Source organism: Equus przewalskii, chromosome 17, assembly GCF_037783145.1.
Source record: "Equus przewalskii isolate Varuska chromosome 17, EquPr2, whole genome shotgun sequence".
Taxonomy (NCBI): Eukaryota; Metazoa; Chordata; class Mammalia; order Perissodactyla; family Equidae; genus Equus; species Equus przewalskii.
In genome coordinates, this window is record NC_091847.1 from 74,635,753 (window position 1) to 74,866,287 (window position 230,535).

At 43.2% G+C, this 230,535-nt stretch overlaps 1 protein-coding gene and 1 long non-coding RNA gene across 33 annotated transcripts; one reads left to right on the forward strand and one right to left on the reverse strand.

The window, feature by feature from the left end:
• Positions 1-55,143: 55,143 nt before the first annotated feature.
• SPATS2L (spermatogenesis associated serine rich 2 like) lies at positions 55,144-221,669 on the forward strand. 31 transcript variants are annotated; one of them, XM_070580556.1, is made up of 14 exons: positions 55,518-55,690; positions 80,062-80,111; positions 97,980-98,117; positions 134,830-134,890; positions 157,786-157,894; positions 161,320-161,369; positions 163,900-164,149; positions 180,445-180,651; positions 182,012-182,147; positions 206,279-206,337; positions 212,297-212,406; positions 214,907-215,009; positions 217,852-218,069; positions 220,777-221,669. In XM_070580556.1, exons 4-14 carry the CDS (start codon positions 134,852-134,854, stop codon positions 221,173-221,175), a joined length of 1,680 nt encoding a protein of 559 aa, XP_070436657.1. In that variant the 5' UTR covers positions 55,518-55,690; positions 80,062-80,111; positions 97,980-98,117; positions 134,830-134,851; the 3' UTR covers positions 221,176-221,669. The 31 variants fall into 31 exon arrangements, with proteins under 31 accessions (XP_070436637.1, XP_008539123.2, XP_070436644.1 ...); XM_070580540.1 differs by lacking the exon at positions 55,518-55,690 and adding an exon at positions 55,714-55,738; XM_070580539.1 differs by lacking the exon at positions 55,518-55,690 and adding an exon at positions 55,763-55,972.
• On the reverse strand, positions 119,942-124,134 carry LOC139076673 (uncharacterized). 2 transcript variants are annotated; one of them, XR_011528512.1, is made up of 4 exons: positions 123,949-124,116; positions 123,101-123,657; positions 121,831-121,979; positions 119,942-120,191 (listed from the first exon to the last, which is right to left on the reverse strand). It is a non-coding gene; the product is annotated as an uncharacterized lncRNA (long non-coding RNA). The 2 variants fall into 2 exon arrangements; XR_011528513.1 differs by lacking the exon at positions 123,101-123,657 and having other exon boundaries at positions 119,942-121,737; positions 123,949-124,134.
• Positions 221,670-230,535: the final 8,866 nt, after the last annotated feature.

The window sequence follows — 230,535 nt, forward strand, 5'->3', positions numbered from 1 at the left end:
CATCAAAGAGCCTCAGAAAGTGCCCATGGGGGAAACCATCACCTAGACCTCTGCCGCACAGCCACACAACAAGGAACAAGAAAGGAAAAGAGAACCCTCCGTCCACTTTCCTCTGCAGGTGTGCAAGTGCGAGTCAGGTGAATGTGTCACCAGCAGAAGCCGAGCTGTAGATTGCATGGGAGATGGGAAATTTTGACCTAGACTAAGCAGGACTTTTTAATACTTGAGAATAGCACTGTTTGTTAATATACGGAAGTGACTGGAAAAAATGACCGGTCTGCCTTAGATAGCTTCAAGTGATGAAGAGAGGAGATCAGAAAGAGTGGTTTTGAAACATTGTGGTGTGAGAAAATAGTTATTTCACAATACCATTCCACAGACTGTACTCATTCATTAAGCTGTTTCTATCAAGCAAAAGAGAAAAATATGTGTTATGCCTTTTTAATTGTGTGTATATGTACATATATATTGCAAGGAATTGTGTTTATTACAGAAAGACACAAAAGTCAGTAATAAGCATCTTGATGATAAAAAATAGAAGGAAGAAAGAGGTCCATGATAAACTGATATAAAAGTGAAGGGAACAAGCAAAGAATTCCAGTCACCAAGTATTTCTTTATTTCCTTGTGCCAGATCTCCTGGTTTGCCTCTCCAGTTCTACTCTCTACTGGCCCTTCCCTGCTCTGCATCCCAGGAGGCTGCCTTCCATGGACCGGTCCACTCGGCCCCTTGCCTTTGGTGGGGTTGATCCAGTCAGAGGCATTAGCAGCAGATCAATGGGCAGGAAGAGAGAGATGCTGGAGTATTTCTTTCTTGTCCCCTCCACACCCCTGACCGTCTGCCAGTCCAAGGGTTTGGGCAGTGGTTGCCTTCCCCTAGATTCCTCTAGGCTCCTGGATGTCCTCAGCTTTCTAGAGGGTTCCTCTTTCCCGGACTGTTTGCACTGGGTTCCAGTAATGTCACTCCCCTTTCCCTGCAGGCTTAGAGGCCGTTGTGGCTTCCAGCAAATTCCTGGGTGCCTCACCACCTGGTGTTGGTTCTCTCTACACTGCCCACACCTCTGCAAAGAGAACTTTGTTAAACTCTATCCATTAAATGTCTTGAGTGGACCTCTGATTCTTCCTGGGAGTCTAAATAAAATAGTACCTCTTCTCAAGATCTCCTACTATTATTCAGTGGAAGACACAAGATAATTCCTTTCAAAGAATTTAATTGCAACCAATGATGAACATGTTTACTGATGTGCCTGGCGTGATATGAGGCACTGCGGAGGGGCAACAGAGGCATGAGATCCCTGAGAGACTATGGCGAGCTTGGCATCAGAAGACGTGGGTATGGGTCTCAGCTCTAACACCACTGACAAAGTAATTACCAAGGAAGAATAATTCCTACCCTAATTCTTTCATAGGACTATTGCAGGAAAAAGGAAAATATTGTACATGAGAGCCCTCTGCACATCAGGCATCAGCATCGTTTCAGAGTTTTATGAGGTGGCCGCAGTGCATTGGCTTCTCTTGTTCCCTAGCAGAAAGGAATAGCTAATTCATGGTTGATAGCACACAGAATATAGGTGAGACAGTAGCCACAGGAAAATGCTCCCATCATGAGCTTCTGTCTGGAAAGGGTCAGCAAGGGGTAAAAAGGACAGGAAGGAGAAATGTGACCTGAATCTCCTGAGACCCCAGCCCTTACACAGGCACTCCTCACCTTGCGTGGACCCACCCCCTCATTTCTAAAACCAGCTAGTCTCAGCAGGAGCTTTGTTTGTCATCTTTCTTCTAGCATTTGAATGACTTCTCACTTTTCCAGATTGCCCACTATTTCCAGACCTCATGGAAGCCACAAGACATAAAATTACCTGATGTAGACACCACATGGGGTTGCACTTTGTGGACCATAGGAAATCACTTAGGCAGACTGGTTCAGAGACCTCCCTCACATGGCACGCAGCCTGCAGAGGCCGGGCCACCACCATTCCAATGCCCTACACTGTCAGGGAGTTCAAAGTCATCGTCGCATCCCCTCCGTCAACAATCAGGAATGGCACAGACAAGTTTAGGTGATGGTCTCTGAACATATTTATTATTGAAGCTTTTTAAATTTGTATGTATTTTTAAACTACTCAGAAAATTTAAAATGCTTTGCTCTAGAGGCTAGTTGGGCATATTAATTTTCCACGGCAATAAACTCAATTGGTTCTATTACACACCTCAATATTTGAGGATCACGAGGATCAATACATGCCAGCAAAGAGTGTGCTAACTTTTGATTTGCCTTTTAATTTTTAATCCATGTGGTTCTTAAGAAAGAAATTTAATATATTGATTGGAAATTTCGTTCAACGAAAAATTAGCCCTCTGTGGGTTGCAGCTTTACATTAATCATCAGTGAATTTATTGAGTCTTTACAAGGACCTACATTTCTGTCCTACGGGTGGTGGCATGTCAAGCAGCCTCCTTCTGCAAAGTGGGAAAAAAGATGCTCATGCATGGGGGATGAGCGAAGCACTTCTAGAACGGAGTGAACTTTTCTGAAGGCTTGCATTGAGCCTATATACTTAAATAATGAGGAAAATAAATAATAAGGCTGTTTTGAAAAAGAAGAATGACTGCAGAAGACAAGTAAAAGTTTTGGCCCTAACCGTCACTACTGTTGTCTTCTTGCTTGGTACTTCTTTTCCTTCTAAGATTTCTCCAAATCTGGAATGTTTATGCCGTAAGCAAGACCCAATTAAACCTTTAGTAAGTCCTTTGGATACTTGTCCAAATTATTGTCATTTCTTTAAGAGAAATCCATTCATTTATTCGACAAACAAGTATCCATCACCTTTGATGTAATATTTGATGATTCCTGCAAAGCACACATAATAAGTTAGCTGCTCTGTAAACGTTACACACACGATAAAGAGAGTCATCATGACCATGACAATTTTCCAAGCATTGTGCTGACTGCAAGACACACATTTGTGAAAAAGAAAGGTATGATCCCTGCCGTTGAGTGCCTTCCTTTCTGGTTGGGCGAGACAGAAAATAGACAAAAAATAAGCAAGATGGTAAGAGGTCGATAAGCGCTATGAAAGAAACGAACTGAGTGTTTTGATAGAAAAACTGGAAAATAATTTTTACAGGATTGATTCTTGTGTAAAAGTTTGAATGACTGGGTCTGGAGTTACTTCCTTTTGTTTAAATACCCTGCTTTTAAAAAAGTATCATTCAAAACTGAATCTCTTAATTTAAGACGTTTATTCATAACTTCAGAATATCAGGTAATTACCCCTCTTTTCTTTCACTTGGGCTGCATACGGTTGGGTCTGTGTTTACTGACTTTGCTTGTCAGGAACAAAATGTGAGCTATAGAACTATCTTCTGAGAGGGAGGGACACGACAAGAATCACTCTCCCCTGATGAAGAAATTGAGATGTCAGAAATAACAAATTCTAAATCAAATCTGTCATTCCAATTCCTTCCTAAAATTAGTCATTGGATTCACTTTTTTCCCTTTTTTGTTTTCTGAGTGTAATCCAATAACTAAATGGTTTAAAAGAAATCCTAGTGAACTAAGAGTCCGGTTAAAGGGAAAAGAAAATTAGACTTTGAAGTACAACCCTAAAGACTAATTTTTTTTTTCCTGTTTCTTTGCAAGCATGATGTTTTTGCGTAATTTAATTGGCTCATTTCTCATTTTTTGTCATCTCTTTCTTGTTTCCTAGCCTAGGGGCAGAGCAATGTACTTCATACCATTGTTTTAACCTCTATCAAAGGCCTTTGTATGCACACCCCATCATAAGTAAGATCAAAATCCATAATCCTTACCTTCAACTGAGTTAAATGTGATTGCACTTAGCCAAGGATGCCCTCAATTCGCTTGGCATGTAAGGTGAAGAATGCAATTTCCCTGGAGGAAACGGGAACGCTCTGACTCTACAGAATGCTTTTCAAGGAATTTTACAATTGTTCCTGTTCCCTGCCAGGCCTATCTCCCACCACACCTCCCCAAGCCCAGATTCCATCCATGCGTGTCACCCACCCTTCTCCAAACACCACGTCCTCCCCAGCGGTCCTTTTGTTCCTTTCTCCCCCTCTATAGTTCCCCTGCTGAAATCCCACTCATCCTGCCAAGGCCAGCTTGCTGTTTCCTCCCTCACCCTCAGACTTAGTCCTCCCCCTTTTCTGCTCCTATAACATCGAACAACCCTTCTCACATTGTGCTTGATTTTATAGATATTTGTGGTCTCTTCTGTTTCACTTTCTAAATTGTAAATTCTTTAAGGGCCAGGAATTTATAAATTTATAATTACAGCCCCCCACATGTTGCCTCTGGCCTAGGAGGCATTCCATAATAGTTTTCAGTGAATGAATAATCAACCAGTCTGCAGACTACATCCATCGTGTGCTCTTATGTTCAGAAGCCTTGTGGAGTAGAATATGTTTTTTCTCCCCAAAAAAGAATTACTAATAAGATTTTTTGTTTCTGCTCACATTTATAAGAAAATATAAAGCCTGGTAGAGGGGAAGATGCTAATATTGGCTTTTTTTTTTTTCCTGCAGCAATTGCATGTCTAGAAAACCATTTTCCTCTAATCATTGCGATGAATACATAATGCCCCCTGGTAAACACCGCTGTCTGACGGGAGCCTTTCCTGGTGCAGTCAGCTCTCCGGCCGGGGTTTCCATTAACCGGCGCACCACACTGGGAGCTGTATTATGCGTGTGCTGTGACATGGGGTCTGAATCTTTTATCGCCATGCGTGAGATGGTTTCCGAATAGTAGTATTTTCCACCTCTCTAATTATCAAACGTGAAGGTAATTACATATGTTCATTAGATTGGTAATTTCTTTTAATTAATCCCAGATTTGAGGAGCAGTCTCTTAGAGGATGCCCAGCCCACATGGACTCATAGTCTCCAAAATGGGAACACTGAAGACATTCAAGTCAGTAAATCAAAAGATGCTGCTCTCCCTCCCAAACGCTTGGGAGAAACTTTAGTGCACACACGCACACTCACACACACGAAATAACTGACTCTTAGAAAGCTTCATCAGTTGAGCTAATCTAAAAACAGAGCAGAGCATTCGGTTTTTATGTGTGTTGGGCTGGTCACCAAACTAGATTAGCTCTACGGTGAAAGGCATGTGTCCTTAGGAACCAGTTTGAGACCCGTGTCCCAGTTACAAAAACATCTGCAATAAGCTCCCAGCTTTCAGCCGCCCTTTTCAGACTCCTCGGCTTCTCCCTGTGGCGGTTGACTGGGTTACCTCCGACTTTCGCTATTATACTTTCAGTCGAGCTCCAGATCGTGCCCTCCAGAATGGACCCAGTGACTATTTGGGTTCTTCCCCGACCAGATGTGCTGGCTGTGCCCTCCTCGGAAGGTGCCCATCTCTCAGTTGTGCCACGGCTGCCCTGTGACACAGCAGAACACTGCAGACGTTTTCCTGCAGGCTTGAGACTTCACTGTGTCCAAAAATAACTAGACAGGCCAGGTTTGGGTCTAGGAAACGTTTTAGCTCGTAGACATATTTAATAATGGAAACACTGGTCTGAAATCTCCTACAGAGACCTCTGCCTTGGAAATGGTTTTATTTATACATAGCTGCAAAAATACCATTTCTGAAATAGTTATGTGGGGCCCAGTATTTAATCTTTTTGTGACTTCTGGAAAAGTTCTTTCAACTGGTAAAGTCAAAAGCTCCTCTGTTTTTCCTCAACAGCCACCTCTGTAAGCGTAACCAAGACTACAAAGCTAGGAAAGCCCCGCCCAGGCGTCTACTTATGATTTGATGCTTCATTGACAAGGATTTTTTTTTTTTTTTCAGAAAATCTGGGTGCATTTTGTTCTTTGTTGTACTATTCTATATTTAAACATGCAAAAATGGTAGTGGATATTTTTTATTTCATTTAACGCTTAACAGTGCTGTGCGTATTGTCAACACACGGCTTAAAACAAATGTTATAATTCCAAGAGAGTTTTGAATTCCCTGGAAGATATTGCAAAATGTTTAAATTTCATCAAAGCCCAAAAATACTCTTTTTAATCAGCAGAATGTGTACCACTCTATCTTCCACTTTCTAACACAACCTGAATTGACTCAGATCTTAGGTCTGCTGTCACTGCTCTACTGAAGGATGAAAACCTGAAAGGAGGCATCTTCCTGCAGCAAGGGCAGGGGCTCGAGACCACAGCACGGGAAGCAGGACGAGATCTTTGTTTCTCAGACCTCTGTTACATTCCAGGCTGGCGCTGGAAATACAGCAGCGAACAAGACAGGCCTTTTACAACCACAGAGGAGAAAAGTCCTTGGACTTTAATGTTGTGGTGTTGAGGTGCTGGCTTTGCTACTCTTGGTACAAACTTTAAATTACTTAATTTTGCAAAGCCTTTATTTTCTCATCTGTAAAATGGGGCAATTCACCCTTGCTTTCCAACCACCAGGATTGCTGGCAGAATCAAGAAAGGTATCTTATATGTAAAAGTACTTTGTGCGTATGAAGGATCAGAGAAACATGAAATATTACTCTTAAAAAGAGAAATGAAGCAAGTTATTTTAAAATTAAACCTACTATGATTTTCTTTAGATGATGGACTATGTTATCTTTTACTTTCCTAATCGCTATGGAGAGACTATCACAGCAAAGGAGGGCTTTTCTGTCCTCCAACCTTTCGACAGTCAGGCAGAGGAAACTGATCTGAATCCAGAAAGTTTTGGTCAAAAAGGTTATAAAAAGTCAAAACTACTGAGCACATGTCCTATCAGCTCTTTAACACGCAGGGCACACGCATGGGCCCTGTGACAGTAATTCGTACCTCCCACTGTGGGATGTCTGCGTCAGCCGACTGCGCCGTGTATAAAGGTCCAGTACTTTATCTCTTGCTCATGTGAAGATCAAAACAGGGGCCCCTGAAAGCTAGGGGCTGTTCTCCAGCGGCATTTGAAGCATCAGGCTCCTTCCATCTCTGGCTCCACCATCTTCAGCGCTGAGTTCCCAAGGTCAGTGTGTGTGTCTGTACTGAGCCAGCAGGAAGGGGAGAAGAGCCTGAGAAAACTCACTGGCTCCTTGACCACTTCAGCCAGCAAGTGACATATCTCACTCTGCTTACGCTCCACTGGCAAGAACTCGTTATGTGGTCCCACCAAGTAAGAAAAGGAGCTAGAAACTCTAGTCCCTGGTGCACAGCCACGCCTTGATGATCTGGTAGGCGAGCGTTAATTTTGGTTGACAATTGTTTGCAGTCTCTACCACAGCATCACTTAAACCACGAGCCTAAGCAAGGGCAGAGCTGGAGGGCGCCCTGGAAGTCATCTGTCTCAGCACTTCTCAAACTCTTCTGACTGTGGCCTAGAGAATGAAATAAATTGTGCATCATCCCGCAGTACACCACCCCTGTGTGTTTCTGAAACAAAAGTCACATAAGGTATTTTTTTCCTTTTATGCAAGATGCGCAGATACTTTCTACTCTTTAATTCCATTCTATTTAACTTGCTATTTTTTTTATCACTAGTTTTGGTGCATAAGTTGATTTCTCAGCCTGCTTTTGGGTTGTAACCCACTGGATCTAGCTCATCTCTTTAGAAATGACACATATGAGGCTCCACGTGGTTAAGCGATATTCCTGAGGTCACAGAGAGTCAGCAGCAGCTTTGGACTCACACCTGTGAGCACAAGCCATTAGGCCAGGAATTATTTTTTAAAATAATATCCATCTCTGGTTTAAATTTTAGATACAGTTATCTTTGCTGGCGATTTTTTAATATATTTGATATAGGCGAGTGCTTGCCTACAAATTAGTATTGAATGATATATTATTCTCTAAATCTATATATTTTTGAAATTTTAAGATGACCACTTATAGAAATATCAACTGAAGTTTATAAATATTTAGGTTGTTTGGATCTTGAGTAAGTTGAAAAATAAGGATTCAATTTTGTTTTACCTTTTATGCATCTGTCTTGATACTGAACTCAATTTTCTCTTAAAAATATTTAAATTCTAAAAACTTCTTCCCTCAGAATTTCTAAACTTTCTTTTAAATCTCCAGTCCCTTCGCCTCAAAAAAACCTCTTCTAAACACACAGGTGTGCAAAACTTTAAAATGATATATGTGCTTCTTTCTTTTCTCACAATGTTACTTTCAAATTATAGAGTACCCTGAAAAGTCGAGGTAAAAGTCACATCGGGAGACAGAATAGCACCATCCTCCTCAGAAACACAGCCGTGTTGGTCTTGAAGGAAGAATGATCATTAAGAAGCAAAGACATTTCTGAAATGAATACACCCTCTTTAAACTCAGTTGTGTTTTTATTTTTCTTACATTCTATGCACGGCTTATGTTGTTCATATGATCTCTTGCCAACTCTTTTGATTAACAAGATTGTGTGAAAAAAATGCTTTTTTGAGCACACATCACGCATTTTCCTAAAAGAATTGTACTGCACAGGGTAATTAATGTTATAAATAGTGAGTGTTTATTTGTACGAAGAAGCTGCTGGGTGCGAGTTCCAGCTGGCTAGGTGAGTGTTTACTCAACTGAGAAATCCACACTGCAGGCACAATGGGGTCATTGTGCTACATGGGTGGGATGGGAGAGGGGCTGGGGGAAGCTATTCTCGGAGGAAAGATTCCCATCGTTTTCCCCAGGTTACCAGGAACTGGCTTATTATCCCAGATCTGACTTCATTTCCCGGTGGCATTAGTGTGGTAGCAAGCAGTGCAAGATTAGAATGGAGCTGAGCAAGAGCTTGGGGCTGAAACAGACCTGGTCCAAGTCCTGACTCGTCCCCTTCCTGCCCAGGTGACTTTCGACAATTTGCATAACCTCTTCAAATCCTCAATTAATTCTGTAAAACAGGAGTACCTACGTTACAGGATTTTATGAGGATTAAACCAGACAGTGCATGTAAAGTACCTATAAAATGTCTGGTATATGGAAAATGTACAATAAATGCTAATATTAAATTAAATTTTATGACCCAAATAGAAACTTCACAAGTAACTATGAGGCTTATTTGTGTGTATATGTGTGTGTGTGAGGAAGATTGGCCCTGAGCTAAAACCTGTTGCCAATCCTCCTCTTTTTGCTTGAGGAAGATTGTCACTGAGCTAACATCTGTGCCAGTCTTTCTCTATTTTGTATGTGGGATGCCACCATAGCGTGGCTTGATGCACAGTGTTCGGTCTGCACCTGAGATCTGAACCTGCAAACCCTGGGCCACCTAAGCTGAGCACATGGACTTAACCACTATGCCACCAGGCTGGACACGAAACATTATTTTTTTTTTAATCACTCAGGAGCAAATCCCTTTGTGTTGGAGAAGCATTATTTTTAGAAAGCTCCATATTTGTTTTAAAAGGCCTCTACGGGCTGAGTTTGGTCCTCTCTAAAACCTAATGGAAAGGCCCTTTACTGGCATCATGTGGGAAAACAATACAGCAGATTAATATAAATTTAGAGAGAATAAGATGCATCATCAGCCTGAAGTAGCAAGGTGGACATCACATTCCAGAGTGTCATTCACTTGAATGAGCCTCCCTGTTGTTCTCCATCGATCATTCACCTGCCCAGAATCCTTGACAGATTTCAGCACCGCACACATCAACAGGGTCACAATTCCTGGTTTGGTGATTTAATGCAGTTAAAAGCAAATTTCTTTACATCATTAGAGTCCAGAGAACCAAACAACACTGGTAGGTTTCATGTCATCTGGTCCACCTCTCAGGTCGTCTTTAAAGGTGGAGAACTGAGACAATTATCTAGATAATCTACAAGACATTCTTGGTCTCAGGAAGCAAATCGGGGCTTCTCTGGCCAGGATTTCCAAACTATTGCTAGGCTAATGAAATCCAGCTTCTTATCTTGACTCTTATGCCACTTAAATCTTAAAGACTTAGGAACTTGTGAACTTCAAAAATTATTTTCTATTTAAATGCATTACTTACTTTGAGAGAAGATTTCATCTATTACACACCTGTATTAAAACGTGATCTTTTCTGCCTTTTGGGGAGCTTTCTCCTTTACTCCAGGGACAAAATAATAGCAATTCTCCATTTGTTGGTAACTTTCAATTCCTGCGTCATATAACATTAGATTGTCCCCATGAAAATACTTTATTTCAAAGGCAATTTCACAGGCGATACCAGCTGAACTCTTTGGCAATCGCTGCGCTACAGCTTTCCTGGTTCTGTTCCCTGCAGCGTCCCTAGCACCCAGAACTGTGCCTGGCACATACTTGGCACACAGTAAATATTACTTGAATATAATAATAAGTCCATTAAATCAATTATATAGAGACATATAATTGTATTAAGAACCATAGTTTTAAAATAAAATTTCCTACAAGATCATATGGAATAAAAATAGAAATGTTGATTATTGCTCATTAAAATGAGACTTATAGAATATCTTATTGATTGTCATGCATTTTTCAAAAGTCAATAGTATATAACTGAACAGAATAATCAGCCATATTCCTTTACACAAATAAATGTTTGATTCTTAAAGTTCAAAGTGAAAGCCATGAGGCCCTATAAACTCTTTTGATCAACTGAAACTATTCCTTTGCTCCAGGAACTGCTCCAACGAACAGAATTTTCTTGTTTGCAATTTTCAGCTGGCAGATGAGAAACGCATGAAGCTTTATCCAAATGGAAAACTCAGTCATTCTTGGTAAAGTAGAGGAAAAAAACCTGTCGGCTCTAAGAATTCGTCACTGGGAAGAATATTAAGGTGGTGCAACTTATTTCTTTGAACAGAAACAGGCGCAGACTGAGTAACTTCTAATTTTCACATTTAACTGGACTCTCATTACAATTACCCTTTCTCATCGTTCTCCAGTTCTCCTGCAGCACACAGCTACACACACACACAAACACACACACACACTGACACAGGGGCAGTTTCTAGGAATTTTTTGGTGGGATTGGAAGTATAATAGAGGGGGTAAAGATTCTCTCCCACCTACATCTTGAGCCAATCCTACTCACCTAGGGTTCACGGAGGAGAGGTGACACCAAGGGGACTCTTGTGACACTCCTCCTGGGTCCATCTACTCCTCACCCCCTCCTTCAAGTTGCATGGGAAAGTGCACAGTGCTGATGACTGCAGAGGCCCTCCTGGGAGGAAAAGCTGTGTTTACACAATTATTACTGAACTGGATTCCAAACTCTTTATTGTTTTAGTTGTCTGTTTTAAATCACAGACAGAAGGATTAGGAAGTACTTTGGAAACCAACTGAAAAAGAGAAGTGGTGTGGACTAATGCAGTGGTTCCCAGACTTTTGGGTTTCATGGCCCAGTAGTATGTTGAAAATAAGTTGGAGAACCAAGAGACAGTTGTCAACTTTTATTCTGCCAAGTAAGACATTAGAACAACAATACCAAGTCTTATTATGCGTGATCACTGGATCTTCATAAAAGGAACAACACTTTCATCCCCAAAAAGCAGGAAGAACATCATCTTGGACTAAAGGACTATTCTTCCCAAGAAAGGATGGTTGGTAATCTTAACAAAGAGAGAGAGGGAGAGAAGGCACTGTCAGGGGCTCCCATGGTTGTTCCAGGTCTCCTCAGATGCCTCTCATGAGTTCTCAGTGCCCATCCACCCCCAGCTTCTGTGCTTTGCTTCTGATAGCTTCCATCAGAGGACTGCCCTTGGACTTCTAGAGGCGGTTTGGGTTCGCGTACAGAAAACCGGACAGGCCTGGGAGTGCCTGACTGGTGCTTGAGATGGAAGCCCAGCTCCTTCCTTAGAGGCGGATAACCTCTGAGGGGCAATAAATGCACGATCAGGCGGAAACGGGGATTGCCCCTGAGGTCATGCCCCTCCTTGGCTTCCCTCCGGTCCTGTCCTGCTTCCCCACTTCCTTATTGCCTTCTCAGGGGAGCCACGCCTTAATATCGCACTTGTACATAAGTCCTCGTCTCAGGGTAGCTTCTGGGGAACCTGACCGAAGACACCTGGGTAAACACTTCTTTCCAGATCGATGTGCTCATGGCCGTCGAGGGAATGTCCAGAGACTATGCTTGGAGGAGAGGGCCCAGGCTCCAGTCCAAGCTTCACCACCAACCAGATGTTTGCTCTTAGCCAAGACCCAGGACCATCGGCTTTTCCTGTTCCACCCCTGCTCCGTGGCGGCTGCGTGGGAGGACGTGGAATGAGAGTGAAGTTGGGGCAATTCCACAAACGCAGGTAAGAAAAAACGTAGCTTCCTCATCTCCTCCAGCTGATCCCATCTTTCTTACAAGCCTCTGTCCCACTGTATAACGAAGACAACATGAGACTCCAGCCTAGTCAACAGAGTCTCGTCCAATAATTCAAATAGACTCTTTAGATAAATCACTCTTTATCAGGCAAATGCTGTTCTTTCAGATGTCCTACTCCTCTCTGAGGTGGCCTCTGGGGGAACAGAAGGAAGGTGCATTACCTCTGAGTGGCAGGAGAAAGGGGACCTCAGAGCTGTGTGTCAAGGACCCAGACCCATCTGCCTGAGCCCTGGTCTCTTTGCCCTTGTCCCCCTGGCTGCTGGGCACCCTGCTGCTGCATCTAGGGCTCAGGAACGGGCAGTGGTTCCCTTGGCTCAACTGGGGGATAACCCACTCCTCTGCTGTCTAGACACCACAAGAATCTCCCTGGTAGTAGGACCCACTGGAGTTTGGCCATGACTTCCATTTTATGCCCATCCTGGATGGTGCTCTGTCCTGCTTGTCATACGTCACTAGGCCTCTGCTGTGGTGACTTCCCCTGGCAGGCTCCCCAGCCACACTCTCCACCCCCATATGCTCCTACAGACCATGTGGGACATTCAGGTCTCTGCAAGGCCACACAAAAGCAGAGCAGGGCCAGCATAACCTTTGCCTCTGCCCAGCCACACTGTGTCTTCACTTCATGGTGAGTACAGGGTACATGCTGTAAGGGAGACTCCTCCTAGAGTCCCAACAGGAGCGAGGGAAATGTCCCCTTCTTTGGCTTTCCCCTAAACTTATCCAAATGCCTCACTCTCTGGGATTTCTCTCTGAAGAGGAAAGATCAGGACTCTGAGTTAGTGCTTTTCTTACTTCCGTCTTTCTCTTCCCTACAATCCATGAGGATCAGAGGGATGAGCTATTTTTTTCCTTCTTCTTGTTTAGCCAGGTTTATCCCTATGTTACATCAGGGGCCACCATGTACATTGCACAGGATGTGGCCTGCACAAGAAGGCCCAAATGAGACAATGAGTAGGATTTAAAATCCAATCTGCCCTCTGCTCACCCAGCCAGGAGCCCTGGCCCTCGGCTGTGTCTGCTTAGAGCAGGAAGGTCCTTTTTCTAGTTTGAATGAAAGCACTGTAAGGGCTAGCAGCAGTTCTGGCCACATCTATTCTCCTCTGAGGGCATCACCCTCCCCTTCCCTGGAGACACGATGGCTGTCGGAGGACACGACTTACAGGAGAGAAGGATGACATACACATTGCTTAGTATTTTCAAAATATGATCTGCATTCCAGATGCTGAAGCACTTTGAGACCAAAGGGAATTGGGTGGTCAGTTGACCGACAAGTGGCAGTTGTGTTTTGCCGTGAATCAGTACTGTGCAAAGACTGGTGACACAGAGGGATGTATGACGTGACCCTTAAAGAAGGAAAGCTGAAGTGGGCTTCAGGGACAATGCAAGAGGCACCAGCTGTGTGGAGTGGGCTTCATCCTGTGGGGCTTCAGGGTGACGCAGGCCCCTGAGGTCAGGAGATCCCAGCAAAGGCTGATATGAGTGACTGGAATACAGGTGGGGGCCTGCTGAGCTCTTAAACATGGTACGATCTGAGTTCTCTTTTCAGAAATCTTTATTTATCAGTCTTGGGCTTTTCTCGTTTTTTTTCTTTTAAGTTAATCCCTTAAAAAAGGTCGGGGGAGGGGGTGGCCTGGTGACATAGCGGTTAAGTTCATTAGCTCTGCTTCAGTGGCCCGGAGTTCACAGGTTGGGATCCCAGGTGTGGACCTACGCACCGCTCATCAAGCCATGCTGTGGTGGTGTCCCATATGCAAAATAGAGGACTATTGCCACAGACGTTAGCTCAGGGACAATCTTCCACAAGCAAAAAGAGGAAGATTGGCAACAGATGTTAGCTCAGGGCCAATCTTCCTCACCAAAAAACACCAAAAAATGAAGACAAACTAAGCTCCATGGGGTGGCTGCTCTTCACATACGTCCCTAGAACAGGAAGATTCCTGGGCTTCCCTCATGAGGCAAGCAGACACTTCCACAGATTTCAACTTGATTTATATTTTCTGCTCAGAAGAAAACTCAAACACGATTATTAAAGTAAAACTTTAAGTGGAAAATACAAGGACGAGTAACTGTGGGTTGAGTCCCATCTCCTCAACATGACACAGACCTGTCATTTAGTTTGTCCCCCAACCACCATCTCACAAGACATGGGGGTGTCTGCAGAAACTTCAGTCGGCCAATGTCCATCACATGGACGTCCTTAGCTGTCATGGCCACTCTCTTTATTTCACCAGATACATCCTCAGACTGTCAAGGCCCAGGCATTTGAGCGACTCCCTTTTATACCCATTTGTTGCCCAAGGGTAATTTGTGTCCATCAGAGCAATCAGTCCACTGAGAGGCGAGTTTACAATCATCATAACAGTCCTCCCAAATCTCACAGATCAAGTAAGGGTCCACTCCCATATTTGAAGAGGCTGCAAATTTAGGAGATTCACAGAAACCAATGAATGACTTATTTTAGTGAACTAAGGTCCATGTCCACTTTACTTCTATAAATAAACCTATTTATAAGCCTGTGTAATATCTATAAATATTACAGATTGTTTCCAATGAGGCGAGAGAGAGACAGAAGGAAAGAGAGAGAGAAGAGAGAATAAAAGATGTTTTGCTGATAAAAATAATGAAAAGGTATATTTATGGCCTTTCTTGGTGTTTTGGGGTGTTTTTTCTTTATCCAGTATTTATCAGAATAGATGCACTATGGAAAAATAATGCACTACATAAATTCTAGTTATATTAGCATAAAAATGAAAAGTAATCACAGGAAATGATTACAGTATAAGTAGACTTGTAAATTCAGTATTTTTCTTTGTAAAAGATGCAGTGAAAAAAAAACATGTTTATTTCATATCTGAAAATGAACTTTTCTTTTTAGTATGAAAAGGGAAAAAATATCCGGGATTCTTAATGCGAGTTAATAAAATTACAATTAGTCTGAACAACTCTCTCTACTTCTCTGAAGCACTCAGCAACATTTAACAGAAATGCCAAGTCTGACGGGCTATGAAGTGAGAATAGTGATATTCCTACTCGCCCCTGCCCAGCCCCCAGGGTTGTTCAGGAAGATAAATGAGCCAGTAGTAAAGGGGTCCAACTGGGCACCAGCACAGGGGCTTCTCTTTCTACTCTATCACGGCCCTCTGGTTGTCAGTGCCCCGTATCATCTCATGTAGGATGTATGTAGGAAGAGGGGTACAAGCGTCTTGAGTCATTGAAAAGGATGGGCACACACACAGGAGAGTTTGAGTGGAGCTGGCAAAGTCTCAGAGACGTGCCAGCTTTCTTCCAATGGGCAGTCCAGGGCCACTGTGCAGGCAACTGCGGATGAAAGAAACGTACCCCAGGGTCTTGAAGCAACAGTTGACACGGCTTCCCCCCCAGCTGACATGCGGAGCTAACTCTAAACGTGACAATGAGAGAACATAAAAGATCAGGATTTTAAGATTTCATCTTGAAAAAGACTTACATTTTTGTCCTCTGAATTTCTTCCTCTCACCTACTTTAGGAACAGCCTTCTTTCTTTGCCAGCCCAGTTTCTAGGTTCCGTGAGGCAGAATCAGGTAAATGTACAGGAGAAAAACAGGACCAGAAACTTGAGAGGACGTGGGGAGGAGAACAGAGGACCATGGCCCTGGGGGCTGAGACTGGGAGGAGAGAGTTGGTGAGAAACTGAGGAGTAAGAGTTAAAAGAATGAGAAGCTCCTGATCACCAGGTGTTTGAGAAAAGCGAAGAGGAAGAGAAATCCTCAGAAAGGTCTCTAAGGTTTGCAAACTGGACTGTAGGGTGAAACCATGCAAGAACCGGAAGACAACAGCTCTTTCAGAAACACCAGTAAGGATGGGAATGGCTCTTTAACTACTCTGCGATGCTAGACCGTGTTTCCCTGGATGATAGACTAAGTAACCACGCAAAACTGTGTTCATTCAGGCACTCCAGCCATTTTACCTTTTGATGGCGTATTGTCTGAACACATCACTGACGAAAGTCAAACGATAAATCTAGTGAGATTTTAGTAATGAGACCTACCTCATGTGTCCCAAAAATTCTTGAAACAACTAGAAACTGTTTCAGATCCCCATGATGATGTGGTAAGCAAAAGATTCTGTTTTCCACATGAAAGTGAGTGTTGCTCAGGATGCAATACAGCCTAGCAGAAATTAATATGTGAGTCACGAGCCTTAGAATCCATTTCCAGTCACACCACAGACTTTTTTTATTTTGGCTAAGTTACCCTCTTTGACTCTTTAGAACTCTCTCAAAGACGTAGTAAGAGAATAAATCAGATTACTGTTTGTGTCATATGGAACATTTCAACAAAATGAACAATATAATCACAAGGCTGGTATATTAGTCAGGGTTCCGGGCACCCCGTGGCCCAGTCAAGCTGATACATAAAATTAACCATCACAGTCGGGTTTATAAAATTATAAATAAAACCATATTTTCATTCGATAGAATGTAGTGTGAGATGTGTCTCTGAGAATCAGCCAGGAATTCATCCTTTTGGTCAGGGGCATGCCAGACGTTGAGGAATTCCCCTCACAGATGCTTTCCGACTTGGAGCATCGTTCCCAAAGGGCCAGGCTTCCTGTGGGTTAAAGTGCAGGGATGGCAATGCAGACGCAGCAGCAGGCTGAGAGCCGGAGTAACAGGGGGCCTGGTGACGCCCTCTGGGCATTCCGAGGGATGCCTCACAGAGCACGTCCAGGGAAAACTCTCCAGACCTCACACCTCCACCCCAGAGCTGTGAGAGCTGGACAACCCCCAGGGCCTACAGCTGAGGGAACAACAAGTTGCTCAAAGAGGAAACGAAGGAGACTCTTGGCTGGCTGTTGAGCTCACAGGCCAGCCCGGAGAGCTTTGTCTCTCAGAGTTCATTTTGTTTTGCAACCAGACCTACATTTCAGTTTAAAACTGTATCCAGGCCGCATCGTCCCTGTCCTGTGTCAGGGTGCAAGGCATGATCAGGCAGTGGGGCACCTGCATCCAGATGAGGAGTCCTGAGTGCACACCATTCTGGAGTAACAGCTTCCCTACACTGATGACTTACAGGTCACACAGTACCTCTCACCAGCCAAAACTGTGCTCTTCTCCAGGGCATGTCCACGGGACAGTAAGTAAATATGGAAGGGAAGAATGAACTGTTTTACTTGGAAATGCGCATTAATTTCTTTTCATGGGAATCGACCTGACGAACAGGTAGTTCTGCCCTGATTCCTCAATAGGTAGTGTTCTTAGGTGATTAATTCTCAACAAACAAGACTCTGGCATTCTAACCTGTGGCCCATTCCTCAAGCTGGAACTAACTTCTTTTTTTTTTTTTAGCATTTATCTGTACATCTCTGCCGTAGTAGAATTACTTAGGAGCACCCTTCAGCTTTCCTCCTGCGTTGTGAGCTCATTGGTCTTTGTGGGAATCCCTCTACACCTCGCACAGCACCTAGCGTGGTACTCTGCTTCGTGAGTTCTCTATACATATAAACAGCATCACGAGAATGCGCATTTGCCATGCAAAAGCCAGTTAGTACTTACTGAGCAGCCACTAAGTCACCAGCACTGTGCTGTCCCTACGAAAGAACATCATCTCCACCGGGAGGGGTTTAGAACCGCACTAGCGAGATAAGAGTTACTCATCCCCAGAGCGCTGGACATTTGCACAGAAGCTCTTAGTGAGCTTCCTCCTGCTTCGTTTGGTGCCTTCTCTGAAAATTGGTCAAAATAAGAGACACAGTATTATATAATACACGATTTCTGTAACTATTACTTCAGGGTATTGAGAAATACCAACTTATGTGTAGCTAAGTAAGATAGTAAATACAACTTAACTAGCAAGATATTGGTAAAAACCGTATCTACTAAGAAGGAGGGTCTTCCGTTGATTTTAAAGTTCATTTGTAAGAAGAACAAGCAAGAATAGCAGAAGAAAATCTTTCAAAAAGGATCCATTGTGAGGGAGCTCTAGTCTCACCAGTTATTAAAATGTATTATCAAGCCTCTATATTTAAAACTGTGTGGTATTGGCACATGAAAAGGGGGGAAAACCAATGGAAAGGGATAGAAAATGCAGAAAAAGACTCAGTTGCACATGAGAATATAATGTATGATGAGCTTGACATTTCAGATCAGGGGAAAATGTATATTTTAGTAAATAGTAAAAGATAATTGGAGAATTGCAACGAATAACATAAAACTGGATCCATTCCTTACACCACACACTAGGATAAATTTCAAATGGATGGGAGACTTAAATACGAAAAAGTAAAACCATATAATAATTAGAAGAAATTATTAGAAGAAAATGACATGAGTGAACTTGTAATCTGGGAATGGGAAAAACTTTCCTAACTAGAACTCAAACATCCAGAAGGAGTAAAGGAAAAGAATGACATATTTGACTAGGTATAACTAGAAATAGTTTGCATGAAAAACATATACTATAAGCAAAGTATAAAGATAAATCACAAAGTTGGAAAAAAAATTTGATACCACAGATAAAGATACAGATAAAGTGTTCACCTCCCTGCTATATTTGGTCATGTAAAGGAATCGTTGTCAACTTTTTTAGACGTTAGCCTGCTCTTGTAGTTGTTTTGAGAAATATTTGGCTTAATAAATAGCTATCTATTATATTGTTTTAAATAAACATCATCACCTCCATCTTTATGGCTGACTAGATGCTCTGAGGGATTCTCCTACTGCAAAACAGGGAAATCCTATTGAAGACACACTCTGAGACATGACTGGTTTCACAAGAGATGGGGGATGTGTTCAGAGATTCTTACCTCCCCCTCCCCCAAGTCACTTGAGACCAGAAGTAGCAGGAGCTGGGGCAGCTGGAAGGGACAGGGTCACCTGAGGCTGGCTGGGCAATAGCATGGCCCACTGTGGTAAGAGTAAAAGGAACTTGGGACTCCCTGTGCTGGTCGAGACCCTCAGGGAAGCTGAAGTGTCCCAGTATAGAGCCCCTGGCCACCAGTAGAAGCAAGTGACATCAAGAGTAACACAGCCATGCCCCTTCGTTTATGTATTGCCCATGGCTGCTTTTTTCTACAAGAGCACAGTCGAGTCGTTGCAGCAGAGACCATAAAGCCCACAAAGCCTAAAATATTTCTCATCTGGCCCTTTACTGAGAAAGTCAGCCAGCTCCGCTTTAGGTCCTTAGAGATGACAGCAGTCTCCACTCTCGCCCCCTCCTCCCCCGGGAATGCGTCCTGCTCTTGACTTGCTGTCTTGGCAGAAGAGCAGTTCAGAGGCCCCACTTCCCCTCCCCCACAGGCAAAAGATCCAGGATGGGGATTATTCCAATTGCCATGTGCAGGAATTCTAAGTGAACATTCAAAGACCACAGAAGCAGCCGTGGACCAGGAGAGTCCATGAACCCAGGGACCCACTGTAAGTTGACTTTGGCCAGGACTTGATTTACTACCTTACCCTAGTGTGCTCCACACCAATAGCCCATGTTGACACTTTCTGTCCAATAGTCCTGGAAACATTTGGGGAATGCCCTTTCCCAAGTTACCTAAGTAAATGGCCATAGGTCCCTGTGGGAATCATTGCCATGAGTGATCTCACATCGATAAGTTCTCCCCTGTCTAATCTTACATTCCTATCCCCTTGATCAAACCCTCTCAGAACCCATCCCACGAAAATGCCCTTTCTCGAGCTGGTACATGCTGGCCTGTACACTCCCTTTCTTCCCTGTCAGCCCCTAACATCTCCCAGCTGGTTAGCACTGAGACTTAACCCTAATTACAGGCTGAGTGATCAGAAGGGGGTTGGGGCAGATCCTGAGGGGCACGTGTTGTCATGTGGTGGAGAGACAGCTAAATTGTCCCTAGGAAGGGGAGTATGCTACTTCTTAACAGGGAGCGGTGGGACACTTCTAAAAGCTCAGAGGTCAGGAGTGTGGGCACTTAAATTTTGACGGATGAGTCACCCAGATGTCTGCATCCCAAAAGTGGGGCCCCATTTTTCCCCAAATGGGAGCTGACCTTGACATAGCAGACCTGTCTCGGTTGAATCCAACCTTCTTTGGGGCTTGGTCACTTGGCTATGTCCTGAGCCTGGGCCTGGTCTTCAGCTCTCTCTGCCCGTCTTTTGCGGGGGACGAGAACCCTTTGTAAGCTACCAGGGAAGCTCTTGCTTTTCATGCCTAGCTTTTCAATTGCTCGTTCATCACTTCCAGCTCTTCATCATCTTTTTCTAGAGCATCAACAGTGCTTAGCAATAGCCATCCAATCTCACTGCCCTTGGAGTTACTATTTCCCCACATGCTTCTCAACTGCCTCATATGTCACACCAGCTACACCACCATATACCAGTTCACCTCTGGTAAGAATGGCAACCACTGGATTGCCACCTTGGGCCAGGTGCTATATCTACTCCTCCTACCACAGTGGTGGTGGCCTCACTGCCAACAGGGAGGTATGTGATCCACCTCCAAAACTTCGTCTTATCACCCGTTTTCTCCGACCACTCCTTGTACCAGAACTGTCTCAGACTGGGTTACCTCTGCAGGAGAAATGTGGGCTACACAGGGGAAGAGCAAATAGATTTACGGAAATTACAGCTAATGTTCCAGTTCTTGGGTTGGGTAGCAGATTCTCTTGTTTTTGTATTATCTGGTAATTCAATATATTCACGTAAAGTCTTTTGGGTATATCTAACAATGTTCTTTAAAGACAAGAAGGCAAAAAATAAATTGTTTATTCTGCATAACATCTTATGCTACCATAATTATAAAATTATGAAAATGCATTACTGCATTTAAAATTTTTCTTTTAGGCTTCTAAATACTTTAAACCAGTATAAGTGTTATTTTGTTGTTGTTGAAAGTGTGTATGGTCTGTTGAAATTAACTAAGAATAATGGTAGTTCATTATCTTAGTGGTAGTTCATTATCTTTGTCAATTTTTATTGTAATCTTAGTAATTGATTTTGAATAAAAACGTGGTTCAAGTAAATTTTAATAATATAATCTGCTTTAGCTTTTAACTAATTAATGTTTTAAGTCTCCATTTTGAGGTGCAGATAGAGATTGATATATTTCTGTAAGAAGTCATGATCTTAACAGGGTTCCGAGATAACTCTCAACGTAATAAAGGATAGTTTCTTAGGTCAAGTCTAATAATTGTTTGTGCTGATCTTGCTTCATTAAGTTTCATCTTTCCATAAACTTTGTTGCAATATTAATGTAATGATTCTCAATTCTTTGCATGATGGAATCCTTGAATACTGACAAGCTTTTGCATAGGCCAGAGTCATCAACAAAAGTCTTAGATGGCTATATTTAGTTTTTTTAAGCAAGGGAGTCAATGACCACATCCATGTTTTGTAAAAGTATAGCTTACTGTCCTATGGATAATGAATCAGAGAGAAGAGTGCGGGGAAGGAAGGAGAGAAGGAGGAAGAATGGAACTGAGAACCTTTTGGATCGATGTTGGGGGAAGCCTTGGTGATCAATTTGATGTAGAGATAAAGGACAAGGACTAGTGAAAGGTGACTCAAGTTTCTAGTCAGAGGGACTGGGTAGACATGGTATCATCAGCACAGGTTGGTAATCAACGAGAATTGATGGGTTTAGCAAGGATAAGATTAACTCAAGTTTTAGCCATGTTGATTGCAAATGGTCTCGGGCATAGAAGGAGAGCCATCAGGGATGATCGGCCAGGGACATTAGCCAAAGGAATACTTTGTACGATGTATTTCATCTCTGAAAACTTCTTCTCCGCCATTACCTCAGCTATGCCTTTCCTATGTCCCTAGAGGAAACCAGACAGATCTTCTGGGCCTGTGGGAAGGAAGAAAAGAAGCTATACAGACAGCCCGAGCTCGAAGCAGCCCTGGGCCAACCCCAGTACTTTGTGCAGGCCCGTGGAGTCTAACATGGAACTGAATTTTTCTCCATATAAGTTTAGATTTTATTCTTTTAAAAATGACGGTACAAAATGTTTTCAAAACTATGAAAAGTCCAATTCTCTGTAAGTTTGTAACATACAGCTCATGCTAAAAATGAATGATTATACACTGAAAACCATACAACCCATAACTCCCAGTTGAGCCAACACAGAAATAATCAATATATAACAACAGGCTTATGAAACATCAACATACAGGATGAGCCAGGCAGTCCTTTCACAAACGGGATGGGAAAAGCACTAGCAACAGGGCCACGCTGGGCCATTGTTTTGAGTTGAGCTTAGCTGAGCTTTAAATAGATTTGCATAGAGAGAAGTATAAAACTTCCTCAAATAGAATACCACTTAACTCACCACAAGCCATGGCAGGGGCTCTGGAGGCACTTTTTATATTCTAGTAACTATAAAAGAAAGTTTTAACACCAAGCTATTTCTCTTAAATTTTCATATTGTAGTGGACTTTATAAATGTGTCTTTGGGCTTAACAGAAATGCCACTGAATGGTGTGCCCTCTCCAAGCTATTCTCACCCCTGCATCGGTGTTATGGTGTCTACTCTCAGGGTGACTGTTGTTTCCCCTTGCTACCTATCCCTGCAATTTTGCTATGATGCCACAAGATGGTGACAAAAAACACATTGCCATCAAACTGTAGCAGCTGCGCCCCAGGGATGCAAGATAGACAGATTAATTGTCAATGGACACATCTTTTCCTCCAATGATTTTAGCTTTTGTAGTCACAACAGTGCAAATACATTGTTGTGGGCAAGGCTTCAGTAGATGAATTTGTCTTCTGGACCATTGACTTTCCCATCCAGCCCCTTACCACTCTAGTCCCTCCTAGGTACTCCTGGTCCACTGGCTATTGAAGGCTCTGCTCCTTCAATAGCATCCACAAAGCTGTCCATTATTAGGTGCCAGGTTTCTCAAACATTACTTCGATTATTCCTCATGTGAAACCTGCAAGGTAGGTATTGTTATAGTCTTTCACTGAGGGTAGCAACTCCAGGGGAAACTGAGAAGCCAAGAGACTAAATAACTTGTCCAGGGTAGCCCAACTGACTAGAAATTGTATTAAACATTGGAAATCTTTTTATTGAGGTATAATTGACATATAACATTATATTGCTTTCAGATGTACAACACAATGATCTGATATTTGTATATATTGTAAAATGATCACCACAGTAAGTCTAGTTAACATCCATCACCACACATAGTTAAAAAAATTTTTGTTTGTGTGAGGAAGATTTGCCCTGAGCTAATATCCATTGCCAATCCTCCTCTTTTTTCACTTGAGGAAGATTAGCACTGAGCTAACGTCTGTGCCAACCTTCCTCTACTTTGTATGTGGGATGCCTCCACAGCATGGCTGACGAGTGGAGTAGGTCCACACCTGGGGTCTGAACCCATGAACCCGGGTCACTAAAGCAGAGTGTGCAGAACTTTAACCACTTGGCCATGAAGCTGGCCCCCTATTTTTCCTTCTTTTGCTGAGAACTTCTAAGATGTACTATCTTGGCAACTTTCAAATATGCACTACAATATTATTAACTAAAGTCCCCATGCTGGACATTACATCCCCAGGACTTATTTATCTCATAACTGGAAGTTTGTGCCTTTCGACCCGCTTCACCCTTTTTGTCCATCCCCCAAATTCCACCTCTGGTAACCACCAATCTGTTCTCTGTATCTATCAGCTTGGTGTTTTTTTGTTTTGTTTTGTTTTGTTTTTAGATTTCACATATAAGTGAGATCTTACGGTATTTGTCTTTCTCCGTTTGACTTCTTTTACTTAGCATATAATGCCCTCGAGTTTCATCCATGTGGTTGCAAATAGCAAGATCTCATTCTTTTTGTGGTTGAATAATACTCCATGCATATATATATATATATACATATATATATATACTACATTTTCTTTATCCATTCATCCATCAATGGACATTTTAGTTGTTTCCACATCTTGGCTGTTGTAAATAATGCTTCAGTGAATGTGGAAATGCATATAGCTTTCCAAATCAGTGTTGTTGTTTTCTTTGGATAAATACCAGAAGTGGAATAGCTAGGTCATATGGCAGTTCTATTTTCAATTTTTTGAGGAACCTCCATACTGTTTTACAACAGATTAAAAAATTTTAAAGCAAGTCTGATCCTAAAACTTCAGCCATTACACTATGCCAACCTCATGTGTTAGCTGCCTGGGCTTTTCCAAGGTCCTTAGCTAAAGGGAATGATTTGGGGAAAAAGTGAAATTTTCAGTATGGAAGAGTTTGGGGGAACTAGAAGTTCTTGGACAACGTAGGTTCTTCAGCTATTGGATCTAAACCCCTAGACAACATGCTGGCCTGCTTAATTCAACTCAACAAACAATGACTTAAGCCCTCCATGTGCTAGACATTGAGCTCAGTGTTATAGCAAAAACAAAGATAAATCAAACCAAACTCTACCTCCTAAGAAGCTCATATTTCTCTCCGTTTTTGTCAACCAAAGACCATTGGATGGCATGCTGTACTAACAGAAGAATTTGGTTTAATGAAGGTAGCAACAACCTAAGGTTTATTGCGTGCAGGTTGATACACAGTAAAGGACTCATTTGGTCCTATCCCAAGTCCGTGGATTTCACGTAGTATCTAGGGCGTCCTTCAATGGCAGAGGAAGAGCATGAGTGGAAAGGAGGAGCAGTTGGTAATCTCCTATTTATTTTTAAAACCATCAGAGTTTTGTGGATCACTTATATGTTATAGCAGGCATTCTTTTTATTTATCACAATCCTTGAAATATTTACTGAAGAATGTACCCCTTCCATACATGGCAAGATCCCAGTGGAGCTATTAATCACACAGGCCTGCCTCCATTGACCATAGGAGTGGGCACATGACTCCTCAGATTACCCAATCATGTCCTTTGGGGCGTGGTGATTGGTCCAGAGGTGTACCTGGGCTCCAGATAGAACCAATCGGAATCCATTTTGGGGATCGATATATGGACACCAGTAGAAGAAGCTATATTTTCCACTGTGATTTCTAACCATGGACTATGTGAAACTTGCCCACCACGTGGAAAGAGTGTGCAGGTGGAACACAACCAAGCAAAGACAAGCAGCGCCAAGAGATGGAGAGAGTCACAGGACCCTGATGACATCATTTGAACTCCTGGATGTACTTCTTAGACCCTCGGTTATATGAAACAAACACACACACACAAGCAAAACATTTTGTATGCATCCGTTTCTTCAGGGCTTGTTTGTTTGTTTGACGTAAGGAAGCAGTATGAAGTTACGCTGAAAGTATAAGACGTTAGCTTGAGTATCTGTCACATGGAACCAAGAGTCCTGACGTAAAAAAGAAAAAAATCTATAATATCTTTAAAGCTTGCAGGTAGTGGGGCTTAAATCTCTGAGGGTAACGAGGCTCAAAGCAGAGGGCCTAGTGCCCATGTCCTGCTCTCCATTTGCCGTGCCTGTAACAGCAGCTCTCTTGGGAACGAGCTCGCTGTGTTTCCTGGGTCTCTTCTGGAAGGATGTGGAGCGATCTCCACCACTGTCCGGGGTATCAAGCATCTTGCTGAGAGCAGTCCCTTGGAATCCTGAGCATCCGAGGTGGGCTTTGCCTCCCTAGCAGCAATTTGAACGGTTTGCCCTCAGTTCTTAGGACTGGACCCTTTTTCTTTGCTCCAACTCTGCAGATGCTGAGCAATGAATTGAGACCACTGGTCTAAGGTTTCTACCTCCACAGAGAGAAATATCTTGGCTCATTCCTCTTAGCGATGAATAAATAGGCTTCCAACTATGAGTAATCTGAAAATAAGCATTTTGTGGGCCCTCACTGACCATTGTTGAATTGGTAAGTCATTAATCAATTTCAATTACCTGGCACGATGGGAGGACGAGGTCTGGAAATTCTGTCACGGCTGATATGCAGTCTATGATGCCCTGGTCTGGAATTCAGCTACTGAAAACACATGCAAAAAAGTAGCTGAGGTTTCAGCCTCACAAGCTCTGATAATTTATCGCTAAAAATAAACATGTGCTCAAGAGACAACTACTGTGTAAACACTCTCAGAAAGATTTTTAAGCATCTGCATACAGAAGCTGCCATCCAATACCCAAGGAAGCTGAGGGCACAGCGCACAAAGAAGGCTTTATCTTTGGGGAAGCAGCATCTGCTGAGCATGAAGGAGCAGCAGGACAAAGACTCGCTGCTCTGGTTCCGGCGGGAAAGGAAACAGGATTCATTGTTCTGTCTTAAGCAGTCGCACATTTACTGTTCCAAGGCTGTGCTGAGTAGTGGAGGCTGCCTTTCCCGGGAAACATAATGCCTGTCCTTACACTGGTGTTGGGCTACACAATCCTCACTGGGAGCAGAGATCAATACGCCTTGATCTCCCTGAGGATGCTGTGCCATGTCCGGGATACTACCCGGTGCTTAGTGGGCGCTTTATAATCTGTACCTCTCGCCTGTCTTTCCATTAATACTGTCAACTTTTGGCAAATATGATTTGTAAAAACCGGAACTATAAGGCAGCTAAATGAGGACACAAACACTGTAAAATCATGGGCTCTTTCCTTTACCTTAGGATGATTTTAAACGGAAAGTTTCCTCACTCGGGGTGTATTTAAAATGCACAATTTACCTCCGACATTCCAGCAACACTCTTAGTGTGTGAGAAACAGGGCACGCGTTCGTGCGCGCCCCTTCCCTCCATCAGGCTTTGCAAAGAAAGGACTAAAGGAAGAACTGACCGAAAGAAGAGCTGCTTCAAGAGCCAGGAAGTTGAAAACTTAAAAGCTTTTAACTTAAAATTAGGTTTGAGGATTATCTGAAGTTTTCAAATGTACAGACAGGTTGTATTCTTCGTCAGCACGGGTCACAGGAGAGAGCAGTGAGTGAGAATTTACTGCCCAGCATTGTGACAGGAAAACCTCCAGAATCATTGATTCATCGAGTTATGGCTTTTGAATATGAATTTTTGCCACGGATCACACACTCGTAGCCACGCGAGTTGCTTTGGCAGGGCTGTGCGAGACACAGAAACCCCCGCCAAGATGAGGAGGCGCAGGAGCAAGGGGTGGATAGAAAAGAACGGTATGCTGGTCGATGTCCTGCTTTCTCGGCTGGTTTGGAGTCTGAAAGCCTGCCCCCTAACCAGATCCGACTTCCCAGAGAAGGCTGGCCTCCCAGCTGGGCCTGGTTCCCCGCCAGCCCATCCCTGCGCTAGGCTGTGGTTGCTCACATCTGCGCTAGACGTTGTAGTGAAACCCTCACTCCAGGCCTAAACTTGAGTATCTCCATAGGTGTGTTTCTAAATCTAAGCAGATGGTTTAGTTTCTTTTCTCTTATTTTGAGTTTGTTTATGAGTTTGTGGTTTTATATAGTTGTTCCTAACATTATTTAACCAGGATTGAGGTTTTTCATGGTTCCTAACCACCTGGGGTCCGATTGTTGCTTTCAGCATTTACTGGATGATAACTAACATTTCTGACTCCCAGCTAGCTCCTTTCCATTCCCTACATCGGAATTTATGAAAAACCAGCACCTAATTCTAGTGCTCAGTAAGTGTCTCATGGGAGACTAAATGTCAGAAGCCCAGAATTTTAGAAACGTCCCATGACTAACTCCACAGACTTGAGCAAGTCCTGGACTCTAGGACCCTTGTGCTGGTTACTTTTATGTGTTAATTTGGCTGCACCACAATGCCCAGATATGTGGTCAAATGTTATTCTGGATGTTTCTGTGAGGCTGTTTTTGGCTCAGTGGACTTTGTATAAAGCAGATTGCCCCCCATAGTGTAGGTGGGCCTCATTCAATCAGTTGAAGGCCTGAATAGAATAAAAAGAGTGACTGCCCCCAGCAAGAGAGAATTCTGCAGCAGACACCCAGCCTTCAGACTTGAACTGCAACATCAGCTCATCCCTGGGTCTCCCGTCTGCTGGAACCTGCCATCCTCTATACTCACAAGAGCCAATTCCTTAAAATAAACCTCTCGTATATATGTATCTACTGGTTCTACTTCTCTGGAGAACACAGACTAATACGATCCTGTTTTTTCCACTTTAAATTATGGAATAAACTGAATCCATTCTGCAGACATCATGGCTGGCATGATGCGCTAAAGGAATATACATGCAAAAGAGATTTGAAATAAATAAAGCACTGAACAAATAAAGTGGATTTATTTTAGCAAACCCTGAACTTGAGAATTTATAGTGAAAATCAGCAATTTACTTAAAGATGAGCACCAGAGAGTTCTTCTTCTGGAAACAACCCTTGCATGAATTTCTCTCCTTTGGTCAAGTCTCTGCCAGTGAGCTCAGACAGGTTTGACCTAAGCATGGCCTCAAGGGCCTTGGAGGGAGCTGTGCTGTTTCAAGGTGAACATCAAGGTCGGCATCCCTGTGTCACTTCCCCAGTTCTTGGGGGGGAAGAAAGTCCTGACTAGTCTCTAATGGGCCCCACCCTCTTCACTAGGGCACACGGGGGTTTTCCAGGTGACCTCTGAGGTTCAGGTACACTTTGCTCACCAAGACCATACTGAGGACACAGTGACTTCTTTGTTCATTCACATTATTTTTCACCTATTCTTCCAACAAGGATTTATAGAAAATCCATCGTGTGCCACCCACCGAGGGTCCAAAGATGATGAAGACACCAAACCTGTCTAAAAGTACACACTACAGACTCTTAAAATTTCTAAGGAAGATGACCTGAGACATTCTCAAGTCCCTAAAAGTGAGCATACGGGAATGCTTTTATAGTCTCCTGGCTTTTCTCCTGAACCATATTTTTTGCTCAGTCACACATAACGTATGAATATTTTCACACCACAAGTTAACCACCTTTTCAAGTTTACTCAAACTCTCTCTCTTTTACACAGCAGGGATGTTTTCCTTATGCAGAGAAACTATTGCTTTGCTTGTTATATGTTTACTCCTTTCACCAGAGACATAACATAATCAGTGATGAGCAGAGGGCCAGTAGAATCGATGGGACAGTGGGGTCATCCACTTACCTGATAACCAGCCTTGGACCTGAATACCGTCCACTTGGACCTGGAACCCAGTCTCATAATTCAAACAATTGACCTGATGCCCAAGTCTACATATTGACATTTCTCTCTCCTGTGGTTGACAAGATGTGTGTTAAACACTTGAATGCCAAGAGTAGACAGCAAAATACATCTTTGCCCTCCTGCCAACTTGCCTCTCTGGGTGCCGACACCATTCTGTCGTCTGGGACTCCACACCTTGCCTGGTCATTCTTTAGAGTAAGCTTTGCCCTGCACCCGCCACAACAGGCCTCCATTCATACGTCCCTCTCCCCACCCTACCTGCCCCCTCCAACTGAGAAGCTTTACAGATGTGCCAGTTTCTTCCAGCCTCTTCCCTGTGGCCTCTCCTAGTCCACATTGTTCCATTTTAGTTCAGTTCCAAGCCCTGACCAGGAGTTAGGCCAATTGTTTGATTTTTATTATATTTGAAGTAAATTATTTGATTTTCTGGAAAACTTTTTGATATTCTCTACTATGTTAAAATCTTCAATATTATTTTTCTTTGGCGCTTGGTGAGTAATCTTTTTATTTCGTCTTTTGATGTTAGTATTACATAACAAAAAAATACACAATCATAAATGTATAGCTCAATGAATTCTCACAAGGAGAACAAATCTGGTGTGTGGCTAGCACCCAGAATTAAAAGAGCAGACATTATCAGCACCCCAGAAGTCCCCCTGGTATCTCCTTCCACCACCACCTCTCCCTGCAGTTAACCACTATCTTGACTTGTCTGTTTTTTAATTTATGTAAATAGAATCAAATAGTATTACAGCAGCCGCGGATATGCACCTCTCCAATCTCCCTTTAGAACAGAACGGCAGCAAGGAGAGCAGTGAGCCAGCAGCCACTACCTGCTGCATCATCAGGATCCATTGCAGAATTTACCCAGAAACCATGCTCTCCTAAGCTGCACCCAGCCAATGACAGAGCATGGTGGGCATGCCAGGGCCAAGCTGTTTCTGTTCAACACAGGACCTCTAATAGGCAATCTTTGCTCTAAGAATCCCCATCAGCCTGGCTGCCCTACAGTCTGAGAGTCTTTTCACTAATCTTCCTTTCTTCTCCTCCTTTCTCAGGTCCCAGACCCACATTATAGCATGACATCTCTCCCTGCCTGTTTCCACTCTCTCTCTCGTTTATTTTACATATTACATCTCTTGGGCTTCAATTCCATTTGGTGTCTGCTTCCTAGAGGACCTGAATTAATGCATGTTTTTTGTCTCTGGCTTCTTTTGCTTAACATTATGATGTGAGATTCATCCATGAGCAATCTTTTTATTCAAAGGCCTAATTATATCCCAATAAGGCTATTAAAATTCTATCAATATATACGTTAAAATTTTATAACTCACCATAGTCTCTTTCTCATCTTTGTGGTTGAATCTACTCTCCCAGCTGCCAGCCTCCAGGAGCCTCAGACAAATTCTCATTGAAGGTCCAGGACAGCCTGAAGTGCATCTCTGGTGAGAACATGTCCCAGAACCAGCTCACAAACTATCGACAGCTCGCTCATTCCCATAACAAATATATATGAATACCTGCACTGAGCCAGGTACCAGGAGGGCATCCCTTGACAGGTCAAATAAATTCCAAAGTCAGTACCCTGGCAGCTGAGGGCCTCACAGTGTGGTTCCAGTCTGCCTTTTCAGTGCATCTTCACACACCCGACACTCACCCTTGAAGATGTATGTTCCCCCATTCCCAGGAGTCCTTAGGACTTCCCACTTGTACCAGTCTGAAGCTCAAGGCAGATCTGGGCAGGACTGGCATCTGTCCCTATTTGCACCCCTAAAGGCAGAACCAAGCTCTGACTTCAGCCCTAAGGCAGCATTTGTGATGCTAGTGATATTGGAGAAAGGCTTTAGGGAAGAATGGGGAAAACCCTGGGCTGAGAACTCAGAGAGCAGGGTTCGAGAACCTTCCACTTCCTGCTTTTGTGATTTGATCTAGTCATTTAATCTTCCTCAGCCTCAGGTGTGTAATAAAGAGATCAAACCAGATCGATCTGAAGTCCCTTACGGCCCTATTGAAGCTGCCAACCTAAATGATTAAACAGAGAAGGCGAGACAGCACTGGTACATTTGGCTGCATAATGAGCACGTACTTAATGGCTTGGTTACTTTCATTTTGTCATTTACTTGGGTATAATCTTCTGCGCTGCCTTGCCCCAAATACTAGGTAACCCTGATCTCCATCTGGTACCTATTCTGTGGGCATTTCAGAAACTTTCATTTCCTGTATTGAAGTCTGGAATCTTTGAGAGCCTTAATTTCAGTTTGGAAGGGAATAAAATTGGCTCTGCATTTCCAAACTTAGAAAAGCTGAACATTCTATGATCCATTTGTGCCATAAACATGTTCACACACAAACACATGAAAAATTCAATGTCATTAATATGTAACAGCTGTTGTGCATATTAATAATTTTGATTTTAACTTGTAGGTTTATGCAATTAAATCTTTATATCGTTTTGTAGGAGTCTAAAAATTTTAATTTTGTTAGAAGCAAAATATTCATAATTCTAGGACTGCAGGATTAGTCATTTCAATAATATTCTTTTGGTTTACAATCTCTACCAATCATCTAAAAATAGCTAAAGAAGTTCTTTTGCTTGTATTTTAAATACGGATTCCTTTCGACTTGATCATCTGTCATCGGAGGCTCCAAGCTTCCCTCTGAATTGAATTCTGTGTGTGAATTTGTAACTCCCGAAAGCAGTAGCTAAAAATGTAAGCATCGACAACATGCACACAACTACACTCAAGTTAACAGGCTTACTATTAATGCATGTGATCGTGTAATGTTTTAAGCACTTAATAGCACTTAAAAGATTTTGTCTGCATATAGCTCTAATTTTCCCTGGAGTTTTAATTCCATTTTCCAAGCATATTTATTTGCCGTTTTAAAAATGGCTAGAGAAAGGCTAGATAAATATGTGACCAGAAACTTAACCAATCTCTTTAAGTTTATTATACAACAGGGAAAGAAAGGAAACTACCATTTATTATATGCATACATGCTAACTCATATGCTTTAAGTATAGACAAAAAGCTTAGAGTAAAACAAAGGAAAAGTACAGATGAACTTTGAGGATTTAGCAATAGCCTGATGATTTTACTGAATTCATGAAGATTTTCTCAATGCCTACTTTTAGTTCAAGTTGAAGAATGACTATTTATTTGAACTCCCTAAAAGCATCACCTCTAGTGTGTAATTAAAATGAAAGCTCCTGGCTTACCTTGATAACTAAAAATGTGTTCAAAATTTGACTCTTCTGTTTCTCCTGTTCTGTCATGTTAATGTAATATGAAAATTACATTTTACTTAGTCCTCACTTTGTTCAGCTTATTTTCTAGGAAATCTGAGAACAGATTTGCATGAGGTGTGATATAGTCTTCTTTGAGTGTTGCAAAAGTGGATTTCACTTGTATCTAATAGACTTTACTGACACAAAGTAAGACATTTTTAGGTTACTTCTAACTCAAGTTTTGAATTGTTAATGAGTCTGTAGCAAAAATAGCAATTTAAAAAATAATAGCACTTAAGTAGACCCGTTTGTCCCTCTAAAGTGTACTGAGATGGTCCGAGTGTGTTATCATAAAGTAGATATTATTGGAGGGGCAAAAGCTCTCTGATCCTACTTGGCAATGAATAGTCACCAAGATAAAGATTTTTAAAAATCCATCCTTGTAAGGAAAACACAAAACAAAACCCTACCCTTTTTAGGAGCGATTTGTAGAAGGTGTGGTATAAGAAGGCATTCTTCAAATTAAGCACAAACAGAAAAGCACAGATAAAAGACGAATAAATATTTTCAAATATTACAATCTACACTAGCAATGCCCATGGCACTTTTGTTGATTGATTGAAAGTCAGCATTGTGGGGAATTACCACATACTATTATAGTTCACAAAAGTGGAAATGTAATAAATGGATTCAAGCAACTCAAAAGAGTTACCTTATTAATAACAGTTATTGACATTTGGAAGCAAAGAACCGCCACATTAGTTTCTCATTTGATTTCCACAAGCCCAGGAAGTTCTCTATCAATGTCACCATTCCCTTTTTCAGATGATGTTGATGTGAGAGGCAGGCCGAGGTAAGACTGGCCCCGTAACTGATTTTGAATTCCCTGTCAGCTCCACATTCCAAGAGGTTTAATTGGGGCCATCAGATGTACATGATTATTTACCTTTGTTATGTCTCACCTACTTTCAACTCCTGTTAGCTTAGCCAGACTCAAGAGATTGTGTAGATTAGAGGTCAGTGCTTCTCAAACTTTAACCCACACAAGAGTCACCTAGAGAGCTTAGGCCCGAACCCTGAAGATTCTGATTCAGGAGGTCTGCTGGGACCTGAGAATCTGCATTTTAACAAGTTCCCAGGTGATTCCTGCTGCCAGTCCATGGTCCCCTCTGAGTAACAATGTTATATGCCACTGGTTTTATTTAATGCAGCGCCTAATAAGGGGACAGATTGCTCGAGGCACAAGGAGATAACCAACAGGTCAGCAATAACAACTTTAATGCTAACAGGGCCACTTGGCATGTGTGTAAGCTGCACAACTCTAGACGGTGCTACTTACATAGCCTACAACCTGCACAACTGTCAACCGCGTCCTTGAAGACTAAACGCATGTGTTCCAGGAGCAGGAGTGGGAGGGGGAGAGGCAGAGAGGGGAAATAAACGGTATTGTTCTGACCGTTGGGATTTGGGACTTCCCTGATCCAGGAATATTATCATACCTATCTAGTCAGGCTGATTTAGGGGCAGAAAGTTGATTTAAGGAGAAAATCTTAGATCAGCTTTGGGAGCCAGGTTTATAGATTGAATGTGCCCCCCCCAAATTCGTATGTTGAAACCTAATTCCCAGTGTGATGGTATTTGGAGGTGGGGGTTTGGGGAAGTGCCTGGGTAATAAGGGTGGAGCCCTCGTGAATGGGATTAGTGCCCTTATAAGAAGTGGTCAGAGACCTCCCTAGCCCCTTATGCCAAGAGAGGACACAGCAAAATGACTGCCATCTATGAACCAGGAAGCAGGCTGTCACCAGACACCAAATCAGCTGGCACCTTGATCTCGGACTTATAGTTTCCAGAACTGTGAGAAATCAATTTCTGTTGTTTATAAGCCTCCCAGTCCAAACGGACTAAGACACCAGGAATCTGGGAAGTCTTGAAGTTCGTGTAATACTGTTTGGGATCCAGAGAACAAAAGGCGTCACAAGGTTGCGGAGAAGATCATCCAACTCATTTCTTCCAGAACACTCAGTGACTTTGGCGGTAGAGGCCCCTGGAGGCATGAGGAGACAGCACCCAGGCACCAGCGCGAAGACACCAGCAGCAGAGGCAGCGAACACTGCCTTCCCCAGGTGGCGGCCAGATGAGTGCCTCTCTCACAACCTCACAGAGGCAGGTTCAGAACTGAGCAACCACGAGACATCGCCTGGGAACTCCAGAGGACAAAGCAAAACTCTGAGTGACTCCAGTGGGGCACGGGGCTGAGATCTGGGAGCGGTGCAAGTGGGAAATGGAAAGCTTACAAATATTATTAATAAACGTAACTGCTTTCATGCTCACAGGCTGGTGAGTTCCAAGGACATTCAAAGGAGAGAAATAAAACATTACAGCAGTCATAAGAATACAGATTACAAACATTCCCCTTCATGATGGGAATAACTTTATTGTTTTACTATTAGTCACAGACTATGAGTAACTCACTTTTCTAATTGATCTCTGCTGCCTATAAACTGCCACTTCAACTACGGCTTCAGCTTGTTCCCAGGTTTTGGCATCTGATGCAAGCTCACAGCCCTGTGGGTGTGAAAGCAGCCGATGAGCGGGTGTTGCTGAGCCCAGGCTCACGGAGTTGTGGAGACCATCCTCTCCTCCTGCCAGCATTCCTTCTTTGGCCCATAAGGTCCACCTCTTTGAAAGCAGTGGGGAGAGCGTGTCTGTCCTCATTCTGCTTTACTCCTCCGTCTCCTCAGGAGGAGCGATGCTTCCAACTGATGACTTTGGGAAAAGGAACTGAATCATTCTTAGCTTTGTTCTTTCTGCTTTTCGTATGGCGGGTCCTCAGGAAAAAATTTCCCTTCCTCTGCGAAGAAGGGGTTTGCCCTCCATGGGGCGAGGCGAGGTGGGGAGGGACCCTACAGTTGTGTAGTAGTAGCTGGGTAGGTAGTCTAGTTCAAAATCATTTAGCTGCTGTTTCAAACCACATTCTCCCATCAGGGTTCCGGCAAGAAACAGACAGCACACTCAAATTAGGTTAATTCAAGGAGGGTATATTTACAAAGGGACAATTTACAAAGATGGGAGCAAAGTGTAGGAAAAACACAAAAGGATCGTGCCAGAACAGAGCTCCTCAATGTGGGTGGCTAACATCCAATCCGTTGAGGGTCTGAATAGAACAATAAGATGAAAGAGGTTGAACTCGGTCTCTGCCCAACTGCATCAGCTGAACATTGCTCTCCTGCCCTCCGTGCTCCTGGTTCGCAGGCTTTCAGACCCAGACAGGAATCTACACCATTGGTTCTCCAGCTCTCAGGCCTCAGAACTACATCACAGGCTCTCCGGGGTCTCTAGCTTGCAGATAGCAGATCATGGGCCTTCTCAGCCTCCATAATCAGAGAGGCAATATCTTATAATAAATCTCTCTCTATAGATAGATAGATAGATAGATAGATAGGTAGATAGATAGACAGATAGATAGATAGACAGATAGATAGATGTATGTATATCTTACTGGTTGTGTTTCTCTGGAGAATCCTAACTAGAATAAATATACTATGGGAGCCCCACACTCATCATCCTGACATCTTGGCACTGCCCATTGCAATGTATGCTACCCAATGATTTCTAACTGAAAGCACTTGCAACTCCGCTTGATGGATTTCTCAGACCAATAAAATCTACTTGACTTGCACACTGAGCAGCTGAAAGTGCCAGAAAGGTAGTGGGTTCTGAGAGCACCCCTCAATCAGTGGCTGATAGGAGCTGAAGGACAACTACCTCAGCCCCTTGTTCCTCAGGGATAATTCCAAGCCATCTTCTACACGGTCTCCAAGAGTTCACCAGTAGGATTGAGCCCCCACTGTCCACAGTGGCAGAATGCTTGATACCACACTCTTTATTAGGCGTCCTGCCCTTCCCTGTCTCATTTCCCCGTTGTCCTACCTGCACTTCTAAGGATTATCTCCTAAATAAACATTTTACTCAAGTTCTTGATTCAGGGTCTACTCTGAGCGCACCCAAACTACACCAGTAATACCTACAGGGTGAAAGAATCAACAAGTAAAAGTCTAAGCATATTGTTTAGCAACACAGAGGACAGTGCCAGAAGAAACAGGTAAGAGAACTGGAAGCGATTGCCTCTGGGGAGGGGATTCAGGATAGGGCTAGGAAAACAGGTGGGCACAGAACAGCTGGTGTTTGTTGAAACTTTGTAATATTATTTGATTATTTGATATCCGTACATATATTTCTTTTATAAAAATAAAAGATAATATTAAAATATGCTTTTGACTTTGTTGCGGAATAGGAGCAGCAGGGGAGTAGAAGGAAAACAAAGAAATACAAGCTGATTAAGCTGGACGAAGAAAGAAATTTCCTTGGGAGAAATGAGATCTTAGTAGTCAGGCCAGAAAAATACGAAGAGGAAAATGAGCTACTGGAGGCCAGATTTAATCCACAAAGTATGGAAAGGGAGATGCATCTAAAGAACTGCTTATAAACGTGGGAGTATAAAACACGGTGATGTTTTAGTCATTGCTAGCCCTTGAAAGCAAATGGGGCTCAAAAGAAAGGTACAAGAGAAAGACTCAAGGTTTCAGGGAGCAAACTGGAATGTCATCCCTTGAGAGAATTCAAATGCAAGATGTACAGCACTCTTTTAAAGCCATAAATAAGATGCCCATAAAAATACAAACTGGGAAGTACCCCTTGGAGAATGAAACGGCTTTACTAAGTGGTAACAGAAAACTTGGACAGCTTTGAGAGAAAATGACTGAGAAGCTCAATATAACACATGCAAAACATTATTAGGTGGGTGAATTTTGTGGTGACCTCTTTCTTGAAGCATGAATCCAGAAACTGCCTGTCCTATGAGAGAACGCATTCCAAAAATTCATAGAATTAAGAGGTTCTGCTTCCAGAAATGGCTGAGGAAGCTCCTATCAGACCACAGACGATAACTATAAACTCCAGGAAAAATATAATAACAGAACAATCTGAAGGCTTAGAGGGTGAATGAAAGAAGGCAGGTTTTGTAAGGGAGTAGATACTTGGAAGAAGAGGGTGGCATAAGCTGAATTTCCCATTTTTATGGCGTTTAGCCCAGGGATAGGCTGCAGTTGGCACCATGCAGAGCAGCTAGAACCCTGATTAAAAAATCCAAAGTTATTTTGCCTTGAAGAACCAAAAGACAGAGTGTGGGGAAATAGAGCTACAAGAAAATGAGAGAATTATCCCGGAAAATATTTAGCTAGATGGAGCTCCAAATACTCTATACCAATCTCTGCTGGACTCCTCAAGTCTAGATAACAGCCAAAGAACTGAATTGATATTTGCACCCCCATCTAAGAAACAAAGTTTGACGTTTGAGTCCAACCAAGTCAATTGCCTGATAAACCAAACCCAAATGAGAAAAAAACCAAAAAAGTCAACATTCTTCAGAGAAATTTAAAACAATCTAGTCTCACAATCTAATAATCACAATGTCTAGGAATCAGCCCAAAATACCTGACATTTAAAAACTAGGAAATTGTGACCCAGTCTCAAGAGAAACTGTGATCGATACAGACCAAACCCAAAATGATTCAGATACTAGAATTAGGAGATAAGAGTTTTAAAGCAGCTCTTAAACTATCGGTCAATGAGGTAGAAGAAAATATGCTTTAAATGAATGAAAAGATAGGAAATCAGAGCAGAAAAAGTAGAAACTATAAAAGAATCAAACGAAAATTCTAGAACTCTCAAGTAAAATACCTGAAATAAAAAATTCACTAGATACAGCAGAATGGAGATGAAAATAGATAAATAGAATTATCCAGTCGGAAGAATAAACAAGGAAGGAAGGAAGAAAGGAAGGAAAGGAAAAAGATTAAAGGACAGAACTCAGGGACCTGAAAGACAATATCAAAATGTCTAACAAATTTATAATTAGAACCCCAGGAGAATAGTAAAAAGTGAGAAAGGAGCAGAAAAGAATATTTGAAGAAATCATGGTCAAAATTTTTCCAAATTTGGTAAATTCATAAATTTACAGATTGAAGAAGCTTAGCAAAACCCAAGCAGGATAAATATGAAGAAATAGCACATGATAATCAAACTGCTAGAAAATAAAAATAAAGAAAAAGTCTTGAAAGCAGCCTGAGAAAAATACCACGTTTCCTCTAGTTCCTTGTTAACTTCATATCTAAAACAATGGAGGCCAGAATACAGTGGAGCAACCAACTTAAGGTGCTGAAAGAAAAGGAAAATTTATATTCAGTGAAAATATCCTTCAAGAGTAAAGATGATATAAAGACATTTTCAGATTTAAGAAAAAGAAAGGATTTGTCATCAGAAGTCCTGTACTACCAGAAATGCAAAGAACAACCTTCAGGCTGGAGGAAACGATACTAGATGGAAACTTGGATCCTCAGGAAGGAATCAAGAGCATTGGGAATGGCAAAGAGCTGAGTAATTATAAAAACCTGTTTTTTCTTCAACCTTTAAGAATGCATACAGTTTAGAGCAAAAATTATAACTTTGTCTTGTGAGATTTATAATATATGGAGATACAATAAATATGGCACCTATAGCGTAAAAAACAAAGGAGGTAAATGCAAGCCCTATGGTTGCAAGGTTTCTCCCTTCACATAAAATGGTAAAGAATAATGCTAAGAGGGCAATAGAAAGTTAAGGCTAGATACTGTAATTGCCAGAACAATTAGTTAAAACATATAATACAAAGAGGTATAGCTAAACAGACAATAGATAGATTAAAATGCAATTCTAAAATATATTCAATTGATCCAAAAGAAGACGTAAAAGAAGAAATAGAGGAACAAAGCAACAGCAGGAACAAAGAGAAAATGAATAACAAAGGGATAGACATAAATCCAACCATATCAATAAAAGCAATTGAATGGTGAAAAGAGTCTTTTCAACAAATGCCACTGGAATAACTGGATTATCCATACGGGGAAAAAAACAAACAAACATTCACCCCTAGCTCAGATTGTACATAACAATTAATTTACAATGGATGAGAGACTTCAAAATAAAATCTAAAATCATAATGCTTTCAGAAAAGAACCTAAGAAAATAGTTTCATGACTTGGGAATAGGCAACATGTTCTTAGACAGAATATGAAAGCAATCACTGATTTGGAAAAATGATAAATTAGGCTTCACCAAAAACAAAAACAAAAACTTCTGCTTGTCAAAAGTCACTGTTAAGAAAAAAGAATAGACAAGCCACAAACTAGGATAAAACTGAGATTTTTTTAGAAGGGGACTATTTACAAGGATGTAATCAGGATATAGGGGAACCAAAAGAGATAGTGCCACACCTGAGCTGGCAGCAGCAGAGGATAGGGAGAGGTTACCGGAAACCAGAAGGAGAGAATCTTGTAGAAAAAGTCACCTTGAGAGGAGCTATAATCTTCAGAATGCAGAGCAGTGACCTTTGATCAAGGGACACAGCCAGCCAGAGGCAGTCCCATAGGAAAGGGGTCAGTGGAATAAATAGCCTAACATTCCTCCTGCCATCTCTCCTATCTTTCACCAGGGCTTCCTGTTGACAAAATCCAACCAGAAGCCAAGAGCAGGGAAGCTGGTTGATGTAGTCCAATGAGACACTGTAGTGACCCCACCCACATCACCTTGACACTTACATTCCCATACGATTTCTGTCAAAATCACATTTTAATTATACGATTGCATACAAGACCAACAGGACCATTCCAGAAGTTCCTATAGACACATGGTCAGACCCCTCCCAACTCTCAGCCCGCTAGCTCCTTCAGCTCTCACACTAGCCATCATAAGTTTGGGAATTCCAGAAAGCACACTGTCTTGGGTGGCCCATCCATGGTGCCTAACAGACTCCCTTCTGAGAAAGCCCAGAGTGACTTCTATACCCACAGCCTCCTGCTGAAGATTTCCTTAGTCCTTGGTTCCACGCTTTGGAGCACTCCATCTTATCATCCCCCAGGGTGGAGCGGACCAGGCAGATATCTGTATCTTTGCCAGAGGTGTTTGAGAGGGATTTTGGAACTGTAGCTGACTGACTGAACCAAAATTTGAATGTGAGAATAAGAGTAGAAGAGAATTAGGTAACTTGTAGGATTTGGAGCAGAAAACAGCTAAATCATCAATATATTAGAGCAGAGAATAGAGTTAGATACTAATTTCTGAGGAGATTTTAAAAATTAGATTTGCTAAATCTCAACTGTTTCTTGTGCCAATTTTCGATTTTTCAAGAGACCTGCTGAGGCTTCACACTATATCCTAATAAAGCTAAGGAAACCCGAACAAATCGCAGTTCCTCGCAACCTTAAAATACCCAATTGCATCTTCCTTTCAGTTAAGTGACAGGCAGAAAAGAAAAAGGAAGCTTACTGCCTCCCACAGGTGAACAGTCTTGAGGTGGTCAAGTGCAGTTTGATCTAGCCTCTGGATTACATCACCAAGGACTTTTCGCATTGTCTGTTCCTTATGCAACTACAGTGTTGGCTTCACCTCCAGGTTTCAAATAGAAGCCTTCCTCTCGTGGTGCAGCAATTTCACCCTTACAATTTTATTATCCAATTCTTGGAGGAATAGAGAAGAAACTTCCATTAGTTTCTACACAAGTCTTGAGATTCAATCTCATTGAAGCAACTCATGTCACTTTCCCATCCATGAACCAATCTCAAGGGCCAGGGGCCCTGACAGAGCTAATTTCTCAATGTTCCACATCTGAAGTTAGAGACGAGATCAGCTTTTATGGAACTACACGACCCCCCAAAGATACTGGGGGGCTATAGAACACAGGAGAGTGGAAAAGGGATGCTTGGAAGCAACACATATGTCCATTACCTAGCCTAAATGGCCACCCAAAGATAATCAACTTCCATTGGATTACTGAGCGCTGGCATTCCACTCTTAGAAAGGTCTTTGGTCAAGCCTTGGTCCTCCACTAATGTGCAAGCACCCCTGTTAAGATAAGACATTCAGACACAATCATCAATCCCGGGCAGGCTTAGATTTGAGGAAGGAGAACCTTGGATACCTAGAAAGGAGAAGAAACCACCAGAAGGGGAAGTAGAGAAAAGGAGACTTAGGATGCTAATGCAAAATTGTATCTCATTTTTTACAGGTGAAAATGAGAGGATATTTCCCATTACCAAGAACAAGGTGCCTCTCAGCTGCACTGAGCAGGCTGAGAAGGCCCGTTTGTCATCTCTGGCCCAAGAATGGTTTTTGTTTTTTTTAAAAAAGATTTTATTTTTTCTTTTTTCTCCCCAAAACCCCCCTGGTACATAGTTGTATATTCTTCGTTGTGGGTTCTTCTAGTTGTGGCATGTGGGACGCTGCCTCAGCGTGGTTTGGTGAGCAGTGCCATGTCCGTGCCCAGGATTCGAACCAACGAAACACTGGGCCTCCTGCAGTGGAACGCGTGAACTTAACCACTCGGCCACGGGGCCAGCCCCCCGAGAATGGTTTTAGGACTTCACAGACCACTCCAGATATTTGAGACTTTTTTAAATTAAACTTTAGTGGCCCACTCCAAAGGGGAAAATGAGTTTATCCCAGGACTTCTCTCTCTAATAAACTGAAATAAACAAGAACTGTGATCAGCTGTCCTCTTCCTGCCTCCTACTAACATACATGGACATGCCCATACCATTAAGGGTATTCCATTCTCGCATGGGTCAAAATCTATGCAGAAAAGATGCTTCATGCAATAACCTTGGAGTTTCCCTAATGTGCCATCTCAGAGTTAGGAGCATTTTAATGAGGTATCAATAAGGCATGTTCATCCCCAGTTCACATCTACCTTGCTTCCCAATATTCCTCCTCCACCCTGTAAGGCCCAGGAGCAATCTGGATCAAAGCAAGCTTACGGAACTCAACTTGATAAGCTGATAAGCCAAACGGGACATGAGACACAAGTAATGTTTATTTATTCCTTTACAATAAAAATTAAAAAAGTTATTGAGACCACCTTGATGTTAGAATAAGTAAATAATATATTTTTAAAAATTAGACAAGTAGTTAGTTCGGGTTGTTGGCATATCATTCCTGATTACGAAACTTTAAAGTAAAGGCTTCCACTGATTTACAATAAGAACAGACTCTTATAATTTGCTTAAATTTATATGTGTTTCACCAAATTGAATATCCACATGCAAAACAATGAACTTCAATCCATATTTCCCACCATATACAAAAATTGACTCAAAATGGATCAGAGACCTAAATGTAAAATCTGAAATTATAAAATTTCTGGGAGAAAACACAAGAGAAAATATTTATGACCTTTGCTTTGCCAAACATTTCTGGGATATGATATCAAAAGCACAATCCATAAAAGAACAAATTGAACTTCACCCAGATTAAAAAATTCTGCTCTTCAAAAGACGCAGTTAAGAGAATGAACAGACAAGTCACAGACTGGGAGAAAATATTTGCTAATCATATATATCTGATAAAGCACTCATATCCAGAATATATAAAGAACTCTCAAAATAATACACTTTGAAAATGGGCAAAAGAAATGAACACTTTCTCAGAGAAGATATATGGATGGCAGACAAGTCCATGAAAAGATGTCCAACATCATTAGTCAACTGGAAAATGCAAATTAAAACCATAGCGAGCTACCACTACACGTCTATTAGAAGGGCAAAAATTAAACCTACTGACCATACCCAGAGCTGTTGAGGATGTGGAGGAATTAGAACACTCATGGACTGTTAGGGGGACTGAAGAAATAGTACAAAACTTTGGAAAAAGTTCGGCAGTTTCTTATAAAGTCAAACATAGACCTACCATAACATCTAATCATTCCATTCTTATTGATTCGCCCAAGAGAAGTGAAAGCGTATGTCCGCACAAAGACCGTTCCACAAATGTTCCTGGCAGCTTTACTCGTGACAGCTAAAAACTGGAAACAACATAGAGGCCTAGCAATAGGTGAAAGAGTAAACAAATTGTGGCATACTAATATAATAGAATACTATTCATCAATAAAAAGGAGTGAGTTATTGACACACGAAGCACGTGGATAATTAAGATAATTATCCTGAGTAAAAGAAGCCAGGCCTCCCAAAACAGAGTACCTAATGTATGAATTCATTTTTATGAAATTATAGAAAATGGAAACTAGTTTATAGTGACTGAAGTTGGATCAGTGGTTGCCTGGAAGTGGGGGACGGGGGAGGTAGGGAGGATCATGAAGGGGCACAAAGAGCAAACTTTTGGGGGTTATGACTACATTCCCCATCTTGGTTGTGGTGAAAGTTTAACAGGTGTACATACGTCAAAACATCAAATTGTAAACTTTAAATGTATACAATTTATTGTATGTCACTAAAACCTCAGTAAAATATTAAATAAATAAATGAAATTTAAAGGTATGTTTGTTGAAAATATCCAACCATGTTGTCATTGACAATATTTGTTGAATGCCTGCATGCACCGAAGCTATACAAAAAGGTACAAGATGTAACTCCTGTACTCCAAAGGCTCTCAAAGTTGTTGAGGAGTTCTAATTCTGGACTTGTGAGGTTGGAGCTGTTTGTGACACATAATGACATAGATTTAAGATCTAGAAGCCTAGAGCCAAGGACGGAGTTGTGAGCTGAAGATATAGATACTGAAGTTATCAGGATATACAGAGCAAATTAAATAACTTACATGGAAGAGATGGTCCAGAAAGAGACTATAGACTGAGGAGTGAGGAGACTGAAGACGGAACACAGCACCACCATGTAAGAGGCAGGAGAAGGAAGGTGTGCTCAGGTGACACTGCAAAAAGCGATCCAAGAGCTTGGATGAGAACTCAGAGTGATAGCATGGAGGAGTAGAATGTTCTCAAAGGGAAGATAGTGTCAGATCACTCAAGGAGGCTACGGAAGATCAGGCTGGACAGTGTCAACTGAATTCAGCAAATAGGAAGTCTCTAGTGACCTTGCCTGAGAGAGACACTTTGCATGTCATTCTAGGGAGGAAGCCAGAAATCAAGGTGCCAATATCCTTGCCTTGCACTTTGTTTATTATAAAACAGGCAGAAAAGAAGCGGCTGGACATCTGAATCATCCCTTCTCAGATAGGAGACTACAGCACGCTGGAACATTGAAAAGATGACCTCCACATGTCCAGACTTCTAGCTTTTACTGCTCTGCTCTTTATTTTCCCCAGATAAACACAATCATACTCTCCTAATTTTGATCACAATTCCTGGCAGTCATCACTTCATTATTCTTTTTCTCCTTCACTCAAGCCCCTAGGTCCCTTATTTCTTTCCGGCTCCATCTCTCTCCTTCAAGCTTCTGGAAAGAGTGCTCCATGTCCACCATCCATCTCGACTTCCTCACAGTCCCTCCTCTCCTCACTGTCTTCAGGCATCCGCAAATCTGGTCCTGTTTGATCAGAGGTAGACTAGACAGTTTGATCTCCAGGCTGTGAGAAGCCAAACACGGATGGATTTTCCAGATGAGAAATACGTATACGGAAATGTCTGAACTCCGCTACCAATGCATTCACTCTTTAGTATAATGACCTACCTGGTCCCCCACTCCGAGATGGCCCTTTTCTGCTCACAGCTGCAAGCACTTGCCTGCTCTCTGTAGACCCTCTGCTATCCTGCCTGTGGATTACTGGCAAAAGAGGATGCTTGATGGAAGGCTTTAGGCTTTGGATTTAAGTAGCTCTTTCTTTCAGAGAAGTAGACTTCGAGTGATTTGCTAGTTTGGCTTTTATCTTACGTCCTAGTCCTAGTAACTACACTTCTTCCTCCTTCCCTACCTTGTACTAGAATTCTTGAAATGAAATTCCCATCTCTAATTCCTATTCCTTAGTACCTGGCTTGTTGGCTGGCTATATCAGACAAGAATTTCAACTGGACAGGAATTTCAGTTGGTACCAAAGTAAGGAATAACAGTAACTTAAACAAAATAAAAGTTTGTTTTTCCCTTATGTGAAAAACATCCAGAAGTAGATAGTCCAGGACTGCTATGATAGCTCTTCAGTGATCAGGGACCAAGATTCTGTCATTCTTTCTGGAACAACATCTTTAGCACCGGTTTCTATTTTCAAGGTTGCCTCATCGCCCAAATTGTCTGTAGAAGCACTAGTCATCATTGTTTTTCTTCCAAGGAAAAAGTGGGAGAAAGGGAGGACAAGGACAGAAAAAGGCACAAAACAGCCATTTGTCCTCTTTTTCCATAACTTTCCAGAAAGTTCTACGTAGCAACTTCCACTTATATTTTACTGGCTAGAGGTTAGTCACACTACCAAACAGTGCTGCACAAGCCAAATAAAACACAGGTTCTAGGAGGGAGAGAGTAGATTTTGGGTAGGCAACCAGCAGTCTCTAACATAATTGCTCAGCTTAGAGACCTTTGCCATTCTCATTATGTGTTCTCTCTTTCCCTGTATCAGTATTCTATCTTATTTCTCTGACACTAATATCTGCTGATGGTCTTCTATAAATCGCTGCTGATTACTGCCTGCTGATTACTTACTGGGGTCTCCAAATTTGGTCTGCTTCTAGAATTTCAATTGCTATGCTGTATCAACGTAATTGTTTAAATTGCTTGATCACTCCTTCTTGGCCTTCCTTGCTGTTGATAGCAGGCTTGGACTTCTTGTCTATGAATTCTCGGTGAACAGTACTTTCCAGTACTGCCAAAGATACTTGAAAGTCCCCTAGGGAGAGGAAGATGAGCATGTTGCGCAAGAGGCAGATGTGGAAAAGGGCGATGACAATCATCATGTGGGACAGAAGCACATCTGGTCTGAGGCAAGCAGATCCTTACCCTGCTTGAACTGCAGCATCTTCCCCCTCCGCCTCCTTGTCTAAACCGTCATCATCTCTGGGACCTGCCCCTGAAACCAAAGCTCTCATTCCCAGTGTGGTTGCTAGATTGCTACCTTCCAAAATTCCTCCTCTTTGTGGCCTCTCTGGCTTTGAATCATTTCTAGCTGCAAGTCTTCAGTCTTAGGCTTCATCTTAGAAATTATGCTTTTTCAACTTTCTCCTTCACCTGCCCTGTCAGACACTCATTCTCATGAATAGCATCTCCAGGCTCTACCCTGAGACAGCTGGTAATCAAGTTTATTTGTTTCCCGGGGTTTGCTGGAGCAGGCTCATATTGGCTTGAGAGAGTTGATTGTTAAATATAAAAATATATTAAAAATAAAATAAAATAAATATAAATATATAAGTTGTTGAAGCGTTGGTAGCTTGAAATTGACCACGGGAAGAGTACTTACAATGTGGAAATTGGCAAATGCTACCAATCATGGCCTTCGTTTCCCTGAAAGGTGGTTTACTAGCACATTATTGCTCGTTTCTCCCTGTAATTGCCCACTGCGCACACACACAGTAGACAGTTCTGATTCCAGAGCCATCTCTTTGGTCTACCTTAGCCTCCAGCCGCGGGTGAGCCTTTCACACTCACTTGCGTCATGTGATTCGACATTTTGACTCCTACCTTAAAATGCTTGCTTTTAACATTTGACAACAGAATACATATTTTGAAAATACATTCTGGATCCTAAGTAGACTTATCCAAAACTGCTCACCACACTATTTGAGAACTGCTAATGCAGTCCATCTCTCTGTCTTCAGAACATATATAATCACATGGAGGAATCACTGGTGGGGGATATTCTACATACTTAAAATAACATTTCAGTGGAGGGAATGCATGCATCCGCATCAAGGATGACTTGTCACAGAATATTAACTTAATATTGAGAGGGAGAGGGCCAATTATTACTAATTATTACAAGTATTTCAGAAAGCCTGGTGCAAACGGTGCAATGTTAAAGCTACATGAGACAACCAAAACAGCAAGTCGCTTTGCCTTTGACAAGAACTATGTCAACTGAGATCATGCTGTTACCTCATATCGGTCAGGAGCTCTGTTAACATATGTCTTTGATTAATAATAATGAAAAATGAATTATTACCTATCACAGCAGTATTTTAGTAAATAAAGCCATTCAAAACATAGAAAGAAAAATCATAAGAAAGTTGAGGAAAGGCGGGTGTCTACTATACTATGAGTTTTTAAAGAGCATGCTGATTTTTTATTTAAAAGAGCTAATGTTTATCTGCTTATCAGCGTGTAGACGTTGCTGATGTGGTGACAGAAGCACAGGCACTGGAGAGAGACTGCCCAGCTTTGTACTGGAGCTTCACCACTTACCAGCTCTGTGATTTGGGGCAAGTTATTTAATCTCTTGTAACCATCATAGACCAATTCATATTGGCCCTAATTATCCTATGTATCAATAGCAAAATATCGAAGTTATTTTGCAGGGGCAACAAGCAAAAACTGCAAGTCATGTAGCTGGAGCATGCTCAGAAGATGGAAACCTCATCCTCAGATGACCTTGAGTCACCTAGGAACCCAAAGTTCCCTGACTATGGAACTCAATGTGAAGAGAAAGTGGCGTAGGGAACCTAATAAGAAGTGAGGGGTCCCTTGATGTGTAGGATGCTGGACTTATAAGACTGTTATGCTCCCACCCTCCAGTCAGATTCTGCCCAGCTAGTATTTTGCATAACCACACCCACTCCCAACTCCTTAAAACTCTGTCTCTGCTTTAGCCGGGGAAGACAGATTTAAGCCTTGCCTCCTATCTCCTTGCTGGTCAACCCTGCAATAAAGCTCTTCCTTCTCTCAAAAGCCAGTGTGGTAGTACTGGCTCCTATGCGCATTGGGAGGTGAGCTCTTGCCCAGTAACACTCTCTGTGCTTTGGTTTTCTCATTTGTAAAATGGAAATAAAAACACTTGCCTCACATGATTATTGTGAAACCAAAAAAAGATAGCACATAAAGTGCTTAGAATGGTGTCTGGCATGTAGTAAATAATCAACAAATATTTGCTATCATTTTCATTATTAATGCTATTTTTGGAGCACTTACAATGTGCCAGTTGCTGTGCTACATGCTTCACATTCAACCTCCCGTAACCCTATGAGGTAAAAATTAAGCCCATTTTATGAGTAAAGAAACAGAAATGATGTAACTTTTCCAAGGTCTTGTGGCCAGTAAGTGAAAGAGTTTGACTCAATATATTTTAGGAGTTTTCATCTAAATAATAGAAAGATGTAAAACCACAGCTTGTAATGGAATCCAAGCCATTCCGATACATAGTGTATTCTATTGGGAAATTCTCCCTTCATAGACAGCCGAACTGTTGCATGCTATAGCATAAACTGTTCTTGTTCTGTCTTGAGCAGAGATAAGAAAGCTCATCAATAGCCAGATGTTTCCCCTGGAAGACTGTTATTAAGTTGCCCTTCTGACTTGTCTTCTCCAGGTTTTAAAAACGCACAGCTCCCATAGGCTTTCCTCATGAATTCTGTTTATTAACCATAGAATGATCTCCACTGAAATATTTCCACTTTCTCTAACTGTAATTTTTGAGTTAGACTTTAAATCTAAAGTCCGTTATTAATGTACGTAGGGTACAGTATCCTTTGGCTGAACTTGCTTCTTGGGAAGCAGCGGAACATAAGGATCCTTTTCCTGTTTTGGACTTCTTTATTCCACCTTCCGATCAAGAAGCTACTGTCCACAATGTGCCAAAATATACTTCATAAAGACTTTAAAAATTTTCAAGTTTGCATGTCATTTTGTTTCACAGGGGTGAGTCTAGATTCATTTATATTTAGCTGTGCACTCAGGAAGACAAATGGCAGTGTATACTGGTGTTCCTTAAAAGACGAACATTGTATCATTGTTAATCATTCATTCATTCTCCTTGCCTGACACAGGCTAGACACCCAGGAACAAAAGACATAGCTGTTTCTCACAGGGAATGCAGAAATCTCATCAGGGAGATGAACGCACACTTACCTAATCACCATGATAGAGCAATGCATAGGAATCAACAGAAACATGGGGGAAAGGGCAGGGCAGACACCCTGGAACGTGGAGGCAGTATGGTCTGATAAAAAACCCTGGTGAACCCGTCAGAGGCTCTAACTCACTTTTACTTTTAACTTAATAATTATGCCATCTATGATGGCTGAATTGTCCCCTGCAAAAAGATATGTTGGAGTCCTAACCACCAGTACTTCAGAATGTGACCTTATTTGGAGATAGGGTCTTTAAAAGGAGATCATTAGAGCGGGCCTTAATGCAGTATGGTTGGTGTCCTCATAAAAAGGAGAAGTTTGGACACGAAGACAGTTGTATGCAGAGGGAAGGCAATGTGAAGAGACACAGGGAGAAGGCAGCCATCTGTAAGCCAAGGAAAGAGGGCTGGAACAGATCCGTCCCTCACAGCCCTCAGAAGGAAGCAACCCTGCTGGCACCTTGATCTCGGACTTCTAGCCTCCAGAACCGGGAGACATGCATCCTTGTTGTCTAAGCCAGCCAGCCAGTCGGCGATACTTTACTCTGGCGGTCCTAGCAAACATACAGCGTGAACTTGTCACCAGCATATCCCACGTCTCAGGCTCCACTCTCAGCAAAGACAGTCCCATACATGGGAGGATGTGGGCAAAAGCACTGGGAGTCCAACCAACTAGAAAAATGCCTGTGACCCAGAGGAATCTCGAGCTTTCTTTAAATAGTGAGTTTGGGTCTGCAAGATTCCTTGATCCTCTTGAGTGTGGTATCCACAAGCAATACCTGTAGGCCTTTGTTTACAACGTAAGCAATGGACAATAATACGGGGAGTACAGGCCATACCCAACAGATACAATAAAACATTCTGTTAAGTAACTACTTAAAATAAATGGTTAACAAACATGCGAGAATATGGTCTATCGCACTAGTAATCAGATTTGTGACAGAACTACCCTTGGTAAACAGAAAATGCTAGTCCCCGTCAGAGAAAAGGAATATGCGATCCTAAGTGAATGAAAGCCCTATTCACCCACCACACCCACGCACGCCATTTGTCCTCCTGTTGGCACAACTAAGGTTGAATGAACCTGGAATTACCTTCTTAGAATACACAGTGACATGTAACCTTTAAAAACAAAAAAAACAAAAAAACCTTCTATTAGGTATATATTCATTTCAGGCAACAGATTCTGAGAGGAGAAGGTTTTTAACCTAAGAAAATCTTAAGCAGTGAAAAGATAAGCTAATATTAATTCCTGTATAGCCTAAGCAAGTTCAGCCAAAGGACATTGTTTGGTTTTTTGTTTCCAACATGACTGCCCTCAGGCCGGCAAGGTTATCCTTTCTCTTCTCACCCCAAGTCTTCCTCTTTCCTGGAAAATTTCCAGGCAGAACCCCGGTTCCAAGTCATAACAACTCAATCTGCTACCGCTGGAACTCCCAGGGAGTGACTCATTCCTTTGGATTTGCCTCAGCCAGTCTTTGCTCCTCTGCCCACCCAGCCCTCAGCCCTCGGTACTGGCCAGAGTCCACAATGGGTTTTTCTTCCAGTCTCTCTTGACTTCTGTCTTTTTCCTTTTTTTAAAAAAAGTTATAATTATAAAAATGACATACAAAGGGGAAAAAATAAACGTACCACGTTAAAAATGGAAGTCCCTCACCCCAAGGGTTGCCAGTGTCAACAGTGTGCGTATCTTTCAAGATACATAGATTTCCGCCCTTCTTCCCCCTTTGTACGGCACACACTGTACTCATTGTTCTGACTCGCTCTTATCACTCACAATATATCATGAACACTCTTTCATGTCAACACAGAGCTCCCTCATTTTTTAACAGTTATTTATTATTCCATAGTGTACATGTACCCAATTTATTTAACCATTCCTCTATTCATAAATGGCGAGGTGTGGTCTAAATTTTTTTTTGCTCTTACAAATAATTCTACAATAGACATACATGTAAATATATTTTTGCACACTTAGTATTTTTCTAAGATAGATTACTTCTAGTGGAAATGCATGGTCAAAGCATACATACACTTTTAATATTCATAGACACTGCAAATTGCTTTCCAGAAATGTTTATCAATCCATACTCCAGTCAGTTGAGTATGAAAGTTATTTTTTATACATGCTCACAAACAGTTGATATTAAAATACTTTTTTGGCCAGTCTGATAAGTAAAAAGTACTGTCTTGTTTTTATTTACACTTTGATCATTGATGAGGTTGAATATGTTTTCACATACTTATTAACACATATCCCTTCTTTTGAGAATTATCTCTTCATTTCCGGTGTCCATTTTCTTATTTTGCTCCTTCTCTTTTGTGTATTTATTTATAGAAGCTATTTGTTGGGGCCAGCCCTGTGGCTGAGTGGTTAAGTTCGAGCACTTGCTGTGGTGGCCCAGGCTTTCGCAGGTTCGAATCCTGGTCACGGACATGGCACTGCTCATCAGGCCATGCTGAGGTGGCATCCCATATGCCACAACTAGAAGGACCCACAACTAAGAATATACAACTATGTACCGGGGGGCTTTGGGGAGAAAAAGGAAAAAAATTTTAAAAATCTTAAAAAAAAAAGAAGCCATTTGTTATTTTGCATATTAATTCTTTCCTGTTGTGTACATATGTTGCATATATTTCCTCCAATTAGGTAATATTATTTATGGTACCCTTCACTGTATAGAAATGTTTTATTTTTTTTTCTGGAGTCAAATCTGTTTAATCTTTTCTGTTACAGTTTCTGGAGCTTTTGTCATGATATTTCTAACTAGTATTATAAAGATAATCAATATTGTAAAGGAGTGTCCTATGTTTTCTTTTAGTCTTTTACAGTTTTCTTTGTTTAAATTATTAATCCATCTGGAATTTTTTCTGGAATATGGGATAAGATAGTGCATTAGTTATGCTTAATTCAGCAAAGGTTTTTTTACTCAGATAACATTTCAATGCGGATGTTCATCAAGGTGACACCATAGAGTGACTCAGAGACTAAGGCTCGTTCCATCCTGTGTTTCTACCCTCCTCTAGGTAGAGTCAGCAAATTACTGCCCACAGGACACACCGACCCGCGGCCTGTTTGTTTTTGTAAATAACATGGAACACAACCATGTTCTTTTGTCCACATCGTGTCTATGGCTGCTTTCCTGTAAAATAGATGAATAGTTGGGATAGAGACCTTATGACTCACGAAGCCTAAAATATTTACTGTATGGCCCTTTACAGAAAAAGCTTGCTGACTACTGCTCTAGAGTCTCAAGAGTCTTTAGTTGCAACGTGGCAGATGGAGAAGAGAGATCATGCAGGAGATTCCCATGGGTGGGGACTGGAAGAGGAGTACAAAGCTTCCGTCTACATTCCACCGTCACATGGCCCCACCTAACTGCAGAGGAGGCTGGGAAAGGTGAACTCGTTGTGCGCCCAGGAGGAAGGAGAAGCAGGCCTGTGGGATTATCCGCCATTCTCTGCCACAGTGTGCCCTGCAATTATTTGTTTCATTCTTCCCCCCTATTTTTAATCAGAATAGCTAGATTTACTGTAGAAACAAACAACCTCTAAATCTCAGTGGCTTAGAACAACGAGGTTTATTCATCACTTCTACTACATATCCAGTAAGGGCCGGCAGGTGTGGCGTTGCTCACTGTCGCCATTCACTTTAGTCCAACGAAGCAGCCACAACAGGCACCCTGCTGGTTGCAGTACTAGAGAGAAAAGAGAATGTGGTGATGCTTACACCAGCTCTTCACTTCTCCCCAGAGCTGATACTCATCGCTTGCATCCCCCTTTCATTGGCTGAAGCAAGTCGCAGGGCTACACTGTACTTCAGTCGGGTGGGGAAGCACAATCCTACCACGTGCTTTGAAGGAAGCAGAGCTGGAATATTTGTGAACAGTCATAATGAATGCCACACTCACACACACAGAACACATTCATCTCCTCCCTAAGGGAGATCACCCAGATTCCACCCGGTCACTGCATCTAGTCAAAGTCAAGGATCTCTAGGTGAGTGACAGACTCTCCGGCAGGTCTGAAAAGTGGTCTGGAGCCTAGCACCTAAAATCACTCTCTGTCTCATCACTTGTTAAGATGCCAAAATTCGAATAGAGACAATGACCCTGGCCTAAAACAGGCTTCTGGGATCTGAGCTACTTCCAGGAATGTGAACGGTGCTCTGAATGACCAGGCCTAGAGAATCAAGACAATCCAGCGGTGGAAAATAGGGACTACGGCACTGTGCTGAAGTCAGTCCTGCAAGGAAAGAGTCAGCCTCATGGAAGGATACGGCGTTGTGCCCCCCACTTACAATCAGGCCCCCTGGACAAAGAGTGTGGATGACGATATGGAGGGAAGCGGCAAACACAGATTACGAATACTTATATGGAAATATTAGAACATATACACTAACATACTTTGTTCATCCCTCAGAGAATGTCCACTCTTATGATTCTTGTTTGTTGCTTAAGAAAGGACCTTCACTTTTCCACTTAGCTGAGAACATTGTAAAATGAGATTCATGGGTGATAAACATAGAGAATCATTCAGAAGAATAGAGTCATACTAGCTGTAGACAGATGACCTCCTAATCAAAATTTCAAATAATATAATCTTTCAAAATAAATTCTCAATATCTGGTGCTTAACACCAATACATATTTTTTTTAATATCCTATTTCTTTGGATTTTTATATCTCCATATAATTATGGGAATGTAATTCATATGTTTTAAAAATCATTTATGCTTAACTCATCAAAATACTTAGTTATTTGATGTGCAAGAAGTTTTTACATGCTTTTCAATAAGCATGTTAAACCCTCTCTCCCAGAAACACAAGTTTTCATTTCTTCCAGAGTAAATTAATTTGAACAGAAAAGGTTTGTTTGTTCTGAAACTGTCTGTAAAGCTTTTAAAAGCATGATTTCTTTTGCTAGATCCCTTAGCTTACTCTTCAAAGCTATAATTATTTTCTTTAGTTACTTTATAATCGTCTCTTCATGGACTAGGCCTCCAGTCCCAGTAGAGACTAGTTTTAGTCTAGTTTGTGGGATAGTGGCTACCACTACACTCCTATTCTACATTTTTTTTCCTCATCAGTTCAAAGCTGTAGCATTTTTGCTCTCAATACACATACCAGTTATTCTTATGGCTACTACCTGCTTACTGGGAAATAACCCTCGAATGTAAAAGGCCATGTATGGGCTTCTGAAAAACCCTTTCTGCCCTCTGGTCATAGTCAGTACTCAAAAGAATTTTTCTTTCGGACTTTACTAAACAAGTTGGATTTGGAGGCCTGGGAAGATTATAAAGTGGTAGAAGAAAGGAATGAAGACTGAGTTCAATATTATTTCCAGCGTCCTTACTAAAAAAACCAATAATTTCTAATTCATCTTAAAATTCTAATTATGAGGAGAAACCCCTCAAAACTTAAGCGAACTATTTTGCCAGAGGACCTAAAAAGTGCATCAAATTCCAAGTCAAACTGTTACAAGTTACTTTTTCATCTAAATTTAATAAGTAATATGATGTTTATAGTTGATATTTACCCATACTAGGGCTTCTAGAAACAAGTTTTCCTGTGGCTGGCATAAGCGGCGCCAGATTTTGTAGAATTCAAACCCTCGCTCTACTAATTATCCTGTCCTGCCTCGGTTTCTTTATCTGCAAAAAAGGTCAAAAATGGTACCTAGTTTTAGGATTGTTTGAAGGATTAAATGAGTTAATACTCATAAAGCACTTAGAAATGTGTGTTAAATAAATTAGATGATTCATACACCCCTCCAGGGTAACAAGACCACCATCACAAGTCACGTAAGAAGATGAGTTCCTTTACTTTCTGCTCTTCTCTTCCTTATTACAGGCTGCGCTTTCTCAACAGGGGCACATTATGTTAGCAGATTTGAACTCTACCGGAAAGGTGCTTGTATTTTATTTCAAATTATGAATTCCTGAACATCGGATGATACACCGTTCTGCTGTACACTCAGCGGCCCCTTACAGTTCCGAGCGTGAGAGGCATAACTAACTCTGGTCTGCATATTTGTAAGGCGCTTTGACATCCAAGGAGCCGCGGAGAAACAGTTCCTGGCACTGAGAAAAAGGCAGGCTAAGTCACCCTTCTAAAAAGATAAACTGAATTGGAGAGCTGCCTGCACTTCACTCTACTGCCTCTGGAAGAGGCGTGTCATCGAAAGTGCTTCCATCATGAATAACGATTGAGAAACTGCCTTCACTCTCCCGACTACTGTACTCCCAGGCAGAAAGCTACGGGCTGGTGCCCGCCGCGTCTATCTGGAACTTGGCTACCACACGTTTTGAGCCGCCCATCCTCCAGGAGCTCGGCGTGAACAGGCAGCGAAACGGAGGGGCCAGGACACCCCGGGTTAGCCGCGTTTCTAAGGTCAGACCCAACTCCGCCCCGGTTCTTTTTCCGCTCCCGGTTCCTCAGGTCAGTCAGGAATCGGCCGTCTTTGTTTACATTGAGAGCTTGGCTCGGCCCCAGCCAGCATCCCCGCCTTCGAACAGCAGCAGCATCCTGCGTTCGTCGACAGCGCTGCGGGGAGCGAAGTTCATTCTCCCGGGCGCGGGAGGATGACTCTCCTGCAACACGTGCGGGCTGTGACAGTCTTCCCATAACAGGGGCAGTTCCAGAGAGGTGGACGTTTGGGGACGGGCGAGGAGGGTGGTGTGGGGCCGGCAAGCAAAGTGCGGAAGCTGCACGGGGATTCTTCTAGAAAGTGGGGTGGGAAAGCAGCTAGGGAGGGCGTGTGGAGGGAAGGGATCTGTGTCAGAACGTGCGTGTGAGCAGATACAAAACCCGAGAGAGGCGTGAGCGGCGCCGAGTGTGCGAGCGGGAGCGCGGGGCGCCGCTCGGCCGGGCGCCGGGTGAGTGACACGAGGGGCGGGCAGGGGCGGCGGCGAGGGGCGGGAGCGGCCTGCGCGGGGCGGCCGCCCGAGCGGTGTCGGCGAAGGAATCCAGCCCGGGCGAGCCGGCTGCGCCTCCGCCCGCCGCGAGCGCCGGCAGCGCGGGGCCCTGGCAGCGGCTCCGCTCGGCCCGCCCTCCCGCCGCAGGGGCCGCCGCCGCCGCCGCGCCTCCCCCGGCCCCCGCGCCCCGGCCCGGCCCGGGACAGCGCGGCCGGCGCTCGGCACGGAGGTAAGCGCGGACCCCGCCCGCGGGGCTGGGGCGGACGCAGCGGCCTGCGCGCCCTACGCGGGCTCGGCCGGGGCCCCGCGCTCCGCAGCCCCCGGGCCGCTGGGTGTGGCCCCGCTCGGCGCCGGCGCTGGTGGCGGCGCGGCCCGGACGCCGAGGGCGCCGTCCTTCCTCTCCCCGGGGCGGGCGGGAGGAGGCGGCGCCGGGCGGGCGCACATTTGCGCGTCCGGGGCCGGCGAGTGGCCGCCGCGCTCCGCTGGGGAGCCGCCCGCCCCGGATCTGAATCGGCCGCGGTCCCCGCCGGCCGTCCCCGCGCGAGCGCCCCCTGCCACTCGCAGGGCGGAGGAGACCCGCTGCCCGGCGCCCCGAGCCGCGGGGCCGCCGCCTCCGCCCGCGCCATCGCGCCCTCGGGGGCGGCCGGGGAGAGCGGCCCGGAGACTCGCCGCGATGGCGGGCGGGGGCCTGGAGGAGCCGGCGGGCGGCCGGCCGCGGGGCCCCGGAGTCCGCAGGGCGGCGCGGTCGGCCTCGGCGGAGCGCTGGAGCGCGGGACGGCGGTTGCGGCGCGGCGCGGGGACGGTGCCCGCTCGCGGCGCGCTCGGCCCCGAGTCCCCGCGTCTCCGCGCTCGGCCCCCGCGCGGCCGGCGCCCCCGGCTCCGTGGTTGGCCCGACTCCCCGCGGACGAGGAGGCGAGGGCTGAGGCTCCGCGGACGGGATGCGCCCGGAGCCTCCCGTCTTCGCAGGTGGAGGTTCCCCGGTCTCGGGGGCCTGGTGTGCGCGTTTGTGAACTTCACGAGCTTTCGGTTCCCAGCAGGCCCGGGGGAGCGGGTGTCACGGTTTCGGAGACCTGACGCTGGAAAGATTCTTCCCGTACAGCGTTATCCTTTGAGCGTTTTACAGAATCTGTAGCTGGAGAACTAGTGAAATACCTTGAACTTCAAGCACAGCCTTTTTTATTTTCATAAAATGTTATGTGTAATATTTTTCAGCTATTTAAAAAAATTTTTTGTATTAAAATCTTTTACCAGTTCTCTCACAAGTAAGAAAAAAAAAAACCTCTGAAATTTTAGATCCTGTGCAGAGACGGCGGCTCTATGCCAGTATTTGAAAGAGTGGGGTCCTGTGACCTTTGTGACATCGTTTTAGTTTGTCTTAAGGGAGAGATTTATTGCCGTTCTGATTTACTTTGTGTTCCAGAGATTAAGCAGATGTGCAGTATGGCAGGGAAAGAAGGGACAGGAAGTCAGAAATTGCTTCATTCTAGAAAAAAAAAAAATTCAAGTAACAAATCCAGTTGTTTTGAAAGGTACTCTGAAAATAAAGACTAAAGTTGCCTTCTGGATAAAGTATTTCATTGGCCTTATAAAATTGTATCACTTAAGCAGAAAGTGTGTTGTGTGGATGGGGACAATTTTATCAAGTGAGTGTAGCATTTAAAAATATCTGTGTGTTGGAACTCTAACTGGGGAAAAATCAACTTTGGGTATGATTTTCTCTTTGGCCAAGGCAAATACTGCTGCGGTCTCTAATTAGAGTTTGGATTATACTCCCGCTTTGTTAAAACCTATTTTATGGAGCAGCAGAACAAAAAGTATGTCAGATTCTTTTTCTTTGTAGCTTTGCACACACACACATACACACACACACAAACACAAACTAGGCTAGCCCCAAAGAATAATTTGCATAAGAATACAATCACTTGAATGCAGAGAATATTTAAAAGGATGGTAAACTCAACATTTGGAAAAGGAGTATGTTAACTGGCAATTTTCTTTCTTTCTTTAATCCCTGCCTCTGAAAATATGAGATGATTTCCTAGGAATAAACTTGGTTTAATGTACTTATTTAGACAGGCAAAATGATGGGGACTCCTTTTGTATTCAGTTTGTTTTAGGGAGCCCCCTAATGAAAGTCATCAATCCATGGTTTCGGTGCTGCACTGGTTTTCAGGTGGTCGTTGTGGGGACAGGTGTCAGTCAGCTTGTGAAGCAGCCCTCCCACCTCTGCAGCGATTAGGGAAGGAGAATACTTAGCCCACACCATTGCAGTCTTGAAGTGCTGCCCTTTGGAAGGATCTCATAGATCAATTTTGCCATGCACATGCGAATACTTTCCATGAGAAGTTAAGCTTTAGAAATATCTCATTTTGGGTTCTAAGTTTTATCCGTTTCTCAGTCTCTAATCATAGACCTTTGCTGTCATTAACAATGAATATTCATTTATGGCTTATGTGTGGAAGTTGCCTAGGTGGTCTGCGTTCTGTTACCTTTACATAGTTTTAATCAGCATTTCGTGAGGTGAGCCAGGCCGAGAACTTTTGGTTACAGTCTCATAGAATGGAAAAAGTGGAGGTTGCTCGTGGTAAGGTCTGAGCTGACACTCCATGTCTCACACGTGATGGGAGAAGAGTGGGTTTCCGTACACAGTGCTTGCTCCTGCCCCCTGGTACTTCTTTCTCCTCAGCTTCTGCAGACCCTTTACTGTCATTTGACTGTCATAGTTGAATCATGTGGCTGTTAGAATTTTTCTACACAGAACAGTAGCTTTTACAGGCATGACACAGGACATGAGGGCAGATACGTAATATTGACAGATTTAAGTGATGGAGTCTGTTTATTGATCTCTGATTGATTGTGCATAATTCAGCTAATCGATTCATGCCACCACTGTTCTGTCTTAGAGTGTAATCGTACAATTAAAATATGATTTTCACGATAGAAGCAGTTAAAAACCTGGTACACATAATTATAGAAGAAAAACAAGCCTTTCTTTTCCTTCCCTCTTTTGAAGTAGTCTGCTGTGAAGGTGTTATTTCCTTGACACATCAGAATGGCTCATTTGGAGTTGTGATGTTTGCTATGTAAATAGGCCGTATGTTGAATTTCTACAGAAATTTCTTCCTTCAGTGTTGCGATAATGGGTAGGATCCCCAAAGTACCATAGCTAAGAAAAATAGTCTGTGAAGTGGTATTTCTCTCTGCTATTTATATCATTTCCGCTATTTTTGTTGAATAGCTAGTAGTATTATTTTTTAATAAAAATTTCTTAAATGTGATGGTGCTATCTATCTTTATATGCTACAAACCTTTATCTCTGGCACTGACACAATCTCCATTCCCATTTATGCACCTGTTTAATGGACTTTTCATGGTGGATGTCCTGCTGACATGCTAAAGGCTATGTACCTGATAACAGACTTTTCATAGTCTCTGCTAACCCTGTCCCTTTCACAATGAGAAGACTTTCCTTTTCTTGATACTTTTGGTGTTCTCTTCATCACCCAGGCGTCAGACCTAGGAACCCGCTGACTCTTCTCTCTCTCTCATTCCTTCAGCAAAACTGAGCATCAAGTCCTGTTAACTCTTCCTTTGTATCAGTTTCTCCAAGCCGGCCCCACACATCCTCCTCATTCCTCACTCTCCCTGCGATGGCCCAGGCCCTCAGCGGTCACTGCTCCAGGATGATTAGAGTCGTCTGCATCCTGGTCTCTCTGTTATTGAGTATTCCCCATTCTCCGCACTTCCACCACATTCACCCCTAACTCTCTTCTCCAGGGGTTGTCTCACGGGAAGGCCGCGTTGAGCTCAGGTTGATCTGATCCCAAAGCTGTCCGCTAGTTCACGTACTTTCCACGCCTCCCTTTGGCCTTTGGCATAAAGTCTAACCTCTCAACCTGGTTTTAATGTGCCTCACGCTCTTGCCCCAATTTAACTTACCAACTTTAATTTCTGCTTCTTTCCAACATGAACCTTCTGTTCCTGCTGATTGGATCTCACTGTCCTTCTAAGATGACTTTGTACCCTTTTGTTCGTACTCTGCCTTTTCCTTTCCCTCTGCCCTAACCACCATCTCCAAGTTCAAGTCACCTGCTCTGATCTTGTTTCTCTCATTGGTTTCTTCCTCTCTGCCCTTTTGTCTGCATCATTCCTTCAGACCACCAGACACTCTGACACCAGCTTGTGCTTAATCCTTGCTTTCCCAGCTGGATTGCGAGCTCCTCCAGGGCACTGGTGTACCTTGTGTTCCATCTTTGAAACATCGATAGGCCCTTGGGCACGGCAGGCACTTGATAAGGATATCTGTAGAATTGATAAGCCAGAGGGTGAATTTTTTAAATGGTGGGCTTTGATAGTGCCTGTATGCTGCTCACCATTGTGTGCCCAGAGCCTAGCTTGCAGCCTGACATCTCGTCGTGACCTCTGTAACTGTTTGTTAACATAGAAATTAATGTTGACATTGGATAAAAGGGACAGGCGTTTGAAGGAGGCATCTGTCAAGGAATTTTTTCCCCTTTTGCTACAGTGGTTCTAATCAGCCTCTCCATTCATCAGCTGTGAGCATTCTGAGGCCTGGCACTTTCCAGAGCTGAAGTAATGCTGGAGGCTGACAGTTGTGAGTTGGAATTAAGGAGGCTGTCGTTATTTTCAGGTGGCGTGATGGGTCCCAGTAGTGAGCAAAAATAGAAGCGTTCAGGCTTTATGTCAGTATTTTACACATTAAACAATTAGGGTAGAGTTCTCAGTTATATGAAAGTGCAGCTAATTGGCCCTAAAATACCAGATTTTATTGCAAGGCTGCCCAACCTTTTCATTTAAAAGCTTCTTTGTGGGGCTGGCCCCATGGCCGGGTGGTTAAGTTCGCGCGCTCTGATGCAGGCGGCCCAGTGTTTCGTTGGTTCGAATCCTGGGTGCGGACATGGCACCGCTCATCAAACCATGCTGAGGCAGCGTCCCACATGCCACAACTAGAAGGACCCACAACAAAGAATATACAACTATGTACCAGGGGGCTTTGGGGAGAAAAAGGAAAAAAAAAAGAAAAAAATCTTAAAAAAAAATTAAAAATTAAAAAAAAATAAAGTTTTAAAAAAAAAGCTTCTTTGTAAATAAAAACATAGTCATCTGGGGGTGAAAGGTGAGGTAGGCAAGAGTTGCCACGCCCATCAGATTGTACTTAGGACAGAATCCAGTTCTTTAAACTTGGAATAAGACTCACTTTGTACAGGCGCTGTTTTTGCCAGGAAGGAATTTATAGTCTAGCAGGAGAAATAACACATGTATCCCTAAGACAAAGATCTAAGAGAGCTCAGAAGGGAAAATGACCTTCTGGTCGAGGGCAGTGGGGCCCTCCTAAAGAGACAGTTGTTTGAGCTGATTATTGAGAGGATTTGGGTAAGATTTCAATAGCTGTTATTGGGAATGCGGGGGTGGGAAGGGTGACGGGGTCAGGGGGAGTGCAGGGCAGGCGTTCCGGGATTTTTGACTCCTCTTGTACTCGGTTACACTGGCCCTGCTCCTGGGCTGAACCTCCGCTAGGGCTCTCCTGGGCATTGGTGGTCTGCAGTGTTCCATAATGAAACTTACAGGATATACACATTCCTGCAATAATTATTTTTGGTGCCAAGTGCTGAACTGATCATGACATAAAGCACAAAATAAATCTTGTAAGCAGTAAAACCATTGCATTCCTGGGTAGCATCCAGCTCGCTTAGAATGCTCAAAAAGGCCTCCTGCAGTATGGAAACACCACCAATGAAGGTTGAAACTTTCATAGTAGTGTTAATAGGGAGAGGTCAAGAAGCCAGCCATCTGTGGGACACTGCACCCAGCAGGACTCAATAAACGAGTGAACATGCTAGAGAACCCTAGTTCTGATTCTGTAGAACTACCCCCATGGACTATAAAACCAGGACTGATGGGTGTAAGTTTCAGAGAGACAGATTTGGGGTCAGTATAAGGAAAGTGGTCCTATTGTGGATTGTGCTGTTTCATGAGGTGGTGAGCCCCCCATGACTAAATGTATTCAAGCATAGGCTATTCCAGGCAATGTCTCATCTAAATACATCCATTATCTCCTTTCTTCCTCAAAACAATGCTGTGACATATATACTCTTATTGCCCTCATTTTACTGAAGAGCAATACCGAAACCTAAAAAGGTTGAGTAACGAGTGCTTGTAGAGCAGGTGTCAAATGTAGGCAGTTTGAGGGCAGCGGCTGGATGCGCACCTTCAGGAAGAAAGGATACCAACCTCAGATGCCCATTGGGGTTTTTAAGGGCCCTTCCTAACACTACTGTGGATTCTTTATTCTCCTTAGGGATCAAGATGCTAATTGTTGCAAAGCACTAATTCATTATCAGCAGTACTCAATTCCTAGAAATTCAGGACAAAGTGAATACAATTATTCACCTGAACTGACAGGTGAATATTTTCAGTATCACTGAACATTACATCACAGGGTGGTACAAGAAAAGTCAGGGCTTAGGGGGTCAGACAGCAAACACATTCATCCGCCACTTATCAACTCTGCAGAATCCATCAAGTTATGTAACTTTGTAACTTCCCTGACCCACTCTCCTTTTATTTATTTTTTTCTGGTGGGGAAGATTGTCCCTGAGCCAACATCTGCACCAATCTTCCTCTATTTTATATGTGGGATGCCTCCACAGTGTGGCTTGATAAGCAGTGTGTAGGTCTGCACCAGGGATCCAAACCCACGAACCCTGGGCTGCCAAAGCGAAGTGCATAAACTTAACTACTATGCCACTGGGCCGGCTCCCACTATCCACTTCTTAAAAGGGTACTTAATCCCTATCTTGAGGTTTAAACGAGATGATCAATAAGTGATCACTATCATGATAATGATGATAATTGTGAGGCCAATCGGAGAGGACACCAGCCGGTCAGAGAGGCCACCAGCTGTAAGCAACCCCGTGGCTCTCCCGTGACGAGCTCACGTTGGGGAGGTTAGGTGAAGTCCAGAGGTGTGGGAGGGCTTGGGGATATAACGGGACTGCAGATCTGGAGCTCCAGAAAACCGTGACTTCTCTCTGGGTTCAGCATTTATCTGATTTTATATGTGGTACGTAGTACTATTAAAGAAAAAATGCCTTCATGCATAATTATATTTGATTTATATTTCTAAATAAGGAAAAATAGTTTTGCGATGGTGATGTATCTTCCTTATAAATGGCAGGATCTTCCTCCCCACTCCTTTTCCTCCCTTCACTCTCTTCCACTCTGAGGCTGATATTTCTGGAGGCCAGCCCCTCTTGCTTCCTTAGGGACCTTGCCCCATTATCTCTGTTTTCTTCAGGGTCTCAACCTACCTTTTCTTGAAGTGCATAAGTGTGTGTGTCATCTTTTATAAAAATACAAGACGACACACCAGACAAATAGCATCCCCTTGGCCTCTTCCCTTTCAGTCTGCTTATGTTGCATCTCACTCCTGGTCCTGGAAGGCTGCTCCTTGAAGGACGAGTCCTCACACAGGACCTGCACCTCCCACCTACTTTCCTCTCCAACCCTCAACAGCCCTGGCCTCTCGTACCGGCCCTCTGTCCTTCAAACCGCCAGAGCCATTGTCCAGGATTCTCTTCTTCTGATTCTTGACCATGTGGGGCATTTGGTGTGACTGATCTCTCTCGGCTCCTTGAAGCTTGGCTGCCCTGTTTTCTGAGTGCTTCCCTTCTCCTGGTTGTTTCCTGCCGCACGTGCTCAGTGTGAGACTTCTCTGTAGGTTCCTCTCCTCCTCCCAGACCTCAGCATCCTCTGTAGTTCACCCTTCAACCCTGGCCTCACTCTTCTCATTTGCCCTGGGGCGGCTCACCTTCTGTTTTCTTCTGCTACTGCCTATATGTCATTGATTCCTAAATCTGCAACTCCAACCTTGAACCCTTTCTTGACATATGTTCCTGATATCTTAGAAAACTCAAAACCCCACTTCCACAGCCAGCATATTCCTTCCATGTTCTCTGTCTCAGTTAATGAAACCTCCTTCACCAAGTTTAAAATCTGGGAGTTGTTCTAGATTCCTCTCCTTCCTCAGCCCTGCATTCCACTGATCACCAGGCCCTGTAGAAGCTGTCTTCTCACACTCTTGAGTCGAGTCTGCCCCCTCCATGGCCGCCCCGGTTCAGGCCCAGCCTCCTCTTGAGGATGACTGCAGTAGCCACGTGGCTGGTCTGTCCGCCTTCTGCCTGGCCTGCCTCCAATCCATTCCCCACACTGCTGCCTTTCTAAAAGGCGAATGTGATCGCGACTCTGCTGCTGAAAATCTCTCAGCAGAGTCACTGCTCCTCCAGCATAAAGTCTCAGCTCCCTAGCATGGCACAGAAGCTCCTTTGTGATCTGGGCTCTCCCTTTGAGTGTGATCGAAGTCTTCTCTAATGACCCTGGTCCCCATTGTCCACCCCTGCCCATAGCATCCCTACTAAGGAAATGAGTTGTTACAGGAAAGGGAATGAGAAAAGGGATGGGAACAGAGAAGAGGTTATCTGGTACTGTAGCCACTAGCTGCATGTGGCTACTGAGCACTTGAAATATGGCTAGTCCAAATTGGGATGTGCTAGAAGTGTAAAATACACACGGGTTCAGAGACATTATATGAAAAAAGAATGTAAAGTATCTCAACAAATTTTAATATCGAGTACATTGTGAAACAGTAATATTTTGGCAATAGTGGGTTAAATTAAAATACATTATTAAAATTAATTTCACATTTCTTTTTACTTTTTTTTTTTTTAACGTGGCTACCTAGAAATTTTTAAATACCTGAGTGGCTCACGTTATAGTTCTATTGGACAGCTTGTTATAGAGCCTCTCATGCCCAGGAGAGGCATTCTATAGGAGCCAAGCCCGTGGGATTTTTGAATGATTAAGTCAGCCCTATAGGTAGAGAGAATCAGCAATTGCTCAGTTTCTTAAATCCAGAGGAATAAAGTGCTTTAGATGAGATTGAGAATCAGAGACAGATTGTGAAAGCTGCAGCCAGGAGTTGTACAAACAGTGTGCGCAGAGCTGAAGTCGTGATGAAAGCACGTCTGTCTCCCAGGCCCATACAGTCACTGCCAGGAGTGGGGAGCAGGGGTACTCGTGTGATGGAGGGAAGATTTGGGATAGACAGGAGGGGCCAGGGAAGACAAGTGGAGTCACCTCCCCGGGGGCCTTCCTACGTTCGAGGCACCAGGTGGCACACCGAGAGCCACTCCTAGGTCTCTGAGATCCCCTCCCACCACCCATCCTTCCCAGGGGGCTCTGTCACAGCTCCCCACTGCTTAGCTCTAGGGTCCTGAGCAAGTTCATGAATCAGTGGGTCTTGAGCCTCAAGAACATGTACTTCATGTGCATCAAACTAAATGACGTGCCAAACACCTGGTAAGTGCTCTGCAGAAGTTAGTTATGCCTTAGGAGGCTGAGGGCAGCAGCCTCGGATCACTTGGCCCACAAGGCTTTGAGGGAGGGCATATGGGGTCTCAGAAAGACCCAGAAGACAGTATGCTGTGAGTCTGACAGGCAGCGTGACTCAGGGTGGTCTTTCCTAGTCGTTTGCATGCTGTGTTCTGTTGAGCTATCGGCACTTGTTTTTATTTGCTTTACATATTAGGCATTTGTATAAGATTCTCTTAAGGGGAAAGTTTCCTGTGCTAAAAATAGAAGTTTGAAAGTCGTACATCTACAGAATCTGGCCTGAGCGGAGTGGTGACCACCCTGGTGTGGTTATTTCTCCCCCACCTTTGGGATGTGGGACCAGAGTCGGCCCGTCGCAGGGGGATCGGCTTCCTCACGTCTGTACCTTAGTGACTCCATCAGATTGACCACGTGTTTGCCTTGCTCGGGCAGTTTATCCAGGAAGCTGTAGCTCAGCCTCATTCTTGGGTAACTAGTTTTCACTTTGTACCCCGGATTCTACTTTGTCTCCCACATTCCCGAGTCCCTGCTTTGGGTTCTTGTGTAGGAACCCCAAGTTGCCTTGAGCAAGGGTCCCATCGTGTATCTCCAAGCCTTCTTGGGACAGTAGTCTTGTCTCTGAGCTGAAGCCCTAGGATGAGTCCCTGCTGTTCCCTTTCAGGCCTCTTCAATACTGACAGCTGCCAGTGATGGGCAGGAAACTCAGTTAGTTTAGTAGATATTTGTGGAATTGAATATCTTGCCTGGATACTGGCCATTCCCTGGTTCCAGACCACTGACACCAAGCACTGCTTGCTAGTTGGCTCCCCCACTGGTCTCTGGGTCCCGTTTGTACCATATGTACAACTTGGGAGGAGAAGGGGGAGGCAAGCATAGGCTGATTTTCCTAAATGATGATCCCCATCTTTCTTTGCCTCCAGTGGGAAGGCTGGTCTTAAGTATGGATGAGAAGGCTGCTGCCTTTGTGGTGTGATTTCTGAATGCACACTGCTCGAAAGGGCACTTCAAATATCAGCAGTTTCTCTTTCCTGCGCACTGATATGCGAAAGTCTATATTATAAAAACTCTGTTCCCTTTCCTAAGACCAGGATGGTTTAGAAGAAAAAGAGGACACGCTTTATTGCTTGAAAAACCTGGTTTTAACTCATGTAATTGGCTGGCTATATGAACTCGAGCAAATTATTTAATCTTCCTGAAACTCAGTTTTCTCATATATGAAGTGAAATTAATAATACCTGTTTTGTTATGATTTTCTTATGAGTAAATAAGACATAAAGTACCCAGCACCAGGGCCTACAATGCACATGCCGTGGAAGGGGTAACTTAGATTTATAGACGTGTGCTGCTAGTGAGGAATCATTTTATAGACCCTTCTCTGGGGCTGGTGCGATAAGAAACCTGGGTCACAGGGCCCAGATGTCACCCATCCCAGAATGAAAAAGGACCAGAAGGAAGTGGCCTTCACCTTTTGCTTCCGGCCAGTCCTGCCTGATGGTTTGCATTCGTGAAAATATTCATCTGGGATTGTGAGCACAGCATGAAGCCGTGGAAAAAGGGCTTGTTTACATCCTCTGCCAGGACGAAATAAGAATAAACAAAGCAAGTTTTTGAATCTCTGAATAGTCAGGTGCACTGCCATCAAAATCAACTTATTTCTGTTCTTTGCTGATAAATCACAAATAAAGGAAGCCACTAAAATACCGTGAAAAGGGAGATTCACATACACATTAGACACCGGGGGCAGGTTTCACACTCATTTTGTTGGAGCCATTCTTCCCTTGACTGTGGGTGTTTGGGAAGTCCTTTTGTTGTAGCCTTTGTTGCTTGCAAGAAGCAGCAAGCACCGCTTTAGTGTACTGAGGAAAGAATGGTTTGATTGGAGGCAGTATTGTTCTCATTGTGGGCTGACTTTCATACATTACAGTCCTTGCTAATACATAACCGAGAAACCCCACTTATTGAAGTGCTGTACACAGCAGTGACATGGTCTCATCTGACACAGTGCCACTTCTGACTGACGAGGGTTTGTTATAGGAAACTATAATTTTTAAAGGGGCAAGTGGAGGATGTTATGCTGGCTACTCTGACTGCTGATGTCTTGATCTAGACGGCCTTTGACCTTTCTCATGTGTTTCCCCTGTGGAGCCCGAATGGTGGACTGGGCTCAGTGTGTACATCAGACTTCCAGAGACTTCCTTGACTCCTGATGCAATTGATCATCCCACTGTCGTACCATAGCCTCAATATAGTGTCATATTAAATTTGTGAACAGTCAAGGAGAAAATGTAAATCTGCTGCCTCAAAAATTAAAAATAAAAACATTGAAAATGTTATTTAGTGCTGGTTTCTGGCGTTGAATATATGAACTCATTCATTGTTTTGGTAGTCCCAGAGCAAGAACTGTTTCAGCTGCAATGGAGGATATCAGCAAAGGTTGCCATGACAACATTAATTTGTAATTTCCAAACTTTGGTAGATTTTCACCTTCTGGACGCTTCTGGATTGCATTTAAATTTATAGTTATTTCTCATTTATTAAGATGAGGCGTATTTAGACATTGCTTACATAAATGCACTAGAAGTGTCTTCCTGAAAGTTACTGATGTGAAATTGGAAGCATCGAATGTGGGTGTTGGAAAGGGATAGTGGGTCCTATAGTCTGACATCTCCCCAAATGCAGGAGTCCCTTCCGCAGTATCCCGGTCAGCTGGCTGCCCTTTGACCCCTGCCAGGAATGAGGAGTTAACAGTTTTGCGATGCTGAGAAATTCTGCAGACACAGTCTCCAGTGCTCCTCGATCTTAAGCCTCTTTAGATTTGGACCTTGTCTCATTTGTGGTTGGACCAATACTTGTTATCAAGCACAGGTGGATAGAAACACTGACATCTGCGTCCCTGCAGCTTCGCCGTTGGTCTTGCCTTTGGAGTGCCACAGAGTAGCGGGCACCTTGCGTGTGTGGGAGCTCTTCAGATGTTTGACCATAGCCATTGTTTCTCCTACGCCAAGTCTGCTCTTTTCAGGGTGACGAGTCCCTGTTCTTTCACCTGAGATTTCCCATCCTATTTAACACTCCTCAGGGCACCAGCCACTCTGCCGGTGTCACTTTACAAGTGACATCTTGAACTCAACACCCTACTTCTGAGCTCTCTGAGCCATGGAAACACGGGGCCGCTGATCACTCCCTTGTTCGGGCACCTGCTTGTGTTTATCTAGTCAAATATCGGGTGGACCTCCATCTTAAAAGTCTATATCCAAAGTCGAATAAAACTCCAAGTCCTTTTCTTCGCAACAGCTGCAAAGCCAGGCGTCTGTCCTCCTGGCCTTGGGCAGCTCCCTGTGGGCTTTCCCTTTACCCTCGTGACATTTTCTCTCTTCCTGTCTATTCACTTTTCCTCTCTATCCAGACGTTTTTGAATTCTAGTCTTTTAAAATTCAGCGTGTTTGTTGGTACTTCTTTCCCTTATTTATCAGTTACACATGTTGAGAATGATGCTCTCTCTGTCGTTGATAAAATGTCAACCAAGACAGGCCAAAGATAGAGCCCTGTGACTTTCTACAAGATGCTTCTTGACATCAATACATGAATTTTGTTAGTGGTCGTTTTGGCTAGTTTGATCATCTTTCACTTGTGTTACTTTCTTGTCAGGAAAGACTTAGTCAGACGGCATCGTTGTTGACCCTCTCACTGCATAGAAGAACCTCTATTAGGAAGTAAAGAGAGATTAATTTGGACTAACTTTTAGGTTGCGTTAATTTTTCTCTTGAAAAACTTACTAAAATGCCTATCTAAATAACCTTATGTTTAATGTATTTTAAAAGAAAATAACAATTTTGTAAAATAAATTCCTACCTCAGCTATGATTTCAGCTCATGTGAACTTGTTTGGTTTGGAGGAATTGCTTGTTAGCACATCGTTCAGTTCTCTTTATGGAATCATGTCTCTGAAAACGCATTGGTGGGGTGACAGGAAATCACTCTTTAGGTGTCACTCCCACACATCATTATAGTCACACCTCCTGGCATAGGCAGTATCAAGCTGAGGCACGCCTAACAGTGTGCAGGTGTCCACGTAAATGGCTCCATGCCAGTATCACTGACATGACCGTGACAGAGAATGCTCTGATCGTGTCGTGTCACTAATGGGTGTGTTTCCTCTAAGTGGAAAATTCTGTATTATTTAAAAAGAGGTTTTTTCCCCCTCCCACACTCTTTGACTTTATATATATGTATATATATATATACATATTTTCTCTTCTCCCCAAAGCCCCCCAGTACATCGTTGTATATTCTAGTTGTGAGTGCCTCTGGTTGAGCTATGTGGGACGCCCCCTCAATGTGGCCTGATGAGCGGTGCCATGTCTGCACCCAGGATCTGAACTGGTGAGACCAAAGCGGAGCGCGTGGACTTAACCACTCAGCCACGGGGCTGGCCCCCGACTTTTTATATTAATATCAAATGTCTGTCAAATACCCAGTGGTGCTTTCTGTACTATATTTTGTTGTATTCATGTACAAAATAGTTTTTTTACATGCTGTTTACCGTGGACTCCATGGAAAGAAAAAATAATTTAAAAGGATAACATTGAGGGACCCAAATCTATAATGAGTTAAGGAGTAAACCTTCGCTTCATAAAAATACTGATATTTATGTAATATTTTATATTTTACAAAGTACAGATTTTCTTTTCAGAAAACAGTTTTTTCTGGTTGTAAAGATAATGCATACTTATTGAATTTAGAAAAGATACCAAATGGATAAAAAATAGTTAAAAGTCGGCTAAAGTTTCACCACCAGAGATTGTCATCATTAGCATCTGGTGCGTTTTCCTCACAAATATGCATGTACGTGTGTTTGTGAGTATGCATGCATACGTGTGTGTGTGTGTGTGTGTGTGTGCACGTGTGTGTTTATGTAACTAGCATTTTGGTGGACCTGGGAAGTTCGTACTGAACGTTCAGTGTGACACAGCAGTCAGAAGTGCTTTGGAATCAGGCACTTTGCCATTCTAGTCCTGGCTGTGCTACTTATGTAGTGACTATAAATTGCTTAAACTATCAAAACTTCAGTTTCTACTGCTATAAAATGAGGATGATAATAATATGCATCTAGTAGGTTTATTGTAAGAATTAATAAGATCATGCATGTGGAGTACATAGTGTGGTGCCTGGCTTGTAGTAAATGCTCGGTAAATGTGAGCTATTATTATTTTACAGCGTTTCTTGTCCGCTTTCCTCACTTAAATTCTAGCATAGCAATCTCCCTAGTCATAAAATATTATTTGAAAAATATTTGGAGTGACTGCATACATTTCAATATCTGAATGTACCTTAATGTAATCATTTCCCCATGCTCAGACCATTTCCAGTGCTTTGTTGTAGTAAAGAGCACCCCAGTTAATATCCTTTACGTTGCTTTTTGTGCATAGACAACAGATTCAAAGTGAATTACTAATGGCATTTTATGGAGAGGTGGAAAAAAACTAACAGTTCCTTAGTGTCTACTAATGTGCCAGCTTATGTTCTAGGTTTTTCACATAAAAAACTCTTCCACAACCCCTTTGAGATAAATCTGTTAACCCCATTTTTCAGATGAAACAGCTCTGAGGGGAGATCAGCAGTTCACCCAAGGTCACAGAGTTGTTGGTAGTAGAGATGGTGTTCGAAGCCAGCTGTCTGATTTCAAAGCTTAAGCTTCTCTACTCCGGCATGCAGTTCCTGCCTATCTTTTTAAGGCTGGTGGGATGAATAGTTACCATTGTGCTTTTTAGAAAATGTCACTTGGTGCCACGTAAAAGATAGGACACTTGGCTGGAATTCTTGGCTTACTCCGGATAGTACCTCTTGTGTGCGTATGTTCTTATATGTTTTGGCATCAAGTCTCTTTAAAATAAGTTGTTAACTAAAGGAAATAAAACATTCATGTGATTATTTGATGAAAGCAGACCTCAGGGAAGAAAACATTTATTTAGTCAATCATACAAAAGTCATCTTTGTTTTAGTTGTATGGACTGTGCCAGAGTTCTTTATCTCCCTAGGAATCAGATTATTTTGTGTAAGTCACTATAGGAATTAAACACTAACAGCCAAAGTAATTGATGCTCTCAAAAGGCGTTGTAAGTTTCATTACTTGTATATTAGGGGTAGAAAGGTAAAATCGTTAGCCTTAGCGATAAGATGCTACAAGAGGAAAGAGCTGTAATAATTGCTGTAGGTTTGGGGGAGACATAAAGCATACTGGGATAAACCCCCAAAGACTTATTTGGTGAACTGACAGGTTGTCTTTAAAAAGTCAGCCATTTGGAACATTTATCTTGGCAGCTCTCAAATCTGACTTACAGCGTGTAGTGTGGCAGTCAATTTTGTAGGAAAAATGTATAATTAATGAGAAGATCAAGGTATAGGTATTGCCAGTCAGTACCTAACACGGTTTCTTAGAACAAAGGAACAATTGAAGTTGTCTATTAATAGGATAATCCTGGTTTGTCATTTTGTAGGTTTTTGGTTCTTAGTAAAAATGAAAGGGAAAAAAACCCTAGTAGTAATATTTCATATTCAAGAAGTTCTTTGTTGCAGAGTTTATAACCAACTATTGTCTAGTCAAGAAAGCTATCTTTGGTTTTTGAGTTCTTGAATTTCTGTAGCCCTTGAGCTTACACATTCTTGCCTTAGAAATGTCCCAGTTTTCCTTAAGTCAGTTTAGTTCTTGCGAGGGAGAAACAGGGTCACTCAGAGCCCAGTAACTAAGAAGGTTACTGATCTTGCAAGAACATGACTACAAACTTGGTGTATTGAGAGTATGTCCCCCCTGGTAATGTTGCAGGTGGGAAGGGCCCAGCAAGTTAAATTTGGGCTCTCCACACAACTAGTGAGTAGTTCGAGGTGTGAACTGAGAGTTGGACATGGCATCTGCAGATTGGACTCAAGACGTGGCACCATTTCTTAGTAGCTGTCCAACCCTGGGCAAGTTGCGGGCCGAGCACTTCCCTGTCTCTGGGCCCCGGCTCCTCAGCTCAGCTCCCCCGTGGAGATAATGATCACTGTAGAGTCGAAGGTCACTTGGAGGATTAAATGTACTGAGCAACACACTTGGTTAACTCAAAAGTGCTTTTATGAGCTGTTTCTAAGTAATTAGTTATGGCTACAAGTTATCCCTCTCAAGGAAGAGCCATTTACCATTTAAAATATTTTCGAATGAATAATGTGAATATTTGTAAAATACATGTAAAAATACACTGCTTCTGGGACTAACCTCACCACACCTTCCTAATTCGTTGCTTCTACTTCATCCAGTAATAATGGGACAGGCCCTTTCTCTGCTCTGGAAACCCTTGGTGCCTAGCTTGGAGTGTCTCAAAGCTTGGACACTCACTCCCATGGCATATTCCTCTGATGAGGATGATGAGGGAAGGAGGCCCTTGGCGTCAATAGGTGGTTCCTTTGAACACAATGAACACCTGTATAAAAGTAGGCATTTAGATATATTATGTTGTTCCAAAATAGAAGCAAAACTTGTGTATTTGATGTATTATTTTAGCTTATAATGAAAAAGCCTCAAAGAAAAAGACTATCAGGTAGAAAAACATATTCCAAGTTTACATTATAAACACTTGTAAGAAACTCTTTGATTATTAATGTAATCGTTTTGCTGGAGGGGAGAAGGAAAGGGAAGAAGAAGTTAGGAGTTTTGATGCTGACAGTTGTCTGATAGGAGCTTTTCGAAGTCTTTCTTGCTTCCCTCCAGCCCTGGCTGTGTCCGTAAGGGTGCAGAAAGTGCTTCTGAGTTTGGCGCCAAGAGAGTAAATCCCGCCCCTGGGGCTGCACTCACTCCCTTTCCCCAGGCTGCTGTGGGCTCACCTCCCAGCCTTTTATTGCCTCCCAGGCAGTCATGGTGGCCCTTTCTCTCAGTCCTTTAGAAGGACAGGATTTGTTCATTGACCACCCTAGCTTGGACTATACTGTAGGACCCTTAGGAAGATGTTTCAGGCAATTAATGATTAAAAAGTCTCTGTGGCGTTCCTCAAGTGGGATTTATACCAGAACGCAGGGATGGTTCAACATCCACAAATCAATCAATGTGATTCACCACATCCACAAAATGAGGAACAAAAACCACATGATCATCTCAATAGACACAGAGAAAGCATTTGACAAGATCCAACATCCATTTATGATTAAAACTCTCAATAAAACGGGTAGAGAAGGAAAGTACCTCAACATAAAAAGGCCATATATGACAAACCCACAGCTGACATCATACTCAATGGAGAAAAACTGGAAACCATCCCTCTGAGAACAGGAACAAGACAAGCGTGCCCACTCTCACCACTCCTATTCAACATAGTACTGGAGGTTTTGGCCAGACCACTTAGGCAAGAAAAAGAAATAAAAGGAATCCAAATAGGCAATGAAGAAGTGAAACTCTTGCTGTTTGTAGATGACATGATTTTTTTAATAGAAAACCCTAAACAATCCATCGGAAAGCTATTAGAAATAATGAGTAATTACAGCAAAGTTGCACGGTACAAAATCAACTTACAAAAATAAATTGCATTTCTATACTCTAATAACAAACTAACAGAAAGCGAACTTAAGAATACAATTCCATTTACAATAGCAACGAAAAGAGTAAAATATCTTGGATTAAATTTAACCAAGGAAGTGAAAGACCTATACAATGAAAACTATAAGATTTTACTGAAAGAAATTGATGATGACACAAAGAAATGGAAAGACATCCCAAGGACATGGATTGGAAGAATAAACATAGTTAAAATGTCCATAGTACCTAAAGCAATCTACAGATTTAATGCAATCCCAGTCAGAGTCCTAATGACATTCTTCACGGAAATAGAACAAAGAATCCTAAAATCCATATGGGGCAACGAAAGACCCCGAATTGCTAAAGCAATCCTGAGAAAAAAGAACAAAGCTGGAGACATCACAATCCCTGACTTCAAAACATACTACAAAGCTACAGTAATCAAAACAGCATGGTACTGGTACAACAGACACACAGATCAGTGGAACAGAACTGAAAACCCAGAAATAAAACCACGCATCCGTGGATAGCTGATCTTTGACAAAGGAGCTAAGAACATACAGTGGAGAAAGGAAAGTCTCTTCAGCAAATGGTGTTGGGAAAACTGGACAGCCACATGTAAAAAAATGAAAGTACACCATTCTCTTACACCATTCACAAAAGTAAACTCAAAATGGATCAAAGACTTGAAGGTAAGACCTGAAACCATAAAACTTGTGGAAGAAAATATAGGCAGTACATTCTTTGACATCAGTCTTAAAAGGATCTTTTTGAATACTGTGTCTTCTCAGACATGGGAAACAAAAGAAAAAATAAGCAAGTGGGATTTCATCAGACTAAAGAGCTTCTACAAAGTAAAAGAAACCAAGATTGAGACGAAAAGACAACCCTCCAACTTGGAAAAAAAAGTTGTAAATCATATATCTAACAAGGGTTAATCTCCATAATATATAAAGAATTTGCACAACTCAACAACAAAAAATCAAACAACCTGATCAAAAAATGGGCAGAGGATATGAACAGACATTTCTCCAAAGATGATATATAGATGGCCAATAGGCACATGAAAAAATGCTCAACATTACTGATCATCAGGGAAATGCAAATCAAAACTACACTAAGATATCACCTTACACCTGTTAGAATGGCTACAATAACCAAGACAAAAAATAACTAATGTTGGAGAGGATGTGGAGAAAAGGGAACCCTCATACAATGCTGGTGAGAATGCAAACTGGTTCAGCCACTATGAAAAACAGTACAGAGATTTCTTTAAAAACTACAAATAAAAATACTATATGACCCAGCCATCCCTCTACTGGGTATTTATCCAAAGAACTTGAAATCAGCAATTCAGAGACTTATGCTCCCCTATGTTTGTTGCAGCATTATTCACAATAGCCAAGACATAGAAGCAACCTAAGTGCTCATCGACAGATGATTAGATAAAGAAGATGTGGTATATGTATACAATGGAATACTACTCAGCAATAAAAAAATGACAAAATTGTCCCATTGACAATAACATGGATGGACCTTGAGGGTATTATATTAAGCGAAATAAGCCAGATAGAGAAAGACAAACATTGTATCATTTCCCTCATATGCGGAAGATAAACAAATACATGGACAAAGAGAATTATTTAGTGGTTACTAGGAGGAAGGGGGATGAGGGGTGGGCACAAAGGCTGAAGGGGTGCACCTATATGGTAACTGACAAATAATAATGTACAACTGAAATTTCACAATGTTGTAAACTATCATAACCTCAATAAAAATATATCTATATTGAAAAATAAATTTTAAAAAAGTCTCTGTGGCATTCCTTGGGGACAGGAGTATGTGAGTCAAGTGCTGGGCATTTCAGACAAGCCACCATGACCACTTACCATTAGGGGGCCAATGGAAGGCCCCTGGAGCACCAGACTCCTTGAGCGTGCCAGCTGAGATGGCTAAACCTGTTTGCTATACTCCTCTTGAATCAGTTTCTAAATTTTATTTCTCCTTCTGCACAGGAAACTATTCTGAATTTCCCTCACTTGTTTTGGTACCACATTTCATTCAGCTCACTTCTTCATCTGCTCTTTCTTGAGCATCTGCTCTGTACCAGGCACTGTGAGAGGAACAAAGAGTAATCAGACGTCGAAAAGGAGAAAACATTATGTACCTGAGACAGAAGTAAGGTGGCCTCCAGAGTTGAGGGAAGGGAGAGGTTAAGTACATAATGATTCTTTTTCTCTGTACTTTCTACAGTAAATTGTACTACATAAAAATCTATGCTAACATTCATTTATGTAGCAAATCCCATTATAATGAATATTCCTGTTATCTGTGACTCTGGCAAGCAGCGTTAGAACACAATTCTAGTACAACACAGGACTTGGGACAGTCCCTTGGAGTGAGCTGAAATGGGATTTGACCTATATATCAAGCTTTTCATGGTTTTGATATTTTTCGTTACCATGTGTCAACAAATACCTGACTTGATATTAAAGCCAGTTAAATCAATATTTCTTGCTGTAGTCAAGATACAGCAACATATATCCAAGGGCAACATATCCCCAACAGCCATATTTTGTTGAGTACATATATTTTATCATAAACCTAACTGATAAAACTACCTTCAGATGAATAGAATGAAAATATCAACATAGCTACCTTAAAAAAAAAAAAAGCCAGAGAATCTATGATCGTGTCCCTCAGCCTTCGTTTAAGCAATCCCATCATTTACTTTGTACTCTTTAGTCCTGAGGAATGCTGGTGTGAAAAGGTCTTGATTGTGGTAGCTCTGGTTTCTTTCACTCTGCTCCAGTGGGTCCGTTTTAACCTTCTCCCAACTCCCGTCCCAACCAGAGGATTTCTGAACACAGCCCCAGAGTAGCAGGTATCAGTGAACTGAGAGTCTCGGACTGTAGGAATCTAGGAATCGCGTTGGAAGGGAGAGGGGGATTGAACCCCATTCCTTCTTGCTCTTTTTCTGAACTTTTAACTGTTAGAAGATTTCTGAAAGTTGCTTGTTAGAAACTCACAATATTTCTATAAACAAATGATCTGAAGCATCAACTTATAAACACCAACAGATTTATTTACTGTTATCAGAAAAGCCTAGCTTCTCTTCCCTGTGTACTATGGATAGAAGAGTGGCTGTCATTTTTGGGCTCCTACTCTGTCCTAAGCACTTAACAGTATCTCATTTCTAGTAGTCAAAATGATGCTTTCAGGCACGTGTTTTTACTTCCATCTTATGTATGCTGTGGGCTTCTAAGTAACTTACCTGAGGGCACCAAGCTAGAAAGTGTATAAGCAGGGATTTGAACCCAAGTTTGGCTGATTCCAAAGCCTTTTCACTTTTTACATCAGGCGATTTTCCATAACATATCATGAGATTGAAAAATCTTTTTTTTTCAAATCGTTAAAGTAACACATGCTCATTTTAGGAAGTTTGGAAAGAAGAGAAAATTGTAAAGAAGAAAAAATCACCCATAATTCTTCACCACAGGGATAATCACTACTAAAATTTTAATTTTTTTCTTTGTAGGCTTAAGAAAGCTATAATTTATATTCCCAAAAAAGTACTGTTCATCGTCTTTGAAGTTTATGCACATACTCCAACTGTATTGCTGTTGCTTAAAACATTTTTGGAATCCCTTTCAGAGCCAATTTAGGAACCGGATTCTCTATCGACTCTCACACTCAGGGTACCTTTGGCAGAGACATAGCAAAGACAGTGCATCCGTTACTTGAATATCTATCAAAATAATACATTTTTATATGTTCTACCATTTTATGCCTTCTAAAATTATATGCTGCAAATATTTAACCATCCTGTACAGAACACCATCATTGCCCTCTCTAAGAAGCAGAAGCGTCTCTGCTGACTTCTGTTGTGGTAGAAGATGGAATTCGCCAACGCGCTACTTCCTCCCATGTCAAAGATTGATGGATATTTTGGGGTTGTTTAAAAGTCTTTATTAAAAAGTAAATCTATAAATGTTTAATATCTCATTTGACAACTCGTGTTATTTATTACATTGTCAACACAACAATGTTTGCCTTTTGTGGTACATAAAGAAAATCAGAAAACTGTTTTTGTCAAAAGTTTGAAAAACATCTTTTAAAATCAATTTCTTTTTAATGGAAGTATTATACTCACTGAATTGTTCCCCTCCAAGGAGTTTTGGTGAAAGCAAATATATCTTAAGTGTGATGAACTGATCTTTAAATAAAGTCAGTAGCGTCTTGTGTTGAAGTGTTTTTCAAAGAAGCAGGCATGCGTGTGCACTCACACACACACACACGCATGCATAAAAGAAAAGATCGCTTTCAAAATGGCTGTTGGTGTACTTTTATTAAAGTCAAGAAAGTCAAGTAGTTAAGTGCCAGCTGAGTTCTCATCACTCTGGTTTATTGCATACAACACTATTACTTTTAGAAAACAACCCTAACCCGCAACCCAAGCTTCTTGCTTGTTGTCGGGTTTCTGCCATATTTTTCACAGATATTTTTATCTGCTCCATCATCTTAGCATGGTGTTCCCTCCCCCAGACTGCTGGGCACCTGGGACTCGGGGATCCTGGATCTTGGATAGGTGCAGAATTCTTTGGGGCCACTACCAGGTTTCAGGTTGGGGCAGACTGGGCATGCGCAGTTGTCCTCAGGGCTGCCCTCTTCCCTGGTCTCCTGATTGCCAAGATTTCCTACCATATAACTTCATCATGCTCACAGAGCTGATTACAAAGTGTGGGCTGCGTCTTGTGTTGATGTCCTGGGCACTATTCACGGTGCCTGGCGTTGTGTTCTAGCAATGTTTGTTAGATAAATGAAGGGTTATAATACATTCTCTCAAAAATGGAATGTTGGGGAGAAGTTAATCTGATTGAAAGAAAGTCAGAATAGAATTGTAGATTAGAATCTCAAGGTTTAAGAGCCTCTAGGTCAGTCCTCTCATTTAAAGGTGAAACCTGGAGAGGTCAGCTGACTTGCAGAAGGTCACCTAGAAAGTTGCTGCTGAGCCAGGCACAGTGTCCAGCATCCTGAGGTCCTGTCCTGTCCTTTCCAGAGCTCCCTCCTTGTTGTCGTTCCCCGGATGTTTCATGGAGGTTGAGCTGCTTCTGCAGGATCAGTGACCGGAGCATTTGAAGCCCCACACAGTGCTTAATGGAGGCTTGGATGCTCAGTGATTCTCAGGGACACTTGAAGCGATTGTTGACTTGCTGAGTGATTGGTTGGTTGGTTGATGACCTTGGCCCCCCGTCTCTCTGCTTTAGTGATTACTAGCTGAATGGCAAGTTCCCTGGGGTTGTGTGGGTATTATAGCCTATCTCTTGGAGAGGGGATATTAAGCAACAGTAATAACAATAGCTACCATTTGTTTGTGATAAATTAGGCAGGACGTCGTTGTGGTTTAGAGTCCAGGCTCTAGGGCCAGATGGTCACAGTTAGAATCCCAGCTCCAGCACTTGTCCCGCATATTTTTATGAGACAGGTGATTTGACCTTTCGGTGCCTCTTTTTCAACATCTGCAAAATACTAATGGTAAAAGTGCCTCCCTCAGAATATTGAAGAGTTAGCCCATTTGGAGCCCTAGAGCAATGCCAGGCAATTTCTAAGCAAGGGATAAATGTTAGCTATTGTTGTTATTAAAATATTACTATTGTAATATTATATTATATTATCCAGTCTTCTCAACAGCTCTCTGAGGAAAGTACTGTTATTACCCCCATTGCACAGTTGAGTAACTGAGACACAGAGAGGTTCTCTACCTACACAGCTCTAAGTCATGGGTAAGGCCCATGTCTGCCTGACTCCAGATCATGTGCTTGGGTGTGGGAGTGATGGAAGTGGGCTGTGTAGCTGCTGAATGTGAGATCTGACCTCCCAAATTTCCTTTTTCCCTAGAGCACTCCAGGACCCAGGCTGCTTTCAGGAGCATCTCCGTGGCTTCCCAGGTAAGAGGAGATGGTCCTTCCCTTCCCCATGTCTTCCTCCCGTGCATGGCCAGCTGGGCCTGTGCCTCCAGCGACTCCCGGAGTCCTGGTCACAGCCTTTGTCAGCCTCTTGGGGTTGCAACCCCAGAGCCCTTGTTTATTGTGGTGTAGAATGAAGTCCCTCGTGATGGGGTGGGGAAGGGGCGGTGGGCTTGGGCACTCCTGCCCCATGTACATCCGCTTCTCCGCCTGCATCGGCATTTCTGTGGATTTCTTCAGAGTAGTTTCACGCATGGAAAATACTTCAAAGTACCAGAAAAAAAGTCTTCTGTAGATGCCCTTGAGATGTAGAAAGGGATCATGGTGAAGAGCAACGGGCCTTCCCACCCCGCAGTGATTCCCATTTTCGCTATTGTTGCCATTGTTGAAGAACTTGTGCCAATGAATCCAGACGTCTGACTCACAACCTCCAGTGCTCACTGAGCCTTGAGTGGGAGTGGAAGGACACAGGCCTTTGAGCCAGGCAGCCTGGCTTTGCACCCTGCTTCTGCTGCCCAGGAATCGTGTGGTGTTTTGCGTGCCACCTGCCTCCCTGAGCCCCGGCTTCTTCCTCTCTGAGATGAGCTCATTATACCCATCTCGCAGGGTTGGGGTATGTCCAGCTCATGTGTTTAGAGTGAACTGTACAAGACTGACATTGGTTTCCATGGTAATTATTATTGTTACAGTTATTGTATTTGAATGGGTTCATCAAAAGTATTTGCTGGACAGGAAGCGTGTTGTTATTTTTGGTTCATCACACTTCCTCCGAAATATTTTTATTTCTTCCTCCAGCAGTCTTGCTTATTTAAATTAGTCTGCTTAGCAAGCCATGTAGTCATGGAAAGATCATCTCTGGTTCAGACCCTGTCAAATGATTGTGAATTCCAAATTGAGGTAGTCCAAATTAATGAGTTCTTGTCGCACCTGCATATTTTCATAATGTTTTATATAAACTTGATTCTTTTCTCCATAACCCTGAAACTTTAGTGGTAAAGTGGCTGTAACTTTTTGAAAAGAGCCATTAATATTGGTGGGAGTTGGTTGTTTTCCGTGAATGGAATAGAATATTTTACTTCCTCATATGTGAAATCTGAATCACCATGAAAATACTTTCTTTGTAGTAGTTCAAAGAGAATTATTATGGAAACTACTGGTTGATTCTCTCTCTCTCTGTCTCTCTCTCTCTCTCTCTGTCTCTCTCTCGCTCTTTGTGTCACATACACACTGCTTGGTTTTTCTTTCCATTAGGCCACTGATGAGTTACTATGTAAATTCTGGCAGCCTTCTCCCCCGTCAGACAAGCAAGGGCAAAATCAATTCCTGTTTTCTTGGAATGTACCAAATAATCAGAAACTCTGATTATTCTGCTGGAAGGCACCAAACAGCTTGATGGAAAGATGTACCAATTGAAAACAATTCTGATCATATTTCTGTCAGGAGAATGAGATACCTCCAGCTGTCTGTCACTAATCATATTAGAGGTGGAAAGCAGGAATGTTTGGCCTGCAAAGATTCCTCTAATCACATGTTGGAACACGACTTTTACTGGCTGCTTATCCCAGAGCGGTGACATGGAACGACCATGCTGTAACTCGTCTTGCCAATTGGTGGTAGTCTCCAACATATGTCACATGAGCACAGTTAAGGAATTTTCTAATTACAGTTCAAAGACTTTCTTTTATCTTTTTATGCTCATTCTGCAGACATCACTGATTGAAATGATTTCTCCCTCAGCATAATCCTATTGCCAGCAGTTACAAGAGAGCAGGGAGATGGCAAATGAAACCCACAATAACTGAAGAGGTGTCCGAATTCAATTAGGAAGAGGCCTCTCCCATCTGGACGCATAAGCCATATAAATCCGTTTTAATTGTGAGCTGTGGTACTTATCTGGTCATGTTGATTTTGGATGCACGTGCCAAAGCTGGATTTAGACCAGAACTCCAGATCTTCGAGCCCTAATGGCTAATTTGGGTGTCCACTGAATCCCTTAATTCATTTCTTAATTAGTTCTTCCAGAATTAGAGTTGCTTGCTTACAATCATTTTCATAAAATTTTCATAAATCTAAATAAATGTACATAGATTTTTTTTCCCCCATGGTTCACGCGTTTTGCTCTGTTCTTAAAGAACTATTCCTGTTGTTATCAAAATAATAAAAACAATCCCAACAACTTGTTGGCAAAATTAACATGTTGCCAGGCAGTGTAGTAGAGTATGGACTGAGGCACCAGGAAGCCTGCTTTTAATTTCCAACTCTGCTACGTACAGCCATGGGACCTCGGTCAGGTTACTTTCCCACTCTGTGCCTCAGTTTCCTTTGGTAAAATGGGAAGAATAATAGTACCTATCTTATAGGGTTGTTTTGAGGATTCAAATAGCATTGTATATAAGAACTGATATGCAGAAAGTGCCTCACATTCTAATAAATGTTAGTGATTCTGTCTGTTATCAATAAGACAATGGGAGACCGATGAGCCAGTTTTGCTGGTGTCACCGTATGCCATCTAAGTATGTCCCATGTACTCAGTCCATGCGGAGATGACTCGTGGTGGTGATGAAACGTTGGAGACTCTGCAATTGGACTTAGTCTGTCTTATTTGTATTTGTACTTCTCATTGGGCTACAGTATTAACATTTTTGGCTTTCCATGGTTGATCAATGTGAGTGTTAACTTGAAACCTTTTGGTGCAAAATTTCTTTAAAATTTGAACGAACGTTTTGTTCCCCCAGTAGACACAATATTGACCCTCATTAAAAGGAAAAATATGATTATAATGTGTAAAAAATATCTATGTGTTGGGGGGAGAGTTTTGGAGGTATTGGCTTCAATAAATTTTCAAACTATTGAAATTTTCAAACTGTTTTTTAACAGAGTTTAATGTATTTAATATCATGGTTCAAATTTTATGAGTGTGTAGGAGTACAAGTCTAGGGAAAGATAAATCTAGTCGTTTAATGAGGTTTCTTCATGGCTACGTAAGAGTTAGTTAACATTAAAACTGATTGCTAAGCCACTAGAATTACCTTTCCTTAGTTTTTTTTTTTTAAATTAAGTTAAATAGGACCCAGCAATTCCCCTCATGTGTGTGTGTATGCATGTGTGTATTCTAGAGAAGTGTATACTCATGTACATCCAGAAACAGTTGTAAAATGTTCTTAGCAGCATTGTTTGTATTAATCTCAAATTAGAAATGTCCAAATTATCTATCAGTAGTAGAATGGATGAATAAGTTGTGGTGTAATCATAAGATTGAATACTATACAGCCATGAAAAAAGAATAAACTAGAGGTACACACAGTAACACTGATGTATCTCACAGACGTAATGTTGTAAGAAAGAAGATACAAAATAATACATAGCAATCTTATTCCATTTATATAAAGTGTGAAAAAAGACAAAGCTAGACTCTTTTGCTAACAGGTGCATACCTAAGTGGCCAATACTATAAAGAAAAGCCAGGAATTTATTACTGAAGAATCAGGATAGTGGTTACCTCTGAGAGAGGGGGTGCTGGGGAAGAGAAAGGACCTGGGGGGCTCTGGGAGTGCTGGCAATGTTCTGTGTTTTGACTGGGTTAGTAGTTGCATGGGTAATATCCAGTATATTACATGAAACATTAATGTTTTATGTGCTTTTCTGGTTGTAGGTTATAGGTCATAATATTAAAATGCAAAATAACTATCTTTTTGACCTGGATTGGTTTGTTGTTGCCCTGCATAGTTTTAGGCCTAGAGATTCCTGTGATTATAAGTGGTTCTAGAAGTAAGCTACTTCCTGGCTGCATGGCAAGTGGCCTCAAAAGTGGAATGTGCACCCCATGGAGCTCTTGAGAAGATCCATTTGGGTGAGAAAGAAATTGATTAGGACTTGCATTTACTTTCATTTTATTCTGAAGCATCATGATAACTGATGGTGACTGTGTTGACGCTGGCATCGTGCTGGGTCCATGTGTCAGGTGGTTGGGTGTCACCTGGAGGGAGGGAGGTGAAGCTCCCCCTTCAAAGTGGCTTCCCCGCTGGTTCCTCTGCTTTGATTATTTTGTGAAATACATCGTGCCTGGTTAACTGGATTTACAAATTCTATATTTTAGTTTTAACACACTCTCACAAACAGAATCTTCAAAAGATTCTGCAAAGAATTCTTGTAAATGGAAGACAGTTTTAATATCATAGGCAATGGGAAAATGGGAAGGTTTAGCATGAACTCTTTGTCAGCCACATGATGAGATAATGACAGTGACCATCGGGTCAGATCTGGCAAGAAGCTGGCCACCAAAATTCTAAATGATCTGGAAGACGTATGGATTTATATCCACTGTGGTTAATTAGTCATGAACCTCACCCTGCATTTGCCTTGAGATAATCGTGATTAGGAAAACATTACATCACTTCTGTCATTCTCCTTTTCTATTTTGTTCATGTTTTATAAGGTATATAACATGCTGATACAATAATATACATATAAGAATTATAAACAAACGACCAAACATATTTGGGGATACATATTCAAAACATATAAAATGAAAACATCTTGGACACCACTGCCGTGTGGTTCAAGGGCTGCTCCTTGCTCACAGCTGAAATGGGTGGAAGATGGTAAACTTGCTGCCCATATCACAAGGAGACACCTCTCGGTCCTGATTTCTTTTTATTAGCAAGCATCAACACTAAGGCAATAGCTTATATATTTTTCTTTGTTAAAACTTTTCCCAAGCCACTGGGTTGGACTTGGCATAGGAGAGAATGAAAAGATAGATAGATGGATAGATAGATAGACAGACTCAGAATAGCTCTGTTTTTCTGTTTTCTTTATATTCTCTGTAAGAGTCCCTTTAGCTAAGGATTTTGTATGTTAAAGAAAGAAAAGTTGAATACCATCAGATAGGCTTTCCCAAGGCAGGAGTGATAGAAAGTGCTACATGGCACGTGCCTCATGGCTTGTAGTAGGAAGGGCGCTTGACCACCAGCCTTCAGCAGACCTGGGTTCTAAGCCTGGTCCTGCCCCTTGCCGGCAGCCAGGCCACACAGGCGGGACCCTCTCTGAGCTGCCATTGCCTCTTCTCTGTCATTATGGTGATAATAGCAACCTTCCCCGGCCCTCATGGCCATCACGTGTGAGAGCATCTGTAAAATGGAGTTTCCTACAAACATAAGGAATTATGATCCCGTCCCTTATACTTCTCCCTTAACAAAATGTACCTTTTTATTAAAGTGCTGATATCCTTAACCTACAAGTTTCTTTTGATTGTAAGCTCCAGAAACTGACTAGCTTAAACTAAAAGAGAATTATTTTACGTTTTTTTATTTGAAGGGTCCTGGGGTATCTCACAGTTGAGGGAAGGGTGAACCGTCAAACTGTGTGAGGGGCCACAACCGGGAAAGCTCTTGCGGTCTCAGCAGAGGATTTTGTGGCCCTCTTCTCTAGATACCGCTGTTAATGTGGTCCAGCGCTGATGACTGTCACCCTCTGGGCTCACGATTGCAAGTTTGAGGTCCCTAGAAGAGAGAATCTAGTTGGTCTGGCTTAGGTTGCCTGATCACCTTTGACCAGTCAGCCTCGGTTGAGGGGACAAAGTCACACAGTATGGACAAGATTCCTGGGAGCTCCAATCCCACATGTCTGGGCCATCTCAGAAAATCAGGGCTCCCTCTGAGCCTCTGCCTATAATCAGTATTAATGTTGCAGTAGTTGCTAATGACTCAACTTTGTTTAAGGAATTTTAATAGAAAGAAGCAAAGAAATAGAAATACAGGAGTATATGTGAGTGTTCTCTTCAATAAATGTCAACACACCTAACTGAGCCTGGACTTCTCATGTTCTTCTTTAGGTGGACACTGGACTTGAAATCACCTTCGTTAGATGCTAAAAATTCTCTGTAGGTCCCGAGGGGCGTCCTTCTGCTTAGGCTGCTTCTTTACGTTTAGCTCCACTTCTGCCTTGAGCTACTGCTTTACCTCTTGGTAGAAAGACAGCATAAATCAGTCTCGCGTTCCTAGTGCCAAGACCCTTCACTCTCTTCGCTGACAGCCTGACACCTTTATGCCGGGGTGGAAAGAAAACAGAGAGGGGTGCAGGGTCTGCTTACCACAGGCCTGTTGTCAAAGTACTAAAGGACCTTAACTTTTTTCTCCTGTGAACCTGTGACAGTGTATTTGGCTATATCACAGCCGCCCTAAGCAGACGTATGCAGCCGTTCCTCGCACCAGACGGGTATTTGATACGCGGCATTTGTTCTCCCAGGGCTCGAGAAATTACTTGTAATATTTCAAGACTAGAAACGATGAAAATGTTTATATGCCTGAAAAATTGATGAATATCTTCCAAAACACTTTAGACGTTGCTTTCAAATATTGCCCTGACAAGCCCTGAATGGAGCACTGTGACCTTTGGATTATTCTCTGTGAAGCTATAAGGAGTGCTGAAATGCCTTGTTTTTCAAGCACGTATAGATATGAAATAACCAAATTTTATACTGCTAATACACAGTGAAATTTTCTTTCTATAGAAAGAAACTTCCTTTCTTAGAGAAAGCTTACCACTAAAGAAAGAGAGATGGTAATAATCATCATTTGACTTAGCCTCCGTTTCCCAAAGTGCTGAGTTAGAACGTAATCTGTACTTCCTACTTTTTAACCAAGTCTCAATCCGTTACCCGCCCAGTGCCTCACACGGGGGCAGGATTTCCTCCTCGTCAGAGTTTAAGTGCTGACCCGTGAAATGTTGGGCTTGTGTGGGCAGCTGTTGTCCAAAGGCTTGCAGGTGTCCTGACTAATGCTTTGAAAGACAAGCTTTAGCAATAAATCACAGCGTACATAACTTTTCAATAAAGTAATGGAAAGGATTTTGTATTCTGGGTCCTCTAAGCTTTGGTATTTGGAAGTTACTTCCATGGGAAATTAAAGTAAAGGGGCAAAACGTTCTCAGGCTTTAACCCTTGGACTCAGGGCAGCTATCGTCAATAGTGAAGCTTCTTGGTGGCTTTGTTCTCCTAACCCTGAGATCTCTTGGCTCTGGGAACTGACCCAGTGCCAAGGATAGGCCTAATTGCATTCCTCGTTCCTGAGAAAAAAACAATCTCAAAGGAATTTTTCTTTTCTTTCAAAGGAGTACCTTGAACATTAACATTTTCTGGAATAGCAAAGTTGTTTATAAGACTTCTGCAAAGCTTTCTGAAAAGAGAGCTTGAAGAGGGCTCTGGCAGCCAATTAAGAGGTACGTGTTGCTCACCTAGAGCAACTAAGAGTTAGGGAGATGGAATCGAAGAAGCAGGGGAGATGTGGCTTCGTCCTCTACAAGCTTGCTCTCTGAATAACCAGCTGATGTCCTCTTTTCTTCTTCCTCTGTGATCTGCTCAAAGAGTTAGCAAGATAGTACGTGATATATTCAGCTAGCCCCATAACAGACTACCAACTGTCTGATGCAAGCTCTGTTCCCCGGGATTCCCAGTGCTGTGCCCATTTCCTGGTACATTAGAGATGTTCAGTGAGTGAGAACAGGAATATGTTCAGGTGGGTCTTTCTGTGATCTGTGTATTGGTGAATTTTATACTGGGCCGTATAGACTCTGGGCCAGATTGATCAAGGAATCAGTACCCAACTTTAGTAGATTGGGATCTTCCAATACATGGAGCTGATATTCTGGGGTGGAGGGGTGCAGAGAATGAAGAAACGAGAAACCAAGTGAGTAAGTACAATAGTTATAGCTAGCAATAAGGCCTACAGAAGGCCTCACCAGAGTGAGTGCTGTGGTGGAGATAAAGGGCTCGGAGAAACCAAAACCTGGAGCAACCTGAAAACTCAGTGGTAGAAAAAGAATTGATAGAACCTTCCAGAAGGTTCAATTACTCCAGAAGTTAGCATATTCAATGAAAAGGTTCAGCTTTTGTTAATGCAAATAGGTCTGCAGAGTTCTTACCATACTGACAGTATCAGTTTCTACTTTATGGAATTTTGCTTTTAACACCGCGGTTGATTCATGCCTGGTGCCAAGGCCAAGGGTCAGCTCTCTGCTTCACTTCCCTCCTCCAAGCTGCGGCTTCTCAGCAAAGCCAGGCAGCTGTCTCCCAAATGTACAGTCGGTCACAGAGGAAAGCGGATGAACAAAAGAGGGTAGATCAACACAAAGTTATCGTCAGAGCTGAAGAAAAGAATCTCAGAGTGATTGCCCGGCTGACTTCGGGTCAGAAGTCTTATCTTTGTATCAAGGACAACGTTTAATAGAGATTTGGGTACAAAGCACACATCGCCCTCCAGGCATGCTGAACTCTGTCAACCGGAAAACTGTTCCTTAAGGGTTACAATTTCCCCTTTTTCCTAAATTAAAAAATGCTAATGTGAACTCTTGACTCTCCACAACACGTTCTTATTGTATATAGGGCAAAGAGTAAATCAGACACTTGCCTAATGACATAGCACTTCATTTTTACGCGGCAAGCTGGAGGTAATTTTAGCTTTTCTTTTTTCCATGCTTCTTTATGGAAATAGGCCACAATCGTTTTGATTCTACCGTATTTCATAACCTTATAGTGTGCTTCCTGTTTATGCTATTAAGAGCTGTTTTTAAAGACCCTTGAGGGATATCTTTTAATATATTCTTTTTAAAATTAATTATTCATCTGTAGTACACCCTTAGAATGTCTGAGGGTTTAGAAATATAGAAACTTCTTAATGAGACATGCTTAATGGTCTGTGCAGAGTATTGCAATGTTTACACCTAGTTCAGTTAACGTAAATTATATTTAATTAGCTATTCTGGAAAAGTAGTAGATATTTTAGAATAGATTCAGTACCTAAAACCCACCATTTGCCTTTTAGGTATAGTATTTATAGATAAAATTCTATGAGTAGTATATATAGATTTAAAAATGTTTACAGTAACAAAGTCAATTCTTAGGCACTTACAATAATAAGAATAACATGTCTTATTGGGGCATGAAAAACATCCATGTGTGACAGAGGATCACTTTTATAAAAATTCTTTATAAAATTTAAAGTGCTACACAAATATACTCATGTTGGTATTTTTACACTTGTGACATGTGGAACTTCTGGGCTGAACAACAGTCCATAACTTTGTGTTTTAATGCTGAACATGTTCCTGTTTCAAATGAGATTTCATTTTTCACATGTAAGTCTTGAGTCAGAAACGCCGAGGTCCTTACTTGGGTGCCTTCACATTGCACTTGACTTTTGAACCCTCCGGTCCACACTTGTGCCACTAGAGGTGTGCTTCACGCGATGCTTTAGAAGGAAGAGTAATTTCTAGGAAGGACCTTGACGCACATCACATGGGTCTGTAGATGACAGCTACGAGCCCCACTGTGGCCATCCCCGGTCCCTCACGTGCACTGGAACTGGCCTGAGAAATGGCTCATTCCTGGTCTTATGTGGCCTCCGTTATGGTCCTCTGACAGACCTCCTTTTCCAGAACTTCTCTGCCATGACTCTCTTTGCTGCTGTGGTGTCTTCTGCAATCTGGTCCTTTTCTTGTAGTTATTCCAGCCACTTGCGTTTTTTCTGCCAACCCAGTGTCTTGGTTAGTCTCTCTGTTCCTTCCTGTCCTCCGACACTGCATTCTCTGCACGTTCTCTGCCCTTCAGCTCCTTTTTTCACCCCCATGGCTGCCAGAAACTGGGAATGAGAAAAACGTGTCCGGGTCCATTCTGTGCCGCCCGCCCACCCGCTCTCCTCCCTGGGCGATCGGCTCTCGGGGCTGAGCTGCCAGCTGCATCCTTGTTCTCCTGTCTTCACGGAAGGCCCCGGGCGGTGAGGACAACCGGCCGGGGCTGGCCTAGGGAAGGGCCGCAGGTGTGCAGCAGGGCCCAGGCCCCGGAATGGGCTCCAGGCAGTCACCATGGCCACAGCACTATCCCTTCCATAAGCCTCACCTCTCATTGAGCTCTGACGTGGCTGGACAGACTTAGATGGTGAACAGTGTTTTTCTGGAAACAAAAAGAAATGGGATTCTTTTGAGAAGCTGCACTTGAACTTTTTCCCTTTTCTTCCTTTTTGAGTCATTATATGCAGCTCAAGTTTCCTTTTAGCAAGTGTTTTTCCTTTTGTGAGAACCAGCTAATTTCTCGTACATCACAGAAGCGGTGTGCTTGTTCAAGATAAGGATACCTCGTAGGGCCTCAAACATGTAGCTCTGGGACGTGCGTCCAGCAAACGTTTCTTCAGTGCTTCTGGGTGCGGGGCGCTGGCCAACTGGCCTCCTAATTCTGTCACTGCTTTAATGTGTCAACTCAGCTAATCCTCCCACCAGCCCTGTGGCGGGGGTCAGTGTTGTCATTTGCGTTTTACGATGTAGACGCCGGGGTACAGTGAAGGCCAGGAAGTTGCCCGCCATCACACAGCTCCCAGTGGGCAGGGCCTGAAGCACACCAGGTGCTCTGGCTCAGGGTCCCGTTCTCTGCCACCGAGCGGCTGCCTCAGTGACTCGGCCCATCGGGTAGCCTGCTGGATGGAGTCTGTTAGCTCATCTCCAGGTGGGAAGAGTAACGCCTACCGTACCAAGCGGTGGGGAGGGTCGAATAAGACAGTTGTTTGGAGGGGCTCAGCTGACGGCGAGGCGCTGAGTCAGCAGCGCGAGGTCGACACCTTGTTAGTCGAGTGGGTCTTACTATTGAGTTTGGCCCTTGCTCCTTGGATATCCTGCTGGTTCAGATGAAAAACTGGGTGTTTTTCTTGAAGTTTCAGAAAACCTCAGGTTTCACAATGAAAATGAACATTTTATTCCAAAATGGTGGCATTTGGGAGTATTTAGAGCGTAGGCAGAACACAGCAGAGCACTTGAACGTGCCGGGCAAGTCCAGTGGTGTCCGTTCCCTTTAAGCCCCATCGATGTAGCACCAGACACGCCTCCCTTTTTTTCTGAATCAGGCACAGTGAATTTTCTTCCAAGTCTGTTCACCACATACCCGGGGACTTGTCATGAAGGGTCCTTCAGCGTGTGATATTGGGTCTGGGGCCCCAAAACAGAAGAGACATTGGGCAAGGTTTAGGCCAATGAAGAGAGGTGGAAATCAAGGCCAAAGATGAGGATTTATTTAGAAAGGCCACAACGGAAAACAAACGATGCTTCAAAATGTGGGACAGGAGACCAGGGCCAGGCCCCAGAGAGGTCTGAAGGGTGGTGCTAGGAGAGTAGGGGGGCCTGGGAAGAGAGAGAGCGAGGAGACTGAGAACGACGATCCAGACGGGACAGGACGGGTGCTCCCTGCAGCGGGCCTCGGGGAGGTGGGAGCTGCCCTCCTCCCTTGGGTGCTGGGCCCACCTTCCCTGCTCACAGTCCCCCCATAAGTCAGGATGTCGGGGATCTGAGTTCTTACGGTCCTTGGGGGAAGTGACCAGCCAAATGCCTGATTTTGTGATTCTTTGGAGCTTTCGTGCTTCCTGGAAATTGAGCTCTTCCTGGTTTTTAGCGGACTGTCCTGCATCCCTCAGGTCAATGTTTAGGGGATCTTCCAGGCAGGATTCCTGACCATGATGAGTTATTTTTTCCTCTTTTCTGGGTCAGAACAACATCCTTGTCATTCAGTCTCCAAATATAGCAAGGAGTTATGATAGAAGAATATCCTTATGTTAGGAAAGAGGTTGGCAGCCTCAGTGATGTGAAAATGTCCAATTTAGAAAACACATTTAAAAAGAAAAGCTGTTTTAAGTCCTTTTTGGAATCAGGTGGAATAAAAATGAATAAGTAAAAAATTTAAAAGCAAATGTGTAGTCTGACCACACATTCCACATCTTCTCTTTGGTCTTGCAGGTACTTGTTGATTTTGCCTGAACTTCAGATGTTTCTAACATTTCATTAAAATGTCAAACTGCAAACTGACTCTGGAGTCTAATTGGGTGCATACCTTCGATGATAGATTTTCTAGCTGATGCATGTAATCAGAGCACTACAAGAATGTTGCCAGGGACTAACCGTCTAGAATATCTTTAAGAATGTTGAGTACTTAACACAGGAGGGGAAAGGCCTCACATCCCTGAGAAAGAGTCAAAGTGGAATGTGTGAGTCAGTCCTGGCTGGAGGTGTGTAAGTAGGGAGCTCCGAGTCTGAAATCCTCTAATTGACTAAGGGTCTGTAGTTGACATTCACCAGAATTATAGATAGAAGCACATCTGTCACCCTTGACCAAGCCAAATGTGCCTTCAGAGTTTCTCCTCATGAAGTGCTGAACTGATCAGGGCACTTGATACGCATGTAACTGAAGTAAATTACACTGTCTGACTCCCCGGGCAGAAGGCAGTTTGGCAAATGTATCTCTTTTAATCCTTTAAAACGTGTTCACTGTTTTTTCACAGGAATTTTATTTCTTTAAATTTATGCTAAGGAAATAAGGACGTGTGCAAAGATTTTAGCCACAAAGATGTTCATCTCATCATTGTTTATAACAGGGTAAACAGGGAATTGCTTATACGTACAACAGTAACAGAGTAGTTAAACATGTGACAGTCGTATAGTGAGACACTGCTACTAGACATATTTCAGCTGAACACGTGTGTTGAGCGCAGTAACTGCTCTTTCATACCCCTGGTTTAGCTGAGATTATTAGCTTTCTTCCTGATCTCTGCAAAATGCAGGAACTCAACTTATTAGACCATCTCTGGGGTTTCTTCCTGCTCCCAAATCCCAGGTCTACACTTCCTGGGTTTACTCAGAGAAACTGTTGAGTGGGGGGCCTTCCTGCATTTCTCATATTTGCCAGCTGCCAAGTGATGAAAGTAGATTAGTAACAAGGATTCATCTTATTATTTGCAGTACACTCAGACTGACCCGGTCTGCAAGATTAACCTTGATTCTGTATTCTGCTACACTGAAGAGAGGCCTTCAGATGATCTCGTTTTTCCATCATTTGTTGATTACTCTAGTTTTTTTCTGTGTAATATTGGCACCTGAGCTAACAACTGTTGCCAATCTTTTTTTTTTTCTGCTTTTTCTCCCCAAGTCCCCCTAGTACATAGTTGTATATTTTAGTTGTGGGTCCTTCTAGTTGTGGCATGTGGGACGCCACCTCAGTGTGGCCTGATGAGTGGTGCCATGTCCGCGCCCAGGATCCGAACCAGCGAAACCCTGGGCCACTGAAGTGGAGCGCGCGAACTTAACCACTCAGCCATGGGGCCGGCCCGATTACTCTAGTTTCGAACTTTTGGGGAGCGCCTATTGAGAACTGCTCAGAGTTTCAGGGGAGCTTCGGCAGCAGGTGAGAATCAGCTGATGCAGACAGTGACCAAGAATTCCCTTCCATTAGAAAATAAAATTCCCACCAGCCATTAAATGCTGACAACCTGTCAGCCTGTTGCTTTGGCATCATGCAGGCCTCTGTCTGTCCACACCCCCTGGGCCTGGGTCAGGTCAGTGAGGTGAGATGTTGTATATTTTACCTCATTATTCACTCTTGGCAGATATCACGGTATTGCAATCAGATTTCTCCTACCTTTAAAAATAGAATTCAGAACAAGTTCACAGTAAACCTAGAGGTAAGTTGCAGTACACCTCTGGCAGACCGACTTCCTAACTCTGTAACTTCTGAAATGGACGTTAGTGGAAAGAGTTTGGAGCCATGAGTTAGGAAGCGGTGTTTTGATCCTGGCTCTGCCATGGACTTGTGGAGCGTTAGAGAGGTGACCCATTCATTTTAGGGTTAAGTTTTTCTCCTCTGTAAAGTGAGAGGGTTGAATTCACTGGTTTTCGAGCCTCCTTCCAGCTCTGAAATTATATGAATATGATCTGCAAAGGTCATTTATCGTTGCCTACATCTCCCAAGACCGAAGGTGGAGCATCTGTTAGCAATCCAGCCCAGTGTCTCCCTTATCTGTTATCTCTCTTGGTCCAGTCAATTGTTGTTTTCTTGTTTATCTTCCTCTTCTCATGCCACACTACATAATTTCAGAGAGAATCTTGTGTTAGCATTCTGTCTATCCTCTAATCTATGATGTGTCTTTGAGACTGGTGAAAAAATTCTTAAAAGCAGCTACTTCCATTATTCTGCAGTCTTTAAAGCTATCCCCTGAGAACTAAATGTCAATTCAAAGATTCCTACATTTGTTATTTCTAACCTAACCTATAGAAGTCTAAAGCAAAATTTGAAACAGAAAACAGAAAAATTCCTGCCTAGAACCAGTGAACTCATAAATATGTAGTATGATTTTTCCCTATAATTTAAGAAGAAATTAGGATATTTAACATTTTTAGCAACATTTTTCTCAGTATCTACATTGAATATGCAAAATTGGGCTGCTGCACATGCTTGCAGAGCCTGCTTTTTTTTGGGGGGGGGACGGGTAGAGTGAGGAAGATTGACTGCCAATCTTCCTCTTTTTGCTTAAGGAAGATTGTCCCTGAGCTAATGTCTGTGCCAGTCTTCCTCTATTTTGTATGTGGGCCACCACCACAGCGTGGCTTGATGAGCAGTGTATAGGTCTGTGCCTGGGATCCGAACCTGTGAAGCCCGGGCAGCTGAAGTGGAGTGCGCAAACTTAACCTCTACGCCACCAGGCCGGCCCTGCCAAGCCTGCACTTTTAGTTGTAGATACCGTATTTTTAAATTGAGTAATAATTTCAAATGAATCTACTATAAAAGAAAAATCAGGTTACCCTAATGAAAGATTTTACAAATGAAGTGCTTGTGTGTTTTAACTTGATCTCTAATTTATAACCCTGAAATATGTAATACCTCCTTTACATATATGGGATATCTGTTTTCTGTCGTAAGCACAGAAAACCAACCCAAACAGGCACAGAAGAGACTACTAGTTGCCACCCAATACTCGTTCTTTCCTCCTTCCTTGTAACACACTCTGATTTTATTCAAGGGCAATGTGCCCAGCCAAAGACTGCGTTCCCAGTCTCCCTTGCAGTTAGGGGAGGTCACCAGAGGCATCTTTTGATGGGACTTTCAGGAAACGGTTTCAGCAGGAGTTGACTGGGCTGTGTGTTTCTTGACTCTGCTTCTGTGTTCCTCTGGTTGGCTCCTTTCTGAGCTCCACATGTTTACAAGATGCCTGAGGCAGCTTCAGTCCCATCACCCTCTTCATTCACGCCTAGCAAAGAGAAAGGCTAATTTCCTAGTAGCTCAAACAAAGCCCCAGGTTTGCTTCTCCTTGACCTGATTACCCATTTTGGGCTGACTTGAACTCATAACTGAGACACACGGAATGATGTACTGATGGGTTCAACCTGCATCTTCCCCATCCCAAGACGCATTCTGGAGGTAGCTTCACTGGGTCCTCTAAAGCGAAATAGAGCTTCTGTGGCCAGGAGAAGTGGGAGTGGATAGACACTGAATGATCAGAGCAAAATATCCACCCCACCCGGTTTGCCAGTTTCTTCTTTGAGTTATTATCGTCTCTAGAGATGGGGTAAACTGATCATTTGGTTTTGCAAAGCTATATTGAACAATGATTTTGGTCATTGGATTCATTTATGGTAAATGAAATTGAAGTCTCAAGTCCACACCATTAGTCCAGATTAGATATCAAAATATGTATCTTTTAGTTTTCTAGATTAATATATTGCAATAAGCCATATAACTTCCTATAACTTCCCCTTCTCATTGCCACCCTAAATATGGCCCTCTAAATGGTAGAATCAAAGTTTGCCAATATGCTTTTTAAACCCAAACAACTGTACTTTCCAATATAGCTTGTTGATGCAGCAGAGGACATCGTTTCTGAACATAAAGTTGTTTAGCAAGTTAGAGCTGAACGGAATTTAAAATGGCTTGAGATAAACTCTGAAGAAGTGGTACTTTAAAGTAGTAATGTCAGCAAGCTGCCTATTATGCAACCATAATACCAGTGCTCTGAGTTTAGATGGAGGACCTACAGGGCAATGACAAAAAACACCGTGGCCTTCTGTTTTGTATGAGTGACCATGTAGAAGTGATTTTGAAGTGATTTACTGCAGTTGCATGTTGGGACGTGGAATGCAGCAAGACAGATGATTATGGCCACAGTTCTGAAAATGTTCAGATGGCTTTCAATTAGCTTTGGGCAAGGCTGCTTCTTGCAGAAGCCAGTATTGATTTTTCAGAATGCCTCCTAGCTTTTCAGCAGAAGGGCCGATCATGTCAGTCGTTTGAAGCCACAGGAAGCGTCACTGGAGAGTGGACTGCAGAACACTTTCCTGCAGTGGCTGGGGGACTGGCTCTCTGGGCTGGAGACGTCTCTGGTAGGAATGAGAGTGCGGACTCTGCAGTCAGAGTGGGACATGGATCTGACATGGCCCCTCCGCATGTACCAGCAGATCACCAAACTCCTGGAGCCTCAATTTCCTCCTCTGTAAAATGGGCCTATATGAGAACCTAATGAGAAAAGGCATGCAGAGCTTCTAGCCCAGTGCCTCAGACCTATCCTGTTTGGTAAATATTATTATCCGGTTTTCAGAGTTGACCTTTGAAAAGAGGGAGGAATGTTGAGTATTCACTCTTTTCTTTTCTCCTAAGTTTCATTAAGCAAAAAAAAAAAGTATGACAGTGAAGAAGTTGAGTTTGGCTTGGCTCCACCTGACAATGCTTTTACTTTGTTATGTGGAAAAATGGAGAGTTGATAACGGGTGTATTGTGGGTGCCTTAGGGTCTTGTCCTGTACTTTGGGTGCAAATTTGCTGAAAACAGTCTTTTTGGAAGGATAGTGTCATTGCATCACATCTAAGAACGTCAGCCACCTGCTGTGGGAGCAGCAAGGAGCCTGAGAAGTCGGGGAGGCCTCAGCTGCAAATGGCGCCACGTCAAAGACCCTGACGTTCTGTCTGTCTGTCGTTTTAGACCTGCGGGAAGCGTGAGCATCTCAGAATAACAGGGCCCTAGGACTGTAACCCTCCCTTTTACAAATGAGGAAACTGAAGCCCAGAAAGGAAAAGCAACTCAAAGGCCACGTGAAGAGTCAGTGACACAGGCAGGCCCTAAACTCCAAGTTCCTGATGCCCAGGTCAGGGCAGCAACGACTACAGCCCCTAGACTCTACCGGTTATCCTTTGAACCTCTCCTTCTGGTCTCCTGTTTATTGACAGTCTCATCCAACCACTGAAGGACAGGAATTCATTCTTTCAGCAAATTCAGTTTGTTAGAAGCCACCTTACCCCCTCCCCAAATGTCAGCATCTACAGGTCTTCCTATTGTGGCCACTCAATTTCCCGTGAACAGAATCCACATCTCGTGCCTGGAGGGTCTAAGAGGAGCCACGGTCCTAAGCTGTTGAGTGGGAGAAGGGCTGGAGGCCTCGCTGTTAGTGTCCAGACTTCCTCCTAAGCCCTAGGTTTCAGCCTGGTGCCTCAGACTGCCCTCCATAATGCCTGAAATCTCCAGTCTCTTGGGTTCAGTTTTTCTGGAGAATAAACCACCCGTGTCCCACAGGGCTGGGGAGGGATGGTTGCCTGGCCGCTCTGAGTGGAGTGGATCTGTCACCCTCCAGAACCTTGCTGGGGTTCTTTGGGAGGCCAGCTGGCTGGCTTCTCCTTTGCATTCCTGTCTGTGGGCTCTTAGTCTCAGCTGCCTCTGCTGTCCGTCATTCCCCCTCCCACCCCGCCCTTTGCTTTCCATCTTGCAGAATTGTTGTGTCATGTCTCAGCCATTTTTGTCTCCTCTCCCATTTGTTGTCCTTTGGGGCTTAGGCCTTTTTTATTTCTTTCTCACCATCCTAGTGGGTTTTAGAAGGAAGCAGAGGTCAGCACAACTGTTTAACTACCTCCCCTGCCCCAGAACGTTAATAGCCTTTTTTTTTTTTTTTTTTTTTGGTATATTGTCCAGAATTTCATCTCTCTTAATACAAGGTTCTAATGTGGACCTAAAGCCCAATGGATAGTGACTGACCAGGGCTGAGTGCAGGTAATTTGTTTTTGCAGTGTTGAGGACCTTGGCCTTTGGCAAGCAGAGGATGGATTAAGGAAATCTCAGTTCTCATGTGACGCGTTACCCGCAGCAAAGACCACGCCATATGTTCAGTCACTGCCAGGAACCTTCCGAAAAACAAATCTTCTCAGGTTTTGTGTTATCACCAAAAATTAACCTCACAGCGTGGTTCATAATCATGTTTATGAAAATGTTTTGAAAATGAATGCACCTTTATGAAATTGATGGATGGAAATCAATGAGAACTCTGTCGGGGAGGCGGGTTTGTATATTTCCTCTGTGGCTGAGCCCTCGCCAGAGGAAGTGCCGAACATCCCTCTCAGTGTTTGTGTTTTCAGATGCACTAACCAGCGACAGAAAGCTCTTCTCCTAGTGTGTACATACCCGGAATGCAGAGGAATAAATGTTTGTCAGGTGGATAAACTCAATGTATGGTAGAGGATTTTGTGACTACGGCAACATGTTTGCAGTAAAACCATTTGAAGGCAAGATGCTTTTCAAAATCCCGAGAAATTAAAATTAAATGAATGGCACATATTTTATTTTGCCAAAGACTAAAATTTTCCGTTAAAAAAAATAAATGTATTAGCCTGTCAGTAAGTTCTCTCCAGCACCTGACGTATTTTCGTTAGTACTACATTATTCCTGGTGTTCTGACGTGCATAATTGTTACCAAAGGGGTTCGCTAATATTGTATTCAGAATTGATGACTGATTTCTATAGCCCTGAACTGAAGGATGAGACATTAAAATTTTTGTATTCACTCCTGCCCTCTCCACCTGTCTCTCCAGTGAGAGATTGTAAATTGAGTTTTTACTTTAATACAACTACAGTTCAGCCCTGTGAAAACACAGTTAACAATAATGTAGACTTTAGTGTCAGGTACTTCTGTGGACTTCACTCAGGAAGCATTGGATTCTAGAAATATCTGAGAAGTTTGGTTATAAATCCCTGCCCCTTGACCTAGTTCTCAAGGAGGGTGGGTCTAGTTCAGTATTGTTCGGTTGATGGTTGCTCTCTGTTGTCTTTTAATGGATTCTAAGAATGTTATCCTGCCTCTTCTCCAGTCTGTTTGGCTGCCTCTCTGGTTTGGGTAGTTTCCCGTTTCAGTGTCCATCTAAGTTTCATGTTTCTGTGCTTGAAGAATGAACCAGAGGCTGGTGCCTTTTTGTGTCCCACCTCTTACTTCTTGTTAATGCATAGACGATGTGACACCGCATGGTTTACAACCAAAAGAGGTGTGTGCTGCATTTGTATTCTGAATTTGTTTTCTTGCATGAGCAAAACTGATGATTTAGGGACGATAGAAAAGGGCATACACTTAAAGACGTAAAATGCGTTGCAAGCTCTATATGAAAAAAAAGTACAAAACATTTCGGTTTTGAAGTCACTGTGTAACCAGCAGAAGTTAAAAAATACAGGCAAACACTGTTTCTCTCTCTCTCTCTTAAGCATTGTCCCAAATAACTGGTTTAACTCGTTTCTCCCCCACTGTATTGATCACTTGCTCTGGCTTGGTGCAGACGTAGCTACAGAATTCTCTTGCAAACCTGCCGGTTTTTTTCTTTAAACCCTTGCTTTAGAATAGCTGGATTTAGTGGCGGGGCCTCAGCCTGTGCTCCTCCCACTCCCTTGGAGAGGGGAGCGTGATAAATTTCTCCCCTTCCCTTTTGATTATACGAGGAGTTGGGTAAACGTAACTCAGTGCCAGCACACCTGAATTCAGGGCCAGCTCCCCGGGTAACTGCTCTCTTGTTCTTTAGTCTCCTGGGCCTGGGGAGCAGTAAGGGTAATGAATTCCTCTAGGTGGTGATAAGAGCTACATTCCAAGAGGATTAACAGCACAAAACCTGCTTCTAGGAGGAAGAAAACGGAAGAGGCGGGGGAGGAGGAACACCCACATTGACACACACACACACAGCCGCTCAGTACGCTTTGCAGTGTGTGCTCAAAGCCACATTCCAATTTTAGCTGTCAAAAAATGAAGCTGCTTTGACAAGAGCGTCTCTACATGTTGCACATGACGGGGAGAGCCTTTAAAAGGCTTGGAAGCTTCTTGTTCAGAGGAAGGGGACGGTTTGGTCCTAACCTCTGCTTTGCCGTAAGAATTACACCTGGCCTGTATCAGGTACCTCCTTGATCAAGACGCAGAAACATCTTTCAAAGTACCTCGATTTCAGACTTTTCAACCTAGGGGTGCAAAGGAGATGGGATGTAAAAGTCCATGTAATTTGGTATCCACATCTGAGAACAGTGCTGCTCATGAAAATTTGGCCCCATTTAAACTTTCCTAAAACAGCATGATCACTGCATTGAAATTTGGGATCTTGATTGTGCAACTCAACTGGAGGTCCCTTGTGTGTGTTTCCACGGATATATTTGGTGAAACGTAAAGGCAGAATCATTCCTGTCTGCTCATCAAGGGCCAGAACCAACCCACACACATCTGCCTAGCTATTCCCCACTGCCTCTTAAGAAAATGAGCCTTTCATTTTTCAAAAGAAGCCACTACCCATAAAGCAGAAAACCAGAGTGCGTGGATGTGGTTCTCTGATTGTCTCACCCTCTTGCTACCCTTCACCACCCCCACCCCCAATGGCTGCGAGACCCCAAATTTTCAGACCTTAAGTCTAAACACCTTTTGTCTTTCCAGGTCCCCTCTCTTACAAAGAAATCTGACTTAGTTTAGATTATCCCTAAAAAAATAATTCTGAAGGTGTTTGCCGCTCAGACACATTGTTCTTGAGAGATAAACACATAATTAACTCTTATTGAAGCAGTGACTTTTACAAGTGCTGTGCTATGGTCTAAAACAGAAACATGCCACACTATTGTGGGAAACTACAGCTTTTACATTTTCTTGGCTGAACTCTGGTCTTCTCCTCAGTGAGAAGAGAACATTCCACAAATATCAAAGTGAGCCTTCAGTAAAGACGTCCAGTCCACATTTTGCATGGCTGAGTCCATTGGAAATGTACCCTCTTGATGTCGGTGCAGGCTTAGCGAAGTTAAACATTGGCCGAGTGAGTTTGTTTTTGAGAGCAGTCACTTCAGGAAGGCATGTTGGAGCAAACCTAAGCTTAGATAACCATGAGTAATTATTTGCCTATGTCCATAATTTTAACAGTGTGAATCATTAGCTCAGACCCTCTCTTTTATCCCGAAGAGGAAAAGATGCATTGGCCAAGATCGTGCCTTTTTGTGAAGGCTCTTTGTTCTTAGTAGGAAAGCATGTTGCTGTTCTTCCTCTTTGTGCCCTGAGAACCTGGTGGCCCTGCCAGTGGAGCCATAGGTCTCGTCCAGTTTCACTGGCCCTAGTAGAGTTGCGTTTGGCCATCTCTATCGTAACTACCCCCTCCAATGTGGGAGGCTAGTTACTGCCAAGGATTCTTGTTAATGTCCTTTCTTCTCATTTTGGGGGGTAGTTTGTAGAAAATACAAAGAGCTTTTAACTGTCCGTAGATGTGCTTTCTGGGATACAGGAGAAAATGCTTTTCAATTTAAGAGAAAATAGCCATGAGTTTGTTAGTTATTTGCTGTGACCTAACAAACCAGATTTTAGCAACAAAGGCGGTACCTTTGACGCCTTGCCAGGGTTGTGTTTCATAGCTAAACATGACATTTAGGAAATGTCAGCTGTGAATGACTTTTCAAAAAATTGTAGTAAAGTATGGTTTGCTCTTTGTACAATCCCTGACTTACAAGTACTCAACAAACAAGTTTCCAGTGGACATAAAAGGCTGCCCTTCCTCCATCTCTCCCTTTTCAGGATCCCTTTCATTTCTCCTCTTTGCCCTCTCAGCCCCTCCCGCCCGTCCCCTCAGTGCCAGCGCCATTTCAGCACTGCTATGGAAACTGCCTGTGGAAAAACTTGGCTCTTCTGGAAAAACTGGTTTCTAAAGTGGAAGAAGCAGCCTTGTGCAAACAGGCATGGTGAGCCTGACCCCAGAGATAGCTCCTGGGCAGGACCAGGTGGACTTGCCAATATGTTCTCTAATGTGGCGTGATTCCTTTTAACTACATTCCCTTTTATTCATCTGGACTTACAGGTATCCTTTTTTTAAAGATCTGGATGTCTGTGAGAGAGCTGAGGAAAACAAGCTTTAAACACAGAGCCTCATGTATGTTTAGTGCTTTATCTCTCACTGTTTACAAAAGGTTTCCACGCATACACATTTGTTCTTCACAACTTCTTTACAAATGGTGAAACTGGGACTCAGAGAAGTGAAATATTTGAGCTGATGGAAGCAAGACTCGAAACTGCAGATTTAAATTCTGAATCGAGTTCTCCTTGCAGTCCGTATTCCATTGTATGCGTGAATATTTTTATACATGGATGTGTTTTTGTGTGTACACACACATGCTCACATCTCTGCCTTTTTAAGCAGTGAAGCAAACACATTTGCAGGTGATTAGCAAACAGTATAATGCAGAGAATCTCAAGCCATCTCTGACCTTGATATTCTGCTGTTTTATAAGATCTTTCTACCTAGGAGGTGAAAATTAGATGTCTGGGTTTTATTTCATAAGCTTTAGAGATTGAGAGTACTGTGTGTGCCCATAAAACACACTTAAAAACCTGAATGTTAAGATTTTACGACTTCACTGAGAAATATCTATGTAATGGTTGATTAAATAATTAATAAAATTAATGAATTATATTTCTGCTTATAGGCCTAATCCCAATACTAATAGTATATTTACATCTGTGGTTTGAATTACTTATAGTCAGTTGATCCACTCTTGGCAAATGGCTATTGTTTGTATCCACAAAGTGTATTTGAATTCCATACCAGAAAGCCACGTTCGTTAGATATTTTCATGTGATAACCTTTCTGATCAGGGCCTAAATATCACAATTCTGACACTGAAAATGAGATAAAAGTGCATTATACAGTTCTATTTATAGTAATAATAATGATGACTCTAAACAGATTGTCTCACTGGCAATGAACATACAATGGGAACATCGTAAGAGAGGAAGTAGTGCCATTTTCTGAGAGAGAAAATTCTCACATTTTACATAAAGCCAGAAGTAAAAATGCTTCCAAGAAAAAACATGTGTTAAGAATTATAAGTGTTTAGCTTAGAAAGAGGGAAAAAAATTGGGTTATCACAAACATTGCTTTTTTTTTCCTCCCAAAGTATAGAAACAGTTTCCATTCTCTGGCTCCATGATGTCATGCTCTGAATAAGAAATGGTGAAGGGAATGGAATTATGCAAAAGAATGATAAACTTATAAGTTAGATTTAATAGGAAATGAAAATTTGAAAACAACTTGGTAAATATCTAATAAAGCCTTAAGGATCATGGAATTATTATTTGCCAGAATCTTGTTCGTGATTAAAATGGTAAAGTTCTACCTGAGTGTTTTCTTGAAAACCGTAACATCATCCTCCAACATTCTCCACAAATGTCGAGTGTTGTTCCAATCACTTTTATTTTATGGCCAGGTTTTTTTGGACACGTGTTCACCCTTCTAATCTGCCTCACTGGGGCAGGCCACTGCTATTCCTGACAATTGCTTCATTGGCAGTATCTATAGAATGAGGCTTTGGGCTCTGCCGCTGTCTTCAGCACTGTGGGCTAAGTGAGACCACTGAGAGGTGAAGCCAAACCCAGAGTGACGTGACAGGACTTGTCCCCATCTGAGCAGGGCCCGGTGGGCCGCCTCTAACACACAGCTCACCCTCACCCTTTCTTTGGAGACGGGTGGGCGGTTACACAGACCAGCAATTTCTACCTTTTGACAAAGCTGGAAAGGGGGCAAAGCCACTATGTAAGTGCTGTGCTTTTTGTTATTAAATGCCTCTTTTCTTAGTTTAAGCAGGATTTGAAAAGCCAAACCAAATCAAATTACTCTTCCCATACTTTAATACACCCTGGCTAAATTTTAAAGCACAGGTTGTATTTTATAGAATGAGAAGAAGGAAACGTTATTCCCCTTTCCCATGAAATGACTAGCACAGCAACTTGGTTGAGATCCATTTCCATCCAAGCAGACCATCATAATGTTAACCGTGAACCAGCACTGAGTTCCGAAATCTCTGTAGTTAATTTTAGAGCATCAGTGAACGTGGAGGAGCATCTTGTCTCCGAGTCTGCTGCAGACTTCATCTTTGAGAGATGACAAGGATAATCAGTTTGACTTCAGAGCTGAAGCATCCAAGCACACAGAGCCTGGGAGAGACTTGCTTAGCCACTGAGACGAGGAAGCTGCCCTCATGTCAAGCAGCTAATGTTCTGTCACTTGCCAAACATTTCTGCTACAGATTCATGTTCTGAAATTTTCATGAACCAACTAGATGAACAAACTGTGTGGTCTGGATTAAATAATGTCTGCCTGAAAGGAAAGAAGTGAAGTTAGCCAGAAGGCCAGATGGCAGCTGTATTCTCTGCAGAACTCTATTTGGAAAGTGGGGTTTATGTAATTTTGGTCATTTCTTACCATCTTAGGAGACCATTTCCAGAATAAGTCATTGAAAGATATAGCACACAGCTTTCAAAAAATGAACTGCATAGACATGGGCACATTATATAACCTGTCCACAGAATTATAGCTATTTGATGAAAATGCTTGGATTTCTTTTTCTTCCAGCATTGCTATGACCTACACCTCTATCCTATCTTTTTTATTACACAGCTAGCTAAATTACTCCAGAGCTAAACTCCATAGCTTATAATACATAGAGTTCACATATAGGAAAAATGTGGCTGAAAAGCTCATGAACTTATTACTAGTCTTCATCTTGTGGTTGACTAGATTGTTTACCTGCGTGCAGAAAACCAGTAGTTGTCAACTCCTTATACACAAACATGATGTTTCCTTTTTTTTCCAAGGCAGAGTGCCATTTCTAAACTGTATCTTCCAGCAAACTTAGTAAGTAATACCTTGAACTCAGGAAGATTTAGTCCATGTTCACGTTTAAGAATTTTACTTTGAGGTTATAGGGTGAGCCCCAAGCTTTTAAATAGGAGCAAAGGAACATCATCTCACACTGGGGTTACTCCCCATAGCAAATCAGGATAGAGGGAAATTTTAAGAAATCAATTGAAGTTGATTTTCCAAATGGTGGGATCATCTCTAGGCATATTTGGTTTCTTCTCTTTCTTTCTCCCTGTCTTACTGGTTACCAAGGCTTGATCACATTCCTTCTCAGAGACTTTCAGTTTCATCCTTTCTTCTCCATTGCCACCTTCATCACTCTAGTCAGACTCTCGTGGTCTCACTCCAGACTGTTCAGAGCCACTCTAACCAAATCCAAATATTGTTCCATCCAATATGCATCGTAATCCCAGTCTAATCTTCGTAAAACATTGATATGATGATGTTTACATCTTAAAAACATTTAGCGTTCCATATTTTGTTCTCCAGCAAATCAGATCCAGATAGCTCTGCCTAGATTTCATGGCCCAGGGTAAACTGCCACCGTCTCTCTTCTCTCTCTCCTCCAATACCTGACTTTCTTTCCCGTTACTCTATAATATGCTGGTACTGAAGTCAGTGTGTGAGGAAAGCCAACCCCTATCCCATTTCTGTGATGTCTGTTCTTGGAATAAGGTATTCCAAGATCAGCCTCACTTGGAATACCCCTCCTTTTTTTCTACTAGCGCGATAAACACCCGTTCATCTCCACTGGCTCAGTTCTCACCTTCTCCTTCCAATTCAATTCACCGCATACTTACTAGCATCTGCCATTAAATTGAAAGTCACCTTACAGTGCATGGTATGGAGCGCAAGGCTGTGTGAAACAAGGTCCCTGCTGTTCTGCCTGAGTCTGTCTGGACTGCTCCAGACCTCCAGATCCTTCTCTTCTGTACGTCTACAGCACATAAAGTCTAAACTAGCAGGCTACAGAGACGAGTGCTCAAAACAATCCACTGGAGTGCAGGAAGAATATATTGGAACTTACATTTACACTTTTTCATATCCTTTCAAATTTCTATTTTAGAGTATTTTTTAAAGTATATAATATATTAGTGCAAAGGTGCATGTTTAATATATAAAAATAAATAATATACATATATGGTGGGCCCATGTATGAGCATTTTTACTAATGGAGTGAATTATCAAAAAATATAGAGAGCCTCAAATACAGAACAATTTCATTGGGATTTTAGGGGGTCAGCGAGCTGGCTCACCCAAGTCCGTTCATTCTCTCATTCAAACACTATTTACTAATCCCCTACAGGGTACCAGGCAGTGTTGAGAGAGACAGTCGTCAGGCAAGAGGAGAGCAAAATGTCAGCTTTATTTCTGATAAAAGCTCGCTGGGAAATGTGGCTTTAGATCAGGGCCTGGACGGCTTGCTGATACTTCACCCCCGCGTTAAGCAGACCCAGTCACAGACAGAGCGGGAAACACAGCCCTTTGCTGCCTCGCTCCTCCCACCCAGGGTGGGGCCTGCACCTCAGGCTCACTGCCTAAGCAGGAGCGGTGAGAAGGCAGGAGAGTCCTAGGCGAGAGGGAGAGGGCGGGGATGAAGGGGGCAAGCCCAGTTTATTCTTTGAAATGCACCTAGGAGACAAGCCCCTTCCTCCGGCAGGATGGGAAAGCACAGGACAGGTGGAGAGAGATCAGCAGTATTCCCTTAATGTGGGGTCCCTCCTAATAAATAGGCCATTGTTATTTCTGGTTTTATCACGCCCTAATGAATAAGATTTTCTGTTGTTTCAAATGGATCTCCCTAAAAAAGAGCACTCCTTTATCTTTTACCAAGAGAATAAGCCAAACACATAAAACCTGTTGACAGAATTTTGAATTGTGTAGTTGAAGGTCTGAGATGTGTCTGTACTGAGGCCTGGGGCTTGATGCCATTATATGGCCCTGCCCCAGAGTCCAGTATCTGATTTCCCAACCCTGTGATAGAATAGGGCAGTGTGTATGTGTGAGTGTGTCTTTGAAAAGAATGGTGTGGCTGTCCATCTCATCTGGGTACAGTGTGAAACTCTTTTTCTGGGTCTCTCCCCCATTCCCCACATCTCTCTCTGCTCTCTCTCTCTCTCTCTCTCACACACACACACACACACACACTGTTCCTACCTACCATTGAATTTTGCAGCCTCTGGCACATTGTTGAACAGAAGACCTGGGTCAAGGCATGTGATCATGAGAAATAAAAACTTATTGCTTCTCATTGCTTGTAAGAAAATGATTTAGTGTCATTCTGGAAAGAGTGGGGGAGAGAGAAAGAGACAAAGATATGTTGGAAGCATGTCTGGTCCCTGAGTGAGGGGCGTCGTTGAGGTCAGCCAGCCCACCCTTACTCCTTCCAGCCTGCCCTCATAGGGCAGAACTCTAGCATGACATCCTGGGAGATTAAAACCTATCCAGTTTTTAAATATCAGAGATATTTAACAGAGAAAGAGATTTCACAACCTCCCTCAATAACTAATTAAAGTGCTTAACCGTAAGCTCAGAGAACACTTTTCTCCAAACTGTCAAGGCTTTCTTGCTTCAGTTTAAAATTATTTCCTTTCTGTAGTGGCAGGGACCATTACCATCCCTGGTCTGATACAGTGATATTAAGTTGAGCACTAGATTTATGACTGAATAAGCCAATCCTATGCCATCATACACCTATTTTTGTTTACCTTGAACCCTTTCTGTGGCACCTCTCTGCATCCTTTTCCAATTATCTGCATCCCACTTTAGGAGCAGAAACTAAATAAAAGGATTATAAGATGGTCTCTATGTGCTTCCATATGTTTATCCCAAGTATTGAGTTAAAAAAAAAAACTATATTGCTGATTCAAAGTCAGCTCTTTACCTGCCCGTTCTGATTTCTTTGGGGTATTAGGACATTTATACATAGGTCTTTAGGATACGGAAACCTTCTTAATCCAAAGAGGTGGATCCTGGAGATTTCAGGAAGGTCAGTGCAGGAAATTTTTACACTAAATACTAGGTAGGAGACCGATTTGGCTGCTGTGATAAAAGCCAGACAACAGTAGCTTAAAAACGTAAAAGTTAATTTTTCCCTTGTGAACAGTCTAAATGTGCAGGCTGCTGTGGAAGCTCCACGGTGACGGGGAGCCGTCTTCCCATCTTCTTGCTCAGCCCTCTCTCTTCATGGCTTCCATTTCAAGAAGTCGTCACACATTAGCTGGCAAGAAGAGGAAGAGAGGAAGCGGAAAGCACACCCCTTCTTTTTACAGGTACAACCAAGAAGTGGTGCATGTCACTTCCATTCATACTCCGTTGGCCAGACTTAGCTACTGGAACATACTGAGTGGGCTGCAAGGGAACCTGTAAACCACGGCCCTTAGCTGGTGATCATGCACCCAGGAAGGACCTCAAAGTTCTATTACTAAAGGAAGAAAGAAAGAATGGATTTGGGGAACAGCAGTTAGCTCTGCCACTGGCTCGGGAGAGCCAGCCTGAGAGGCAGGTTTTGACCATGAGTCCAGCTACGCTTGCTATGTAAGCAGTGTAGAAAAGATGTAGAGAAGGAGAAAGTCTTGTTCTGCGATAGAAGCTTACTGGATGAGCTTGGCGTTGCCACCTTGTGGATCGCAGGCCTGGGGCTCAGCAATGACGTCCACCTCTCCTGCTACTAGAAAAGAGGCTGAAGCTTAACTCCAAGAATGCCTTTCACTACTGTACAACTGAGTTAAAATAGACTTTCTAGGTGAAGTTTCCAGGCTAAATAGGTTGAGTATAAAACCAAGATCACGACTTTGCCCCGTTACTGTGATTTCTGACTACTTCCAGAAGCCATGCTGCCCTGTCGCCCCTTGATCCAGATTATCCTGTTAGTCTGAGGTATTGCTACACCTCCCTGAAGGGGGCAGTAATGTATATTTGAGGCCTATAATGATAAAAATAAAACTTTAAATACTAGTAAATGAAAAATTTAAATTAAAAAAAATTGTGCTACTGCTACCACCCCATGGGAAGATCCCCATCACTTTAAGAATGTTCTAGGAAAATAACCATAAAAAGACCCTTGGCTGATTACAGTGCTGTCCATACTCCGTGTAGGACTCACATGTCAGGTTTGTTGACTTGATTAGCCAGCCGCTTTCCTGTTAGCATCCAGTCGCCGTTTTCAAATGTCACCCTGGTTTTCATCCCAACCTGACAAGACCCACCTGGATTTTGACAGTCACGCTGATTTTTATCTATTTAAACTGCTAGAAGCAAAATCTGATTTTGTTCCTGGCTTTTGTTGCTGAGAAAAGTAATAAAAACCAAGGCAGAATTAGATCAGGGACATCCATTATTCTAACCTCAGGAACAAAAAATAAACATATGGCTCTACCTAAGTATTGGATTAATTTAAGTATACAGGAGCTGTTAAAAATTGCACTTAAAATTTGTTTCTCAGGTGATCCTTTATTCAATATACAAATTTAACATTTCTCTTGTCTATTGTAGAAATAATATAATGATGAAAACTCTCATTTGTTGAGTTCTTAAGGTGCACCTTCCCTGCACCAATTTCAGTGGCCAAAGCTGAAGCCTCGAGTCAGTCTACTGTTTGGCTGCTACGTATGCAGCAGAGGAAGGGAAATCGAGGAGCTTTGGGTGGAAGATCGATGCTAACAGGTTCTCCTTCGGTATTGTTATTCCCCTCTGAATAGATCGTGCATTCTCAAAAGGGGCCACGTAGCCCCCAAGTTGAAAATTGGTTCTTGGGGAGTGAAAAAAATCAGGTATTGTGGCTGAAGTCAGAGTGAGAGGGAGATGTGACTATGGAGGAGGGTCAGAGAGATGCTACAGTGCTGGCTCTGAAGATGGAGGGAGGGGAAGACCAGCTATGGCGTGTGGATAGACTCCAGAATCTGGAAAAGGTGAGGAGACAGGTCCTCCTCTGGAGCTTCTGGGAGGAATGCAGCCCTGCCGACACCTTGATTTTAGCCCAGTGAGATCCGTGTTGGACTCCTGCCACACAGAACTGTGAGATGATAAAGTTGTGTTCTTTGAAGCCACTAACTTTGTGCTAAGTTGTTATAGAGCAGTAGAAAAGTAATACACTCAGTTTCCTTCCTGTTGAATGAGAAGAACAGAGTGATCCTTATCCCAGGTTTGTTGTAAGCATTAAATAAAATCATTTGTGAGAAGCACACAGCACAGGGGGCAGAGTGACGTGTCCTGGCCTTGCCAGTGTTCAGATGGCAAGGCTTGCATCTGAGTTGACTCTTTCCATGTTTAGGTTGCTGATAGACTTCTGTCTTTGATCACGTCAGAGACGGCATCAAGTTTTACTCTGGGCCTGTCACTTTAAGGGGACTTTGTAGATTTCTCCTCAGATTCATCCTGTATTGATTTTCTATTTCGACTGTGGGAAGTTCCTTTCAGTGCCTGCCGTGTCCCGCCAGCTCTCAGGTCCTTCCCCAGAGCTGTGTCCTCTTATTCTCTGCCCCACTCTGCCCCGTCTGAAGAAAAGCCTGAGGCCTGAGTGGGTCTGTGGAGAGGTGGGGGCGGGAAATTCCCAGCAGTAGCCCAGAGGAGAGAGGGGCCAGCTGCCAAGCACCCCAGTGAGGGAGGGGGAGCCCCGGGTGGGGCTGCCATTCTAGAGAGAGAGTTATTCCAAGCTGGAGCCTGACTGGGCTGGGAAGAGTGACCTTGGGTGTATTGTTTTCTTTTCTTAACTTAAGGAAAGTTTGTGTGTGTGTTTTCATTCTTGTTTTTTATGACTAAGTTCCCACTGAAAGTGAGACTCTTCGCAGTGGAGCGTTCACTGACTCGCTTCATTACGTCAGTTGGGTAGAGCCTGGTGTAAATGAAGTGAGGGCCACAGGTTTTTCTCTCTTTGTCGAGTTGGTTATTTTCACAGAGAACAGCTTTTGCGTTATCACAGGAAAAGAAACCGACAGAATTGTATTCCTACAACCGAAGTGCTAAAACTCTGTGTTTACACGTGTTATCTTTAATCCTCACAGCAACGCTGTGAAATAGATATTAATACTCTCATTTTCTGCTGAGGAAGGGGGAGTTTCCTCCCAATATCACTAGGAAATAGATAAATAGATAGTATTACCCCCACTTGCAGATGGGGACCCTGGGGCTCAGGGAGGGTGGCAGCTGTACCGGTTTGGCTGGGGCGGCAGTGTGACTCCTGTCAGGGATGCTGCTGGCTCATGGCCTAGGCAGGACTTTTCAGTTGAGGCCATGTTTCCAAGCCTGGATTTTCAGTTGTCAAGGTCCATACGCTGGACTTTTTCTGTGAGTTCAGAGGTGCTCACACTCTATAGGGACGTACTCAGGGTTAACAGAGTTTTAATACGGATGCTGGATCAAAAGAAAGCTGACGTCTTTATCATTAGGGCATTTCTTTCTTTCTAAGGACCAGAACGTCCTCTTTCCAATATCAAGGGCTCACAGACTTCTCTTGTCCTCCACACCCACCGTCTGATCCCTGTGCTGCCCCCACGTTCTTTCTGGAATATGTATCTGGCCGTTTCACTCCTTGCCTGTGACCCTTTAGGGACACCTTGCTATGCTCAGGATAAAGTTGAGGTTCCATTACCTGAGTCACAGGCCCCTCTCTCTCTCTCTCTCTCTCGATTCCTCTTTTTCCCTCTCTTCATTCGGTTCTAGGGGTACTGAACACCCCAGTCAGGCCTGAATCTCTTGCATCTGGGCTTTGGTGTATGTGGGTCCCTCTGCTGAGACCATGTTCTTCCCCTTTCTTCCCCCGTTCATGTGGCTAATTCAGGGCCCAGCTTAGATCTCACATCCGTCTGGAAGCTTTCCTTGACCTCTTGATCTTGGTGCTTTGCTACCCCACTCCCCAAGTCCAAGTGTTCTAGTATAACCTTGTACTTCCCCTATAATAGCTGGTGTCCACTTGTGTCCTGTCTGCTTGTCTGGTAGCCCTCACCAGAATCAAAGTTCTCTGAGGCCAGGGTCCATGGTTCATTCACTACTCCTCTACCTAGTACTTGGCACTAGTCTGCGTATATAGGAAGTGCTCAGTGAAATTTTCTTGATTGAGTAGAGAATGGAAGACATACGTTCAAGTCCTCGCCCTGCCACTTTCTAGTTGTGTGACTTTTGACAAGTTCCTTATATGCTAGGGCCTCAGTTTCCTCATTTATAAAGATAAAAATTTCATTGCAATGGTATAAAATTCTTTTCAAACATGAACATACTGGGGTTCTAATGCGACTCATTAGCCATCCAGAAACCATAAATCAACAATCACACGTTGTAAATGATAAGTTGGGAGCATTGCCATGGACTTCATTTCTAGAATGGGTTGATTATTCACTCCATCCACTTATATCCATTAATAGTCAACAGATTTTATACCTGTTCTTATGTTGATAGTTCTGTCCTTGACCCAAGGGTTTATTTTCTGCAGGATGCTCTCTTCATTTACATTGATTGGCACATCCAAAAGGAGAGTTTTAAGCCTGAGAAAATAATAAATTCTGTTTATGTCTATTTTTTGTTCTTATGTCCATCTGTTTTTACTTAGAGGAAGTTAATGAAATCTTTTGCTGTACCAAGAATTTCCATCGAAGGTAATTAAATAAACTATTAGATTAGAACAGCAGTATCAAATTAAAGAATCTGCAAATTTTGCTCATTATCCATGACTTGAATCGGTAATAGATGTAATTCCATATATTAAATATAGACTCTTTGATATGAAAATAAAAGGAAAAAAGAGAACTACTAACATGCCAGCAGTAAAAGAGTGACTTTCCAGTGTAAGCCGTTACCGTAGCTCACACGTAGTGTCCACAAGGTTGACTCCCTGGGTGGGAATCCATCTCAAGTTTCAAGGTTGCATTTGAGCTTGTGCATTTTGGAGGTTGCTTCCTTCTGCATTTCTAAGGCTATTACCATAGGAATCAGAATCTTACCATGTCTCAGCTACTCCTTGCTAGTAAATTAAACAGCTTTAGATATTTCATTAATGCATCACATGTAGTAATCTGAAGTAGTAATTTACTAAGAGTTTCTATATATGCAATTAATTTTTCCCAAAATTTGCTCTATATTTCTTGGTAATTGTGACTAATTCAAGACTTGAAAATAGAAATTTTTTCAAAACTTACTGCTTAACCTTACTGCAAAGTTTTGGTCCGTATTATTGAAATGGTACACCTGATGGGATAAAACATCAGTATTCTAAGTAAACTCACTACAAATGATTTTTACTCTCTGTTCTTAGTTGAAACTTTTCTTGCCCAATGCAGAATTTCTTTTATCTTTGGACAAACCTGTATTTGGCCCAGCTTGTAGGCTACTTAGCATCAGGGGGATTCCCTTCTCAATCCATTACTTTCATGTATTGTTGCTGATTTAGCAATCCATAATGATCTCTGACCTCCTGACTCAGCAAAGCCCACTTCCAGGTCAGGTGGCCATGACCTTGTGTGGACAGAGCCATCTGTTAGCAGCATGTCAGGAAGACACCAAAGATGATTGGGTTTGTTGTTTCTCTGCTGACCGACTGGTTACTGTGAACTCAAGTCACAGCCAATGAAAAGGATTTGGTGACTCAAATACTTGGTACAGAAACCTTGAGGAAAATCTATACTTTTCAAGAAAATAAGAGTAAATCTTTATTTCGTATGGCAAATAAATTGTGGTTTATTTGGGGGAGAGCTTTTGCATTTGATTATAGATTACTTAAATTACTTTGCAAAAAGTAGATTAAACAATTTAAGAAAGTAGTGTTCATATTTACATGTCCTAGTCTTGAAAATGAATTCCAATTTTGATGCTACATATGGGGTATATGGACATAAAAATTAAAGTTCAGATCCTAAAAGTTACTGGTCATGTTGATGATTAACTGAATAATATTATAAATTTGGCTATATTCTTTTAAAATGTTAATTATTTCCATCATTAGGATCAATGATATTTAATGGTGGGTGGTAAGGGATGTAGTTTATAAACAATGTAGTACGTTGTCTCATAGCTCTGATTTTTTAAATTACTGTACTTAATTTGATATTTCAAATAGCCTTATAGGAAAATAAGAAACTTTTCATTGTCAAAGATTGAGAAACCTGTTTTAACTAACCTGCAGTTAAAAAAAAGGTTGGTCAATGGCAGAACTTTTGACAGAGAAGAAACAGAAGGAAAATGAGTTGTTCCCAAGAAGCAGGAATCCAGACGTTCTAGGGGAGGCAGACGTGTGGGTATCCAAAAACCCAAGAGAGGACACACACTTGGTGAAGTTAGAAGCAGGAAGAAAAGAATACAGTGCCCAGAACAGCTCCTTAGCTTTTGTGATACCCAAGGAGCAGATGATGGATATAGCCAGATATGTACTACAGACTTCAGGAGGGAAATTTCAAATATTCAGAGAAGAAGTAGATGTGATTCTATAGCCTGAGACTCTAAAAGAGAAGATGACTAAAGAAATGAGAAACCCAACCCTTAAGTTCAGATTAGGGCTTTTTCTATGTGCTCCCAAAGCTCTTCAAACCTCCTTTCTCAGATCCAGTGTTGTGCTGGATCTCGTTGCCTTTGTACTCGTCTCTCTTGTGAAACTTTAAGCTTCAAAGGGCAGGGCCACAACCATCATGTTTATCTTTGTATCCCAGCAAATAGGACAGTACTTGCACAAAGCTGATTCCCAATAAATTACACACACACACACACACACACACACACAATTCATTATATATATAATGAATTAAGCAATAAACAATAATGAAATTCTGATAATATAATCATGAACATTTTTCCAAATTATCAAAGATAATGCGCACACACACACGTTCCAAGTCTAATGGTCCACAATTTTTTGAATGCTTAGAATTAGAGGTTTGAAAGTTCTAAAAAATGAGCAAGAGAGATGGTTGTGGCTATAAGGGGCATGCTCAAATTAACTCAAAATATAAAAGACTGTTTAAAAAAGAATGCAAGGAGAGGCAAATAACCAAGAACAAATACCAAAGAGAAAGAGAATTCCATTAGAATAGTGTCAGGAAGCCTAGAGTTCAGAGTGAGCTGAAGTATGTAAAAAATTCTAAAATCGACAAAAGAGACTTAAAGGGCTGGCAAAGAACAACCCTACAGAAAATGAAGGTGACAGAATAAGACTTAAAAAACTGGAATAATTTGCTTGTGATATCGAGTGTTGTACCCATTTTTGATAATGACATAGTTTAATTTTGTCAAGAGTGGAATACTATGTCATATTTCTTATTGTAGAATTTTGTTTTACTTTTGGAGGATAAAAACAAGAAAGGGATAGGACCTCTGATGAGAAAAACAAAGGACTATTCGTTTCTTCTCGCTCTTGCCTTTTAATCAAGGATCATGATTTCCCACTGGGAAGGGGAACAAGACGTGAATGAAGGGAATTGAGGCCCCAGCAGCAGCATCCCAGATCCTTAGCCCTTCACCATGCTTTGGGTCCCCTGGCCCAGGTTGTATCCAGAGGCCTGAGAACCCGCCCACCTATGATTCTCCCCCTCCGTCCAGCCATCTTGGGGGGATATCAGCAAATGGAGAAACCCCAAAACGCCTGGAAATTAACAGAAAGAGAAAAGATAAAATCCCAGCAAAATTCTAAAATTGATCTGCAACTTTGAGAACACTCAGAAAAGAAAGTGGTAATCATTAGGTACCAAGAAGAAGTCAAGTGGGACTAAATGATTTTTCTGTTCAGTAGAGTAACTGGGATGCAGGATGAAGAAAATGTGGTAGATAGAGTGTGTGAGAATTTCTTTAAGGCAGTTTTCACTATGTCTCAAGATTTCATTGTGGATAAAATGGAGAAATATAGTTAAGTGGATTCACAACTAGGTTTGTATAACCAAACCCAAAGCGTACGAAAGAATGAGTGATCTCTAGACATCTACCTGTTGTGTTCTAAATTTCTCTTCATCAGTGACTTGAATGATGCTGGATCTGATGAAAATAATAGAAATAACAGACATCTATTGAATTCTTATGTATCAAACACTGTTCTGTTACTCTCCAGGTATTAGTTTATTTAATCCTTACAACAATCCTATGCACTCGATACTTTTATCTCCACCTTATAAATGAGTAAACTACAACACAGAAAGGTTAAGTAACTTCCTCAAGTTCACACAGTTCTTAGGTGGCAGAGCTGAGATAAAAGCCCAGGCTGTTTACTCAATGGATAAATTACATAAATGATATCTGTCAATTTGTGAATGACCAAAGTTAAATGTAGTGGAAACTAAAGTGGAAAGTTATAGATTTGGTATCCAGAAGATCTCTAATAGACGAGAAATTGGCCGAATTAATAAGACAAAATTAATTTGATCCAATATAAGCTCATGCACTTAAATTCCCAAAAAAATCAACTGCTGTTAAAGATTGGGGAAATGAGGCTTACTAGTGGATCAAATGAGGACAACTGGGGTTTCATTCAATATACTCTCATTGTGACTAACGTATAATGTGATGTGATTGTCAACAAAATGCAGTCTTAGGCTGCAATAAGAAAAGAATAAAGCCATAGAATGAATATATATACTTCTATGTTCATGTAGATATGGCTATCCATAAATCAGAGTGCGAAGACTCAGCGCTGTGTCACGTGAGGAATGAGTGCACTCTCCAAAATAAGGTTCTGAAGGTCTGACAATACAAAATGTCTTATCCACAGAATAATTTGGGGCTCTAGGAAGTGCTCTCCGACTTTAACATCCTGTGATTCTGTGAATGATTCTGTACTAGAATGGCAAAAGCATGCTGAAGACAAATTTGAGAGTTTTGGAAGAGTGGTCAGATTTGTGGAGCGTCTGCAGGCAGAGCTAGGAGCGTTGCATGGAAAGTTACAGGAAGGTGGTTTTATCCAAGAATTTACTCACAATTAGTCTTGTGCAGAAGAAGCTATATTAGGAGGCATGGAATCTTCCTCATGGAATTGGTTTGAGCAGAGGCCGGATGGCCACTTAATGAGGATGTTGGAGAGGAAATTCCTTTATGGGGTCGGGGAGATAGGAGACCTCTGACTCCCTTGTGACTCCCGGATTCCAGAAGAATAGGCAGTTACTAGAGCTCTCTCTGTGAAACAGCTAGTGAGGGATGGACGTTGACTTGAGTGTTGAAGCTGCGCCAGCTTGCAGGACTGTGGGTAGGTTGAGACCCAGAGATACTTTCTATGGGAGTTAGATTGAGTTATGAACCAAATCAAACACAAAAATCTGACTTAGACAGAAGCTATCTGTGTGTGCCTTCCTGGTGAGAGTTTCTTTAGATTTTGCTTCAGTGGTAAGCCACAAATTGTTTTCCAGCAAAGCCGTATATTTGGAAGCATTTCTGAACCTGCCTGCTGTCAGGCTCTTTCCATGACCATCTCAGAATCCCAGGCACGAAAAACCCAGAGGAAATAATTCACTTCTGGGAGCATGCCTAGTAAGCATCAGTTAGACCCAACTTGGTTTCACTTTTCATTTCAAGCTATCAGACAATGTGTAACTAAGGCAGAATGAGACCCCTCTAGAGGCCTCAAGAGAAACTTAGAGTAAAGATGAAGGGAAATTACAGAACTATGTTGTCTCCCCTTCTGGAATCCTGGAGTTACAAAGGACCTTGAGGTCCTCCATCTTCCTGAACTCTAAGTGAATCCCCTCGCCAGAATCCCACTAAGTGGTCATCCAGCCTCTGCTTGAACAAATTCTGTGGCGGGAGACTCATTACCTGATGAGACAACTTCTCCTGCCGTTTAAAGACACCAGATATAACCAGAAGAAAGGACAGGGAACAGGAGGAGATAGCAAGTAAAGGAAAGGGTGAGCAAGAGTATGGAAAATGGTTTGGGAAAGTGTATTCCTGAGAAATGGAGAGCAAAACTGAAAACATTGTTTTTCTTCCCATCGATCATTTTCATTCCCAGTTGACTTTTTTCCCAGGCCAGCTTTATATTTCTGATTCTAATTCTTGTAAATACTAAGACTTCTCAATTGGAATGAACCCACTAAATAATTTTTTGAATGGGTCCCTTTACTTGCAGTGAACCAGAGCAGCGGCAGCAGACAGGTGGAATAAGCACAAGCTTAGAGTCAGCCTCAGAGGTTTGAGTGCCAGCCTTGATGTCTGGGGCCTTGGCCTTTCACTTCGATATGCCTTGTTCCCTCATCTGTAAAATGGAGATGACAGTACCTACCCTGCAGGGGCACTGTGAGGACTCAGTGAAAGGGCCATCAGGAGAGGACAGTCACCCAGCGTGGGGTCCCAGGGGGTCTGTTTTGTTCTCTGTTGTATCCCCAGCACCAGGCCAGTGCTGACACAGAGGAAGTGCCCAGAAGGGTTTGCTAAGTGGATCCTGAATGAGTGAATGAATGAATGAATGTGCTCGGTGTCTGACGGCTCTTGTTAAAGGCATGGCAGCATCCTCAGACATGAGAAGTCTTTGTAAAGCAAGAGGCTGATTGCTCAGAGGTTTGCAGAGGGAGAATCCTATGTGAGAGCTAAATTTGCTTTTTCCCATCATGCTGCATGGCTTCAGGATTTTTTAAAAAACTAGACTAAACCTGTGACCCTTGTGTGGTCCTTCCTCAGTCCTTACCCCATGTTTTCCATGAGGCGTCTAGAGTGGGCTCATTCTGTCTAGTCAGATGTGGTTTGAATGCTTGAAATGAAAAATGAAACCAAGTTAAATCTGGCTGGTAGCCTTTCGGAAATAGATTTTTTTAAAAGTCAATTAATTTTCAGACATTTTCCCTCATTAATACTTGCTCATATTTTTAAAAGAAGTGTTTAGTAAAACAAAGAAGAGCGTCTTTTCAATGTCTGGTTATCTCTTTCAAGACTGAGTTTGGTAAATTACATAATATTAGCTGCTGGTCATCTCCCAGGATGTAAAACCGGGTAGAAATAAAACCAAATGAAATCTGTAATATAGTTGATGAGTTGCTTCCCTACAGCTAAGTGAAACTCAGCGATGTAGCTTTTGTTTTGGAGCCTTTAATATTGGTCAGATTAAAGTGTATGTTTTTGCAAAACCAAAAGGACAAAGGATCAAGTTGCATCAAGTTGAATGGTTAAAAAAAGAAGATCCGGTTTTCAATTCAGCATTTCAAGAATAACAGAGAAAATAGGGGCTAGTTTCAGAACCTTGTGACCAAAACTACCAGTGGGCTGGGGTGGAGAATGGGGGGAGGGGGATGAGAAGGAACCTCTCCCATTTGCTGAAAGGAAAACGAAACGAGGATGTTATCTCTTTGCTGCATTACGAACAGGACAAGTGTATAATTGAAACCACACCATTTAACACCTTTTCACACACTGCCTTCTGCTGTCTTCTAACTGCTCACTGCCTGCTAATTTTATCTCCCTTTAGGAGCCAATCTTAAAATTAAACTGCATTACAATTAGCTACTCACATTGCATCTAGCCAAGACACGCGGTGAACCCCCAATAAATACTCGTTGATTGACTTCTGGGCCCTACACAGATAGGTTTTCTTTCTGGCCTCACGTGATTTGCTTTTTTCTGCCAGAGAGGTTTCCGTTTTGCTCTTCCTCTTACTTGAAATGCCATTCCCCTCATTGCTGGGACAGGTTTAAAGCAGCGCAAAAGAGTGCCTCTTCTCAGAAGCCCTCTCTGATTAAATCCACCTAACTAAAGCCATCTCATCCCTCTGGAAGCCCCTTTCATAATGATTTGCTTAAGATTCTGTTATTTGCATTCTTCTTTCTCTTGGCTCTGACACCCCCGGTGCCCCACAAAATACGCCCCTCAATAGCAAGCATTGGGTCTCATTTCCCTGGGGACACACGTGTGGCTGCCCCTCCACAGGCCATGTCCCGTCCATGGGAGCACACTCAAAGGACATGTTCTGCAGCTGGATAATGAAATTTTTAGCATGAGTGGAGCATCAGACCACCTTGATTGCTTGTCGCTATCAGTCTGCCAAGAACGGGTATAAATGAAATCAAGGGTGTGAGGGAGAGATCTTTCTCATCAAACAAGTGATCAAACATAATACATTTATACCTCAAAATTGCTTTAAGGTAGATTGGATGACTAACAGAAAGTCTTCTGAAAGGAAATAATATATGATAGTTTATTTATTTGAGAGGCCTGTACAATATTTGAACCACCGTACAAAAACCAGTTTTGATTCATTCAATCTGTAGAAAAATGATTTGGAAGAGATTAAGCTCCATATTGCCAGGGCTCACAGAGCGTCATGAGCATTTGGTACTTTCGAGCTTCCTCCAATGTGAGTTGAGCCATAGGGCAGGCTGGAGCCCAGTGCAAAGCAGAGAGGACATGGCGTCTGCCCTCGGGCCTTTTACGCTGTAAACGAAAGGAGGAAGAAGGTGGCCATGAGAAGTCCCACAGGGAGCCCATAGTGTGCATATGGGTGTCTGCAGCCATGAAAACCCCTATCTATGGGTAGAGTTACAGGGGAATATAATGGTGAGGTTAGTGGTTAAATGTGTTCAGCGTTGGGTGGAACCAGTTATTTTTTCATACTCGACAGAAAAGTTAACCTTTCAGTCTTTCTCTTTTGGACAGAGTGTAGGCTTTGATGGAGAGGAACTAGAGAGCTGGTCTAGTGACCTGGTTATCCTGAATACAAGGCTCTGCACTGTGCAGAAATAAAACAGGTAGAAGCTGTGGGCAAGTTACCTGGTTAAAGATGTGGGGTGCAGGGTCCAAGGTGGGAGAGGTGGAGGGCAGCCATGCTCATGATTAGACCCTGACTCTGAGAGTGACTGACAAACCTCAGGGTTGGAGATGTGGCTGGGAGGACGCTGGGGAGTGGACTGGAGGGTGGGTACGTGGCTAGAGCAGTATTTGACAATGCTGGTTTCAGCGGTGGCATTTAAAGTGAAGACCCGGTGCTAGATGTTGAAAACTGGGAATAAATACTTAAGGACTCATTGCAACCAAGAAAGGAAAAATGAAACGCGAAGACATTTATTCTTTTTCCACATGTCAAAGGCCTTCTACTAGGTACTTTGGAAAAGAGAAAGGAGAAACGGAATTTATCAGAGACAGGCTTTTTAAAGGGAAGGAGTTCTTTTTGTAATTCAGTAAATCTATTACTGACTTGTATATTTAAAGTACTTTAAGAGTATTTATTAATTTTCCTATCACAGCTTATTTCAGGTGACATTTCTATTTTTTATTACAGTTAGAAATGGGAAGCAAATTAGCTAAAATAATAAATATGACCTCTAGTATTTTGAGCATATCATAAAATTGTCAAAATGAGTTTTTATTATCTGTGATTGCATTAGAATAAACTCAGGGGTATTAAAATCATGTTAATTCCCTGTTTTATCCATCTTGATACAATTACCTGAAATCAGAATGTGTGAAAGGAGATTTATTATTTTTTAGGTTGTTCTCTAATTAGCTCCAGGACTTACTTGAACTTTGCTCTTCCTAAGTTATAACTCTTTATTGTCCTCTAAGGACAATACCTTAGCTGTGAATTTGGTCACTAGAACACTGACTACATCTGGCAGCCACAAGGCAGGAAACTGTGGCCTGGCTTGGTTTCTGAGCCGTTCTATGGGGAAGAGGTGTTATAGTTTGGGATTTACTTTTGTTTGTGCTGAAGTTTTAAGAACACGGAAAACAGCTGAGCCTGTGGACAGACAGAGGGCAGAGAGTTTACACCCCTCCTAACAGTGCCGCATCCGGCCTTAGCCGTGGCTGCCCTCTGTGCTCTCCAGAGTTGCCCTGGTCCTCCCATCAGGTGGCAGTGGCAGTGGGGAGGGAAGGGTGTGGCCATATGAGGGCAGTTTGTGGTCAGAAGGTTGGGTTTCAAGGTCCAGCTCCATCCCTGGCCAGGTGCAGGGCTATAACCTCTTACAGCACAGTTTCTCACCTGCAAAATGAGGACAATGGGAAAGCAACATGTGGGCTATGGAGGAATCTAGAGTGGTGACTCATCTATTTATATTTATTTTATAGCACTTACTGTGTGCCGAGTGCTGTTTTAATCGCTTTGCAAATATGAACTCGCTTCATCCCGGTTGCACCCCGTGAGGGAGTTGCTATTATTATCCTTCTTCCACTGGTGAGGAATGGAGGCATGGAGAGGTCAAGTAACTCGCCCAACTCCTGAAACTAGGAAGAGGCGGAGTGGGGATTGAAACTTGGTAAACTGTAATTACTTGTTTTCTATCATAAGAAGATAAGAAAGAATCTGAATTCCGGAAGATAGGCAGTATTTCCTCTTTGCGATCATTTAAAGGCCCAAGACACTGTGGTTGGTGACAGAGGCGCCTTGGTCAATGCCTCAGCCCCAGGGCCGCCACGGGGGCCTCCTGGCTGACTTTGCTGTGGGTGGTTAGTGCAATGGGCTCTGATGGTGGGGACCAAGAGAGACCTGGCCCTAAACAGAAACAGTGCCTTTTGAAGAACACGTTGAACTTAGTTTTGAAACAAAAATCAAACCAGCAAACAGAGGTAACGTATATAGGGCTTGCCTGTCGGTAGAACAGGCCTGACAGATAAGAAAGCCTGTCCACTCCAGCCCCCTGTGGTTATGCCCAACCCCATACCCCTCACACCAGCTTTCCACTGGCAAAGACTGAGCGTTCACGTGAGAATGTCATTCCTTTGGTTGAGAACTTGACCCCTGACAAAATGTATATACCGCTGGCTATGGTAGTACATTATTCACGTAGCACTAAATTAGCTGAGATGTTCCATCTAGAACCAGGAACAGGTTTCAGAAGGGGGAGGGAGAAATCGAGCCCAGGGCGCAGGGCAGGGTGGGGAATGTTTGCGAATTCATTGATCTACCCGTGCTCGTGTCACCGGAAGATCAGAAGCCCTTCCCCGATGACCACGCTCAGGGACTGGCCTTTGGAATCATGACCTCAGTCCCAGCCTGTATTGCCCCTTAGTGTCTGCGGCAGTCCATATAAAGTTTGCAAGTTCAGTCCTACAGCTGTGCTTTCCTCGAGATAAGAAGGATAAAGGACTGGACATTCCCTCACAGGAGCCTGAAGGCCAAAGCCCTGGGCAGGTCTCCAGAAAGGGAGCAAGTAGTTTCTCTGAAGGTGAGTCCCTCCAAGCCTCAGGCGGCTGAAGCCACAGGCCTGCTGTGCGTTACCCAGCCACACCCAGGATCCTGCCACCTACCCAGGGTTTCTGCCTCCATCTGCGTCACTTCTGAACTGACTTACTGGTCATAGTGAAAGCTAGTTGATAACGGGGGCCAGCTGGGGAACAGGACTTACCTGCCCGGTGAGAAAGCCAGCAGGTCGGGCGCCCGGAGCCCTGATGCGGAGCCCCAGGAAACCTTCCCAAGTGAGTGGAGGCCGATTTTGTTGGAAAGCCTTAGGAGGAGCCGTAATGGGTGGGGGAAGAGGCGGAGGGGGCCGGCTGCCTGTGGGTTCTCTCCTGCTGGGTGAGGAGGCCCTGCCTTGTCCCTAGGGTTTCTCTCAGCCTGGAAGGCAGTATACAGCTGGTCCCCTTTTCATTCAGCCAGTGCCAGCGCCATTTCAAGGAAGCAGGAAGAGCCTGACTTTCTCTGCCACTTTGAGAAAATCATTAAATATTTGCCAGGAGAGTTCTGACTCCGTGAACTAGGAATAGTGTGAGTCTCTTGGAACAGAGGTTTGTGAAACTAGAATATGCTCTAAAGGAGTTTGGCCTCCTTTCGCAGGTGTTGATTCCACGTCAGATGACCCGCTTCCCCAGAGCTGGCTGTGACGGATAGCTTCAGGTGCCAGGTTTAGATAGGCTTTCTCTTGGCCAGTCCAGCGTTATATTATGGAGCCACAATGCATATTTTCTTTGGAGATGAATATGCAACGTTTTCCTTAAAACGATGCTATAAAAGGTTTTTTAAAAGCATACAACCCCCACCCCTACCCACACCCCACCCCCTCTGACAGCGAGCCTGCCTTAAGCCCCCCGCTGTGCCCCTCTGGGCGCGAGACTTGGCAGCTGGGCAGGTCACAGCCCCAGGCTTGCTCTGCTCAGAAGCTTGAGCTGCGTCCATTCCAACTCTGATTTCCTGAGTCCATACTCAGATTCCCCTCCCCTCCTTGTGTGGCTCTTTTCTGCGTTTTTGTGTACATACCTGTCTCTATCCAGCTGTATAAAGCTTCTCTGGGGGCAAGAGCTCTGGAACCGGGAGGTCCAAGTTCAGATCTCAGCTCAGCCACTTAACCAGCAGTGTGACTTGAGTAAGAGCTTACCTCTCAATGCTTCCATTTCTTTTTGTGTAGAATGAGGCTGCTCCATAGGGCTATAATGAGAATGAAATGAGTTAATTCCTGGAAAATGCTTAGGGCAGTGCTGGGTATACAGTGAGAGTTCACTGTGTGTATTATGTAACTATTGCCAGCCTTCCCTACAGAGCCTGGTGGCACACTGTAGGCGTTTAACAAAAGTTTGTCAGATAATAAGAAGAAACAGTGCCCTTTCTGCAGGAGTGCCCGAGGCTAGTTGAAGAGCTGGGGGAAAAGAAGGAAGGGGGAAGCACATGATTTCGCTGGCAACGTTTGGCTGTTGGTGGGAAGGTGTTTGGCGCTCAGGGGTGTGAAGAACTGTGCTTGGTCTTTCGTCTGAACCCCTCTGGGATTTGGGATTTGCTCAGCCAGCAGTTGGGGGATGGGGACAAGCCAGTGTGATCTGCAGGGAGAGCCTATTAGCCTGGAGAGGGCCAAATTCATGCTTCTGAACCTCCCAACACCGGCCACCTCGCCTTTCCCGAGGCATCTCTGAGGATGGGCCTTTTTTAAAGACTTGAGCTGACATCATCGTATCTTAAAAGAACGGAGCATAATTGAATTGCTGATACAAGTGGGTACTTGCGCCAGGCCCGGGTCACCCACATCGCTATGGAAACACGCGTTTGCTTGAAAGCCCAGCGAGCAGAAGCAGAGCCTTCCAGGAGCCAGCGTTGGGTCACCTTTAGAAAAAGGCATTTATTTATATTCTCAAGCCGTCAGAGACCTATGAAATGAAATAATTTCAAATTAAATAGGAAAATCGGGCCGTAGATGAATGCTAATGGAGCCTGCCGTGCTCCCTCCCGCTGCGCTCGCAGTGTTGGAGAGCCGCTGTGTTTGGTCTAGGCGTCCTTCACTCTTTTGCTCCCATTTGCATTCTGCTGCCGTGGGGAGGTGGTTTGGCACTTTATGCAAAAATGGTTAATCTTCATTCATACGCATTTGCTGGTACTAAAATGGAAAATTCAAAGCGGGGCCTGCCCGAAAGTGTGCATTGTGCTCTTCTCTGCTGTCTGTGTGTGTGCAGCGTACACAGGGGCGCACAATCCGGATCACTCTGCTTCCTCCAGGAGCACTCGGGCCCTTCAGTGAAGACGCTCTCCCACACAGGTCCCAAACTGGCCTCAGCACCTCGCGCCCTCGCCATGCTCCAGCGATGTTCTGAGCGATCGGCAGCCTTTATCTGCCGCTGGAAGCAGTCTTTTCAAATCAGCATTGACTGCTAATGACCTGTTTAAATAAAACATTCCATTTTCTTTCTTCCCCCCACAAAGAACTTGGTAGGCGGCGACATTTCTAAACCAAAGGCTAACCTTGCTTTTCAAAAGAGGCAGATCCAAGGCTTTTAAATGTGAAACTTTTTTCTGACATTTGCCCTTAAAATGGTTTTCAGTGAATTTGTTCTAACAGTGGATTTAGCACATTGAAGTGTGTCTGAATAAAAATTGCAGCCTTGAGATTTTTTTTCCTTCCAAATTAAACAAAAAAGCCTAGGTAAGTGTTTTCCGATGAAATTCCTATTTCGGTCACCATTCTCTGTTTCATGGTTTATGAGTCCGCGTTCCTAATAATTAAAGCAACTTTCCTCTGAGTAGCCTGGCACCTCACAAGAACTTAGATTAAACTGTGGCAATTAATCCACAGAAGAAGGAGCCAAAGCACAGGGAGTGTAAGAGACCTCAGGAACTGCATGACCAGATAAGGAGCTGTAAAGGATCGAGGATGGAAAAAAGATAAACTGAGGCATATTAAAAATTTCCAGAGTTTGAGGAAAAATCAATTGGAATCAGGCAGCATCCAATCTAGTGGATAGAAAGGAGCTCCGAGGAGCTGTACAAATGAAAGACTTTACAGGCAGAAGGCAGCAGGAACAAGGAAGTTGTACTGGCAAACAAGCGGGTTGGTTATTGCAAGCTTACTTTCCTCTAGGGGATGGCAGGGGTCTGGCAGGCAGACGACCGGGCTAGAACTGAGCAGGGGATCCTGACTGGCTGTTGAAGATCCCATTTCCAGGAGAGCCAAGACTGTAATTAAGTCTTGGTTTGGTGGTGTGGGGCTTAGCATATGTGACTTCATTTTGGGCCTATCGTCTTGTTTTTAACAAGGGACAAGGAGGAGGGCACAAAACAGAAGAGAGAGAAGATTAGGCAATGGGAAAGTGAAGCAACAGAAAGCCCACATGAAGTGAAATTGAGACCGTCTCCGTTTTACAAGCAGCACTGTTTCGCTCTTCAGCTGGTACACACGTACCCCTGACTGGGCCTAGGAGACCGGACAGTTAGTCCTTGACCAGCTCGAAGGTGATCTTTACAGAGAAGTAGCCTAGTACATCAGAGACAGCACCAATGCCTTTTATTTTTTTTAAGGTGAGTTTTCAGCTTTCTGCTACCTTGGCTGCCAGGTGCTCCTGTCCCTCCCAGGGTTCTTTGAGTCTTGTGATACCTGAGAGCTGCAAAGGACACGGAGTCACAAACTCTGAAGGGTGGAGACTGTGCCATTTCAAAATGAGACTGCAGGAGTTCAGAACATGCTACCCGACACATGGCACATTGATCACTGTGAGCGCGGGTGCCTGAGAACAGCAGACACAGGGAGATCTTGCTCTCAACTCCCCTCCGCTGCCTAAAGGCAGAGCCTCCGAAAGCAGCTCCCTCGTCATCACTCCCTCCCCGGGAGTCTCATCATCAGGGAAGACTGCTGACTGGTCACAGGATGGGAGACTCCCTGTTGACACACAGCCAGGCACGCTTTGTCACAAACTGTCATTCCTGTCTTTTCTTCTCAGGGCTTGTTCATCTTTCCTAAAAGGTCATTCACTCTCCTCTAAGGGCCTGCATCCTCTCTCCTTTCCCTATGAAGATGGTATTTAGTCCTGAATGCTAAGCCGCCTCGGGAGTCTCTCACTGTTCGCTGGGCCTCCCCCATGTGGACCTGAGGTGTGTGTGTTAATAAACTTCCGTTTGGTTTTCTCTTTTAACCTGTCTTTTATTACAGGCCCTCACCTAAGACTTTAGAAGGGTAGAGGGAAGATTATTTTTCCTCCCCTACAACTTCAACCTCTTATTCTACAGCTGGAGACCTGAGGCCCTCAAGCTGTACGGTGACAATCTAGAGTCTTTACCCAGATGTTCCCTCAGGGTTAGTGGTGCCCCTTGTAGACAGATGCGCAGTCTCTCCTGCTTCCCTATCAAGAGTTGCCTGTTCTCTTTCCCCTTCTCTCAGGGCATCACTCTCTGCTAAGGGCCAGTTGGTGGCAGTAGAGAATGAAATAAATGTATCTGTCTTTTGCACCTTCTTCCGGAGGTAGTAGCATACCTCAGCTGAGTGAGAATGCAGGTGTCCCGCAAGAAGTGCCCGCAGGTGAGGCGTGGGCCCGGGAAGCCGCGGGTGCTCCGTTTAGACTGAGAGGCTGCACTGCTTCCTCGCATTGCATCGCGTGCGGACTGCCCACCCGCAGCACCCACCCTGGTGCCTCCTCCCTGGGGCAGACAGGAGAAGTCTCAGGAGCCACGAGGTCACACTCTGGGCAAACTGCACCCGAGTCAGATTCCCAAAGAAGCGGCAGTTCAGCAGTAGGCCCGGGAGTGCCAGGGAGCCCCTGGGCAGCCTCACGGAGCCAAGGAAACCGCCTGCTGGCCGAGGGCCTGCTACAGGCAGCTTGCTCCTCTGCACTGAGGTAGGAAGCCACAGGAACACAGCCTGCTCTTTCTAACTGGCGCATCCCCGCTCACTCCTGCCCGGGTAGTGGTTTTGCTCTGCAGTCATGTGCCCTGCATGTGTACAGGCCTGTGTCACTGCCTGCCTGGGTTCTTACTGGAGTTCATGGAAGGTGAGCCCATGACTGTTGAAGGCAGTTTTGAGGTGCTGTAAGCCATGGCTGTGGGCTCCAGAGTCAGACTGCCGGGGTTTGAGTCCTGCCCCTGCTACTTATTGCATCTGTGCCTCAGCTTTCACATCTGCAAGATGGGAATACTCATCATTGCCACTTTACGGTGAGGCTCAAATGAAAACGTGTGTGCCAAGCACTTAGCAGAGTACCTGGCACATTCTAAGTGCCCCTGAGAGTGCTAATTATTCATAATAATATGTTGGTGAAAAGACCATTCCTGAGCAATGTGATGTGTAGGAAACTGGTCCCCCATTTTTCTATCTAGGCTTCTATGAGAATCTACTTGTTGTGTGTAGTGACTGGGACCAAGGAAGAGGCCCTTTCTTGATATTCCCAGGATGGAGACTCTGGCGTCGTGGCTCTCAGAGTTTAGTCTGTGTGCATCTGAATGCCTGGGAAGGTAGTAAAACACTAATTGCTGGCTCCACCCACAGAGCTCCTGGTCCAGCCTGTCTGGGGAGGGCAGCGAGGGTGCATTTCTAACAAGCTCCCGGGAAAGCAGATGCTGCTCACCCAGGACTCGTGCTGTAAGAACCACTGCTCTAGGACAGCGCTTTCCAACTCAAGTATCGTCTAAGCCACATGGGCAATTTTAAATTTTTTACTAGTCAGATTAAAAAGTAAAAAGAAATGGGTGGAATTAGTTTTTTTTTTTGCATTCTTTTTTTTTTATTGAGTTATTGATAGGTTACAATCTTGTGAAATTTCAATTGTACATTAATGTTTGTCAGTAATGTTGTAGGTGCACCACTTCACCCTTTGTGCCCACCCCCCACCCCACCTTTCCCCTGGTATCCACTAAACTGTTCTTAGTCCATAATTTTAAATTCCTCATATGAGTGGAGTCATACACAGATTATCTTTCTCTCGCTGGCGTATTTCACTTAACATAATTCTCTCAAGGTCCATCCATGTTATTGCAAATGGAATGATTTTGTTCTGTTTTGCAGCTGAGTAGTATTCCATTGTATATATGTACCACGTCTTCTTTATCCATTCGTCTGTTGATGGGCACTTAGGTTGCTTCCACGTCTTGGCTATTGTAAACAGTGCTGCAATAAACATTGGGGTGCACAGGACTTTTGGGATTGCAGACTTCAGGCTCTTTGGATAAATACCCAATAGTGGGATGGCTGGATCGTATGGTAGTTCTATTTTTAGTTTTTTGAGGAATCTCCATACTGTTTTCCATAGGGGCTGCACCAGTTTGCATTCCCACCAGCAGTGTATGAGGGTTCCTTTTTCTCCACAACCTCTCCAACATTTGTTGCTATTAGTTTTAGATATTTTTGTCATTCTAACGGGTGTAAGGTGATATCTTAGTGTAGTTTTGATTTGCATTTCCCTGATGATCAGCGATGATGAGCATCTTTTCATGTGCCTATTGGCCATCAGTATGTCTTCTTTGGAGAAATGTGTGTTCATGTCTCCAGCCCAAGAAATGAGTGGAATTAATTTTAATGTTATATTTTATTTAACCCGATGTGTCAAATATTATGCTTTCAACACATAATTGATATAAAAAATATTGAAAGTTTACTTTCCTTTTTCATACTAAGTCTTTGAAATTCAAGGAATATTTTACACGCCCAGCACATTGCAATTCAGATTTGGCTTTGCGTGAAAAATGACCTGGGGAGTTGTTCTTTTCAGGCCTCAACTCCCCCGTACCAGCTGGCGTCGGGGCCCAGAAATCTCTGCTTCTAAAAGCTTCGCAGTTGATTCTGATGATCAGCCAGATAGGCAGGTTGATCCCCAGCCTCTACAACTCGCTCATTTTCCCTCGCACCTTCTTCTCAGGACGCTTTGCACTTATTTATCCCCTTCAGCTACTTTATGGTCATTTATGAAATACTCTTATTAATACTCCCAGTTATGCAGTATGATTTTTATGTTTTTTTATAAATCATAGGAGAACTTTGCATAAATGACCTTGAAAAATTTGTTAAAATCAGTGCTTTAAAATTTTTCTTATATATTTCCTCTGGTTCCCTAAATCCAATTCAAGAAAAGTGATATAATACCTGAGAAAGGGAAAGTGAATCTAAGAGCAGTAATGGGTTTCAGAGAAACGAAAGTGAAACTTTATTACTGCTTACACAATAAAACAAGGGAAAACGGAGATGGGGAAGCCAGAAGGTCCTTTGGCGTTTCATTACATTGTGTTAACTTTTTACGTTTTATATGATTGCACAGGAAATATATATATTTTTTAAACTCAGTTTGGTAGTTGATCAGATTGTCATATATATTAAACTTCACTGAATTGTATTAGAAATGCTGAAGCAAACATATTTGCCAGATTGTACTATTCAGTTTTATTTTTCATAAAGGATATTTATCTTTGTTATAAACTAATAGATCTTCTGACTGGCATTAATGCATATTAAGTAAGATCTTTGCATAATGAATAGTTCAGTTTGATATAACTTTGCACATGAAGTGATTGCCGGGAACCATATTTGTGGTTTATTAATTTTACACTGGAGAAGTATATAGATGATGTATTGGTGATAAATGATGAAATTCTTTTCTTTGGGATTGATATCTTTTGCTAATAATTTTTTGACTATGGAATATATATATCTAGAATGAAGTGAGAGATTAATCTGTTATTTCATAAGTAAAATTTGTCAACAATTTTCTTGATCTTTATTTTTCTCTAGGATATATATAAAACTTAGGTGATATCTATGTATGTTTGTAATGTTATTACTGAAAGCTAAAGTACAATTTTAAGGAAAAAAATTTCAAACACTACCTAAGCTATTGAAATGTTGTGTCAGGCGCCGGCCCAGTGGCGTGGAGGTTGGGTTCACGCGCTTTGCTTTGGCAGCCCGGAGTTTGAGGGTTTGGATCCCGGGTGCAGACCTATACACTGCTCATCAAGCTGTGCTATGGTGGTGTCCCATATGCAGCGTAGAGGAGGATTGGCACGGATGTTGGCTCAGGGCCAGTATTCCTCACCAATAAGTAAATAAATAAAGACAAATGTGAAAAAAAAAAAGAAATGTTGCATCAACCTCAGGACTTGTATTTCTGGTTATCTTAATTTTCTATTGGTTATTCCATATGCATGGAACACCCATCCGTGAATTTGAATAGGTAGGCCTCAGTAATTGGTCAGTTCCAAGAACAGTTTTAAGTGATAATAGGAATTAGAAACCAAGTCTTTCCCAAGAAGTCAGAGATCCCTGTACTTTGTGGATCTAAAGCCCTGGTGATCAGGCCGTGTTAGGATAGGCAGCAGCCGTGTCCAGCAGTGATACACCACCAGGTGTGGCGACCAAGTGTGATGTGAGGGAAATAGGAGGTCTGTGGTCTCCAAACACCTGTCACTCAGTCACAGCATTAGAGGTTCTCAGGTTAACCCAGATGGCTGCAGCAGTGAGGGCTGGGGTTTCACGCTGCTGAAATCTGGGCCTGTCATTTGGGAGGAGGTGACAATATGTCTCCTGGAGGAAAAGTTTCTTAACTATCTAAGTTAAACAGTGAAGATTCGGATTAAGTTGATCTGACTGTCTGGATATAGTTCATAGCAGAAAAATCCCAAAAGAATAGGAGCACAGCACAGTTTCATTTTCACAGGGGAGAGGGAGTCAGCTCAGGAAAGGGAACGACCACGTGACACCATGATGGTGCGATGTGCTTCAGAGTATTCTGGAGGGAATAGTGCCAGACTGGGTGCAGGCACTCAGCGAGGACCTGCGGGCGCACTGAGGAACACCCTCTCCTGTTCCACAGTTCCCTAGCGTCGTCCTTATCAGGAGAACCCAGTTTGACCATCTAGCCACTTCAACTCTTACTTCTTTAAGGCAAACCAAATTTACTTTCTGTGCAGGTTCAAATCCTTCATCTAGTTTCCATAACTGGAGCTGGAGCCAATTTCCCAATCTTTCTGTTATCCACCAGCCAGCAGAAAGCTTGGATGTGGAGAGGACATTGGAACCTGCCTGGAAGGCAGAACCTGTAGAGACAGCCCTCCACATAGGAAACACAGAATATAAGAGAGTAAAGCGGGCAAAGAGCAGCTCTCTACAATTATTGCTATCTTATCTTCCCACCTGAGAAACCTGTAATAGCCCCATTCTGCCTTCATAGCCAGCATTTTCCTTCCACAAAAAAATAATGTTGTAATCAGTCTTACTGGCATCACTACCGAAGAAGAGTGTTCTTTGATTAGACTCTGAGGTCAAAGAGAAAAGGAATGTCCATGAATTTTGTCCTATGATGATAGCTCACCATGCAGGGCTGCCACTTCTTCAGATCTTAGAAGTCTTCTCTGCTCAGCGGGATTGCTCCCTGATTCCTCTGTGGATTGTAATACTCCAGCTTCAGAAATGCTGCACCCCAAATCCTAGACATCAAAGCAAAACAAAAACAAACAAACTTTTCCTATCAGATTCCACTCATCTATAATGGAAAGATTAGATGTGTCCAGAAGATTTAGCCATTCTAGTCTAATGGGAGGAATTGTGGCTCAAAGATCTGTCCTAACAAAGAGCACCAAATCTACCTGGTTCCTTCTGTCCTTCTTAGTTCCGTAGGTGGAACCTGTATGTCCCTCCCCCACATCCTTGTTCTCTCTCACACACGCATACATATACTATCACACACAGAAAAATCCATGTACAGACAGTGTATCTTCATATAATGCCGAAACTTCCATTTGAATAAGAAGATCAACTATCCAGATGTCTTCAAATATGGTTTTAGACCATCTTACAGGCATTGTGATGACTGATCAAAGGTTTCACTCTTCATCTGTGGCTTTAAACAGAAATGCCTGATTATGTGTCCTTCTACCTCACAAAGCATCTCTATTCACTGTTACAGATATGTAATCAGGAAATAATCCTGTTGTCTTTTCCTACTAACTCTCAAAAGTAGGAATAAATGAGAATGAGATTCAGGTATTATTTGCCAGGTAGTATTATTTACTTTCTCCCATCTGCCAGGTCAGAGGATATGGAATTTACCATTTGGAAGAGTTATTTAAATGGGAGATGTCTTCAGTGGGAGGGGCACTCTTTGCACAGCACATGGAGAGGAGCTGTCTTAGTGATGCGGGCTCGAGGAGTCGAAAGAAAGATTTCTTGGACTCTCAAGGTCTGGCAGTAGTGCTCTTTTATTCAGAGATAGTATGGAATAGCATGGGGACAGGACCCATGGTTAGTAAGACCTGCAGGCATGGGGACAGGACCCATGGGCAGTGAGGGGCTGCAATGTGTTGAGGGTTAGGGCTAAATTTATAAGGCATGGGCACAGGACTTATTTTTACTGGACAAAGAAAAGATGATGTAAAAAGTCATTGAATGGTTTCAGTGCAGATGGGGTCTAGTTACTGTGTGGTTGTATAACTTTAGATGTGAATCTGGTCACATAGATTGGCATGTAGGCCAGGATGCCCTGGGCTTCTCTCCCTGGGGCAGCCCTAATCCATGCCATAAAATCCATTGGGTCATATAGATCGGCACGTAGGCCAGGACACCTTGGATTTCTCTACCTGGGGCAGCCTTGATCCATATCATTAGTGGGGATCCAGTATGCAGAATCTCTCCTGCTAATGTGCCGAAATCCTTGGGTCAGTGGCTGTATCATTTGGAAACTTATAAAAATAAACTCTTACTGTTTCTAGTATTTGATAATGTGTAGTATTTATGTGGATTCTTGTTTGAGTGTTAATAGAGTTAAGATTACACATTGCCATGCTTTCATCCTAAAATCAGCGAAAGGTAATGGATCTGAATTTATGACCTAGGTTTAAAAGAAAATCATGGGGAGAAATCAGAGAAGTGTTGGAAGTTATCGTTAAAATGCATCAACTCTAGATACACTCTTTGTAGCAAAAGTCAAAAAGAATGTAAGAAAGAGTTTCAGTGGTTCTTGATTGACAAAAAGTGTTAAACATGCAAATACATCATAGATTGATATCTTGGCCTATCTAGATGCTATTTCAATCTGTTCACCCATTTTTGTCATTTATGCTCTATTTCAAAACGAGATTTAAACTGTTAAAGACTTAAGATCTATCTTCCATAATAATGGTGAAAGATTGAAACCAGATGAGAAGAAAGAAAACACCACAGCTTGGTGTTAAGAATACAGATTTCAGAATGGGCCACCTCACGAGGAAGATTGGACATTAAAGCCAGAAGACCTAAAGAATTTAGGGAAACAGAGAAGGCTTACGGGCAGCTTTAAGGGTCCATTTGAAACTGGAGATGATGAATTCATGGCCAGTAAAAATAAGGCGAAAGTGTATAGGTATAGATCCAGAAGGATGTTCATGATATGTTGGTGAGTGAGAACACAAGTGTGAAAACCGTTATATATAGTGTTTCTGATGTTTAAATCTGGAACTATTTCTCCTCTTTCTTCCTGGAGTGCCTGGTGTGGTTACATCCATGCAGGAAATACTCAGCAAACGTTTGTTATGTTAAGTAGAGGCTGGTGAAAGCTGTGGGACAGTAAGGATTGTGTGGACAAGGCTTAGTTAAAATAGGTACACTTTGCCTCCACTCACTGTTTTGGACCACCTTTCTTTTACATAGAGAGAAGAAACACCATTTGGTGCATACGCATCTGTCTTTGCCATTTTTCATGTCAATATAGTATGAATAAAAGATTTTACATTGTCTTCTAGAGTTATCATAACATGCTTTTTGAACATACCTAAGACAAGTGCTTAGCTTGAAAGTATTTTTACATTTTAAAATGGTATTTATGATTATGGCTGAATGAAGTTGTTTACTGTGTTGAAAGAGAGCATAAAAATAAGATATTGAGAAATCAATTTTAAAACTTTAAAGTTAATCTGTTTTTCCCTTCTTTATAGGGCCTATTCCACTAGAAGCAAGATGGCTGAACTCAATCCTCATGTAAATGTCAAGGAAAAGGTAAGATAAAGCTATATGTTGGCTTGCAAAAACTCCAAACTGGATAATGTAGTCTCTGGCTAGTAAAAACTCGATTACAGTGGAAGAAAGGAGAAGTGGTTTTGAGGGACCCATAGTAAGTTTGACACCCTAGAAAATAATTTCACAGAAAGAATCATAAGTAGCATCCACTGAGTGTGTGTTAAGCATATTACATTCACTTTCTCATTTACTCTTGACCATAACCCCATGAAATTAATACTATTATTATTCTCGTTTTACAGAGGAGGGAATGGAGACACAGGGAAGTTAAGTAATTTGCCTAAATTCAGAGCTAGTAAGCAACGGAGCTGAGATTCGAACCCAGGAGTGCCATCGCACAGTTTGTACTCCTTACCTCCGTGCTGGGTTTCATCTGAGAGTTAGGGTACTGTGCTGTGTCTCCAGAAATGGCCTCATACAGAGATAGCCAAAGCCTCACCGAGGGGTCGTGCTGAGTAGCCTTCAAGGTCTCTTTCAACATGGAGAGTGCATGACTGCAAATCCCCCTCCTCATTTGCTGGAGGCTGATTACACTTCAGAGCCTTTCCACGTCTTGTCCTTCTCTGGCAAGGTTCCTCCACTTGGGGTCGGTCCCTCACTCCACGTATGCTGCCTGCACTGTTAGCTCTTAAAGATCATAAACCATAGATCACGCGAGACCATGGAGGTATTTGTCCAACCCCTTTATCTGCGCCCAGTGAGCCGAGGCCCTAGGGGAGAGCTGTCCCTGCTGGTTCAGCGGAGTGGGAGAGCCCAGCCTGCAGCTCTCCCCACCTCCTCAGGGCCACCTCCCGCCTCCACTGCACGGCAGCTACTGAGGGCAGCCCTTCATCTCTCATCTCTTTGTATCCCCACCGTAACTAAAATACACAGTGAAGTAACATTTGTGGAGTCCTTACTATTTTTCTTTCATCTAGCAAAGATGTATTGGACCCCTACCTTGTGCCAAACACTGTTCTCCGTAGTGGGGATATGGCACTGAACGTGTAGTTGGGGTTCCTGATCCCATGAGACCTGCTTTTCAGGGCAGGGAAATGGAGAGTGAATCCAAGAACGTAAATGAACAGAGTCATTTCAGACAGTGATAACTACCATGGGGAAATAACAGCAGGGTAGCAGGGAGCGGTGGCTACTGTGGATAGGGGCAGCCCTCTCGGAGGAGGTGATATTAGAGCTGAGATAAAGACAATGGGAAAGAAACACCTTGCAAAGATCTGAGGGCAGAGCATTCCAGATAGAAAAGCAAAAGCAGATGCCCAAGGTGACTAGGTTGAAGGTGTTTGAAGAACAGGTGGTTGGTATGGTGGTCGGTGTGGCCAGAGCATGGTGGGCACGAGGGATGGCCATGGGAGATGAGATCAGAGAGCATGGCTCTTCACCTGTGTTCCTGGACCTCCAAGGGATCCATGGGTAGAATCTAGGGTTCCACAAACTTGGATGGGAAAAAACATTTTCATCTTCACTAACTTCTAAATGAAACTTAGCATTTCCTTCAATCATGAATGTAAGGAAAGGAAAAGACAACCCAGTGTAGCAGGAGTCCCTGTGACTGTCACAACTAGAAATCACGATATCTTCATATCCTGTTATGTTTGTTACAGATAGCCTGAATATGGTTCATTCATCGCTACTTAAAATTACTGTGGTTCTAGAACCTGCCGCTATACTGCGTTATTTGATGCTGGTAGAGAAGCACATATATTACTGTGGCGCAAATTTGTTTTTTCATTAATATTTTAACTTTATTTCAATATAAGTGGTTTCCTTTGTAATTATGTGTTTTATTTCATATTTTCAAATATTATTTAAATAATAAATAATTTTAAAATATTATTCTGAGAAGGACCCCATAGGCCTCACCAGGCTGCCAAAGGGGGTCTGTGCCCTGTGTCAATGAAAATAATCCATAACCAATCTATAAATGAAAATTTGGGTGAGTTTATTCTCAGCTAAAATGTGAGAACCATGGCCCAGGGCCTGAAGGAAGGAAGGGCACCAAAGAAGTGGGGTGTACAGAGTGGTTATATACTCCCGAAGAGTATGTTTCACATATGATTGAAATGTCCCTTTTACAATAGTCACAGGACTGCTCTGTTGGCACAGCAATTGATGGACACAGCAGGTAGGTCTGCTGTCTTGGTGGACACAGCAGGGTGGCAGGTCTGTTGTCTCGTGCTGGGCGGTCACAGGTGAGCTGGGTGGTCAAAGGTGAGTGCAGCAATCAGTTCCTAGCCTAGAAAAGATGCTTATCTTTAAGGAAATGCCAATGTGGGGGGAAGTTGCACCTTTATCTTAAGGGCCTTTGTTCTTGCCATAGTAAATGTTTGAAGCAGATATACAATGCATGCTCAATGGCCACGTCAGGCCCTTTGGAAAAAACAAAGTCAGGCTGAATTAGGTTTACACCAAATGGCTTCTCTAATATACCCCATTGTTTGCCATTTCTGTTTGTCACCTGAAAGGTTTAGAAGCTGAGATGGGAGCCCTGTAGGACTTCTTCAAAGGGCAGGAGTAAGCTGTTGAAAGGTTGAAGCAGGAGCATGACTTGGTGTGGTATTTTCTTAAAAGCTCACCCTGCTTCTGTCAGCTACTGTGCTACATATTTTATAAATCTTCATATTAAGTAACTTTCCTGTTTGATGAGGACACGGAGGCTTGAGGTCAAGTGACTTGGTCGAAGTCAGACTCTCAGGAAACGTGGAGGAGCGGGGATTCAGACTCAGCTGTGTCTGGTCCTAAAACCTGTGCTCTTGCTACTGCATTTCTGCTTCCCTAAGTTTTCCACCAGAATGCCCCTGGGCACGGAAGAACCAACTTGATGCCCCACGTCTCTGGGGACATGGTCAAAACCAAATTCCACCGACCTACAATTCCTTTGGAGTCTTATATGTTGTCTTAAAAATTGATGCAAATGTATTACCTATTTTATTCTATAATATGTTCCATATGTTATTTTAAGACAAAACTGTTTTTACTTATAGACCATTGAGCAAACAATAGCAGAAGGGCATGCTTCTTTTATATCATGGCTTCATATTCCCCCTGACTCACAGTCATGTACTCAGGTGAGAATATGAGTTCCCCGGGTTGAGAAGCTGGGTCTCGCACCACAGTGCTGACCAGGAATTGGCCTCTTTCCAAATGTCTGTTGATGGATGGATTGAACAGCTCCTAGAGTTGAGCTATGAGAAGGAAAACACTTAAAGAATCAGAGTCATAGCAATTCATCCCTGCAAAGCATGGCTATTAGGCCAATAAGGTAGGCTCCGCACTCAATGACAGAGTGTCTTATTCAAAACATAGGTGGCATGGAGCCAGTAAGGGGAAGGAAGCTGATCCGTCAACACACAGACCACAGAGGTTCAGTGAACGCGCCATGCATTGGCTCAGGCTCCTCGTTCATCCACTCGTCATGATCAATGTCACATAAGCATATGAAGATTAACAGTAGATGGCGTTTTTACCATCACACTTCAATAACTTATCAAAATGTTGGCATTACTTTGAAAGAGGGTGATGTTTGAGTTGTAAATATTATCAATCCACGTGACAATGAAAGTAGAGCTCCTGTAAATCAATTAGTAAATTCCATCTTCCTATGGCAAAAGATTAATAGATTTCTCAATTCAATAAAATAAGTCATAATAAACAACTGGAAATTCTGATCATTTGTAATTTTACATTGATTTATTTTAGTACATTTATTTCCTTTAGTTATTAGCTTTTATGGCCTTTTTATGATTAGTTTGTTTCTCAGTCTGTCACAGAGCAATGACATTTTACTTCTGAAAATTAAGAATACTAACAACTGTTATGTCTTAAATTATAAATGATAAGCTTTTAGAGATCTGAGAACAGATCTGTGTAGTGTTCTTATTCAATATCTAGTCAAGCACTGTGGGAAATTAAATACTTCATAAAAGTCTTGCGGTGAAATGAGCCCATCCGTTCTCTCTAGGGGTCCACTGTGGGATGAGTTGCAAAGGTGAGTGCTCTGCTGAGGGAGTCATTTCTGTCCTCACGCAGCTTTTAGTCCAAAGGAGGAACTAATAACTTAAGGTCTAATATGCAAGACAACTGAAATTTACAGTTGACACTCTTTGTGACTGTTTTGTTTTAAGATATCTTTATGTTATTGGATTATAAGTGCAAGGATTTAAGTTGGAAATATTGTTGAAGTCAAAGTTCAGTCTTCTTAGTGTGACTTGCGTCCTCTGTGAGATCCGATCCTCTCTACTTTGGCACCTGTACCTATTGCCACTTCTCTACATGCCCCCTTCAATGCAGCGCAGCCATCCTGACCTTGAAGGTTTCTGCCTCCAGGCCTTTGCAAAGGCCATTTCCTCTCTCCTGGATGGCCTCCTCAGGGGCCTGACCCTCCCTCGCCTTCCTTTTAGGAACCCTTTCAGACATCTCCTTTCTCCTTCCTCCTGCCCCAGCTGAATGGTTTGCCCTTACTCTCTGCTCCTGTGAGCTTCCTGGGGTTCTCTGCATTCTGCCCTGCAGCCGTTACTCCTTCTACTGTGATTGTTGGCTGTCTCTGCGCCCCTTGGAGGCAGGGACTGGGCCTTCCTCAGCTTCACGTTCTTGGGTTTGACGCCCAGCTGTCCCCCAGTTAGAGTTAGGTAAATGAATGGATAATGAATGAATGAACATGTCTGCTTGAATAGGTACCATCTTTAGAGACGACATTTCCCATTCACAATATTTGGCAAAATCTCAAGCCTTCTTGAAAACAGAAATGTAGGTTAATGGGAATGACATCTCATTTTAGTACTCTCTTTACTATTAAATAAAGCAATTTTTAAATTGCTTCTAAAAACAGGAACTCAGGTTACTTACGTTGACTGCCCGTGGTTCTCGCAGCATCTCTCTGAGATGGTTATCAAACACAGGTGTTCTCAGGTAGGTTTCACAATAACAAAAGAGGTCTTTTGGTGTGTAATCAGTCAGATCTTGTTGTACCAATAAAAAAAAAAAAAAGGAAGACATATCTCACTTTTTTAAGGAAAAATACCAGAACAAAATCTTTTTTCTTTTTTTTTTCTTTCTTTTTTTTTTTGAGGAAGATTAGCCTTGAGCTAACATCTGCCAATCCTCCTCTTTTTGCTGAGGAAGGCTGGCCCTGAGCTAACATCCAGGCCCATCTTCCTCTACTTTATATGTGGGACGCCTGCCACAGCATGGCTTGCCAAGTGATGCCATGTCCGCACCCGGGATCTGAACTGGTGAACCCCGGGCTGCTGAAACGGAACATGTGCACCCAACCGCTGCACCACCAGGACGGCTCCAGAACAAAATCTTTAGGCTAATTAGGGATCTTATATTTAGGGCATACTCACTTTTTACAGCTCTTTTCTAAATGACATATATTTTTTAAGAAATTCAACACCAGAAACTCATAGATGAGTTAAGGTTAGGGCTCAGTAGTGACTATTACTATTATTTCTCCTGTGAAACACTAGGATACCAAGCTAAATTGATTTATAAAATTTTAGATGTAATTCTCAACTGAATAAGAAAGGATTATTAGAACTGACATAGACAAAATAAAATTTTTAGTCAGATATTTGATGCATTATTATAAATCAGTTTAAGTGGAATACCACTGAGTAATGCAGGTTGATGATAGAAGGCAAGGGGGATTCTCGTTTGTAAAATGGGATTTCAAAATAATATTTGCTGAATATTACAGACTGTTAGGGACTGATAACTAATTCCAGCAAAGAGTGATTCCTAAGCCACCTTAGGGAACCAAGTATGCTTGGGAAGTGATCTCCAGCGAGGTAAAGTCTTGGAGAGAATAGGGAGTTTGGAGACAGAGGCAGAGATTATTGGCTCCCCACTTTCTAGTGGGGCAGCCTGGAGAAAGCCACTTGACTTTTCTGGGCCTCAGTTTCCTAATCTGTAGATTGGACATGATAATAAAACCTACATAACAAAGTCATCAAATACAGTAATCAGTAGGGAGCTGCTTTATGAGCTCTTTATCGTATATACTATAAAGGGCTTGGGAGAGCTCATCTTTTTAATTTACAATTAAAAATGGAAAAGGAGCTCCAGTGAATGTTTTTGTTTGGAACTCAAAATATAAATTCACACAGAACTGAGATTAGAAAGAAAACGAAATAAAAAGCCCAAGTGAAAGAAAGAACATAAACTGGACTTGACTTTTTCAAACTGTTATAGCTGTTGCTGAGCCTCACAAAAATATAAGTGAGACTAGAAAATATGATGATATGGAAATGGGGAATCGCTTAGTCTATAATGTCTTTGCTGAGCGGTGCCACTTATTGTGAATGGCTTTTAGAGCTGTTAAAGTTATAGAGGTAAATTGGGTTGTAAACAGGAATCATCCAGCGTCACTCAAATGAAGGAGGAGACGTAGAAGAGGGGAGAAGAGCCCCTTGTCCACAGTGGAACAGAGAGGGGTCCTCTCGGCGTTTCTGCAGACGACTGAGAGAGACTCTGTGTCTTAGAGTCTGTCCTCAACAGGTGGGCAGACGTCCCATTTTATGATTATTTTTTCCTGTAACTGTCTTGATCTCTGTTTTACAAAGTACTGAAATATAGTTCAGGTCTATTTGTGGGGTGGAGTATTGTCAGAAAAAGCCAAGCATTTGTTTATAGAAATTTTAGCAGCATCGGAGAAAGTAGAGAAGAAACCTGTCATCCTGCGTCTTTAAAGTATTAACTCCATTTAAGAGAGAACTCGTTTCATGGGATGTGGGGTGAGTTTTCATGATATGCAGTTGTTCATAAAGACCAAACCATTCAACCTTTGGGGAGAAATCTTAATTTTATAATTTTGTAAGAGTGTTTAAGTCAATTCAGCCCAATCCTTGGATTCAAAAGCAAAAGCACAAACCACACACACACAACTTTCAGGTTTCACTACGGACAGGTTCTTGTCATCATTTTCTCCTAGGAAAGGGTCTTAAATTTCCCTTTCCAAGAAAGAAGAAACACTGACAATGGTTAACTGCCTGATGCTTATGTACAGAACTGCTGTTATAGTTGCTTGGCAACCAGAGAGATCTGACAAGGAGTCGAAAGGAACTGAATGAATAAATGGAAATGTCAGCATCAGTTTCAGGGGATAAGAAGAAATTTACCATCGCAGGATTAGCATCACATTGCTTTCTCCAAGCGACATGCTTGGAATGCGTGGTGTTTCTGTTCTGTTTCTCGTGCCCCCTCTCCTTCCAGCCTTTCCTCTAGCTCCTTCAGCACTGTGGCTGAGAGGTATCTATGTCAGAGGGTTAATGCTAAAGAATATGAGTGCATGTCGAAAATTAAAACCTTTGGTGGCAGGAAAAAAGTTACCTCTGTTGGCAATCCCTTGGAATTTTTGGGTACTCTACCAATGTTCTAGTTATTTCTCACAATGATCCTTCATATTAAATTATCCAACTTTTACAGATAAAGGTATTGACAAAGCTGCATTGGTTTTTTCTCTTACGACCTTGAACACTAAAAATCTGTCCAGAGGGATTACCTAGATAGGTAGATAGACAGATAGATTCAGCACCTAAGAGTCTACTGCTTGTATGATTATTAAAATCAGTTTTTCTCTGTAAATCATTTCCCTACAACTTGATTACAAGCTCCTTGTAAGCACAAATGGACTTTTAATTTATTTGTGATTCAATAGCTCCTATAATAGTAATGTCATAGACTTTATGCCCCCAAAATATTTGTTAATTAATCAATATTTAGCTAAATAATTGAGCCAAGATTCTGTAACAGTGATTCTCAGCTATTAGGAAGAAAGAGAAAGGAAGTAGAATGTGAGTTGGGCCGTGCATTGAAATGTCAGTGGGGCAAACATAGGAGTAATTAGAAAAAGCGTATTGTGTTCATTTGAGTCCTCCAAGAAGCAGAGGCCAAGATGGGATTAGATGAGCAAGAGATTTCTTGGGGGTGGGAGGTGGGGAAAGAGAGGGAATGCTTGTGAAAGAGAAAGGAGGGGAAGCGTGTGCAGGCAGGGAGGGTCCACGGACTGCCACGCAGGTCTGACATCTTTGGAGGAAGAGGGAGAAGGAAGGAAAACTGGGCTGTCCAGTCAACTCTGCTTCCCGCCGAGGGACATTTCCATAGCCACCACAATATTCGAGAGGATAAGAAAATTTTACATTTAAAAAAAGAAATTGAAATACCTATTTTGGAATTCAGTCATGTAAGAGAAAAAATCATGAGATTTATATGTTTATTGGAAAGAATTAATAAAAAGTTTGTGAACCACTGTTCTAGAGGAATTAGCAAATTAAAATGCAAACTCTAGGATTTCCCTTCTGTTAGCAAGCTGAGCCATACTGCCACTAGTATAGGGAGTCTTCTCAACTTGGAGAACAAATGAGGATTTAGTAGTCTTATTTTCTATTAAAAGTATACTATTTCTGGGGCCAGGAGTGGTGTAGTGGTTAAGTTCGCGCACTCCACTTCAGTGGCCTGGGGTTCACGGGTTCGGATCTTGGATGCGGACACACACGCTGCTCACCCAGCCGTGCTGTGGTGGCATCACACATACAAAATAGAGGAAGATTCGCACAGATGTTAGCTCAGTGACAACCTTCCTCAAGCAAAAAGAGGAAGATTGGCAATGGATGTTAGCTCAGGGCCAATCTTCCTCGCCAAAAGAAGGAAAAAGAAAAAGTATACTATTTCCATCCATCCATGTTTAAGGAAACAAAGGGATGCGTTAACTCTACTGAAAAACTGTGTGTCCTTTGGCACATTGTGTACCCTCTCTGAGCTTCAGTTTTCTTATCTGCCAAATGAGGAAATTCATGTGGTGGAGAATCTCTAAAACCCTTTCCAACTCTAACACTGGATGAATCTGTGGTCTCGCCTACCTTATAAGCACCATGCGAGACCAAAAAAGGGATTGTGCCAGGAAGCAGAGAACCTGGGGCAGCCTCAGTCCTGATGGAAATTGGCTGCCTCAGTTTGAATGTGTACATTACCTCTCTGTCCTCAGTTTCTTGTAAAATAAAGGAATTTGATTAAACCATCTCTGAGGCCCATTTATGGTTCACTGGTACGGCGTGTCTGTTGCTACCTTGTCTTTGGGTCCTTCAGAACTCCCAATCTCAATCCTTGAAGATAATTATCAATAAAAATATGTTGAAATGATGATTGGGGATCAATTACAAAACTTAATACTTTTCTTTCTTTTTTAAAAAATTGTGGTGAGAGCATTTAACATGCGATCTGCTCTCTCTAAGTGACAGGACAGCATTGTTAACTCTAGGCTCGACGTTGTACAACAGATCCTAGAACTTACTCATCCTGCGTAACTGAAACTTTCTACCTGTTGAATGGCAGCTCCCCGTTTTATTTTCCCCCAGCCCCTGGCAACCACCATTCTACTCTCTGTTTCTATGAGTTTGACTATTTTAGGTCCCTCATCTAAGTGGAATCATGCAGTATTCGTCCTGTGACTGGCTTGTTTCATTTAGCATAATGTCCTCAAGTTTCATCCATGTTGTTGCATATGACAAGATTTTCTCCTTTTTTAAGGCTGAATAATATTCCATTGTATGTATGTACCACATCTTCTTTACCTACTCATCCTTCAATAGACTATGTTAATTTTTTTATTGGCTCAAACTGTAATTTTAGTTATTTGACTAAGGTTGAATTCACAAACTAGTTATAACTCTTTTTACTGCTGTTAGAGGAAAAGCAAACAACCAAACTAATACAATTATTGGGAAAACACAATCTAGTCAGTAAGATGACAATTTTTATGAATATTTAAACCAGTGTGGCTTTTTTTAATTGGTCAAATCTGTTAGAATAAAACATAGTATGGAGGGGGACAAATACGCTTCTCCAGAGGAAGCATATTCCTGGTGTCCGTAGTGTTGAGACTGTCTCCTTCCTTCACACCACAGCCAAGAAATACCCAAGGTTGACATAATGTAGTGATTAACCGAACTCCTTTATTCTGATATTGACTAATGGGTAATTAACTCCTTTATTCTGGTATTGATTAAAGGGTAATAGTGACGTACACATTTATGGTACTCTTTATCTGAAAAATTCAGGAAATAAGCAGGAAAAAAAACCACCAGGAGTGTAGATGTCAATAATTAGCTTTTTTCCCCCAAGTGGAGACCTTAAATTTGAAAGAAAATGAGGAAAGATTTTTACTGGATATGCTAAGTTAGAAGCAGAAGATAAAAGTATCTTACTTTTCTATTCTGATTAAAATACCAAAAACAAAATGCCTTGTAAAAATAACATTGCCTTTTTTGTCTTCGCTAATAAATCCAATAATGGATTTCATCAGAGAGAGTAGCCAGACAGAATATTTACCTAAGTCTTAATACTGTGTGGGTGTAACCGGCTGGCTGAAAACCGACTTCCCATGGACTCAGGATGGCCGCTGCCCTGAATTATGTGCAAGACTAACTGGCAGTTCTGGGAAAATGTGAGGGAGAATCCAGCACAATTAGAGAAAACGTGCAGGGATACACTGAACACAAGCTGCGGAAATGGGTGACATGAAGTGTGTGTGAAGCCACTGCTCATCCCCGTATAGATGAGAAGAGCAGGTGCTACCGATAGTAGGCATTTGAGATTTATGTCTATACCTGTATCTCACCTGCAAGTGTCAGAGTCAAGGTGAGAGTTCTGATATGAAAATTTTACCATGCACTAAATTAAAAGATTTAAGATGCTTTGGTTATCTGATTTTAATTTTACTCTTTCTTTGGACAGGAGAAAAGTCCATTTGAGTATCTCTTGCTCTACAACAAGTCAAGTTATCAGGCTTATTTCTAGGGATTAAAGAAGTTATATGACTTCTTTAAACCATCAATTTTCATTTAGTATTATAGCAACTATTAAGTTAATTTACATTTTTTTCCTCAAATGTTCAGTGACTTGACAAAACATAGACTCAGAATCGATGGAAAGAAATCTGGGCGTCGGTTGTTTTTGGCCCTGGGAGGCAGACTTGTATTCTGCGGAGACTGCAACGGTGTCTCCCCATTGAGGGGGTCTGTGCCCCTCCCCTGTAAGCTGGGTAGGCTTTTGGAACTGATTGAGCAGGACAGTGGGAAGGAGGTGACGCTCTGTGACTTCCGAAGCCAGGTGTTTGAGCTTCTTCCTCACTAGTTGGGTCACTTGTGCCGGAGCTCAGGGCTGCCCTGTAAACGGTCTCACTGTTCTGAGGCTGTGCTGTGAGGAAGCCCAGACCTGCTCACAGGGAGAGACCACGTGGAGCAGACCTGAGACCACATGAAGGGAGAGAGATGCCCAGCCAGACCCCGGCTGCGCCAGCACCCCCAGCCCCACTCTACCAGCTCCTCCACCCATCCGCATGAGAGACCCCAAGGCAGACCCTCTCAGCCGAACTCCTCCCGAATTCCTGACCCACAGAAACGTTCGAAAACAACAGATTGTTGTTTTAAGCCACAAAGTTTTGGGGTTACTTGTTAGCAGTAAATAACCGCAATACCCTCTCCAAAAGTAAAACTGTTCGAAACTAGAACTGATGTTTTTGAAATTATGCATAAATAATGGAAAATGTGGATGAGTAGACAGAGCACTCGGGTAACTTAGTGGATAGGGGGTATAACTTAGTTATACCTAAAAACAGGGCTGTCCTGTGCCACCTTCTTTTCTTTTCCTTCTACACTGTCCCTTCCCTGAGACGACTTTTAAATCTCTCGCTCATAGTTCTCAATTCTGGATGGACATTAGAATCACTAGGAAAACGAAAAAAAACCCTCAATGTGCAGGCCAACATTTAATTGTTTGAGGTGGGACCCAGGTGCAGGTATATTGTTCAAACTCATCCAGGTGCTGCCAGTTTGCAGCCAGGGCTGAGAAGCACTGTTTGATGCTGACAATGCCCAAATCTGTATTCCTGGCTCAGTTCTTCCTTGGAGCTGCAGATTCATAGACTCAGCTGCTTTCTAGCTGTCTGGACCTGGCTGCCTTGCAGGCCCTTCCAGCACGGTGCTCCATCTCCACGGATTCCTCTGCTCTGGAAATGACCCCACTACCCACCTAAGCACTCCAGCCAGAAACCTGGGAGGCATCCAGATTCCTTCGTCTTCCTCATTCCTTGCATCTAGTTAAACACAAATCAATCTCTTCCTCTCAAGTCATTTGTGAGTCATTCTCTACACTGCGGCATCTCGGTCCATTTCCTCTCCCCTGGAGACTGCTTTAGAATCCTAACCAGCTTCCATTTGATCTCCTTCAGGTCATCCACATAGAAACCACAGTGAGCTTCCTAAACACACAAATATCACACTCCTCGCTGAGTAAAACCCTTCGATGGCTTGCCCTTAGCATAAGGCTCAAAGTGATGAAACGGCATGCGGGGTCCAGCTGGCTTTGGCCCCATGCCTGTTTGATCCAGCTTCATCTGAAACAGTTAATGCTCCACCAGTCCTGGAGCTTCATTCCTTTGAACGTGCTTCTAGTCCCTCAGTCCTGTCCGTTAACAGATGTTGTTCACTGTGCCTGGAATACTCCACCTCCTCTCCCCTCCGCCTCTCCTGTCTTATCTCACTCACCCCTCAGCCTCAGTTTAAATGAACTTCAGTCCTTAGAGGGGGCTTCCCTGACTCTAGATTAGGATAGTTCCCCCTGTTACAGGCACCCAACACTCCTCAAACCTCTGCCTTCCTGAACTGTAAACTCCAAAGCAGGTCAGGGAATGTCTCTGTCACTGCCTACAGTCCCGCTTATAGCATAGTCTATTCATTGTGACTGACTGAGTGACAGAATAAACAACTGAATATGGATTAAGAGATAAATATCAACTCTGAGGGAGTCCTTGTGGTAACACTCTGGCCTCTGTACTTGGCTCTGGCCCGTCCAAAATGCAAATCAATCATTTGGATAAGATAGAGAAGATGCCAACTAATTTTTTAAGTGATACAAAATTGGAAGGAATGGCTAATGCATTCCCTGTGTTTGGTGGCAAAAAGCAAGGTTCTAAAAGATAACAGCTAGCTGGAAGGATGAGTCAGAACTTACAGACAGAAATGTAACAACAATGAATGCAAAGTCCTACCTACTGCACAAGTATAGGACAGGGACACTTGTCCCAGAAACAATCCAGGGTGTGTTTGTAGCGTAGTAAGCTCCACTTGAGCCAGTAATTGATGTGGCTCCTAAAAGTGCTAATGCCATCTTAGATTCCTTTAATGGATAAAGAGGGCCCAGCAAAGACAGTGCAGGTCCCACAGGCCTCTGCTCTGATCCCACCACCTCTGGAACATTGTGCTTCATTTACAGGACCGCATTTCAACAGGAGACTCTCAGAGGAACTTGGCCAGAGTGGTGGAAGCTTGGGAAGTACCGTTTATGAGGAACTGCTGAAGAACAGATATTTACTGCATGAAAGATGGAATTCTGGGGAACACTTTGGTTTCTTGAAACAAGTGAAGGGCTGGTCTTTAGAAAAAGGATTATACTTACACACCAGAAGGCGGAACTAAGACTAAGAACTGGCAGTATCTAACATGCCCTCCCTGGCTACATCCTTCTTCTCACTGACCCCTCTCATCCTCTCACTCTCCCTAACGTCTGCTCTGTGTTCCTCACAGGCCCTCCCATCTCTTAGCCTCTCCCTGGGCTCCCCTTCCATCATCCCCCTTCATAGACCACAGATGCCTTTATCAGCCACCTTAATGATTCTTAGCCCGCATGTCCCTGAGCCCTAGGATCTACCACTGTGTTCCTTACCCTTTGTGACCTCGGATCCTTCCTTGTCTCTGCTTCTGCTTCTGCTTATTGAGAATTGCTGGGGGAAGCCATGCAGACTGGGTCCCTGACAAATCTGTGCCATCCAGCGTTAGTGGGTGGGCCCTCAATCCTGCTGAGCATTCCCCCATTCATCAAGGCCATTTCCTGTCACCTTCCCATAAAGTGGGTTTAAACCTTTCTCTACTTTTTAGCCGTAAAGCAAACTCTAAAACTCCCAGTCAGAGGAAGTAATTTCCTTAAACTTTTCTCTTCACAATCTCAAATTTTTATTGTCTCTTCGCTCTTCCTTTCTTTCCTCTCCTCCTTTCTCAGAGTTCTGGGAGACGGCGAGAAGAACCTCCCCTTTCCAAAGCTTGCTTTTCCACACGGATTTTCATTCCATTTGCTTTCATGTCTCTGGGACTTTGTTTCTTAATTTATCTCCTGTCTTTCCTCTCTTCAAAGTCATCCTCACTGCCAGCCCCTTCCCTCTGTCAGTGACCATGTGCAGGCATTTTGAGGAGATGAGTCGCGAGTGATGTTTTAAGATGGATTGGAGAGAGGAGACGCCAAGCCAAGGTGCCAGTTAGAGTCTCCTGAAAGGCACAGGGAACCTGTCCAGGGTGCTGAACGAAAGAACAGGGAACCGGTGAGATTGAGAGAGGATGCTGTGGTCAGAATGACTCTTGGGTTACTTGTTATTTAAGACTTTGACTTATTTTCCTATTGTTTGTCAGCTCTGTAGGGACAAAGATTGTGTCAGATTCATCTCATTTTCTCTCACAAAATCTGGCTTGAATGAATGAACTGTTAGAATTCCCTCAAAATGTGTGGGAGGGGGCAGGGTGAGCTGCCCTCTGGAAGGTGTATTTTTAAAAAGAGGAAAGTTAGTGGGAAAGGGAAAGATATCTCCATATTAGCAGGAAGAAAGGAGTAGACCTTTGTTCCTGGAAGTGTGGTCCATTGTATTCGTTTCCCATTGCTGTAACAAATCGCTCCAAATTTAGTGGCTTAAAACAACACAAATGTATTATCTTACAGTTCTGGAGACTGGACATCTGAATGGGTTTCACTGGGCTAAAATCAAGGTTGTCAGCAGGGCTGCATCGTTTCTGGAGGCTGGAGGGGAGAATTTGTTTTCTTGCCTTTTCCAGCTTCTGGAAGGTGCCTGCATTCCTTGGCTCATGGCCCCTTTCATCTTCAAACCCAGCAGTGGCCTGTCAAGTCTTCTCACACTGTATCACTCTAACACTGCCTCTCTTCTTCTTCCTTCCCTGTATAAGGACCCTTGTGATATCCAGGATAATCTCCCCCTTCTCGGTGTCAGCTGACTAACAACCTTAATTCTGTCTGCAGCCTTAATTTGCCAGAAAACCTAACAAATTCACACGGTCTGGGGGATTAGGGCTTGGATGTCTTTTGGGGCCATTATTCTGTCTACAAAATCCTTGGACAAGCAGCATCTGTATCACTTGGGAGCCTGTAAGAAATGCAGAGTCTCGGGCTCTCCCCAAGCCTCTGAGTCAGAATCTGCCTTCTAATCAGCCCCCCAGGTGAGTTGAATGTACTTTAAAGTTTAAGAAGCCATAACTAGACTATCTCTAAGATCCACTCTACTTTAAAAGTCCCACAGTTCTATGAAAACTGAGTTTTTTTTTTCAACTTCCAATCTTCATTATTCTTTCTAATCCTGGTTTCCTACCGAAAAGGAAAAAGTTAATTTTGATTTGTATCCCTGGTGTTAATTCCCAAAAAGTCCGCCAAGTAGAACATGACCTCACCCATATTTTTTTTTACTGGCAGAAACTTGATGTTAGAAAAGGCAATTAGATTATAGAATTATCCATGATGCAAAGGTACTGGTCTGCAAAGAATATTTTCTTCCCCAAGAAGATTCATGGCAGAACCGCCTTCATTAGTGTGGATAATATTAGTGGCCCAGCAAGTGGAGCAAAATGGGCACAGAGGAGCTGTTCTTAAGGCATCTCTGAAGGGCTCAGCGTTTGAGAAATGTGACCAAAGCTGATCATAACATTCCTTTCAAAGTTGCAGGAATGGCAAAGCAATAAATAACTCTGGTTCTCACTGGTGTGAAAAGGAAGTTGCTGGCTGTTTGATCACTGTCCTTATTGTAGAGGATGGATTAAGCTCACCTCCAGGATTGCAAGCTCCTCAAGGCTAGGACCAGCCACATGCAGTGTCTGGGATGTAGGAGGTACTCCATACATTTTGGGCTTGAATACTTTTTAATACTGTGTAGTACTTTATGCTGAATTACACAGATGCACTGAAAAAAAATGGATCAATAAAACTGGAATATTTCAATGACCATCTTACTCGACTCTCTAATTCCTTGTGTTCATTCAGTCATTCATTCATCTATTCAGCAAACATTTATGAATCATCTACTGAGTGCCCCCTCTTGGTCTAGGCCCTGTGGATGTAAAGATATCGTCCCTGTCACTCAGAAGCTCACATCCCACTGGAGCAAATAGTCATGTAGGTAAATAATTATGGCAACGTGAGTGCTAGAAGAGGTACGTGAGTAGGCTCTTGGGACTCGCTTCTCCTGTCATTCACACTCTAACTGGATTTATCTTTAAAATTGTCCATTCCTCCCCTTTGCCAATTGGATTAACTATTTGGCTTTATTATTTTTATTTTCAGCCCTAGATATTCATGTTGCCTCTAAACACTCGATACTTGTTCTATAAAACGAAATGCTCTCAAACTAGCACAAGTGAAAAAGAAGTTATCATGAAGGTCTCATGGGGACTCGTGGGAATTCAGGAAAGGTGAAGGAAGCAGGAAAGGCAGGAAGTGAGGCAGCTCCAGACGACCCCTCTCCGTGTCCACTCTGTTCTCTCCCTTTGTGTTGAAGAGTCCAGACTCCAAGGCAGAGAATCTGATTGGCCCCCATTGTCTTTCCAGCCAGGTGACTTCCTGACCACGCAAGTCATTGCCACTGTATTGTGATCGCTTCCTTTGTGGCACTCACTTAGCATGAGCTGCAGTTACATATATTTTTAATTTACATGTTTATTTCTGTTTTCCTCTTTTGGTTTGGTAGTGACTATATTTGTTTGTTACTGTTGTCTCCAGCCACTAGTACAGTGCCTAATCCTAGTAAGCATTTAGTAAGTAAACAAATGAAAGAATGAGAGGAGGGGGAAAGTGCATGTTAGCCACCCTAGAGATGGGCTTCCTTATGGTACCAGTCAGCTTGCAGGAGAGGAGGGGACTGAGGAGAGCCTTGGGCCCACTGACCGCTCAGCGAGGCTGTGCAGGAAGGTTCTAAAGGAGGGAGGTACACAGGGCAATCTCCCCCAGGGAAGTCTTGGCCAACACTCTAGCCGCGTGTTCTTTCAACTGCAAAGACACGCCCACCTTTACACCTGGAGACCCTTGTCCTTCGTGGCCCAATGTAAATGTTCTGTTACTTTTAAAAATTTATTGAGTAGCTAACTTATGCCAAATTCTATATCAGATGCTTTACATGCATCATCTCTTTTCATTTTTACTGAGACTCTAGCAGGTAATAGCCTCGTTTCACAGCTGTGGAACCGAGCTTCAACCATTGAAGCACTTCATCCAAGGTTAGAGTTTGCCTGTGGCAGAGCCAAGAGTAGAAGATAGGTCTGTTTGATCCCAAAGCCCCCTCCATGACATTTGGCTGTCTCCTCTGTAAAGTATTCTCCCCCTCGGGCAGACTGGTGCTTCCTCCTCTGTGGGACCGCACTGCCGTGTTCCTAAAGACAGTGCAGTGTTATTACGCACTTTCAGGTACAGACGGTTCTGGCCCCACTGCTACCCTGACCCTCACAGGGCAGGGACTGTACCTGCTTCCCCTTTGTGTCCTCATGCCTGGCACTTAGTGGGGGCTCAAACAATATCTGTCTGCTGGGCTGAGCTTTGGAAGGATAGGCAGTTACTATGCTATGTCATATTTTTTAAACTCCACAAAATACCATGAGTACCTCATTATAAAGAAAATGAAATTATCAAGTCTCGTAAATGTCCTTCCCACCTCTGTTACTGAAATTTTAAGAACGTGTGTCTATTCCCACTACCCACATAACGTCTGGGTCACATCACAGTCAGCTGAGACTCCACCGCCTGTTATTGTGGTAACTGCAGAGCGACAGGACGGTCCAAACACGCGGGCGGAATACTCCTTTGACTCAAAACAGCAGCCTGGTGTAGCTGCAAATTGGCATTCTCTCATTCAGCGGATAGTTCTTACATACCTACCACATGCACATTATTAGTCATTCAGGCGTGGGCATGGTGATTATGCAAGAGCGTCTGAGAGCAGGGTTCTGCCCGCATGGGGCTTACCATCTGGTAGACACAGCTTCCACCACCACTTAGGATGTAAAGTAGGCAGTGCCGGGTGTTAGGAGACCCTACTGACTAGGTCTGTGGGAACGGAAAGGAGGCGGGGGCCACTCCTGCAGGGAACTTCCTGGAACCTGTGGCATTTCAGCTCGAGTATAAGATTTGGACAAGCAGACACATCTCAGGTCAAAGGCAGAGCTCACAGAGGTGGGGTGGGAGGCCAGCACCGGGCTCCCACTTACCTGTAGAGGGCAGAGCAAGAGGCGCGTTTGGAAGAGCAGGTGGGAGCTCTGTTGTTGGTGGCCTGGAACGCCAGGTTGTAGAGACTTAACTGTATTCCTGAGGAAGGGGGCAAATGGTCCTGATTTTGCTTTAGGAAGAGCGGTCTGGCAGCAGTCTGGGCATGAATGCGCCCAGGCGAGACCAGAAGCAGAGAGCAGTTATTTGATGTTTGTTTGATGGTGCTGGGTCATCACTGATCACACAGCGGTGCAGGTGGATTGAAAACTTTGGTCAGAACCATTTTTGAAACTCACACATAGTCTAAGTGACTCATCAGTAAACCAAGAAGAATTTCTAAGGAGTCATCACAGATGGGCCCAAAAAATGCACAATGGGAACAAGGAAATCTGCTCACGGCTCTTAAAGCAGAAGCTCGGCTCAGGGGGGCGGGTAACTCGGGAAGCTGAAATCAGCCGCTTCCTGAGAGCCGCTCCCTTGCAGCTTTGTGTAGGCGAGATGCCATCAGGTGGGCCTGCGCAGAGCCGGGCAGACCCTGCTGGGCCACACAGAAAGTTCTGGGGAGCAGAGGGTCGGAGATAAACACGCTGAAGGAAAATCAGAACAACGTTTGAGGTGCAAAAGGCAGGTTTCTCAGTAGCAAACTGAATTTGCCAAATCAGGTTTAAATTAGTAGAAGCAAAACAGGGAAACATGACTTGGGGAAGGTGAAGCAGTTGCTAAATGAACTGCTAACTAGGGGTCTCGACCGTCCCCCAACAGCCTGGGCTGCCGCCTGGCCGGCCCTCCTGGACCACTCTGTTTATGGCCTGAGAACCCTTGAGGGCTGCAGTCAAGTGCAGCTTCAAACAGTGGGCTTCGGCGTGAAGCTGCAGCATCAGGCACACCAGCTGGGGCTGGGGCCGTGGAGTAAAGGCTGTGTGTCTGAAGCAGTGCCAGAAACAGCTTCTGCAAAACAGCCATTGCAGGCGTGAATTTTATGAGTTCCCCATATGCAAAATACCATCAGTTGCGCCTTCATTGATGCCTTCCTCCAGGAGCTTCATTTCCAAATGCAAAGGCAGACTTTCAACACAACCTTACTGTAACGCTGCCCTTGTCATCCACACCTTATGGTTAAAGCTACTTCATGATGAGGTCTTTTTTAGATTTAAATGCTTAGACCCCTTATGACTCAGCTGCATGATGAATAGTGACACTGTGAGGTTCCTGTGTTTGTACTTGCACATACGAGTGTACAGGATTTCTCCATCTTCTCAAAGACATTTTCATAAGAAAATGAATGTAGTGAATTTATAAATAAGAAGGTGGAAAAATACTACTACTCTCTTCACATTAGCCAAGCTGAGTAATTAAAGCAGAAACAGAGCTTGGCCCGGAAATTTGCTAGAATTCAACATTACTATGGAATATCTAAGAATAGGCAGAAATTATTTTTTCCTTTTGTCCCTCATTTCTTTAAAACTTGACGTTCCTGTCTTAATTAAACGCTTCCTCTGGGAATTGTATGCAATATTCACAGTTAGATTTGGTATCAGGACGCAGTTATGGACAATTTTCTAAGGATACATTCAGAGCTAGGATATATAAAATGACAAGGGTAGATGTTTTCTCTACCTGACCATGGTTGAATTTTTTTTCTTTTAAAGAGAAACAGGCAAGAGTAGTATAAACATCTAAAAAGGAAGTGTCTCCGTAAGCCATCGCTTATATTATGTTTTGCCTTAACATAATAAAACAAATTTAGTTTTGCAGAAGAAAGACTGGAAGCAGGGAGAACAGGTATTTTATGTTTATTCCATGACTCTGGGTCTTTACTGATCAGACAACTATGTGGGTGGATTGAAAACTTTGGTCTGTGTAACTATAATGTAGTTAATGTATTCAGTAACTAAGCATTGTATTATTTGAAAGGGCATGGCTGATGTAATAATGATGGTAGTTATTAAAAATTTTATATAATACTAACCAACCACAGTGGCTTAAAAGGTGAGAATTTTATTTAGAAGAACTACATTAGAAGGGCAACATGTCATTTTTATACTTAACTCCAATGCACTGGAAACTACCAGGCCAATATGATTTATTGTTGGATACACAGCACATGGCTGTCCTGGGCTGGATGCAGGTGTTTTCAGTTTTGTGCCTCCACCCCTCACCCCCACATTTTGGCTTCTCTCAAAAAAAGAGAGAAATGGGGAGATGTTGGTCAAAGAGTCCAAACTCCCAGTTATAAGATGAACAGGTTTTGGGGATCTAATGTACAGCATGGTGATTATCGCTAATAGCACTGTGTTATATGCTTGAAAGTTGTTGAGAGTAGATCTTAAATATTCTTAACACAAAAGAGAAATGGTAATTATGTGACGAGATGGAGGCGTTCGTTAATGTGATGGTGGTTATCATTTTGCAATATATAAATGTTATCAAATCAGCACATTGTACACCTTAACTTATACAATGTTATATATACTTTTTAAAAAAGAGAGAGGAAGCTATCTTTCTAACTATGAATGAAGAAGAAAGGACAGCTTAACAAACGAATGGTCGAGGGGTGCTCACGAGATCTAAATCCTTTGCACGGCCTTGTCGGCCCTGCATGATTTGGCCGCTGCCCACCTCTGGCCTCACCTCGTGCTCTGGAAGCCTCAGCTTCTGCTTCCCTCCATACTCGCCCCCTCACTCCCCCCTCATCTGTGCCTTGCTCCTCGTTCATGCTGTTCCCTCAGCCGAAAATGCCTTTCTCCTCCCCTCCCCCCATCTCTTCTAAACTTGTCCTTCAGATCTCAGCAGACTATATAGAGTCAAGTCTCCCGTCCCGTGATTTTTATAGCATTTAACACCATGTCTAAGTATCTGTTTGTTTCTGTGACCATTTGATCAGTGTGTATACCATCTCCAGGCTGTAAGTTCCAGGGAGTGATGCCTCATCACACAACAGGCGTTCAAAAATATTCACTGAATGGATTTTTAAAAAGGGAAAAGAGAAAAAGTGAGAAGGAACTTAGATTTGAAGAATATTTTTTTAATACAAAGGCTACAAGAACTAAGAACCATAAAATGTGAGAATAGGAAAAAATTAAAGGAATTTTGAGTAGCATATATACAAATATATACATATGAGTCCTCAGTAACACCCAAATGTTTAGAATTTATGAATGTCAAGCATCAAAACCAGCTTCTGATCCATAGTGTCAGAACCTCTGCAAGTCATATACCCATAGCTTATGCTATTTTCTCATTATAATCTCAATACTCTTATATACAGATCTATATGGAGTAGGCTGCCTATTTTCAAACATAATTAGGAAATAGGCTATACTGCTTACTTAAATGTTGTGATCAATAGAGTCACGTTACACACGTCATAGCCATGTAATCCATAGCCCATGAATCTGATTACAGTAGGCTGCATGTAACTCTAAAACTCAACTGGTTATAATTTAACCACCAATGAAAACATGTAAAGACTGTACAGAGCTTTCATGATCATCGTCATGGATGCCAGGTACCTTTGCACCACACAGGCCTCTGGTATTTGTCAGTAGCAGCTCGGTGATCCCCTTGATAGAAAGCTGGGTGAGCCAGGTTTGGCTAAAGTTGATAGAACATCCTGCAGTAATTGCAAGTTCTGTGAGCTAAAGGTCAGTTAATTCTGTTAGGCTATAAGAAAGAATACATTCTGAAGTTGACTAAGAAATACTTATAGGTCATTAAAAATCGACTATCAGCTGCTGGCCCCGTGGCCGAGTGGTTAAGTTCGCACACTCTGCTGCAGGCGGCCCAGTGTTTCGTTGGTTCGAACCCTGGGCGTGGACATGGCACTGCTCATCAAACCACGCTGAGGCAGCGTCCCACATACCACAACTAGAAGGACCCACAACGAAGAATATACAACTATGTACCGGGGGCTTTGGGGAGAAAAAGGAGAAAAATAAAATCTTAAAAAAAAAAAAATCAACTGTCAGCCTAATCTATTGAAATCCCATTTTCTTTCACTATATTTTAAATGTTTACTTTCAGAAGTGTGTTGGGAACATTTTTTGTATGATGGCTAAGACTGCCGTTCTGAAAATACAATGCCCCACGTTTTTATGTCTCTGTTTACATTAATGGAGTTTCACAGCGCACTTCTGTGAACTTTGAGATGACTGTTTCCACTGTGCAGATAAGAGAAGCTGAGGCATGAGGCTATTTCTGTAAGTTTTCCAAAGATACCCTCTGTTCCAGTGGAGGGGAGGGCCTGAGACAGAAGCTGATCTGTGTCGGCACTGAAAACATGGCTTGTCTGCATCTGGAATCCAGGGGAGGGGGAGCCTGCCAAAGCAGAATCGGCTTTCCCCGCCTGCTCCTGAAGTCCTAACAAGGAGATCTTTGTAGAAATGTGTACACAAATGAAGAGGGTATCAAGGTGATTGCCAGGATGAAAGTCTACTGGTCTGAAAGGCCTCGAATGTGCTTGACGGCAAGAAGATGAATTGGTTGGCTTCTCAAGGCCTTGCTAACAGTTCTGATTCTTTCCAGTGAGAGACCCGTGGATGAAAAATATTTAAAGTGTGTTCCTTTTTTTTCCTTTACAGATCTATGCAGTTCGATCAGTTGTTCCCAACAAAAGCAATAATGAAATAGTCCTGGTGCTACAACAGTTTGATTTTAATGTAGACAAAGCAGTACAGGCCTTCGTGGATGGTAAGTACACATGTCCCCTGAACCGGAAGATGTTAGAACTAAATACACCATGTAGTCTGCATTTGTTTCCTTAAATGCGTTGAAGACCAATTAGTTACTAATACTTTAATTCTCATAAAAATATGATAGGCTTTAAAAACACATATCCTTACTCAAGAATAGCAGAATTTAAAGTTCTTTCTCCATCATTAAAAAAAGACAGACTGTAGATAGTTTCCCAAGGAGACCTATTATAATGCTACTAATTCCACTGGCCGCCAGTCACTCCGCTTTGTTATGAAATGCACCCTTCATTTGATGGTGTGCTTGTGAGCAGAGGATGATGCTGCACTCCTGATCTGGAAAGCCTTCTCGTCAACCAGCGTAATTCTACTTGGCTTTATGACTGAATCCTTGAACTTGATGCTTACGTAGTCTGAGAGGACTAGTTTATTCTTTAATATCCTTAGTTTATGATTTTGAGGTTGCCTAATCAATCAGAATATCAGTTCATTTCCTACCTCTAGAACCTTTGCTTTTTAAGAAAAAAAAAATTGTTTTTAGTGTAGACAGCCCATTGCTAGTGATGCTGTGGAATCTAATGTCTCAGGAAAGTGTTTATCCTGTAAATGGATAACTTACTGCTTTAGATTTCCTGTAAATTATGGGGAGATTCTCCTCTTCTAATCAAATTAAGTAAGTTTTCCATTCACAAAAATACTTGTCCTTGGTTACCGTGTGTCTTTTGTCCTAGTGTTAGTTTCTATTTTGTAAATATGGACTAGCTAAACATAATCTGACAAAGTCAGGGAAGACAGCACACTTCTCAGTTATGTCCTATTTACACTTTATTTGTTAAGGATGGTTTGATTGACTTATTTTCCTAGGAATAGAATCGTCTTGCTAAGATTCTACAAGTGTAATTGCATTGCAGGCGAGGTCTTGGAACCAGGCAACAGGCTCACATTCTGCTATCTGCAGTCAAGGTTCAGGGTCCCAGTGAATTAAAAAATGATGACCATTCAAAACAGACCTGCAAGCAGACCCATCGCGCATAACTTTTTTTACTGTTTTTCCCTGCTTTGTGGATTAGCAGATCTAGAATCTTTAGTCATAAAAAACAAATAGGAGAGAATGTGATATTAATCCGACTTTGTAGCATTCAGTGCAATTTGTCTCAAGAAAAAAACTTTGGAAATATTCACATCCTGGCTCAGACAAACTCTCTTTTCAGCTTTCACTTGCCAACATCACTTGCATGGAAAAAAGCTTTAGAAAAGGAAGGAGGTTCTTATCCCCATCCCTTCCCACCCTCACCTGGATGGAGGCCCCACAATGAAAGTTTTTGTTACAAAGTGACCCTGATGAGCGGCACAGATGCTCAGGAATTGATACACTGTCAGCAAATCTGTTTGTATTTAAATGGAACACCTTGCTTGTCCTTCTTGAAATTTTCACCTTGTCAGTGTTGAGAGCTCATTAAAAAAACTCATTGAGGGGCCAGCCCAGTGGCCAAGTGGTTAAAGTTCAGCTTGCTCCACTTCAGCGGCCTGGGTTCACAGGTTCAAATCCCGGGTGAGGACCTGCTCCAGTCGTCAGCCATGCTCTGGGGGCATCCCACATACAAACTAGGGGAAGATTGGCACAGATGTTAGCTCAGGGTGAATCTTCCTCACCAAAAAAAATAATAAATTTCCCAAACCTCCCCCCCCCCCCCCCATAAAAGCATTGCTGAGAAACCTCGTATCATTTTGGTTGGGGACCAATTGGAAAACTTGTTTAAAACCCACTGAGAACAAAAATATGTGTTAGGAATCATTTAGGAGGCATATTGAAAGCACGATTTCCCAGTGGCTTAAAAATCTCCAAGCAGTTTCATATGATTAAAATTTAATAATAACATTTTCAAACTGCTCTGTAAACGTGGGTGTTTCTTCTTCAGAATTATTCTCTAAAAGCTTATTGTCCAAATTGCAAATAAAATTTATGTCAAAATACGAAAATTAGAGGAATAATTGAATATTGCAATTAAAGCACTAAGCAACTCACCTCCTTCCTCTCATTAAAAAGAACAGTATTTAACGTTTTTAAAAATTTAATTTTATTTGGAAAACTGAAGTTTAGCTGTAAGTAAGAGCTACCCTAATGGTTATTAGCACTGGCGTGACTTACTGAGAAACCTAGTGAGTGACTGCCTGAAGTTCTTCAAAAGGAAAGTACTGTGAAACATTAATTCCCTGGGCAAATTAGAGAAAAACCAGCCCGGTTAATAAAAAGTCTGAATTATAGCTTACTTTTAAGAGCAGTCTTATTATTTCAAGTCCATGTAACTCAAAAAGCCTAAGAGGGGCGATGCATTGGAAGCTTGGAATAGAGAGGAATAATTAGCCTGTCTAAACATGAGTCAAAGCAATACGGCCTTCTGCTTATCTGACAGTGACAGTGGACTCAATAATTGTCCTGCTAATTTGGAATTTGTTAGAAAGACCAGCCTGAAGTTTATCTTTGCTTAGCCAACATTTTCATTGTAGAGAACTATTAGGATAATGAGATTGTATGAAAATGTTTAAAATTGTTGAAAGAATACATTTAAGAGCTCCTCTCTTAGAAGTACCTATTTATATGAAAACAGCTGATGTACTCATTACTGGCAACTTATCATTGAAATTCCCGTCAGCACAGTTGGAACGAACGAAGAACTTTGTTAGACGACGTGAGGACAGTTATTAGAGCTAACCAGTGGTGAAACATTTTTTTTTTAATATTTTATAACTTAATCAGGTGAGGCTTTTCCTCTGAGTCCACCCAGTTCCGCATACGTATGTGAATGGCACTGACAGAACCTGGGACTCAACTTGTCATATGATGAGCTTTTGTCTCAAATTGGAGGCCTTGCAAAGCGCACGTCCCATTCCTGTCCACAGTGACGCGAGCAGAGCGAACATCATATACACCATCCTCCTTCTCACCCTGCAAGTTGCGAACAGAATGAGGAGAGGCAGAGAAACAGCAGGAGTGGCCAACCAGAGAGCCGGGATTCACTCCGTTAATAATATCCTCAATCCCGTGTTTGGTCTGGAAGATTATAGGTATTTTGATTCATATATCAAAACAGAACAATTTCAATTCTACGTATGGCCATGAAGCTATCAGAAAATTCTCAAGATAGATTTCATTTTCTCTAAGACAACATAATGATAAAAAAAAAAGTAAGCTTCATGTAGTGGAGCTTAATATTTTGATAAAACCAAGATCGTGCAATGAATTAAATGAAAATCTGGAAATAAAAATCAAACTGGCATTTTTTTTATTAAGGTAGGATGTATCAAAACAAATGAAAAAGCCAAAAAAAAAAAAAACTGCTACAAAGATGGAAAGACAGAGATGAATTTTGTGTGGTGTTTTATTATGTGACTACGTATTGAAGATTCTTTCTCTTTCTCCAGGCAGTGCCATTCAAGTCCTAAAAGAATGGAATATGACGGGAAAAAAGAAGGTAAGATTAATATTGATTGTAAATTAGTGACATCTTCAATCAAAGCCATCATGGTTGTTATCATCTTAACAAGGCTGCTGATTTGTGCTTCTTTCACGTGTGTGAATGTGTACACCCAGGAAGCCTCCAGATTCATGACTCTCTTCAATTATCAGCCACCCTCACTACTGTTGCGCTTGTTCTCTGTTCAGGTGTTTTTAACCACCAGGTGTGCTTTAGAAGCCCCAGAGTTTTTCTTTGTAAGTATTAAGGGAAGCCCAGCAGAGAATTCAAAGGATGCAAGACGTTAACCTGCCTGAACGCATCCTGTAGCACAAAGGGAAAAATTAGGGAGTGTTTTAAAGATACTTACAAAGTTCTCAACATATTTTCACATGTTTTTCCAACTGAAAGAATCCGTCCAAGGCTGCCTTGAGATACTTTTTTGCTGAGTTCTAAGCTAGATCTTTAATAAAAGAAGAAAAAAAGAAAATGTCTTAAAGCCATAGTAAGTAAGGGACCTGTTCTTGCTTCTTGGGAGCCCTGGCAGGCTGCTCCGTGAGAACAGAGAGAAGGAGACTTTAGTCTGCCCATTCCTTCTTTTGCTTTCTTGTCCTGTCACAAAGAGTCTGACTTCTGGGTACACACGCGCTGTCTCTAGCACACGCCCTCCTGGGCCGTGAGCACGGGAGGAGCTCACCAGCTCCCACAAGGCCCAGCTCTCTTGTTCTTGGCCTGTCACCTGTTTCAGGACTTTCACAAAAACTCTGCTTCTCTTTTCAAAGTAACTGCCCCACCTGTTCCCACTTTCACAGCAAGGCCTGTGTTTTGGGTGGCCCAGGATACAGTACATCAGGCCACCCTTCCCCACGAGGGAGGATCACAGGCCTGCCAGACAGATTTTAAACAAAGCAGAAAAAGCAGTATTACTTTCATAATATCCAGGAATTACTGAAATTCCTTGAATTGTCCTTGCCCCTGTTTTCTCCTCCTAGTTTCATGTAGATTAGGGAGAATTATGAGGGTTTTTTTTTAACCTCTGTATGCCACTTCTAGTTCTGCTTATCTTGAATCGTAGCCTCCCAGACTGCTGGGTGAGAGGAAGATGATTTGCAAGTGATTGAAAGGCAGTATTTACACTTCACATGGAAAAATTTCAGATGTGTGGTTTGGGTATCAAATTTCTCCGATGTAAAGAAAAAGCAGACAGCAGCTGCAGACCCACCTCATTACGGAGTCTCCCTCGCAGAGGCTGGGGGAAACGGCCTCCCCAGCTCAGTGGACGTGGCGCTTGTGTGGGCAGAGGTGCCACTGGCCCCCTTCACCCACTGGAAGCACAGCTCCCACCGAGAGGAGCATTTACTCGGGACATGATGGTGTCCATGGAAAAGAAAGGGAGTGGGGAGGAGAATTAAGGAAAGAAAACGGTTTCTTTTTCTCTCTTTTCCAAATGAGCTGAGGGACAAGGCCAGGCTGACGTTCACCTGGGCCTCACTGATGCAGCAGGTGGACAAGGTCTGTCTGATGGTCAGGCGCCTCTTCTGATCGGCTGAGGCCTGTACCTACTGCGTGTTGAGACATTGATACTCCCGGGTACAAAGCCACAGTCAAGTACAGCATACAACATCATTAGGAACAACATCTTCCCAATTTCCTATATATTATTATATATTGACCATTAGGGCATTTTAGGAGAGAGACAGTAAAACCGTGCCGTATTGTGATAATTGAGATCTAAAAAATTTCAGTTGTCTAAAGTGCAGGGTTATATTGTTTTGAAATAGATAAATGCTGTTCAGCTAGCAGCCGAGAGGTCCGGGGTCCAGCTGTACGATCCAAAACCGAGTGACCTGGGTCCGCTGGCATGACTTTGTAGCAGTTGTCTGCTCCAGCTGAAATACTCATGGGTTTGATGACGGCTCCTGTGGCTGCCTGGGACTTCTGGGATGGTGGCCCAATCCCAGGAATCTCATGGTTGACTGGTGCCTATTTCATAGACCCAACCCAGACTTTGGGGATCTGCCTTCTGTTTCCTCATTTTGCAAAGACTCCCTGCCTTTGTCGCACCATTCTTCCCTGGACCTCCCTTCCTCCCCAGAGGATCAGACGCCAGTGCCCTCCTTGCCTCCCCCCCCCCCTCACCGCTTTAAGAAACGAGAGCTGTTCTCCACTGGGTCCGTCACTGAATTTCAGGGCAGTTTTCACAAGATTTTACTATATAACCATTCACACAGGTAGCCCTTCGATTTACTTAAATAATATCTCAGCTATTTAAGCCATTCCCTGCTATTTTTCCCTTTTAAAGGAACTTTTTTGTTTACTATTTTATGAGGTAAAAGTTTATACAACTTATTGTAAGAAAGAAGATATTTCCATTGATTTGGCTGGTTAATAAAAAGAAGATGTGGGTGTTTTCACCCATTCTGTTAGAAGATCCAGAAAACAAACAAACAAAAAAGATAACACATCTTATCTTGATCTCACAGGTTCACCTTGTATTTCAGGGGTCTGAGCTGAATAATGCTGTCTTCTCCTTTGTGTCTCATTCTAGAACAATAAAAGGAAAAGAAGCAAGTCCAAGCAGCACCAGGGCAACAAAGACGCTAAAGACAAGGCCGAGAGGCTGGAGGCCGGGCCCCCGCAGCCAGCGCCACCCCCGCAGATACAGAACGGCCACGCGAACGGCTGCGAGAAAGACAGCTCGTCCACCGACTCTGCCAGTGAAAAACCAGCCCTTGCCCCTCGTGAGAAAAAGATCTCAATACTCGAGGAGCCTTCAAAGGCACTCCGTGGAGTCACAGGTCGGTAATTCTTAAGTCAGGTTGCTTAGGAAGACTCAGAAGAAAAGGATGCCCAGGGCACCCACTGGGGCGGTCACTGCTGCTGTGGATATGCCTGGAAGGGAAAGGCTGTTCCTCTGCTGTGCACACGGGTTCAGCCTTCCTGCAGTATGCGGGGTGGGTGGGGGGGAATGTAGCAAGGGCAAAGAAGAAATGCTCAGTCTGGCCCTGCACTAAGTCAGAGGATAATTTTTTCTAAAAAACATAGTTCTAGTCTGTATTAGGATCATCAGGAAAATGGAAATCCCAGTTTAAAGAAATTTTCTTTATAGACACCTTTGCTGGGATAAGGGAGGAATAATTGATGACAGAAAGAAATGTTGTTAAAGGGTAGATCAAATTGTTTTAACTCCTTGTGTTTCATATAATGTGACAGAACATAATATTCCAGGGTGTTAGAACCTGGAAAGTTAATTATTTGTGCTCTACTTATATATTTATTAATCTGTAAAAGGCTACTTCTTAATCAACTGTTTGACCTTGGGTGCATCATTTCATCTGGGGTGTCCCATTTCCTTTCTGTAAAATAAGGAATCTGTGCTGGAATCTATTAGATCAGTGGTCTTCTGATCCAATGCTCCATTTTTATATCAAATCTTAAAATAAAATTCATAGATAATATAATCTGCCTAGAAACAGGATTTTAATAAAGTAAAAATTTAAGAAATTCAGGAACAACTAAAATAGCAGCCCCCAATAAAATGGCTAGATGTTCACACCCACTCACAGTGAATCACTTTGCACTTAAAAGAAGTAAGATAATAGTCAACTGGAGATTGTGGACACTGTTTTTCATATTTGACGTGTGAAGTAAGAGAGAGGTGTGTTTTTCTGTAGACGTGGAATTCCTGATGCAGCTGCTGCAGGGCAGGCTGACACGGGTGCTGGCGGTCCATTCGAATATCGTGGCTGCTGGCGTGCTTGGCCGTGGGATTTTTCAAATGGTGAAAAGTCTTGATAAATTTCTGAACAACATAAAGTGCAATTTTCTCTTAATTTACACAGTAGTTGAATCCTGGAAATCCAAGTAAATCCTGGAAATCCACAGGAAAACCGTACAAAAAATACTTTATGTTCGTAAGAAGAGTATCCAGGAGGGCGCGAGAAGGCCGAGGCTGCAGGGCAGTTGGCTGTGCAGGATTCCTGTGATTGGAAGTCTTCTTGCATCCTGCCCTGCCCACCCCACACACAGTCATTCTCATAAATTTTGAAAATGCCCTGTCAGTTTTTCTTTTTTTTAAAGATTGGCCCTGAGCTAACATCTGTTGCCAGTCTTTTTTTTTCTCTTCTTCTCCCCAAAGCCCTCCGATACATAGTTGTATATTCTAGTTGTAGGTCCTTCTGGTTGTGCTGTGTGGGATGCTGCCTCAGCATGGCTTGATGAGCAGTGCTAGGTCTGCGCCCAGGATCTGAACCCGCGAAAGCCCAGGCCACCAAAGAGAAGTGCGTGAACTCAACCAGTCAGCCACGGGGCCAGCCACCCAATCAGTTTTTCAAAATGCCTCCTAAGAGTTGGTGGATCCCTTGGTGAGAACCACCACACCAGGTGGTCCCCAAAGTCTTTCTTCTAGTTATAAAATCCTCAGTTTATTGAATCAGTGACTTCTTAGATTCCTCTTACACGCGGCACTATGCTAGAAGCCACAGTAGATTCAGAGAAGGATATGGCATGGTGAAGGCCCGGAGGAAATCACATTCTGAACCCTGGAAGAAAAGGCTGTGTATCCACCAGTGAGTTTCAGGTCTGGAGAAGAGAAGTCCACATCCAACTGATGACCAGGGAGATTTCATGGAAGCAGTGGGTACTGAAGGACCAGTAGACCTGAGGTCAGGAGTACCTCCAGGGTTAGAGAGAAGCAGGAGAGCTTGACTCAGCGGCCGTGCAGATAGCAGACCTGTTGTCTGGGAGGAGTGCTGTCCTCTGATAGCCCGGGATGAATGAGGCAGGGCCCTGCCCCGGAGGAGTTGTCTAGCAGAAGAGACGGGTGCAAACAGGACATCGCCCCGTGACCCGTACCAATTCAGGGATACAGCGAGGAAGCATTAAATAACTAGTAAGTTTTAAAATTGCACTAATTTTCTTCCATAAACACGTTACCTAGCAAATCTGTTAATAGCGAGAGTTCCAATTTTCAGATAATCCTCACTACATGATGGTCTCTTAAAACCAAACAAACAACAAAAATAACCTATTTCCATTTAGAATCTGAATTTTCCAGGAATTTTTTAATTTAATTTTTGCCAGGCCTGCAATTTTGAGAATGGTTTGATTTATAGGCCGGGCAGGAGAAAGAAATTAAACAATCGAGTGGCAGCTTCCCAACTTTGCTTGTGATTGCTTTCACATGAATTACTTTCAAAATCTAATTACTCAAGTTGTTGTTTTGATATCAATCATAGATTAAAAGCCTGGAACATATATTTGTTCATTTACTTATAATTTATACCTTCTTTCTAAAACAATTTCGGTAACTCTGTGGAGTGAATGACATTAGAGACGTGCAGTCTTGAGGCGCTTCACTTCACAGTGGGGGGCTGCCTTGACAGTTAAGTCTCCACCAGGGGAGTTGTGTGGACCAGGGAGCTTTTGCAAACCCTAACATAAAACTTTCTGTGAAGAGTCTTTTATTGCACGAGGAGCTATCCCAGTATCCCTTCGGTTTTGTAAGGTTAGCATGAAGGCATTGAGGTATGTCAGTATAATCTGTTGATGTTATTGGTCCATTACGAATTGATGCTATGGTCGATTTTTCTGTTAAAGTGTAAGTGACGGTAATGGAAGGTTATTAGATGTTTTGCAAAAGGAAGGGCATCCTCCTAGATGACCATTAACTGCATTACCATCACTTATTAAGATCATGAATTCTAAAATGAGTTTGTAACTAGTTAGGTTTTCCTTCCCAAAGATAATGAAGGTTCATCAGGAAGTCAATGCCATAACTGCCAAATGACTTTAAAATGCTTGTTCAATCTATAAGAAATCCTGAGATTTCCAAGATGAGTGTTAGGTCTCAGACATTCTGCACCCCCATTTTGAGTGGACGGTTGGAACTAGAAAGGATGGGAGTGATCCTTTAATCCCGTCCCCTCACTTTACAGCTGAGGAAAGCGAGGCCCCAGGTGAGCAGCCGAGCAGATAACCCACACCCATGGAGTAACTCTCTTTAGTCTGCAAAAGTCTGACCCAAGTCCATGTAATTTTATGTGCACATTACAGAGTTACTGCTGACACCACAGGATCCCTCACTCCTAAAAGATGTATAATTGAAAAATTAGGCAAAAGTAATCATTACGAGCCCTACAATGGTATTCTGTACTTGAGTGGGTTCGAAGCATGAGCCTAGAAGAAATCTCCAGTCGGCCAGTGGTGGAGCATTTCTCAAGCTTTCCAATAATGAAACTGGCTCAAGAAAGCCTGCCCTCAGTGCCCGGCTGGGCAGCAGGCTGTGAACATGTGGAAGGCGAGTTTTATATTTTTATAACACCTTGACATTCAAGATCTCTCCTTTTAAAAGTTTTAAACAGAATCATTTTCTGGAAGGGAAGAGTTAGCTTTCAGATATATGCAGGTGGTTCAGGGGTGTTAGTGTGACTTCCTACGTGAAAAATAACCGCCCAAAGCATCATCATCTCAGGCTGTAAATAGAATGCTCTCGAGTGGGACACCGCTGCATGTCAGCATATAGCTTACAAGTTTTGGAGTTTGACTTAAACTTAGTACAAAATTACTTCTTTATTTATCCTTGGAGTAGTTTTTTCTGTATTTCTGAATTTTTAATAACACCTCAAATTAGATGTTTTACATAATCCAATCGAGATCATCCTGTGTCCAAGTACAAAGGCAGGCAAGAATCAGATCAAGATTTGTTTTCACCAAAAGTGATGCCAAGGATCATTTGTATTTCTAAGGTCCCATCTAAATGTCTAAAGCACGTTATGACATTAGGGTCCAGGTTTCCCAAACGTTCCTCCTGCTCTGTTTTTCTTGAGGCTGAGATCGCTGAAATGTATAGGTGCTTATCACCGTGTAGGCGAGAAGAGGAATTCAGATTCCTGAGTTGTCTTTCTCCTTCTGGACACAGTTCCCACTGCACAGGGAAGATGAGGATTGTGGGCCACCACCTGGCTCCACTGAGCTAAGCTTAGGGGCGGGACTTTCTTTGCTCCAGCTCCTCTTGCTGGACCCAGCAGGCTGCCTTTATATCCCCTCATCTTGTAAAGCATCCGGGAGGCCAGCTCTTCTGCTCCCTGTTACTTCTCTCAAACTGAAGGCTCCGTGCTGTGCTCGCTGACCTCTACCAGCCGGCCTTCAGTCTGCCCTGTATCATAGACCCGGGGCAGCCGCCATTTTGCAATGCAGAGAGTGTGTGTGCACATGGCGCTGGCCCAGAGCTGCTTTCTCATTCTCAAAGTGAACTGAACCAAGTGTGAGAGAAGGGACCTGTTATTTTAGAATGTGGGCTGCTTGTCCTTCATTTTTGCTTCTTATTAAAAAAACGAAAAAACCCCACCAAACTGTTTTATAGTATTTTTAGGGTGTGAGGTTCCCTATAGGATTCCCAAGCAAAATTTTTTATGCTGCTGTTGGCCCTCGCTTCAAGATTATCTCCCCTGCTTCTCTAAGCCCTGTATTGGGCCAGAGGATTAGAAAAGATCAACAAGAAGAAAGCGGCTCACCTAGAACTTGAATAGTAAAGCCAAACGTGTCTATTCCAGGATTTCAGCAGTGCCAGCTCGCAAAGGGAAGCAATATAATATCGTCGCTAAGAACCAGGGCTTTAGCATTAGACAGATTTGGATTCAAATCTTGGCCTCATCACTTACTAAGTGTGTGACCCTGGACCTGTTCACCACTCTGTGTCTCAGTGTCCTAACCTGCAAAATGGAAAATTGAACCCCACTTTACCAGATTGTGGTGAGCTGTGAGTGAGATACAGCGAGAGAGGCGCACGGCATCTGGTACAGAGTGAAAACACACATCATTCATTTATATATCTAGTGAAATTTTTAAGCATTCTTTTTCAGGAAGAAGAGATGCATAATAAACCAGAATACAACTAAGTTACCAAGATAATGATAGATTATAGTAAATGTCATGAGGGCAGCAAGTAGGAGAGGGCCCCGGGCAGGTATGTGCAGCCACTTCAGATAAGGCCTTGATGTGACAGGAGTTAATGAAGAGGAGACATTGCAGCTGAGGCCCAGGTGCCTCAGTTCGGGTTCTCTCACCCCAGGTTACGCTGGTCTGAACAGCCTTAATTAGAGACTTTAGCTGAAGCCCTTGTAGAGTTAGAACCATAGGTTTTTACTATTTTTTTAAATTAAAGATAGAATACTTTATTAATATATACAGCTGATATAAAGTACTGTTATATGAAGATGCATTTTGAAAGTTTCCATTTTAGAGCACATTTATCATTATTCTCACTCCTCCTTAATTATTATTTCAGCATCTACATGCTTGGTGTTAACTCTCCTTTGTGGTTGTGTGTTGTTCAGCAGCACTGTGTCTGAACTGTTCAGGTAAAATGACGGGAGGCCTTGATGGCATTTTCAGTGACTGAGACCTCTGCTTCCTTTCCCTGTGTATGAAAAAACAGAAAGAGACAGAGGCAGGCACAGGGTGTAGTGACATGAGGGCACAGGAAATAGAAAACCCCCGGAGTATTTTTCCGTTCCAGGGTGGAGTGAAATCAGAGCTCTCTGCCTTCTCTTTCTCATTTGGAAACTATTATTTTGCTGCAGCCTCACAGCAACAACATAAAACTACTCATCTCTAAATAGCTGATAGCCTCCTAACGTCCTCCCAGACCTCGCCATGGTGATTTCCATTACAAACAGGACTATATTCAATGGAATGCACTCCTTGCAGAGAACAGAAGGCCTTCCGAATTTTTTCGTTTAATTTTCGAACAAAGATTTAAATGGCTCTATCAAATGCAATGAGAATTAAGCCTGTTTTTCATGGAAATAAGGCAGTGATATAAATCAAGTTAACATGCCTACCTTGTGTCATCGACACCTTTAATTCTTTGACTTTATTATCTGTCTTTTAATATAAATAAACCTGTAAAGGTATTAATGACATATGAGACCTTGTAAAGACAACATAAATAAAACTAAAAAGTTCGTTTCCAGTCAGAAAGTTACCAGCTTTATGCCCTCTGAGCTGATCAAGTTTCATAGGACTGGAATGAAATAATGAAGTCTATCTGTGTTTGATAAAGAAGTTATGAAAAGGCAGAACTGACTGACTTATGTTTTCTGAATAAACCTATCTGTTTCGGTCTCTGTTCCAAAGTTGTTGGTTCCTCTGAATATCTGTTAATCACCCTGTCATGTGGTGACAGAAGAATGATGAAACATACAAATCAAGGTATACAGTAATTGTACTGTGAAAAGAGTTTTCTTGGGGCTTCATCTCTAGACCATGATTCTGTAACATCTTCAGAGAGTCATCTTTACTCACTGTCTCCATTTCTTCACCTCTCTCTCATTTATCAACCCATTCATTTTGGCTTACAGCCCCGTCACTTAAAAGAAATTGCTCCCACTGAGTTTACCATTGGCCTCTATGTATTGAACCTAGCAGACACTTTTCAGTTCTTACTTTTCCTTTTCCTTTCAGCACCATTCAACGTTGTTGACCACTCTTTCCTTAACCACTGTTTTTCCCTTTGGTTTCTACGACACAACGCTCCTGATTTCCCCCTCCATCTTCATTGCTTCTCTGTTTCCTCTGAGGCTCATTCTTCCCTACCTGGCTGTTAATTGGTGAAGCTCGTCAAGACTTGGTTGGTTCCAAGTCCTCTCCCATATAAAGCTACCCTCTCTTCTCAGATCATTTCAGCCATGCCCTACCTCTAATAATGTAAACTGACTCAAAATCTCATCTTCCTGGTCCAGGCTCCTCTCTAACCACCAGACTCTTACTTGACATTTTCACTTTGATGTTTCAAAGCACTTCAACAACATGTGCAAAAGAAACTCATGATCTCTCTTCCCAGTCTCAACTTTCTTTTAGTGTTCCTGATCTTTCTGTACCATCTGTCCAGTTGTGCAAGTCAGAAATCTAGGCATCACTCATCACATTTTCCTCTCTCTCCCCCCCATATCCAATCAGTCACCAAGTCCTGTGGACTTTCATTTCCAGATATTCCTAGAATCCATCCATTTCTCACTGTTTCTACCTCTGCCTTCCCAACAAAACCACCATCTTCTCTTGCCTGCACTCTACAGTAGTCCACTCATTGATCTCCTAGCATTTACTCTTATTATCCTCTGAATCATTCTCTATCCTGTAATCTTTTCAAAATATAAATCTGAATTCTTAAGATAAAGACCAAAAGTCTTACCCTGGCCTGCAGGCCCAGCATAACCCAGCCCCTATGTCCTGCTCCAGCCCCATTGTGTGGCATGCTCGTTCTTACTGTCTCTGCTCCAGCCGTAGTGGTTTCCTTTCAGTCCCTCATATTGGCCATGTGTGTCAGTCAGGTTCAAGTCAGGAGACAGAGCCACACTGGTTATTTGAAGGGGAGGAATGTAATACAAAGAATTCCTAACTAACACAGTAGGAGGTGGTCAACTACTAAAAGGGATAAATGAGGACTCGAAAGGGTCTAGACATGGCAAGTGAGCAGCTACTATCTCTAGGAAGGCTGGACAATAAAGGAACTAGGACTGGGAGAATCCTTCAGTCCAACACTGAGATTCTGACCTCATCGAAGAAGGACGTGGCTGCCGGAGGAACATACAGCCTTGTGGTGGAAAAAATTCTGTCACAGGACATGGACTCAACTGTTCTGTAGAAGAGACCCACCATTGCCAGAGGGTGTAGATAACTGGAACTGCTCAAAGCCATGCCAGTTGGGGGTTGAGGGAAAGCAGGCAACAGGGCCTGAGAGTGCACTGGAGCTCCTCTGCCTGGCTGCTGGCTCCTGGCATGAATAACCGTGATGAAGGACCAGAACCTAGAAGAGAAGTGTATTCCTGTCCTTATAGCCGTGCAAGGTCATTTTATTGCCCTCTACTGACAAAGCTAACATTCTGTTAGCTGGCAAAAGAGAATTGATTAGAGGGCTCAGCTCCACTGTAACAGAGTAGGGCAAAGAAGCATGGATTCGAGCCGAGAGACAGCAACTTGCTAACTGGCACTCAGCACTTCCTCCTGCCTCAGATGCTGTCTCTGCCTGGAACGCGCTTTCCTGCCCTCTTCACCTGGTTAGTTCCTGTGATTTCAGGTGAGCTCAGGTGGGCCTTCCTTGGGAAATTCTTTCTTGCTATCCCTGAGTCAAATCTGCCAATTATAGGTTTCAGAATGCCGTGGACTTCTCTCATAACACTCGTCACAGTTGTGATTCTCCATTTGTCTGTGTGGCGGTTTGATTTATACGTCTTCCTGTTAGACTGCAAGTTCTAGAAAGACAAGGACCACCTCTGTCTTTGATCACCATTGTATTTCTGGTGCCTAGAACAATAACTGGACATAATAGGCACTCAAACAAGCCTTTCTCCTGGTCTTTATTGATTATTAGTGATGAAATATGTGGAGAAGTGTAGGTTAATTAAATTTTTTTTAAATTGCTATGCTGCTTTTTAAAGATAATGATGGATTTTGTATTTCTGGTTTTAAAAGGAATTTATACTAATTGAAGAAATTTGAAAAATGCTGTAAGGTTTAAGGAAAAAAATAATCCTACCTCCCAGAAACAATCACTGTTAAATTTCCTTTCAAAATTTCTCAAATGCACAGCTATATAGGGTTTTTTAAAACAAATATCATATTATACAGTATGTGAACTTTTGTATTCTTTTTACTTAACATGAAATTATAAACATTACCTCATATCATTGTATGTTCTTTTAAAACATGATTTTAATGGCTGCATTGTATTTTTATGAATTTACTGTATTTCTTTTAATCATTCCCAAACTGTTATTCATGTGGGTTGTTTCCATTTGTTTGCTATTATTAATAATGACATAGTGCACATTCTTTGTATATAAATCTTTACGAACAACTATGATTATTTCCTTGGCATATTTTCTTAGAAATAGAATTATTGAGTTCAAAGAGTGTGAATATTTTTGAAGTTCTTAATATATTGCTGTCCAGAAAGACTGTACTAATCCCATTGTTTTTACTTGTAAAACTGATCGGTAGGGAGATGGAGCATTTTTAAGATGTTTCATTTCCATTTGCATTTCTTCTTTTGTGAACATTTAGGAACACTAAGATCAGTGATCAAAGAACTACCAGGGGCAGGCCTCGTGGCATAGTGATTAAGTTCCCATGTGCTGCTTTGGCAGCCTGGAGTTCGCCAGTTGGGATCCTGGGTGCAGACATGGCACCGCTTGGCAAGCCATGCTGTGGTGGCGTCCCACATACAAAATAGAGGAAGATTGGCACAAATGTTAGCTCAGGGACAGTCTTCCTCACACAAAAAAAGAACTATCAATTATATTATTATCAGTTATCATAAAACACTATCATATTCACTTAAGTACTTTTAAGTGAATGGTAACATACTTTAAGGAACAAAGACATTAGGAATTTTAGACATAATTTTACAACAACAAAATTATGCTTTGTTTTTTCATCAGTTTTTTCTAGATAGAACTACTTTACAATACTAAGCTAATTGTCATCAAATGATGTTCCTTATTGAAATTACAGATGTATAGGAGACTATGAAACCATCTTAACTCAATGGGTTGAAATAATTATTTCAGAACTACTCTATATTTCATACAATTCTTAAAGTTAGATTTGAATTCTATGTATAATTCCTTCAGTCTGCTTATAAGTATGTAAAACTTTCACTAAAAAGTAAAAACTAAAGAGAAAAAAGAGTTTTCAGAAACTTTCACATTTGAACACATACGTAGCTGTACATATGTTATGGAAATCTTTGAATCCAAGTCCATATATTTCTCCCAAGAGGAAGATTTGTTTTCTTTGGTGCTGTTAACAAAAACCGCCACCTCAGTTTATGTTTTGCTATGTGAAATAAATCAAGTCAAGGACAAGTCAAATATGTAAGTTGATAGCAAGATTTAATAATTAGAAAATTTCTAGTTCTTAGTATTGGCAAGAGTTAATTGTGAGAACAAGTGCGTGCTAATCCCATTGTTTTTACTTGTAAAACTGATCGGTACGGAGATGGAGGGAGCTGAGTGTGAATGGGTACCAACTGACTGGAAAATAATTTGGCAATGCATATCAATAACTCTTTAAGAAAAAGAAAGGCATGAATTTATATCTTCTTTGTCACAAACCCCACTGAATTATAGTAAAGGAATTTTTAAATGTAGAAATCTACAATAATGAAGAAAAAGGAAAAGAGGGCTTCAATTTCTGGGAAAGGGAAAGTAGATGGAAGAGAATTTACTGATGAAGCAGAGTACAGGGAGCTGCAGCGTGGAATTCAGAAGGAGGGAGCTTTGTCCCGAGGACAATGACTGCCTAGCAGGAAATGGGGAAGCTCGGGATTCAGTCAGCAGAGAGGATGGAGGGCAAGCTTAAGAAGAGAGGCGTAAAACAGGGGAAGTCAGTGAAGGTACTTTAAGGAACAGCCCACTATCCGCTTGCCGTCTCTTCTATTCCAGCGTGTTCTATAAGATGCCTCACATTTACCTTCAAGGCAAAAAAAAAGGGAGGTCAAGGGAGTGGAGAGTAATCTGCTAGTATTTTAATGACCTCTTAGAACAAAATTCAAAACTCTTTGGAGGAAAATAACAAAACCCATTGTTTCTCAATGTGCCATCCATAATGCTCAGTACCAGATTTAAAAAATTACTAGACATGGGAAGAAGCAAGAAAATGTGACTTAAAAAGAACAGAAAGATTAGTCATTAGAAGCAAACCTATAGACAACCCAGATGTGGAATCAGCAGACAAGGATTATAAATATGTTGAAAAGTTTTACAGAAAAAAAAGATAGATGTAATGGGTGAAGAGAAGGAGAATTTCAGAACGGATAAAAAGAATGAAATGGAAATCCTAGCCCTAAAAAATACAATATCTGAATTTTTTTAAGTCATCAGATGTACTTGCCAACAATTGAACAACCAAGAACAAAGGATCAGTGAACTTGAAGACAAGCCAAAAGAAATTATCCAAACTGAAGAACAGAGAGAAAAAGATTAAAACAAAAAGCAGCCTCGGTGACTTAGGTGACAGTATCATGCAGTCTCATATATATGTAATTGGAATTTCCAAAGGAGAAAAAAAAAGAGAATAGAGGAGAAGATGTATGAAGAAATATTGGCCATAATTTTTCCAAAGTTAATGTAAAACAACCACCCACATATCTAAAAAGCTCAGCAAAATCCAAGCAGAATAAATCATAGAACCTCACAGCAAAGCACATCATGGTCACGCTACTCAAGTTTAAAAATGAAGAGAAAATCTTAAAAGCATCTGGAGGAAAAAAGAGGCATTGCAAACAAGGGAATAACAATAATAGCAACAACAGTAAGAATAAAGGCTGACATCCCATCAGAAACAATGTAGACCAGTGAACAATAGAATGAAATCTGTGATGTAATGGAGGAAGAAACTGCCACAACAGCAAAATTTCAGCAAATGGAAGTAAGCCATATGTAAAAAAGATGATACACCATGTCTGTGTCTGATTTTTCCTGGGAATGCAACCAATCAGTGTAATTTACTATATTAACAAAATAAAGGAGAACAACAGTATGATCACCTCAATAGGTAAAGCAAAATCAAATCACTTGACAAAATAAAAATTTGCAGCAAACCAGGAATGTGAGAGAACTTCCTAAGGAACATATGAGAAATAGACTCTACAACTAATGTCATAGTTAATAATAAAATATTTCATTCACTTTCCCCAAGATCAAGAACAATGCAAGAATTCTTATTCTACATTGTACTAGCATTCCTAACTAGTCCAATAAGGCAAGGAAAGATTGGAAAGAAAGAAGTTAAACTTCATTTACAGATGTCATTATTGCCTATGTAGAAAATTTTAAGAACTCTAAAAAAACTAATAAGGAAATTAGCAAGGTGTCTAGGTACAAGTTCAATATATAAAAAAGCAATTGTGTTTTGCATTCTAGCAACCAACAATTGTGAAATGAAATTTTTAAAAATATATACAATAACCTAAAAAAATCTAAACTATCTAGGAATAAATTTAACTAAAGATGCACAAGACTATAAAACTATAAAACAATGCTGAGACAAATTAAAGAAAACCTAAATAAATGGAGATGTATATCATGTTCAGAGATCAGAAGATGCACTATTGTTAAGATACCGATTATCTCCAAATTGATTCACAGATTCAACTCAAGCCCAACCAAAATCCCATCAGATTTTTTTTGTAGAACTATACAAGCTGATTCTTAAATTTATATTGAAATGCAAAGGATGTAAGATAGCCAAAACAATCTCGAAAAAGAAGAGCAAAGTTAGAGAACCTACATTACCTGATATTAAGACTCATTACACAGCTACAGCAAGCAAGACAGTGTGGTATCGGGCTGAGGAGAGACAACTAAACCAGCAGAATAAAACAGAGAGCCCAGAAATAGATGATACACATACAGTCAATTGATTTTCAACAAAGGTACAAACACAGTTCAATGGGGAAAGGTCAACTGGGATTTTACTACACTGTAGGCTTACATTCCTTCTTCACGTTTTACATACTAGCTGTTATGGGCAGAGAGACTATGTGCCATTTATCTTCTATGAACAAGCCAGGGCTAGCACACGGTGGGCACGCCACACGTCTGTTAAGTTAAATTGAATAATCCTGATACTTAGGAAGTTGTGTACCATCTATGGTTGGGATTTGGTAAGTATGTTTAATAAAAGGAAGGCTCAAGTAATAGTTAAATTCAAAAATACTGGAGCTTCTAGGAGCCATTTTTAGATACATGGACAGGGATTAAATTAAAATATATATACTTTTTATTGAAATCTGGGCAGATTGGGTATTTCCAGAGAGAACTTTTCTTTCCAAGATGTAGCTACTTTGGTTCAAATAATGAATTTTGGATAAAGACATAGCCAGAAACTCATATCAAACTAGGCTCCCTATAATTGGAAGGGCCCCAGGCATGCAAAGTACCAAAGTAATGCTGATTCACTCATTCATCCATCCATTCAGTATTCATCATTGTACCTGCAAGGCACCAAGCCTGTAGTGATGAACAAGACGTACATCAGTCTGTCATCACTTTGCTCGTGTAGAAATTGCAGAGGATATTTTAAGATTTCACTAAAATCAATACTCTCGTAGTCTAGAATGTAAATTAGTAGTGACTGCAGTTGTACACCAACAATCTCGTGTTCCTATGGTTTATGTTAGTGCCATCCCATAGAAGTGTCATTTTAAAATGTAATTACTTAAACAAGTCAAAAGAAACAAGTGAATTAAATTGGGTAATATATATTATCTAACTTAATAATCCAAAATATTATCATTTTGACATGTGATCAATATTTTTTAAATTGTCAAAGAAATATTTTCAATTTTGGGGGGATACTAAGTCATGAAATTTCAGTGTGTATGTTACCCTAACAGCACATCTCAATTCAGACAAGCCACCTTTCAAGTGTTTTAATAGCCACATGTGGCTAGTGGCTACCTTATCAGACAGTGATATGAATCAACTCTGAGTTAGCTACAGTCTATTGAAGTTCACAAGTCGATTCCAGAAAGAGAGAGAACTGATGGTACTTCTGGCCCGTAATGTTAGAGGAAAATCACTGTGTCTAAGAAAGAACTCCCATTATTCTGTTGCTAGAAATATTGGGATTTATCATCAACATGAACCTAATTCTGGTATAGCCAAATAACTCTCTACCAATTTTCATCTGAAAGAGCCCCAGAGTTTAACTGTATTTGGAGACAGATCTGCAGAGCCAATGTGTAAATATATCCAAGTAGTCTTTGAGAATTTCAGATCTTTCCAGTGTTCAATGATCCCACCAATAATGAGACAGCTTTTCAGGACCCTAAAAAAATACCGCTACTCAGATTTCTCAATAAATAATTGTTGGATGAATAATGAAATGAACCAAGACCCACATATCAGTTCTCTGATACACAAACAAAATATTTTCAGCTCTAGATTAATGAGCCCATGCTCATTTGCATGCTTGTCTTCCGTTTAAAATCCTTTTTCATTCAACACATTAATTTTTTCCCCTCTATTCCAAGGTCATTATTTCCATTAGGTTATAATATAAATCTCCTTATTTTCAAAAGTAAGACTAATTCACGACACTATGCCCAGTGAGCTGTATTTTAGACTCTCAATTTATAATATTAAATCAAAGCTGAATCTTAACTATGATTTAGAGAGGGAGTCAGTTGGAACTAGCCTGTACTTACTGTTTTAACGAAACATTTACAGACTCATCAAAAAATTAGTTTTTTATCTTTCACAGTAGAATTTCTCCATGTGGGTGGTGCCAGCCATCTCCACCCCAAAAGAATCACCTGGCGAGTAGAATCGTGGGCCCACTGCTGAATTGGAATCTCTGGAGGTGGTGTCTGGGAATTTGCATGTGTAATAAGTACTAAGGGAGAACCCATGCACACTAAAGTTTGACAGCCGCTGCTCTGCAGTGAAGCCCTACTGCAGTACATGCGCTGGAGTACAACTAAAGATAAAATTGCACGCTACCGTTTAAATCTGTGTCATTACTGGAGAAATGCTGTTTTCAGTGCGTAATTATTTTGTTGACTACCTTTCCTGAACATTTCATTGTGTACTGTGATTTCCCTTAAAGTAAATTTTAAAAAGTACTCATCATTCAGCCCATAAAATATATGTGTGTTTTCTTGATGTATAGGTTATGAATGATGGAGTCAACTAAAGTCTCATTTACACTTGTCACGAATGGGCTAATGTCTAATCAAATTGACTAGGACCCAGATCATATTCTTTGCACTTTCCAGAGTGTAGTCTCTGTACTGTTGTGACAGTGCCAGGAAAGCTGTTCTTTGTTTCGTTTATTTTTTTCTGTGAAATCATTTTAAGTGTACTTTAATTCAGTCACAGTTCTACAGATAGCTATGGAGCCATATACAAGTACTGGGCCTTCAAAAATGAATCAGATTTTAGTATTTGCCTTCGAGGGAGTGATAGCCTCTTCAAGACGGGTCAAGGGGCAGACATGTAAGCACTGTGTTAAAATATAATGCACTACGTTTTTACAAGGCACCATGGGGGCAGAGGGAAGTGAGGCTCATGACTCTCTGAGAAGGGGCTGGACTTCATAGAGATGACATGCTCTGACTGAGTGTGAGCCATAGTCAGCCAGAAAAGTGAAGTCATTCCTACAGGGTCGTCCAGGACATAGGGAAGAGCAGAACACCAGTCTCCTGGGCCCAAACCTGCGCTCTTTCCACTACACCCACCTTTCTCCAAGAACCTGGCCGTCAAAAGCACACCGGCTTCCCTTTTTTCACACTCAGAGCTCTCTCTGGTTTTAAGTAAGGTGTTAAGGGTGATACATTGCATTTTCAGGCCACTAAGGTACCATTTAGTTCACTCCGGCAATTACTAAATAGGAACCTACCTTTAAAAGATGCCGAAAGCAACGTGCTGCTACTTTATTGCCACATCTATTAAAGCTCCAGAGAGAATCTGACTCCCCAGATTTTAAATAGAGTTGAGATGTTATGATGATGTTTCCTGATTTAACCTCTCCATAAATTAGATGATATGATTATAGTACCTGTTGTCACTTCATTCTTGCCCCATCTCCAATCACTCTTCTCCCTTCATTAATTTGGAATAAAATACCACAAGACGTTAATGTCTCACTTGGAGATAGGGGGGCTACATTTTTATAGCCTCAATACAAAGTCCTACTTAAAGATGCCTAAGCATTTGTTGAATGGATAAAAAACAAAAAATAACCCTGCTCATCTCATGTAAACCTCCTAATAACCTTCCTGGATAGTTATGGGTGAAGAAACTAAGGCTCAGAGATGTTAGGTGGCTTGCCCAGGGTCACCCCGCAAGTAATTACCAGAGCCAAAACCCCCACCAGGTCTTCTGACTCCAAGTACAAGGCTATTTCTACTTCTAGCATATCCGCTAATCTTCTAGGGATTCCATTAAAACAGTTTCCTGACTGTTTGCAATGAAAGGCATTATGGCCAACATGTAAACAAAACCAAAAATCTTGGCATCCCCCATCACTTTATCATCAGTGTTTCTAGTTTATCACTTCACAGTCATTATTTGGTGTTTTCTTACAGAAGGCAACAGACCACTGCAACAGAAACTGTCCTTAGATGGGAACCCCAAACCTATACATGGAACACCAGAGAGGTCAGATGGCCTACAGGGGTCAGCTGAGCAGCCTTGTAACCCAAGCAAGCCTAAGGCAAAAACATCTCCTGTTAAGTCCATTGCCCCTGCAGCTCATCTTGAAATAAAGCCAGATGAGCTGGCAAAGAAAAGAGGTAAAGTGATTTCTTTTGCACAAATGATTCAACATATTTTGTACACACAGAGAAGTGCCAGAATGACAGAACTTTCTGGAAGATGCTGCTTAGTGAGGAGAGAGACACGTGAGATTGTATTCCTTCTGTGACCCACAGAGACTGAAAGGTGGATGTGGTTCCTCCCATGTGAATCAAAGGCCTTGAATGCCTACGTGGAATTACCTCCCCTCTCTCTGACCCTCTGTGGCCGTTCTCTCTGCAGGCATGGATGAATTTGCACCACAAATACTTTCTACCCTGTTATCTTATAAAGCAAATGCTAATGCACGCACTGCTGTGGAAATGTGAATGCTGAATGTACAGTTCCCTGATACACAAGTTCTGAACTTGAGTTGAATGAAAATGAGTCTGGGGGCTGGTGTGTCTTCTTCACATCTGACCTTCCTCACCTAAATTCAGTTCCGTGTTAGAACTGTCAGACCATATGATGTGGGAAGAAGGTTTTATATTTGACACACTATATTTCTATTATTTTTCAAGTTTTGATATATGTTCTACATGACTGGTATTAAAAGGGAAAGGGGCTAAACCACTTCCTTTCTGATTCCCAGAAGATTGAATAATCTTGTTCTTATTCAACCTCAGTGGTATCTGATTTCCTTGGCTTGTTTGATGTACTTTCTCACTTTTCTTGAGGGAGATTTCTTTCTTCTAAGCAACAGGCCCTTGTTGGGGTAAATACCATTTGCCTATTTGCTCTGCACTATCTGTAAACCCTGGTGGTGACAGTTTCAGGAAATCAGGCAAGACTGGCTCCCATGGAGCTGCTCTCGGTGCTCCTGCTGTGGTTACAGGCCTGGCTCAGGACTGGCGGGCCGGAGCCAGCGTCCCTGGCACCAGTGCTCCATCCTCTCTCTAGCTCATTTGTACCTCTCCCAATCTCTATGTCGTTTTCCTCTTCCAAAAGCCATGCTAGCTTTTAACCACACAGACTGGTGTTTACAGAGAGAGCCAGCAGCACAAATGGTCTTTAGACGTATCAGATTCTAAGAAACTACAGGTTGTGATAGAACATAATGATCAGAGCCTCTTTCCAAAGAGCAAAGGAGACACATGTGCCCAGAACAGCCCAGCCAGAGAAAGCCCCTGGTGAGCTCACAGCAGTCAGGGGCCACACAGACCACCCACTCTGCATTTTAAAAACTCTGGGTTATGAACATTCCTATTGACAGAACTTTTTTTTTCCCATTGAAAAACAAAAGACAAATCTCTCTCTTTTCACTGGGGGCGGGGGAGTGAGTTAGTTGCTTTGTTGTTTAGCTGACAATAAAAAGATAAAGTACTCAATTTAACCATTTTTACTTGACGTTAATTTTAGGCCCAAATATTGAGAAATCGGTGAAGGATTTGCAACGCTGCACTGTCTCTCTAACTAGATATCGTGTCATGATCAAGGAGGAAGTGGATAGTTCGGTGAAGAAGATTAAAGCTGCCTTTGCTGAATTACACAACTGGTGAGTAATTCAACTGAGAAACTAAATTTATGGCACTTGAGCTGTTCCTATAAGTAAAAGCATCAGATGGAAAACGTTGTTTATTTAATCCATAAACATCACAGAACAAGTCTTTAGCAGATTTTTGTAAGCCCTGCAGGCAGAGGCGTATACCCTGGGAATAAAGAAGAGAAAGTGTTTGAATAAAAAGAAACCTGACGCGCATGATTCACTGGAATTTGAGTTGGCCCAAAAGTGTGTGAATGATGGAGAAGCCAACCTCAACAAAGAACAAAACCTCAACAAGTGAGATTTTTGACACCTCCCTGGAAGGCTAATATCATGAATGCTACTAAGAAAAAATATTTTCCAGCCTTATCTTAATAAAATAAGAAAAACTCAGAAACATCCCTCATAAGCTTAGTACTAGAATCCCATTCTTGGGTATCTTTAAGACTAGAATTCAGGAATGGTACACTGTGTGGTTTTGGTCCTGCTCTGCAACTGATTGTGGTGGAAGACACTTCTTTGAGCCCTGCACATTTGCTCACGTCCATAATTGGAATGAAAAATCTGTTAGTAAAGGTTAAGTTATTATCAGTAGAAAAATGTTCTCAGTGTATCAGTCAGAACTCTTTTGGTTTCAAGTGACAGAAACTCAAGTCACGCTAGTTAAAGACAAAAGAGACTTTATTGTCTGATGTACATGAAAATTTCAGGAGATTCCTTTAGGCAAATTTGGTTCAAAGCCCAAATTATATTATCAGGATTCAGTTTCTGTCTTCCTCTTCCTCCCTCACTCCCTCTCTCCCTCCTTTCCTCTCTCACTGGCTCCCACAGTCTCCTGGTTCTGCTTATTCTTGTTCATACTCTCTCCATGTAGCAGCAAAGATGATCCTCTGGCAGCTCCAGGCTCACATAATCTTAGCACCTGTGGTCTGAGAGAGGGCTTTGTCTCCAACAGTTCTAACAAAGACAAAGGGCTAATTCCCATTGGCTGGGTTGGGTCATATATCTGTTCCTAAACCAGTACTGTGGCTAGAGGGACAGTCTCCCCGCTAGCCAGACTGGAGTCACATGCCTACCACAGAGTTAGCAGTGAGGTGAGCCCCCCCTGAACTCCATGAATGAGAATTAAAGAGCTATGATTCCCCAGAGGAAAGTCAAGGTGCTAAAGTGGAAAACTACAGGATAAAGAAAATGCGTATCCACAATGCCAGGTTCACATAACATCTTCCCTGTATTTCATTGGCCTCCTACAATTTTAGTATTTGATCACATCTTGTGCATATTTTTCCTATTCCAAGCCTTTCCCTGACACTGATGTGCTTCTTAGCTGGATGTAGAGTTATGTAAAACTAGGGGTTACACTGAACACTAACCTAATCTAAAATTCTTGAATTTTAAACCATCTGGCACATAAAAGATCCCAAGGGTGCCAAAGACACCAGGGACTTGAAAGAAAACCATCCCTTCAGTTATCATTCAGTGAGGGAATCATTTACCCTCCACCCAGTCACGGCATCTCAACCTTAGTGGATCTCTTCTCTGATCAGATTATAGCCCAACTAATTGTTCAAAGCAAACTCCAAGAATATGTTTGAAAGTACTCAGAGAAAGTAAAGATGCTATACAAATGAAAGCTGTTACTGTCATTATTATTATTGACTTCTAAATTTTATGGTTATATGATTTTCACTCTATCCCTAAGTTACCCTAATATGTATAACCACACTCAACTTCCAGGCCTGTTCTCTAGAGCCAGAGTCAGCAAACTTTATCTGTAAAGAGCCAGCTAGTAAACATTGTAAACTTTACGGGCTGTAAGGTCTCTATGCAACTACTCAGCTCTGCTGTTGTGGTGCCAAAGCAGCCGGAGAGGATGCAGAAAGGCAGGGGGCCAGATTTAGCCCGTGGGGGTCATGGTCTAATGCCTCTGTCTGGAGGCATTAGTTAGCTGCTCAGAGAAGACCACTCTGTCTTACCCTTTTATGCAGCATTTTAGAATAAACTCTTCCTCTGAGGCCTCTGTATGGTCCCTTCCATCGAGTGACTCACACACTAATTGACAAAGTGTAGCGATGACCTCAAATTACCTCTCTCTTCCAGCTGCTCTGAGTACTTTTATTTTTTATTTCCTTAGTAAAATGAACATCACATGGGTCATGAGACTTCTTGAGATTTATAACGGATTCTTTGAGTGTTTTATTCCTCAAGAGCTGAAAGCGTGGGGCCAGGAAAGTCAGCACCCAGGGAAGCTGTGTGTCTTTTTTCTGCTTGTCATTCGCCTTGTTTTAAACTGATGGGAAGGATCACTTCTGAATGAGCTCTGCTCAGCCATACTTCTGTGTGAAAGTCACCTACTTGACAAAGCGGCCCTTTTCCTCTATACGGATGAAGAAGAAATTTAGGTCAACCATTTCTGTAAGCTATTGCTACAAAATGAGTAACCACCACCATTTGTTTTCTGATCTAATCCTTAATAAAAATGATCCCAAAATAACTATGTAAATGTTAACTTAAAAATAAAACCAAAGTGTTTTTTAATCAACTCTTTACATGCATTTCGGCCAAACGAAAAAACTTTGCCTCCATTGTAAATAAGCCTGCAGCCCAGCCAACATGGTGATATACTTGAATTAAGCCTCCCTCTCGTTTTCTGAGGGGGGAGAAAAGGATGAATTTTAGGGAATGTGTTGCTCTTGAAAAATAGCAGATCACAGAATTGAAGAAGGCAGCTTAAATGTTTAAAAAAAATGACGTTTCCCTATTGATGGCAAAATCACGAATTCTAGACATTAGAGGGAATTTTGAATGCAACACCATTCATTTAATGCATTTGCAACCCCAGGATTACATTCTAAGGCATATCTATATTTGGAGGATGGAGGATGTGAGACAAGTCCTATGTAGGATTCCAGAAAGAGTGCTGGTGCTCAGACAGGTGTTAACTCATCTGGTGCGTGAGCAACATTGCACTTCCAGTTCTTCTCCTCTCCTCACTTCTGGCCGCCCAGTGCTCTCACCAAAGCATTCGAGAGACATTGTATATAGTTTAGAAATGTGAAATAGCAAGGTCTTTAGTTAGCCAAAGTGAGTTTATTCAGGAACAGCAGAGGAATTGCAATTTGGGGCAAGCAAACTATAGTGAGCCATAGGCAAGTCTGAGGACAAAGGCAAGGTCTTAGGAGAAAGTGGAGGCACCCTCCCTTCATGGCTTCCCTACTGCATTTTGATTTAGGTTTTCTTCATTTTCACATTTTCCCCTTTTGATCAAGACCTTTCCTTGAAAGTGGTGCTGATCAAGAGTTGGGTCATCCAGTTTTAATGGAATTATGTTTCTCCTCTGGGCACCTCGGAGGGACCTTTCCTAGATGGCATGTCCTATGTTGGAAGGAAAGCACATAGTGGTCAGGAACTATTTGAGGTCTCATTTGAGTAACAAGGGAGGTAGAAGCGGGGAACTGTCAGGCATTTTCACTCTTGAGATCATATCTTATCATCTCAAAGTGTTCAGCCAACATCGTTCTATTTGGTGCATCATTTCTGCAGAGGTTTGACAGGCAACAGGGACATAGTTTAAAAATAATTATGCAAAGCAAGAATTAAAAGTAATATGACAAATCCAGTTTGTATGCTGGTTCTAAGCCATGACTTTAGACCTGAAGGTAACCAACTGAATAAATCAAAGGACCATGGAGAGTCAGGGGAAATTTGCTGTAACCAGTGAGCTTGTTCCCTGATCTTAGGTAATTGGGTTTCTACTTCTCCACAGGCATTTATCCATGTGCAGCAGGTGGTATTTGCTATCGCACAAATGCCTCCTTGTTCAGCAAGTAGGTCATGAAGGACTGTGTGATTGTCTAAAACTACTTTAGCCAATGAGTCAAGTGGTCATTGTTGGGCTGCTGTTGCTTTCGCTGTGGGATTGGCTAGCTCTCCTAATGTTAGGGAGAGATTTCTGATCATATGCTCATTGGCACTTACTCTGAACCAAGGGAGAAAGGCTCTCCTTATGGAGGCAAACCCAGAGTCTCGTATGCCCCTGGGTAGTTCCCGTTTAAGACACTTGTGAAGTTTTACTGGGAAGACCAATAGGAAGCTTCAGATTTATTATGGATATTAACGTTACCCATTCCATAAACATTGGCCTCCCATTCACCAGCTGTCCAAACATTCATAAGCCCATTGAGAGTTCCATTTGCCACAGACAAAGATAAAGCCAGGTGGTACACATAAGACTCCTGCTAGGGTTTGATTAATAATAGTGTTTTGTCAATTGCCCCTTTCGAGCCAAGAGTCAGTGGTGTTTAGGGAATATTTGGGAAGAAGCCATCCTGTGGACTTTGTCCCCAAAGGCTGCACAGAGAAGGGTTATTTTGTTACAGCAAGTGGACTTAAGATCATAGTAGAGGGTCACCACTGTCATGGACAGATCAGGGTTTCTGGTGGCAAATCCAACAATGAGAAAGGTTTCTCCCTTTGGCAATGGATTGGGAAATATGGGTAAAAGCATTATCTTCCCCAAAAAAGAGGGGGAGAAAATAAGGCGAGGAGTAACAGTGGGGGAAAGATATACAGGCCCGGTCCAGCCATCGTGCAAGGCTGTCTCCATCAGCTGTCGTCTGCTTCAACTCCTGGAAATCTGTCCTTTTAGATCACCAGTCAGCGAGCAGGTCCAGTCAGGGTTTGCTGCTTTCTTTAGACAGCACACATGGATCCAAGAGTCTATTTCTTGGAGTTTAGTGGCACAAGGGTTAGTTAACAATAACAAATAGGGGCCTTTCCAATGGGGTTGAAGAGAGTCTTTCTGGAGATGTCTTTTCCAACAGACAAAATATCCAGGTAGTAAGGTGTGACGTTCAAGGTCTTCATCTCCTGGGAGTGGGCTGTGGAAAGACTGTTCCACTAATGTACGGTTACTCTCAATGGATGCAATTAGACCTTTACAATATTGAGGTATAGCTCCTTTTATCAGTTGTGAATCAAAAGAGGCAGGGGCTAAATGCATCGGGCGCCCACTAATTACTTCAAAGGCTGAGAGTTGGTGGGTTCCAAAGGTTCAGAAGGACCAATGGCAATGCTTTTGGCTAGGGTGTTTGAAAGGTCTCTACAAACTTTGCTGACTGGGTTTTGATGATGCCATTGGTAATTCAACTAGTCCTGAAAACTGGGAATGATAAATGCAATGGAAATTGCTATAGAACTGGCCAGACGGCATGGGCATCACCACTTTGGGCATAAGGATATGCCCTCTTCACTCCTGTTGAAAGGGCACTAAACAGTTTTGACTCAATATCTTTTTTCTTGACTTGTTGAGGTTTACTAGAGACCCCCACTATTTGAATTGTTTTAGTACTCTGAGGCTGGGGCTGTTTAATGGTAGTGGGGTTGAGCAATGAGAGTGTAGCTCCAGAATCAATTAGGACAGATAAAACTTCATTCCTAATTTGGAGAATTGCTTCTCCAGCCAGTTTAGAGGAAGGGTTGGGAAGAGCCCCTGTGATTCCCCAGAATCCCATCATTAAGAAGTGGGAGGACATTAGAAAGATTGGGTGGGGGAATTTTAGTTTATAGCAGTCTTTTTCCCAATGCCCTGGCTTCTTACAATAATGAAGGGGCTTTGCTTAGGGGCTGCCATCTGTTGAGGTTGGAGATTAAGAATTTTAACGGTCTTTTCTTGGTAGAATCATCTAGGGTGTGGGCTAATTCGTTTGCCAAATAAACTAAGTCTGGAGTGGACATAGTTTCCATTCTATTCTGGTTCTCTTACCCAAGAGAGAAAAGTCCTGGTTTAGCGCATTAACGAACTTAGAGTTGAAGGCTACCTGAGTAGACGCGACATCCATAGGGAGACCAGAATTTTCCTTAAAAACAATTTGGAGTCATGCACAGGTTCACTGGGTTTCTGGGTGGAAGCTTGAGTCTTATTCTAATCAGCAGCCCTAGGGATTGCGCACTGGGTCATATAACACGACGGGGTTGGTTATGTGCAGGGGGTCTCTCATGTGCAGGGGTTATGTGCAGGGGCTCTCTCATGTGCAGGGGTTATGTGCAGGGGCTCTCTCATGTGCAGGGGTTATGTGCAGGGGGTCTCTCATGTGCAGGGGTTATGTGCAGGGGGTCTCTCATGTGCAGGGGTTATGTGCAGGGGGTCTCTCATGTGCAGGGGTTATGTGCAGGGGGTCTCTCATGTGCAGGGGTTATGTGCAGGGGGTCTCTCATGTGCAGGGGTTATGTGCAGGGGGTGGTCTCTCATGTGCAGTTCTCGAGATTTGTTAGGATGATCCCAATTAGCTGTTTTCACCCAATACTGGGTTTGGCCTCTGCCAACGAGCATGTGAAGTAGCTGGTATAAATCTGAGACTCTGTTTAAGTCTGGATGACTATTAAATTCCTTGGCAAATCTGTGAGGATCTTCAGTAACTCTAGGAAAATCTTCAGCAATGGCTCGCAGTTTGCCTTGGTCCAGGGGACGTGGGAAATTAGGGGCGTAGCATTAGGATCCTCAGAGGCTCTGATTTTAAAGGGGCAGGTTCTACCGGCTTCAGATGAGGAGGAAGGAGAGAGGTTCAGGGAGAGGGCTGGAATGAGGGGGTGGAGGTACCAAGGAGGTGAGGTAGGCGGAGTGGGAGAGGAAGTTGGTGCGGGGTGAAGCGGGTCAGGAGGCCTCCGATGTTATCTTCTTCCAGTTGTTTATTCGCCTCGGACCATTCAGAAATGGTATTTTGTAAAGAGGCAGTTGCAGAGTCCTGAATACGCTTGGAAGCCTCAACATACCAATTGAAGTAGGTGTCCATTCAGTTTGTTTTATTTTAGAGCCGAGGTCTTCCGGTTTAGTTCTGAGAAAAACAAATTGGGGGAGATCGAAGGTACCCCATAATGGCCATTGAAGTTCTAAATGATCTTTGGTTGGATCGGTCCATTTAGTTAAAAATACTCATGAGGAGGGACTTTGTTCTGAAACATAAAACTGGCTGGGGTCCCGGGAGGAGCCCCATCCGGAGAGTGTTTAGAGGATTGGTATTCCATAATCTCAATTTAGAAGTTCAGAAAAACAAAGGAGTGCTCACTGAAAGGACGATGCCTTCAAGAAGAGGGATCCCGCTACAGTCGGAGAGCTGGACCAGAAGGAAGAATTTGGAATCTGAGAGGAGACTCACCCAAGGAAACGGAGGAGGACCGCGGGCCGGAGGGCACAGAGGGGCCAGGGGCCTGCCCAGTCCTGGGGCCTTAGTTCCTCAAGAGCTCCTCTCCTTCAGGTCCCTTCATTGTCACCAGGAAATGTCGACCTTAAAAATAATGTAACAAGGTCTTTAGCTAGCCAAAATGATTTTTGGGGGGAAATAGCAGAGGAATTACAATCAAGAAAAGCAAATAATGTTTATCGCTGGCAAGTCCGACCAGACCAAGGGAGGGCGAGCTCTCCTTAGGTCTGGGAGGAACCTGGGGGTTTGTGGCGGCTTGTTGTTGGCTGCGAGCGCAGGCAGCTCTTGTCGCTGGTCAGAGGGAAGTCCTCTCCCTCCGGCTGGGTGTGTATTCTGGTGAGCGGTGTGGGGAGAGCCCCTCCCTTCATGCCTCCTGACTCCATTTTCACTTAGGTTTCCTGTGTTCAGTTCCACAGAACTACACAGAGACTCTCATTTGAGAAGTTCTCGGCATTCACTTTGCTAAATTCCCCCAAATTGCTGCTGGAATTCCTGAGGATGATGATTTTTCGAGGCTGGGAGGAGGCTCTCGTGCGCACTGCTCAGCCCCAAGGGAGCACTTCCTGGGTGGGATGCTGAGCCCTGCCTGGGTGGGATGCTGAGCACTTCCTGGGTGCGATGCTGAGCACTGCCTGGGTGGGATGCTGAGCACTGCCTGGGTGGGATGCTGAGCACTGCCTGGGTGCGATGCTGAGCACTGCCTGGGTAGGATGCTGAGCACTGCCTGGGCATGATGCTGAGCACTGCCTGGGTGGGATGACCCGTGCTTATCCCTCCTGTCCGGCTGTGAGGAGTACTGGGTTCAACACAGTCACCAAAGAAAACCAGTCAGGAGCTCAATTAGGATATCAGAGTTGGCATCTAACCAAGACCCTGTGTCACACGGGGCTAAATGACCATGACACGGATCAGTCTCCTTTTCTTAGAAAGAATTGGGGATTTGAGAGGGGAACCCTGATGACACAGTGCTCTCACAATATGTCCTAACAGAAAATATATTGTGCAACATGAGCAGTGGTGTGAAGAGTCACATGAGGACCTCTGGTGAAACCGCGGGATTCTCTTCCCTGTGCCTGGCCCCCACCGTGACTGGACAGTAGTTGTCCTTCGGAATCATAGCTGCCAGATTCCCTCACTTTGTGTGCAGGCTAGTCTAGCTTCTCATCACAAGTCTGTGTGTGTGCCTGTACCAGTTGATGATAAAGGCTTAAAATGAGCAATAAAACATTAAACTCAAACAGCACTGAGGAAGGAGAGCAATACTTGATAGTTTTGCCATATGCTGGGGGAGACGGTATTTCAAAATAGAACTGTAAAGATTGTTTGGTGCTGTTGTCGATTTCACATCTAATTAAAAGCATTCCTAAAGAGAGTGGAGGATGGTCGTGCGCCACGGGGGGAGGGTGTGTGCTGGGGGCTGGGGTGGGGTAACGGGGTTGCAGAGAATGGGGGCTGGAGGGGACAATATTTTTAGGCTGCTTGGGGTTCAGATAGGAAAGAGAAATCAGTCAGAGCAAGTGTTCTGTATAAAGGGCCAGAAACGTTCCTGTACCTCCTGTTTACTTTTCCCTGAGGCGGTGCCAGGTCCCACTCAAGCAGAGTTTGGAAGCAGGTCGGGAGTTTCCGCTCCTCTGACCCTAAGGCCTCGCCCACTCCGCCCTTCTCTGCCCGCTTCCTCTCCATCTTGGGGTTTCCACCCTCACAGAGAAGACGGGACACCTCCCGCTACCCCTGCAGACCAGGGGCTGCCCACCGTGATGCCACTCAGGACAGCCAGGAACTCGTAGTGGGGTCCCGTCCCCCTTTCCTTCTTCTTTTTAACCACTGGAGCCCATTTTTGTGTCTCTGATAACCTCATCCTTTTTTTGTCCTCCCTCCCAAAGTGATATATTTGCATGTTAACAGATATAAACTGAGTCTGTTTGAGACTCTGCCAGCCAAGAGAATAACTCTAAAAGTGAGAAATTCAGGCTGTAGGAGAAGCTATTTTGAGATAAGTGTACCTTCTTCTGGCATCCCTCAGTCCCACTCAGGGGGGCCTCTCATCTGCCGCTGGAGCCCTCTTGGTAGCCAAGCAAAACCAAACACAGACCAGCGGGGCGGTCAGCAGGGTGACCCGCACAGACCAGACATGGCCACTGTGACATCTAAACACTGTGCCCTTCTTCTGGGACATGCGTGAGCTTGAGGAGCCTCCCAAGTGGGAAGCTGCATCTCAGAACAGCCTGGGCAAGTCTGTCCCCTAGCCCAGTTTGCTGCTCCTTGGTGCCCAAATCCAGCCCTGGAACTACTTCAGTGTGAGTCCAGAGAAGACCCTCTTTCTTCAGCGGGGTTATCCCCTACCAGGATTCTTTCCTCATTATTTAGTTTTTCCCCTCACATTCCTCAGACTTTTAGCTGCTTTTTGTGTAATCCCTGGCTTTCCATCCAATGCCAAAAGCCTGCTTTCTCTGTGCTCTTTGGGTTTTTTATTTTTTCTCTTTGTGAATAACATTGCCTGAAAGATGATGCCTGGAAATTAACGTCTACTTCTCTCCATACCGAAGCGTGTGTGTGTACACTGTAGTTAAAAACCCATAGAGCCTTGTGTCATCTTTTGCCTAGGTGTCACCCCCCAGGAAGGCTGGAGTCACTGGTCTGAAGTGGACCCAGGAGTAGGTTTTCTTTACAGAACTCCAGTGATTCTTTTGTGACCCGTGGTTGAGAATCCCTGGCGGGGAGTCCTGCGTAGGCAGCGCTGTGTCTGGGGCTGGAGCCCTGTCCTCAGTAGCATGAATTTGCCCCCAGGAGACATTGGCATGTCTGGGAGTATTTTTGTTTGTCACACTGCGGGGAGGGAGTGCTATTGGCATCTAGTGGGTAGAGACCAGACATGCGGTTAAATATCCTAGAACGCGCAGGACCACCCCCCCACCGCACCCGTAACAAAGAAAGATGCATCCCAAGATCTCAGGAATGCTGAGGTGGCAAGAGGAAGAGTGCCCAGCCTTCTGCATGTCCTGCTGTCCCTCCGCGCCCTGAGAGAGGACTGAGACTCCTCCCTCTGCAGCTCCCCTGAGCATCTCCCTGCCCTTCCCCCACTGTCACCCTCCTGATCCACCACTGGAGACATGGCAGAGGAAATTTCCTTTCCAATCATTCACAGACGCAAAAACAACTATGTTGTCTTCTCTTTTCATGTAGTTGAAGTAGGAAAATTTTTTTCCATACTGCCTGAAACATAAACCTTCTAGCTACACATTTTAAAGGTCAAATTACATTTTTGTCTTAATACCAGAAAAACAGTTATATTGAAGTGTAGAAAATTGAGGGCTTTGCCTTTTTGTCTTTTTTTTTTTTTTTTTCTGGTGAGGAAGATTGGCCCTGAGCTTACACTTGCTGCCAATCTTCCTCTCTTTTGTATGTGGGACTCCACCACATCATGGCTTAATGAGCAGTGTGTAGGTCCACACCTAGGATCCAAACCTGTGAACCCTGGGCCACAAAAGCAGAGCAAGTGAACTTAACCACTACACCACTGGGCCAGCCCCCTGTCTATTTTTCATTATAGAATTCAAGCCAGTCCTTAAGAGAAAATGGAAATATTAAGAACTGACATTTGTGGCTAATGACAAGCGGTCACTTCCATTAGCCATTCTGTCTCTACCTGAGCCTTTTTCTCATACTGTAATGACCCAGCTATCGCGGTGGGACTGGGATCAGGATGAAGATGTGACGCGTGTAAAGGTAAATACAGCAGGGAAATGGCCCACTAGGCATCTCTTTAGGGGATTCTCCTTTTTCTTTGGCCTCAGCCAGGCAGCAGGATTGCTTGGTGCTCCTGGACACACGTGGCATATGTCTGGCTGCTCTAACGCTGGCCACATCCTCAGGTGTCCCAGCACTTGTGCTATTTACACTGCATGACAGCAGAAGGCCTTTTTGCATTATCTTATGATGCAGTCGTGGTCAAGCAGATACTAGTGGATCATTTAAATACCCTCTTAATGAGGAGAATCATCGGAATTGTGGCGCTATATAGACTTTTGGTGGTTAAATATAGGAAAAATATGTGTTAGGTAAACAGGTCCTGGAATCAGATCGGTGTCACAGAATAGATTCTGTGACAACAAGCAAACTTGGTTTTCAAGTTAAGTCACGTGGGAGATGTTGATATAAGCATGGGTAATGAGTAGCAACTCCATTTTAAAACCGTGTCGCGGAAACAGTCAGCATTCCTAGTGCACCCACGAGCGTCGAGGGCATGTGGAGTAGTGTGTTGTCCAGCAATAGAACAGTGCTTTTCTCTGCACCATTCAACAAGGGGTGTTTGTAATGGGATTACCAGTAGGAGAGCTGACGTAGGAACCTTTTCAGCCACTTGGCGTTGTTACGTAATAATTTTACAAAGCCTTAATAATTTTATTATGAATTAAAATTTGTATTTTACATAGCCTCCCTATGTAAAATATCAGCAATGAGGTAAATGATTACTAGATTTTGTCACTCCTTAGACTAAACATGCAATGAAGATAAGAGTTTGGGCTGTATTTTTTATGGTTTTTGAAAGAAATTTAATAAAAGGTCTCTATGTCTTTCTACTCTGAAATGAATACAAGCTCCCATCGATGAAAACCTGTCCCAACAAGGCTTTGTGACACACTCCCTTTCTGACAACTCCCCTTCCTGCTCCTGGTTTTCCTAAGTGCCCACCTGATGCTCTGGTTTCTCTTCGGATCGTGTAAGATCTCTTGCCTTTTACCAGGTGCCCGCCTGCCTGTGACTTGTATAAAGCACTACACAACAGAAATTAAACAAACCTGCTCCTTCTCCCACACCCAGAATTCGAGGTTGTGCCAGCATATGGAAAGAACACACAGTATGGAGATGAACATACGCCTGCAAAGGATGTTAAGAGGCAATGACAGAAGAGGCTAATAAATATATTTATGCCTCAAGAGAGTCATGTGTATGGTTTCTGTTGCTGTCCTAGCTGACAGATTGCCCAAAATGACCCTTTTCCTTATTCTGCCCAGTCCAGTAACAGAAAGCAGCTCCAGGCTCCCTTCTGAAATGGTGAGAGGGCAGCTGCCACATACCGTGGAGGGACTCAAGGTTCCCGTGACTTTGTCACTGAGCCGAGTCCCTGTGGTGCCGTGAATTTCTGGTCTTGCCTCGCTTGTGCGTATGTGTCCTTCTGAATGGGGGTAGCTCGCTCTGTGGAGGTGAGAGCTTCTCTTTTCGTATTTTCTTTCCTCCCCGAGGTTTCCCTCTGCATTAGGTGTTTCCCCAGGGCCACTGCGAGGACTGAGTGAATCAGTCAGCAGGAAGGAAGAGCAGCTTGATAAACGCAGAAGTGCAGACTGGCCTTTCCAGTTTGGGTGCAGTCCCCGCGAAACAGCATCAACACACCTTGCGTTAAGGGCCTTTCCGAGCCCCGTGTGTGACTGCCTCCTCGCGTAATGTCATGCATGGTGGTGGGTGCACACTCAGCGTTGGAAGCCAGCTCTCCTTTCACTGCAGCCTTCTCTGCGGAATGACAGACCCACAAGAGGAGCTGGAGGACAAGAAGGTGATTCTGATTCCAGCTTAAAATCTGAAAAGATTTCTGAATCTTTTCAGCAAGTGAAGGCTGCCAATCAAAACAGCTTGGTAACACGCTCCTGAAGAGGAAGTGTCAGTTTTCATCAGAGAATAGAAATATGAAAGGGAATTAAGCAAATTATTCTGTCTATACAATCCCAGAGGGAGAGTATGTATTATTTTTGTTTTTTTTAAAATTTACAGTATAATATACATTCACTGGGAAAATAAGACAAATTTGTTGTTATGTATTAGTATAAATGTAAAATACATTATAATTTTTAAAGCGAGGCATCTCAGATCACAATTTCAGAATGGATCTGGGGGGTTATTTCTGTTTATTGGACTGGGGCAGAGTGTAACCGTGTGGTCTCCTAGAGCGAGACCGAGGAGTCACTCTGGGCAATTTGTCAGCCAGGACAGCAAGAAACCGTAGAAAAGCCTGACCCTGAAGTTAACGTAACAGAATTCCGCGTGTGTGTGTTACATTATCCTTCCAGTGACTGTACACCTTTGGATCTTAGTAGGCCATATTCTAACAAAAGTCACATTTTCCAGGCTTTGTTAACCACTTCATTGGGAGGCATGTGGAGTAGAGTTAGACAGAACAGGATTTCAGTCTCATCTCCACATATTCCAGCCCTGCAGGTGGTTGAGGTTCTTAACTTCTACTCAGCTACAAAACGGGGTGCTGCTGTCACTTTCTACGGGTTTTGTGAAGATTCATGTACCAGACCTGCATTTCTCAGATCATTCTAGAAAATCTCTAGCCGGACGCGCGATAGAAGTTCAAGCTAGGCTGGCTCTCCTCCCCTCCAGATAAGCATTTAGTAAATTTCTTTTCCTCTGTACCAAGACACGGTGAAGAGGGGCCCTCCTCCCTCTTCCTGCTTCCGCAGCATGCAGCAGCTTCCAGCTGTGTGCTGTGGATGTTGCATGCCAGCTTTTTACTGTTTGCTGGTTGGTGAAGAGAAAAGTGAGGCAAAGGGACCTCGATTCTCAATGGCCACAGCTGCCACCAAATCAGCCCTCCTTCTCCTTTCGTGTCTTGTCACGCCTTCTCCCTGCCTTCTCTTCCCCTTTCTTCATCCGTCTGTCCAAGAGACAGGTGAATGTGTGACAGGCCAGTGCTCCTCAAACTTTGGAATGCACCGGGAGCATCTGGGCCCCAGTCCCAGAGGTGCTGATTCGCTGGGTGTGGGGTGGGGCCCAGGAATCTGCATTTAATGAGTACAGTGGGTACCAACGTAAGTGGGCTGAGGTCCACACTTGAAGAAGCACTGCTGAAAATACTGAGGGATAACAGATGATCTCTTTCCTAAAAATGCCCAAGGTGTGGTGGGAGCAGACAGAAGTAATGCACTATGGCAAACAGTGTAATGGAGCTGTGTGTGGCGAGGGGACGGGAAATCCACACTGGCTGGCTAGTGGGGAAAGGGTCCATCACAGAGGTGACATGTGAGCTGGCTCTTGAAGGAAGATTAGGAATTTGCGAGACTGAGAAGGAAGAAAGAGGATTCCATGCAGAAGGAACAACACGAGGAACCAGAAGCGAGAGAGACCACGGTGCACTCAGGGAGGAGTATGTTCCCGGGGTCTCACTCCGTCAATAAAGGAATTTTGAGCACAGGCCTCTCAAGCCGGAAACTGTATTTATAAATCATATGTGTGTACTACTGTTCATCTGTGTACTAAGATTAGGAAAGTCTACTTTTGAGAATATAAAGTAAGTACGTAGAGTTTACTGTTTCCTTTGTGCCCCACCTGGGAGGCCAGTGGGCTAGGGCAGGTCCGGAAGACAAGGGGCAGCAGGTGAGACAGACGCCAGGTGGTGAGAGCCTACGGCCTGACCCGAGAAGTGCACATTCCCCCGTCCCCTTTCACGTGTGAGCCAAGGAAATCAGGAGGCCAGAGCAGTGAGGGCTCGGCTGGGCTGCCTCGCTACCATGGGTTGCATGTGGGCCAGCATTTCTTTGACTGCTGGTGCCACATCAGTCTCTTCTAGTTTCTGTTCCTAAGTTACTCATGTTCAAGAAGCATGAGTTCTGCTTAGATGCCCCCCCAAACTGGAAAGAAATGCAACAGTGTTCAGAGTGGTTGGCTCTGTTTGAGGTATGAGATAAAGAGAGATTTTGCCTTATTTTGAAATTTGTTTTATTTTATCCTGCTTTCTATATTTTCCAGCTTTTTTTAAATGAGCATGTAAAATGCAGTAAAAATGTGAAGAAGAATGTTAACAGTTCCTTAAATGGTCCTCTTGTGCTGTAAGATAATTAACATTCACAGATAGAAGTTTACTTTCTTTTCCACAGATGTAGTTTTTTGTTTGTTCATTTTTTTAAAAGGGAGTGGTGGTAATTCATATCATTTTTATAGCTATAGAAACTGAAATACAGGTACTTTCCCTGAAAAGTCATCTCTGTGGAAAGAAACAAAACTAAGAAGTAATTAGCAACGATAAGAAATTATATTATTAAGCTAAATCATATGTAAAATTCTAAATGGACGTATATGAGGAATACAAATTTTTTTGTTGAACATGGGATGTTGTGGGATTTGTAGAATTTACAGGATTTTGTGAGTCCGATGTCATTTTAAAAATTCCAAGAAGAAAAAGGAATCCCTGCGTTTATTTTCAGTTACCTGTGTCCTTTGTGAGGAGCTGCAGGATTGCATGAGAGTTGGGCGCTAGTCCTTATGCTAAATCTGCGCGTCTCATGCCAGAAACGCACCTCAGGCAGTGATGAGATGTTCATGAACTGTGCTTTAAATCACTGTAAGGTTCCAATATAAGATATGCAGACGAAAAGATATTAACGTTAACAGATTATATGACCTCTGATGAAAGAAGTAGAAACCAGGCACCTCAGCGTGCTGGGCGGACGGAAGGCAGCCTCGCGTTCGCCCACAGCAGAGGGGCTGTAACGCTCCCGTCTCTGTGGAGTGTGCCCCCTCTTAGAGGCACCGCGACTTCATTTCCCTGATAGTCAGGATCTCCAGGCAGCCTTTTTTTTTTTTTTAAAGATTGGCACCTGAGGTAACAACTGTTGCCAATCTTCTTTTTTTTCTCTTTTTTCTCTTTTTTTTCCCAATCTTCTTCTTTTTCTTTTTTTCTGCTTTTTTATCCCCAAATCCCCCCAGTACATAGTTGTATATTTTAGTTGTGGGTCTTTCTAGTTGTGGCATGTGGGACGCTGCCTCAGCATGGCCTAATGAGTGGTGCCATGTCCGCGCCCAGGATCTGAACCTTGGGCCGCCGAGTCGGAGCGCGCGAACTTAACCACTTGGCCACCACTGGGCCGGCCACACCAGGCAGCTTTTCAAAGGGTCGTGTCCCCACCCCAGTCTGCATACTGCAGACACATATGCTGGGTTTTGTATGTTTACCAAATAACACTGTGGATATCAAGAAATCTTTAGAAAGATCCATTTGTAACCACTGCTGCATTCAGAAAAAAAAATTCCAATTATGAAAAGAATGCAGATTGTTGTAAAATCTAAATGCAAAAATGTACAGAGTAGAAGGTGACAGACCCAGGAATTGTAGCAAAAAACTAAATAAATAAACATAGCCAACTACTTGACACTGAGCCTGGCATTGACCTGGCAATGGTGGAAGTGGAGCAGGTAGGAGAGACTTTTCTGATGGACTTAGGACTGGATCCCGTGGGGAGTGAAGGAAAAGGAGCCCTGGAGCCTGGGCATGGTGGTACCAGTCCCAGCAGACAGGGTGGAGGAGAGGGGCAGGCTGGGGAAGCTGGGAGGAAAAGTAATCTTCCCTCTACCCTTCTGAAATCTTAGGTGAGACCCCTGTAATAAAAGGCAGGTTAAAAGAGAAAACCAAACGGAAGTTTATTAACACGTATACTGCAGGTCCACATGGGAGGGGCCCAGTGAACAGTAGGGACTCCCGAGGCGGCTTAGAATTTAGGACTAAATACCATCTTCATAGGGAAAGGAGAGAGGATGCAGGCCCTTAGAGGAGAGAGAATGACTTTTAGGAGAGATGAACAAGCCCTGAGAAGAACAGACAGGAATGACAGTTTGTGACAAAGCGTGCCTGGCTGTGTGTCAACAGGGAGTCTCCCATCCTGTGACCAGTCAGCAGTCTTCCCTGTTGATGAGACTCCCGGGGAGGGAGCGATGACGAGGGAGCTGCTTTCGGAGGCTCTGCCTTTAGGCAGTGGAGGGGAGTTGAGAGCAAGATCTCCCTGTGTCTGCTGTTCTCAGGCACCCGCGCTCACAGTGATCAATGTGCCAGAGTGCCATGTTTGAGATGCATATTCTGCTCCCCTTAGGGCAGCAGAACAGTGAAAGGAGTGGCAGTTAGCAACGCACGCAAGCATGGGTACCATTTGTTGGCACCTGTCGTACGTGTTAGAGCGGCCAGTCCTCCTGACCCTAGGAATAGACCCCACACTCAGTCTTGCTGCATTTGTGCCTGTCAGGCCGGGGACAGCAGCTTTGTTGACAGGAGCAGTAGTTGGGAAATGGGTAAGCTGAAACTCCCGACTAGTTTTGCCTTGGGCCCAAGAATTCCTGGTAATACTTGGGGAGCTGGACTGGAAATGGTCCCCATGATCACAGTACAGTACGCCTTAAGTGTTTATTAAAGGGACTTTCACTGCCCTCCACCTGCTGGGCGAAATCCTCTCACCCAGCAGAAGGGACGCAGAGGCCTGAACTCAGGGCAGCACAGGCGGCCTCTGCCATCAGCGCTAGCCGCCCAGCTCAAGGCCCAGGTAGTGGCCACTGGGCGCTGCCAGGCTGCCAGGAGCTCCGCTGGCATTCCTCTGGGCATTCATGGTTCTTACTCCTGCTGAGTAGTAAGGAGCAGAGCCCACACTTGGGAGAAGGTTTTTACATTACTCTTTCTCTTTAGGGAAGAAGAGAGAAATGCTTCATCCAGGAAGCTTGGCTTACCCCTTGTTGGCCTGCTTTATGCTATTTGGTACAGGCCCGAGAGGCTGACACATCCCATTAGCATTCTTTAGGATCCTTTCTCCCCAGCACTTTCCACAGTCCCTTTCTCTCTGATGGGGCTGGGGCCAGGAGGCTGCCCTTCATCGTGCTCGTCCTGCCCTGCCAGCCCTGGCTCCTCCCGAGGCTCCCTGCCTGCTTTGTCCTGCTCGGCAGCCAAGGAGTTGAGAAAGCTCCGGACTGAAGCACTTCACTCACAAGAAGTCCGGAAAGCACGACTGTGTGGGATCATCCCGGGCACCTTCTCTCGCTGCGGCCTCCCCGAGGCAGACTTCCGGGGATGAAAGTGGCCTGGTTCTAAGGCTTTGACTCTGACTCTGGCTGCTGTTGCAGATTGATTTCTTTAAATTCCCTTTGAAATTCTGCTTTCCCTCCTCAGTATCCACCAGCAGGCTCTGCTCTCCAGCTTATCAATGGCTGCCAGTCCTGCGGCTGCTCCCTGTCGCGGCATCTTTATTTGTGAAGAACAGTGGCCCTGACGTGGCTCGTCGAGCCTCCCGACAAAGCCATGTTGTCGCCCCGTGTCTTAGTCCCCAAATTTAAAGACGAGTCTTTCACGGGGCAGAAAATGATGACTCTGTCCCTGCTAAAGTGCCTTTCTGATTCTTTTTATTGTTGTTGTTATTAGTCCTCCATAGAAAGGAGTCAAGACAGTGGAAACATTTTTATAAAATGACACTTTATCTCTGTGATTAACTGTATAGTAAACCATAAAGGCCTTGCCGTGGTAATCTCCTTCTCCCTACACCTTATTGCTTTAATAATAAAAGCTTTTTTATGGCAACAGAATAAAATTTTACTATCCAGGCAGTTTCGATAAAATGAGAAGATGTGTTTTTGGAGGGATAAAGGGCGCGTCCGAAACATGGGCGGTCAGCACGGCTTTTGTGTGAGTTCGAGGTGTGTAGACCATGTTCCACGTGTCTTAAGTCCGGCGCCCTCCGGAGGACTCGAGCCAACCTCCTAGAGAACTTTTTAGGGTCAGGGAGAAGCCAATTAAGGAGTTCTCTATTTCTGTCAGGTACAGAGGACCACTATTGAAAGGCAAAAATGTCTAAAACCTAGATTTGCAGGTGATTCGTGCGAGAGAGCACAAATTTCAGTAACTTATCATCACCCTACTTTGCAAACAGAATCAACTACCTGTTTAGATTCTAAGCCAAACCCTGTGTGGTTTGGTGAATATCTTTGCACTTTTATTTATAAGCTTGTGTCTCAAATGATTAGAATCTGTCAGTGACAAGAATTATCCAAATTTTTTCATAAGCATGATTTATATGCGAGCAGTACAATATACCAATGAAGAAGTTTCGTTATTGTTATGCCGTAGAAAATGACTCTGTTGCCTTCCCTTACATTCATCACTGTCAAGCCGTTTTTGTTGAGCAACCCCTGATAGTCTAAGATCATAAAGTTGAACAGAAGGTTTTAAAACTCAGTCAGAGCTTCCCTGAAGAGCTGACGGTTAAGCAGAGGCCTGAAGAAGACTCGCAGTTAACGAGATGAAGAAAGACAGGGCTGGGGAGGAGGGGAGGGTATGTGCCAGGGCCCTGTGGTGAGGAGAGAGCACAGCTCATACGTTCTGGGGTGTCGTGAAGCTTAGACAAGATCATTCCAGTAAGGCACAGGTCTCTACCCAAGGTGCCTAGCACAAAATGAGCACTCAGGATGTGTTAGATGTGATAAGCTCCCGTTTTGAGGGAACTTAGGGCTGATATCTGTCTACATAATTGTACCTTGAAAGCAGGCAGGCGACCTTTCTGCTTTCCCAGTGGGAATGTGGTCTGTGACACTGATTCTTTCTGTGACTTGTCAACTCTCTGAGGTCGTTTCTCTCCAAGACCCTCCGTCCTGCCCTCCATGTCTGGTACCTCCGTCCCAGAGTTTTGCCCTGTCCTTATCTAGCCTGCAGAGTTGCCTTCCAGCAGGCAGCACATCAGTGTCTGTCTCTGTCCTCATCCCTCTAAGAAGCTTCAGTAGGACTTGCAAATGGCACTGATGGAATTCCTCCTGCAGCTGGCTGTGACACCGGCCCTGGGGCATTTGGGAGGGTTTAGCCGCGGTCGTTCCTCTTTGACCCGCGCTTTGGTCTGGCTCTCAGCCTGTCATGATGCTGGCTCCTCGCTGTCTGACAGCCTGCCAGGGGACAGGCTGGCCTCCACTGCTTCACCCTCTTCACTGTCCGCGTCCACTTCCCACGGTCTTCCCTCCCACAAGCCTGCTGCCCTGGAGGCAGGACCCCAGGAAGCCCTCCGGGGCACCTTAGTGAGATTCTTGAGGGCCATTTGGGGCTGCCTCCAGCCGGCACCAGCTCCTGGTTCGCGTTCCCTTCCTCAGATCTGAGCAGGCCCTGACTCAGCAGACTCCTTGGTGCGCCTTTACGCACAGGGGCGTTGAAAGCAGGCCCACACCACAGTGCTCGAACGACTGCAGCTCGAGGCCCGTCTTCTGTTGAAATACCCGGAGGAATGGAAGGACGGTTGATGCCAGCTTCCCAGGACTTTTCCGCAAACTCAAGTGGGCATTCAGCAGAGTAATAATTTATTGTGTAACTTTCCTTCCTCCTGTTTTAGCCCAGAAGGCCTGAACTAACTGTTGTGTGGATACCCAGCTTTGTTTAATATGCGTTAGACCTGGGGATGTGTATTACACTCCAAATGTCCATCTTGTAAACCCTCCAGGCACATTATTATTTTAACCAATTTAATCAAGAAAAATTTTACCTTGATCTTGGTAAAGAGTTTAGCAAAGGCCCCTTCTTACACCATCCTCCCCACCCAACACACACACAGGCTGCGGGGTTCCCAGCCTGCAGGGTCTGTGACCTTGTTTGGGGACTGAGGGGCTGGGGGACCCCCACTGCAGCCAGCTCCTCTCCCACCCACTGGAAGTCTCAGACTCCCGAGCTCGTATCCTGCGCAGGTCGTGTTTGCTTGTGTACGTCGCGTGCTCTCCAAGCCTGGAGACACTAATTAGAAGCCTTCCAGTTGACTGAGGGCTGAGGCAGCCTCATTTCTCTCCCCTCCGTCTGTTGTTTTGCTGTTTCCCCAGTCAGATCGACTCCTCGCCTCTCACCTTCTTCCTCTCAGTTCTCCCACAAAGAATGCAGGCTCCACAGGGATGGCAGGAATCCTTGTTTTTGATCCACAGCTGTATCCCAGCCCCAGCACCCTTGCCTGGCACGTGGCAGGCACTCAGCAAACATTTGTCCAGTGGAGGACTGTTGCATCAGTCTCCCCATTTCTAGAGCTCTCTGTGGCATATTCCTGTACAGCCGTCCCAAACCTGTGCAGCCCACTCACTCCACTGGTGAAGAGAGTGGAGCACGAGTTACCTGCAAGTCTCACATGACCTGGAGCCCATGTGGCAACCGGAGTCTGCAGCCCCTCGAGTTCCAAAGCAGCTGTCCTGGACTCCTGTTCCAGGTCCCCTGGAAGGCCACAGCCCTCTCTCAGATTTGTGCCGGGGGTGGGGGTAGGGGTGGGGATTAACATTCTCGCGCTCCCTCTGCCCTCTGGCTGTGGCCTCTTCCGTCTGTTCAGCCTTGCCCTCACCCAAACGTGAAACCCAGCTGCCTCCTCAGTGTCTGTGCACGCACACCTGCGCACGTTCAGAGCACGCCCACCAAGCGGAGTGAGGATCTGGATGTCCCCAGCAAGGCTCCCAAACCACACCTCCCCGCGCACGCCCTGCAGTAGTGTCTCAGCCCCCTGGCTCCCGGCAGTTCTTCTGCCCACCCCACTGCTGGTGATCTCTCCCCGGCTCTTCACCCCACACAGCGCCCAGCCTTCTTGCTGGCTCTTCTCTCTCCCTCTTCTTGCCTTCCTGTCTGTAGGGGACAAAAATTCAAAACATTGTCCCAGGCAGAGTAGCTTAACCACGGTGCTGTAATTCGGGCTCCCGACCCCCATCTCTAGGTTCTCACCTTCTCTCCTAACAGCTTATCCAGTAGCCTTGGTTCCCTAAACTAACACAGAACTGTCCCCTCTAAGAGGGTTGTTGAACACAAAAACGAAAAATCGCTTGGCCTCTGTTGTGGCTACATTGTGAACTTGACAGAGAAGCTAAATATACCTCCTAGTCACAGGGGCACGGGCCTATTGACTTAGCCCAGCATCTCATGCAATTAGCAAATATATGCTGGTTTATTAATAGATGGTCTCTGGAAAGAAACGTGAGAAGCTGGTAAGAGCGCAGGCCTCCAGGGAGGGGCACTGAGTGAGCTGGGACAGAGATGGGATAAAGACTTCCTTCCCACCAGGCACCTTTCTGTATTTCCTAGATTTAAAACACATTGACATCATACCTATGTAATGTCAATAAATAAGGTGCAGGTGTCCTGATGTGCTGGTTACACCAAAGTGATCATGTCCCGTGACCTTAAGCCATATGCGCCATGGGGACAGCTGATGTCCACGCTTGGTGGATTGGGCTTCGAGCCCAGCAGCGGAGACTTTGCTGTCCACTGTCCACGTCGGTTCTTCCCACGAGGACTTCCTGGCTGGAAAGAGCTGAGCTCCTCAGCACACAGTCCCTTCCTCTCCAAGCGTTTACATCACGTCATCTGCACGCGGAGCCCCAAACTCCTATAGACGGAGCCCAGGAACCACTCCTGACCTTGACAAATATTACAAAATGTTTCCTCTTAAGAGGAAATAAGTTTTCAACACACTCTGAATTTTAAAAGTACATCTGATGGAGAAAAAAAAGTACGTCTGCTGGAGCAATGCGAGCAGTACTGAGGGAGACAGCTGCAGGGGAAGAGGCGCATCCCGCGCGAGCTCATGGCTAAGCCACGCAAACAGCAAAATCTCACTGGGTACTTTTGGAAGATTCTAAGGAACCAACTATGACTTTGGAAACTTTCCAGTTTTCAGTATAAAAAGAGAGAGCCAAGCCTTTATCCTGCCTCACCTGAACTGTACTCCATGGTAACCCAAATAGTTGATAAGGGAAAGCTTCTCTTTATGGAAGATTCCCAGTAAATAAATGAAGAAGGAATCATTTTGAATTTGAATATCCCCTTTTTTCAAACCCTGTTGATCTAGGCAACGATCATCAGTGGCTGCTAAGACCATACAAAATAGATTCCTTTGCATTGCCCATGGCTTTGTTATGAGATGTAGAAATTTGAATACATTCAGGTTTGATTTTTTTTCAGGAGGAATATTTATAAGTGTGTTGTCTGCTGGTGGAACTAACAAAGTATAGCTCCTGAAATAAAAAGCAAATCTGAATCTAATCAAATGTCTCCATCTCCTAACAAATTTACACGAAACATAAGAGAATGTGTTAAGTAACACCACAGAGATGCAGTCAGCAAAATTCAGACCTTGTACAGCTCCACAGGATGAACAAACTGCTTCTTCAACGAATGAATTGCAAAGGAGAGAAAAAGAGATGGAAGGGAATCTATAGATTAAAACAGATATAAGAGACATTCAAGCAATTGCAACAAACGGGCCTTACTTAAATCCTGGTTCAAACAAACTATTAAAAAAAAGTTTGGGACAGTTAGAGAAATTGAAGACAGAGTAGATATCTGATAACATTACATTATCGTTAATGTTTTTAGGTATTGTAGTATACAGACATATTCTCCAAAAGTCCTTACCTTTTAGAGACATACATTGAAATATCTGTGGTTGAAATGAAAATAAAGAAACATCTGACTTTTATGCTTATATAGAATAAAATGCTGTGAAAGGAGATATAAGGATTTCTGATGATGTGCTCCTTCTGGGAGGGAAACGAGGAGTCAGGATGGGGGGGAATGCACTTTTGGATGGATAATTATTTACTTTATGCAGGTAATAGCTTTTCAAAGGACTAACCAAAAAATAAATGTAATGGAAAAAAGTTAATCTGAACCTTGAAATGCTTCTTTGGGGAATGAGAAGGCACAGACTCGTATGATAGAGCTTGTGGATCGAGGACCCAGACCCAATTTCTCCGAGCAGGTCCCAGGACCGCCTGCATCAGAACTGAGCCCACCTCCCTCCCTCCCAGCACAGAGGCCTTTGAGAACTGCAGGCCTTGACACCCTGAGTGGCAGCTTCTCAAGAACTTATTATATTGTTTTGGAACTTTAGAATTCATAGGGCAAAAATATTCCCAAATTTAAATTCAAAGCAGCACAATTCTGAAAGTCTGAAAAGGCATTTTTTTTAGATTTGCTGACAATGATTTAATCAGCAGATGTCACTATGTAATACTTGGGAGCATCCCTTCCACGTGGCCTGGTTTTTGGAAAGGCAGAGTGTGCTGCTGGCATTCTAACATAGAAATATTTATGGTAATTTTGTATTTTGTTTAATGACAATAACTTTTCTTTTACTTCCAGTGTTTATTGAAAGCTTATCTTTGATTAAGCCTTCTTTGTTTTTGTTTTGTTTCCCCCAGCATCATTGACAAAGAAGTTTCATTAATGGCAGAAATGGATAAAGTTAAAGAAGAAGCCAGTAAGTAGACACGTGGTAGTTTGATCAGGGGCCTCCCAGTCGGAAACAATCCACAGATCAGACTGACGGTGACCCGGATTCGGGGGGTCCTCACATTCACCCTGAAATCCTGGCGTATGAGCTCTGTAACCTTAGGCAAGTCACTGAGCCCCTGCAAACTGAGTAACCTCATGTGGCAGAAGGACAGGGCAGCAGCGCCCACCCAGCCCATGGCGGGACAGCCGCCCAGCAAATGGCAGGTGTCAACTGGGTTATTTCAAGCCCACAGGGACTTTTGTGCAGACACAGGACCACTTCAGTTTAATTGGGTTTCAAATGACACTGAATTTAGTATTAAATTTTAAAACATCAGTTTTTAAGCCTTCACAACTTACAAATCTTACTATACTGCTTATACAACCCTTTCCACTTGTTTTTTCTTAGGTGCAACTAACTCGATTTTAACAAATTCAATTCCCCTAAAAACTGAGTCCCATTTGAAATGTACTCAAGTTCCCCTCAATATTTTGAATTACGTTTATAAATTTAATCTATCTGATTTTTTTGGGGCACTTCAGATGCCTGACAAGGCAGACTCACAAACTTAATGGGCAAAGTATGCCAAGCTTTTAAGCGACTGTTCGAAGATTAATAATTAAAACTCCGAGATGTGCTAAATGAAATTTCCTTCAAACACTCCAGTTCTGTTTACAGGCTTGGTCAAGTTCACTGACACTTGCCAACTTAACACCTCAAAAGAAAATCAATTACATGTTTTATGTTGAAATCACAAGTGTGATTGCCCAAGGTGCCAAATATTCTGTTTAAATAATGAGTATACTCAGATGGTCTTGACCACTGAAACACTTTCCTAAATTTAACACAAAAGATTGGTACTCTGGGTTTGATTGGTTTTATCATCTTTCTACTTATTTCTAATCCTTTCCACTGTTGTAAAGCTCCTCCACAGCTAGCAGGGCAGGTCTGCCACCCCAAGCAGGCTGAGGTTCGTGGGTTGGAAATTTCAGCAGAGACAAGATGGCTCAGCCAGACTCAACGCCAGGCCATGGTGGGCAGGCTGAGCCCCCCCACTACCGAATCAGTCGGCTGTGTTCACGGGAACCCTAAGACCCTACTTTTCAGCTGGGATTTAGTTTTACGATCCTTATCTCCTGGGCGTTTTAAATTCTTCATCCTCACCCAAATTTTATCTGGTGAATGAGATAAATGGCAGTCTGCCCCCCAAACCAGCTTGCAGCTAAATTCCTTCACCTTTGACTGCAGTGCCTTTCTTTTTACCAGAATGAAGGCTCAGACCAGGTTCTTCACTCTTTTTCTATTTCTCTTGCCTGGCCCATGGCCATGATTCAATAGCCACTTTATGGAAAATAGCTATCATTGGTTTTGTTACACAATTTTTCTAAATAATTGTAAATAACATTTTAGAATCTAAAATACAGCAGGTTTTATTAAATAAAACTAAGTGTGATCCAAGGTTAAGCTGTGGAATATTAGGTAGTTACACAATCCCTTTGATTGTGAAATTACTTTATTCTTAAGAAATTTGTTGATTTCTGTAAAAGTAGATTACCACATGGCTTGGGATTTTCCATTTCTCAGTTTTACCCTATTTTTTCTTTTTAGTTTCATGTCCTATTGATAAAAACGATAACAGCCAAACGGACACAAATGTTTCTCTGGCCCCAAAATATAAAGTTCCTAGCATATCACTTTCTAAGAGGTTTACAAAAGGCCTCAGATTTTCAGATTTCACATGCTCATTCTTCCTTCTTGGGATAATAATATTACGGGCCAAGCCTGTGGAATTTGGAGCATCTCTGGATAGCATCTTGTTTTTAAGACAATCAATAAAATGTACTTCATGCTTCCTCCTCGCTCTGCACTGCTGGGCACTGGGATAAACAGCACAGCATGGGGCCATCACTCGTGGAGCGTCCCGCCTAGCTGGAACGGCTAGACTGGCTGACAAGCTTCACCCAGCTTCAGGAACTGGCGCTGCAGCTCCTGGGTTCAGAACCACCCAGAGCCCTGGGGAGCCAGTTCGCATGCATTAAAGGCAAGCAGAACCGAGTTCAAATCGAAGTTCCACCCATTTACTAGCTGTGTGACCCTGAGCCATTTTATTAACTTCTCAAGTCTCAGGTCACTTATCAGAAAAGGGAAAATAAGAATAGGTTCTATCTCAAACAGTTATTGTAAAAATAAAAGGAGAAAATACGTGGCAGGTGCTCAGCCCAGTGCTGACCCACTGTGTGTGCAAAAAGGGAAAGGCGCTTATTAGTAAAGAAGTTAGTCCAGCCCCCTCAGAGGGGTTCTGTGGCATCTCTCAGGTGACTTGCTGTGTCAGCTCTGTGTCTTCTCCACAGATGGAAGGAACCATTGAATTTCCCCCACTAAGAACTGAACTGTCTTTACAACCACCATCTTAAGCTTGCTCATCTATGGTCTCAAGAGTATTTTCCACATTTCCCATTTCCTGCACATGTTATAAACCATATTCCCTCAATTATAACATAAGCTCCTCTGTCCCTCATGGTACCTAACACAATGCTGAGAAGACTGTAGGTACTTCCTAATATTTGTTAAATGAATGATTGTAACTGCTTCAGTGTTTATGGGCTATGGGATCCAATATTAGTAATTGCAAAAGAAGTGTATTCTAGATGAATACATCTCATTTTATTAATGATATTTGTAGTTAGCATTTTTGAGTGTACTGTACTAAACACTTCACATAGCCTATTTCATGTGGTTCCACAACACCCCTGCCTGGTGTGCGTGACTGTCATACTCCACAGATGAAGCAGCGCAGCGTGCAGTAGTGCACGGCCTCACACCTCGTCTGCAAACCCTGGGAACTGAAGGCCTACAGAGGCTTCTTCGTGGAGTGTCAAATTTACTAGAGACATGGGAAGAGAACATTACTTTATATTAACAGGAACACAGACATATTATGAAGTAAAATGCAAAATTCGCAAGAGCTTTTAAGGCATAAAAAGGATTTCAAAGAATCTTTGTGCTTGAAAACCTACTTCTGCCCCCGCTCCTGGCCCCCCAGGGGTTCGGGTGCACCCTCTGCTAAGGAGTATTACTTGAAAAGCCCTAAAATATTCCATGGTTCAAGCAATAAGAACAAGCTTCCAATGTGTTCTAGAAACTTGAAGGAATATATAAATCCCATTGAGAAAATGATGTCAGCGTTCCAGATACTGTTTATAAAAGTACCTAAATAATATTAATCACGTCCTGAATGCAGTGAAAATCTAAAGCTGTGTGGAACTGTCTCCCTCTACAGATTTCCACAAGGATGGAGTTTTCGAAACATACTTACGGTTCTATTTTAAATTCTAGGATCTGATCTGGTTTTGTTTTTCTTTTTGTTTCTGTGATTGATGTTTTTGAGGTGAAAATATTGCCCCCTCCAAAGAATATTGGCTTTAGATCTCAAGTTTTAAGGCTTTTTCATAATGAAAGGCTTTGAAATGTTAATGAGACTATATGTAAAACTCATCGCAACACTTGCTGATGCAAAGTATTCATTTCCATGCACATTTGCATGAGTGTAAACTCAGATTTATTGGTGATCTTGCACCTGCATTCCTATTTTAGAGCCCATTTATATCTATTTCTAAAAAATCTTTTGTTTGGTGTGAATGCCCAAGTTCTAGTTAATCAAAAAGAGCGATTACCCCTAATTGCCACCAGTCCCACAAATGATCTATTAAGAAAAGTCAGATCTGTTTAATGGTGCCATCACTCAAGGTCTGCTGACCCTTTATCTCTGCCCATCAAGTCTGGGCCTTCCGAATTTCTTTTTTATCTTTGCAAGAGGAGAGTACCTCATTTCAGCGTCTTGCTCAAGATCATAGTCTCAACCTTATGTTGAATTATAATGGCAAACAAAAAAATAATCAATCAAAGGTATGAGTCCCAGACATTCTTAAGTGGCCCCTGTAGAAAAGGAACTTCCATCCTTCTTTGCGTATTCCTTTTCAGTATTGGACTGATTCACTCCTTCAGGCCTTCACTCAGGTCATATATTGGGCACCAACTGTGAACCAGGCCCTAGGTGTCGTGGACACAAACAACTACATGTACAGTGTCTGCCGTGATCGGAGATGCCGACAGGGGCCAGGCAGGAAACAGTCATGAGCCGAGCAGGGCAGGGTGTGACCATGGCACACTGGGCACCATGCTCTATCTGAAAAGGGGAAAACTCCTCAGTTCTAGCCAACTGTGGCCACGTGGAAATGCTGCCAACTGTGGCCAGAACGTCAATCTTTTAAGAGAAGCCAGAAATCCAGCTTTCAAATAGAATCTCCTCATTTTCAAATGTAGGCAATTAATTTGTAAAAGTAACGTGTGGAGCAAATAAAACATATGTACTCTGCAGCCGAAAGTGACAGTGGGCCACCTTTTTGTGACCTCTGATCTGACTGGGTAACCGGGACATCATTCGGTAATACAGTGTCCTATGTTCAAACAAGAATTCCTTTTACTCCCATCATGGGGACAAGTTTTTCACCAGCTCCTCTGTATTCTGCAAGACCGCCAGGCCCAGGTCAGTCAGCCTCTGCCCAGCTACGTGGTATTGTAAATGGGAGGTAGGGAAGTCTTGGTAAATAATCCAAGCAGGATCAGCATCATTTGGCAGATAATTAGGCTTTATAAGTTACAGATTACTTATTGTATTGACATCTCAAATTGGTCAGCATAAAAAGATGACATTTCTCAGTCTGTCTAAAGAATGGTTTATGGTTTGTAGAAATCTTAACTCTTGATTGCTTCTGAACTTCCTTTGGGGTTTTTGGGGTGACTGTTTTGACATTTATAAATTAAGAACTCTTAAAATCAGAAGTCACATTGTTTGGCTCTGCATGTGTGCTGTGAATCTGGTCTAATGAAGCAGCTGACCCTTGTTCAATCCAGAATGGAATATGAATTCGACACGATATCCTCTTAGTTAGATAGACATCTCTTTTCTTATAACTCAAAATGTTTGTCCAAAAGAAATGAGGGCTATTCATGTGTGATTGAATTAAAGAACCACAAGTCTATCTATTAGAAGATCAAACTTCACATTTAAATCTCACCTGATGTGTTTATATGCATTGCTTTTGAGCTCCATGATCTTTTGGGAAATACACACGCACATGCACAAATTAACCTGTGGGCAACTACATCTCCTTGAACCTTTGGTTCATGTGACAGATGTGTGAAATGTGGAGCCAGAGAGCTCCCATGTGTCCTCTCTGCATGCGCAGATGCTAAAGAGTCCACATGAATCCAGTTCAAGCAGGCTGTCACTCACCCTTGAAATGTTTCATTGGGGACACTTATAACAAAGACAAGACTCTCTGGTCTGTAACTTCTCTCTGGTTGCAGGATGGAAACATATCTGCAGAGTATCAAAAGCACAGACATTTTTAGCTCACAGAAAGCTAATACGGTAAACTTTTTATGTCCTATTCCAATAACACAGCTAGTTGCCGTAAGTGAACATGTGTTAAAGTTCAGAGGTCTGATGCTGTTAGAATTTCATAGTACAGCACATACAGAAGATGGGTTTGCTTAATGGACTCCTATCTTTGCAATGCATTCAGAGAGGATTTTAATAAGTGTCTTTTTTTGGAGCTAGCTGTTCTGAGTAATGCACAAATTTAAAAGTCTAAATGAAGTAAGTGAGATCAGATGCCAGTGAGGAAAATGAAGAAGATTGTGGGTGTTCGGTGAATCAGAAAGGATGTGTTTGGTTTGGGGATTGGTGGATAAGGACATCCAGAAATGGGTGGTTGGTAATGAGCACCAAGGGCAAAGCCACCTCGGTGACGAACTCAGAACACAAAGCCATGGCCCGGCAAAGCCATCAGTCTGTGGAGGGAGCACTGATTCCAGAAATTAGGTCATTGAGTATGCTCAAATCGCTGGCCCTAACGTATTATTCCTTCTTGTTTGGCAGTGGAAATCCTGACTGCTCGTCAGAAGAAAGCAGAAGAACTGAAGAGGCTTACCGATCTAGCCAGCCAGATGGCAGAGATGCAGCTGGCCGAACTCAGGGCAGAAATTAAGGTCAGTTCTAAAACATCACAGCCTGGACCCTGAGCCAGAGATCTGATCCTCATTATGTTTGTTTTGCATCCATAGAGTGCTGCTCTCTGAGGCTCTAATGTCATACACCCAGCTCTCTTTCACAAAGTTGGACTAGAGCATACAGGAGGGGGAAGAGCCATCTAGACACTCTATTGAAGTATACTGCCATTCAAAGGGGTATGTTAATGCAGAGGAGAGGTACAAGCTATTTTCTTAGTGGAGACTGACCTAAATAAAATGCAGTCAACTGTGAATTATAGCTGGGATGGGGATATTCTTTTCAGCATATGTAATTTATGTGTATGACTATAAACACACACGTGAACACACACTAAGTGTGAACTTAGTGTAAGTGAAGATTTTACAGAATGGACAATATGTGGAGCCTGCTTTCCTACATCCTTTCCTAGCTTAGTTGCCCTTTTATTAAGAATACCACCCACAAATATGTATTTATTAGATTTCTTCAGTTGCAAGCAACAGAAAGTGAGCCTGGCCAACCTCAAGAACAAGTAGAATTTGAAAGAATCTGAGTGTAGCTCACCAAAGCCGAGTGTGATCTGAAGACTCCCGGCTGCGATGAGGCAGAAACCCAGGCAGCCGCCAGGTAACATAGGCAGTCATTACCAGACACTCTCCAGGGCACTGTCAGAGGCAGTGACCACCAGGCAGCTTGAGCCTTTGTGCCACCCTACTTGATTTAAATCCTAAAGAGAGATTCTGCTACACCTCCACTTGGGTCACATCCACCACTTGGCCAAGAGAGGTCTTGATTGACAGACCCACCAAGACCCTGGAGCTTCGAAACTGCATGGGGTGCAGTTACCAGAAAGGCAAAAACAAGTCTCTACAACAAGCTGGGAAGTTAGAGTTTATAAGTTTCCCCTTATCCTCCTCTTTATCCCCAGTATACTAAACACGTCACACACGCATGTGCACTCCAGCTTCTGAACCACTTCTTTCTTGGGATCCAGAGTACTTTGAAGACACAGTTGCTGCCAGCTTTATAAGTAGGATTGCCTGCTCATCTGGGCATAAAACTGGCTGGATATGGTAGAAAGTGGCAGGTGACTTTTCAGTTCCCTCCGTCCTGGTTAGGCATGAAAAGGAGCCCTATGGGGACAAGGACCCCTCTGAGGGTACTGAGACGCTCCAGAGGTCTTTCCTTTCTCACCTTCTCTTCTGGACTGTGTTGCCTCCCACCCAGTCAATTGCCATGGCCTCTTAACTAGCCTTTCTGCCTCCAGTGCCTCCCTCCAGCCTGCTCATCCACCCTCAGACCAGAGTTATATCCCCAGAGCAGATCTGGTCTCCCCCAATATGGTCCACCCTTCCCCTCGGAATAAAATCCACACTGGACTCCAGTGTATATATCTCAACTTGCATCTTCCCCTTGTTAGAACAGCAGGTGAGGAATATGGAGTTGCCAGCTTCCTGGTCTGTTGAAATCTACTTATCTGCCAAGTTTCATTTCTGCCAATCATAATCCCACTCAACATAAAATAGTTAATAACACAGGCTTTGGGGTGAAAGAGTCTAGATCTTGCAACCTTAGATAAATTACATATTTTCTTAGATTCCTAGAACCTTGATTTCCCCTCTGTAAATTAGAGATAATAATAGTAGTGACTTCATATTAACGTGATCAGATGAAAATGAGATTATCTGTTAAGAATTTGGCCCATGTCTGGTAGGGGTTCAATAGTTTTTTTTAATGTTCTAGCTCAAACGCTTCCACTTACGTAACTCTTTCCTATTCCCCTCAGTAGGAAATAATTTTCCTCTTTTATAATCCTAATGCACCGACCACATTCTACCTTCTGTTGTATTTAGTGGTATGCGTTTGCCTTGCCATGTGCTAAACTCCCTGGTAAACTCAAGGAGGGACTGAGTCATATTTATTTCTCTATTTCTCACTCCGTCATCTACACGTAGATCTTAACTTTAAATGAAGTGAAAAATAATCTCTTTCCCACTTCTTTTAACAGCACTTGAAATTCTACCATTCAAGATAATGTTTTCTAGATACTAAGCTTTTGGGACTTCTTGGTTCTCTATTAAAATAGAGATGGATGTCTAGGAATGATGACATGTTTGCTCTTGAGGGTTAATACCATTGGCCAAATTAGGAAGACCCTGCTGGAATGCAACCCGGAAAGTTGCAGCAGACTGTGAAGCGTTAGAACGAGGGCGAGGGATGCTAAAAGTTAAAGAGATGAGTGCAGACACACGATTTGACTGTATCACAGCCCAGGCAGGGGAAAGACAGGACCCCCACATATTCCAGAACAAGAAGTTGATCATGCTCCAGGCAGGTCAGGACCAAGCCTGGGTTAATGGAGCCTCACAGTGACCGAGCTGGCATGATTCCCCAGCTGGTTCACACCGTCAGAGGAGCGGAGAGCAGAGTGAATCGATCTGCAGTGTGCCTTGATCATTTCTGTAATTGTGGGGCTCCTGTGTTCTTTCTTTCCTCCAGCACTTTGTCAGCGAGCGTAAATATGACGAAGAGCTCGGGAAGGCTGCCCGATTCTCCTGTGACATTGAACAGCTAAAGGCCCAAATCATGCTCTGCGGAGAAAGTGAGTTTTGCATACTTGCTAAATAGCTCTGTGTGAGTCTGCTTGGTGCCGTTTGGCGTTGATATGGGAAATGTCAGGTGTGCGGTCCCCCTGGAGCGCTGAAGTGAAGTCTAAAGAGATTTAATAATCTGAGATCATGACACAAGTCACTAGAAATGTCATGATTTGAACTTAGAGTCTTCAAATGCCACTGCCCATCAGTAAATCCCCAGGATTTATTAAGCGGAACGGAACAGGTCAACTAGTTTCTATCTTCTGCAAACTTTTCTTAAGCACTGCCAGATAAACTGCCTCTCTGATTTCAAATAGCTTGCTTCTGCAGAGCCCTGTTCACTGAGAGGGAGTCTTCCTGAGAATTCTGGGAACAGTCGGCTGTTGTTTTGAAGGGCCCAGCTGTTGTGTGTGCTGTTCGGCAGTGCCCGGAGCCTCTCCCTTGGCTCTCTGTGCTGAGTGACGTCTGCAGACAATAAGAGACTTCACTCGCCCAGCAGCTTTCATCTTGTTCACTATTAAGCCTTAATTAGAGCAGCTAAAGTACAACAGAGTTGGCTGATACTTTCCCCCTACTCCAGCGCACCCCCAGGGGAGGTGGGAATGAGCATGAAAATGGCTTTCAGGACAGCCACAAGGAGGAAAAACTGGGGAGGGCCCTGGGATATCCACAGCCTCCAATAGTCAGCTGAAAAATTGAGATTTGGCTGCACTTTTTTTTCAAAGTAGAAGTTGTTTTTATTTTTCTGAGTATAAAAAAATATAAGTGTGGCATTAAGTTTGCACGCTCCACTTCGGCGGCCTGGAATTCGTGGGTTCGGATCCCCGGCATGGACATCCATACCACTCATCAAGCCATGCTGTGGTGGCATCCCACACACAAAATAGAGGAAGATTGGCACAGATGTTAGCTCAGGGACAGTCTTCCTCACACACACTCACCCACACGCACACACAAATATATATATATATATATAAGCTTGATCTAAAAATTACAGAACTATATTAAATAGAACATGACATTACTTTTGTGTCTCCTTTACACTTTTTACACACATATAATCTACTCTGTAAATTATGTATTATAGTACATATTATAATTTACTATCCGTCCTACATACACATATAGTAATATAATTTGCTTTTATCATTTCACAATATTTGGTAGACATTTTTCCACGTCAATATATTTAACCAATAATTTATTTAAACATAATTGAGATAACCAGTCCCCTGATTGTGGACATTTAGTTGTTTCCAGTACCATTTCAATAACACTGCTGTGAGCATCCTCCTTGACATATCTTAGGCAATTTACCTGATTTTCTGACTGCTTTTCTTATAAATTATCTCTTTTCTGTACGCCACCTCCCTTATGAAAGAGTCTATCCATTTGCCATTCTCCACGCCCAGCTTTGGCCCTGTCTCTAAGAAAGCACAGCCTGGTTCACAGCTAGAAACTTAACTGCCCATCCAGTTTCCACTTCAGCCTGATGATGAGTGAGACCCTGATGCCCAGTGACTGTCACCGGTCTGAGGGGGGTGGGCATGCAGCTCCACCTGCTTCCCTCCAGAGCACTTCCAGAGCCATCTAGTGGGAGGAACCATCCCTTACTAAACTCCGAGTGTCCCCCATGAAAGACAGCTTCCCTGTGGGAGACAAGAGTCCTTAAAAGGCCCCTTTCTTCTCAGCTTTGTTGAGAGCCCACAGCTCCTGAACCAACAATAGTGGTCAGAAGTAATGACCCCCATGACACTGAGTCTAGTGAGCACAGGAGGCACTGAAGTCCCTGGTCATGCTGGACAGCCCCAAGATGCTGTCACACCTTCCATATAAAACAAAGGGACTAGAAACACATCCCTGTGCTTCCTATTTCTAATGTGTGATCCCTCCTAGTCGCCCCCAATCCTCTGGAAGAGCCCTAGGATTAAGTCTGATCCAACACAGGTAGCAGAGAAAATTGCTTTTAAAGATGGGTGACAATTTTAAGATTCTTGCTGTCCAGCGTGGCAGTCAAATTCCAGTGAACCTTTATCCTTGAATTGATGCCCTCCGGCCCCAACTCAGCATGATCACCTAGAAATCATCCCATCCGAAACCACCCTTTCAAGCTCAGCGGGAATGGGATAATAAACGTGGAGCAGACCTGCCTGAGCCGTGGGATCTGTCTAATGAACCAGCGCTGACTTCAGCCTCACGGGAATCAGTGCAGATTTGCGGTGGGGCTGTAGAAACGGGGTTGATAAAAGGCCGGATATTGCAGCTCTCATGGAATATAGAAGAGGCTTTTGGGCATCTCTTGCGTTGGCAGGCTGGCCCCACCATCAGGGCATATGCACGACCCAGGTGACAAGATTCCTAACTCCCAGCGTCACCCACTGCCGTGCTCTCAGAACCTAGTGGCTCCCGGGCCAAGTGTCCATGCACCTCCCGGTCTTCTTTGTCTCTGCAGTCCCGCCTGGTATGGGCTCTGACAAGGGCAGCAGGCACGGGGCTGGTCAGGGCACCCCAGAGGCAGAGTGCATTGTGGACAGGACCGAGGGGGCTTCCAGATTTTATCATCCCCCTGCCCTTGGTGGCTCTGGACCTAGGGAATCACCTGACTGTTGCTCAGATGTGTTTTATTTCCTACAAACGTCTCCCGACTTGGATGATGATGCTGTAATCAAAGTCACAGAGGAACGTTGGTGGTTTCCAGGTGCCAAGGGACCCTTTCAAATGACAACTTTCAAAAAACCCTTTCCTTGATGGTTTTCTGAGGCTCCTGCCGATGTCTCCGTCTCCCCGTGGGTTTCCGAGGCAGCGGGGCTGGCGGCACAGCCCGCAACGCCTGGCTCTTTCTCGTTGCAGTTACGCATCCAAAGAACAGCTACTCCTCGCGGACGCCCTGCAGCTCCCTGCTGCCGCTGCTGAGCGCGCACGCCGCCGCCGGCAGGCAGGGCAGCTTCGCCCGGAAGCCGTCCGGTCACGGCAAGCCCTCCGAGGGTAAAGCGCCAAACCCCAAACTGGCGAGCAGTCTTCCCAGCCCCGCCGACTCCTCCCACCAGGCCGTGCCGGCTCACAAGCAGGTAAGCGGCTGGGGAGGGCCTCGCTGCCCTCAGGGGCCCTGCACACCCTGCTGCTCGGCCGGCAGGGGAAAACCACTCGCTTGCAGAGGAGGGAAAGAGCACGACGTGCTGGACGCTGAGCCACCCGGCGTCACACCCCGGCTCTCCCATCCCAGCAGCACGGCCTGGCCCCACGGGGCTCCCTGGCCCACCCTGCCCGCGTTTCGCGGCGCCGTCCCATGCGGAGGAAGTGGCATTCTCCACTCCTGACGGCGGAGTCCGCCTGCATGAGAGCGCTCTTCTCGTGACCTTGAGTGGCCCCATTCGGGTCTTCCCCGGGTGAAGGGGACGCACAGATGTGGGAACAAGATTCAGAACCTGGCCACTGACACTTAGTGAGAGGATCTCTGGCGTTTGTTTTTTAAGAGCACTTAATTCCCACTTATGTCTACTTTACCAATAAGAGGCCAAAGTTAGTTCAAGCTTCTCTCTCTTCTCTTGGGCTTTCAGTAAAGAGAATAATCTCAAAATGACTATCGCTTCTTATCTACCATGACCCCTGAAAGAGAAGTCTTCCTTCTCTCCTCCTTCTCCACTGGCTCCTTGCGCAGCGGTTTCCCCCTCTTCGTTAGAGAATGAACAGACGTGGCATTTGATGACCCAGAAGTTGGGTGTGCCATAAAGACCCCTCTCATGATCTCCGAGAGAGGGCGCCAATGGAGAGAGGGCGCCAATGAAGAGACTGTTTTGTAATCATTCCAGAAAGCCGGTGGTCTAAGTGCCCTGTTGGCTTCTGTGGTCTTCATTTTTCAGAATTCTCACTAATGACCCGGACAGGCATCTCTCTGGACCCAGATGTCCTCATGAACTTTGAAATAGCACTTTGACAGGAGCATTTCATATATTCCTAGATTGAAGATCATAATAAATCCATTTTTACTTGTCGTCTAAATACATCTTCACAGCTTTTGTTCTTTGCTCCTTGTTAAATCCCATACTAAAATTAAGTCTAAAATTTAGTCTGAGTTTCCCTTTCACAAATTTCTTTAAAAACAAAGGCGGCCAGACTAAATGCTATCCACATAGAGACTTTTTCGGCTCACCGTTTGTCATTTTCAGCAAAGCCTTTTAGGCGATGGCTCGTTTAGGTTGAAGCATACTTACGGATCTAAGCCAGATCCCATAGACCCAGGCAGGGGGCCCTTGTGCTGGGCTGGGTGCTTTGGAGCCACCCTCCTGGCCTTCCCCCAGCCACGGCCCTCCCCAGAGACTGGAGCAAGACTGAGGAGATGTGACTACCCAGAATCTGCACTCTCCCTTCTGGAAAGCGCTCCAATACTCCAGATCCTGAAATTCTGTTCCCACACGGCCCCAAGCCTACTCTCGGGGGTTGTGGGGGCCACTTCCCTGGATACATCATGTTGACAGCAGACCATACCACCAGTTTGCACAACCCTAGGTCCAGAGGGTGTTCGTTTGTGGGAGTGGGGGCGAAGCTTAGCTATGCCTGCTGAAGTGTCCACGTTCATGTGTGCCAAGCCCCCTCACAATGAGGGTGGAGCCAGAGGCAGTGCTCTAGCATATGGTGCATGGGCCTGCCTTTGCTCTCCTGCGCTGGGCCCCAAATTAGCAGGGGTGGGTGTGCCCTAAACCTATCCCAGCCAGTCACAACGCACAAATTAAGAACTTTATATGTTTGTAACTCATAAAATTACACATTTTGATAATAGAGGTTTGATTTTCAGTAAAAGTCTGTGTTCATGTAACAACCTGTTTATGACTCTTATCAGGAGACAGTATGAAATGGGAATGGCTCCACCATTTTCAGACTGTAGACCTTGGGCAAATCCTTTAAATTCGTCATCTTCATCTATAAAATGAAGCACGTAATAGCAACTCTCTTAAAGGGTGATGGTGCTGACGAATGAGGTGGTACCTTGCTTGGTGCCCAGCACACTGTGAGCGCTCAGTAAGTGCTGGCTACTGTTGACCTCGGAGCTCAGAAGCCCTCCCTCCTACAGGGACGCACAGGCTAACCCGTTGCTTCCTTTCTTCTCATCCATTTATGTTCTTAGTGACTGATTTGTTGAAGGTTGATAATTTTTCAATACGATGCTTCAGAGTTTGTTGGCTGAGAACAGCAAAAAGTTGAGAAGAAGAGCTAGGTACCTCTATGAAAATACACATTACCTCTACATCCCACTAAGATGTGCCAGCTGCATTCGTCCCTGTGTTTACCCAGGACAGCATTTCTGAACTATGATATTTGTTTTGAAATAAAATAGAAAAACTGCTTTAGAGAAGAACAATTACAAACAGATCATTTTCCTCATACATCCATTGAGAATTCATAGTCTATACAGAATGTCCCAGAAATTTTCATAGTAGACAAATCATCATTGCCCAGCTTCTGTGTTACATTTCATTCTGTTCTATTTTAAGCTCACTTTATGGGTTTTATTTGGCCTGCTTCTTGGATTGCCTGTCATCTACTGCTATAACCTCTCTTTCAACATCAGTTATTTTCTTGGAGTTCCATTTACAAGACAGTCCGCTTTTCTTTTAAGCTTGAGGATTTTAGCAGCTTGACCTCATTTGCATGTTGTCATATTCTTCTGGGGTGTAAAAAAGCTTACCTGTGGCTTAGAGATTTGGTTTCCCTAATGTCTAGCGATGTTGTCTGTGGTTCATTGGTGTCTAACACCTATCTGTTTTCTTCTTTTGGTAGAATGGGTCTTCTAGCCAAAGACGAAGATTTAATCCACAGTATCATAACAACAGGCTAAATGGGTCTGCCAAGCCACAGGGCAGTGGCAATGAAGCAGATCCGATGGCGAAGGGTAACAACCGCCATGAACACAGAAGACAGCCGCACAACGGCTTCCGTCCCAAAAACAAAGGCGGCGGCAACAAAAACCAAGAGACCCCCTTGGGGACAAAGACCCCCGAGGCCCCAGCCCATTCGGAAAAGCCCCGGCGAAGGCAGCACGCTGCAGACAACTCGGAGGCCAGGCCTTTCCGGGGTAACGTGGCTAGGGTTTCACAGTGCAATCTCTGCCCCACGAGAATAGAAGTTGCCACAGATGCCGCGGTTCTCTCCGTCCCAGCTGTGACGTTGGTGGCCTGAGCTAGGAGAGAAAAAAGAGTTTTCACTCAGTTTTGGTTCCCTGCCCGAGGTGCTGACCCAACTTGCTGCCAAAAGAGAGTCAATCAGAGTATACAAACCCTGTATGGTTGTGTCATCCTCTCTTAATCATTTTTACTAATTCTGATAATCAGCTCTAGCTTGCTTCATAACTTTCATGGCTTTGCTTGATCTGTTGACGCTTTTTCTCATCCAGACATTGCAGCATTTTAGCCAGGCAGTATTTACTCATTTGTTAGGAAAATCAAGATGTGGCTAAAGGTCAGAGGCTCAGTAGCAACCGATGTTGTAGCAGTGATGTCAGTCCATTGATCGTCCTTAGAGTTAATGTTGAAAACCAGTTCTTATTGATCAGACAAACATGATCTGCTGAAGACACATGCGCTTTTGTAGAATTTAACATCTGGTGTTTTTCTGAAAAAATATATATACATATATTGCTTTATTTGAAACAAATTAAAATATGCTGCATTTGACACCTGACTCGTTTTTTTATTGATAGGCCCACTTATTATTAAACTGTGTACTGTGTAGTACTTTCAAGAAAACTTTAGAGACCAGAGGTTGTGGCACAGAGCTCTGTACAATACTGTTTCTCTTGGGACAAGTGTCCTTTCAGAAAAAATAATGTCTCACAATGGCCCCTGCCAGTACATTACATACATATAGATGGATATGCTCCCCCATCTTCTTAGACACCACGTGGTAGTTTGGAAACCTTGGTGTAAGTAACATAAACCTCAGCTCAGCCTAGTGGAAACAATAAAGAGAATTTATTGGTTTGGTGACTGAAAAGTCCAGCCTCAAAGTCTGCCTTGGGTCCAGTTTGATCAGGGCTGCAGCTCCTTTCTCTTGATTATCTCAGTTCGCCCTTCCTCCTTGGGCTGACAGTGTATTTAGAATGGTGGCAAATGGCTACCTCGCTCCTAAGATTCAAGTCCGTCCCCCACCCTGTCCAGAAGAAAAGAGAAGCTCTCCAGGCAGTATCCACGCGGAGCAAGTAGCTTTCTCAGAAGTCTCTGCTAGGACCCTGCGTATCATTGGCCCAGATTGCCGGTACGCTTGTCCCTACACCAACCATCAGAGCAGGGGAGGGAGCAGCAAATGAGATGAACGAATTAGATAGACTAATCCGAGCCGAGCCGAGCCCCGTCCTGGAGCTGGGGTGTGGCCAGCTCCCCAGAAGCACCGGGCTGTGTGGTGAAGGGCGCGACTGATGCTTCAGGAAGGGAGAATGGATCCGGGGTCAAACTCAAGAAGCCCCGAGTCCCCTGTCTTTGACAGCAGAACTGCTCACTTTGAGCACTGCTTCCATCCAGCTTCCATGTGTCCTCCGGATTTGTTGGCCTCTTTCAAGTGGAAATGCTTGTTTTCAGCTCAACATTAACAAGTTTTCTGGCTGCCTGGGTTCCGCGGTTCCCTTCCTTCTCTTCCGCAGAGCAGCCCTGCGCGGCTGAGTCTGCACGTCATGCAGGCAGCGGTGCTTCTCTTGCCAAGTGCAGGAGGATGTTTGCTGTCTCTGTAGAGAGCTCCTGAGGTCTCTGGGTGTCCCCAGAGACTTAATGGGAATTTTCAATGTTAAGTCACACTCTGGAAGGAAGGAAGAGTTGTTCATTCAAATAAGATAAATGTTCAGGACTGCAATCCGTTTACTCCATCTGAAGCCCTGAATTTATATTTCACAAGACAGAAAGACTTCGCACAAATTTTGTGTAGCAAGATTTGGCTCGACACTAAAAAATGTCAGCTTCTATGTGACAGCTTTAAAGATGAATCAAATAATTCTTGCGACAGAAAAACAATGGGTTTTCCAGGTCGGGGTGCACCTGCCCTGTCAGGGCTGGACCCAACCACTCAGCCTTGGCTCGCTCGCCCACATTGCTGTCGGGGTTAAGACAGCTCACATTCCTGAGCACATAGCAAACGCTCCCAGGTCACCGAAAAGAAGCAGAAAAGAAGGCTAAAAACTGTTCAGACCTGATCATGTTTTCTCCTAGATTTTGCCTTTCTTGTAGACCCTGAGCATTTGAGCCTTCACCACTTTGCATGTTTGAAACAGTCACTTCAATATTGTAGTGCCAGTGTCAGGCCATTTAAGTCCTATATTACATACCTTCCTCTGTTCAGGTGGAACTGCTGGCATGACCCGAGAGATGGGTCATAGTCTGCCATTCTTTCAGAATGTTTTAAACGCCTTTAAAAATCCACGGACTTCAAGCACTCTGATCTCTCTACTTGATGCACAATAGCCAGAAGAATAGATTCTTCTCTCTCAAACATTGTCTGGTAGGGGTTAAAACATTTTAACACGCATGAAGATTGAATAACTTCAAAACTCACATACCTTGTACCACCAAGACCCCATCTGTGAAATTTAAACCTCCCTATTGGGTTCCCAATTACATTCCAAATTTACATTTCATTTCAGGATCCTACATCCTCCAGCTCTGTCCTTTTGAGCCTATCCTAGGGGTGCTGAATGCAGCAAGGCACGGAAAATTAAACACACATCAGTACAAAATTCATCTCAGTAGAGGCTGTACAGGAGTTTGGGGGAAGAAACTAGAAATACAACACATCCAATTTAAAGCTCAGTTCAAAAGCAGTTCAATTCTGCTGGCATCAGAAAAAGAGATTCCAAGGAAATATTCTTAGGGAAGCAACATCAAATGAGGTTAATAGGAAAAGTTGCCAGACCAAAAGCCACCTGCAGAGTTTTGCCAGAGTAAGAGATTTAGGATTTCCGACTCTCTAAAAGCTTAGGTCTGAGCTGCAATCTTGACTTAACTACGAGAAGAGGGAATCTAGGGGGCCGCCCCGTGGCCGAGTGGGTAAGTTCATGCGCTCCACTTCGCTGGCCCAGGCTTTCGCCAGTTGGGATCCTGGGCACGGACATGGCACCACTCGTCAGGCCACGTTGAGGCAGCGTCGCACGTGCCACAATTAGAAGGACTCACAACTAAAATATACAACTGTGTACTGGGGAGATTTGGGGAGAAAAAGAAAAAAAGGTTTGGCAAGAGTTGTTAGCTCAGGTGCCAATCTTAAAAAGAAAAAAAAAAAGAGGGAACCTAGGGCCTCGACAGTTCTTTTCCCAGGGCACCTAGCAGGTGGGGGAGACGACAGAGATTGCAACTACACGGCGGGGCGGGGCGGGGGGGCGGGGGGGGGGCGGCAGATATGCCTAAATTCAACTCCACCTCTGACTAAGCTTCCTCTCTCCCTCCATCCCGCCCTTTTGACAGTCTCTCCTCCCCTGCCTGTTTAGAGTGCCCTCTTAGAGTGTCTAGAGACGGGGAGTTTTCACTTCTCAACAGACATTATAGTGACAGCATCCATGAAATATGTAATGGCCCCTTTTCTGCCCCACTAAAATTCAGGCACAGGGGGGCCAGGACTCCGGTTGCCTCCAGGTACCAAAACATGAAGCAAAGGAGAAAGAACCAGTCACTTGCCCCGTATTTCCTAAGCAAACTATAAAATAGCAAAAGACAAAAATCATCCTCCTTATCAAAATAATTCAGCTGGCTAACATATGGCTCCAGCGCTTTCCTGAAGGTACTGAGTCGTGTTAACTGCTTGAATTTGGTCAGAAAAAATATGAAGAGTTGCTAAGTCCCAGGGATTCTCCTGCTACCTCAGAATTTGAAGCACAGTTTGAATACTATTCACTGAAAGCTATCACAAGGGATTTCTTTCATCCTTTTTTTCTTTTTTTTCCAACAAGCCTTTATAAATCCTGAGGAAGTTTTCTGTCTATTCTAGTTTCAAAGAACCAGGTCCCCAGTCCTTGGAGGCAGATAGCCGAAACCAGTGTTTAACCTCACTATGGCAGCCCCTCACGCAAAGGCATCTAGTCTGGATCTGGCCATCTGGGGACGCACAATGTGGTTCTCCTCACACAGGGTCCCACAAGTCACTTTTGACCACTGATTTTCAGAAGCCCCCGTGTTTGTGAACTCTGCTTCTTCCCACGGCTCAGAGGCTCTATTTCTGCTACCACTAAGTTCAAGTTTCACAGGAGAAATTACGGCACAGAGTTTTTAGAGAATAAATAAATTCTAAAGCAAATTTATTTACCCGAGAAAGTATGTAAATTTCTGTCATGAAAAAAATGTATTTCAGATCCATGACTGCAAGAACGACCAAGGAATTTCTACAGAAAATAAATATAAAAAGCGCTTCCTGTCAAAAACAGAAAACTACCCTGTTTTTAGCTTCGGTGCTTAAGTTGGAATTAGATTTACCTATTCCTAGCCTTTCGAAAGAACACACATTCTGTAAGTTAGCGTCGTTGTGTAACAAGCTGGCCAATAACATCATTGCCCCTCTGCCAATGCCGGGCACACAGCAGGTGCTCAATAAATACAAGGATGAGAGAGCAGGTACAAAAGAGTAGTCAACTCCAACACCCCTAGAAAAGTTCTGGAGTCTAAATGGCTTGTGAAAATAAGCCCGTCAGTCAGTTCCAGAGCAGATAGGAAGACAGCGGAGCAGCTCAAGCTCTGACCCTGCTGGCAGCCAGCCAGTCTGGATTCCCATCCAGGCCCCACCACCTCCTGGCCGTGTAAACTTGGACACATCTCTAAAGACCTCATTATCTCCATTTCTCCAGGGGTAAATGGGGCTAGTAATAATACCTAACTTGCAGGGTTGTAGGAAGGATTAAATAAGGTAAGATTTGCCAAGCACTTGGAATGATGCCTGGCACTTTGTATGGGTCAGGTTCCAATCAGGAGACAGTCACCACAGAGTGAATGGGGAAGCTTTATGTATATCTATAAATTTACAGATATATATGAAGTCATAATTAGTCACATGGGATTAGCTATCAAAGAAGACAGGAATAGCAGATCCAAGGACATGTACCACTAGAGCTGAAGCAGAATGCCCAAGGAAGGAACAAGTTTGGGAGAGCTGCCCACTCCCACCCACGCTGCCCCCAAGGCTGAGATTCTGACTGGGGGGATATGGGTGGTGTGGCTCTGGCCAACTAGAGGCCAAGAAGCTGACTGAGGCGCTGGCAAGCCAGAAGCCACCCACGGAGCACTGGAGAACCAGGAGTTGTGCTCTGAGGAGCTGCCAATTCAGCAGGGGTCCACCTGCAGGGGTGCCACTCAACTCACTAGGAATCCCGCTGGGGCACCAGCAAAACTCACTAGGAAGCTGCCTACAGGGGTGATGTTGAATTACCTGGGGAGCCAGCAGGGGGACCCACAGGACTCGAAGCTGCCGCTGAAACTCCCTGGGGTTGAGGGCCTCTGGGGGTCCCACACGCCAACCAAGCACTGCAGGAGCAAGAACACAGGGACACACACTGAACCAGGAAAAAGCCCCTTCCTCCTGCAGTGTCCCTCCAGTGACAACGCCAGCTGGCTAAAGAGAAATGCGCACAGGGTCCAGCTCCAGGATCACAAGCAGAGTAGTGAAGAGTAGATTTGGAACCAAGAGGCAAATACTTGATTACTGGCATACCTTTAGCACTGCAAGAGTATTCGATAAATAAAGAAGAGCTATGCAGCCTACAGAAGACTCTGAGTCCTGTCTAGCTCCTCTCTGGAAATGGAGTGGCAAGCTCCTATAAGACAAGACCTAACAGTACTTAAAGGCCCGGACTTAAGGAAGATGATGTGCATGGGAATCCTGCCACTGCTTTGTTCTAGCTGCTAGGCAGCTAACGAAACCCCTCTGTGCCTCAGTTTCCCCATCTATAAAACTAGAATAATAATAATACACCTACATCATAGGGTTGGTGTATTAAATAAGTTAATGTATAAAGGGCTTAGAAGAATACATCTTAGTTTTTATTAGGTAGTTGCTTGGTCAGAATAGCCAACAAAAATGTTTCCAATATTATACCACAACCACAAGTGTAAGTAGGAGCTAATAGGATAGATTTTTTAATTGGCAAGCCTGAGATAGCTTTCCTTGGGTATCATCCTCCCCCTCGATTCCCACAGCTCCACTCCTGCCTGTGATTGACAGCCTACTCATCCTCAGCCCCCAGTTAGGAGAGGCAATTATTTTGCTCAGGTTAAGTCATCCAACTACAGCAATGGTTCTCAACCGGGGGTAATTGATTTTGTGCCCACCCTCCACCCCCAGGAGACACTTGGAAAAGTCTGGAGACATTTTGATTGTCACCACTGGGGCAGGGGGTGCTGGCCTGGAATGCTGCTCAACATCCATCAGTTCACAGTGCTGTCGCCCACAGTAAAGAATCAGCTAGTCCAAAATGTCAAGTGTCACTGTTGAAAAACCCTGAACTGGAGGGTACAGGGATTTGGAGAAAAGGAACAGAGACAGAGCAGATGAGCAAGGACACATTACGTTGCCTTGTTCCTCCAGCCACACTGGGACCTTGATTCGCTCGGGCTAGGTTACCAAATCCGGACTGTCTGACCCAAAACCAGAGTCTAAATCTACAATTTCTGATGTCCTTGGGCAGTGCATGTCATCCACAGAGAAGCTGAGTTCCCACACGTTCCAAACCAAAATATTAGAGAATGAATTCTTGAAAGAGCTGCTATTGAAACAGAATGTCCAAAATTTTAAGAAATCCTAACAGAAGGAACCAACATTTGCCTTTTTCCAACTTCAGCAAATATACTACCTTTTTCTTTCTGTAACGTGCTCTCAGTTTAAAACAAGTTTCTCTTCTAAGCTTCAGGCCCCCAAATTCATTCTGTAGCTGAGCAAAATTTTATTAAGGCAATCAGGGCTTTAGGGTCTAAAAGAGGGAAATGAAAAGTATGAGAGGCAACATTGTAGAATGAAAAGTTGTGAACAAGTGGGGTAGAATCCTGACTGGCAGTTCCTGTGACATTCTGTTTATCTCAGCCACAGCCCACATCAGGAACCATCCAGCTAGCACATGGGAAATGTCTATGGGCTGTCTGAGCAACACATGCGAACAAAGAAAACTTAGCTTTTCTGTAACAATGCCAACCATGTGTTTCTCATGGGGCTGCCAGCACTCTAAGTGAAAATGGCCCCTTTGAGGCTGCACCACCAACCAAATTCCATGAATATGAAATTCTGAAAGCAGCTGGAAACCAATTTTTTTTCTGTTAGCTATTCATGATGTTTCCTTTTTTGGCTGTACTACATGCTTGAAATCCTGCATACTAACTACAGCCCTCAACAAAGAATCACTCATCCGCTCTTCTTCCTCTGACGGAGGAATCAGCAACTTGTTGACAGTTTTCAAGGGAGAAAATATGGGAAATCACAGTATTTTCCACAATTAAAAAGTTCCTAGTTAACTTTCGAATACACGTATGGAAATCATTTGAAAATACTTTTCATTTGCTATAGGAGCAGCTCTTTCCCTTATTTTATGAGTTCACACTTCCTACTTAGTATCTGACCAACCTCCTACCACACGTCAATTAAAGCTGTTCACAGGGATGGCAGGTATGAGGCGCTCCTTTATAAGGCAGCCTCATGTTCATATACACGTTAGCATTCTTCCCTTTACACACAATTTACTACCACAAGTCTTTGTGCACATTCCAAATGCTATTTAAATCAAAATTTTCTAGAAACAATTTCTCAGGAATAGCCAAATATGCTTATATGTTAATTCCTTCTTTAAAAATCAAGGTATAGCCGGATAATAATTATACTGTCTTTAACCATAGACTGGAACGTGAGTCAACAATTTTTTCAATGTTAGAACTTGCTAAAGAATCAATAGGATTCAGTCTGTGAATGGAAAAGAAATCGCATCAGCAATTCTGGCAGGAGCGCTACGGCAGGAGGGGTGAGGCCAGACTGCGGCTTTCACTTCTCACAAGTCAGGCAGCATCGGCCAGACCTCTCTGGGACCTCGTGACCCAGGCCTCCGAATTACTTAAAACAACTTGACAAGTTATATAACTTATGCTCATTACCAATGGTAATTGTGGTCATTAGCAATAATCACTGTACTAAGGCACTGCCACTAGCACCTCCTTTGTTCTGACAATATAAACTCTGCAAGGTCAGAAATCAGTTTCCACACCCCGTGAAGATCGCCACCAGATACATTTTCCAAAATAACCGGGGTACGAAGGGCTGCCCTAACTTCAGAAATTTACTGAAGGCCTGCTATGTACCAGGCATTGCAGGTACAGAGGCGACAGTCCCTCTCTAGTAGGAGACAGACATATAATCCAGTACTTTAATAGCTTCCCGCCCTAAAATTTACATATTCAACAAATTCACACTTTTACACCTACTTCCTCCCTCTAGTTTTCCCTCGGTCAGTGATGCCCCGTCATTCTGCAGAAATCAGATTATGGGGCTGTGTGTGTGTGTGTGTGTGTGTGTGTGTGCTGGGGCGGGGGTGGGGCCATTATTGTACAGCCTTAACTTGGCTGGGCCTCATTTTCCTGATCTTCAAAGAACTGGGAATGAATACCTTCATTATGTTGTTCTGAAACTAAAAAGCAAAATGAACACAATGAAACAAAATACACGAAAATATAAACCATAACGTAAGGCAATATTGAAACAAAAACTTACTTAAAAATATAAGTTAAACAACTCTTTCAGTAGGTCCCCATTGCCAGCCTTAGGCTCTCCACGATACAACTAACCTGTCTGAATCAGGGCAAACCAGTTTTCAAGACACAGGTTACCTGGAAGGGCACGGTCAACTATGTTTTTTTGTATGAGCAATACTTAATATCCTACTCACCATTAGGAATTTCTATTGTGCCCTCTGACCCATCAACTGCATAAACTTCCTTTTCCAAAGTAATGATACTGAATCACTATTTATAAAACATGCTTTCCTTTTTTTAAATAATTTTTTATTTTCCACGAAGAGCAATGGAGTATGATAAATTACCAACTCTTTTATGTTTGTAGAGCCGGGTATTAGGAAAAATGTGTCTTCATGTGAAATTAACCTAATCCCCAGGGAGCCGAACCCAAATAAACTAGTGTTCAAGTTCCTCAAAAATCCTGCGTTTGACTTTGACTCCTGATACTCATAAGGGAACGTTTCTCTTTCCACCTCAGCTGCACCACAGCTCAATAATTATTCCAAAAACTCTCTTCTTATAAATAAAGGCTAAATGTGCTACACAGACTTCTCTTAAACCACTGATGCAAAGAAATGCAGGCTGTTGACTGAATCACCCATGATTAATCTTCAACACATTTCCTTTCCAGATAATGTTTATCAGGAATAAAACATATTATATGCTTATTAGTAGGAAATTTTCTTAAGTGAATCAGCAATTCAAAATGTCCTAAATCAAGTAATACTAATAATGTCCTCATTGGAAATTCTCAAAATTCACTATGGTCTTTGATTTTCAGAAAGCCTGAATTCTTTATAATAGTATTTTT

What these genes read in the sequence shown, in the direction of transcription:
- SPATS2L (XM_070580536.1), top strand. Translation starts at nt 134,852, where the DNA reads ATGGCTGAACTCAATCCTCATGTAAATGTCAAGGAAAAG. An exon ending in TGAGCTGGCAAAGAAAAGAG is followed by an intron (nt 180,652 to 182,011) that starts GTAAAGTGATTT and finishes CGTTAATTTTAG; the next exon opens with GCCCAAATATTGAGAAATCG. An exon ending in AACTCAGGGCAGAAATTAAG is followed by an intron (nt 212,407 to 214,906) that starts GTCAGTTCTAAA and finishes TCTTTCCTCCAG; the next exon opens with CACTTTGTCAGCGAGCGTAA.